Below are 286349 nucleotides of genomic sequence, written 5' to 3' on the forward strand. Positions count from 1 at the left end.
ACCCTATTTTTTTTTAATGGTGAGATGTATGTTTGTGTCTGTGTGTGTGTGTGTCTGTGTCTGTGTGTATGTATGTATGTATGTGTTTTTTGTACTCAGATTAGGTTTGAAGTGTCTGTGTGGTGCAGCTGGTCTGGTCTGTCTCTGTACAGTCGAGGCTGCACCCACCTATAAAAGGTGGAGGCTCACCAGGACATGCACACCTCACAAGTTCCCGGCTCTCTCGACTCTGTTGAAGACGGGTTTCTTGGAGAAGGGGAGGGCAGTGAGGCACAGTCCCCCGTCCCCCGACGCCCCTCGCGATGCCCCTCCGTCTTCGACTAACCCTCTGCATAGGAGCCGTGAGAGCCAGGAACTTGTGAGTTTTGTATGTCCACTCAGGCATCCTTCATACCTGGTCTGTAGGAAGTTCCTGTCAGAAGGAGGGGGCACCGCGAGGGCGTCGAGGGGCGGAAGGCGGTGCCTTAGTGCCTTCCTCCTTCTGACATTGTAAAGGAACCCTATTTTTTTTTAATGGTGAGATGTGTGTGTGTGTGTGTGCGCGTGCGCGTGCGTGCGTGCGTGCGTGCGTGTGTGTGTGTGTTTTGTACTCAGATTAGGTTTGAAGTGTCTGTGTGGTGCAGCTGGTCTGGTCTGTCTCTGTACAGTTGAGGCTGCACCCACCTATAAAAGGTGGAGGCTCACCAGGACATGCACACCTCACAAGTTCCCGGCTCTCTCGACTCTGTTGAAGACGGGTTTCTTGGAGAAGGGGAGGGCAGTGAGGCACAGTCCCCCGTCCCCCGACGCCCCTCGCGATGCCCCTCCGTCTTCGACTAACCCTCTGCATAGGAGCCGTGAGAGCCAGGAACTTGTGAGTTTTGTATGTCCACTCAGGCATCCTTCATACCTGGTCTGTAGGAAGCTCCTGTCAGAAGGAGGATGGACAGTGAACATTTTAAGCCCACTCGGCAGCGACAGATGGCCACCCCTTCCTGAGCCTGGTTCTGTCGGAGGTTTCTCCCCTTTAAAAGGGAGTTTTTCCTCCCCACCGTCGCCAAGTGCTTGCTCATAGGGGATTTTTTGGGCTTTTTTTTTTAAAAACCAACCGCTGATAAGTTCACTGGCATCAAGTTTAGGACTCTGCAAATATTTAAATGGATAATTCGTCATCAAGTGAGGAATGATCCATTTAAATCATATTTGAGAGTCACATATATTTGTATATAAATATGATTTGTTGGACAATAATACAAATCACAGACTAATTTGGACAATTGGGAAAAATTAAATAAATAAAAAAATTGGATAAAATGCATGTGTCATTGTTTCATATTGATTTCAAATAACATACCATTTGATTTCAACATATTTTTGTTACACTTGCAGTGGTGTTATTTTGTTATGATCCTGTTCATTTTAAATATAAATATAAATCATCTAAATAGAAATGGAAAACTAGAAAAATTAAAAATATAGCTTTACTAATCTGAAAGTTATTTGTCATTGGATCCATCATTCCCACAGTGGAAACACATTATTTCATATTATGTTCAATTCAGTAGTTAAAAGTATAAAATTTAATAATGTCTATTTTTAGTTTACTTTGTTAATAAACACATTTTTTAGTATTTTAGAAACTAACATCATACATATCCAAATATGAAGCAATGTTTTAACTGCCATTTACATACAGACCTGTGGCCAACTTTATAAACCATTTTGAATTTTTTCCAGCTGAGGCTTTCAAAATAGATATACAGGGAGTGCAGAATTATTAGGCAAGTTGTATTTTTGAGGAATAATGTTATTATTGAACAACAACCATGTTCTCAATGAACCCAAAAAACTCATTAATATCAAAGCTGAATGTTTTTGGAAGTAGTTTTTAGTTTGTTTTTAGTTTTAGCTATTTTAGGGGGATATCTGTGTGTGCAGGTGACTATTACTGTGCATAATTATTAGGCAACTTAACAAAAAACAAATATATACCCATTTCAATTATTTATTTTTACCAGTGAAACCAATATAACATCTCCACATTCACAAATATACATTTCTGACATTCAAAAACAAAACAAAAACAAATCAGCGACCAATATAGCCACCTTTCTTTGCAAGGACACTCAAAAGCCTGCCATCCATGGATTCTGTCAGTGTTTGGATCTGTTCACCATCAACATTGCGTGCAGCAGCAACCACAGCCTCCCAGACACTGTTCAGAGAGGTGTACTGTTTTCCCTCCTTGTAAATCTCACATTTGATGATGGACCACAGGTTCTCAATGGGGTTCAGATCAGGTGAACAAGGTGGCCATGTCATTAGTTTTTCTTCTTTTATACCCTTTCTTGCCAGCCACGCTGTGGAGTACTTGGACGCGTGTGATGGAGCATTGTCCTGCATGAAAATCATGTTTTTCTTGAAGGATGCAGACTTCTTCCTGTACCACTGCTTGAAGAAGGTGTCTTCCAGAAACTGGCAGTAGGACTGGGAGTTGAGCTTGACTCCATCCTCAACCCGAAAAGGCCCCACAAGCTCATCTTTGATGCTACCAGCCCAAACCAGTACTCCACCTCCACCTTGCTGGTGTCTGAGTCAGACTGGAGCTCTCTGCCCTTTACCAATCCAGCCACGGGCCCATCCATCTGGCCCATCAAGACTCACTCTCATTTCATCAGTCCATAAAACCTTAGAAAAACCAGTCTTGAGATATTTCTTGGCCCAGTCTTTACGTTTCAGCTTGTGTGTCTTGTTCAGTGGTGGTCGTCTTTCAGCCTTTCTTACCTTGGCCATGTCTCTGAGTATTGCACACCTTGTGCTTTTGGGCACTCCAGTGATGTTGCAGCTCTGAAATATGGCCAAACTGGTGGCAAGTGGCATCTTGGCAGCTGCACGCTTGACTTTTCTCAGTTCATGGGCAGTTATTTTGCGCCTTGGTTTTTCCACACGCTTCTTGCGACCCTGTTGACTATTTTGAATGAAACGCTTGATTGTTTGATGATCACGCTTCAGAAGCTTTGCAATTTTGAGACTGCTGCATCCCTCTGCAAGATATCTCACTATTTTTGACTATTTATGGCACCAAAACCAATGCCACTTTCAGCCTGTCAACTCCTTCTTTTGACCCATTTTGCGAAAGGAAAGGACGTTGCCTAATAATTATGCACACCTGATATAGGGTGTTGATGTCATTAGACCACACCCCTTCTCATTACAGAGATGCACATCACCTAATATGCTTAATTGGTAGTAGGCTTTCGAGCCTATACAGCTTGGAGTAAGACAACATGCATGAAGAGGATGATGTGGACAAAATACTCATTTGCCTAATAATTCTGCACTCCCTGTACTTTTGATTGTCACAGTGTTATTTGGGCAGCTGCCTGCCTAATATAACATAACATCACCACAATATTTTACATTAAATGAGGAAATGTATCTTTGTTTCCTCAGCTAAGACTGCTTGGCTGCTGTAGCTTGTGTTTATGTTGAGAGTGACATCTGATTTAAAAGCAAGAAGCAAAAGCCACTGAGCACCATCAGGCAGCACAGAGGCAATGCTACAAATTTAAGGAACGAAGGTCAATTCTTTGTGTGTGTACATGCACAGAGCACATGTGCACACGGTTGTGCAGATTAACTCACAGATGTATATGACAACTCACGTTTGTGGCATTGACATTGTTTTCCAATCTTAAATGTAATACATACATTTCCGTCATTGGCCATAATTCTTGCAAGGAAGGGACTCAAAGGTCACAAGTTATTAAATCAAATTAATTAAACACACCATTAAAAGAAGTTCACTATTCACTCCTTAACACATTGAAAATAGTGACATCAAGGGAAAAACATGCAGTGCAGCACTATCAGATGCCAGTGACGGTTGGGCTCAGTGATGAATCAGGTGAGCTGGATTCATGGCTGAATCAAGACATAGGTTCCCCTGCTGTGGTCAGTGAGGGAAAAACAGTGGCGAAAAAAAAAACGACGTTTCAAATGTGAAGTTCATATTAATACAGGTTTTGTTTCTAGGCAATTGTGCAGATGCAGGCTCTGGGCGGAGCCAGGAGTTTAACAGATTTAACATAATAACTACACTGATTTCATTTCCTAACACAGGATGACAAGACTGGGGCAACGATACTCGAGAGGAGAATTTCTGATACTTTCTGAGATATGATGTCACTAACCTTTTCTTTTAATTTCTAGCTCCAGGTGAATTGACACATGGGAGTGTGTCAAAAAGGGGGAAGATGAGTTTTAACATCAAACAATGGTTTTATGAATATTCTATGACTTTATTTGTGTGTTTAATAATTTAGGTATGGTAAAACTTAAGCTTGTAATGACCCAAAAGTTCCCAGACTTTTTTAGAGAACCAGTGAGAAGTTTAAAGCATGATTTGCATGTTTAAGCATTAATGATTGAAATAAACGGAATAGCGTTTAAACGCTTCCTGTATGTTCCAATGAGAGTCTGGATTGTGGTTGAAGGTATTTTGGACCATTCCTCTTTACAAAACATCTCTAGTTCATTCAGGTTGATGGCTTCCGAGCATGGACAGCTCTCTTTAACTCACACCACAGATTTTCAATAACATTCAGGTCTGGGGACTGAGATGGCCGTTCCAGAGCGTTGTACTTGTTCCTCTGCATGAATGCCTTAGTGGATTTTGAGCAGTGTTTCGGGTCGTTGTCTTGTTGAAAGATCCAGCCCCGGTGCAGCTTCAGCTTTGTCACTGATTCCTGGACATTGGTCTCCAGAATCTGCTGATACTGAGTGGAATCCATGTGTCCCTCAACTTTGACAAGATTCCCAGTCCCTGCAGTGGCCACACAGCCCCACAGCATGATGGAACCAGCACCATATTTTACTGTAGGTAGCAGGTGTTTTTCTTGGAATGACATAACACCCCTTGTTATGCCCAAATAACTCAGTTTTAGTTTGATCAGTCCACAGCACCTTATTCCAGAATGAAGCTGGCTTGTCCAAATGTGCTTTAGCATACCTCAAGCGGCTCTGTTTGTGCTGTGGGCGGAGAAAAAGCTTCCTCTGCATCACTCTCATACACAGCATCTCCTTGTGTAAAGTGCGCCGAATGGTTGAACAATGCACAGTGACTCCATCTGCTGCAAGATGATGTTGTAGATCTTTGCTGCTGGTCTGTGGGTTGACTCTGACTGTTCTCACCAGTCATCGCTTCTGTCTATCTGAGATTTTTCTTGGTCTGCCACTTCGAGCCTTAACTTGAACTGAGTGGTCTTCCATTTTCTTAATATGTTCCTAACTGTGGAAACAGACAGCTTAAATCTCTGAGACTGCTTCCTGTATCCTTCCCCTGAACCATGATGGTGAACAATCTTTGTCTTCAGGTCATTTGAGAGTTGCTTTGAGACCCCCATGTTGCTACTCTTCAGAGAAAATTAAAAGAGGAGGGAAACTTACAATTGACCCCCTTAAATACTCTTTCTCATTATTGGATTGACCTGTGTATGTAGGTCAGGGGTCACTGAGCTTACCAAGCCAATTTGAGTTCCAATAATTAGTTCTAAAGGTTTTGGAATCAATAAAATGACAGCAGTGCCCAAATTTATGAACCTGCCTGATTTTGTTTAAACAATTATTGCACACTTTCTGTAAATCCAATAAACTTAATTTCACTTCTCAAATATCACTGTGTGTGTCTCCTATATGATATATTTAACTGACATTTTTTATTGTAACAACCAACGATTTATACAGGAAAATGACTATTAACAAGGTTGCCCAAACTTTTGCATCCCACTGTGTTTTATGTCATATTGTTACAGCTTTCTATTTTATTTTATTATTAATTCTTTCTAGTTGCACACAGTACAACTAGATCATATTTTGATCCTGTGTTTGTTCTGTACATATCGCAGAACTGACAATACCTGCTTTGGTGACTCTAAAGGAAACAGCTGAAAGAAGAAGAAAAAGACTTGAAATATATCTGCATAGTGATTTAGATTGAGGACTACCTATCAAGATATCATTTGACTATCACGCAGATGTAGATATGTACAGTTTCAATAACCAAAGAAGTAATCTTTAAAGACCCCCTTTTTTCAATTCATGCTCAAAACCTTTTGTCCAAACCACTTATCGCTGTCATAATGAAAGACTTCTGCACACCTTTATACACAAGATTTCTAAAGCTAATAATCTTGCTTCCGTTTTCCATCATGTGCTCTTGAAACTATGTGTTAGAAAAGGAAGCCTAACCTTAAACTGATGGCTGGCAGTGACTTCCACGCCCTCATTCATGAAACGTTTACTGGACATGGGGCTGCCTGAGGGCAATTCTGAGCAATAAAATGTTAATATTGCGCAATTTTACAACCAATGAGTCTTATTTCTATCCCCAAACAATTTAACCATGGCATCATGTGAAATCACACACTCTTTCCTGAAAACACCAAAAAGATTTTACTACTCTCTGATCCTGTGTGTTTCAGGTCTGAAAACCAACCACTACTGTAGGCCCACGATGCCACCAGGGGCCACAACCAGCCTGCCAAAGTTCAGTTCAGCCCACTGGATGGTTTTTCAATGGGAGAAAATTGCACAAAGTCACTAACTACTCCAGTTTAAAATTCAATAAATAAATATAAAATGTTATTCCTTTTGCACAGATGCCAGTCTCACTACACGAGTGAAAAAGTCTAGTAGAGTTAAAAGTATTTCTAGACCTAGAAAAGGTTTTTGAATCTTAAAATTTTAAATAGTTTTTGCTTACTTGCAAAATCTCTGCACATATTTATATGGCTTTTTACTGATGTAGGCCTGACTATGAATACTTCTTTATACTAAAGAGAGCAGATAATATCTTGTGCAGTGGTTTTATCGAGATCAGTTTAGGCAGCATGTGGCTCAAAACATAATATGAATGGGGAAAAAAGTCAATCCAGCTAAAGCTTAGCTAGCTTGACAGAACCCCCAAATAAAAAACAACAAAAAAAACCCCCCTACACATTACTTTTAGTGTATTGTAAATAAAATTAATGTAAATGTGGCATTTGAATCAAATTTTAGACCCAAATCTGAACATAACCTACTCTGAACCAGGTTATATGGTCAGCATGGGTTACCATAGTGATCGAGCCCTTGAAAACAAAGGCACCTTCCAGCTTTGAACTTGACTTAGCTGACATAATGTATCTTGCTAATAATTAATATATAATTACATAATTGCATAAGTAATCTTGCTTCGTTTAGACCAGCAGTTGTAGCTGCCTTTTTGTACTTAATGGCTTAATGAGCAACTGAATAAGAAATTATTCATACATCTAAATAAATTGAAGAGTTACGCTGCTACAAGATTATAAACGCCACACTTTTTGTGGACAAACAATAACCTTTATTGTACAAAGAAAAAGTGTTTTACATGTTCGGCAATTTCAGGAAAGAAAATAAAAGGGGCTAAAAGCAAGAAAACAAAAACTAATTTTTTCTTTTAAACTTTTACCAGATTGGATTACAAAAATTCAAAACTTGCACCAAAAGGGAGTCTTCACAGATCACAAAGCAAAAATAAAGAAAAAAAGAAAGAAAAACAAAATCTGACACAGAAATGTCTTAATGAATCTCCCAAATGGAGCTTTTAACATTAATATCAACAGCAATTTTAAAAAACAAAAAAACAAAAACAAAGAGGAGACCATAATAGGTTTCAGAGGCCCGCATCTTTAGCTGCAGTGACTGTGGCTGAGATGGGTTTGGGGCGACAGTTATGGGAGATGGGTGCTGGTGAGCCATTTCCGACACTTTATGCAGAGAGGTCACTGCTGTTGAAACGGTCTTGGTCATACACTTCGGCGACAACTTTGCGACCCCCGAACCAGCGGTCGTTGAGTGCCTGGATAGCTTTGTTCATCTCAGAGGCCATGGAAAACTCTACAAAGATTTTGACAATGATATCTGCATCCTCCTCTTCTCCTTGCTTTTCCTGGTATATGATGACTCTGTTCACGGAGCCGAACTTCCCGCACTCTTCCGTCACCTCGCCCTCCAGGTCATCATCAATGTCCTCTGGTCCGACCATATTTCGAAGCACCATCACTGTGGACTGCAGAGTAGAAGGACAGGAATAAAGTAAACACAAGTGATGATAAGGAAGTAAATAAGTGTTCCTAGATTAAAAAAATAAAATCACCTCTGATTTTCGAAGCAGTTTCTGCATCACCATGTGTCTCGCACTGCTGCCTGAGATGCTCATGTGCTCCTGATCACTCAGCATCTCCTGCCCTGTACCATCCTGAAGCGTCTCTTCTTTCTCCTCTTTCTTCTCTTGTTGGTTGGAGCCACCAGCCTGATTAGACAGCACTGGCGGTGACGCGAGCACGGGGTTCACAAGACCGACCTGGGGAACCATTGGTATGGTAGGACGCACTGGAGTCACACCTTTCCAGGGAAGGCAGACACAGTCAGTGACAATGGGCAGGTCCACAGTACAACTATTAGTCCTGGATAAGACAATCCCATCATCTATAACATCAACTCAACGTCAAAAATATCAACCAGAAAAACTCACAAACAAAAAATTACACACAGTACCAAGTCACCAGGGTAGATGTCAGACTAATTGAATTTGACTAATGAAAATGTGGTTCATTTATTGAAATTTCTACCACAAAATTAGTGCTGTCGGCGTTAATCTCGTTAAAATGAAGTTAACGCCATAAATTTCAGTAAGCGAGTTAGGGCAGATCACCCCGTGCGTGGGGCTGGACGGCGTCAATGAGCTAACCGCGCTAACACGTTGACGCTAACCCGCTAACGGAGATTTGCTGCGTTAATGCGGTTATGGTGTTAACATCATTTTAATGAGATTAATGCTGACATCACTACACAAAATCCATCATTTGAAAATTTAACGCGCCGTTCTCCTTTAGTCCACTTGATTGAAGGAGCTTCAACCCCTTATTTTTGTGACTGCTGTAACAGAGTCATTTATACAGGAATACTTCCTGTTTAAATTAGGGTCTTATTTGTATTATGAAATGTATTAGATCATCTGTTAAAGAAAACAAAAACCCTATGAATTATTATAGCCGTTTCACCCTTTCATCCATCTGTTTTAAAATATTTTATGCGGAAAAGTTCAGAGCTCAAAATACTTAAAATGCCCAATTAGGAGGTCACAAACAACCTCACACAATTTTCCATTATCCATATTACACCAATGAGCCAATTCCTGTAAAGTATAAAAAGTTATAGGAGAAACAGATTAATAAATTCATGGCAGGAAATACTGTCATGACTAAAAATATTACAACGGCACAAATAAACAAGGCTGATGCCACTGGGTCACTTGAAGTTCAAGTGTAGGTGAGACATGAAGTCACTAAGATAACTCTCACAGGAAAGCAAGTTTACAGCCACTTCTGATTTTCTCATTTTCCAGATGCCATGCAGTTAAAAGTGTTCAAACTAACAGTGTGTTCACTGTCTTTAAAGCTGTATGTTTTTAACAGCACAACTAAGTTAAATTAAAACCATTTCTTTAGCACAAAAAGAGGACTTGCTCATGTCTTGGTGCATACCTGTGATGACCCCTGGTGCCTGGGCAGCCATAACAGCCTGAGGTATTCCCATTTGCTGACTGAGAAGTTGAGGTGCAGTTAACGCTCCTAAGACTGACGCGCCAGCTACAGCCTCCTTAAAAGAGGGGGGGCCGAAGACATTAGGCAAAGGAAACACACAGAACACAACACAAGGCAGCACAGTCAACAATCACACAACATGGCAAACAATCAACTCAACATTGCCTCTCTTCAATGAGAATCGAGGTTAAAAAGTAATTAAGTATTCTTAGCAAGTCAAAAATATCTAAGCAGTGATGCTAAACTTTTAAAATTATGACATTATACAAGGAAGAGCTTTGCTAATCAGTAAAGGTGAGGAACTTTTACCACTCAGGTTAACATATATACAGCATATAAAAACAAATGAGTCTTTCACCGTGTTTATAGGTTCTGTTTGAGTTTTGAAGACGTCAAACTGCATTAAAATAAGGTTACATTTTTAATTTTTAATAATACCAATAATAAACTGACAACAAAGTGGCCTTCTCTAAGTACAAATGCTAATGTTATCTGTACTGGTGTCATAGCTAGCTAGTTCTGTGTCATATTTACCTGGAAGGCCATTAAATCCCTTTGGAAGGGATTCATACTTGCCTGGGCTGTTATTTTAGCAGTGGCTGCCGCTGCAGCCACAGCTGCAGCAGGTGGCAAACCACCTGGGGTCGTGGGGGTCAGTAAGGGCATGGGAGGCGTTACTGCTTTGCCCACCCGCAGGTACTGACCACCCAGGTCAAACAGGTTCATAGAAGACACGGCGTCCAGGGCTGACTGAGGCTTTTCATACTCTGTAAAGGAAATAAAAACCGCAGTTAGTAGCAGATTTATAGCAACACGAAGGTACGAGAGAATGCGACACCCCCCCAAGCTCACCAATGAAGCCAAAGCCTCTGTGTCGCCCTGTGGTGGGGTCTCTGGCTAACGTGCATGACTTGATCCTTCCAAAGGCCTCAAACACACTCTTGATGTCGTCATCTGACAGATCAGGGTGGACGGACGCCACGTAGATCCTGTTATAAGCACGCGCCTCTTCTGCCAGCTGGTCGATGATGGGTTGCGCCTGACCGATGTTACTTGGCCGCCCAACCTATAGCACAGATCAAACCACCAGGGCTACTGAGTAAAGCCTTTACTGCATTACCTGAGAACGCACCTACCACAAAGCTCTATGTCCCTGCAAGGCTTACTTTCACCAGCCACCAAGCTCAGTCAAAGCCACTCGTCTCCTCTAATAAGTGTTTTTTTAAATTACAAAACACTATAGCATTTTCCCAACAGGAGAAAATTTCAAGGATAAAATACTGATAACATTAATCATTAGACAAAAGAATAACCAAATCAAACTTAACTCTCTCTCTCTCTCTCTCTCTTTCTTTAAAAGCCAGATATTACAAAAAGACATCTACTAGCTGAGGATCAATAATTAAAAAGAACCTGACTATAAGGGTGTCAAATATCAACTCATTTACAATGCAAATCCGGTCCTGTAAATAGCTGTAATACTATTATAGAGAAACTACACTTTGTATTAAAAACACAACATTTCTGCAGTCTGAACTAGTGGCTAAAGGAACGCATTGAATATTTGGTGCTAGCGCTGCACAGACTCTCCTTTGCAAAAGAACTGAGCTCCCCGAGTAAGACGAGCGTCTGAGGGAGACTAGGATCTGTACTACAGATGGGGCGGCCAAGTAACACCAACCAGACGCAACCCATCATCAGCAGTCCATGGGCACAGAGCGATGTTATTTGCTGCTAGGCATCCCACTGGTCACTTGGTCACTAACACAAGCCTTGATGACATCATGGAAGGCCAACACACACTTGCGCACTGACACACACAAAAAAACAAACAAACAAAAAAACTACACACACATCTTCATTCATACAACACGCACCTGAAAATTAACAAAAACACAAGCACAATCACAAATTAGTGTTTTCACTTAAATAAAGTGACTGAGATTATACATTTAAGCAATTTTGCATATCAGGACTTCATATTCCTAATGGCAGGAAGTAATCTAAATACCAGTAGGGTTCCCACCAGTGTATTACCCGACCGGCGGGCCATCAGTCCTAAAAACAGCTTGGGAAAAAACTATGAAGTTATGAAAGAATAAAAAAATAAAATAAACACATGGAAATGTTGAGTCTCGATACACTTTTACCTGTTCACTTATAACTAGGGTTGCAACAATACAATCAGACATTGGTCTGTTCCAGACCTGTTCTTCATAAAGGAAGCTAACAGTAAAGCCAAACACCCTTCTTTCCCTGCAAGTTTTTTTTGCTTAACTGCAACATATATATGCATTAAAATAAAATAAAAGTCTGGATATGGATAACCATGTGTATCGATAAGAGGAGCAGTATTTCTTGTCTTGCTTTCTGAATGTTTTAAAATATTCATAATGATACTGCTGTATAGCTACTGGATCTTAACAGCTTTTATGACAGAAATCCTGCCCAGGTGTATCCAACTATTCAAACTCTGTCCACATGATCTTAAGCACTTAAAAGATGTTTTTCTCCACACCAACATACCTTAATGTTTCGTCCTCCCAGCATGACTGAGTTCATCTGCTCCAGGGCCAGCTGAGCAGCCTCTGGTACATCATACTCCACAAAGGCAAATCCCTGCATTGTCAGACAAAGGTCAAGAATAACCTGCACACACTTTCTTTGCAATCTACGCCACGTCTCAAGTCAAAGTTCAGCACTGACCTTGTGTTTCATTGTAACCGAATCCCAAGACATGTCAATGCTCTTGATTGGACCAAACGGGGCAAAAGCCTGTCTGATGGTGTCCTCACCAAGCTCATAGTATATGGAGCCCACATACACCCGACACATGATCGCTAGAGCGCGCTGCCTCTGAGCTGCCACCTACCAACCAAGGGAAACAAGACATAATAAGCATTAGAGAGTAAAAGAAAGGAGGAGAAACAAACACACATACACACACACAGAAAGAATATATGTGTATTTTCTACTGTGCTTGCTTTCCCCAAAATTGTTAGAGGCCAATTCCAAGTAAAGGGGGGTCTGGACAGGTAAATAGGGTAATAATGGGATACTGCAATGGACAGAACTTTGTGGGAAAAATATTAACATTTATAAAAAGAAAACAAAAACAAAAAAACACTGATGTCATCAGAGGCGATTACAGTATGTCCTCTATTCTGTTACTACTGAACAGACATATGGAGGAAAACACATTGATGTGATTGACATGCACAGCCCTCACAAAAATTTTGGCTTCAGTAACTGACCTGTAGTCCGGGGATGCAAGTAAGGTAACAAAAGTAATCGTGGAGTTCAAACGAAATCCATACAAAGTCTTGATGAAAGCATTTGAAACTTTCTTCTCAAGTCTAAGGTGAGGGGCGCTTTAATCCCTGAAAGCTGCTCTGTTTTACTGACGCCTTTACTGCTTCTCTTAACTTTCACTGTGTCACCAACAAAAATAAGTTCGTAAAGTATAACATCGAGGGAAGATGACTTGTTCATTTAACAGAAAAAAAGAGCTTGACTTTGAGATGGCCAAAAAATAGCCCTGTCCCACAATTTCTCTCATTTTGGTCCATTAAAGGGATTGCTATCCCTCTTTTGTCCCATGCCAAGAGCTTTGCTTTTTTTGTTTTGTAAAATGAGCAAATGCATATTTTTCAAAAAGACGTGACTTTTCTCACATTTACAAACCTCCAATAAAGTCCTATAAAAGCCATTTAAAGTGTTTTAAACAGCCTTTTTTCTATCTTCTTCTTTTAAAAAAAATAATAAAAAATACACAAACAAAATATCCCACTGCAACGCAAGAAAGCAAAGGAAGCGCTTCGACAATTAACAACAGTCAGTCATCTCAGAAGAGATTGCAGTAAAGTCGCAGGTACGTTAGGTGTTGAAAGCCATGTTTTCTTATAAAATATGCATTCTTTGGTTAGGAAAAAAGGCAGGGACTGTTGCTATTGCAACAGTAAAAGAAGGGTAACAGTCCTTTCCATTGGGAATGCGCACAGAAAAAAAAAAATTTAATAATCTATTGACCGATTGTAAAGGTGAGAGAGGATCTCCAAAGCCCATTGTCACTGCTGCCATCTGAAAGACAGTAAAGATGAAAAAAGTGCTGAAAAGTAGGTTAGATATCCCTTAGCTTTGCTTTTCTTTCTTTCTTTTTTTTTTTTAAAAGGTCATTGCTTTGCTAAATAGACAAAAGCAGTAAGGCTTACACTATAATCAGACCCTCCCTCTAAACAATATACAGAGAGGATTTACCTCCTTTAGCTAAATTATAGCTCACCACACAGCAATAAACAAATACAAGCAAGTTCCCTTTAAAAGTGCAAAGCATTTAACATGATAACCAAAGCCTTCATGATGATCGTCTCCATCTGAAAGAGAACAAAAGGCAAAAGCAAAGGGCAAAAGGTCTACACATGCGTTCTTTTTCACAGCACGTGGTAGAAGAAAGGCAAGACTTCCCAAAGAGCTAAGCCCAAACCGACTTGTGACAGTAGAGATGGCTGAATTACCAGTGCGAGAAAAGACTATGATATTCTGTCTACAGTCAAGACTCACAGGTGACACATGCACAACAAAGATTTTGTTTGGCACATTACCAGATAGTTTCACACATCTCACCTGGAGGTTGGTGAGCTGTTGCTGCTGATGGGCGATGGTCTGCTTCACCAACACACTCTTAATACTTTGCTCCATGGCATACTTCTTAGCCTGGGAGAGGAGAAGCGAAATTACATGTAAATTCCACAGATGAATAAAAGATCAGTTCATCTATGTGACACGGCATGCAAAAACTAGGCTAAAATCCAAACTTTCATTTAATCCTACATTTTTAAAAAGTATAATAAGAGGAAAAAACAAAAAACCCCAAAACAAAACAGGATTTCCCATATAATAATAAACTAATTATTTGCAGTTTAGAAACAGTTGAATAACTGCAGGTTTTGGGAGATATTTGCAGATGGTGCAGTTAAGATAAATACTTGAAATGCTGGAAAGTCTGGTTGTTCTTGATGTTTCATTGTTCATTGGCATATTTGACTTCTAGAAACTTCTTTTTGCAAATTTTAGTCAGATTTGGGGATAAATCATTTTAAATACGGGGATGTAATAGTTTCATCCACCCACATAAAAGCTACTTTTTCTACTTTCAGTCTTGGATATTAATATGCATACAGTTAAAAAGCACATTAAACACTTTGGTATCGGCCATCTGTAGCTCTTTCAGACACACCTTTACATTACAGCCACTATTTCCTATAAGTAACTACAGGAACCCTTAGTAAAAGAGAGCCAATAACAGGTGTATCACTTAAAGTCTGACTGCATACTGCTTGATCTTGAAACCGCAGCAAAATCAATGGCTCCTATCTGATGTGCCTTAAGATTTCAGGTAGATTGGCACATGTTTAACCATGAAGAACAACAGCTGTAACTTCATTAATATCTTATTTAAAATTAGCCAAAAGAAGAAGACTGACATTCCTTTAAGAACCAACAGGATCTGACTTGAGTCATTAAACTAAAACCTAATTCATTACAGGTCTTTTGGTGTATTGTGGTTTGTCCCATAAAGTTTGTAGCACTGTCTGAATTCAGTCATGTTAACAGACAGATGAAGCCCACATGGTAACGCATTCAACATCTGAAAGGGGCTTCTAATCTCCTACTAAAAGTTATGAAAGTTGGGTTTTATGTGACACAAAAGAAATAAAAGTATTGCAAGTAGACATATCCCTGTGCTTAATGTGGTATAGTTGAGGTAACTTTAAAAACAAAAATCTAAAATTTTCATAACCAGTGTTAATAAATTTCAAATTAATAGCACATTACCTGTTGCTAACTGCAAGTTACTGGTTTGGTTTAATAACTGGTTTATGGCAAGTTTCACATGAAAAGAAACATTACAGAAGTAAAGAGGCTGTTAAACATTAGAAGATTAAAGGCCAAGAATGACGTGTTCTTCCTCAATAAAAATGATAACACAACAGCAGTAAAGAATTAAGTTAAAAATTAATTATAGTATTTTCTGCTACTCCCGTCCACTAACTTTTATTTGACAAAGTGATAAAGATGATGAATTAAGAACAAGATGAAAATAAAACTCTGATGCAAGCTGACAGCAGCGACCTCATCTCTATGTCGCAGCGACGGCACCATGCAGCGATGAGTCTAGGGGGTGTAATGAACTATTTAAAAGCTGAAGTGATTGATTACTTTGCAGATGAGGTTTTGTTTCCTTTTGTGCCTGTAAAAATATATTTAAAGGGCCAGTAAATCTAGTTCAGGGGGCGAGTAGTGGAAAAGGAAAAACAACATTGGACTAGGCCTTTTCCATAGTATATGATCTGGGATAACACGGGTTTAAAATTTTCCACAATATTTAAAAAAAGAAAAAAAAGAAAAAAAGAGTGTCATATCGCAATATGATTGCTGTACAAATGTCATTCATTTATGCGCCTCGCAATGTAACAATCTGACAAATCAAACATGCAGCACTATCTGCTGTTTGACCCCTTGTGAATATGGAAATTGAAAAATGAAAATTACTGATGCAGTTCCATTGCGGAAAAGGATAGCTTTAAACAGCTGGTTAAAAAGCTCGACCAAAGATACACCCCAGACAGAAAATATTTTTCACTTTTATTATGTGCCAATATTGTGCAGCTCCTGATGAGTTACAAGATTAAGTTCCTTTAGTTATTGTTAAAATATGGAGTTCAGCAGTTATTTTATTTTCTACTTTTGTGCTTACATTTGACTTATGCTGTGTCATTACTGTTGCACTATAATGCTGCCACTGGCACCTTGTTTCAATAGATTCACGCTTCAAATGAGGAAGTGTGTCATCAGTGACTGCAGCTTCATTGGAAAAGAAGAATGAAAAATACACAGCTTTTGTTTCTTTCATCATAAGAACCAGTACTGCAAAAAATTGTGATTTAATTTTGAGGCTCTAGCGCCCACCCCTACAGCGGACATTTGTTTATAACATGATCACTAGCAGATAGTTTAACGTCTTACCCTCTGAAGTGCCTCCTGCTGCTCTGGGGTGAGAGGCGGCAGGCCAAGCTTGGAGCCCGTGCCCTGTCCATTCTCCATCGTCAGAGCTTCACCACCCTGCAGTCGAGAGAACAGAGCACTTTAAACAAAACACTGAGAAACAAGAGCGTAAACCCCTGCACGTGCACACTGTTCATTCGCACTTAATTTCAATGAGAAATTACATCATCTCAAAATGAACAGGATATCGCTAAATGGGTCAACATTTAAAGGACATACACCCGGATTTTTTTTTTTAAAGCAGGCGGGACTGGATGGGCTCCTTACCTACGCAACCCGCTAATCGCTGGGTCCACCAGACTGAGGCGGAAAAGCCCCCAAGGGGATGAGCACTGATGGGGAAGCTTTAACAAGTCAACAATTTCTAGGGGAAATAAAAAACGTCTTCAGACTAACAATAACAAAAGCAGGGCGCTAGCATCATTTTACAATGAACTCCATCTATAAGCAGCCGTCTTTGATCAGATCTTTAGTGAGCCAGGGTAATGCGCATGAACGCTAGCCTCGCGTTGTGTATACGTTAGCTGAGTGAAGTAGTAGTAAGTGGGCTAAAGTTCAACCTTTCCCTAAGAACTTTTTAACTGAGGAATATATAAATCTTAACTGCAACCTCTTTGTTGCACTTGGATGACCTTACAACGGCACAATCAGTACAAGAAGCTCCGCATTGATTAGCAAGGCCTGGTCTCTATTCAGATAGCGTTATCTTTGCTGCTAGCTGATATTAGCTAATGCTAGGCATTCATTGCTATGGCGCGTGAATTAATCTGCACGTTCTCCACAAGGATACGCCGTCCAATTTAAAGAACACACGGTGCACCTAAATACTAAGATACATCGCATTTTACTTACGTAGCGACCGCTACAGCTGAAATCTGTTAATGTGCCTCTTTATCAAGGAAATTATTTACCGCAGTGTCCGTAACTGCCATGAAGCACACCTTCTCGGAGAGGCCCGCACACGTCAACGCTCGCGAGAATTGCATATTTTCAATGAAAGATATCGCGAGAACACTATTTCTCGCGATGTTGGGGGGCGGGAGTTAATGCGCACTTTTATCCATGCAACCTTCAGGCTATATTTATTATTCTGTGACATTATTCATAATTTAATGTATCATATCATTCCAATTGTGTTGTTTTTAATCAATTACTCTAGCTAGATAGCACTAGAATGACCAGATCCCAGAAAACCTAAAGAATAAACACTATTTTGCCAGTCCTGTATATCCAGGTTAGAGGACTGACATTCAATGTGTAAGGGTCAAATCACTATCTCCTTAAATTAAACACAATAAACATAATTTGTAATTTTATTTTATTTTTTAAAAAAATATTCTCCTGCATTTATATTACACTAACTGTTACATCAGTTGCTTCTCTGTCCGATGATCTATCCGGTAAACCTTTAGCAGGAGCACCCAGAGAGCTGGCCAGCCAGGCAAGATAAACTTAACTCGTCACAGCGAGACTTCTTCCCTGTCTCTGTGAGTCCCTGCATCCTTAAATGTCTCCAGTTGTCCTGAGTTCCCTCTGACTGTCTCCTTGGTGCATTTAAACCCCTGTTCCTCCCTGTCCTCGTCATCTGTTGTCTTCATCTCCGTTATCAGTCATCATCATTTTACCATCTCTGTGCAAGTCTGCAGATTTCTTTATTAAATCATAAGATTCTTAAATTAAAGTCTCTCTCTGTCTGGGTCCTCGTCACAAAACATGACATCATTGTTTTGTACATTCCCCACATTTGTGAAAGAAAAGCAAAACACTTTTTTTAAAGTCTGTAACAAAACCATCAAATCTGCTAAAGGTTATTTAAATGCTGCAAAAGAAGAATGGATTGGAATTTAAAAAAAAAACACATCGTAACCTTAATTACTGGGGGAAAATGATGAATGATGATCATAGTGAGTAAGAAGTAAACAGAGTGCATATTTTGGACAGAGATTCACTTTTAATATGTATGTATAATACAATAGATACATAAAAATTCACTCCAAAAATAGAGTCCTTGAAATGAACAAAATATTGATAAAAAATAATTATAAAAATGGAGGCAACTTTGCCTATGGTACAGTGTATACAATGTATGAAAAGATCTTTACTGCAGATACTACTATGGCTCTGCAGATTTTTTTTTCTTTTATTTTAACCTATGTCGCCTCACCTTGAGATTGGCAAATCAATTTTGGTGGTCAACTCTCTCAAGCAGTTTACAGTTTCTGTTTTGCCTGTCACTATTCCCTCTCTGTTTCCTTACCTGGTTCTTCCTGACCTTGTTCTTTCTCCTCACGTTCCCCTCTTTCCTCTCTCCCTCTTTGGTCTGACAATCATACACAAATAGATTGTATTCAGTTGGATGAAAAAATTACATTGATATGAAAAAAAAACTATTAAGATCACTCTCCTCTCTCAGTGTACTTTCAAACAAAAGGCAAATAACCAAACCACATGTACATCTAATAAAAGATATAAATATTGAAACACTGATCCAACATTATACTTTATTGACGGATCATTTGATCTTACACTTTTACCTGAATGTTGCTCCGGGGTTTAATATCGGCACATATGACAAAATAACCAGCTTCTCTCATTCCATTTCAAACAGGACAGTGGCAACAACAGCAGCCTACGGACAATTTTAAGTTTTAGATTTTAAATAAGCTATATAAATTTCAATGGGAGCAACAGGACGGTCAAATGTTGCTGATTTTACTACACGAGGACGAATTGTATTGTAGCAAACATCGTCGGAGAACACGTTTTCAACACTGCAGGTTACCTGGGTGTAATGTTTTTCAGCTAAAAAGAAACATGGTCTGACTCCTACCTAACTATATAAAGAGTAACTGAAGGTTATATGCAGCTAATATGTCCTGTTTTAAGCCAGGCACTTCCACCTCCGCTCCGCTGTGTCTCAGCCACCATGGCAGAAAGGGCGCTAAAGCAGTGTTGCCAACTCCTCAGTAAGGAAAATCGCCATTGGTTGTACTAAAAGTCGATAAATTACGTCATCGCCTAATTGGCATAATTGGACATGCAAATGTAATTGTAACCTACGTTATTGGAGAGAGAAATAACAGCGTGGAAGAGACATAAAGTGAGTAAAAAATGTCCTAAATGCATTTAGAATTTATTTAGAAGTACAAATTAAATTTGTTTTAGCAATTATTGTTTTATAATGTCACAATTCCAACCCTGCTCCTTTATCCGGGCTTGGACCGGCAAAAGTGACCCGAAATTGGCACTCTGGTGTAGTTACTTTGTGTGTGTGGGTGTGTGTTTATAAGTAGTTTTAAACCTTGTGATCCACAAAACAGCATAACAGTAAAAGAAGAACTGACTGGTTACAGACAGTGCGGGAGCAGCGGCTTCGCTCATGCGCGAGTCATTTGCAGTTCGGACGCATAGGTGCGAACGTCTGCTGCAGTGTTGCCAACTTAGCGACTTTGTCGCTATATTTAGCGAGTTTTCAGACCCCCTTAGCGACTTTTTTTTCTAAAAAGCGACTAGCGACAAATCTGGCGACTTTTTCTGGTGTTATTGGAGACTTATTTATGACGACTTTTTGACTTGAAAGCGGGTATCGCTTTTACTCTCAAAAAGCAGCGGGTGCTGCCGTGGGTACCTCGCAGCTGGGGGAGGACTATCCTCCGCCTGTGAGCACTTTGGCACGGGTGAGGTGCCTATGGCAGCACCGCTGCTTGTTAAGGGTGTGTTCACACCGAACGCGATGGGCGCGTGAAAAAAGCCCCAAACGCCCCTAACTTGACGCGTGCACATTCGCACCTCTACGCGTGTCCAAGAAAAATCCATCGCGCCCCAAAATATCATATTTTAACGCGCGTGAACCGGAAATGTGGGAGGGATGTGGGAGGAAGTTTTGCAAGACCGGTATCTTTGCAAGATGGCAGCTGTCGAGCTAGCGCTTGAAGAGAGAGTCTCCCTTCTCTATTTACTGTGGAGAGCAGAGTAGCGGCGTAAAGGACATCCTTGCCGTACCTGGGTCCATCAGGTCCTCCAGAGGCGTGAGCAGTTTGGTGAGTTTCACCACTTGCTCCAGGAGCTGCGCCTGGATGACGGCCGATTCCAGCGCTATCACCGTCATTCACTCGGCCAGTTTGAGGACCTGCTGTCCCGCGTCGGTCCCAGAATCGCCCGCCTAGACACCGACTACAGGCGCTCAATCCCACCTGCAGAGCGCCTGTCCGTCTGCCTGAGGTTAGTAAAAAGTGTTTAATACGTAGTCCTTTATTGATACCTGTGCTAATATATGCTAAACCATCCATTTATACACTGCTAACATGGATGTGCTATGCTAACAGTGAATGCTCTCGGTGTTTGCTGATATCAAACTGTAGCATTAGGACCACTGAGTTAACCTTGTAGTGATACTCACTTCTTTTTATTTAGACCTGGTTTAATTCTGGGATAGTTGAATATTTGTATATAATCCCTGCAGCTGTCAGACTCTATAACAGGGGTCACCAGCCTTTATTAAAACAGAGTTAGATAAAACTGTGAACAGTTTGGTTCATCTCTAGTTACATGGTTCTATCTTGATAAGCTGTCTTATCACAGATTAATTTTTCAAAAATATTAATGATTTAAGCAAGGAAAGGGCTACATGTCAACATACAACTCTTTATTTCTATTAATGTCTCACTTCATTCCTACCTGATTGACATGTTTAGGAATTATGAGTGATTGGCTCACTGTAGTTGTGAAAGTTGCTACCAATCAAATTATGATATGTTAAAGTTAAAACAAAACACAACTGTTTTAGATATTATCTAATATACATTTTGTAATTATCCTTATAATTACAAAATGTTTTATGTAAGATTTAAGTTTTGTGATTAAATCTGACATCACCAAAGTATTTTGGAATTTGAATAATGTATTTTGTAACTGCAGTACACATAATACTGATTTTGAACAATTTTGTCCAGGTTCCTTGTCACCGGGGACTCCTTCAGCACCAAGCGTTCAGTTACAGAGTCGGTGTGTCAGATCACCCCCCAGGCAGCGACGGCCATCTGGGACTGTCTAGTGGACGACTTCATGGCTGTGCCTTCACCTGGAGACTGGCGGTCCATCACAGAGGGATTCCAGGAGCGCTGGAACTTCCCTCTGTGCTGTGCAGCTCTGGATGGGAAGCACGTCCAGACAAAGGCACCCCATATATCATATAGGAGACACACACATTGATATACACTAAATATTTATTTCATTTCTTTTTTGTGGTGCCCAAATTTATGCACCTGCTTGATTTTGTTTAAATAATTATTGCACACTTTTTGTAAATCCAGTAAACTTCTTTTCACTTCTCAAATATCACTGTGTGAGTCTCCTGTATGATATATTTAACTGACATTTTTTTATTGTAACAACCAACGATTTATACAGGAAAATGATGTCTATTAACAAGGTTGCCCAAACTTCTGCATCCCACTGTATTAGTATATTTTGTCATTAGTATAATATGAAATAAATTCTACATGTGTCAAGTCGTGTGCCAACATTTGCTGTGTAGTAGAACTGAGACATTAGTCATTATAAAAATTTATTTGAAATAATATTAAAATTCTCACACAGAAATACATTAAACATAAATATATAAAATATAAGTATTTACAGAGAGACAGGAATAAAAAGGACCAGCTGCTCTCCAGAGCAGGAACCAGGCTGAGGAGGAAATGCTCCATTGGAGACTGGTGTGGCTCCAGCTCCACCACCGATGGACCGTCCTGGGACCCGTCCCTCATCTGCCTCGGAGCCGTCCTCCCCTGTGGGCCTGTAAAACAGCACAAAACACAAAGAAATGAGAAGGCTGCTACTAGATTTTAATTTCAATATTGAAAAAAACAAACTAACTAAAAACAGGATATAATCAGATTGGTTGTAGATATTTAGTAAAGGTCATCACAGGCAATCCCACCGACTAAAAAGGTATCAGTGCTTGCTGTACATATCTGTGGGTGCAGCAGCAGGAGCTCAGGGACTGGGGAGCCAGGAGAAGCAACAGGGGATGCTCTGCTTCAGAATCAGTTGGTTCTATCAATACAGTATTAAATGTTAACAGGTTGAATATAATAATCATAGAGTAGACAGTGGTCCCTCATTTATTGCAGCAGGGGTTCTCAGAATAACTAGCCCCTGGCCATGCACTTTATACACTGTTTTCCACACACACACATGAACATTGGTCACAGTTCTCACAATTGATTCTCAAAGTGCAAACCTTTGTAGATTGCAAAACGTAAACGTATTATTATGCCGTGTTTTGTCTTCATCTGCCTGCCACTTTCGTGCGCCTTTTCCCCTCGCGGTGCAGGTGTCTATTTCCGAATGAGGCTCATAGTTATGGGTGTTTTTGTGCTGTTTTTTCTATTGGACGTGATGGTTATCAAAACCAAACATGATAAATTTGGCAAGCGCAGGAGACACGGCACGGAGCAGATTTGTCAATCAGGCTGCAGAATGCAATGCTGTCCGGTATGAAAATGAAAATTAAGAAAAAAGAGGCAATAAAATATATTCTTAAATGACAACATGCCTAAAAGCAGAACGGTATTTGTATGTCAGTGGGAAAATAGCGGTGGCTTGCTAGCTTTTGTGCGGCTTCCCCGGGTCAGTGAAAACTTTAGAGAAAACTTGAGAAAAATGAATGAACTTACCAGGTTGCCCGATCTCTTTACATATCTTCCTCCAAGCTCGGTCCTTTATATTCCTGTCTCGGTACAGAAAGCAGCTGGTGTCGTACAGCTCCGGGTTGTTTGCTACGGCATTGATTAGCCTTCCTTCTATTGAAGAATAAAGGGCTTTGGCTGGATCTGCCCCTTTGAACTAGGTAACAGCCACGTCACCAGGCTCCTGATTGGTTGTCGCGGCGCGATTTGACGCTGGAGTTCAGATTTTTCCAACTCGAGCGGGGGACGCGAAACGCGTGTATGCACAAAATGCATATGGCAAGCCATTAGTGCCAAAATTCGCCACTTTCCTAACCCGTTTGGTTAAGAAATGGCGTAAAAAACGCCGTTTAATTATTCAAAACGCCGAAAAAAACGGCGTTCTGTTCCGACAAACGCCGCTTTTTGTACAGTTATGCAACACATAAACTCACGCGCGTGTTTTTTTTCGCGAGTCAAACGCCTGAAACGCGCTACACTCACGCGCGTTTCAGGCGTTTTGGCGTTTTCGCGACGCAAATCTGCTTCCGAATTTTCGCGGGAGCCGCAATCGCAGGTCAGCGCGCCTTTCCATTGACTTTACATGTAAGCCTGACGCTCTGCCTGCCTCTATCGCGTTCGGTGTGAACACGAGCAATAGGCGTTTTCACGTCAAAAACGTCGTCATAAATAAGTCATCAATAACACTTTTTATATTTTTAGTAGTGTGTCACACAAACAGCAAATATTGTCCAAAAAAGTAAGAAATCTTTGGGGGTGCTTTGATTTTGCTAAACTCGCCCTGCCTTTAGGTTTCACTAGGGATATATCCGTAGATCAGTGTAGCTTAGTGATGGTAAATTTGATTCTTTTTTACTGAATCGAGTTTTAATGAGTCACTCACCAAAGTGAATCGATTTTTTGAGTCATTTGGGTCACTGAATTTCAGCATTTATTTTCTAATCTTTGCTCACTATTCATATAAAAACTTTAACTATTAAACAGACAACAGATAAAACCCTTGCAACCTAACAGCTAAAAACATTTGTAATTACTTTAGTCAAAAATTATATACTGAATGAGTTAAAATTAGAGTAACATGATTGAATTTAGCAACAATGTTAAAAACGTCACTACCACAAATCTGTTATTCTTAATAAATCATATTGCATCCTGATATTATGCATATAAAATGTTTTGTACTCTGTCTTAACGTGTCATGTCAACCCAAGACACTACATAAATACTAAATTAAATTCACCATTCCTCGTTTCTTATTTAAATAATTTTTTGGTAATGCATGCATGGAAACATCAAAACACACGCAGCATATTACATCTTGTTTATTGTCATGTATTTAATTGCAGTAGCTACAATATTTACCAAAGGTTTAAGTAGAACACATCCGAAGGCAAGTTTTATTCAACAGAGTCACAGAAATAAAAAAAGAAGAAGTCATTTGACGTAAAATAAGACTGATATGGAAGGGTTTGTTTTTTTTCCATGTTTGCACAGTCTAAACATTCATTTTCATGGTCAGGTCCTCTCTGGAATTGAACTGTGACTGACAAAGGCAAAATGCAGTTCTGGACGGTTGCAGGCTTTTAAGACATGCAGCTTACTAGGATCAAACAAGAGCAATAGTGGCACTGCTTTGTGTTGTCCAACATACGCCTCTTTTGATAGCCACAAACAAATATGTACACCACAGCCTGTAGCAGGTGACTGTCTGGGAGGCTTCAGGGCTCCTGTCTTCAGAGACATACTGATAAGTAGGCTCGACACAGAGTATAGTAAGTATTGTAGGCAATGACTGTACAGCAGTGTAACTGTTATGAAACTGCAACCTCACAAACCCATAAAACAAATGACGCAGAGCAGAGCTATGTAAAACGTGACAACAGTATTTTGCTGATGATCACTACTGTTTTTTACTACAGTTTTATTAAGGAGTAATCCACCCAAATGGCAGCTTTTTATGTTTCAGAGACCAGGTTCTTGATAAAAAAAAAAAAAAAAAAATCAGGCACTGATGCACAGCCAGCTCTATTTTTGTCTTTGTGTGGGTTGCAGTGCCATCGTTTTCACATTTCACACCAGAACTGTGTGAAATAAAACTAGAGTAGATGGGGTTCTGGGAAATAAAAACATGCAAAGGAAAATAATTCAGTTTCTCATCACCTGCTGTAACATCTGGAGTCCATGAAAACCTCACAGGAAAAACAAATTCTAATGATTTGGGTGGATTTCACCTTTGAAAGATCTACGGAAATATTTACAAAACAAAATTCATGTACTAATATTTTCAAATGGTTTGGGAAATACAATAATAGTAACTATAGCAGGAATATTAATAAACAAAATGGCAATTTTTTAATAATTAATTTTAACATCAGATAGTCACAGCTTTGCTCCTGTTTAAGTAAGACTACGCTTTCAAATCACACGTAGATTTATTCCAATTTTTGTACACAGGCTACTAATATTGACGGCAGCAGAGACCATAACCATCTTATCCATAAGTCCAATAAAAAAGGCTGCAGCTCTTAATCAAGCTTCCATTACTCAGCCTCGACTTCCTCTTCACTTCCACACAGGCTGAATTTGTGGACTAATAATAAAGAATTGCAAAGTTGATCTTGTTTTAAGACTAAAGTCAACCTGAACGTGTTAATTGCTAAGTTGTGGGTGATGCCATTTCACTGCCATAACAGGCACTTTGCAAGTCTTTGGCTTTCACGGTGGAAAACCTGTAAGAGCACTACAGGCTAAAACAGAGAGGCATCATCTCATTACTTATCACCTCATTCAGGCGTAGCATGTTTAGCTGTGTGGAGATAGCATTCAGTCGGAGAGTGCAGTGAGGTGTGTCACTTTGAAGGTGTAGAACAAAGAAAAATAAACATTTGTGCAATGCATGTCCTGTTCACAGTTAAACAGAAGAAAAAAAAAGTCAGCTGAATGGGTATCAACAGTGCACATAAGACGGAATCTTAAATTCCCTAAAACTCTTGTGAACTGAAGGTTCTGGCTTGTGAGGGAGAGGGAGGTTTAATCAGCAATAAAAGTGTGCAAATGAGGCTTTGAGGAACAAAATGTCTGTTTGTATGTAGTAGTATGTAGTTGCTGCATCTGTGAGTATAACATATCTGCTCTGGATAGTGGCATTATGGAAAACCTAAGATTGTAAGATATCTTAAGGCATGATAGCCCTTTTAGGCAGGGAGTTTGTCAATCTTCCTCTGCTCTGTGGGGTTGCTGGACGCAGCCGTGATTCCTCTGGTCCTCCAGCCAGAGGCGCCTTCTCACTGAGATGATTTACTGTCTGTCAAGGTGCAGCATCCATCTGTGTTTGTCCCTTTTTTTTAATTCCCCATTGGGTCAGCTCCCTGTGCTTCCTCAGGTCCACGGCTGTCTCGTCCTACCCGCTGCCCTCTCTTGCTCTCTCTCCATCTGAGTGATCAATGCCCCGGGACCCTCCATCTGGGCCAGAGCCTGTCGGGACCCCTCCTCACTGCGTGCTCCCAGAAGCGAGTGCTCGGACCCGGTGTTGTTTGATGGCATTCTCCAGGAACCCCGCCACCTTCTCACTGTCCTCCTACAAAGCCACCAAGATGCGGTCAAAGTTTATTTGGGAAAAAAAGTGTTAAAACTCTTCAAAAAACAAAAGATAAAAGAAAAGAAAAAAAGAATAAATTACTGCTGTACTTGTTCCCAGATCATTAAAATGTAAAAACAAAGAAGCTTTTCCGTCTACCTCATTTATGAAGGCGTAGTGAACAAGTTCACTGGCGAGGTCTTTGGAGGTGTCAGCTGAAAGTTTCATACAAAATAATTCAGTTAGAAAAATATACAAGAAAAATAAAACAACAGGTGTCTTTTTTCAAATAAAAAGACAAAACGGTTATCCAGATCAATCTATACAAACAAGTGCTTTAAATGGACTTATAGTATCAATTTAAAAGTCTCACGTCGCCTTGTTCTTAAGTTATCGTATTCACAAATCATGACAATAACCCATCAGCAATTTATGTCTGATGGGTTAAAACAAACAAAAAAAACAAAAATAAAACATAAATAAATATGTCAAACTGATTCACTGCCTCACATGGAAATTCATTAGAGTGAGTTATGAAGTTGATCTGGCTATTACATTTGTTTATGTTTGTTAGTTGGATCACTCTGAAAGTAATGGACAAATTTGCATGAAAACTGCAACCAGATGTGAAGTTTGGGCTTGAATCAATCTGGATGATGATCTAGGAACACTCACATTGTTGTGATATTTCAGAAATGTCAACTTACTTGGAAGGATGTCGCAGCTGAGCTGCCTGTGAAGTTTATCATCCATCTTCAGAAACAAAGAGAGCTAAGGAGACACCAAAAGGCTCAATTAAAGTCAGACTGAATTCATATGTATTCATTCTGACTGACTGAAATGCAGAGCTGCTAAAGCAACGCTGCAGTAGGATTCATCTTTAAGGAGCCCAGGTTTTTACACTGAAATGGGCAAAGTACCTGTAACACTATGTGACTCACATGAGTTTTGGTCCCTTCTTCATTTGACTCCAAATTACAGTGCATCTGAACTACCTGCAATGACAACAGAGTAAGAAGCACTGAAACATGAAGGCAAAGCAAAGTATTAAATATTTAAAGTGTTTGGAGTGATAATAAATAGTTATTATTACAATAATAGAGAGACATGCATAGACACGTGCATGTGCTTATCCTACACAAGTGACACACACAACAACTTAAAGGGCAGCAGAAAGCTTTTGTAATCCAACTTTTGCTAACACTTTCCCAACATATCTGGCACTGATACACGTGATGCTAAGCAGGGACACCATCTAAGGTAATAACCTAAAACATAATAAACTAGACATTTATCATTGATATTCAGATAGGCTCATGCTCATATGCTGTGCTCTGAAATAATGAAAAGTAATCTTAATCAAAGACACACAAGGTGATACTGTCACACTGTGATGTGACAGTGTTTTGCAGGTCTGAGCTGCTGTTCACATAAGCGCAATGTCTAACACTGCCCTGTTGCTTAATTTGGTTAATTTAAAAAGTTGCTCCTGATGCATTCCTAGTATTGGATTTAAATGCAAGCAGTCAGCTCTGATTCACAGTGAGACCTCTCAGTCCAAAATTTGTTCCCCTTCAAAGCTGACTGCATGGAGACGGTCTCACTGAAATCAGATGCGGGCAACAACAAATATGAGGAGATTTCCATGTGTAAATATCTCACGTGTTGCAACATCCCAGACATACTGCTGAAAGTCTACTGTAAACACAGAGTCATTCTCTAGAGATGTAGCCAGCAAGTCTGTGCATTTAACACTACTGTTGTTCAATCTAAGGTGCCGACCTTCCTTGTCTCCGTCTCCTGGGGTTCAGGAGTCGGCGTCTTGACCGTTTCAACCTGCTCCTGAGACAAGGAGAGCGCTCGGGGGACGGGGTGAGGCCGCGTTGAGGCAAAATTCATCAATGGGTAGATTCCATTCCTGAAGAGAGAAAAGGCCAAGATGTTAAACTTGAGAAAGTAAACTGAGAAAGTAAAGCACTGCAGTAACACTTACTTGACATCCTCTAGAAACTTGTCAAGTTCCAATGGGGACACGTGGGAATACCTGCAGAGGGGACACAAAAGAGAACAGAGAGCAATGATCTTGACTTGTCATGCTTTCTGGCAGACCGCGGAAGATTCGAGGTGGGTATAAGATTTTACTTGAGCTGAACTCCCTGTCTGTCTTCATGTTTAATCTCTGCCATGACAGCATTGGGGTCAAATGACTTGGTTTTCTCCTCCACACAGTTCTCTGGAAGCAAGTCTGTAGATGCATCACAAGTGTGGCCGTTACTAAAGAAATCTGATGCACACAAGTAGCTGCAGTGCACATAAGAGAGAAACTCACACTGGTTGTTGATGAGGCAATGTGCGGCGAGCAGTTTGAGCGAGTGGACCTCGAACAAGACTCGGTGGAACAAGAGGTCGTGAGCTGTAGGACGGAGCTTGGAGTCGTGATGCAAACAAGACTGGGTGAACTCCTGCAGGAGCAATAAGGAAGTAAATCCAACACATAACCATGCAACTGTAAAGTGTGACCCAGTTTCCTGAGCATCACTTTGTTCTTTCTGGCATATTTAACTGACGGAGCCCTGCTGTGCGGTCTGAATAAGCCTAGAGGGACGGCAGTGTGAGTAAGCGTTGCTAGAGTAGTGCAGGACAGTTTGTCTTTTCTACATGTTTCTGCAGCTGTTCTTGCATTTCAGGGCATAAAGTATTTTTGAGACTTACTCTCATGAGAGGGTCTTCCAGAGATTGACCTGCATTGACTATGGCCTCCTTGGACACAGCACTATCTCCATTGGCCTGGATCTCCAGCACAGCCATCTATAAGGGTACAAATAATCTGTCAAGAAAAACAGCCACACACACAGAAAGATGGAAATCCAGCAGATTTACTTCTCTTTTACCTCCAGAGCACAGATTCCAAAGGAGAAAATGTCTATGGCGTAACCATCTTCGCCAGCTGGAAACGATTGAAGAGAAGCAGGGTGAGAGGAGGGTAAAAATAGGAAAACTTAACGAAAAAGCTTACCCCAAATTAAAAAGGTAGCAATGTGCAATCAAAAAAAAAAATCAATTTGAAAAGGGGAAGAAGGTAAACAGTTTATCCTCATTACAAAGGGATTAATCTATCCTTTTGTCTTTTTGGCAGCTGCAAAATAGGTACAAACAATCTACTAAATGTCTTGAAGTAATTTGTGTCTCATCCATTTCACTTTGGCAGTACTAATTCCAACGTTTACCTCATTATCTACAATAATTACAGACAACAGGTCACAAAATACCCAGAACTATCTGATAGAAGGCCCCGTTTGGTGCTTCTGGCATACAGATTACTGACAACTAGTCTTTTTCTCAGCGGTTCCCATTTCATACAACGTGCAAATATCTTCATGTGTAGTAACTGAGGTCTGGAGCTACATTAAACTGTGAACATAAAGACTGAATTTTTACTCTGCAGGTCAAACAGTCAGGTAGGAATCAATGTAGACCGATTAAATAAAAGCAACGTCACAGAAAGCTGGATGGAAATGCCACTTACCTCCGTATTCTGGAGCAAAGAAATGAAGATTTCTCTGCTCGTCGCGATGTTGCCTCGCTTTGCTGTGAACACTTGCATCTGGGAAAACTGGCAAGAGAAGGCAGAGCACAAATATATTAGATATTAAATATTAGATAAAACTAATGAATTGATATTAAACCACTAAACAAAAAAGGTCCCTTACCATTAACAAATAGCCGATGCCACACTGTGGGAGGAGAGTTAATACAATTTAGATATTCATTCTGCTTAATGCCATGAAAATAAAATTTTAATTGATTTTGTACTTTACTGTACTGTTATTTAGTGTAAGATAAGGTGTATGTGTCCCTTTGACTGACTATGCTAAAACATAATACAGGAATAACTGCTGTGACTTGTGTTTAGAGCAGTGCCCTCCTGATTATCCACTGAAACTCGCTGATTCAGACCCTGTAAGGACCTTGAAAAACCTTTTCTGTACCTAAAGTTGTTTGATTATCGTGGTATGACCAATCTAACTTAAAGAACACGTGGAGATCGAGGAGATTTCAAAGCCATGAGCTGTACCACAAGTATTAAAATGTACTTACGCTGGAAATGGTTTTGACACAGAAGAAAGTTATAGTTAAGAAGAATCTGGTATTAAAATGTGGGAAAGATTCGACCTGGTTACAGCCCTGCATGACACTAAACCTCAAAGTTTGGTGTTTTTCAGTCCTAAAAATCAAATGTTCATATCTTCTGTGCTTTAGAAGTTATGAGGGTTTAGCTGGAAAAAAATAGCACGAATATTAAGGAGGAAAATTCACTTTAGAGGCTTCATTAGTCATAATAAAGTTATTGTACAAAAAAAGAAAACCAGCTGATCGACTACTTGCAGTAACATTAAAGTCCCTGCTGGGAGCAGACCTGAGCCAATCTTGATGAGGCCGTTGTGCTGGATGAAGATGGTGTCACAAGTCAGGTTTCCATGGATTATCGGTGGATCGCAAGAGTGCAGATAACTGCCAGCAAACAATAAAGCATGTTATTAATGCTCACACTGAGATAACAGACACGATTACATCACACAGAACAAATAAGTCAGTACCTAAGCGCAGAGAGAATCTGTGTGCACCATCTCTTCCAGGCCTGAAACGAAGGGGAACAGAGAAAGATGAAGAGCTACACCTCTAAACTAACAGACACGAGTAATATGGAAACATATGCACTGTCATAAAATGCACTAATTTGATATGTGCATGAAAATACCAAAAGCTAATTAAAGTTAAATAACATTAACTTTATCTACAATTTATTTTAAAGAAGGAAGATATTGTGAATAAACCTCATGAATATTTGAAATCCACCAGGTTAGGATAAGATGCATGTCTGAGCAGACTGAGCGGTGTCGTGTTACGTAATCTCTAATCCTGCTGGAAAAATGGATCTGAATAGCGATGGGACTGCAGTACCCTGAGCTGCCACCGTGAGACTCAGTATGTGACCAGAGTAAAACACTGACCTTCACATTCATAGTCTTGTGGTTTTTCTTGGTTTTCTTCAGGAACTGCTTGAGGCTGCCTGACGACATGTATTCAGTGATGAATATAACCTGTGTGCCACAGACAGAGGAGAGAAAACCTGTTCATGCACCAGCGTTTGTGTGCGTGAAAAAGAGGAAGCAAGTTGAAAACCTTACTCGAGCCTGGCTCTCCTTCATGTCCAGCCAGTACTTGTGGAACTTGACAATGTTGGGGTGTTCGACCTGCATCAGGTTCTCAAACATCTCCTTGATCTTCTCCTAAACATCACACATCAGAGATGGTTCACATCTAAAAACGTTAGTCTATCACACTATTAGAAAATCAATCAGGGACACTTTAACAATTTATAATTCAAGTGGTTTGTAAGCAGTAATAACGAAAATCACCCGAGTGGTTTAAAGTTCAGCAATTTTTATATTTGCTGGTGTTTATCTGTTGGAATAGGTCTCTTGTGAGGATAAATATGACTTTATCAATTCCCTTGATCAGTTTTCTGAATGGAAAAAAAGGCCTACACAGCTTTGTCAGCACCAGTCCAGCTGTTTAAGTGTTGACCCCCTAAGAAACAGCAAAAAACTGTAGAAAAAAAGCCAAAAGGTCCACTGCCATGAGTTCAACGTCAGTCTTGCAACATCAACGTGAGGAAAAAAAACCCGCAAGCAGTGATAAAAGGAAGGTAAGAGCTTAAAGATATATGACCGGTGTCTATATATAACAGTAAATCTTCCAGCTTCATCCAGGCTTTTTAGTTGACAAATCAATAAATAGAACCAGAATTTAATTTGCAGATCTCGTAGTTAAAGGTTTATATGAGTTTGGGTACCTCTTGTGCTTTAAAGACTTTCTTGTCTAAGAAGAGTACTTCATTCCACACCACCTCCACTCCTTCCTCCGTGTCCATGGCCAAAGAGGCACTTTCCACACCTGGAACATTACCTTGACTGACCTGCAGGGGGCAAACAGAAACACATACGGGACTTAATGTAATGCAACAGCTAATATTAATTTATCGTTCTACACAATTTACCACGACAATAACTAAGTTTTTTTGACACTTGGAACAGAAGAAAAAGCTGTAAACACAACATGAATATACTGTCAAACTATAAAGTTATTATGGAAAGTGAATAGATAACAAACAGCTGCCTGTTTACACAACAGGAAGACATCCAAGTAAACATCACCGAAACCACAGACTGCATGAAACAAGGACGTAGCTTGAAGGTTGGAACAATGAAGGCAAGTCTCTTAAATCTATCCGAAGATCTCTAGGTGGCGATAGTTGTGGAAAAAAAGACTTCCAGTTCAGTAGACGTCTAAAGGAACGCTGGCTTTCTCTCCTGACCTCTGTAAACACTCTCCTGCGAGGTTTTTTCATTTATTTTAGGTCTATTTGGTAAATCTTTGTCATACTGTAAGAACAAAATGTAAGAAAATTAAAATATTATATTTAAATCAAGAATAAATTTTTTTCACCGCTTTTGGTCTCTACCAACTCCAGTGTGTTTAACTGAGCTTAACTTTTTCTCTCTGCTATTGTTTGCTGAACAAATACCATGAAAAAAAAGTTTTTGTTAAAATTTGGCAATAAAAGCTATCAATAAAAAGAATAAAAATACTCTTTTACAGATTTGTAGCCATTGATAAAACAGACAGACAATCGCTATAGCTGCCAGGTGGGAATTCACATTCTGTGCTATTGTTTCCAATACACAAAAAAACCCAATGTTAGACGAGCATGAGATCATGCTGGCGTCCCTGAGCGATGCACAGCTTATTATTCTCTGTAATATAAAAAAAAACAAAGGAGCAGAGCGTTATCAAGCCCTCCCTAAAACATTCAGCTACAGAAAAGCAGGGCTGAAATGATTAGACTTCACCCCCTGCTGAGTCTATAATATCTACTAAAAGCCCCATAACACAGTCGCAGAATTATGTCACTGACAGCTCCATTGATAAAACGGCGAATCGGGGTGTCTGGGTTAAAGAGAGTGCAGTACTAAGCAAATTCAGTTTTCATTCCATTAATGCATCCATCAGTCAGGACAGATGGGAGTTAATTCACTCTACTGAGGCCAAGATAAATGCAGACAGGCCGGCTATAACGTGATGAACGGTATAGACATCCGAGAGGATGCGGAGCAGCTTGTGCGAAAAGAGAAGAGATGGATTAAAGGTAGACAGACGGAAAGAAGTGAAGGGATTGTGCACGAGGGATTTACAGAGATGAGACGCATGCCACAAGATGGAGGAGGTGGCATCAAAGCTCCAAGAAATACACAGGGGGAAAAAAATGAAGGGGAGTGGAATGGAAAGAGGAGGCAGAGACTGGCAGAAGCAGACAGCCTGCAGCTCTGTCACTGCATGAGGTGGCAACGGAGGCAAAGGGTTCATCACAGGATATTGCTGCCTCGGCTGGGAAGACCTGATTTAACCTCCTGCTATGTTTTTAATGCAGCAGCTGCGCTGGTGCAGGGAGTGGAAAGGCTGCACTGGGTTCAAAGTCCAGTGCAACAAGCACAATGCAGGATCCACAGTTCCTGCTAATCCCGCGTCTGGCCAGTGCTTAGAGTAGAAAAGCACTATATAAATAACAATAAATATTTCATGCTTTTTTATTGATTGGTGTGATTCTGTCTGGCAGGCACTTGAGCAGCTACTCTGTGTGCGGTGGACATGGTGGCTGTAAGCTAAAGAGACAATATTAGCCACAAATATAACTGATTACAAAAGGTACTTGTGTGTTTTTTTGTGGATTTGTGGTGAAGCACTAACTTGTTTTCTACTTTGTCCTCTCTAGGGTGTTTGGGCAAATGTGTCCCCGGGAGGTTTGAATGAGGGTTAGAGGGTTAGAAGAAAACAGGGATGAATTGGGTACGCTGAATTGCTTCTGGGTTTTTTTGGGGGGTGTTTTAATAAGGATTTCAGGGTTATGTTGTTTTAATAGAAATGCAACATTTATATGTGGTGTTGGTAAAGGTTTTTATAATAGTATATATAGCATATAGTATAATAGTTTCTAATATGGAAAAATGTTACTTGGCTAAATTGCATGTTGGGAAATACAGAATACACCCCTGGCACGTTATTAGCAATGTGTGGCTCATCAGCAGCACAGTATAAAACACTGGCCCTTTGTCAATTCTCAAGTACGCGAGTACGTACTCGCGTTCTCGGCACACGGGAGTACAGACTCGCCGAGAACGCGAGTAGGGACTTGCGATTTGTACAATTGGAACACCAGCGTACTTGATGATGTCACAGGTCCAGAGTTTTTACTGCCATCCCCTCTTAATTTAACTGCGAGTAATATGTTATGAAGCTTAACTTTAATCACAGCCAAACCGGTTTACTCAGGAACAAATAAAACACTGAAATAAACCAAACAGTAGTGAAATCTCTATTAATAAAAATAGTGTACATGTACATACGTGTACATACCTTAATAAAAACAAGCAGGTGAGATGTTAGAACGCTTTTATTTTTATTTTAGTGGACACCCAATACAAAAAACGATGTGCCGGGAGTCCGCTGTTCTCGCCGGCTCTAATAATCCTCGACCTTGCTGTCTGCTATGGAGCTGGCGGGTCACAGACGTCTCCGAAAACGTCGGAGCGCGTTTGGAAATATATGATATCTTGATAAATCGAGCAGATATTTGAACCTCTGACCTCTTTCAGATTTCCTCATGAGGATCAATAAACTATATTAGTAGGTTTTTAGTTCTCTATAGTCTATATTTATAATTTATCCTATTATATTGTACCTTGAACTTCAGAAGCACAGTCTAAGCACTGAGTTTTTCATTACACAGTTATCAGTAAATCAGTACTGTCAGCAAACTGCAATATACTCAGCATCTACTTGAGGCCTTCAGCTGAGAGGTCTATTCATAAAATTCTTGCAAAAGGGTTTTGTTTTTTGTTTTTTAGTTTTTAGATTTTATTTGCTACTTATACTCTTTTGTGCCCTGTCCTTCCCGGAATTGCACATCTCCTGATTCAGTCCGTTTCCACTGCTGTGGTTCCTCAAGAGCCCAAACAGAACCATGTGTAGGCTCTTATTGATGTGATGACACTTATTTGGTTAAATGTGCTAAAACTGCACAATTATAGATTTTATTATGTCATCACAGTGACAATTTGATTGGCCGTTGGCTCTCACAATTACATAAAGTCAAGAAAAAACTGCATAAAACTGGAATGTGGACTCAAGACGAGCCAGAGATTTCAGCTCTTTTACAGTTTACCAATTCAGCTGACGGTCTGTTTCTCTTTACTTTGATTTAACGGTACCACAGTAAATAAAAAGAAAAGTGAAGGGCTTAAACAGTCTTCACAGTGTTGCTGAGATCTGTTCAAACAGAGAGAACTCTGGACTCAAATCATAATTAATGAGCATATGGATTGAATCAACAAGACCGCATGTGGTAGTGAATTCCTATTGCTGCCCTCGAGATATCATTACAGCCGTGCTGGCCTACGAGGACTCCTGTTTCTTATTACTGCTGAATACACGACTCTGGCTGAATGTTTGGGGTCTTTTACATGACGGCAGGATGAATTCTGAACAGATTTGGGGGCTTCAACCTCTTTACTATGAAGTTGTCCTCAAGTGCTGAGCGGCGGAAATGAGCTTTCTCCAAAGGGTGGCTGACCTCTCCTTTAGCTATAGGGTGAGGAGTTCAGTCATTTGGGAGGTAGAGCAGGGCGATACGACCAAAAATATTTATCACGATATACATTTGAAAATTTGCGATAACGATATAACTGACGATGTAATTGACACTAGACAAAATACTTTACAACTCCACAACTTTATTAGTGGAAAAAAAACAAAACAAAACATTTATGTATTTTCACTTAAACAAGCAGCTGTTTTTTAAGTGCATTAAAGTTATATACAAATTTAACAGTGCAAATGCAAATTCCTTGCTGACAGTTTAACCGAAAGGCATTTCCAGTGGAAATTGGCCGACATATCCTCAGCATAACCATGTAGAATATCCACAAAACTTAAAAAGAGGTATTACACACACAATACGGTAATATTATGTTGAAGCACAGTACGTATCACTCCGCCAGGCTCCTGCCTACGATAGCCGTAATGCTCCGACAATCCATCAAGCAGTGCTGGTTCGTAGCTTAGCAAAGTCGTACTAAAACATTTGACAGATTTTCGAGCGCCGTGTACATAAAATCGTTTCGAGGTCAGTAAACACAACCAGAATTCATACATAAGGCCCATTAGATTATAAGGGGCACTGTCGATTTTCAGAAAAGTCAAAGGATTGATTTTAAGTGTGCCGTATTTTCCAAAAAAGCATGCTCTACCAAAAATAGTGCTTTGTTGTGTATCTGACAGACAAAAGCTAAACCAGTTCCACACCATTGAAGTTGCAGCATTTTTACAAACCAATTCTGGTTCATCCGTATCATTCAACGATTTGCTTTCGCCGCCATGCTTTTTCCGACGTGTGCGTATGAAAACAAAGGCTGGGGGGATACATATATCCCCTGACTGGCCTGGAAACTCCTCTGTGTTCCCCTGGATCAGTGCAAAGATGGATGGATGGATGGATGGACAATTTCCTGCCATCAAATTCAATCAAATTTAATCATCCACTAATCTAATGTTGCTTCTTCTCATCTCTTCTCTAACAGCTGGGATAACAAGTTTTATACATTTAAAAGAAAATAAAAAGCTAACCTGATACCTCCCTGTCAGCACCATCATCTTAAAATCTCATCTGGGTGTCTTTGGAGAACAGCTGAGAACCAACACAAAGCTAGATGACAGGGTAGCAACTAAACCACTATTATTTAGGCCCGTCTCTCCACCTTAATTACTGCTTATTACTGTTAAATGCTAACCATTGATGTATTCGACAGAGCGCCGCTTGTGCCGTGCTTCATCGTCTTTGACTCCGCGGTGAATGGAGTCAAAACAGCTTTCTGTATCCGCGTCTAACAGGAGGACGTGTGTTAACTGAACCGCACAGGCAGAAGACGAGAAGCAATGCTGTAAATATGAAGATTTCACATTTTGACATTTCAGACTCCACAAATATCTTCACGACACGAGCGAGCCTCACTGTGGCTTGTTTACTCCTCAAACGCAGTGCAACTGTAGAGCTCTCTTAAAGCTTCTCTTTATACTCGAGTTGGGCAGTGGAGGAGACATAACATATAATCTCACTACTCAGTGAGAGATGATAATCTGATTACTTGAGCGCAGTACTCTGACCTGCAGACAGCAGGGGGAATTCCTTCCCTTCTGCCATCAATGTGTAGCTGTTGTTAATTTTCTCTGATGGTTGTGAAACACTCCGTCACTTGTCCCAGCTTCGACGCCCCAGGGGTTTAAGCGGGGTATGCAGCTCGGTCGTGGTAGTGTGAGACTCATAAACAGTACCTTACATGCTGGGCTCTGATTGGCTGGCTTAAGGGAGGTGGGTATAGGGTGTGGAAAAGGATTTAAGGATCGTCTGTTCATGTCAAAACAGCTTCTATTCTGATGTTTGTTAAACCTACATGTGAGCCAGTTAAAACCGGATCTGGAGGACTGTAACACAAACCTCTTACTACTTTAGCCAACGTGTAAACATCTCACTTACACATGGTAACGTTTTCAGATATTCTCTTCCTTGATTCGAACACCTTTTTTCATTCTTTAAAGAGAAAAATACAACTTTATCGACTGCCAGTTTTTAATATGCTAAATAAACCAAACAAACCAACATATTTCCACAAAAGTAAATCTCATGGAGACTGAGCGTATTTAGATCCCGCCCACAAGAGAGCTGAGAGTAATTCACTGCTGATAGAAAAAAACTGAAAAATGGCTAAAATCCTGGGTGTGGTGGACTACCAGCAGAATCAACTAACACTTACTAACATTTCATGAAGTTCTGAGTAAAAACAACAACAACAACAGAGCTTTTCAGCGAACGGCATCAAATCTAAACCACAATAACTTTATAAGCCACCTAAAGCTACTCTGACGCATATTGTGGACCCGACTGTTTTCTGAGAATGACATGTTGTGCTCTTATAGAGAACACGCTGATGGCTTCATTGCCTGCTGGATCTGATCAGATGTGTATTAATTAGAACAGCTGATTTATTATGGGTGTAAGTACAAATGTGTCTTAACCAAGAAACATAAAGCTGCTCTATAATAATAAATTATAATAAGTAAAAGGACAGTAGGTTGCACTAAAGATCAAACTATAACACGTGGAGATTCACACAGCCTTACCCTTACATACTTTTAGCTGTTTGGTCACCATTCTCTTATAGTTTGATGGAACAGCTTCTTATATGTCCCAAAAAAGAAACTAAAGAGTTACTTAAAAGAGCACTCTGACAGATTTGGGTTTATAGACCTTTTTCAGATTGTACATCATAAGCTCAGAGTGTGAATAACTGAGACAGTCTAACACAGACAATAATTCAAACCTTCAAGGTTATAATGTTTGTCAGTTTTTGTTAAAACTGTTAGAGAAAAGCAGATGATTCAGCTGTACAGTCATTGAGTGAGTGCTGCAGGATGTCTGTAAACTGTACAGAGAGAGCGGTTCACAGTATAATTCATAAGTATCCTGATGAAAGACACACCCGGCTTTCTGTGCACAGCTGAAATCAAAGCTGCAAGTGTTTTCCTCTACAGCATGATTACAAATGCCGGCTGGAGCATCTGTAGTGACAGTTTGAGCTTTTTTTTCCTCTTTTTTTTGGCTCGAGGCCAGTGAATTATCCGAAAAATGGGAATGAGGTGCCTGATGAGTCAGCTGGAGGGAAAATGGACTGAGGAAGCATCGGCAGACGAACAGGCAACGAGAGGGCTAAGCTACTGTACGGCAGAACCCTTTCAGCAGAGGGTTCTTCAATGAAAGGGGGTCTTTGTCTGACAATGTGTGGGACCAAGCCTTACAAAGGGCTTTGTCTCCACCACCTCGGTATCTTGCGTTTTCCCACACCTCATACCTCAACGATGAGCTGCTACACCGCACCGCATTAATATTTAATAACCACATCTAGAACAGCGAAGGCAACACACCCAAGAAATCAAGCTATGCTAGATACTTGCGGTGCCGGTGTATGTAAATGAGCTCAGGCATCTTTCTTTGTCGCTTTGTGCCCTCTCCCTCTGAGGCATCAAAGAGGAGCAACATCAAGGAGGTGGACTGAAATGTTGCAGGAAATGCAAGAAGAGGTAGAGAAAAATATGAAATATGAATGTGAGAAAACTGAACAGACACACCTTAATTTTAAGCACACTGACATTTAGCATTACCAGCTTAAAATGATATTATCTGATTACAGATATTTGTATTTATCACCTATTTACTGACACACTTTTACAGGCTTAAGTAACTTTAGATGAGACAGCAACCAACGTCAAAGTTTTCTGAGATCAACATTAAAAATGTTCTATATTTAACAATTATCCCACACATACATCTTTGCCCGCTCTGATCTGGTCCTAGACAAGACAAAAGTTGCATAAAGTTCAAATAACAAAGCCAAAAAAACCCCAAACCATTTGAACCAACCAGCACCATCTGAAGGAGTAAATGAAGCCAAAAGCTTCCAAAAACTGCAGTTCTCCTAGTGGCCACTTGGGGTGGACTCTGTGTTGGCCCTCCTCTAGTTTCTCCCATTCTGAAGCTTTGAGAACAATGACTGCAGTTTTCTACAGTCTTTGTTCGAGACGAGCACTTCTGCAGAGACTACCTTGGTTGCAAAAGGAGGAGGGGCGGGTCAGATTGTCAAACTGCATGCTCATTGGCTAACGACTTATGAATGTGTGGTTTCGTATCACAGATAATCGCCTATTTTAACACAATGGATCACCAAGATTTGCAAAACAGGGTTATTTCTTTTGTTTATATGACACAACACGAGTGACTGAGCCTATACGCTCAGTAGGAAAGTGCTTATAGAGCTTGAACGGTTTTCCCGTAGACATCTATAGGACTGGAAGTCTTTTTATAAACATAAGACCACCGCGTTGAGGAGCTTCACCCTCCTGAAAATTCCAGAAATTCTTCCCGTGTTGGCCTCATCCGACCATCATTCCCCAACTTGTGATTAGAATCATGGTTATGGTCGACCATGATGCCAAAGAAATTTGCACATGTGTCTCTTACGAATGTTCTCACAGACATTTTATCGCCTAAACTTCTGAGTGCTGTCACATTTGGAGTATTAGCCATAACTGTGCACTCAGATGAAAGCAACACTTTGACTTATGATGAGCTGCCACCAAGCACTCCTGCCTTTGCTGGAAACAGGTACTTGTCTATATTGTATGCTACTTAAATTTGGCTTTTGGGCCTGGTTACATCTTACCCATATTTGGATAGGTTCTGTCCAGCTGTGTGCAAAATAGGTTTAGTGTTTGTTTTGACTGCTGTGGTTTAAGAGACGTCATAGTTGAGAGACTGGCATACTTTACTAATGGTTTCATAATGATTTTGCAAGTTTGCTCAAGTCAAACAAACCACACTGGAAAGGAACAGGAGATATTATACAGCTCTTTATCCAGCTTGTAAAAAAAATCCTTTTTCAACACTGAACCTGTTTGTTTCTGTAGTAAAAAATATTTCTTTTCCCTTAACATCTGCCAAAAAACCCAGAAACTTCAACACTACTACCGCCATCAAGCCCTCCGACTGCTCCATAAGCGATCTTGTGCTTTCCACCTGCCTCCTGTCAGGTCTTTAAGCCACGACCGTCTGCTGACCTCTACCCGCCCCGCCGTGCAGGCTGTCTCACCAGATCGCTCTCCCTCGCATCCGGATGTCAGATGTGCAGCACACAATCAGGTCATCGTCGCACACAGCATGTGTGTCTGCTCAGCGTGAAGCGCAACATGATGGCACCAGTAGTTACAGGTCAAGCAGGTTCGATTCCTATTTAGATGGCAGATTATGCGCATGTGAGGCATTTCTAACTATCAGGCAAATTCACATTAACTTATCTGGAGCAAGCTCAAATTACCGTCCGTCATACTCCACATTATTTAAATTAAACTGCAGCTGTGATCTTGGATTTTCAGAGCCTAAAAGGTTTGACCTCTTTTCAAAATACGCACAAGGTCACACGGGCTCACAAAGAGATATTAGGCAAATCATCCCTCATCGCGTCTCACTTATTCATGTTCTCATAAAAGCAGCTGAAGCTTCCCCATGAAGAGGAATGCAGAGGATCAAGGCGGGTTAACCGAGCAGATGAACACAGTGGGGAGAGCTGCTTGAAACAAACTGCAACAGGACACAGACGGAAATGTTCATCAGCCTCGTTTGTAAGGACAGAAAAATAGAAAAGAAAAAATGAATGCACTACTGTGCTTCAAAACAGGACCTATTTTCTTTAAAAGGTCTGGATAAAAACCAAATAAAGCACCAATAAAGGCAGACAGCCTTCACAGAGGTCTAAACTGGAAGTTTTGAAAAAATAAAAGATTAGAAAATGTCTGATTTCTGCAGATGTGTTTTGCAGAGGTAATCGTCTGTGGCGTGTTTCGGTCTGTACCAGGAATTCGAGATTACACTGTCCACACTGTGCTCGCTCCCATTGTCACTGTGACAAAGCACACATTTATAGGGCCGGCGTGGGGGAGAGATGGCAGACCACAGCTGTATTTCAGGAAGTAAGAAGCTGCTCTCACTGGGACATGATAAGCATGGGAAGCGCTGAAGTGCTTTATTACATAACACGTTAACATTTTGACTGTCATTCCTGCAAAATAAGGTTTTACTTGACAGGAGCAGGGAACGTGGTTTGGTTTTGTGACTGCTGAACATATGTGTCTGCATGTGCTAGTTACTTAGCAACGGCAGGCTCCAAGGTCGGGTTTAAGTACGTATGAATGTGTTACCAATTTATCTTCCAACTATTTTAAGCAACAACTAAAACTCAGAATTGATCATTCCCCCCATGGATCCAGCAGCTCCTAATGTTGACACTAATATACAGACAAAAACTTTGCTTGGCTGCTTTAATTAATCACAGTTTTCCTCTTGTATCCCAGGGAGTGCTGGATGATGACTCAGTAAAGATGTTACTAAAACTCACATACTTAAAATAGGGGAGAAGCGCACATCTACCTGTGACTAGAGGCTTGTGATCATGACAGCACAGCGGGATGCAAACATCACGCTGGATTCCATTTGGAACGGGAAGTGGGAAATCCCGGGGTCTCAGTCAGGTTTTTTCCATGGAACCCCCTCTCTGGTTGGACTTTTGACTCAGAAACTCGGGGAAGTTGCACCAACCTTGACTTCACGATCCAAGATGGTAGCAGGGAGCGTAAGCAGGAGTAAAACTGTAGGACTTGTAGTCTTTGTGACTCTCTTTGAGTTCTAATTATGAACATGCTTTTAAGCATAAAATGCATAAAATGTAAGCACTGCGTTGTTTTTCCAACTATTACTACTAGTAGAACAGAGTCAACTCGGGAATGACATCACTCTCACCTCAGATCGCAGTGTTTATGGCCTCAATTCAGTTCAATTCAATTCACTTTTATTTAGAAAGTGCCAAATCACAACAACACTATCCCCAATGTGCTTTATAATGTAAGGTAGAGAACCTACAATAATACAAAGAAAACAGAGAAAATCCCAAGAATCAGTTTATCCTCTATGAGCAAGAGCTTTGGTGACAGTGGGAAGGAAACACTCCCTTTTAACAGGAAGAAACCTCGGGCAGACCAGGCGTAGGCATCTGGCTCAACCAGTTGGGGGTGAGGGGAAGAAGACAGAACAAAGAGAGCTGTGAGTTTCTACGATTGGTGGAGACAGTAGAAAGAAAATTGTTCTTTTTGCTTGAATTAAAGTAAAGACAGTTCCTGCACACAACAAGGTTTTTTAATTTTTAGACTTATGGGGCAAAAAAAGCAGACTTTTCTAAAGCCGATTTAGACAATCCACATTTTTAGTACTTTTGTCTCTACAAACACTGGTGTTGAGCAATCAAGAGACGCCTTCATGAATGTAAACAGAGGTTTTACAGCAAAGTGCAAACCACTGGTTACACTCAGGACAGGAAGACCAGATTAGACTTGATAACATCTAAAATAGCCCGCACACAAAAAGTCTCTGGGCCCATAAAATCAAGTTGAACTTGTACCAGTGATAGGAGGAGAAAAGTATCCACCCAGCTGCAACTAGACAACTCATAGCCTATAATCATGACCCATAAAGGGCCAGAGTTAAAATCTGTAAATCTGATTAAGGATAAAGTTAGACTACCACAATTTTAGAGTATGAAAGATCTCACATCACATTTAAAAATGTTTAAAAAAAGCATCAGTGAGGGGAAATACTCGGTCAAAAGTTCAGTAATGACAGTAATGGTTTTTTTCAGTTTTAGCAAAAACTGTGAGAATGTATCCTGTACAACCGTGTTATTTTTGTTTATCTCTTGGTCTTAATTGTCATCTAAATCGTAGCCATTTAACAGATTAAAGAGCAGATCTGTAAAATGTGAGCCCTCTAATAACTTTGTCTGACTAGACCAGAAAAATCAAAAATTTCAATTAATCAGCCAGCAGCAGATGACTCTGTGCACTCCAATCAGTCTGCTGAGAGCTCTGAACAAAACTTCGTTCACGTCATGTTTCATGAACTTTCCTGAAAGGCCCTACTCACCTCCAAACACACACCCATTTATTTCAACCAATCACATGTTCCTGTGTTGAAATGGAAAGAGAAAAACCTACAAGGTCGGAGCCCTCGGGGAACAATTTATCGGCAAACCTGCAAGTGTGTGTTTACTCAGTTTCCTGCTAATCCTTTTAAGACGCAGAAGATAAAAGCCTTGACTGACATTTATAACAGTAATCAGGTGAAATGCAGCTAAGAAAACCCATTAGTATTCAGACAAAACAAAACAGTAATTTAATAGGTGATGACAAGTATATCTTGTTTGTATGCTGCATTCACCTCTCTATCTCTTTATCTAGCATGAAGAATATGAGTAGCAGGCGCAATCTGATAAGCATGTGAGCTAGCATCTTGGCTCAACTATTATGGGCTGGGAGAGAAGAGGACAGGCCTACGTGGGATAAATAACACCCCGCCTTATCACACCTCCAGTAACCACGTGGGTCTCTGTTTGCCTCTTGCCTCAAGTGAAAGATTAAGCCTGCGTAACGTAACAAGATAAATCTCCGTCACAGATTTTGCAGCAGTGGAACACGTCGTCTAAGCTCCTCGGCCTTTTGACTTGTGGTTTTAAGAAGCTATGATTTTAGATTTTAGAGGAAACAGGTGAGAAAGAGGGGAACACAGCCACACCAGCAGACTTTTTCTGCTTTTTATTATGTATTGTGATTAGGAGACTTTATAACAGGATATTTGGGTGCACAGTCGTTCTGATAAACTCTTAAACCCTTTTTTAAAAAGGATGGATGGAAGGAGCTCTCAAATGACTTTACACTGAAAAAGATAAAAAGCCACATGTAAGATTAAAACCCACTAGTATAGCCTATCTGGGTCTAAAACCAATTGCTGCACTTTTTTAAACATGCAAACAAAACCACAGAGTTCTGTGAATACACATGTGCACCCCATGATTCAGAAACTCGCTGAACCACCTTTAACAGCAATAACTTGAAGTAAATGACTGATCAGTCGCTCATATCATTGTGGAGGGACTTTGGCCGACTCATCTTTACAATGTTGCTTCAGTGCACTGAGGTTTGTGGACATTTGTTTATGCACATTCCCACCACAGGATGTCAGGACTTTGACTGGGTCATTGCAACACCTTGATTCTTTTCTTTTTCAGCTGTTCTGTTGTGGATTTGTCAGTCAAATGTGCTCACATTTGACTATAGAATATACAGAGGAGCTCATGGTTGACTCTGTGACTGCAGCCCAGGTCCTGTGGCTACAAAAGAAGGTCAAACCATCACCCCTCCACCACTGTTCCTGACAGCTGGTATGAGATATTTGTGCTGATGTGTTTGGTTGTTCTCAAAACATGGTGCTGTGGATTATGGTGAAACATCTCCACTCTGGTCTCATGTGTCCAAAGCACATTGTTGCAGAAGTCTTGTGGTTTGTTCAGATAAAACTTTGCAAACCTAAGCAGTTCTTTTTAGAAAAGACAAAGCCCTTCCAAAAAAGCCATACTTGTTCAGTTTTTTAAACTGTACTGTCATAACCTTTAACATTTAACATGCTGAGGCCTGTAGAGTCTGTGATAAAGCTCTTGGCAGTTTCTGCGTTCACCGCATGGTCTAAGCTTGGGGTGAATTTCCTGGGATGTCACTCCTGGGAAGACTGTGGCCAAAACGTCTGTATTTCTCGTAACAAAACTCTTTTTTTTTTAAGTTGTCCACAGTAGTGTCTTTCTGGAGGAGTTACAAAATTACGTCTTGAAATCCAGGAGACAAACCAGCTCTGTGGGTGCTCAAGAAAGTTTATTTGTTCGCCGAATAAGAGCTGTAGATGAATCTTATAGATTAGTACAGATCCTGAAGCATTCTTCTGATTTCTTTAAATTACTGTATTCACTCAAATAAGTTGTTGTTATCAGTGCTGTAGCAGCAACAACAAGCGGTTTCGCAGAGGCAGGAAAATTCCTGCAGACCAACATCTTTGCATAAACTATCAGTAAAAGCCTCATTCTCTAATTTCACGGCGCCTGCAGAGGTACACACTCATGCTGAGTCATAATTGTGTGAATCTGTGTGAATCATCAGCCGCTCCTCTGTTCTCCGTTTTCTCCCAGGGGCTGATTGATGGCTGTTACAACTGCTTGGCACGCTCGCTTTTCATGTCAATACATCTCCCAACTCTTCCATCAGCTAGAATTGCTTTTTTTTTTTATCCATAAACATAAATCTCTGAATAAAGTCGCTTTTCCAGTGTCCCGTTCTGAACAGGAAGAGGCTCTTTACACTCTTGGCCTGACCACAGTGTGCGGCCTCGCAAACAAAAACAAACTCCTGGTTTTCCCATGGTGAAAATGGCAAACTATTAAGGCCGCTCTTGCAGGCAGAGGAATGTCTGAATACTTTCCATAAGTCTGCAATCTCTGGTGATATCTAACTGCATTTACTTAAATACTGCTCGTGTACTCGAGTAAAGTTTCTATGTTATGACACTTTTTACTTTTTAGGCTACTACATTTCAGACACATTTAAATATCATTTTTTGGCACTTAGAATTTAACATTAATAGAGTTTTAAAAAAATCAATTAATCAAAGTACCAAAAGAAGACACAGAGCAGCATTATTAGGCCCAGTAAGCCTACTTAGGTGGGGGTAGGTCAGGGTGGCCCTATTACTGACTCCTATGGGAATGATAACAACCATTTAAAGGGTAACATTTAAATTCCTCTTTAAGCTCTGTTTTGGTCTCCTCCAGCTCACAACATAGCTGCTCTTTAGCTGCTAACTGCAAGACTACTGAAGACACTACGACAGACTCAAACTTTCATGGAATATGCTTCTGCATGCCTTCATTCTGCTTCTCTTTAAATAAATGGCCTGAGGACATTTTCCAGCAGTGTTTGTGCTGCAGCTGACTTTGCATGAGGGAAATGCCGAGGATTCAAAGCCATGTGATGTTTAAAAAAAAAAAACTAAGTTAGTTCACGGGTATTTCGATGCATTTTAATTCGTTTCAATTACATTTAGAAGGTGAGGAAATCTGTGCTTTGGAAGTGCACGTTTAAATTGAGCTGCAGCTGCACAGAAATACAAATCGACGTCGATGGAGGTTTGCAAGTTTTGGACTACAGCGGACTCTTGGGCTTCCAGAAAAGACCGCAGTATTAACAATACAGGCACCTTGTTTCAAACACAACCTCGCTTGCTCACACATCCAGAGTGTTTTGGCACCTAAGAAAGACTGATAACGACAGAAGAAGCTTTATAAAACAAGGACTGATTGTTTTGCAGTTGCTCCTTTTTCCTAACTCTGTTGCTAAAGAGTATTTGTGTGTGTGTGTGTGTGTGTGTGTGTGTGTGTGTGTGTGTGTGTGTGTGTGTGTGTGTGTGTGTGTGTGTTTGTGCGTGGGTCTGTGGGGTCTTCACAGCAGCTTGAAACTGGCCCCTTTCCTGTTGACTCTGGAGAAGCTTAACAGGGTCTGGCTGAGTCTGTCCTAGTACTAAAAGTTCTCCATAAAGCAGGCTAATTTCTGCCCACTGGATTACACAACTCACGCTCGTAAATCCGCGCACACTTCTACCAGCGGAACAGCAACACGTAAAGTGAGCTTCACCGACCGCTACCTCACACCCCCTTCCTCTACATCTCCAGCAGGGGTTACTGCAGTGTGGCTTTCCAGCAGGCCAAAAGGGTGACTCAAGCTAAATGCCGAAAAGCACTGGCAAGCAGCGCAAAGGCTTACTGAGTACCTGCCAGAGTAGCCAACCAGCAACAGTTACAAGCATGGATTGAGCACAGCAGCGGTGTGCTCACACATGTTGGTTTAGACGTTAGCTCGTAACACACCCAAAACCGTCAGGCAGAAGAAACCACTTAAGAGGAATGCAAGGATTCACTTAAGCAAAAGTTTCTGTCTCGCAGCTACCGTTGAGTTTACGGGCCTCAATTAGTCAAGTGGGTGATGTTGAGCTTGTTAAGAAAGCCCCATGTGGAGAAAAGGAGCAAGGCTAAGGCGAGGTAGACTTGAATCGGATGACAAAGCAGAGAGAGAGTTGTGTTTATCATGTGGCTTCTATCATCCAGGGGGATTAAACTGAGAAAGTGAGAGTCAACCTGAGCTGGCTTTTCAGCACGTGTTCAAACAAAAGCTTGTTGGCACACATGCACGGCCTGTTACAAAACATTGCAAAGCTCAATAGCAGTGTCTGTGAAAGCACCACTGGGTGAGGGTTAGCGCATGTTTATCTAACCCTCACCTACCCGTCCGCAGTTCCTGCACAAGGCATCAACAATTGCAATGTGCGCTGTCATCACTATAGGGCTATAGGACAAGCAGTAGTAAGCTGTTCACACTGAGAACAGCCACGCACGAGCTGCTTCTGCAGTGGTGCACGACTTCCTTACCCAAACTGGTAAGAAACTGAGGTTTTATCAGGCATCAAAACAATTAGCCATTGTTTTTCCAGAAAGCAGACTCATTCGCACATAATCTGGGCTACTTTTGGCATTTTCAGCTGGTAAGTGGTCATTTGGCCAAAATGTCACTGCACACCTCACAGTCGCCCTAAACAGGATGGACCTGAGGAGGAAGTGAAGGAGCCAGACTCACAGTGTGCCAGTGCAAATATTCAAGGTTAAATCTGTCCAGTAAGTGAACTATAAAAGGGACCCAATATGGGGCCATCAAAATTATAATACCCTTTTTCAGCCAATCTCTTTATTCCTTATAATAAAGTAAAAAAACAACAACACACAAACAAATCAAAAGGGAAATTCATGATGCAAAGCTAGATTTAACTTTTCTCTGTGGGCACTGATTTTTATTTTTGATATATCCTTCTGCATTGAATGCACAGTAACTGGGTGCTCTAAAGTTTCCTACGAATAAAAAGCTTATCTCTAAAAATAGAATTTAGTGAATCTGAAGGTGGAAGTATAAATATTTAATTTAAAATGTACATTTAAATGCAACTCATTCAATAAAAAGAATCAAATAAAATATCCCTCTGTATAGGCCAGCAAACTATCTTAATCCGAGCCTTAACCGGAAACCGAAACACCAAAAGCAGTAACAGGAGGGCTGTTTTAAATAAATTCAAAAATGTATACATTTCTTTGATCTACCCAGGGTGGATTACTTCCTCCTACCCACTGCACGCGCTGCTTTTCTGCTGACTAAAAGTTATATCAATGGGACACGAACTTCCCTCGCTCCTAAAATAAATGAGACATGAACTTCCGCTCGCTCCTAAAATAACCCCTGGCCCAAACAGAGAACAGCTATCATAAACACTGTGTCAAAAGATTCCTTCGCTCCTACAGTAAACTTGTGTGTCCTCAGTTACTGCAGCTCTTGCCTCACACTGACCTGCTTTACTTTCACCCCCTCTGAGCGCTGCATAAACAACAAAACACACACACACACACACACATATTATGCATGCAAATTAGCTTTGGTCTGCCAAACAGGGACAAACAGCAGCTGAGGTTGTGGTAACCTGATTTTCCACAACCTCGAGGAAGCTGTTATTTTAGCTGAAGAAGAGGAGGAGATCCCAATCAATATCTCTGGACCAAACCTGCGTATTAGCCAGATTTTGTTTGCTTTTCTTTTCATTTAATTTGAATGAAGGGCATCAAGATGACTAAATTAGCTTGCACTGATTGATGGGTTATTATCAGGGCTGAGAGTGTAAGCAAGCATAAAAATGATTCCAGTTTTTCTGCAGAGACCCTGTTACTGATTAAATGAAGTGATCACAACAGGAGTAACAAATGAAGACAGAAATAAATACACGGGCGATCGACAAGTCAATTATTTGTGCTGAAAAATAAAATCACTGCTAAAATTTTGCCACTTAGAAAAGACACGGCAGCTGGAAAACATCACACCATATGCGAGGCGCCATCAATGAAAAATATTCCAGGAACTGGTCCATAAACACAAAAAAATAATATCCGAGTCGAAATATGGACAACTTCCTGTTGAAAAGCAGCCTTGTTGTTATGCTCAGACAGCTATTTTCAGATCACTCCCTCGAAAACAGAGCAAGGTTTGTGTTTTCGACAGATGCTGTTCGGACACACCAACATATCTTCAACACCTTGGCTAGTTATAAAATTTGGCTCCCTGCAACTTCATCCACTGCCTAAAAATGAAAATCGAGTTAAAAGATCCCGGTTTTGAGATCCAGAATCCATTGCAAAGTCATGAGTAAAAGGTGAAAGGGTTATACGACTCTACCATGAGATTTCTCAGGAGACAGCAGCTGAACTAGAACCACGGAGACGAATGAGAAGATGATCTCGAGGTGCAGCTTTTGAACCCTCTCATCGCATCTACTGTGTCCAAAAAGCCATCATATTGGATTTAAATGCACAGCTTCACTTTTATGTCACATAAATTAATTAGCAACCACTCGCTAATACTGTTCTCCACATGAACCCAGTTCAGCCACAGCCTGTTCACCCAGAAGTAGTCACTGCCGCTCCAAACTTCAAAGCCGTTTCTTTCTCCAGGCTGTGAGATTTCTGAAATCATCCTTCACATTTCATCACGAAAATCTTGCAGATTTTGTGTTTCTGCACAAGCCTCGGTGCATGTCCTTTATTCTGTGCACATTTGGCACACATAAAAGGATATGCATATTTGATTCCAAAGGTCATGATATGAGCTGCTAGCTTTGAAATGCAGGAGGAATGAAACAGAGTTTTCATACTAGCTGGTCAACACGGTGAAGAGAGCGTCATTTAAAGTCGTAAAAGCAAATGCATATGAAACCTTATGTGCTTTACTGTCGATTTAAACCCGGTTCATAGAGCATTTCGGTAACCTCGGAGCATCAGGAGGGTTTATGCACATGCGCATGTTCACTGATCAAAGCCACATACAGCACTGGGCCAGCTGCGAGGAGGTGAGAAGCTTGGCCTTTGCCTTAGAGCAAAGGGAGGGTGAAAAAAACAAGCAATTTCAACCAGGCTGCAGGAGTCTTTAATGTCTTTACAGGCTCTTTGCTTTGTACTAAAGGATCCATTATGCCAATCAGACTGCAAGCAGCAGGAAGACTAAACATCTATTAAAGGATTCACATTACAGGACATAGCAGGAAATAAACTCTTACGCTGTTATTATAACACTGTATGTGAGTGTATTATAAAACCATAAGGCTATACTTAGAAAGCTCTCAAAGTGTAGATTAAAATTCCACCATGTATCGTGTTTTATGTGCATTATGAATGGCCACTTTCGCACAGACATTTAGGTGATATAAAAGCTCTATAAAATTATTTAAGCTGTGCACGAAGACACAGCCTGTGTGTTGAGAAGAACAAAAACATACAAGAAAAGAAACGTCTGAGCTTTGCTTTAGGACTTGCTGCAGCAGCATGCCCACATGCATTTAGCCATGAGGGCTGCTTGGCTTTTAAACTGTTTAAATGAAGCAAAGGCTACTTCTGCAAGCTGCTAATTACACAGCAGCAAGGGTGGACACACTACAGTAAACACAACTGTTTTATATGATTAAAGTGGTGGCAGCTTCTTTTTCAACTGAATCACAACAAAGTTACTGCACTGCTGTTCAGCTCAACAAACAGCCCCGTGTTATCTCCACCGTGGTGGAACAGGAAAACTGTGACATAATAACATAAAGGAAATACTTCCGAATGTTCCCCTTCATACTTAGTGTGAAAAATCACCTTCAGAGAATGTTCACACTTCCTGAATCATCCATTTACAAAACAGATGATTAACAGCCTGAAATTTCTTTAGAAAAAAAACCAGAATGTCAGTGACATAGCAGCTCATCCGCTCATGATTCATCGCAGTTCGTCACAGGTTACAGACCCTAAACAACCAACTAGACCTTGACCTTGAGCGTAATTTTGGTGATGACTCGTTCGGTGATCATTTCGCAAACCCTTTCGGAGGAGCAGCCAGTGTTGCAGACCGAGAAGCTGACGGACACTGTGACATGGCGCGTGTTCATTAGCTTTTTAGCCGATTGCGCTAACAAGTGAGCTAACAACCTCCCAACATCGAAATCTGTACTTGAAAAACTCAAGTTTCTTAAATCCCAACTGACTCCGGTGCTAATACGCCCGATCTCAGCAACAACGTTGTTTTTGTCTCTATGGCCAATTTCCCCTTCATAGCAACCGTGGGGTCACTCTGCATTTAGTCAATCTCTCATTTGTACTGCAGATCCTTGGGGGGCACACAACCTTCACCTTCACCTGTAGTGCACTAACTGAACAGCAAATAGGACTTAATTTTCCATGTCTGTGTCATCATCTACACACCAGGAGTAGTGATGCAATCTCGAGAAAAGGATAAATTCGTCATGACTTTGTGGGACTTTTCATACTTTGCAAAAAACAACTATTTGGTCTCAATACACATTTGTTCTAAGTAGATGTGGATTACGTTTATTTATTTGAATGACATTTATTCAAGCTGACATTAAGTGTTATTAAAATAAACAGTGGAAAATGGCTCTAAATGAAAGCCTTATTTTTAAAAAAAAAAAAGGGCAGCAAAAAGAAGCGGTGTGGAAGTCATCTGAGGGGTGGATACATCTGCATTACTCGTGCGCTAACGGAGACCTCGAGCAATGTAATGTTCCACTCAATTTAAGACTCACAAGAGGCGCATTTCCAAAAGAAAAGGTTACACACATACACGCGTGAACACACTGAGATAATCCCAACACCACAACCTGAGGTATTTCCTCATTCTTTACAGCTACAGAGGACACTATATACTGTGTGTGACCAGTAAACTGATCTTGACAAGTCAAATCCCAGTCACTGTCAGACTGCTGAAACCTATTATCTTAAACTGGGTGGAGGGATTATAGAAAGCTGGCTAAGCGCAGGCAGATTTCAGATGGAGAAAGCAGATTTCTTGGCTGTGTTTGAGAACATAAGCTGCAACTTTGAAAGATGGCACTTCGCTGCAAGCTTTTCTTTCTGTGCAATGGTCGGTGTGGAGAAATGCTCTGCAAGACTGAAGGATTGAAACCCAGAACAAGTAAATTTAGTTAAATGCTTTACTCATGTCTTTGTGAAGTCAGAGTGCCTCCATTTGGCCAATTTACCGAGCACTATGAAAAGATTTAGACAAAGAAAGCTCAGGCTTTATGGAGATTTGTCCTCCAGCCTGCGAAAGGAGGAAAAGACGGAAAAGCTGACTTGAGCGGTCTCTTATAAAAAAAGGGGAAAAAAGAGAGCTGAATAATGACGGCATTATGCAGTACGAATTATCCATCCATCCATTCGCTTCCGCTTATCCATTTTCGGGGTCACGGGGGGCGCTGGAGCCTATCCCAGCTGTCATAGGGCGAGAGGCGGGGTACACCCTGGACAGGTCGCCAGTCTGTCGCAGGGCCAACACACAGGGACAGACAACCATTCACACCTAGTGGCAATTTGGATTATCCAATTAACCTATCCCCACAAGCTGCATGTCTTTGGACGGTGGGAGGAAACCGGAGTACCCGGAGGGAACCCACGCAAACACGGGGAGAACATGCAAACTCCACACAGAAAGACCCCGGTAACTGTTGAGACTTTCTGTTTCTGAGTGATAAACGCCAAAAAGCTCTCCTCTTTTGAATCCATCAATGCAAGAAAGTCTGTTTGACTTTTACACGCATGTTTCAAAGATCTCGCCGACTGTGTACAGAGCATGCTCGAGGAGGTAGAAAGCGCTCCTCGGAGGTATGGATATCATGTGATGCTGAACTGCTTTGACAGCTCAGTGGAAGCCAGGGGACATGACGAGTATTCCTCGAAGAGTCCTTTTCATGCCAGCTTTCCCCATCCGAGCAGCTCCGTTTCACACAGCTGAAGTGGAAAATGCTGACAACGACCTCTCCGCCTATCCCCGGAGACCCGGGGACCCCGAGAGGCCTCGCTGGCTCGTGTTTCAAAAGCCAGGTCACAGGAATCCCCGGGATCACATGACCCCATGATTCGCAAACTGTAACCTGAAAATGTTTTAAGAAAACAGTGTTTCTGGTCTTCTGGGACACTTCTCACAAAACCAGCGGCAGAGATCTGACATTCCCGATTATGTAGTGCACCCTTTCTTAGGTTTCCAGTGGTTCTGACTGCAGTGATTTAAAAACGTGCTTACTTATGGTTAGAGTTTCACAAAATGAGGTCAGGCTACGTAGAAGTACTCAAGCTGATGTTCAAACCTTGCCTTTGCGAGGGGCAGCCAAAAGGAAGTAAACTGAAAATGAGAACAGTGCACGCACTGAGGCCCAGCATAAGAAAAGTCATGCAAAGCTACTCTAGCAAAGCTGGAAATGAGCACAAAAATGCCTCATTTAAAACTTCCCTGGAACTAATTTGTAGTTTTGTTGTGTGTTTTTAATTCATAACTGTCCAGATCTGACATTTTCAGCACAGCTACACAGCATTTTTCTACATCAAGACGATTCAAAACAGCAGAAAGTCAAGTTTTAATGTCTGAGACCCTAAAAGCAGGAGCCTCTTTAAGCACAAATGCCAACCATGAGAAGAAGGCCAGGCGACTCGCCTCATCTGACTGTGGCTGTAATAAATTGAGTGAAGGTCAAGGGATAAAGGTTGCAATAAATCGTTCTCTAAAGGTTTAAAATCCACATGGTGTCGTTACATCCAGGCTGTATTCAGTGTTTCTCACAGGAAGTGTAAATGTGCACATTTTTGAATCAGGCTCGTAACGTTTTCCTCCTCCCTGTAAAAACACTTGCACAGAAATCTTCCAAATGCTGCTTTGTGTGCTTCCTTGGCTTTGTTACTGCAAGTAACTTTCCATCACTGGAGTAGTGTAATCATCTCAAGACCCCATCATAAAATAGTGCTCTGTAGTGCTACAGAGTAGTAAAGTCTTTTTAAGAGGACAAATCACAGTGTAAACTACATGTATCTTTAGTGTTAATAGTGAAGCTCACGGACAAACTGAGAGTTTGATGTAAATGTAAACATAAAAGCTTTTTTCTATTTGGTTATTTGTGCAAAGTACCTGGAAGCGGTGTGAGGAAATGAGGAAAGTATTTTAAGGACATTTTAATCTGAAGGAACCCCTGATCTACCAATGTCTGTACAGTGCAGCCGAAAGACTTGTTATAGTAGTAAAGTTATCAGTAAGTGGACTTAATATGTTTCTTGGCTCACTCTTGTTTTCAAATTTTCCCTTTTTGTTTTTTCCATTCTGTATCCGTCACATGAATCAGCGTGTCGTTACCTCCGCCAAGGAGGTCATGTTTTTGGACGTGTTTGCGCTTGTGTCATCGTTCTGTCTGTAAACACAACAACTCAACAAATTACGAACGAATTCTGATAAAACTTTGTAGGGGTGTGCATGCAGAGTGGGGTTAACAGTTCAAATTTGGCTCACATCCACCAAAGTCTTCGAGGTCACCTTAATGAGTCATTGGTCAAAAATTCGGAAAAAGCCTTAGAAACGAGAAACAGTGTGGTGTATATCGTCAACATACCGGATAAAGATTTAACATGTCACATCCTGTCATATTTGACCTCTGACCTCAAGGTCAACAGATTGATCTGAAAGTCAAAACTACACACTATATAGGGGTATTTAAATCTGTTTCTTACTCCTATTATTTATATTGAGAATATAGATATTTGGGAATTATAAATATCACATCACATTTGACCTCTGACCCCACTTTTGAATTTCACATCTGCCTTTTTTTCCAAGTTGAACTCAAAATGCGTTATATCTTTAAAGAAAGAGCGAAATAGAGCAAGCTGCCTATGGGGAAATATAGTGCAGTATAATATTATACAATAAGCTCAAGTTATTTATGCGTTCATGGAAATTAATACCCGTTATCCATTACCTACTCCTACATAATGTTTGTGTAATCAAAGTAAACATCTGTCATGTTTCCCTTATCTGATTTTTACTGCACTACAACATAAAATGAATGTACGCAAAATAAGATACTATTTACTTAAAAATGAATATTGCCCAGAGAGTGAGCTGCCTTAGCTGAAAGTCTGTTTGTTTGTTTACTTAATGCAATGACTGGATGAACTACAGAGTCTGACTCTGGGGGAAAAAAGTTTTGTTTTGTTTTTTAACTTGTTTTGGGACAAATATAGTAAACTTAAAAAAAAAATCAGATTTTAAACATTTGATTATGTCCTGCTGATCATGTAATTAAAATCATGTTCTCTCCCTTTTAGACTTAAAATATAAATAACTAAACAAGGCAACAGTAACACAGACCCAGACACCAGTTAGTACAGAAAAACGTGTATTCCCCAAACAAAAACTAAGAAATCTCCCTGTGATTGTTTTGATCGCCCATAGTTTGCTTGGAAGACGCCGACTTGTCTGCAAACGCTCCCCAACTCTTCTCAAAAAAGTGCAACACAAACCAGAAACGCACAAAGTTCAAAGTGAAAGATGGGGCTTACCGCTGCGATCATCACATTTCAAAAGAGGCAAGTTTTACTTTCACTGTTTCTGCTTTGCATCATACTTTTCACTGTTTTAATACCCTTTGATCAGTATTTGTGCAAACTACAGGTGACCGCAGGAATCACAAGGAGGTTTTTCACTGCAGCAGCGTAACCTCTTTGCAACGGCAGGCAACCACTTGCCAACCAGTTGGGGAACACATGTACAAGCTATCTGTGCTTGCCAGAGGTTGCTGACTGGCCTCAAAGACTGTGTTACTGTGCCTGCCTGCAGTGAAGATGGACATCTTTAAAAAACAGACATAAAAAAGTTAGTGACAGCCACAACACTTACTCTCTAATTAACTGCAAGACTGCACTCAACATGATGATGATGACTGTCTGTGCATATGAGAGGGTGGATGAATTAGCACCAACCTTCTCATCCACATGCCGACCGGTGAGTAATCCATCGTGCAGGTGCTACATTTTGTGCGAACAGGCCTCCGCCATTCACAGGCACCACTGAAACAAAAACAACTGGCTCCAATGAACCTAACGCTGTGGGTAAACATCGAGTCGCGATTTGATTTTAAACAACCTTTACTGAGAAACGTGCAGTAAAGGTTTGCGGCTAAAAAGTGCAGAGATGAAAATAGCACACGTCTCTGCCGCAATCTCGGATACTGGGTCAAAGACAGCTGTAAAACACAAATGTCATCACGCATAAAAAGGTAATTTACAGCGCGTCAGTGAGTCATTCATAAATCAGCCCGTGTGTTCAGAGAAGGCAGAGCTGCAGGTTCTTTCTATTCCCACACAAGGAGGCGAAATAGACTGGAACAGCTGTTGATCAGCAGCAGTGCAGCTTTACTTTGTGTGATGACACTACAGTTGGTCCACTTATGGTCTGTATTAATGTGACAACAATATATTAGTTTAACATGTAATAAGTGTGAAACACAAAGTGTTACCTGTTTTGTAGGTCTTTTAATGCATTTAGACACATTAAATGAGGACTCAGCCTCAAGGTTATTTGTCACTACTACTTGCAATTATTTGGTCACCAAATTCAGGAAAATTCAGTCAGCAGGAAACCACATTTTTTTCATGGTTGCAAGGTGGTTGCTGTCCTATATGCTGAGATATTTAGGTTAGGTCAGACTCAAAGTGGTGAACAGACCAACTGGCATGCACACCTGCAATGCACTCTTTAAGGCCATTCTCCTAGCATGAATGAAACAGTCAACAACTGATTTTCTTTTCTAAGAATTGATGGGTGTAAATGGCTTTTCACAGCACGGCTTTAAGCCTTTAGCGGCAGCAGGAGAGTACCGCTATTAACAGGTTTATAAAAGCCGGCTACCCCTGCTCTCCATTTCCAGTGAGAGGAAACCCGAGCTGAAGTCATTCCTCAGAGGACAGCTGTCAAACCAGCCTGCATGTCTGATTAAAGGTGTCAGTTAATAGGAGGACCCCCGAGGACGGGCAGCAATCCACAGCTTGACGTGGACTTAGAAGGGGAAGTGATCTGTGCTAAAGGTTAATCTTCTAAGTTGGTCAAAACAGAGCTGTTCAAAACCGACCTGTTGTGTCTGCATCCTGCCCAAAGCGAGCCTGAGGCTATTCACATAATGTGCTTTTGCTGAAAATGTGTGTTTTTACACAAGTTCACAGTTAGCTCCCAGAAATAATCTCTGTATATACCAACATCACATGACCACTAAGGCACGCATGTTTTGGGAAACAGAGGCTTAAATAGTACGAGGGCAGAAGAGTGAAAACAAATTCTTCTTTGCTTGGGTGACAGTGATGGTGGGAGAAAAGATACACCTGAAGTAACCAAGAAAGCGAATACAGCACTGAATCTAGGTGGCGTCCATCACCAGAGGAAGACATGACATCAGGGAAGGATTATTTGATGTTGTGGATTGAAGTTTATTTTCTGTCCATCCATTCATCCATCCTCTCCTGCTTTTCCAATTCATCCAATATCCTGGACACATCAGCAGTTTGTCACAGGGCTAACACGGAGACAGAGACAAACAACCATTCGCATTCGCATTTACACCTACGGGCAATTGAGAATCACTAACTAACCTTAAAATAAGCCCGCTAACTGTTTTTGGGCTGTGGTAGGAAGTCGGGGTACCTGGAGAAACCACACAGACACTGGGGGAAAATGCAAACGCCACACAGAAAGACCACAGCCAGATGGTGGATTTGAACCCAAGCAATGTGTGATGTACTAGTATAAACCACTGTGCTGCACATGATAACCCCGGAGTTATCCAACTGAAGGTTTGGTGAGTGTTTCCAAAAGTCTCTTCTTTAGCAGTCCTGAAACGGCTATAACTGTGGTAAACGTTTTAAATGACAATCCCTTTAGACGAATGATATGCTGTAATGAAACTTTAACTACTTTCAACCAAAACATGAGGATATGCTCCTGCTAATGACTTCACACTCACTTTCTTTGTATCTCTAGCAACACTCCCCCAAAGCGTGAAGAGGACTTGATGAGAAAAGCAAAGGCGACACAGGCACTTGGGCTTCACAACTTCAGACACGCGGTTACGATACGAGCTTACATTTACAGAGATTCCTTCCTTTTTTAACGTATCTCACATCTTTCAAGTAATAACTCAAGTTTCTCTTATTATCCACTAATAATTACATTAGCTTGATATCCACCTTCTTAGCTACAAGCTACGTTAATGTGTAAATTCACTGTAATTTGAGTTGTGTGGGAATGACGCTCATATTTTGCTTCTCATAACCTTTTTATGAATATGCTGGAGGTTTTTAAACTCATTTTACATCGTGGGCCACATAAGCCTAAGTAAGTTTAACCACACATTAAACCCTTCAGTTATTAAGTGCAGATTCAACAGCATGTCTCAATTTTTCTACATGTTGAACTCTATCAGTGCAGCTTTTGGGGGATTAATTTGTAAGTAATAAATGTGTAATATAACAGAAAAGGTAGAAAAAGTGCCCAGACTGAAAAAAATCAGGAACTTTATTGTCATTTTGGTCTCGGGTTTACCTGCAGGAAAAGATTTAAATACTGAATGTACAGTTAAAAGTCCAAAATCGATGACCTTCTTCATATTTTCCAAAGCCACCCAGTGGACCGGATTAGAATCTCTGCCAGGCCGATTCTGGCCACCGAGCCATATGTTTGACACCCCTGACCCAAATCTAATCAGTGACAAAAAAACCCATAAAATTAATAATTAGTGTGAACGCTATCTGCACTGATGATGGCTTCGATCGCAGCCTTCTATCTCGTCCAGGTTGCCCCTGTCGTGGTATTCTTACAGATGTGTCTGACATTTGGGATTAGTTGGATGAAGGCATCGTCACTTCTTCCCCAAAACTGTGATTTGAGACACTGGACAACTCACAATAATCAGATAAGTCTGCCCAAATCCCACAGGTTGGTAACCCTACAACTAGTATAACTAGTTTTCTTGGTGCGTTATTAAATCCCCCTCAGTGTTGAAACCAGACTATCCTGAACAAACATCTGAAATATATTTTTCTCAATCATTTGTGTACATTTCACGATTTATGATGAACATACTGTACAGCAAACACGGGCTAACTAATGTTCAGGTATACTTACCTTCAGGGAAGTGGATCACAAAACTGACACGATGTAAAATTGTGACTCTCATTTAAGCAACCGTTGACTAACCAAGTAAAAACAACCGATAGCCGAGACAAGATCTGGGTGTGGTGTCAAGTTGCTTAACAGTTCTCTGGGAAAACCCTGAATATCGTCACATAATTACGCCACAGATGTAATAATCAGGTGTCTCACTCCGGACATCTTTGACTTTTCACTGTAGAAAAAGTAAAGGCGTAATAAAAACCATTGCTGTGCTCTATCCAACAACTGCCTCTGCCTCACCCATAGCTCCACATATCTGACCAGGCCTCTAGCTCCTCAAACCTGACACATGCATGTGAGTTTCAAACAGGGGGAACACAAAAAGCAGCATCAGCAAACACTCATACATGAATTAACACCAGTCTGCAGATGGAGGCAGATCCTGGAAATAGAAGATGGAGCAATTACTGGAATGAGCACCGAGTCTGCCGGGTGCACTATGGAGGAGAGGTGGAGAGGGTATGAGGCACCGGCCTGCTCCATTATCAAACAGAGATCACAGGAGAGCCGTGATAAACCAGTGTGATGGGGTGGATGAGCCTCCTACTGTACAGATATCACAACTTAGTTTTATATTAGATTCAATTTTGCACCTGCGACCATTGAAACTATGTTAAATGAACCCATTAATGTTCATACAGCTGTCACTGGATCATCTTAAGACAAGTTCTGCAGGTTTACGAGAACACTTTTATTATTATATGATTATTCACTGACTTTTATGCAGGGCAACATTGAAAGGAAGGCCAAGTCTTTGTCTTTTTGTCCCTTTCACCTCATTGATAAAACACACTGCTTTAGAGCAATCGGCGTGCAATTGCCAAAATTTTACGCAACACGTTTCCTCACAAAAAGATCCGTAAAACAAACGTGTGACAAATCTGAGATAAACTGGAATTAAATGTGCTGCGTGAGCTCGAAGGTTCCCATTCAGAGAATCTCGAGATGGCTCAATCAGACGATACGTGGCAGCAGCCAGAAATGTAAATCACGAGCTCGTAAATCATTTTGCTGCTGATGTGCAGATTTTATAGGCGTGTTAATAAAGAGCGGCAGGATTGCAGCTCAGCACAATTGCAACAATTGTCCACCCATTTTAATTCAACTGTTCCTGCAAAGACAATAATAAGCAAGGCCACCGGCTTCAGTTTGATTGATTTCTCGTGTCATATTGTGGCGCTGCTTCAAGGAACAATTCTGGTTTCCTTTCACACGAACACTGAAATGGAAATATTTAAAAAAAAATCTGCCTGGAAAGACTTTCAGCGACAAACCACATTGGAAAACATCACGGCTGTTTTGATTCTGCTCGCACAACTTTGTGCTTTCCAAACACAACAGCAGCGATGAGTCCGAGAGGAATATCACAACTCTGTGTTGGGTCAAGAAGGACAAACTGACTTTAAGCAACTGCTTGTTGCTCAAGCGTCCCTTTTGAGATAACGCTATAAGAGTGAACTACACATGCAAAAAAAGATTAATTAATAAAAAATAAAAATTCCTAGATCAAGCCCTGGCTTACCGACTTCAAATAAAAGCATATCAGAAGCATTAGTGCTGATTTTCACACAGATGAAAAATTTATTTGCATACAAAAGTGGAAAAATAAGCAAAAGACCCTGGGCTTTATTTACAGCGTTTACCTGATTTAACTGCCTTTGTTTCCTTTCAGTGCAGTGTGAGTCTCCACTGCATTATGCAAATATATATACTCTCACAGGCCACTTTATTAGGGACATATATTCAACTGAATGTCAATATAAATATCCAATCAGCTAATCACACAGCGATAAATAGTTCATTTAGGTATGTAGACATGGTCAAAACAACCTGCTGAAGTTCAAACTGAGCATCAGGATGAGGAAGAAAGGTCATTTTAGTGACTCTGAGCATGGCATTATTGGGTTTTCAGGTCTGGGTTTTCAGAAGCTGCTGATGTGCTGGGATTTTCCCCCACACAACCATCTCTAGGGTTTACAGAGAATGGTCTGAAAGAGAGAAAATATCCAGGAAGCGGCAGCTCTCTTTGTGAAACAGCCTAGTTGATGTCAGAGGTCAGAGGGGAATGGCCAGAACATCTATGAATGACAAGATGTAAAACCTTACAGTAAGAGGAAACCATGCTTGGTGCCACTCCTGTCAGCTAAGAGCACGAAACTGAGGCTACAATTCACACAGGCTCACCAAAACAGGAGTAGAAAACTACAGAAGTTGAGAATTTAAATAACTGTTGCCTGGTCTGATGAGTCTCGATTTCTCATTCAGATGATAGAGTCAGAATCTGCTGTAAGCGTCACTAAAGCATCATACCATCCTGCCTTGGTAAAGAAAACAGCCTACCTGTGCGTTGTTTCTGACCATGTCCATCTCTTTATGACCAGGAGGATAACACGCTGTTTCACAAAGCTCCACATCACAGTTCGTTTACTGCATTCAAACAGCCTCAACAGCCACCAGTCTCAATTTAATAGAAGTGGTGCAAATGGAGACTCGTGTCACAGATGTGCCGCCAACAAATCTACAGCAACTGTGTGATGCTGTCATGCCAACATGAACCAAAGTCTCTGAATCCATATTGAATCTGTGCTATGGAGAATTACAGCAGCTCTGAAAGGAAAGGAAAAGGGAAGTGCAACCATGTACTAGCAAAATGTAACTAATAAAGCAGCCAGTAGGTGCATGGCTTATAGTTTCTCTCTGCTGTTACCGTGTGTGTGTGTGTGTTTGTGTGTGATAGAGAGAAGGGGAGGAAAGCAAAGAGCTCAGCAGCAGAGAAGTGACAGGGAGCAGAGCAAATAGCATCAATGGATGTGACGACATCTCTTTTTTCCCGCAGCAACAAGTGTTAATTTGTCTGAACCAGAAGATGCGCGGACACCAGCGAGTTCAAGTGTTTAAGCCTGTCGTCCTGTATTTACTGGGTGATTCAGGTGTAACTCAGCAGCAGAGCAGATCCTGTCCCAGACTTACAGACATCTGGGGTTGATCCAATTTTCTTCTGTTCAGAATAGCACAAAGAAACTAAACAAAGGCTGGAGTGTGGGTGGAGACTGTGAGTTTTATGCAGTCTGGTATTTTTCCACTTTTCTGAGATAAAACAGAAATAAATAAATAGAAATTGATAGTGTAATCTACAATTAAAACAAATCAATCGATAAGATATAATACATTACATTATTAGCATGCATAGCTACATAAGAAAAGTATTCTCATGTGGGTTTCTACTACCAGCCATGAGAGACTGATGCTCTCAGTGTGGGGCAAATGAAAAAGTGACAGTGGGGGTGGCTCAGAAAAACACACAGATGGGTAATCAATGGGTGGAAAATCACTAGGGTGGGGTAGGGTTTATGTATATGTGTGTGTGTTCTAGCATGAAAAACACTTGATGGTAGTGAGAATGCAGCGAGGTCAGGTGGTTTGTGCATGCCGAGGAGCCTGTGTGCGAACCAGAGATAACCTTCAACTTAAATTCTGAGTCTTATCTGGAGCCGTTAGCAGAGGCGACACCCACAGATTCACGATGCTGAACTGTTTCTTCTCTCTGATAATGACTGAGCATCTTGGCGGTTGTTTGGCTTACACAGCGTGCGTGCGGACACGTTTCCGATGTGGAGAGCTGGGAATGTCACACATACTGGAACAAACATGGAGACCACATGAGGGAGAGGGCGCTTCGAGTGAGGCCAACGGTTTATTTACTTTTGCTAATGAAGCTGAAGTGCTGATGCTCACAAGGACAAGAACACTGCAGCTAAGAGCTGTCATCATCTTTTAAGCCATCTTGGGAGAAATGGGTTAAATGGTTTTGGGTTTATTGGTATTTTTTCAGCACGAAGCCTCAAACAGCAAACACAGAAACATAAATTTAAGAAAAACATTCAAATCTGCATGTTTAACACAGAGAATCAGCACCTGTTTGATCAAATGAATGAAAATTCACAATGTTCAAAGTTGCAGCTGACTATTTGCTATAAGCTTCAACTTGTCCAACTTGCTGTAAATTAAGCGAAAGTTTTCCTGCTAAAGAACGACTCATGGATTTGTGAATCTGCTCTCGATGCTGTTACAGTTATGCACCTCCCTCCTTCACCCATGTCACATTTTTAAACAGAAGCAGTTATATAGTGAACACATGATGACACTAATGTCATTCATTAAAGAGCACTTAGAGGAGTCACTCATACAGGCCTCGAGGCTGGTCGACCAGTCGCTCAGACTCGTATGCAAACACTTGCCAACTACTTACTTAAGCAGTAATGAACCTGCAAAAAAAGTGCTGCAAAGTGGAAATTTACACTGGTCACAGTTAAATTAAAAGTTGGGCTTTTACCACAGTGACAAAAATGCTTCAAAAGGTGCAACTTTTACTTCTGCTAGCAACCAAAGCAACTGCAAGTACGTTTTCAGTCCAGGACTCTGTGTTTGCAACCCAGCAGCAACCTCCAGCAATCAGGAAAATACACGTTTGACCCACCCGGGCGGTTTCTGGGTGGCCAAATATCCAGCCCAGTCTGATCTCAAGAGGACCAGCCCAATCAAAATGATTGCATAATAACACATAATACAAAAACAAAAATGACCTGCAAATTGTTTCCCTTCCTTTTAGTGTAAATGAGCTACAAACCATCCAGTTATAAAATGTGTAGGTAATGACGAGCACCCCGAGATATTTTAAGAAAAGGAAGTGCACTTTCAACAACGCCTCTGAGTTGTTGTAGTAAATGTAAAACACCCGTCAACACGCCTCTTTGGGATTACACTTTAAGAAATGAATGCATAATTATAAAAATCACACAGGCAGCTTATTATCCAGAGTTTTTCCTGCAATTAAAAGACATTTACTGTGAAAGCACAGAAAATGTGCCATCAACTGTCAAAACAGGAACCTTCCTGTTATCTAATGACATACTAACCATAAAAGTTTCTGTCATTTAATGGTTTATATATTACTTAGTAAACTTTAGTGGCCACGCGTCTGAAAATGCAGTTAAAAGTCAGAATTTTTCCCCTCCTTTGCAATTCTCACATTTTCACTGGACTCTTTGCCAGGCTATTTCCAGCCCCCAGGCGCTAAATTTGACACCACTGTTAAATTTATATTAAAAATGTAATAATTCATAGATTGGTTAACTGACTGAAAATTACTCTGCAGCCACTTTTTTAATCCATTCGTGTTTTTGGCACGCAACTCTCTTAGTTGCAGCATTTTGTTTTGGAATAAACTAAATCAGCATTTTACAGGCAAAGGGCCAAAAAAGTCTGCATACTCAAATCTGTCAGATTGCTCCTTTAATTCAGCGCCCGCACCACTGCACAGAAACAGAGCCTGAATTAAAGGACCAGTCTCACCAATTATGTGGACACTGTTGCAGATACGTTTGGAGATATCACAGAACAAACACCAGAAAATAATACTAAGTATTAAAAAAAGATTTTGGAGGCTACAACTGCCCATTGAATTCTTTATAAACTTTGTAAGAATTTTTCCTTAGTCGTCATATTTAGAGATGACTATAGCTCAGAGCTCAAAAACACAAATACATTCAATTTAAAAGAAAAGCAACAGATTCTCACAAACAAGAGGCCAGAAAATTATTGACATTTAAGCATGCAACTAATTTGTCCAGTAATTCTCTTTGGGCTGACTAATCAATGGGTCTAATTGAACAAGCAATTCCAGTTTGTCGTCTTCGTGAAACATCTGCAAATACATGGATGTCAACGATATTTCTAAGTGTGCAATAATAAAACCAGATGTGGATTTGAATGTTTGTGCAGATCCTGCACAGGAGCAGAAATCTGGCTACAGTTTTTCTGTGAAACTCCTCCTGCCACCCAGACCGGCTCAAATGGACTCTGTGGACTATAATCTGATCAACAAATATGTCACTGTGTGAGATTTATGCTGCTGGGATGGTGCCAAACAGCATTGGGCAATACCACCTCGGCCGGGCTCAAACATTGCATAACACGGTGGGTCCAGCATGGCCAGAGAGATCAGCTCAATTGATTTACCGCCCGATCGGGGAGCAGATCCTTTGCTGTGCGCAGAAACGTGCTCACTCACACGTATCCTTCATGCACACCGACCAACCTGCTCTTTCCGTTTCTGCCAGCGGCCGCAGGGGCTCTCCTCCAGGATCTCGCTCTCATCCTCGCTCTCCTCCTCCTTTCCCTCCGATCCTGACTTCCTCTCCGGGACGGACATCGTCATTTTAGCGCCGTATATTTCCAGATTTCAACACCAACACTTCTCCGCGTTCCCTCGCTCCTTCACTATCGCCTCTGTGTGTTGTTGTTGTTGTTGTGGGGTAGAGGAGGCGAGCCGCTTGTGTGCGCAGTAAGAACCCCCTCCAACAGCCAGCCAACGTCTCTCCCTCTCTCTCTCTCAACCCTCTTGGCGCTCAAAACATCTTGCAGAAACAAACCGGTGTGTTTGCAATCCTCAGACAGTTAAAAGGAATCCAACACCCTCCTTTGATAAAAACAAAAAACAAAAACACAAGTGCATGCAATGAGCGTCTGGCCGGACTAAATGGGGTGGAAAATATATCCCCAGACTTCATGCGCCCTATAGGCTGCATATAAAAGAGGTTGCGAAATGCTCTCCTGCCAATCTGTCCATTTACAATCAAGCGAAGCTCGATCGGCGAAGCCAAAGAATTCCCTCTGAGTCCAGTGCACTCATTTCCCACCGCAGACGTCGTCTGCTTTATGGAGGAGACTCAGTTTTGTCGACCATCTCCCACACGCGTCATTGTCGGCGTTGCAGGATCTGAAGCTGTGGGCTCCTGCCAGGCACTGCGCGCAGAGGGATGGAGCAAAATACCGTAAAGTGGCCGCTATGCGCGCACTATATATTCATGTATGCATGGAAACCGGTAGCCGGGTGAAAAGCAAACTTCTAGAATCGATATGCACGAAAGTTACTCGAGTCTATGATATTTCAGCCAGTTTGAAGACTGTCGCACTGAGAGGCCCGAGTGAGGTGCATGTGACAGAAGGTGGGCTATTATCGCGTTTCAGCTCCATATTTTACCTTGGACTCTTTTAATAGGTTTCCCCTGACAAAGGCTTAAACAGCAGGTGGGCGGGGTTGTGTGCCTAAGCTCACTATGACATCAAACAGACACAAGAGCAGAAAAAACTATCATAAACTGAGGGTTTAGAGCAGTATCAAGCCTAAGTTTTTAGCACAGAGCTTTGGTACATACGCTGCCTTCATTATCTGAAACTTCTGCAAGATTTAAAATGAGCTTCCAACACGGCAGCTTTTTGTACAGGATATAAATAGAGCAAAGCGGGAGCGGCCCCTTTCAGCATCACTTAATGGTAATGTTGCATTAGGTCATAATTTGCCATGTTTGAAACATGGCATTAAGGTGGCACAGTGGAGCAGTGGCTAGCACCGTTGGGTACAAGAAAGAGGATAGGTTCAAACTGGCGACAGCCTTTGACAGCTGGGGCTGGAGAAACAGTTAACAAAATTATTGGATGGAAGCAACAGTAGCTTCAGACATTGTGAGAATACTGCTGATTGCCCAACACTGAATGTGTCCAGGGCTGGCAAAAACAAAAAAACAAAACTGAAATGTGAGATTCACAGGTAAAAGGAACCAAAAGACAAACCTTTCATTAAAAATCCCCCCCAAAAAAATCCAAGAGTCGAAAAAACAAAACAGAATAAAAAAATAAGACAAACACGCAGTCTGACCAAGATCTTAAGAGAGAACGAACATTAAAACAGGAAGTATCTGACTGAGACAAGATGTTAATACTCAATTTAGAGATACACAAGGAGGGCTGCAATCAAATAAAACACACACGCACACACAAAATAAAATACAAAAAATTAAAAATCAATCAACTCTAAAGCTAGTAAACTGATAATTATAATCCTTAAACAGAACTCAAACTTCCAGAAAGGCAATGAAACTGGAAAATCCCCCAAATATCACAAAAACCCCACGGACACAAAACTATGGCAACAACGCAACCACAATAATTTCTCAGAAAGATCTAAGTACAAAGTATTTGACTAATGTAAGTCAGGGCAGAGTTATTATTCTACATCATGTAATGTTTTTATAACTTAATGCAACATATTCACAATGTTGTTTTGTAGCTTTGCTGTGATTGGGGCCAGTCTTAATTTGAAATGATTGAAACATCATTAAATCGACCCCCAGCTGTATTTTATAGCAGGAGAATCTGTTGTTCACAATCAAACATGCATAATTAAGTCTGAAAATTTAAATGATTTAAATGCCAGTGCATTTCAATCAACATTATCAAATTCTTTGTAAACATTTATATGCTGAAGTTTTCGATGGCAGTGACAGGCAAGCGCTCCCCCAAATGATCTCAGAGAGACAGAAAGAAAAGATTTTGTCTGCTGGTGATTGTTTTGCTTCACTTTTGTTGTCACCGCACATATTTGTAGCTGTTTTCCAAGCAACAGATGTTCTGCTCAGTGGGTCTGTCCAATGACCCATCCACGCAGCTTCCTTCTGATTGGTCGAAAGCCCAATCAGAGTGAGCGAGACTCACTGTGGAAATATTTGAAACATGTTTTTATCATGTGTATCAATTCAACAAACACATTGTTTGTGTGATATGTTGCTTTGTTTTGCCAAGTCCCATTGCGGTTTGAATTTATATATCTTCTTCATGCAGGTTTTGTTTTTGTTTTTTTAACAGCTTAAACCTAAACCAGCAACCAAAACTAAATTTGGACTCAGCCCCAGACAAATGAAACAAAACCAGAAACCACAGCAGCTCCCGCAGCTTGTTGTGCTTTTATTTCCTAATTTTTAAAAAAAGAGAATGAAGCTTTTGATCTATAAGAAGGAAAGTTTCTGTTTAAAGACTCGGCAAAGTTACAGGCTTTGAACATTTCTCTATTAAATTACAGCCTGAGGCTGAGGTGCTGTTTTCTTCTTATTTGTAATCAAGCAAGGCCTGAATGTTGGGAGTGGACTGTAGTTTTATATGGCAGAAATTAGAAAGCAGAAGGTGCTCTTGGCTAAGCTACAATTAAACCCTCCCACAGGAAGGACGGTGCAGACAGCAGAGACCACAGAGGGACAGAACCAGCAGGATGATGCATGCAAGACTATTTCGAAACAATGATAATAAATATCAGACTTTCCCATAGAAGAGAAATATGTGAACAATGAATCTGAGGAAAATTACAGGAAACTGGAGAAGAAAATCATTATTTACAGCAATGGGATGATTTTTTTTTTTTTAAATAAACACAAGTGCTCAAGATCCTGCTCAAGATGGTCAAACTCCTTAGCAGTGCACCACAGCTTTAACCCCTATAGGGCCCCCATAACATTCTGATTCCTGGGTAATCTTAGGTCATGCATATCTAGTGAGGAGGCTTGTTCCAGCTACAGAGGGTCAAAGCCGTCTCAAGAGTTGATTGTTCTTTTGTTTACTCTCTGCACAAACGGCTCACACTCAGAGAAAGATTTGTTAAATGAAACTGCATCATATTAACGTGCACGCATAGAAACTGTAGGAGACGATGGTTATTTGATTATTTCCACCTTGGGGGTTTTTTTTAGGATCAAAGAACAGAAAGAAAAGGAAAAGTAGGAGATTTTGAATTTATGCACTGTCGGCATAAACCTCTGAACTCTGGCATGTCCCACTTCAACAGCCAACACAAAGTTTATGCATCGCATCCTACACAAGTGGATAAAGGTCAACATTAAAAGATCTAATAAAACATTCTCTCTTTATTGATCCTTAAAACATATTTAGCCCATTGATCAACCAGTCCCCACCTGCAGGGGCTAAACCATAACAATATCATGGCTTTCCCTGTTAAAGACGCTGTCTGGATGGAAGCATATGAACTATATATAAACTGAGTCAGATGGTCCGTTTCCTCTCCAGTCCAGAAAAGTGAACGATCTGACTACCGAACTCTTTTACACGTTCTCTGAATCCATCATAAACTAACTTTGGCCCAGAGAAGACGGCAGTGTCATGCTTTCTAGGTTTTTCCCAGTAGTCCTAGCTTCTGTGGTCTTGAATCGTTTTTGTTTAAGTTCTTTTATCTCATTGCTTTTTTCCAGCGTTTCCTAGTTTAGTTATTCATGATTCTAGTTCTTAATCTCTTGACTTAATTAGTTCCTTCTTGTGTCTGTGTCTGTGTGGGTCCTTCCTAGCGTCCCCTGTTGTTGTCTGTCATGGCCCAGTGTTTGTTTACCTTTTGTCTGTGTCAAGTTCATGAGTCTTAGAGTCCGACTGTGTTTATGCTTCCTGTTTTACTTTGATGGTCTCTCGCCTCATGCATTATGTTCTGTCAATCAAAGATTTTCACTTCCCGTTTGGATTTTACTCTTCAGCCTAAATAAACTGCTCACCCTCCTGATATTCTGAGTCTTCCTCTTCACGACATGTTTTTCAAACACTGTATTTCTGGAGCATGTTCACACGTAGTTTCTACTTTATATGAAAGAGCTTGAACTTACATTGAACTGGATTCTCAAACAGTGATTTCTTTAAGTGTTCCTGAGCCCATGCATTGATTTCCACGACAGATTCATGCTTGTTTTTAATGTTTTGCCACTCGAGGGCCTGAAGATCTCAGGCATGCATTACTGATTTTTCATCTTGTGCCTTTGCACACAGATTTCTCCAGATTCTCAGGATCCTTTGATAATATACACTGTAGATAATGAGATCTTTAAAGGTTTCACAATCTTATGCTGAGGAACATATTTCTGAAATTGTTCTGTTATTTATAAAGATGTAGTGTTTTCAGATTAATCAATCTTTGCCTCTCTAAGATGACCCTTTTAAACCATCATGTTACTAATCTGTTTCCAATTAGCAGCTTCTATTTTTCTAGCTTTTCATTGCCCCTGTTTCAAATTTTGAAATGTTTTGCTGTCATCAAATTCAAAATCAAAATTTTCTCTGATGAAACAATAAAATGTTTGATATGTTTTGTATATTCTATTGTAAATGCAGGTTTATGACATTTGCAAATCATTGTATTCTGTTTTTATTACGCAGCATCCAAACCTTTTTGCAATTAGGGCTGCATTTCTACAGTTGTATGCAACGCCAGTTCTTTTAAGCTATGAATTCATTAATTTTAAATGACATCCATGCCCTTTTAACACCACTGACAGTATGAAAACTCACACAATAGGAAATGCCAAACACACAGCAGGACGAATTGAAGCTGACAGCACTCCTCTTTCAAATTAAAATCACCACATCCCTCAAAACTAAACCTGTAACAGTGCTGCTGTGCAGTTTTACGTCCTTTGAGCCAAATCCAGAAAGAATACGGTACTCAGTCTGTGTTTCTATGTATGGAGCTGAGCTGCTTATTACCTCATGGGAACATTTTTTAGTATAAACCTAGTTTGCCATCTAGTGGTCCTGATTTGAATCACAGAGACACTGTCTGTGCAGGAGTTAAATTTTCACAGTTAAGTCTGCATCACTTCTTAGTGTTTGCATTTAATGAGGAAAATAAATATCAAATGTTTGCTTCATTGCCTGCATACTCAAGTTTTTGGACGGGATCAGTCCTGTAGATTTGCATCACCACTTACCAGTTCATGTGTAATCACAGATTTGTGGAGTATAATCACCCTCTTTCTCTATTTTTAGCTGCCGAGCCTGTGAGCGAGCCCCCGTTCCGCCAGTCCCTCTCACTCTTAATGAGATTTACTCTTGGCACATGGAGCAGCGTAGAGCAGACAATGGAGATGTCTAGACCAACCACATCTAGGACACAAAATGGTCTTTCATAAATGGCAGCAGCAAGCATGCATGAATGCGGCAATATTTAAACGGCTCGCCTTGTTTACCAACTGTGAAAATCTGTTCTAAATATATCCTCGCTGCAAAGGGCCTTCATGTGTTTTTTCTTAGTCTCTGCTCCCCTGTATATTCAGGACTAAAGTGAGTTTATTCCTTGTCCCCCTGTCCTACATCTTGAGGCCTACTTTTTGACTGGTTCTGCACTTTTCTAAAAGTCTGGAAAGGCGTTTTATTATAGTTATGAGAAAGTAATTACTGTTTAATGCATCATCAGGGAACATAAAAAAGCTACAAGGTTTGCATTTTGATGAAAATAAAATATGATGAGGGCAGCATGGTGGCGCAGGAGTTAGTGCTATCACCTGACAGCAATAAGGTCCTTTTTATGTGGAGTTTGCATGTTCTCTTAACATCTGCATGGGCTTTCAGTACAGAGACAAGTGTAGGGTTAGGTTAACTGGTTATTCTAAATTGCCTGTAGGTGTGAACGTGACCATGAACGCTTGCTTGTCTCTGTGTGATTGCCCTGAGACCGATTACCACAGAGCTAACAAATAAAAATAGGGTGGCACTTTACCCACCGACGCAAGACGAATGACTGAAAACAGTGAATGTAATTTCTGTTATGGTGCAACTGACTCATGAGAAAAGACTTTCATGAGAAGAAAAATGGAAGAATGGGACTGTGTTTATGTATCAATGACAGAGTGAGGACAGAAATACTGATGTCACCGAAACAAACTGTAAAGACAAAGCAATCCAGACTATTCGAGGCTGATGTAATTATTGTTGGTTTGGTTAGTTACCCTTCTTTCTTTTGTGCATATCTGAAATTCAAAAGTAACAAAAAAAGGTTAAACAATAATTAAACAATAAGAAAAAATGTAATTATTCGCAGAAATTACCTAATCCTGTAACACCAAGTATAGGTTTGATATTTAATGTATGAGTTTTTGAGACCTCTGCATCATCAGTGTGATTTTTATTCATGGGAAAACTTGATGTATAAAATAAGATACATGCAGTGCTAGTGTGAGCAATAAATTGAAAAAAAAAGTTGCTCAGTTTTCTGCCAGTTATTTCAGGTTCAGGCTTGGGTCAAAACTGATAAATATTTTTGCTTGTTATGAATTTGATGCTTGCAACATATTACTAAAAGCTTGGGGCCAACAGAATGTAATGCTAACAAAACAATGGAAGATCTCAGTTAGTAGTAACTGGGGAATAAAAAGAGCATCACAGAAAGGCAGAGCCTTTCAGAAGTAAGGACAGGGAGGGGTACATCACTCTGTGAAAGACTGTGTGGGCAAAGAGTTCAGCAATTTAAAAAAAACGTTTCTGTTTCTCAAAATAAAGTTTATGAGGAAATTCATTGTCATAATCGGGGTGTGACTGTGGCTTTCTGAGATTTGAGGTTCTTTGTTTGGTGCCCATAGACTTGTTTATTTAACTTCATGTTTTCTTAAGTGTTTTTGTAGCCTTTAGTTTTTGTTATAATGAAAGCATTAAAACTATAAATGAATGCACATGGAATTATGTAGAAAACATAAAAGTGTGACATAACTCAAACACTTTGCTTTGATTACTGCTTTCTTTTTTCTTTTGATGAGCCTTATGAGGTCGTCACCTGAAATGGTTTTTCAACAGGAGCTCCCAGAGATGCTGAACACTTGTTGGCCCTTTTGCGTTCCCTCGCGGTCCATCTCATCCCAAACCATCTCGACTGGGTTTACATCGCATGACTGTGGAGGCTAGTCCATCTGGCGCAGCACTCCATCAATCCTCCATCTTGGTCAAATAGTCCTTAGCCTGGAGGTGTGTTTGGGGTCATTGTCCTGTTGAAAACATAAATGATGGCCCAACTGAATGCAAACCGGATGAGATGGCAAGTCGCAACATGATGCTGGTTCAATGTGCCTTCAGTTTTGAATAAATCCCCAACAGTGTCACCATCATCACACCTCCTCCTCCATGCTTCACAGTGGGAACCATGCATGTAGAGAGCATCCATCCACCTTTTCTGCATCACACAAAGACACAGCAGGTGAAGCCACAGATCTCAAATTTGGACTAATCAGACAAATCTCTTCTGCTTGTTGCTTTTCCTTAGTTGTGGTTTCTTAGCAGCTATTTGACCATAAAGGCCTGATTCACACAGTCTCCTCTGAACAGTTCATGTAGAGATGTGTCTGCTTCTGGAACTCTGTGTGGCATTTATCTGGGCTCTAACCTGAGGTGCTGTTAACCTGCGATTTCTGAGGCTGGTGACTCGAGTGAATTTATCCTCAGCAGCAGAGGTGACTCTTGGTCATCCTTTCCTGGGCCGTCCTCATGTGAGCCGATTTTGTCGTAATGCTTGATGGTTTTTACGACTGCACTGGTAAACTCAAAGTTTCAGCAATTTTCAGGACTGACTGACCTTCAGTTCATTTCTCTTTACTTCGCTGATTGGTTCTTGCCATAATATGGGCTGTAAGCTGTGCACCAACTTAAATTCTGCACAACACAACTGATGGTCCCAACCCCATTAAGAAGGGAAGAAATTCTACAAATGAACCCTGACAATGCTCACCTGAGAAGTGAAAACCATTTCAGGTGAACATATAAATAAACATGAAGACAGAACTAAACCTACACTAAACATGAGGGGCACGGGAACAAAACCCAAGAACTAGAAATCACAAAACAAAGAAGAACTAGAGCTAGAAATGAACCACAACCCAAAAGACTAGTAATGATAAACCATGTTTAAATCAAACATTAATAATAACACAGAACACAAAACACTGGGTAAGTGATGTCCAGATGGCTACTCCGTCTCCTCTAAAGCTATTTTTCGCCTAACTTTGCTCTCAGACACCTTTATCTGACCTCTCTGCCGTGCACAGGTGCCTTCCTTCACATCAGTGGGTGTCACGTGTGGTGCAACGACCTGGTGTTTTGAATAGATCGCTCGTAATGAGCCGACTGGAACCAAGTGCATAATCAACAGTGACTCACAGGTGTGACACCAAAGGAGCAGGAAGCCAGAAAGATACAAGGACACGCACAGACAGAGGGAGATGGAGAGAAACGGGTGCATCGACCAGGAGATCGTGACAGCATGTAGATGGGACGTGCAGTAACCTGGAGAGTTTGTTAGAATGATTGTTGTGTGATGTAATGCAGATTCTTCATATTTCTTTTCTCTGTGAAACTCGGAGCTTTCTGTGTGAGAACAATCTGCTGGTTTGATGTTCATGTGTTGCAGTAAAGTCCTACGAGTCTTTGACGTAGGTCTTCTTTTGTGTTCTGTTTTTTTATGCTTTCTGATGGCAGCATGTCTCTGTTGCAGTCTGGTTTATGAAACCCTGGTTGTTCCTGCCTCCCTTTCTGTTTCCTCAGTCATGTCTTGTTTGGTTCTGTCAAGTTCACACGTCTTAGTCTTGTTTATTTAGTGTGTTTGTTTAGTTTTTTGTTTAGTGCAAATAATACAAATTTTAATTTATCAGATGCCTTACAAATATCATTTATATAAATAATAAATTTTGAAATGCAAAAATATGAAACAAAACGCCCCAAACTGTCAAAGCTGAATAATAAACAAGAATGGATCTCTTCAGTTTTGAAACGCTTCCCATGAGAAGTCGCAATATATCCATAATGTCCTTAAATATCCTGCCTATGAACGCAGCTCAGGATTACATGATGTTTATTTCTTAGTGTAGTTGAGTTTGTGTGTTTCTGTGTGTTGTAGAAAACTATAATATTGTTGTTAGCGTTTAGAAATTGCAGGTAATAAAACAGTATGAATGTGTTTTGAAACATGGCGGTGCAGCGTTTATCACTGTCAACTCACAGAAAGGTCCTGGGTTTGAATCTGCCAGCCAGCTGGAGCCTTTCTGTGTGGAGTTGGCCTGTTCTCCCTGTACCTGCGTGGGTTCTCTTTAGGTACTCTAGGCTCGTCTCACAGTCCAAACACATGCATGACTGTGTTTGGACATGCACAGTCCTGTTAGACTGCTAACTTGTCCAGGGTGCACCTTACCGTTCACCTCCTGGCACCTGCATAGGCTCCAGTCTCACCACAACTCTGGATTCGATAAGTGATTCAGAGGGAAAAAAAGGAGATTTTCAAATGTTTTTTATGTGAAAATTTTCACATGAACATAAACTACAGAAGCATTAGAGCGACACCTTGTGGTCTCTCTTCGCAGCTGCAAATAATAATCCTTTGATTTGAATCATATTCTTCCTCTGCACCATAAACACTCAGACTCTTGGACTCTGACCACGAGTGACGTCCTAGTGGATTCATGAACTGTCAGTGCAGATGCTTGTCAGACACCTCATGTGTGCTAGTTTTTAGAGTGACAAAGAAACAACAGACAAGACTCATGTGTCTGACAAGCCTCATGACATTGAAAATAAGACTGTAAGTGGACTCCTGATTAACGACATAAGTGACCATCTTCCAATTTTTACAATCTGTGATAGGAATTACAAGATCAATAAAATGGACAGTAAAAAAGAGTACAGACGAGTAAGAACAGAAGAAAGAATGAATGCATTTAAAAAAGATTTACTGAAAGAAAACTGGGGTGAAGTATATCAGGAACGGGACGTTAATAGTGCTTATAATGAATTCCTTAGAATATTTACATTACTGTACAATACCAACTGTCCAATAAAGCAATATAGTAGGAAACAGAAATATATGGACTGTCCATGGATAACAAAAGGTCTGCAAAATGAATGTATAAAGAAAAATGCTCTTTACAGAGAGTTCTTAAGAACGAGAACTAAAGATGCTGAAATCAGATACAAAAGATATAAAAATAGGTTAACTAATATACTTAGATATAGTAAAAAGGAATACTATAAGAAGCAATTAGATATAAATAGAAATAATAATAAAAGATTATGGGAAATCCTGAACAGTGTTATAAAATGTGGCACTGGACAAAAGAACTATCCCAAGTATTTCATTTGTAATGACCATGAAGAATACAATATGGATGTTGTGGCAAATAGTCTCAATGAATTCTTTGTAACTGCTGGACCAAATTTAGCAAGAACAATCACTCATCCTGGGAAAGCACAGGAAAAACCCGTTACACTGATTGACAGAAATCCATATTCTATGTTTCTCACAGCCGTTGATGAAAATGAAGTTTTTGAAATTGTCAAAAAATGTAAAAATCAGAAATCTTTGGATTGTAATGATATTGATATGATAGTGGTTAAAAGAGTCATTGAGGCTATTATAAAACCATTTACATACATCTGTAATTTATCATTTCAAACTGGTCGATTTCCAGACAGAATGAAAATAGCAAAAGTTATACCTCTATACAAATCGGGAAACAAACACCATTTCACAAACTACAGGCCTGTCTCTTTACTACCTCAATTCTCAAAAGTTCTTGAAAAACTGTTTAAAAACAGACTGGAAAAATTTATAGATAAACATAAACTACTCACTGAGAGTCAGTACGGATTCAGATCAAGCAGATCAACATCATCGGCACTATTAGATTCAATAGAATACATCACAAATTCCATAGACAAAAAGCAATATGTGGCTGGGTTATTCATAGACTTGACAAAGGCATTTGACACTATAGATCATGATATATTAACAAGAAAACTGGAACTTTATGGTGTCAGAGGGGTAGTTTTAGATTGGGTCCGGAGTTATTTAAGTGACAGAAAGCAGTTTGTGAAAATAAATGGTGGTTGCTCCTTATGTATGGACATTGCTTGTGGTGTACCCCAAGGGTCAGTTTTAGGTCCAAAATTCTTCAACTTGTACATTAACGACATCTGTAAAGTGTCCAAAGTATTAAAAATGGTTCTCTTTGCTGACGATACAAACATTTTTTGCTCTGGTGATGATCTGCAGAATTTATTGGAGGATATGACTAATGAAATAAGTAAAGTGAAGTTCTGGCTTGATAAAAATAAATTATCATTAAATTTGAATAAATCTAAACTGATGTTATTTGGAAATAGTAGTTTAAATACTAATGCAAAGATTCAAATAAATGGTGTTGATATTGAAAGAGTCAGGGAAAATAAATTTCTGGGGGTAATAATAGATGACAAACTTAACTGGAGAGCTCACGTAAGATATATTCATTCCAAAGTATCACGAAGCATTGCAGTACTAAACAAGGCAAAACAGGTATTCGACAGAACATCACTTCATATTCTCTACTGTTCACTGGTTTCACCATACTTAAGCTATTGTGCAGAGGTCTGGGGCAATAACTATAAAGCCACATTACATTCACTTTTTACTCTTCAAAAGAAAGCAATTCGAATCATCCACAATGCAGGTTATAGGGAACATACAAACTCACTATTTTTGCAGTCTGAAATATTGAAAATTGACGATATAGTGAAATTCCAAACAGCACAAATTCTATTCAAAGCAAAAAATAAAGAACTGCCAGGTAATATTCAGAGTATGGTTTTTTTTGAAAGAAGGAAGTTATAATTTAAGGGGTTTTTGTAACTTCAAAACAATGAAGGGACGTACTACAAGAAAAGGCTTTTGTGTTTCTGTTCATGGAGTGAAACTATGGAACAAACTGAATATGGAATTAAAGCAATGTCCAAACATAAAACTGTTCAAAAAGAGTTATAAAAATATGATCTTCTCGAACTATAAAGAAAAGGAAAATATTTAAATTAAGTGAATGTCTCTATTTAAAAACAAACAAACAAAAAACTCATGATGTGATATTATAGTATATAGTATATCAGAAATCTGTTCACTATTTTTATCACAAATTATATCAGTAAGGAAGCTGACTAAACATTAACTGATAATTTATGGCAAAGGGGTGGGATTAAATAAGTGTATACTTCTTCCCACTCCCTTTCAACATGTAAATTAATCAGAATGTTTTTTTGTATGTAATTTGTATAGTATTTTTTTTCTCTCTTATTTTCTTTTCTAAATGTACTTGTATATTGTTCACAAGTTGAAATAAATTACCAATCAATCAATCAATCAATCAATGTGTGCTAGTTTTTAGTGTGACAAAGAAACAACAGACAAGACTTCAACACAGGAAAGAAGCAGCATTTGTTTCGCAATGACTGTGGTGCACAAGTGGTTTCAGCATCCGCACGTTAATCAGTTAGTGCTATAACGTATATGTAATTAACAAAAAAAACCATGACAACCAGAGGCTGTATATAACTTTATGCTTATATGCTCTGGATGGGTTAGAGGACAGTGTCTTATTGCCTAGAGAACATCTTAACATACATTTTATTGCCGTTTCTTTTTTAAAACCCGATTTTTTGTCCTTTTGTCAGCATTTCCAACAACACTGCAGGTCCTCTTGTTAGGAATCAGTCTGCTCCACTGAGGGAAAGACACGGTTGTTTAAAAGTTTTTGACTGTGTTTATTTTCTCATAATTAAATCTGGACTTGTTCTCCTTAACATCCCGAATAGATGGAACATATTTAATAAAAACACACATTTTTGTCACGGACCCAGTTCCAGGGATTCGGGGTCCGTGAGCAGTGTGGACTACTATTGTAGTTATTATTATTATTATTATTATTATTATTATTATTATTATTATTATTATTATTGTGGTTGTTGTTATTATGGTTGTGTCTGCTGTCCTGTTTTTCCGTGTTGGTGTACTGTCAGGTGTTTAGGGGTGTGTGCTTGTGTATGTGAGGGTGCGGTCGTGGCAGGCACTTTTAGGCCTGGTGGGTGTGGCCCTGCCAGCTGACCGGTCCCACCCAGGAATCCACACACACCTGGCGCCGATCAAGCCTCGTCAGAGGAGCTTCAAAACAGTGTGGCTGAGAGCTCCTCGACGCTGGATCGTTGAGTGACTTCCCGTCAGTCTTAAGTGTATTGTGCAAGGTTAGTGCAAGTCTACTGTTAGGTTTTGTACTCACGGCTGCCTTTGGTATGCGTGTTTCCTCAGGAGGAATTGTGGCGACCAGGAGGCAGCACACAGAGAGTACACAGGGAACGGAGACAGAGCACGGAGCACGGGATAAAGGAGAAGACACGGAACGGGAGTTGGGATCGCACGGGGGAATTTATTGTTGTTCGGATTGTCACCACTGTAAATAAACACTGTTGTACTGTAGAGTCCTGCATTTTGGGTCCTCCTTTCCCCACATCCCCACGGTCTGCCAGCGAGACCGTGACATTTTTATCATCATACATGATGGTTTACTAGCAAAGATGGTTTCATATATGACTTCAGAAGCATCACTTGGAGCCCACCAAAATGACATTTTTTCTCTTCTCCCAGCTTTTTGAATTTCATGTGTATCATGTTTGCATGTTTTTCAGTTGCTAAAAATGTGTTGTAGAATTTCTATGTTTTGTTTTACGAGAAAAAAATCACTGATGATGTTGAAGTCTCAAAAACTCATGTATCAAATATGATGCACTTGGCTTTACTGGGTTAAAAAAGTCTTGTTAAAGAGAGGGATGATGCAAAACATTGGGAAACCTGTCCCTGTTCTTCTTCTTTTATCGTTCCTCTTTTTTCAGCTGCTCACTCACCACAGGAAATCATCTGCCTCTGCATCACCATGTGAATGCTATCCTCCTCTGTCACACCAACCCTCTGCATGACCTTTTGTCCTGTATATCCCCTATCCCTCCTCTCCACATGTTCAAACTATCTCAGTCTTGGCTCTCAAACTTTCTCTACAAATCGCTCATCCTGAGCTGTCCCTCTGATGCACTCTGGCAATTACAAAATACATGTTATTAAACTAGCTGGGATAGGCTCTAGCACTTATCCTGAAAAGGATAAGTAATTTTTACTTGATACTTAAAAACCACAGCGGGGTTAGACTGGTCTGTTTACATGGTCTATACACAGTTTGATATGAGCCATAAACTCCACATACAAACATGACTGAGGGACAAAATGCAGGCGGAAGAAATCAAACATCGGGGGGAAACCAATGAGGATGGAGCATAAAGGAGCAGGAAGCAAAAGACAATGAGACCATCAGTGCAGTGACTTACCTGCAGTTAACGTTTGAATGGTGTTTCCACAGTGTTTCTGAATTGTGTGGGACTACTTGAGACGAGAAAACTGTGAAAAATAAAAATATGTGTCAGGGCACAGCATGTGCTGGGCTAATGTCAAATGTATTCAACAGATATATTAATGATGAGACTTTAAACCTGTAAAATCTGGAGACAAAAACACTCTCAGAATCAGTTAAAGGAACTTGCAAAGAAAAGCGCCTGGACTTCTTTTTTTTTTTTTTTTTTTTTTTTTGGCCTGTCCCGTTTGGCTCTTTTGCCATCAGAATTGTTGTCTAAAGGCAAAGAAAGATGCCCAACGGATTTACTTTACCAAACTGACCATCCCAGCCTTGCCGTAATGGTCCATTTGATTCACCTTTTATTGTTTATTTTATTTTCACTTACTGAATACGGGACAGACTTGACTGGGGGAAAGAAGGGGAGAAAGAAAGAGGGAAAGAGAAACAGCTGAGAAGAGGGACGGGGGAGAAGGGCAAAAGACAAAAACCAACAGAACGGGCAGAGAAAAAAAAAGCATATATCAATCACCTGGATCACCTGCTGAGAAAGAAAAAAGAAAGCAAGCAGAAGAGAACAAGAGTAATAGAATAAACAACATCACAATGATATATGGGAATATGACAGTAAATACTAAATGTTAAACATTATTGTGCAGCACATAAGATCAACAGAACACAGTGTGCTTTGAGGTAGGAGCCAAAAAGGGTGTAGTTTGTGGGTGTGATCACCCGTGTGTACACCTGTGAGCATGGACGCGCTTGTTTTTTGTTTTTTTAAAAGGTTCCTTCATGTAATAATCTGCTAGAGGGTGTGTGGGGGCCACAGCCCCGTCCTCCAGGGTGTGAAGCAGGTGTGGAGGAGATCAAAACTCCAGACATCCAGAGGCCCCCAGAACACAAGAGACCAAGGAAGACCAACAGAGGGGCAGCTGCGCCACTATCCCGGAAAGAGCTGAGGAGAGTCCCAGATGAGGGCTCACTCAGCAGCCGCGGAGCAGAAGCCAGGGGGAGTTGCAGTGACGCGCCCGTGAGCTCCGCCGGCAGCCAGCTGCGCCTGAGTGACCGAGCCCCAGGCCGAGAGGCCGGGGGCACCCCACCTCCGAAGTGGCCCGAGCGAGCCCCAGGCTCCAGGCCCCGATAAGCGGCCGCCAAGGAGTGAGCCGGTGTGTACCTGGACGCCCATCCCCGGACACAAAGAACCACCAACGCACCGATGTCTGAGGGGGTCCGCCACTGGCAGGGGAAGTGGTGGTAGGGGGAGATAGGCCTCCAAACCTTGGAGGGCCTGAGATGTCCCCAGAGAGGTGGCGCCTGACACCCAACCTGACATATAGACACAGACATACAGGCACACACAGATACAAACATCCATTCCCACCCTCATGCTCTCATATGCACTCACTCCACACTCAACCAACGTGGAGACAGACATAAAGAGACGTTGTACACACGATCACACTCCCCAAGCGTACTCTACAAACCGGGTCTAGGTGCCCCCGCCCCTGGAGGGGGGAACTGCACCCAGACCCAGGTGGTGTTTCCCTTTTCCCTGCGGTGGGGGGAGGCAGACCGCCCCGACTCCGCAGCAGCAGGAAGGCTCCACACTCCAGACCGCAGTCGGACGGCCAACTCCTCCTCCTAGTCCTAGCCCCCCTGCTCCAGCAGGTCACAGAGAACAGGGGTGAGAGAAGACTCCGAACCTCCCTCCACCCGCTCATTGTAATGTTGATGCATGTGTGTTCTAAGGTGCATTTAAAACCCAGGAGGGCTTGGAGCTACCTGCCAGAGAGCAGCAGGTAAGCGCATGGTCCCTCCTGCTAGCCCTCAATGTCTACGTGTATTTAAAATTGAGAGGTGGGCAACGATGCCAGGGGTGGGGTGTACACCCTGATGGTACTTTGGACTCCGTGTATCGTGCCCACCCCCAAGATCCTATATGTATGTGTAATGAGAGTGTGAGTAATGTGAATGTCTAAGTTGTGGGATAAAATTGAGGCAGAGGCAGCCAGAAGGGGACAGAGGGGGGGGTAGCCTCCTCTGCACCCTGGTGACATACCCCTACTCCAAGGCCCTGCATGTGTGGGTGGTTGTGGTGGAGCGGGAAGAGGGAGGCAGCTGGAGATGGGGAGGGAAGGAAGGGAGGGGCAAGTGACCCGTCCCTGGGGCCAGCTCCCCCGCTGACCCCAGTAGGCACCCCCATACTCCGCGACCCGCCAGGGAAAGGGGGCCCAGGCCCATCCAGACCGGGCCCAGTGCAGCAGCGCCGCCCGGCCCCACAGAGCCCGGGACAGTCCACCCAACCCCACCACAGAGAAAACTGCACCCACCCCACCATCCACTCATCTTCCAGACTACATAAGACAATAAACACCCAGGCTGAGATCTTCCTCCACCTCTCCTGTATCTCCCCCTCCTGCAGAGGCAGCTCCTGAGGAGAGGAAAGCTCCTGCAAGATGTGACAATCTCCCCCACCAGTTGAAGAGCCCCCCAGGTGGCTCGACGCACCGGCGGCACCCTGCTCCAGGGCTGGGCCCCCATGCACCCACCCGCCCACAACCCCGGCAACACACCAACCAGGACCCAAGCCCCCGAGGCCCGGTCCGGGTCCCAGCCCAGAGACGGAGCGCCCCCAGAACCTCACGCCCATCCCGGACCCACCCAGGGGCAGCCAGGCTACCAGGTCAGTAACCCACGTCCGTCAGCACAGACCCTCCCCTAGCCCCGCTGCACGCAGCCGCGAGGAAACAGTCACCGGAGAGCCAACAGAGCCCCTAACCGGACATGACCGCTACCCCGGGTTGAGCCCCCCAAGGAAGATGCCTCCGGGGAACCCCCCGACGCCCTAAGCCTGTCCCTACCCCCACACCAATCACAACAGTGAAGGCGGGACCAAACTATGACCCCCCACCCCCACTAGGTGATGGAGCTGATCAAAGGAGCCCAGAGCAATTGATCTGATGTGGTGGCAGAGGCTGTATCAAGACTAATGTAATCTAATAGATAATTTCTATATTGGTTAGAATTAAGATTATTTTTATTTTTCCAGTTCATGAGGACTGTTTTCTTGGCTATGCATAGGGCAGTGAAAACCATATGGGCGATATTCTTTTCTGAAGTGACATTATCTAAGCTGCCCAACAAACACACTAAGGGGGAAGTTGGAATGTTACATTTCAGACACTTCGATAAGTCTTCACATATCTCGCGCCAAAACTTCTGAACTGGTGGACAGAACCAAAGAGCGTGGATATAATTGTCCGGTGAATTGGTTTGGCAGTGTGAGCAGTTGTTGGTAGACGTAAAGCCCATCTTGAACATCCGATGACCTGTATAGTGCACTCTATGTAATATTTTGTATTGAATTAATTGAAGACTGGGATTTCTAATTAGATGAAAGGTTTTTAAGCAAATCTGAGACCAGAAGTTTAGGTCTAAGTTAACTGATAAATCCGCTTCCCATTTTGCAATAGGAAGTGATATTGATTCATCTGTTTTAGAAAGCATTCTGTATATTTTGGATAGTAATTTGGGGGGTTTAAGAGTAAGAAATTGAATCACACTTGGTGGTGTTTGTAGTTCAACTTGACCCGGTTTAAATTTCTTTTTTACTATGGATTTAATTTGTTGATATTCTAAAAATCTTTTCTTGTTGATCCCATATTGTGTAACTAGTCCGTCAAATGAAATAAATTCTGTTCCTTCTAGTATATGTTCTAAATATTTGATTCCTTTATCACTCCAATCTGAAAAGTTTATCATATTATTGTTTTGTAATATGTCAGGGTTGTTCCAGATAGGTGTACGTTTGCATGGGATTAATGAAGACGCCGTCAATTTTAGAAACTCCCACCATGCTGTCAGAGAAGAGCTGATGTTGATGCTTTTAAAGCATTCATGTCGTTGGGTGTTTGAGCTGATAAATGGTAGGTCTGAGATCTCTAGATTATTGCAGAGTGCTTGTTCTACATCTAGCCAAGGTTCATCTAAGAGGGTGTGTTTTAGCCATCCTGAGATAAACTGAAGCCTGTTGGCTAAGAAGTAGTGCTGAAAGTTAGGCAGTTCTAGTCCTCCTTTATCCTTGGTCTTTTGTAGTGTTTTTAAGCTTATACGTGGGGGTTTATTTTTCCAAAGGAATTTGGACATACATGAATCTAGAGATCTGAACCAATCTTGTGGCGGTTTAGTTGGGATCATTGAGAATAAATAATTTATTTTTGGTAAGATCATCATTTTTATAGCGGCAACCCTTCCCATGAGTGATATGGGTAGACATTTCCATCTAGCCAGATCATCTTCTACCTTCTTTAAAAGTGGGATATGGTTTAATTTAGTTAGATCTGCAAGCTTGGGAGAAACATTAATACCTAAATATTTTATATTTCCCGATTGCAGTGGTGTAGAAGAGGAATTATGGAAGGAGCAATTAATCGGTAGGACTGTAGATTTTGACCAGTTAATTGAGTAATCTGATATTCTTGCAAAAGAGTTTATCAATTCAATCACCCCAGAGATATTGGTTTGTGAATTTTGGAGAAAGAGTAACACATCATCTGCATAAAGGCTGATTTTATGTTCCACGTTCTTGCATTTTATGCCCTTAATTACTGAATTCTGTCTAATTGCTGCTGCTAGTGGTTCAATAAAAATTGCAAATAGTGAAGGGGAGAGTGGGCATCCCTGCCTGGTGCCCCTCAAGAGACAGAAGCTGGAGGATGTCTGGTCATTTGTTCTAACACAAGCTGTTGGGGAATTATATAATATTTTTAACCAGTTTATGAAAGAGGATCCAAAACCAAATTTGTGTAAAGTTGCAAATAGAAATTTCCAGTTAACTCTGTCAAATGCTTTTTCTGCATCTAAAGAGAATATTGTAGTTTCTAGGTTTTTACTGTATGAGTAGTCTATCAAATTAAGTAATCTACGTGTATTTGTTGATGAGTGCCTACCTTTTATGAAACCAGTTTGGTCAGGATGAATTAAGAGGGGGGTTATTTTCTCCAGTCTCTTTGAGAGAGCTTTGCAGATTATTTTAAGGTCTACATTTATAAGGGATATTGGACGATAGCTTGAGGGATATACAGGGTCTTTGCCTGGTTTTAGCAGGAGATTAATGTTTGCAGAATTCATATTTGATGGAAGTCTGCCCTTTTCTTTAATTTCCAACAACGTTCTGTAGAAAACTGGTGCTAGAATCGACCAGAATTCTTTGTAGAATTCTGCAGGAAAGCCATCTGGACCTGGAGCCTTATTATTGTGCATACTTATCAGGGCTTCCTGGAGTTCACCTGGTGTCAGTGGTGAATCCAGTGCCATTGCTTGAGTGTCCAATAATTTTGGAAGAGTTATGTTGTCCAAAAACTGATCAATTTCTTTTTTAGATGGGTTTATTTGTGGTGAATACAAAGTTTTATAGAAATCCCTGAAAATGTTGTTTATTTGTATCGGATCATATATTGTGTTCCCAGATGAATCTTGAACAGCACATATAGTTGTTTTTTCTTTATTTATTTTTAGCTGGTTTGCTAGAAATTGACCGGATTTATTACCATGTTCATAATTTTGTAGGCGTAGTCTTTGTACTAAGAATTTTGTTTTTTTATCAATTATCTCATTTAATTCTAGTTTTGTTTTGCGTATTTTGTTCAATGTTTCCTGATCTTGGTGGGACGCGTAGGCTTCTTCTAGTGATTTGATGTTTTTTTCTAATTCCTGAATATTTTTGTTTTCTTTTTTCTTTTTATGTGATGAGAAAGAAATTAGCGTCTGGACTTCTTTAAGTTGCTTGAAGACGTTTCACCTCTCATCCGAGAAGCTTCTTCAGTTCTACGGTCAAATGGTGGGGAGTCCCAGATTTAAACCTAGTGGGAGTTTCCCCCCACAGAGGGACAAAAGGACCCCCTGATGATCCTCTAATCGCCTGAGCCAAGGTGTGAAACTGGGTGTGGGTCCCAATCAGCCAGGGTTTCGGGTGAGCTCTTTTTGAAACCTGGCCCCACCTTATCATGCGAATTCCTGAGGTGTGTCTGTGTGTCTTTGTGTGTCTGCAAAGACGTGACGTCCAACACATGCAGACACACAAAGACGCAGACGCACTCATAAAGTGAGTCAAGTTTGTTTCTCTAGCACATTTAAAGTACAGCTGTTGACCAATATGCTGTACATCTAAAATAATTAAATAACACCCAACACAGGATGAAATTACAGAGTTTAAGAAAGGAAACATAAAATTAGAAAACCTGAATAAAAACAGGACAAATAATTGTCATCTACACAATGAATTGAGATGCTCTTTTATTAAAAACTAAGCCAAAAGAGAACATAAACTGAAAAAAAAAAAAACTGGCTCAAGGAAAAATATCAGATGCTAACAAGGCTAGACCACATGAAGATACTTTCAGGGAAGAAGAAATAAAAATGAAAACGTGTCTAATGGTCAGTGGAGGAATTTACAAAATCTGTGTTAGTTTTATATCAGCAACACTCCTCAAAGTTTTAAGACTGCTTCCTACACCTTTGCAACAATATTAATTCTTAAGAAAATCTCTTTAATGGCCAAAATATAAACACAAGAGGTTGGTCAAATACCTTTCATTTTATTTATTTTTTGCCATTTGTTTACAATTCAGGTTGAAATTCAGAGTCTGATCAAAGCTAACCAGAAAGAAAAAGGAAAAGCTTGTTTATGCGCTGGTATATGTTGCTTTAACAGCATCGCTGAAGGTTTATGCCAAAGGATGGTTGCACACAAGCATCACTTCATGCCTTTGGACTTTTCAGAGCTCCAGATTTCTTCGCACTCTCTGTTCACCACCAGTTTGCCGTCATCAGTCAGTTGAAGACGGCACATGTTGCAGTCAGGTCTGACAGAGTTTGTGTGCCACCTAGGCGTGTCACACTTGTTGTACATGACCAGGTTGCAGTCAGCCTGCATGCACAGACGGACGGCGTCTGATCCATAGGTGTCTGAAGCCCACAAAGGCTTCCAGCCATAGATGACAAAGTTACCATCATCCTGTAGCCATAAATTATATGTTAGATAACTGTCAGCACGCATGACTGGGAAACAAGGCTTTTATGAGCTTCTGAACTGAGAACATTTAGTCACCTGAAATATAGCTTTGAACTGCTTGTTGTTGGACACCAGGTAGTCTCCCCTGCGGAGCTCATCATTTTTGGACAAGAAGTTTCTGCTCATGATTCTAAAAGGAGAGAATATAGATGAGCTTGTATCCACAATATGCATTTAAAAGTATCAGGAATGTGTGAATCAATCAGTCAGTAGAGATGCGTAGAATACTTACAGGTTTTAATATTTCACACCAGCCGGTCTGCAAGCAGAAGAGAAGGGAAGAGTTAAAACTGAAAGCATATCACTTCATCTTTATATAATCTTGACCGGGGGTGGAGTCACACTCACTGCCCTTTACAGTAAAGGGATTGCATTTCCTAAGAAGTGTGTGTGTGTGTGTGTGTGTGTGTGTGTGTGTGTGTGTGTGTGTGTGTGTGTCCTTTGGTTGGGGGTGAGGGAGAGGGGATCGGGGGGGTTTGTTTTATGTGTTGTTGGAGTGTCTCTTTTTTCAACCCACAGAACTCATATTGGGTGTGTATAGGAATTTCTTTTACTTGTGTATTAATCACATTATTTTATTGTATAATGCATTGGTGCCACTTGATTTTAACAAGTCTCACACTCATACAGTAAGACAACTGGTGGAGGTGTAGTAAGGAAGTTGGGGGAAGCAGGAACTCCACAGGAAGAGTCTTTTGTCTCTTCGAGGACTCTGGGAGGTATAGCAAGGGAGTGTGAACCTTAAGGTGTGAAACAGCTGTGTACTGCCTTTTGTTCCTGGAGAAGGTATTTAACTGAGAGCCATGCTAGGCTCAGGGAGACTCTGCTGACCTGCCCCGCAGTCATGTAGGCTCTCCACAAGCTTGGTTTTCTGTTCTTTGTGTGTTTGGATTAAAGAATGTTAGCTACCGCTCACCGCTCGTCTGCAGGCTTTATTCAAATGGAAAACTTCCACAACAGGTGTTATACCATGTTCTGTTCTGGGCTTCTCTCATGCTTTTCTGTTTTTGCATCCCTTCATTATCTTTCTATAATCTTACATGATTAGTCCCATAAATCTGCTCAGCTGGAACGTTAAACCATCCTATTAAGAGAGGAAAGGTTTTTGCTCAAATTAAACAAGAAAATGCCTCCATTGCCCTTTTACAAGAAACCCATGTCAGAGGTTAACTCAGGGCTTATGTCTCGGTGGGCGGGGCAGCAGTTTCATTTATGTTTTGAGGCCAAGGCCAGAGGAGTATCAATTCTCATCAGCCCCAGGGTTCCATTCAAACAATATGTTATTTCAGATCAACATGGTTGTTTTGTCATTGTTTCAGGGAGGTTGTATAACGTACAGGTAGTTTTGGTCAATGCATATCCTCCTAACACAGATGATCCCAAGTTTTTCAAACATCTTTTTTCGAATTTACCAGACGTAGGCTCGTACTCTTTGATACTTGGCGGAGACTTAAACTGCTGGTTTGACCCTGTTTTCAAGGGTTCAAGTTTCTTTATTTGTCACATGCATAGTTATACAAGTATGACACACAGTGAAATGTAGCCTGACACGCTCCTCGACATGTGGAAAAATGAGGGGGGGGGGTAGAGGAAGAACATTATATAAATATATAGTATATACATTGGGTGAATGTGCAGTAGTAGCAGCAAGCAGGTGAATTCTGTACATTAATATGAATAGACATCTGACTATTTTACAGGATAGACAATATAGACATATTTAAAATTAAAGGAATTTGGAATGTACATTGTGCCTTGGTTTAGTGTCTGGAAGAGAGTCCTGTCTCAGTCAATTATAGATGATGTGAGAGGGCGGGTGTGTGTGTTTAGGGCCCGGATGGCTTGGGGATAGAAGCTCCTCTTGAGTCTCTCTGTCCTTGCCCGGAAGATGCGGAACCTTCTACCAGATTGCAGAAGTTGGAACAGTTTGTTGCCAGGATGGGACGGGTCCTTCAGTATCTGCGCTGCTCTAGTCCGGCATCTCCTGGTGTAGGTGTCCTGAAGCGGGGGGAGAGCAATCCTGCAGCAGCGTTCTGCTGTACGGATCACTCTCTGGAGAGCTTTTTGGTCCTTCACACAGCTGTTCCCAAACCACGATGTCATGTTCTGTGTGAGGATGCTCTCCACAGCGCCTGTATAGAAAATCCTGAGGATCTTTGGAGAGACCCTGAACTTCCTCAGTTGTCGTAGGTGATACAGGCGCTGCCTAGCCTTTTTGGTCTGGACCTGAATGTGGGCAGCCCATGTCAGGTCTGAGGAGATGTGGACACCAAGATACTTGAAGGACTGCACCCTCTCCACTGGAGCTCCATTGATGATAATGGGCTTGTAGTCTCTGTGCTGACCCCTTCTGAAGTCCACCACCAGCTCCTTGGTCTTGCCGACATTCAGCTGGAGGTGGTTGTCCTGGCACCATGATGCCAGATTCTTCACTTCATCCATGTAGGCCGCCTCATCGTTGTTGGAGATGGCACCCAACACCACTGTGTCGTCAGCAAACTTCACAATGGTGTTGGAGCCATGGGTGGCCACACAGTCTGAAGTGTAGAGGGAGTAGAGCAGTGGCCAGAGGACACATCCCTGAGGTGCTCCTGTGTTGATGGTGATGCTGTTGGAGAAGCACCTGCCCACCCTCACCACCTGAGTTCTGCCAGTGAGGAAGTCCAACACCCATGCACACAGACGGCTGTTAAGTCCCAGATCCCTGAGCTGTGTGAACAGTCTGCAGGGCACTATTATGTTAAACGCTGAACTGTAATCAACAAACAGCATTCGCACATAGTTACCCTGTTTCTTGTCCACGTGGCTGAGAGTGGTGTGTAGGACGTGGGCGATGGCATCCTCTGTGGATCTGTTGGATCTGTAGGCGAACTGCAGCGGATCTGTGGTGTCTGGGATGGAGGAGGAGATGATGTTCTTCAGCAGCCTCTCAAACACCTTCATTACTACCGAGGTCAGTGCAACTGGCCGGTAATCGTTCAGGGATGAGGGTTTGCTGTTCTTGGGCACAGGGATGATGGTGGATCTTTTGAAGCATGTGGGGACCACAGACTTCGCCAGGGACTCGTTGAAGATGTAAGTGAACACACCTGCTAGCTGGTCCCCGCTGCTTTCCTTGTGTTCACTCTCCTCAATGCCACTCGGACGTCATGCTCCGCGATGCTGGTCACCGGTCTCTCGCTGATGACGTCACTGTCCTCGGTAGTCAGGCGGCAGATAGCATTAGCCGCCTGGCTAACCTCGAAACGGGCGTAGAACCGATTCAGCTCGTTGGTGAATGCAGAGTCGGCGTTGATCGGCGCAGTGTCCCTGGCTTTGTAGTCCGTAATGGTGCGTGGTCCGTGCCACATACTCCGTGTGTTGCCCTGGTGGAAGCAGGATTCCACACGTTCCCGGTACCGGCGTTTGGCATCTCTCACCGCGCCCCGCACGCCGTATGAGGCCGCATTGTAGGCGCTCATATCGCCAGTGGTGAGACCCGCGTTGTAGGAGGCGGTCCTGGGGTTTACTGCAGTGCGGATCGATCTGTCCATCCACGGTTTCTGGTTTGGGAATGTGGTGACTCTCGCAGTGGGGATAATCTCCTCCACTAGCATATTGACGAAGCATACTGCTACTTCCGTAAACTCGTTGATGTCGACTGCGCATGCTCTGAACATGTCCCAGTCGACGTCGTTGAGTGCGTCCTGTAGCGTAACTTCTGATTGGGCAGTCCACCGTTTTACCTCTCTCGTGGTTACGTCTTCCATCCGTATGCTTTGTTTATACTGGGGAATGAGGAAGATGGCGTTGTGGTCAGACTTCCCAAAAGCCGGGTGTGAGACAGCTTTGTAGCCCTGCTTGTATGGCGTGTAGCAGTGATCCAAAATTCGATCCACTCTCGTTGGACACAAGACATGCTGGTAAAAGTTTGGCATGACTTGTCTGAGGTTCGCTTTGTTAAAGTCTCCTGCTACAATGAGGGCTGCGCCCGGGTCCTTGTTTTGAAGCAAGCTCAGCACATCATGTAATTCGGACAAAGCCATACCTGTGTCCGCTTGGGGTGGGATGTAGACCACCGTGGCGATGACCGAGGTGAACTCACGGGGCAGATAGAAAGGGCGGCACTTAATGATCAGGAACTCCAGATGTGGCGAGCAGCCGCTGGAAAGAGTAGAAATGCTCCTGGCATCACACCACTTTCTGTTTACCATGAAACACACTCCTCCACCTTTGGTTTTGTTCGACTCTGCCGTTCTGTCCGCGCGGAGCACAAAGAATGAATCCGATGGCGTTACGGCCTGGTCCGGCACGGTGGGGGTCAGCCATGTCTCCGTGAAGCACAGAATGTTGCAGTCCCTCATGTCACGTTGGAAGGTGACCCTTGCTCTTAGGTCATCGAGCTTGTTCTCCATGGATTGTACATGCGCGATGCACCTGCTGTCTCAGTCTGTTCCTAATGCCAGCGCGTTTCCCCCGGCGCTTCTTTGTTCTGCGCCTCGGATGAGCGGCCCGTCCTTTGTTGTTCTCCATGCCGCGTAGAATCTCTGGCGACCAGGAAGGGTCAGGTTTAAAAGTGTCCAAGATTAGATGTGCAACCTTGTCACCGATGTTTACAAGTGATCCGCTGTCGTATACTATAAGACTAGAGGATTTTGGGATGTAAACCAGAGCAAAAAATAAGTAAAAAACAAGAAAAGTGGATAGTCGGAGCGGAGGGTCAGGAAGGCGTCTGGACGTGGCCGCACCATCTGGATCGATCCTCATTAAAACCAGCCTGTCTGAGTAAGTCATCCTCGCGTATTCATTCAGCTTTTTCTACATATGGGGTAGGGGTATTTGGCGACATCTTCTTCCGACCGACAGGGAGTATTCTTTTTTCTCTAATGTCCATCACACTTTTTCTAGGATAGGTGACCTTTTCTTAGATAACTATTTGACTAGCATCGCGAGTGCCTGTGAATACCATGCCATAGTTATATCAGACCACGCCCCCCTAATTTTGACTCTGTCTATGACGACTTACCTAGAACAGACAGGAGTTGGCATTTTAACCCCACACTACTAACAGATAATACCTTTCTGGAATTTATGAATAACCAAATAAATTCTTTTAGACATAAACCTTTCCCTGAACATTTTTAGCCTTTTAGTTTGGGACTCAATGAAGGCCTATCTCCAAGGACAGATCATTTTTATATACAGCTATACAACCTCACGTTTTCCATCAGCTGGCGAGCATCTACAATGGGGTGGCTATGACTCAGGTGATATAGCAGATCAGCTACTGATCGGAAGGTTGGTGGTTCGATCCTTGGCTTCCCCAGTCTACATGCCAAGTATGCTTGGGCACGATACTAACCCCAAAATTTCCATGGTCCTGTTAGGGAACCTGGGTGGTTGAGCCACTTTTCTTTTCTGTTAATAGAATTTTGAGTCTTGTCATTCATTGTGTTTTCTGTGTATCTTATGTTTCCTAGTTCAGTTTGTTTACACTCTTGAGTTTATTCAGTATTTCTAGTTCCTTGAGCTCCATCAGTCTGCGCCTCGGTGTGTGCGTTCCTCGTACTTCATGTTTTACTTTCAGTAATGGTCTCCTGTCTGGTGTGCGTCATTTTCAGTTTTGCATCCACCTGTCTCGTCTGTTAGATTTTTGCCAGCTGTGTTTCCCAGATGTTTCCTCTTTGCCTTGATTTCCTCTTGTATTTAGTGTCTGCGTCTCCCTCTGTCCTGCATCCCGGTCTCCCTCAAACAGGGAGAACGAACAGTCGGGGGGGCTGTGTTCTGCCAGCCTGTTTGTTTAGTTTTCCTATGCCTCCCAGTTTTGTTTTATGTACATTTGGTTTCCAGTATTAAAGCTGAGGATTAAGTTTAGCCTTATCTGAGAGTCTGTATTTTGGGTCCTCAATCCTGCCTGCCTCACACAGTACATGACTAGTCCTGAGTGTTTGTCACGTTTCTCATAATGTTCTCATATGCATCCCTGTCTAATTCTAACCCTGTTATCTCATCATGACCCAGAAACATTTTCTGTAAGTCAGTTCATGGAAGCAAACTAGCCACCACTAATCGGAAACAGAAATTTAGTTGAGCAACTTTTGGGTGTAGAAAGTTCAGAAAAAATGGATGTGAAAGCATGAGTGGTTAATTTAAAATAATCTAACAAAAACTTACAAAATCAAGTTTGCTGATGGTTTGGTGTGCAGTGGGGAAAATTCTAGTTTTCACATTGTCAGACATTTAGATGTAGGTGTTTATAATCTCATTCTAGAATTTTTGTATATCCTTTGCATGCTTGGATGAAGTATGTGAAAACTGCTCAGCTTTGCTTAACGATGTTTGACTATGTTATCTGCTAACTGTGTAGGTCATAGAAGTACAAAATTCCCAAGATGACCAGTGCCAGGAACTTCCTTGGAAAAGATAGTGGGAGTTGCTCTCTGCCCAGCAACAGCCTGTGGGACAAAAACCTGTTGTAACTAAAAGATACAGAGAGTTGTGTGTGAGGGGATAAAAGGGATGCTGCTAACAAGTGCTCATGCTGACATGCAAAAATGCTCCACATGCACACAGACTCTGTTGCAAGAAGCCATTGAACACTTAGAATGCATTTCATGCCATCCAAAGGGCACTACCCTGCAGTACCTGTAATACCTACAGCATGTTCTAATTGCTCTAATAGGATATTATGGTCAACAGTATCGAACGCTGCACTGAGGTCTAGCAGGTCAAGCACAGAGATGAGTCCACTGTCAGAGGCCATAAGAAGATCATTTGTAACCTTCACTAAAGCTGTTTCTGTGCTGTGATGAGCTCTGAAACCTGACTGAAACTCTTCAGATAAGCCATTCCTCTGCAGATGAGCTGTTAGCTGTTTGACAACTACTCTTTCAAGGATTTTTGATATGACAGGAAGGTTGGAGATTGGCCTATAATTAGCTAAGACTGCTGGGTCTAGAGATGGCTTTTTAAGTAAAGGTTTAACTACAGCTAGCTTGAAGGCCTGTGGTACATAGCCGATTATTAGAGATAGGTTGATCATATTTAAGATCGAAGCATTCATTAATGGCAGGACTTCTTTGAGCAGTTTTGTAGGAATGGGGTCTAAAAGACACGTTGATGGTTTGGAGGAAGTAATTATTGAAGTTAACTCAGAAAGATCAACTGGAGAAAAAGAGTCTAAATGAATATCAAGGGTACTGAAAGTACCTGTAGATAATATTACATCTGTGAGATGATTTTGAGTAATTTATTTTCTCTAATTAAAATTTTATTTGTGAAGAAGTTCATGAAGTCATTACTAGTTAACGATTGTTGGCTCAAAAGAGCTCTGACTTTTTGTCAGCCTGGCTACAGTGCTGAAGAGAAACCTGGGGTTGTTCTTATTTTCTTCAATCAGTGATGAATAGTAAGATGTTCTGGCTTTGCAGAGGGCTTTCTTATAAAGCAGCAAACTATTTCTCCAGGCTAAAAGATGATCTTCTAAATTTGTGACACGCCATTTCCTCTCCAGCTTACGAGTCATCTGCTTTAGGGTACGTGTTTGAGAATTATACCACGGAGTCAGGTACTTCTGATTAGAGACCTTAGTTCTCACCGGAGCTACAGTATCCAGAGTCGTACGTATTCTTAAACGTAGTTAAAGCGCTTTCAGAAAGACATCTACTGTAATGAAGTCTGTTCTCCACCGCTGTGTAATCAATTATCGTAAATGTAAATGTTATCAGGAAATGATCAGACAGGAGAGGGTTTTCAGGAAACACTGTTAAATGTTCAGTTTCTATGCCACATGATAAAACAAGATCTAGAGTGTGATTAAAGTGGTGGGTGGGCTCTTTTACATTTTGAGAGAAGCCAATTGAGTCTAATAACAGATTAAATGCCATGTTGAGGCTGTCATTTTTAGCATCTACATGGATGTTAAAATCACCCACAATAATTATTTTATCTGAGCTGAGAACTAAATCAGATAAAAAGTCTGAGACAGAAAGTCTGAGTTTCTGCCTTACACAGACAGAAACTCTGTGTAAGGCCCAGGTGGACAATAGATGATAACAAGTAAGACTGGTTTCTGAGTTTTACAGCTGGGGTGAACAAGGCTAAGCATCAGGCTTTCAAATGAATTAAAAGTCTGTCTTGGTCTTTGGTTGATTAATAGGCTGGTGTGAAAAATTACTGCCACTGATGCTGCCGCTGATACTGTATTGTTCTTTCTTTGTGATTGTTTATGTTTAAGTTGTTTGTTGCTGGTTTTTAGTTTGTTTTTTGTCTTTTTGGGAGCTGACACAGTCTCTATTGAGATGGGTTTTTGGGGGGGTAGCAGGAGGAGAGAAGCTGCAGAGAGGCGTGTAAGGCTGCAACTCTGCTTCCTGGTCCCAACTCTGGATAGTCATATTTTGGGGGGTTTAATAAATTTGTCCATGTTTCTAGAAATGAGAGCAGCTCCATCCAAAGTGGGATGGATGCCGTCTCTCCTAACAAGACCAGGTTTCCTCCAGAAGGTTTGCCAATTATCTATGAAGCCCACATCGTTTCTGGGACACCACTCAGACAGCCACCAATTTAAGGAGAACATGCGGCTAAACATGTCACTCCTGGTCTGATTGGGGAGGGACCAGAGAAAACTACAGAGTCCGACATTGTTTTGGCAAAGTTGCACACCGATTCAATATTGATTTTAGTGACCTCCAATTGGCGCAACCGGGTGTCATTACTGCCAACGTGAATTATGATTTTACTGAATTTACGTTTACCCTTAGCCAGCAGTTTTAAATTTCCTTCAATGTCGCCTGCTTTAAAGTATTTAAGTGCATATGCATATGCTTAGTTGTGACACTGCGATAGACTTCAGTGAAAGTTTCTAAAACTACATGAACCTATTTCAGCCTCAGCAGTTGGAGAAGACAACTCCCTTTACAGGTGCTGATAACGCAAAGGCCGTAAAACAGTAGACCCATTGTTCAGTTAGGTTTCATAGCGAGGCGCGTGATGTGTGGTATGATCAATTTGTAACTTCCTCCCTCTTCCTTGGAATGCATAAAGGAGTGGGAGCACCAATTCTGTTTCAGAACGCTCATTACCTTGTGTCCCTTTCTGTCTGTCCTGTTTAGTTCTGTCAAGTTCATATGTCTTAGTCCTGTTTTTTTTGTTTTGTTTTGTTTTTTTAGGGTGTTTGTTTAGTTTTGTGTCCTGTTGGGTTGTTGGATTCTGTTCACTTGTGTCTTTTCCCCAGCTGTTTCCTCTCTCCCTAATTGCCTTGTGTGTATTTAAGTCCAAAATTGCTGTCTGCTTGTTGTCTTGTCCGTCCTCGCAGAATGTTTTGTTTGAAGATTCGTAGATGTTGGATTCTTTGTTTGGCTGGCTCTTTTGAAAATCTGGATTATTTGTTCTCAGTTTAAGTTAATAAAGCTGCTTTTTTACTGAATTTACGTTTACCGTTAGCCAGCAGTTTTAAATTTCCTTCAATGTCGCCTGCTCTGGCCCCTGGAAGACAATTGACTATGGTTGCCGGTGTCTCTAGCTTCACATGTCTGAGAACAGAATCACCAATTACCAGAGTTTGACCCCCGGCGGGTGTGTCGTCGAGTGGGGAAAAACGGTTAGACACATGAACAGGTTGGTGGTGTACCTGGAGCTTCTGTTTAGGACTATGCTTCCTCCTCACTGTCACCCTCTTTCCCCAGCTGCTTGGGGTCTGCCGGGGAACAGCTACTGAGGCCTACGCTATCTTCGGCTTCACTGCGTATAAGGGCCTGGCAAGCTACAGGTGAATAAAGGATGCGAATCAGAGTCTCCAATTCAGTAATCCTGGCCTCCAGAGCTGCAAATATGCTACATTTGTTACAAGTATCATTTACCATTTACTAAAGGAGGCCGAGGAGTAACTAAACATCTGACACAATGAGCAGAAAAGTGCAGGAGGGACAGGTGAAGAGGCCATGGTGCTAGCGAGTCAGCTACGAGCTAAGCTAGGCTAGCAAAACAATAAAGACACAATGAGTGAATACTTTGGCTATAAATTAGGGAGTGACTACGATGACCTGGATGACTTAGTACCTTCACAGACACAGAGTTGAAAATGATAAACTAACTGTGAAATATTTATTTTGAAGCTTTACATTTGCTGTGCTTGTGATTTCACTCACTGAAGAACAAAATAGTTGTATGGATGCATTCACCCCACACATTTCCCTTACTGGGTCTACTGACTGCAGGTGGGAAGACCTGGGCAGACTTGTGCGCAATTGTAACAGAACGTGTGACTGGCAAGTCAGGGAGGAGCCAAAAATGTTGTTCTCCCTAAAACTGAATGCTTATAAAACAGTTATGCTGTCTATTGTTATACTGTTCACTGTGTTCGCTCAGTTGAAAATGGTGGTTTAATTGTTTATTGCAGGTCACACCCTGTGCAGACTCCTCTCATGCACTGGTGTCTGACAGCCTGTGGGCCTCATCTAAATATGATGCAGGAATGATTAAAAATTGCAAACCAGTTTACCTCATCTTTTCCTGTCAACTTAGTTGGTTAAGAATTGATATATAAATTAGTTGATTGTTATTAGATCAGGGAAAGATCATTTGATCATAACACAAGTGAATAGAATGTTGCAAATGAGCGGAGACTAACAGACGGAGTTTCTTGTTTCTGATGTATGTGAAGCTTGCACCTAGACATACACGCACGCCTGCTTCAATGGAACAAACTGGCTTTGTCAAATACATGACAGCAATCTCAAACATTTTTATTTTACAAGCTAAGTACAATGATTGGGTGTGTGACTAAACTGAGTGCAACAGTACAAACCTGGGATAAAACATTACAATGAGGTGTTTAGTAAGCATCTGACAGCAAACATTAGTGTTGTGTGAACTGTGCAGCTGCTAACAAAAATTTATTATTGTATTCAGCAGGTGGAACTATGCCAGTTGACACCAGACCCCAGATTCTGTCAGTTAGTTGTGTGGATGCCGAAAGGCATCCACACTATTGTTTTCCTGTTTCTCTTTATTCTTTATCCTTTATTATTCTTCAAGTTGCCACTTTCTTTGCCGCTTAACTACTCCCTCAGTTTTCAGCCGTTTTTCACCATTCAAACTCTAAACTGTTCAGCTCTTTCTCCTGATGCCTGCTATGACTTTTGGTAGTCATAACTTTTATACTTTTTCAGATATTAAGCTTTTTATGTCATTTTTTGGCCCATTTTGCTGAATAGGACCACATTATCAGTGTGATCACAAGTTTTGCTTGCTTGGCTGAGCCATGTTTTAGCTCAGTGAGATAAGCAGCCGTTCTCAGAGAGGGAGGCCCGGGTTCAAATCCAGGTTGTGGCAACATTTCTTTCACTTAACAGTTAAACTTTTTTAACTCTTTTCAACACAAATTTCAGCTTTTTCACCGCTTATCAGCACAATTTTCAGTTTTTTCTGATGTTTTCAGCACAAATCCAAGCTTTTTAAGCTGTTTTCAGCAAAAAACCTCTTTTCAGCAGAAATTCTGCTCATTCAACTCTTTTCAGCAGAAATTCTGCTGATTAAACTCTTTTCAGCAGAAATTCTTCTTATTCACCTCTTATCAGCACAATTCTCAGCCTCTTCTGCTCATTTCAGCACAATTATCAGTCTCTCCACCTCTTCTTCGTCAGAAAGATGTTGGCGCAGTGAGATGAGAACCTGCCTTGAGTACCAGAAGGGCCAGGTTTGAATCCTGCTCAGAGCAACATTCTTTGCTTTTTTTTTTTTTTCAATTTTTTCAGCTTTTTTCAGCAGACATCTTCAGCGTTAAGGCATCCACACAGCATTTTCGCAGGAAATGCAAATTTTTCTAGTTTTGGTTTGTTTCCTCTTTCCAAGAGAAAGGCAGTTTTATGCTTGGACATGTCCTAAACAGTGCACTTAAATCAAACCTGTCAGGTGTCATCCCTCCAGGGAATGATATTTTGTGTGTTGTTGATTTAATAATCAGCTCTCTTTTCAGCAGGCCTGCAAAATTGATACTAAAGCGCTATAAAATATTCTTATTGAAAACAATCAAGTGTGATTCTCCGGATTTCAATGGGCTTATAAATTCACTTATCTGGGACACTGATCACATCAGGTGGTAAGTCCTGAGTTTAAAAGTGTTGTAGCAATAAAAAAAAAAAAAAATTTATTGGTTGCATTTTGCATACAAATGTTAGACTTAGATGAAGAAAAGAGGTTAGTGAGAGTGAGGATGAACATGCAAAATTTTCCCTCTAACACTTTAGAATGATGCACATAGTGAACCTCTCTGAGTATGCTGTTGATGCTGAATGGTGTTGAATTGGAAATTTTGTTTTGGTGATTTTATAAAATAATCAAAGGTGGGATGTAATAGAAAATTTCTATTATATTCATTTAAAGTATTTAAGTGCATATGCTTAGTTGTGACACTGCGATAGACTGTTCAGTGAAAGTTTCTAAAACTACATGAACCTATTTCAGCCTCAGCAGTTGGAGAAGACAACTCCCTTTACTGGTGCTGATAACGCAAAGGGCGTAAAACAGTAGACCCATTGTTCAGTTAGGTTTCATAGTGAGGCGCGTGATGTGTGGTATGATCAATTTGTAACTTCCTCCCTCTTCCTTGGAATGCATAAAGGAGTGGGAGCACCACTTCTGTTTCAGAACGCTCATTACCATGAAACTGATGTTTTGATGTGTTCTCCTGCATGTAGTAATAAATAGCGTGACCACAGCTGACTGTGTTGCAGACTTTATTTACAGAGAATTCAATGACACCAAAGTGCAGTTTGAACAACGCCGTCTGTGATTAATGCAGATGGAGTGTTTACAATCTTACGAAGTCTTTGACTTAAAGGTCTTCTTAGTCTTTTTTTTTTTTTTATGGTGTTTTAGTTTTGTGTCCTGTTGTGTTGTTGGATTCTGTTCACTTGTGTCTTTTCCCCAGCTGTTTCCTCTCTCCCTAATTGCCTTGTGTGTATTTAAGTCCAAAATTGCTGTTTGCTTATTGTCTTGTCCGTCCTCGCAGAATGTTTTGTTTGAATATTCTTTGTTTGGCTGGCTCTTTTGAAAATCTGGATTATTTGTTCTCAGTTTAAGTTAATAAAGCTGCTTTTCAGTTTATCCCTCCTGTTTCTGAACCCTTAATTTGGGTCAAGCTCTCCCAGTCATACAGCAAACTTTTCCAATTTCACTAAAAATGCAAAATATGAAACAACAGGTTCTGAAATCTCAAAGCTGAGTAATATTCAAGAATGGATCTTGGCAGTTTTGAAACGCTTCCCTGGATAAGCCACAAAATGTCCTTAAATATCCTGCCTATGAACGCAGCTCAGGATTACATGATGTTTATTTCTTAGTGCAGCTGAGTTTGTGTGTTTCTGTGTGTTGCAGAAAACTACAACACTGTTGTTAGCGTTTAGAAATTGTAGGTTATAAAACAGTATGAATGTGTTTTGAAACATGGCGGTGCAGCGTTTATCACTGTCAGCTCACAGAAAGAAGGTCCTGGGTTTGAATCCGCCCACCGGCTGGAGCCTTTCTGTGTGGAGTTGTTCTGTTCTCCCTGTACCTGCATGTTTTCTCTTCAGCCTCCTCTCACAATCCAAACACATGCATGAATGATTGTGCGTCTCAGTGTTACTCCTGCAATAGACTGCTAACCTGTCCAGGGTGCACCTTACCGTTCACCTCCTGGCACCTGCATAGGCTCCAGTCTCACCACAACTCTGGATTCGATAAGTGATTCAGAAAAAGGGGATTTTCAAATGTAGTAATTTTCTTTTTATGTCAAATGTTTCACATAAACTACAGAAGCGACACCTTGTGGTCTCTCTTCGCAGCTGCAAATAACAATCCTTTGATTTGAATCATATTCTTCCTCTGCACCATAAACACTCAGACTCTTGGACTCTGACCACGAGTGACGTCCTAGTGGATTCATGAACTGTCAGTGCAGATGCTTGTCAGACACCTCATGTGTGCTAGTTTTTAGAGTGACAAAGAAACAACAGACAAGACTTCAACACAGGAAAGAAGCAGCATTTGTTTCGCAATGACTGTGGTGCACAAGTGGTTTCAACATCCGCACTTTAATCAGTTAGTGCTATAACGTATATGTAATTAACAAAAAAACCATGACAACCAGAGACTGTATATACCTTTATGCTTATATGCTTTGGATGGGTTAGAGGACAGTGTCTTATTGCCTATAGAACATCTTAACATACATTTTATTGCTGTTTCTTTTTTTTAAACCCAAATTTTGTCCTTTTCAGCATTTCCAGCAACACTGCAGGTCCTCTTGTTAGGAATCAGTCTGCTCCACTGAGTGAGAGACACGGTTGTTTAAAAGTTTTTGACTCTGTGTTTATTTATTCATAATTGAATCTGGACTTGTTCTCCTTAACATCCCGAATAGATGGAACATATTTAATAAAAACATACATTTTATCACCATACATGACGGTTTACATGCAAAGATGGTTTCATATATGACTTCAGAAGCATCACTTTGTGCCTCTGGACCATGTGGAGCCCACCAACATGACATTTTTTCTCTTCTCCCAGCTTTTTGAATTTCATGTGTATCATATTTGCTTAATGTGGCATGAAAATTAAAGTTTATGAATTTAAAACTGAAATCAGATCTGCACTCGGTGCCTGGAAACACTCGACAAGGAATTGGCTACCCTCCTCTGACCTACAGTGGCTTGCAAAAGTATTCGGCCCTGCTTTTCAGTTATTTATTTGTAAAAAATGTTTGGAATCATGTATGATTTTTGTTCCACTTCTAACGTGTACACCACTTTGTGTTGGTCTTTCACGTGGAATTCCAATAAAATTGATTCATGTTTGTGACAAAATGTGGGAAAGTTCAAGGGGGCCGAATACTTTTGCAAGCCACTGTATATAAGTCGCTCATGGATTCTGGGTCCCTCAGACCCAGGTCCCTGACATCTAAAGTTATTGGAGAAAACCAAACAGTGTATCAGCACAAACACCTCATAACAACTGCGCTGCCCAGTGGTGGAGGGATGGTGATGCAGGCTGGCTTTACACCTACAAGACCTGGGTGCCTTGCAGTCATTGATTCAACCATAAGCTCTATATGCCTAATTACTCTAGATTCAAATGTGATGTCTGATAGCTAAACTACTACCCCCCTGCACCCCTGCTACTGTCACATGTGAAAATGATCCCAAGCACAGCAGCAACAACACCAACAGGATGACTGAAAATGAAAGAATGAAGGTGTTGCAATGGCCCAGTCCAAGTTTGAAATGCTGTAGTGGAAGCTTAAGAGAGTGTTACATTAACAAATGTCCTCAAACCTCAATGGACTGAAGCCACATTGTGAACAAGAGTGGTGCCAAAATTCCCACACAATAATGTAAGAGACTGAAGATGATTACTATGCACTCCGTACCTCCAATTAAAATAAAAGCTCAAAGTAGTTATTTCTGCACTGCTCACAGCCAGTCTTTGTGGCATTAGTACTTACTTTAACAAAGGAAAACATGTGTTTCAAACAGGTTAAAGAGTCTAAGGGTGGGAATGTCCTGATGTGAAGCAACAGCTTGTCTACAGTTTTGGAGCCACAGATGAAATGAGGTACTGTATTCGTTTTGTAAACTGAGCCAAAGGAGAGTATATAAACTGAAAAAAGAACTGGGCCAAGGAAAAATATCAGTTGCTATTAGGTCTCGACAACATGAAGATACTTAATTCAGGGAAAAAGAAAGAAAAATGAAAGAATGTTTAATATTCAATGCAGGCCAGAGTCATCTACAAAATCTGTGTTAGTTTTGATATCAGCTACATACCTCAAAGTTTTATTATTTATTAATACTTAAGAAAATCTGTTTAATGGCATGAATGTAAACACAGGGAACAAGAGGCTGGTCAAATACCTTTCATTTTATTTTTATTTTTTGCCACTTGGTTACAATACTTTGTGCTTTACAGAGAAAAAATGCACATTCAGAGCTAAGATTCAGAATCTTGCAAAGCTAACCAGAAAGAAAAAGGAACGGCTTGTTTATGCGCTGGTATATGTTGCTTTAACAGCATCGCTGAAGGTTTATGTCAAAGGATGGTCGCACACAAGCATCACTTCATGCCTTTGGACTTTTCAGAGCTCCAGATTTCTTCGCACTCTCTGTTCACCACCAGTTTGCCGTCATCGGTCAGTTGAAGACGGCACATGTTGCACTTGGCAGAGTTGGCAGAGTTTGTGTGCCACTTAGGCGTGTCACACTTGTTGTACATGACCAGGTTGCAGTCAGCCTGCATGCACAGACGGACGGCGTCTGATCCTTCAGTGTCTGAAGTCCACAAAGGCTTCCAGCCATAGATGACAAAATTGCCATCACCCTGCAACCACAAAGAAATCACACATTAGATAACTGTCAGCATGCATGACTGGAAAAAAAGGCTTTTATGAGCTTCTGAACTGAGAAAATTTGAAGTAGTCACCTGAAATATAGCTTTGTACTGCTTGTTGTTGGACACCAGGTAGTCTCCCCTCCGGAGCTCATCATTTTTGGACAAGAAGTTCCTGCTCATGATCCTGCAACACACAACAAAGTCAGAATTTTATTTGTGCACATCAATGAAACCTGTTCTTCTTACATTCATTTTTATCCAAAAACTTGATAACAATTGCAAACTTCTCTTCATTTGCAGATATTTAACAGAATGAGTTTATTTTAAAGTATACTTACAGGCTTGAATGTCTTCGACCAGTGAGAGTTCAGCAAATTCAGAGAGGTGATGTGTGAGAGGTAAAATTGACATTTTTATATACCACAGATGAGGGCGTGACAAAAAGTGAAAAGGGGGCTGAGAAAGGGGCAATAAGCCCTCCTTTTTACGCTTTTGTTCGTCTGACATTTAAAATTTGACAGACTATACTTTAATCGTTCTGACCTTTCCATCTTGGCAAATCAGTCAACATCTTTATATAGAAAAGTGTGATTATACAGCATGCAGCATTCAAGGTCATGCCTTCAGGGTCTTTACTAAGTACCTCTTCAACAAGTTTTGTCCTGTAAGGGCAAATCCTTTTCTAGGCAGCCCTGTGCTTTGAGTAATTTTAAGTAGTACTTTGAGTTAGCTACGTTAAGAATTTCCATTTCTGTCTTCTCACTCTTTTCTCTTAAGACTATAACATTAAAAAATACATGTAATCTGTGCAGTTTAACGGAAAAAAACCTGGCTGTCATTCTTACCTTTTTACATTTTTATTTTCCGGTTCTGTTCTGCTCAGTTGTTCAAGTAATACCAGGATATTAAAAGGTGAAGAAAAAAAAACAATCTTCAAGGTTTTCAAACAACCTTTAAAGCTTTTAGAATTCAACTTTGAGCCAAATTTAAAAATCATGTTAATTACATGAAATAGTATTTAGGTTATTGTAGAATTAAATTTACTTGTACGTATTATTACAGTGACATCTGCAGTCTTAACCAGCTTAACGTTGCTGTGTTCCTTAGAAGCCCTGCAAAAAAGTGGTTATTAGATGAGACAGTCTTTTTGTTAGTGGGCATGTTTCTATGATGAGGAATTTGGCCTGTAAAGAATCTGGATTTCTAACAAGTTTAAACAACACAGTAATGCATTGTTACGTTTCCTGGGTAATGCAACGGTTGGGTAATTTATTACACACACAGCTGTTTGACCTCTTTTTTATTATATGTCACACATGCAATGCAATGAGTTCAACAAGAAAAAAACACTTCTTTCACACGTTTATCACAAATGAGTGAGTGAATGATAAAAATTAAAGTGGAGTATGCATTTAACCAGTTAACTAATGGTTACTACAGATTTCTTTCCTTATAGCTTTCTGGATATATTTGAGCTGCAATGGGAAATCTATGCTTTCACAGCCAAAAGTGTAGGAGCGCCACTGTGGTAGACCATTTTTTTGTAGTGATCCTCCCTGGCTTTCTTCATCTCCTGAATCAAGAAAGAACACAAAAAGATGAATGTGTGAATATTATTCACACATAGAAAACTACACGGAAAGCTAAAAAATGTCCAGAGTTTTAAAAGTAAAATAGAGAGCAGAAGAACATCAAAAGCAAAAACATAGAAAAGGACAACAACCCAAAATGTTCTTATTACACATGAGTAATACTACCTCTGTGAATCTCGGTTTCTGGATACAGTGAACGTATGGGTTGGGTTGGGCTTCTATCTGTTCTCCTGATGTTTTGTAGCAAACTGCACAATCCATCAGAGGCTGTGGAGCAATGACAACATGAAGAGCATAACAGTGGTGCTGATGCTTTGATAGACGGTAAAGTTAACACTCCTTTTTTAAAAACACATTTGCTCACTCGATCATTCCTGTAGGGGCATCTCTGAGGGTCAGTCTCAGTTGTTCCTTTCGGACACCTGGTGGGTTTCAGGTGGAAGTGGTGGTAGAAGTATCTCATACCAAATCCACCCTGAAAGAGAACATAGGATAATTTTATGGGGAGCTACAAACACGTTGTTTGATACGTCTGTTCAGCTGATTTGTCAATGCAAATATCTTAACAGACAATCACATGGCAGCAACTGAATTGATGTAAACACTGCTGAGACAACCTACTAAAGTTCAAATAAAGCATTAGAAAGGGGAATTAAGTGAAACTAAATCTGGCATGGTTGTTGGTGCCAGACAGGCTGCTTTGAGTATTTTGGAAAATGCAGATCTGTTGGGATTTTCCAACACAACCATCTCTAGGGTTTACAACAACTGGTTTGAAAAAGAGAAACTATCCTGCAACCTCAACATTTAGATGAGACCATGGATCCATCCTGTCTTGTATCAAAAGGACAATGCACTGTGTGGACTTTGCATATTCTCCCCATGTCTGCGTGGGTTCTCTGCGGGTACTCTTGCTTTCTCCCACTGTTTAAAGACATGCAGTTAGTGGGTTTGGGTGACTCTAAATTGCCCTAGTGAATGTTGTTGGGTTGTTTTGTTTGTCTTTCAGTGTTAGCCCAACATTAGGCTGCTGACCTTCCTCTTGCCCTATGCTAGCTTGGAAACCCCGCAACCCTGATAAGGATAAATGGAAGAGAATTGATGGATTGAAAAGGTCGAAAGCACGATGGTTAAGTGGAAACTGCACCTTGGACAGAAACAGCTGCATTATACTGCTAGGACAACTTCAGCTCTTTGCAAGTATCTGCACACAGCATGCTAACATTGAACTAGCCAGACAGGATGCTAACGTTAAGCTAGCCAAAAACCCAGAGTGATTTTAAAGTTGACTGAATGCCGACCCCAGCCCAGCAGCCAGACCCTGAACTTCAAGAGGTAACAAACCAATGAGCAGTCAGCTGCCTCTTTTTCTAGCTGCTCATGTTTCTAAAGTTGATCATTTTAAAGTCTCTGTGTGCTGTTTTTCATTTTTGCTTTGTGTTTGCAGCTTTGTGTTCAACTACACAGCAGGCAATTAATTTGCACAAATGTAATGTCTTTAATATACTGCCTAGTAATTGTGGTGACTCTCAAAATAGAGCCATCCCAATGAGAATCAATAAGTGGTAACAATAATTCTAACAAAATTATTGATTCGATAACAAAATCCTTATCATCTTTCTCATCCCTAATGGCTGATAAAGCCCATAAAATAAATGCAATAAACTGAATCTTTAATGTGTTTGTGTGGAAACAGCAGCCACAGAGAAAAGGTTCCACAGAGAAATCTGTTAGAAATGTAGTTTCTTGATGTAATTCCAGTTCAGTGTGCACAGCCCACTAACAGGCTTCAGAGCTTTTCTTTGGTTGTTTGTGATGGTCAGACTTTAATCTGCAGGGGCTGTGGCCTCCACTTCGCTCCACCTCCTAAATTACGAGATAGTTTCTGGAAAGAGGACACATGTGAGGATGCCAGGGGGCAGAATAAAAGTCCAAATAAATCTTCATGCGCAGAGGTCATGCAGAACAAGGCAAACAATCAAGGACTAAATTCCAAAAACAGCAAACTGATAAACAAGTAAGTAGGCCAAAGGGAACATAAGGGAACCAAGGACTACGAGGAAGACGTGATGAGTGTTATAAACACAAGTGAAATGGAAAACTGGCGTACTAAATAGTAGCATATGGGTAATTTAAAGCAACTAACAACACCTAACTACTGATTTTATTTTCTGTTTATTGCAGGTTATTATGCACAAGCTCATTTTCGTCAACGTTTGGAGAATAAAGAACATATTTGCCTGAAATAGCAGATAATCCACTGCAGCTGAGCCTCTTGGCTTGAAAGTACATCACCAGATAAATTGCACTTCCGCTGGTGACAGCCAGAGCTTTATTATGAGTGTGTGGAGATATCCACCAAATATCTCTCTGTTCTTCAGTATACGTGCAGGTACAGTAGCAATACTCAGCTGAAGTGATCAGCAGATCTGAGATAAAACCAGCTCCAGTTCAGTTATCTGCCTCGCTCTCTCCCCATAGCACCCTGCATCTCACCATTCACATGTCCCCACATGTACATCCTGATGTGAAATCCTACAACTTTTTACCAGATATACATCTTTTTTGATTGTAAATGGTAAATGGGCTGTTTCTTAAATTGTGCTTTTTTACTCTATTTGAGCACTCAGAGCACTCTATACAACAATACCTATTCAAAAAAGCATGTTTTATTCTATGCCTCTTCCTAACATTCATACACATTCACACCACAATGAATCCTTTATAGGGCAACTCTGGGTTTCTGTATCTTGCACAAGGACACTTTGGTATGCAGACTGTGAAAGGCTCCAGTGTTTGAAAGTTTCACATTCAACACTTTCAGTTTTAGCTAAACCTCCTCTGTAAGGCCTTATATTTGAAAAAGAAAGGAGTGAAAGCAGTCTTTAATGTGTACATTCTCACAGAGACACACCTCATCCTGTTTTTTTCTCTGCTGGAAACATTTTCCTCCCTGACATTTAACATCTTGCGTACAGATAGGAAAACAAGTATGAGCCAGAATTTCCCGGAGCAAGAGAGAGGAAAAGTGTGCCAAGTCAGTGTTAACTGAAAGCAGACTTTTGGGGTTTTTTCTCTTTTTAAGATTACAATTCAATGTTTGTCTTTTAAATTTAGGCTGAAAATATCCTGCACACATTTGGGAGAGTGTGGTCTTTATCTCACCCCATCAGTGACGCTACATGTTTTCAAAGTGGGTGTCATTATGAAACAAAAAAACCCGAAGAGCTTGTAAAAGAGCTAAAGCTAAAAGATGCTTACCTCAGTTTCTAACTTCCCCACAGTTTTCAGAAAGCGATAATGCTGTTGGACCCTAGCGTGGGTGCTGAGCTGTTGCATTGCCAGATCCACTCCTTTCTTGTAGATTTCAGGCAGACCATTGTAAGAATCCTGAGCTTCAGCAGAGTACAGCACAGCAACTGCACAAACCAAAAGCAGCAAGCCAGCAGCCATTTTTCTCTGAGTCTGGGAGGAGAGCAGCTTAGAGAATAAAGACCCGAGTTCAAAACAAGTCCTATTATGGCTCTGGGAATCACAAGTGAAACTAAAAACATTGATCATTGACAGACCAGCAGCCGTACTCACTATTTACTTAATATCCCACCCGCTTTCCTGTAACACTCAGGAGGTCATAGCTTAAAACTTTCCAACAGAAAACATGCTCAGTGCCAAAAGAGGACTTAGATTATTACAATCAAGCCATGGTTCACTGATTCAGATCCTGGAAACAAGCTAAGAATGTGGTGCCAAGCTTTTAGCACCAGGACAAATCTAAAGGTTAGCAGTAATTAGATGAAAAGTTTTATTTTCATTTCATTAGATGGCTCTTTGTTTTTACCAACAAAAAAATAAAACCTTTATTTCTGCCAGCAGAACACAAAACAGGCCTTGTGGTGGCTTCAAAACATGATGATCCTTGTTGGACATTGGTGGCAAAAGAAATCAAAGGCTCAGTACTCCAAAGAAAAGTACTTAAAATTCTGCTTAAATCAAAAAAAAAAAAAAAAAAAGTGAATGCACAGGTATTACAGAAAAATGTCCTTGTTAGTGTAGCAGAGCCAGTTTTACACACTTTATAAATATAGTTCCTTAAAAGGTTTCATGATAATACAGTTAAGGAGAAAAAAAAGCAGCAGTTTGTAAGCATTTTGTGGGGATTACATTATTTTTACATTATTTTTCTCCAGTAACCTCTTTGGGCCACAGTAGAAATCATGTGACAAGAGATCTAACTGAGAGACCTTTCAAGGGTTGATGGACCAAAAAGGTTGGGAAACACTGGTTTAACAAGTTCACGGATTAAATATTCTCTGTGTTTTTACAGTTTTTCTCAGTCGCTTTGGTGCTTTTCTCAGATCAGAATGAAAATTCTCAAAGCCATTAGTGCAACCTCCACAACATTTAGTCATTTGTGCACATCATAGTAGCAATTTCTCCTTCCTCTGAACAAATTGTAAATGCTCATGGACATGTATCAGTTGCTTTCATACAATTCTCTGCCGTCGACAACATTATCATTCGCTTATGTCATGTCAGTCAAAATGAACTATACTTTTAGATGCTGAATAGTCGTTCCCAATAAAACTAATAGTCTTCAATCATTGCATACAAAATTGGTGAATTAGTTTTTAAATGCTGAACTTCAGCTTTCACTGACGAGGAGGTGTGTGAAGTATCAGTTGTAATCAATGATAAGCCACTTGTTCACAGTCACTCATCAATCAATCCCATGAACCCTTAATTGGCAAGCATATATGAACCGAGCAGGACATAGTGTGTACCATTTCTACGATTCTGTGACACAGAAATGGAAGGTCAGCATCGTGGAAGAGGGGTGAGGATGCGGTGGGGACAAAACAGGGGAAGAGGGAGAAGACGCCAAATACATAGGCCGATTCCTAATGAAATTAGGGCAACACTTGTTGACCACGTTGTCAATCACAGCCTTACTGTTCTGTAAATAGTTTGAAATGTTTATTTAAAAAAAAACACATTGGCTGCATTTTTAGGTAAACCGCTGCAAAAAACTTTGTTGTTTGCATAACTCAGTAACTTTTTTAAGAAGTAACTATATAATTAATTGCCCAACATTGGTCATTATTTACTGTATTTTGCAAACAGAGAGTTACTGGACTCTCTCCCAGACCACAGACTCATAATAAGTCAGAGCTTTATTTTTTTTTTTTTTAAAGTTTTTTCAAAATTGGAGTTCAAGTTATTTTTACTTCCAATAGTGTTAAAATACTACACAGGTCATGAACAAGATTTTTTTACATTTTCATTGTAAGTGGGCTAAAGCACTTAATTAAAAGTCTAACATAAATGTAAATGCTGTAATTTGATTATTTTAATAAACCATGTAACTTGGATGGATTCGATGCTGGCATGACCACAGTGCACACGTCCAATGTTGCTCACAGTGGTCCAAGGGATCGCTCAGGGAGTTTGTGTGTTCGCTCAGACACATGAAAGATTAGAGAGAATATTGCTGCTCAGTCACCTGCTCAGCACTCTGTGGCTCCCACGCCACCGCCTGTTCCTGCTGGAGGCCCAGAAGAGCCCCTCCAGCAACCTTTCTCATTCGCTGGGGGTTCAGGAGAACCTCTCCAGACTCGTGCCACGTCAGCTAGGGATTCTGGAGCGCCCTTCCAGCTGCCTGTCTCTGCTGAAGGGTCCGAGATTTGGGTTTGGGTCCTTTTCCTGCCTGCACACAGCCGTTTTATGACAAAACCTCAATGACCCAAAGCAACACTGTAAAGAAGACAGGGCCAAAATTCCTCCACAATGATGTCAGAGGCTGATAAAGTCAAACCAAAGATGATTACTTCAAGTTTTTGCTGCTAAACCTCGTTAAATTAGCACTTAGTATTTGCAATTAAAGTAAAAGAATTGGGGGGGGGGGGGGGTTTCCAGTTTTTGTCACAGCTGCGGTGGCAGAGTGGTGAACGAAGGGCTCAAATGCAGGCACTAGCTTTGATGTGAGTAAGCTTTATTTTCAAAATGGTGAGAATACAGACTGAGCGAAGATGGGAAGGACAGAAACTAATATAAACCTAAACTGGCAAAAACTAAAGAAACAAACCTGAAACCATGAATCGCAGAAGAAAATGCAGAAATTATATGCAGAAAGATATGCAGGATAACACGCAGAGGTAACACAGATGGACCAGTCACAAGCAGAGGAAAACACAGGGCTTAAATATTCACAGGAGCAATCAGGGAATGGGAGACGGGGGGAATCAGAGCTGAAGAGACAAGGGCAAGGAAAACCAGACACAGCTACACACAGGAAAGGAACCATCAAAGTAAAATAGGAAATATAACAGTTACACCCAGACATGAGCTTAACACTAAGACATCAGACATGGGAACAGGGATCGAACACCGGAGCTCAAAACAGAAGCCAAACCCTAAGAACAAGAAAATCTTAAGAATTAACCCGAAACATAAGATAATAATAATTAAAACCAAAACCACTGAGTCCACAGACTCAGGACCATGACAGTTTTTTACCTTTTTTCTAAAAAAATATATTTTACTGTTCTGTTCTACCTAATTGCTGAAATAATGGCATGATGTTAAAAAGTGAAAACTTTCAGGATTCAGCCATGAGCCAGATCAGCTTAGGTAAGTGAAATGGTAGCCTGACCTGGGTTAGTATTTGAGTTATTATGGAATCTGATTTACTGGGATTTATTGTTATTACAGTATCTGCAGTCTTAATTAGTTAAACACCAAACCAGTGCAAACCAGGGCAGCTATCCATGACAAGGATTTTGGTCTCATCATGGAAATCTTGCAGACACTAATGCATTGTTGGTCGCTGACCCAATGTTTTGAGTTTGCTCTGGACTTATTATTCATCTCTTTGGAATCAAGAGATTTTCATGTTCTAGCTATGAATTCGTCTTGAGTTTAGTATTTCCTAATACCTCTGAGTTAGCTGTTGGTTCCTGTTTGATTATGTTAGTCACCTCTTTGTGCCCAGTTTGTCTCTTCTCTGTTTGGTCTTTCCGTGCCCTGTGTCTTTTGTTTTCTTGTTTCCCTCTCAAGTCCTGGTCCCTGTGTTTATCACTTCCTGTTCCCTTGATCATCTCTCTGTGTTTCATTCTTTTGTGTCAGTCATGTCTCCATGTCTGTTCCCTGTATCACATTTTCACATCTTGCTCTGTGTCTTATGTCCTGTTTTATTTAGATAGTCACTCGTTCATGTTCAGATTAGCTTCCCCTGTCTCGTAAATAACACACACATCTGATTTTCTTTTCATTGTGTAGTAGAGAAAGCATACAATTATCATTATCTTCAACACATTTATCATTAGTAAGTAAATAGTAGCAATCAAAGTGACACTACAGTTGAGTATGCAAGCAACCACTTAACTAAGGTAACTTAGTAACTAAAATATTTTCTTACAGCTAAAAAAAACCATATATTTGTGCTGCAATGAGGAATTTATTTTTAGTTGGCAGTCAAAGCGAAAAGTGTAGGAGCGCCACTGTAGTAGATCATGTTTCTGTAGTGACCCAACCTGGTTTTCTTCATCTCCTGAATCAAGAAAGAACACATAAACACATTTGGTTATTCACACAAAGGAAACTAAACAAAGAGATCCAACTTTATTCCAAACCGATGAAGCCATTTCACCAGGCTCAATGGTTTGGGGGCCATCAGAAGAGCAGTTTGAGACAAAAAGATTGACTTATTGCAACATTTTTTTGATAACAGGTCAAATATCTAGGAAATTAATGTAGGAGAAGAACATAAAATGTAAGACACTTTTTAAACATTTACATTTGAGCAATAATACCTCTGTGAGTCTCTGTCTCTGGATGCAATGAACATATGGCTCGGGTTTGCCTTTTATCTGGTTTGCTATTGCTTTGTAGCAAATGACACAATCCATCAGAAGCTGTGGAGCAATGGTGGGTTTCAGGAGAAAGTGGTGGTAGATGTATTTCCCGTCAAATCCACTCTGAAAGAAAAGCAGCAAGTCAATGGATTTGGGCAGGTAGACATGGTCAAGCAAACCTGCCAAAGTTCAAATTGAGCATCAGAAAGAAGACAGGGGAATTAAGCGACACTGAACATGGCATGATTGTTGGTGCCAGACAGGCTGGTCTATTTAAGAAACTACTCGTGTACTGGGATTTTGTGGTCGACGCATCACTGCAATACGGACCACTATATCTGAGGAATGTTTCAAGCAACTTGTTGAATCTATGCCATGAAGTTTTAAAGCACATCTGAAGGCAAAAAGGAGTCCAACCCAGAGAATGGATGCATGCTTACATTAATGCTTAAATTAATGAAATGTTTTTATAAGGTAAACACATTCAAATTCATGCAACCACAGAGAAAAAGTTCCACAAAGAAATCTGCCAGAAAAAAACTGTTACTCAACGTAACTCCAGGTCTATGCCCACAGCCCACTAACAGCCTACAGGGCTTTTCTTTGGTTGTTTGTGGTGGTCACACTTTAATCTGCAGGGGCTGTGGCCTCCATATGGCTCCACCTCCTAAAATATGCGACCGTTTCTGGAAAGAGGACCCAAGTGCAGGATGCCAGGAGGGAGAATAAAAGTCCAAATGAATCTTCATGTGCAGAGATCACGCAGAGGAAGACAAACAGTCAAGGGCCAAATTCCAAAATATATCACCGTGGTGAACTCAAAATATAGAACAGTGATTTTGACCGGTGCACAGAGGCTGTGATGCTCATGGTCAGTGTCCGACTACATCAAATGATTCAGAGACTAATTCATTTAATTCCACCTTAATAACAACTGAACACTGTCTATAGTATAAAGACAATATACAGTATACTACAGTAACAGTATTAAAGTGGGAAATGGCAGTCAGCCAAGATAGCTCATCAAGCTTATATCTTGTTGAACTCAGCTGTGTAAATCCACAAAGAGCAGCAGGTCAGCTGATCACAGTCTGTACACTAAGAAATTATTGGTTTTCCTCACACTGAGCCCCTACAGCCAGTTTTAGGTTTCCCCCACTTGCTGAATGCCACTTTAACCCCTTATTGTACTCATTTTCCTGTTTAGATGTAGAGTCAAATTCACCCTCTACAATGTAGGCAACACAAAATAGATATTTACTTTTTTACTTTGAGTGCATTTCGGAGCCTGGACCTTTTCACTTTTACTTTAGTAAAGAAGTTGATTCAGTATTTAATCTTTTACTGGAGTATTTTTTTCTGTATTTTTACTTAAGCAAAGAATGTCTCTACTTTTGCCACCTTTGGCTATTCTTAACTTTAATGTCTAATTATGCTGTCGTGGCTGTGCAACTCATTCATTATCTGCAGGAAGAAACGTGAAATCCTGCAAGTTTTCACCAAATACACATCAGTTTTGATTCTAATGAACAGCTGTGTGGAAACATCAGTCTGTTAAATAGCACTCCAGTCTTTGCACCTCATTATCTAAACATAAACTGTCAACAGTTTCAGTTTTATCAAACCTTTTTCTGTACAGCTGCTATTTGGCAAAAAAAAAAGGAGAGAGGAAGAGAGAGAGGAAAGTGCGTCAAATCGGTGTTACCTGAAACCAACATTTCAAGTGTTTTTCTCTCTCTTTAACATTAGGATTTAACATTTGTCTTTTAAATTTTAGCTGTTTCTGTTCTTATGCAGACCTTTAGGAGACTGTTGACACAGTCGGTAAGGTTATCACACCTCATCAGTGAGGCAGCTACAGGTTTCATTAGAAAATAAAAGAAAAAGGGGAAGAGTTGGTGAAAGAGCAAACATCCAAACCAAAAAGATGCTTACCTCAGTTTCTAACTTGTCCACACTTTTCAAAAACTGATAACGGTGTCGGATCTTAGAATGAGTGGTGAGCTCTTGCCGTACCAGATTGACTCCTTTTTTGTAGATTTCAGACAGCCCATTGTAAGGCCGCCAAGCTTCAGCAGAATACAGCACAGCCGCAGCACAAACCAAAAACAGCAAGCCAGCAGCCATATTTCTCCAAATGCGTGAGAAGAGCAGGGAAAACCAAGCACTGAGTGCAAACCAAGTTCTATTATAGGAGATTAAAACACACTCAGTGGGTAATATCACAGAAGACCACGGTTGTCAAATGAGAAGTTAGACTACATCCTAATGCATTATTACAATTAAGTCCTGGTTCACTAATCCAGATCCTGGAAACAAGCCCAACATGTGGTGACAAGCTTTTGGCACCAGGACAGGATATAAAGTTTAGCAGTAATTAGTACAAATTTTTTTTGTTTCGACTTCATTGGATGGCTCTTTGTTGTCACCTGCACCAAAAAACAGTTGTATTTGGGCCAGGAAAGCAAATGGGATGGTCATTTAAATATTTTATTTCCATGAAATGAAAACTCGTGAAGATTTCAGAGTCAAACATAGGCCTTATGAACACTTAACAAACGTTGATCCATGTATAGTGCATCCAGAAAACATTCACAGTGCGTCACTTGTTCCACATTTTACAGCGTTATTCCAAAATGGATTGAACACATTTTCCACTTCAAAATTCCACACAAAAAAATGACAAAGTGAAAAAAGTTTGCATGTAAATTTTTGCAAATGTATGTACTAATATGTACCTTATGTATTCTCAGCCTTTGCTTAATATTCTGCTGAAGCACATTTGCAGCAATTACCTTTGCTGCAATTATCTTTCTTGTTGCTTGTTTGAAAATAAAATTTGGCCTGTAAAGAATCTGAATTTCCAACAAATATAAACAACACAGTCATGCATTGTTGTTGGGTAATGCAACAGAGGGGTGACTTATTGCACACACAATGCTGTTTTACTCTTTTTATTTCATGTAACACATGGAATACATTTAGTTTAAAAGGAAAGAAGCCTCCTTTCACGTGTTTATCACAAGTGAGTAAGTGAATATTAAAAAAGTGACACTACAGATGAGTATACATGCAACCTCTTAACTAAGGTAATTAAAGATTGCCTTTATAGTTTTGTGGATATATTTGTGCTGCAATTAGGATCTTATTAGCCGCTAGTACGAGACAAAAGTGTAGGAGAGCCCGTGTGGTAGATCATCTCTCTGTAGTGCTGCAGCCTGGCTTGCTTCATCTCCTGAATAAAGATAGAACACAAAAAGATGTCTGGTGATTATTCACACTCAGAAAACTAAACAGACACCACAGACCATCCAGATCTAATCTAGGTTTTTGAGCCATCAACAGCAAAAAAAAAAAAAAAAAGGTTTATGCAGCAAAAAGTATAAAATGTAAGAAAAAAAAAAGAATTTTTTTAAACACATGAGTAAAATTACCTCTGTGAGTCTCGGTCTCTGGATACAGTGAACATATGGATTGGGTTCATCTTGTATCTGGTCTTCAAATGCTTTGAAGCAAATTGCACAATCCATCAGAGGCTGTGGAGCAATGACAACATAAAGAGCTTTAGTTCTGATAGGCAATAAACTACTTTTTTTTTTTAATGTTAGCATTCGCTCACTCGATCATTCCTGAAGGGGCATCTCTGAGGGTCAGTCTCAGTTGTTCCTTTCGGACACTTGGTGGGTCTCAGGTGAACGTGATGGAACAAGTATTTCACACGAAATACATCCTGAAAGAAATAGAGGTAAATTTTATGAGGTGCAATTGCAACATGGACTAAAACCTAGCAGGTTTCATCGCTGATTTTTCTGTAGTAGTCAGCTCACGCAAAGCACTGCAGAGGTCATGTACAGGAAGGCAACAATTATGGGCCAAATTGCAAAAACAGTCTGAGAAAGTGGTAAACAAGCAAGAAGACTACAGTAATAGGAAACACTTTAGCTTTAGTATGTTTCAGGCTTACTAAATCCACTGCAGCTGTGCCCCTTGGCGTGCATCAACAGATAAACAGATACATGTTTACTGTATGAGCCCCTGCGTAATTATGAGTGTCTGTAGATACGTAGCAAACATCACTGTCTTCTTGGCAACAATACTCAGCTGAAGTCATCAGCAGATCTGGGGAGCCGGGGATGAAATCTGCTGCAGTTCAGTTATCTTTCTTACTCTCTCAGTCTCACATCTGTACACTCTTTGTTGGTTTTGTTTAGTCTGTTTGGCCCCCAAAGCACCCTGCATCTTACCTTACACATGCAGCCACATGTACACCACTCATACCCCTGATATCAGTCTAAAAATCCAACATGATTTTTGCCCCATTCAGATTTGTTGCATTTTCAAAGTGTTCCTTTAATTTTTTGAGCAGACTGTAACTGTTTTGTTTTTCTGCACATAAATCTAAATGCTTGTGAATGTTTTAAGTTTCAAAGTTCACATAATCCAATAGAGATGGGAAAACAAGTTTGAACCTGAATTCTCCGGAGCCACAGAGAACTGCGGCTGAAAGCACTGAAAGCAGAATTTAAAGTATTTTTCTCTTTATTAACATAATTCAATGTTGTCTTTTAAGTTTTAGCTAGAAACATTTATGTTCTTCAGCAGAGCTTTAGAAGACTGTTGCTGCAATCAGCAAGGCTATCTCACCCTATTACAGATCTGATACTGATGTTTTTATACAGAATGTTAAGCAAAAACACTGATAACACTGATTCTGGTCAAGAGTTTTCAAAAGAGTCGACAGCCAAATCTAAATGATGCTTACCTCCTGTTCTAACTTCTCCACAGTTCTCAAAAAGCGATAATGGTTTTGGACCTTATCGAGGGTGCTGAGCTGTTTTATTGCCAGATCCACTCCTTTCTTGTAGATTTCAGGCAGACCATTGTAAGAATCCTGAGCTTTGGTGGAGTACAGCACAGCAACTGCACAAACCAAAAGCAGCAAGCCGGCAGCCATGTTTCTCTGAGTCTGGGAGGAGAGCAGGGCAGCTTGGAGAATAAAGACCCGCGTTCAAAACAAGTCCTTTTATGGCTTTAGGAATGACAAGTGAAACTAAACATACCTATCAACAACAGACCAGCTGCACTCACTGTTTATATCCCCCAGTTTCCTGTAATACCCAGGAGGCCACAGACTAAAACTTTCAGATGGAAAACATGGTCAATGTCATAATAAGAATTTGTTCTTACAATAACTAACTTATCCAGAATACGATCTAAAGTGTGATTAAAGCTGTGGATTAGCTCATTGACAATCTAATGATACATTTAAAGACGACCATCTTCAGCTTTTATGCTCTAGGAGCAGAAACATTCTCTGCAGGGATGGGGTTACATAACACCTGGGGATGCTTACGTAACAACTTCATTTCAATGAAACCACAACTCATAAACATTTGTTAGTCACACACATTGCAGCAAATTATCACAGCAAAGAAAACTCATTTCATTCTACTTAAACCAAAGAAAAAGTAAATGCACAGGTATTACACTGTTGTAGCCGTATATACTACATAGATCAGAGTTCCCAAAGAGGCTTCATAATAATATAGTAAAGGAGAGAAGTAACAAATGTTTATAAACATTTTATGGGGATTAGATTGCTTTTATCCAGTAACTTTTCTGGACCACAAATGACACCATGTGACAAGAGGCCCCACTGAGGGACCTTTCAAAGGCTCGTGGGCTAAAAAGATTGAGAAGTACTGGTTTAATAACTTGCCAATATCCTCTGTTTTAAATGCAAAACTTTAACATCAAGAATAATGACTAGTTGAACAGTTCAGAAGATTAAATACATGTCATCAGATCAATAGAGTGGAAAAAAGTGAAATAATCGTCACTGTTCTGACAGAATAATTTATTTATGCATTTATTTATATTTATAGTTTTGCCTGTTGTTACCACCACAGTGGGTTTTAAAAATAATAAAAGTAAGATGTGATCAAAGGACAGACTTCTAGCTTTAATTCAGAGGCTCTAATAAAAGTTTTATATTACCTGTTTATGAATTAGAGCCATTTTTATACACAGTCCCCCCCCCCCCCCCCCCATTTTCAGAGAGTTAAAAAATAATCAGATAGAAGTAAAGCAGATAAAATTTTGGATTCAAAGTTTATTAGAATATAAAAAGAATGCATACATTTACTTAGCAAGGGAGCTAGGAAGGTTGCATTTGAATGAAATATGTTCCTCACATGATGAATGCCTCTCAGAGTGAATAATAAAATATATAATAATAGTTTAATAACATTTCAAAAGACAAGATGCAAACATCATACGTACATCTACCAAACTACAGAAAGGTTAAGTGCAGACTGACAAGAATTTACCTGTCTGATTGTAGTTTTTTAGATATTTTCAGAAGCAAAGACACTAAATGCTGCATGTTTTCTAACAAAACTTTCACTCTTTGCCTGTTGATCCCAGAAGAACTGTTGACCCGCTGCTGTATCCCAGTGTATTGCAGTGCTCCAGTCTGCCTGCTGTCATTGCCTGCCATTCATAACCAAGTAAAGATAAACATGTTTATCATTGCAGTGCGGTTTCATCACTTATGACAGGCCACAGTTAGAACTTTGGGAGAGACTGTATTAAAGGTAAAGCAGGAGATACTGACTTGTGTGATGGCCGGTTTACGGAGGCAGTGAATATACGGTTTGGGCTCTGGTTCGATTTCTCCTCTGTGCATTTTGTAGCAGGCTGCACAGTCCATCAGCGGCTGCATGAATGCAGAAGAGCAAAACAGCATAGACAAGTTAGGGCAGGCCATTATCCTCACATTCCACAGTCCTGAGCCGAGTAACTTGCCAAAAACTTACTCTGTCGTTTCTAGGCTCACACGCTGAGGAGTCAGTGGTCCCTTTTTCACAAGTGGTGGCTTTAAGGTAGAAGTGGTGATAGAAGAAGCTTACATCAAAACCCATCTGAGAAGAAAGAAGCAAAGCAACCCAGATGAGTTTTAGTTCATGAAAGCATCATATTCTTTGTTGCTTATAGCACATTTCCTGATGATTTTAATCCAAATACACCATAAACCATAAACTAATAACCAGGTCTTACAAAATAAATGATAAAAATTGAGCAATAAAACTGGATTTGCTGTTCAGTACCTCATAGTCCGACTTTGAGACACTTCTTAAGAAGACATAATGATCTTGGATTCCAGCGAGAGAGTGGAGCTTCGCTAAGGCCAGATCTACTCCTTTCCTATACGTTTCAGGGAGTTCCTGTGCATTCGAGGACAAGAAGAAAGCTCCGACGCTGAACAGCCAAACCAACAGAGCAGCCATTGTTCTCCTTGTGGCCATAAGAGTGAGGGTGATGTGGAAAGAGCAACAGACCACCCCCTTCTGTACTGTTTACTCAAAGACAGAAGAACACCCTGCCCTTACAAGGGAGAAAAACAGGCGTTTCTGTTTTGATTATGCCTCAGTGTTGATCCAGAGTAGATGTCTGCATCCTCCCAACTTCTTTCTTTTATCAGAAAGATTTTTGACATTTAAAAAGTAGTTTTAGTTTTCTATCAGCACAATGATAATAAAGTAGTACTGAATTTCATGTAGAAAATCACAAAATAAAGTTGGATTGATAAAGTAACAAAGTTCAAATTCAAATTCAAATTCAAATTCAAATTTTATTTGTCACGTACACAGTCATACACAGTACGATATGTAGTGAAATGCTTGGACAACTGCTCGTGACCTAAAGAAAACAAAAAAGGAAAGGCTATGAATAAGATAGGAAATAAATATGAAAAATTAAAAAGGGTAAATTTAACTAGGAAGGAATAAAATATAAATTAAGGTTAAAAATGAAATAACTGTACAACACAAATTAGAATGAAGGGTAAATTTAACTGGGAAGAATAAGATAAAGATAAAATATATAAATTAAAGTTGAAAATAAAATAACTGTACAACAAAATACACAATACACAATATAGAACTATATAAGAATGTATGAAGAAATCTAAATATAAATAAATATATACACAATAACAGCAGCTGTACAAGTATTAACTGGAAATGAAGAATATAGTGACCAGTGTTGTGCAAAAACAATGTCCAGAAAGTCCAGTGTGTGTAAGAACTGTATGTGTGGGTCAGTATTGTGTGGTGGTGTGATTGAGAGACCGTATCGCCTGCGGGAAGAAGCTCCTCCTCAGTCTCTCTGTGTTGGTCTTCAGGGAGCGGAATCGCTTTCCTGACCTCAACAGAGAGAACAGTCTGTTGTTGGGATGGCTGAGGTCCTTCACGATCTTCCTGGCCTTGGTCCAGCACCGCCTGCTGTAGATTGAGTGCAGGTCAGGGAGCTCGGAGCGGATGGTGCGCTCAGCTGACCGCACAACCCTCTGTAGAGCTCGTCTGTCCTGCATGGTGCTGTTCCCGAACCAGGTTAAGATGTTTCCCGCCAGGATGCTCTCTATGGTGCACGAGTAAAAGTTCCTGAGCACCTTGGAGGGCAGTTGGAAGTCTCTCAAGCGTCTGAGGTGGTAGAGACGCTGTCGGGCCTTTTTCACCACGGTGTTGATGTGACAGGACCATGACAGGTCCTGCGTGATGTGAACTCCGAGGTATTTGAAGCTGTCCACTCTCTCCACTGGGCACTCGTTGATGACGGGGGTCTGGTAGTTCCTCTCCTGCTTAGTGCTGAAGTCCACTATCAGCTCCTTTGTCTTACTGACGTTTAGAAGGAGGTTGTTCCTCTGGCACCAGTTCTCCAGATTCCTAATCTCCTTCACGTAGGCCGTCTCGTTGTTATCAGAGATCAGGCCCACCACGACGGTGTCGTCAGCAAACTTGATGATGGTGGTGGAGCTGGTAGTGGCCACACAGTCATATGTGTACAAGGAGTACAGCAGGGGGCTCAGAACACACCCCTGGGGGGCTCCAGTGCTGAGAGTGGTGGAGGCTGAGACATGTCCGCCCATCCTTACTGCCTGTGGTCTGCCAGTTAGGAAGTTGGAGATCCACTGACACATAGATGAGCTGAGTCCCAGATGCTCCAGCTTGGTGGTGAGTGTGGCGGGAATTATGGTATTCCCAAAGAGAACACATACTAAACTGATTTACATTATTTTACTGAAGGGAAATCTGTTGGCGCTCCACAGGGTTCAATTCTTGGTCCTCATTTTATTTAACAACTTTATAGTTTTGTACTATAAATAATGTAAAACAAATATAATAATTCTTGGCATAATTTTAAATGTTAGTCGTAAATATTAGCTGAACTGACCACCGACTGTATATAAAGGATTGACTAACCATTGTGATATTACTGGCTTGTTTGCCCATTTTCAAAGGTTTTGATCTGAGCATTTTAGAAAAAGTGAGTGAAGTTGCAAACTCGTTGGGAAGGTTTCTATTGAGCTCAGTGGATCCAAACAGCCATTTTTAAAAAACAGTCAAAGTCTTTATGGCGCCACAGCAGTCACACCCCCCCCCCAGTTGCAATTAAAAAGAATGTAGGTTTTAGGTACTTTTGCATTAGATACCAATTTCAGACCAGCAAGCATACATCCATCCTTTATATACAGTCTGTGGAAATGAGTGTTATAATTTCCTCACATAACAGGTAAAAAAAAGCTCATCTTCAGTCCCTGTCTATTAAAATTTCAGATCAAGTCAGGAACTGAAATTAATTGAAAACAGATACTTTAAGAACCATACAAATAAAAAGCGGAGAATAACATGTAAAAATACTAAATGTGTAAAAATATCCTGCTCACTGATAAACTGCTTGAAGATGGCCAGATTCAAACCTGGAAACTTTCCCTGCAAGTTCTGCTCCATGTTATCATCATTGCACCATTTCACTCCTCATTCTAGCTGCTTGTCTTTGGTAGCCGATGAGCTCATGAGTGAAGACAGAAGAGATGCTGTCTGTGTCAAAGCCTGATTCTTCTACCTCTGCAACCCAGTGGACAGGTATTCAGTCCCAGCCTTTCTAACCATATGTTGTTGTAACTATCCACTGTGTTTTCATGTTAAAACACCTATGTGCATAATAATTATTCTTCAGCATTTCTTCAGCATAGACAAGTCATCATCTTCCATTGAAACAATGGGCGATCGCAGGAAACTGCAAGGAAATTTTTACCGACCAATCAGGGGTTAGACATTTAGACCATAGTGCAGACTGGTCGTTAGGCCTATGTGACTTAGTCCTGACATTGTCACCATGATTGTAACACATCCAAAATGGCAAATAGGTTAATGTCACATGGTTAGGGGTCACATGCCTGCAAAACCTCCATATGCAAAGATGTGAATTGATGCAAATTCAAAAACAGATATTTGTCTCATGGCAGCCGCAGCTGTTTTGTATGACTCAGTGACCATATAAAGGAATTTTACTAGTTAATAGGTTCACCATAGTTTTGAGAGCTTAAAGTCAGATTTGTGCATTATATTGTAAAGAACCTAATTAAAGTTAAACGAGGCCTGGGCTGCGATTTCATGCAATTTCCATTTGTACCACCAGATGATGCAGTGGGCCTGTGTAAGCTTTCAACACATTTTTAGGCTAAAAAGAAAAGATGACGTTAAACGGGGATCACTCAACTGATAAAATGTTGCCCCCTGGTGGTTAAAGTTTTAGTTTAATTCTCTGTGTAATTATAAAAAGTCCCTTTAAAACACAGGAACACGTCAGAGTCCAAATGTGTTTGAATGGCAGTGGGACATCCCTGGAAACACATGAAACAAACAGAATCAGACGCAGGTTTACTCACTTTAACCCAGTGATTTATTATTTTGGACAGTAACCAATTAAAATGACTCAGGAAGAAAAGATCCAGGTTTTCCATGCTTTGTTATTTCTGTATCCAAAATGAAAAATTATGTGCAAGTATAATTTGTCTCTTTCCACTAAACGTGCTCGAATATTCTGGATCATATTATAAACACAAAGCCCTTAACATCAGTGTAAATAAAGGAAATAAACCTCCATATGCAGCCACTGTCGTCCATCTTTACAGACCGTCACGAGTAAAAGCTGAACCAGTGTGTGGCAACCTCTGGTGGGCTTATGAAAGAGGAGACTATATTACTTTTTATTATACATGTTTATTTTTTGTTACTGGCTATAATTTGAAAATGTGTCTTACAAAAGATTCCAAACTTTCCATTGTTTCTTTATAAACACATGATACAAATTCAGTTTATCATCATCTAAGCTAGAGATTTTTATTAAAGCAAACTATCCATTAACACTGGAATTCCCAGCTTCTACCGTTCTACCTTTAAAAGCCGGAGAGCAGTCAAGTCAAGAAGGCTTCTACCTGAGACCCCCGCGGAGTCATCATTTTGCGTTTCTACCTTTAAAAGCCGGAGAGCAGTCAAATGCTGGAAGTGGAAGCTAAATTGGCTAGTCATTCATATGTATATTGGGTCGTTACCTAGGAATTCTGGAGGGAGGGGATTGGGGGAGAAATCAACACACATGAGTCTAGGTCCTTTGTTGCTGACATTTATTGATAAAAACAGTAGTTTCATTTCATGTTATTTCCTTTTTCATTTCAAGCAAGGAAGTGGATGTAGTTAGTAAGTAAGATATTTCAGACATTATTCTGACACAGAGGAGGAGATACTGGAATTATAATTAGTATCTATGCATGCATTTGTGATTTTGTTTGACCTTCCCATTGCTCACAATTTGAATTTGTTCACACTGCAGATGAGTGTCTCAGTCCCCAAACAAGCTCTCTTTTTCGGTGGAGAAGCAGTCTCCTCATCCGCAGTGAGTGTGGAGAAATCAACACACATGAGTCTAGGTCCTTTGTTGCTGACATTTATTGATAAAAACAGTAGTTTCATTTCATGTTATTTCCTTTTTCATTTCAAGCAAGGAAGTGGATGTAGTTAGTAAGTAAGATATTTCAGACATTATTCTGACACAGAGGAGGAGATACTGGAATTATAATTAGTATCTATGCATGCATTTGTGATTTTGTTTGACCTTCCCATTGCTTACAGTACAAAAAACCAACCATTTGTACACATATGTACTAATAATAATAAAAAGTGAGTGCAACACTGCAACCCATCACCCCGTCGTTCAGTGGTCGTTGATCAGTGGTCCATTGTGGCACCATTCAGAGCACTGGTACAATAGTACCAGCAAGATATGGGAAGACATTGCAAATGTACTTGGATTTTAGGTTGCAAGCCACCCAAAACTTGATCCCAAACTTGTCAGGTTTACTTGCAATATACTGCAGGAAACCCGTCACCCCGTCGTTCTGTGGTCCATTGTGGCACCACTGATCAACGACCACTGAACGACGGGGTGACGGGTTGCATTGTTATGTGGTCACACCCCCGTCGTTGATCAGTGGTCCATTGTGGCACCATTCAGAGCACTGGTACAATAGTACCAGCAAGATATGGGAAGACATTGCAAATGTACTTGGATTTTAGGTTGCAAGCCACCCAAAACTTGATCCCAAACTTGTCAGGTTTACTTGCAATATACTGCAGGAAACCCGTCACCCCGTCGTTCTGTGGTCCATTGTGGCACCACTGATCAACGACCACTGAACGACGGGGGTGTGACCCCGCTGATCAGTGTGACCTGACCCCACTGATCAATTGTGATCAAGGGTATATATATGATACAATCTCACTGCACTTAGCCTAACCCTTCATTGCCCTGAAGAATCCTGTGGTGTACGGACCTCCTCTCCAAGGAAAGAAAATGCAGAGAAGACTCACCACCCAGCAGGCGTTGGAAATGATCCTGGCGGAAGTCGACCCTTGTGACTCGGATGGAGAAGACCTAGAAGTTCAGCCGGATTCGGACTCAGAGCTGTCTGATCAGTCTTCCGGTTAGTTTCATTTCATGTTATTTCCTTTTTCATTTCAAGCAAGGAAGTGGATGTAGTTAGTAAGTAAGATATTTCAGACATTATTCTGACACAGAGGAGGAGATACTGGAATTATAATTAGTATCTATGCATGCATTTGTGATTTTGTTTGACCTTCCCATTGCTCACAATTTGAATTTGTTCACACTGCAGATGAGGAGACTGCTTCTCCACCGAAAAAGAGAGCTTGTTTGGGGACTGAGACAGCGAAAGATGGCACAGTGTGGCGTGAAGAACATGTGGGGACCCGTCTCCCTTTCACCCCTATAGAACCGTACGCTGCAGATGGAGAGCCAACGGCTAAGGCCAGGAGAAGTATCTTGAGTCGCCTTCAGAGCTTCCTGTGTTTCATCACTCTTGACATGCTTCGTAGCATTCAAGAATGGACTATTCAACATGCACAGCAAACGGAGCATGTTTGTTGGTTCATGGACCTCCCTGAACTAATGGCATTTATTGCTATTGTCATCTTGCGGGGGGTTTACAGGGTTCCATCTGTAAATGACTGCTGGTCAGCAAACCTGGGAAACCCACAGATAATTGGAACTATGGCACGAAACCGCTTCCAAGACATCATGCAACACCTACGCTTTGATGACAAGTCCACCCGCTGTGATCGAGCAAAGACTGATAAGTTCGCAGCAATTTCCAGTGTGTGGGGATCATTTGTCACCAACTGCATCACGTGCTACAACCCTGGTCTACATATCACCGTTGATGAACAGCTTTTCCCATCAAAAACTCGGTGCAGTTTCCTGCAGTATATTGCCAGTAAACCGGACAAGTTTGGGATCAAGTTTTGGGTGGCTTGCGACCTAAAATCCAAGTACATTTGCAATGTCTTCCCATATCTTGGCAAGGACCCCAATCGTCCCACTGGGGAGAGACTTTCCGAAAATGTAGTTATGAGGCTGATGGAACCATTCCTGGACAAGGGCAGAAATGTTACCACTGACAATTTTTTCACATCGCTTTCACTTGCGCAAAAACTTCTTAGACGGAAAACCACCATCCTCGGCACAGTCAACAAGATTCGCAGGGAAATTCCTCAATCCACTAGACAGACAGATCGCAATGAATTCACCACTCAGGTATGTTGCAGGTCTTTTGTGGTTCTATGTTTATGTGTTTCATTGTGTGTAAAAGGGCTATGGAATTAACAATTTATCTTATTTCTTAGGTGTTTTCAACCTCTGCTGCCACGCTGACGGCGTATGCGGCCAAACGGAAGAAGACAGTATATATTCTTAGCAGCATGCACAGCGTGGTTCAGACCGAAAACACTACCAAAAGGAAGCCAAACACTGTCACCCTTTACAACAAGACAAAGTGTGGCGTGGATGTGATGGACCAGATGGTTCGGGAGTACACTGTCCGCAAAGGAACACGGCGCTGGCCAGTTGCCGTGTTTTATAACATGATTGACATGGCAGCACTGAATGCACATGTGCTGTATCAAGAATGCACCGGGACGAAGGAAAGACGGGTGGACTTCCTGGTAGCCCTTGCAACCGAATTGGCTCACTCTCATGTAGCTGCGAAGAAGGAAAGAAAAGAACAGTTGCTTCGGACACAACCCTCCACACCGAGCCCTGGAAAAAGGGCCACGTGTCAGGTCAAACACAGATGCAAAAAAAATCAGGCCACTGTGCGATGTGTTCACTGCTACAGGTACACATGTGGTAAATGCAGGCGACAGATACCGTGGCAGTGCCAGGATTGTGAGTGATTGCTGAAAATGTTGTAATGTACTCACTCAATTTTTGTTATTATTTGTAAACATGTGTACAAACGGTTGGTTTTTTTTCTATTTTCATCAATAAATGTCAGCAACAAAGGACCTACATGTGTGTTGAGTTCTCCCTAAGATGGCATACTGAAACACTCCAAGTGTTTGCAAGTAAACCTGACAAGTTTGGGATCAAGTTTTGGGTGGCTTGCAACCTAAAATCCAAGTACATTTGCAATGTCTTCCCATATCTTGCTGGTACTATTGTACCAGTGCTCTGAATGGTGCCACAATGGACCACTGATCAACGACCACTGAACGACGGGGTGACGGGTTGCAGTGTTGCACTCACTTTTTATTATTATTAGTACATATGTGTACAAATGGTTGGTTTTTTGTACTGTAAGCAATGGGAAGGTCAAACAAAATCACAAATGCATGCATAGATACTAATTATAATTCCAGTATCTCCTCCTCTGTGTCAGAATAATGTCTGAAATATCTTACTTACTAACTACATCCACTTCCTTGCTTGAAATGAAAAAGGAAATAACATGAAATGAAACTACTGTTTTTATCAATAAATGTCAGCAACAAAGGACCTAGACTCATGTGTGTTGATTTCTCCACACTCACTGCGGATGAGGAGACTGCTTCTCCACCGAAAAAGAGAGCTTGTTTGGGGACTGAGACACTCATCTGCAGTGTGAACAAATTCAAATTGTGAGCAATGGGAAGGTCAAACAAAATCACAAATGCATGCATAGATACTAATTATAATTCCAGTATCTCCTCCTCTGTGTCAGAATAATGTCTGAAATATCTTACTTACTAACTACATCCACTTCCTTGCTTGAAATGAAAAAGGAAATAACATGAAATGAAACTACTGTTTTTATCAATAAATGTCAGCAACAAAGGACCTAGACTCATGTGTGTTGATTTCTCCCCCAATCCCCTCCCTCCAGAATTCCTAGGTAACGACCCAATATACATATGAATGACTAGCCAATTTAGCTTCCACTTCCAGCATTTGACTGCTCTCCGGCTTTTAAAGGTAGAAACGCAAAATGATGACTCCGCGGGGGTCTAAGGTACTACCCCGAAATGACTGCTCTCCGGGGGTGTAAGTGTTAATAGACACACACACGACCCTGAATTGGATAAGTGGAAGAGAAAAGACGGACAGATGGATGGAACAGCTGAGTAAATGTCCATCCATGTAAATGTGAAGCAGTGTAACATTCATAAATATGTAATATAAAGGATTTAAAAACACATCACAGGTCTGATTTTGGGCATTTTACATTAATCATCTGTAAGTCTTGTGGTAGGGCGACGTTCCTCTTTAAGTGGGACTGCATCGCATCTTTATTCTTCCTCCTCCGTCCCACATCTCTGGAGTCATACAGCTCACCAAAAACATACAAGCTTAGCAGATTTTTTGAATATGATGAAACTATCACTGAGAAAATGAATCAGCAGTATGTACTCACATATCCTCTGTGTCCTGTCCAAACTACAGTGTGTCTGTAGAGGCCTCTGACGGTTAAGCAATAACTTAAATTCAAATTGGTGATGTGTCCCACACAAAAAACTAAGCACATCTATTTTGTTGGGACCTGGTCGCTCTAAGTGGAGCTGTATCTGCCCTATGAACTACAGTACAAAGAGCTTGATGCCCCTGTTGTAATGTATCCGACTCCTTCATCTGTCACTCACTAACACTGCTTTTCGTTTCTCCCCTTAAATATTTAACTCCTGTCTTGCTTCAAGTTTCTAAATATCACAAACACCTGTTCCTACATGTACACCCCCTTTCAGGCTCCAATCAGTTCAGTTACAAATACAACTCAGCCTGTCCCAAGTTACTATGGTAAACAGGGCTTTTCTACTATACTTGAGCACTCAAAGTGTTTTATATGTCATGTCTCATTCATACATCACATATTTCTACAATGCATTCTGTTTAACATTCACACACATTCACGCTGAACACATTGGAAAGCAAAGTGGGGTTTAGCATCTTGCCCACTAAGAATTATGCAGACTGGGACCAAACTTCCAACTTCCAGCTAGCAGATGATCTGCTCAACCCCCTAGCCACCTGTCAAGTGCTCTATGAGGGTAGAAACGTTTTTGCACAGCAAATGAAGTCAGCTGCCATGAATCAGATGTGCTAAAAGGCTGTACTGTTTTCTTAAGCGTCATACTGTCCGCTCAACAAGCCCTGAGCTGGAAAACACCTAGACCACAGGTGGGCAACTCCTGGCCTCGAGGGCCAGTGTCCTACAGGTTTTAGATTTGTCCTCAATCCAACACAGCTGACTAAATTACCTCCTCAAAACGTCTTAAACCTCTCCAGGGGGCCTGGTTATGAACTAATCATGTTATTCGGGTATGTTGACACAGGTTGTCAATAAGCAAATTCTGTGGTTTCAGGTCACGATGGAGCACTCGGCGACAGTGACAGAAGTAGATGCCCTCCAAAATCTGGTAAAGGTAGCTCTTGACCAACATAGAGTCCATGTACTGGCCAGAGGGGATGGAGTCCAAGTATTTCTTCAGGTCCATGGACAGGAACTCGAAGATGAGGTAGAGACGAGATTCTTGCATTAGGACGTCTAGGAGTCGTACAACATTGGGATGTTTCAGCTCCTGGAGCAGAGAAACCTCTCTGACAGCTGTGCTGGGAACGCCCTCCTCCTCACTCTACAGTCGGATCTTCTTCATAGCCACAATTTGCCCCGTTGCCTTTTGCTTACCTTTATACACAACCCCATATGTACCTTCTCCGATTTTCTCTATTTTCAGGTAGTCTTCCATTATTGCCTTTTTTTTTTTTTTTTTTTTTTTTTACAGACACGAACAAACCTCTTCAGTTTTGCTAACGCTGCACTACCAGCACATAAAAAACCTGCACCTGTGACCTTTAACTAAAACTGAAACTAAAGCTTCAGGAATACTTTCATATCACTTCACACTTTTTGCTCACTGGCTTCCCTTCAGGTTCCAGGTTTTACAGATTTTATTGCTGAGAATCAGAAAGTTTCTTGGTCCTCTGAGCCCTCTGCTCACACACATTGCTGGTCCCTCACTTTTAATATGTGGCCAGCATTAGGAGTGAGACCCGTGCACCTGTCCACACTCTTGAATATACCGTCCATGTAATAGTAAATTGAATGCATGAACACACTCATGCTTTCTTCATGCTTCACAGCATATCATAGACCAATATGTGAGTCAGATTGTGTTCTTGCAGACTCAGTCTTGATGTTTGTTTGCACATTCATTGAAACCATCATATTTGTGCTGCCAAACTCTTTTTTGCTATTTTAAAAACTCTTGGATGTTAATTTTACAACTTTTTTAGTCAAATACCAGATCATTAAGAGAAGATTGCTGCCACCTGCATAATTTCTGTTTGGTGGTATGGCTGCTCTGGGACTTCCTCTACCTTTCAGTGGAAAAGCAGTGGAAAGGAGAGCAGCACCAAGACGTGATAGTTGACAATCATAGAGCCCAGTTCCTTGTATGTGCAGTTGGGACTAAATATGTCTTCTGTGCATCTACCTTTTCTCCTTCCTCCAAGGTGTTTTACATAAAGACAGCCAAACAGACTCAAACGATAGAAAAGAACTTTTATTCATCATCAATATTTGAACCATTATTGTACACGGGAACATCAGCAATAGCCTGAAGACTTTATTGCTTTGAAATTAATCCACATACTTTTAATCATCAGCATACTTTGACATACACAGACTGCCTTCACTCCAATCACAGGCACAAGAAGCAGACACAAAACTGACACTCAAATCCAACCTCTCATAAATATCACCTTCACTGCCGTGGGCGTGCTGCAGCTGAACGTGTGTGTACAGAAGAAAAAAATATTGTGTGACGTAACCCGATTAAGGCTTCTAAAGCAGCAATTACTCCACAGATTATAAACAGATAAATAACAGAGATTTTTGATTTATGCATGTCTCAAATGTGCAAACTACTGTAACGTGTGCCATCCTTAAAACACAGGAGACACAGATCACTTCATGGTCCCACAGGCACTTCAGATTTTGTGTGACTGTGACATGAAAAAGGCAACAAGATCACAGCAACAGTGAAACTGGCCCGCCTGGAGGGAAACGTAGTGCTTGAAACGTGTAGGTGAGAGTAACAGGGGCTGAATATTTAAACTATTTGACACAGTCAAAGCTTTAACCAATCCATGAGATTGTCTAAACAGGTTGTTTGGAAATTTTGTCGACCAGGCTGACACAATCGCGAGTGACATATTAAAAACGAGGAATGTCCTGCTGTGAAAATATTTAAAATTAGGCTGAAAATCCTTCAAGTTAGAGGAGATCTAACGTGACTGAAGTGCAGCTTATTTTTCTGACCACAAAACTATTTACACGAGACATTTGGCACAAAGAAACCACCGTTAACCGACCACAGGAGAAATGAGACCTCAGAACAAACTACATTAGTGCCCTACACGTGTACGGGTGTGTGTATATATATGTGTGTGGAGACATTTTAAAGTACACTTAATAAGCCACAGTGTCATTTTCCGTTTTAAAAAAAGTGTTTGCACGATGAGAAATGTGATACGATGTCATTAGTTTAGAGAGAAATAGCATTTTTTTTGTACAGTTTTCTTTTTTCTTATGGAACGTCATAACAGTCCCACAAGATCTCCCCCTGCTGGTGATCTTCACTCACCACAGGTGAAATATAAACATTTAAAATGCTGCATTTTCTGCACAAAAAACAACAAATAGTTAAAGTAGGCTAAAAATCACTCACAGATCATTTAAGAAGCAAACTAAAGCAACACTGATTACATAAAATACAGTCATTGTTCAGATTTTGTTATGTTAAAAGTGCTACAAGCTTTCGTGTAAAGTGATCAGCTGTCTAAAATAAGACAAAATAAAGAAAAAAAATCTTAATACCTTTGTATTTCCTTCGTAAGGCGCTTGGTGATCTTAAAATGTGAAGAAAAGAGTGTGAATAGCAATAACTCATAAAGCATAAAGGAATGTATCCCGTATATCTTCCACATATTCAATGTGAATCAGAGCAACTTTCAGGGCTAAAAATCAATCGTACACGTCTATCTACTGTTAACATGTTTAACTCGAGCTCGAGATAAAGTCATTTGATTCGGTATCTCCTGTCCCCTGAAATGTTTAAAATAAAAACAAATAAACTAAGCGAAGAGTTTCCAGCTGCTTTTCCATTATTTGAGACACAAACTGTTATTAAAGCAGCAGAAAAGCTTCTTAAATAGTGAAAAGTTAAAAGCCAAAGCAACCTTTGACATACTGCATTTCAATGTCTTGATGACGAGGGACATCGCTTGAAGGACGCCGTCCCAGAACTCTAACTGGTGATAACTGACAGATTTTCGGTGCGATTTGACGATGCGAGGGCTCGCTGTGGATCACACCGGCATTTGCATCTCCGAGTACTCGTCGTGACACTCGCGCTCATCAAACTTTGGCTCTGCGTCGTCAGCATCCAGCTAAAAGAAAGACAAGAAGTCACATTCAGTAACCTGAACTAACTCCGAAACAGTTGTGACTCATTTAAACGACTATTTTATCGCAAATTTGTTTTATTTTTTAAAAATTAGTGAAATTTTGATCTGATGTTTTGTGCTACCCATCTCTGTGGATCAACATCAGAGCCATAAATGTTATCGATATTATCAATCAGTTCTAATCATAACATTTAAATTACGTTTCCTTTTTTACCTCTACAGTGTGTGTCAGCGTAAAGCAGGGCACTGCGCCCCCCTGTGGTTAACTTACGCATGCCATCTCTTTGACAGTGAAGACCCGTCGCAGCACAAACATCTTGACGGGGACGGTGAGGATGAGGACAAAGGGGAAAGCCAGAGACGCCGCCGTCGACATAATGGCCCACAGCACCGCCAAACACACCAGCTGGATGCAGGTGAAGAGATGCATGCGCAGCGTGCGGACCTGAAGGATAGAGAGGTCGCTCGCATATCTGACAAGGACAACAGTTTCTGCAGGGAGCGCTCAAAAAATTCCCAAATGTAGATACGTATAACCTTTGCAAACTATTTTAGGGGTTTAAATAAACGTTTAGAGGTTGTGTGGATTAACATAGATAAAGTCTCCCCTAGCTGGAAACCACTCTGAGGGAACTCCGGCGTTTTTAAGTGTGCAAAACATCTTTTTTGTGACAGACCGCAAAAATCCTGAAACTTCTTTTTCTGTTTGTTTCTGCTACAGCAGAGCATCTCCATCCTCACGTCCTTTACTTTGGCTGTAAAAGTGTGTTTTCATGTTCCTCTCACCTTGCGTACATAGGTGTGGTCAGGGTGATACTTTGGTGGCATGAGCAAAAGCATCATCCGCTCCGTTAGCTGGATACCGTTGAGCGACATCACTCCCATGTAGAGGAAGATCCCGAAGAGCACGGCGAGGGGGATCTGACACAGCAGGTCGCCGATCACGATCGACAGGCCTAACGGAGGAGAGCGTTAAAGGGTAAAGTTCACACAGGACACAGCCACGGGAGGAAAGAAAAGATGATAAGTCTGGAACTCACCAACTAAGATTGCAACCAGAAGCCCAGTGACCCGCTGCTCCTTCACCTCCTGGATGCGAGGTTTGTCTCCGGGAGCGACGGCCTTACTCATGACGGTGAGGGCGTTGACGTGGGTCACCGAGCGAACGGTCGCAGCGGCCATCCACGGCAGGCCGAACAGAGCTGAGGTGCCGCCCAGCACCACGATCAGAAGCAGGTCCAGATGGAAACCAGAACCTTTGACAAGCATGCGCTCCTTTTTACTAACTATCAGCCTGCAGGAAGCCGGGACAGAGCCAAACGTAAGAAACACATTTCAGATTAATCACATATGATGAGGTACGGCATTTTTTTTTTGTGTGTGTGTGCTTGTTTATCTGCATTTTGATGCGTTACAGAAGCTAAAACACTAAACACATCATTTAGAAAACAGCTTAAACATCTGATGGGTTGAAACTGGGAAATAGCTGGAAAATTCAATCTTTGGTATGACCACCTTTATTCTTCACTCTGGGTAAACTTACTCCTTTTGTCCTCAACTTTTTTAAGGACACACTGCACACCATGTCAATTTGACTAATAGTTTTTTGCAGACAACCCTGCTAGTTTCATAGATTCAACTAAAGGAATCAGAACTAATTGTGTGTTTTTGTGACAGGCTGCTAGTAACAAAATCCCTAAAGATATCATTTCACACTGGCTCTTTGCTAAATTGTTGGTTATGTGTAGACACAACAGAAGTTCATCCCTTGAGTAAGGAGTTTATTTTATGCTTGAATGTCTCATGAGGGCAGTGCTGAGCAATTTAAATAAACAAACAAAATATTCCTCTGAAAATGGTCAGGTACATGGAGTGGACTGGACATGAGTGGTAAAAGCAGCCAATGTCCAACAAAACTTGTCCAGAAATTTTGGTCAAGATGAAAAAAATGATAAGAAATTCTGGCTCCTTGGAAGAAAAACAAATAAATGAACAGTGGTTAAACGTTTAAACTTGTGCACGGTACTGTGCATCACGACTAAAATACACAAAACTTCCAGAGAATCTCCTGATTCAATAAAATGTTGGTCACTAAAGAACTCGGCTGATGTTTTGTTGCTGTAGTTTACCATTTCAGTTATGGTAAAAATGTAGAAAATAATGGAAAAAAATAAAGGAATACTGCCCCCAGCAGGCCATTGTAGAAAGTGTTAAACTGAAATAAATATCTTTATACTTTAATATCCTGCATAAAAAAAGCTGAGTGACATTTTCCCCGTGTTTCATCTTTTACATTATCTGCCTTCTTTCAGTAACAGGGTGTTTGTCTGTTTTTGGAAGGAGGTTATTAAATGTGCAGTCTACTCTGTACAACTGTGTTTAATTAAAAAATGATCTGGCTGTTTAGAAATATCAGTTAGGAAATAAATAATGACCAGGTGCATTTATTTCTTTCTTAGTAAAAAGTTACAAATAGTTCTCTACTAAACTTGTTTGACCCCACATTTGGATATGAATCTGATAGTTTTGTACTTTTAAAAACGTAACAGATTTTATTTATTTGATTACTGAATGACGTTCATACAAAACTATTGAAAAACTGTCAGTGCCCTCCACCTGTAAAACCATTCCTGGTTTGGGGTCTGTCCCTCTCTCTGTTGTTGCACCTCTAATGTGCGTGTTGTTCATTTCATTAACATCCAAGCAGCTGAAACCGATTAACAACCTCCTCTGCTACTACACTGACCAGATCAATATCCCAGGACTTTGACTTGATAGTGTCCACAGGGGAAAAAATAAAAAGTGTTCCTTAAGGAGTTTTTGAGCAGCGTATAAATGTACACCAGCAACTCTTCAAACATCTGCCTGTGTGATGCGGCTCCAGCAAAACTCACGTGGTGATCTGAGTCTCCATGAAGATAAGGATGAAAACCAGCAGAGCGGGCAAGCAGCAGGCAAACATCATCCAGATAGGGAATTCCCCATTTGATCCAAGCGGACTGATGAACCAGCCGCGCTTGTTGGAATTCGTCACTGAAAATCCACTGGGGACACTCAGTTTCTGTAAGGAAGACACGAGACAGACTCCCATCAACCTCTGAGATAAGGAGGTTCCTTATTTTTCCAATATTTTGCATGATAAACACACTGCACAGTCCACTGAGTCTCACCTGTGTGAATGTGTCTTCTATGGAGTAATCCACCAGAACCATGATGAGAATGGCGATTGGTACCCCAAAGTCTCCAATAATCCTGCGTATCTAAACACCACAGACGGCGCGGTTTAAAGAAGACTGCAAAATGTGTCACATCAAACAAGATCAAATATTTGCTGCAGATCTTAATTACAGATTTCAGCTCCTCACCCTTCCAGGGAAGAAAGCGCTGTTCTTGAATTTGCGCAGGTAGAAAGCGATAAAAAACGTCCCCGCCATGAGAACCAAAGAGAGCAGCGCCGTGTTCGGTTCCCCGCTGACCTTCACAGTCGACGGCTGGCTGCTGTTTTTCATCATTAGGGTGATGTTTTCCGCCAAGTCGTCTGCATCGGTGCCGTTGAGGGAACAGCTTTTCAGCGGGTGCTCCTTGAAAATCTGCACACAGAGTTTCATATTATAAAAAGGTGCTCACGCAAACACGCTGTGATTACTTTTCTTAGACAGATTAACAGGTATCGCAACCACTCTTTCTTTGAAATGAGATTAGCTCGTAGCAAAATGCCTTTTAAGTCCGTGCCATAAAACTCTAAAAATAGCAGATCTTCCAAAAATCATAAGTCTGGACCATAATTAAAACTCTAAATCCATTTAGGATTCAGGCTCCATCAATCAGAAAAGATTTCAGGTGTGCTTGTTAGAAAAACACGCTCATTTCGACCCCGACTTCTGAACCCTGTCCAGAGATTAGTCTGGTCTGCTTAGCGTCAGCGGCGCAAACACACAGCGTGCCAACAAAAACTTTTTCTAATCAGGAGCTTTTCACGTCTCATGTGTACCCTGACAAGCTTGATGAAGGTCTCGCAGATGAAGATGAGGGAGATGAGGAAGGAGAAGATTTCCTGGGTGAAGCGGGAGACGAAGCGCACCAGGAAGCTGCCTTCGAAGGCCACCATGGTGACCACGATGATGATGAGCCAAAAGCCGATCCAGACGCGGCCCGTCAGGTACTCTATGTTGTTTGATGTGCAGAACTGTGAGCACAGAGACATTAAGCACATTTGTTTGCCTATTTAGTAAGTCACCAGCATTTTTAACATTTTTGAAATTAACTTCATATGTTTTTATGCAACTTACACTGTAAAAGGCTTCTTCAAAGACCAGCAGAGGTCCAGAGAAGCCCACAACCAGCAATGGCTGAGCCCCGAGCAGACAGAAGACCACCCCCTGCACTGATGTTGACACAATCAGCTCAGAGACACCGATCAGGCCGTTTGTCTTCTCACCTGGAGGCAGACCCGGGGTTAAAAGGTTAATCAAGAGGCCACTATTACCAAAACACGGAGAGGATTTGCGATATGAGGCGTGAATACGCTCTCAATTCCCTCACACAGACTCACCCAGCAGACCTCCAAATGTTATGGCCGGAGAGAGGGCAGCGAAGTAGATGAAGATAACTGCGGCCATGCACTGGCTGTTCAGGGCATCCTTGAAGTCGCTGACATACTTTGGGTAACGCCGCTGCACGTCTCGTATCAGCCCACCAAAAGGCCGCCCAGTACGCTCTAAGGGGTCATCTGACTTTTTCGAAGGTTTGAGGAGTGCCTCTGAGTGACAACAGAGCTTTACGTTAAAACCCATGAGAAGGCACCTAAAATCAAATCGAGTGAAATTCCTAATTGAAACGGAAACACTTACCTTTTTCTTCAAGGCTTTTAGGCTCTTTGGCCATTAGTTTGACCTCGAGTTCCTCCCTCTTCCGCAGCATCTCCCTCTGAAAGCGGGCGACAGACCGCAGCAGTTCATCACCTCCCACCTCTGAAGGTGGCAGCACGATGCTACAGTCCAAGAAGCTGTTGATGGCATTCAGCAGGTCCTGCCTGTCATCTGCCAGGTAGGCCGCCTCGTGGAATTGCTGAAAGATGATGGCAGAAATAAACCAATTTACCCAACATCATTGGTGCCAACAGAAACCTACAGGTGTTATTTTATTACATATAAATGTAAAATTCTTCTATGTCCTCCTTCACATTTTTCAAAGTTGACCAGTGGTCCGGATTAGAGCCTTTGCTGGGCCAATCCTGGCTGCAGGGGCTTATTTTTGACACCCCTTGTCTAAATCAGCACCACCACTCACCTTATCAGACATGAGGGTGGAGATGGAGCGTCCTATCTGGTGGTAGTCCATGCTTGTAGTGGCGGGTCCCAGCAAAACAAAGAGAAATCTGACCGGCACTGGCACTTCCAGGACGGACTCCAGCTCCACCGCTTCCTGCAGCCGCACAAACGCCATGGTGGGCTGCTCCAGGAAGTCCACGCTGCCTGGGAAACCACAGGACATGATGGTCAGTGTGCAGAAAGCGCTACATGCAACCAAAGGCAAAGTTTTGTAAGTAGTAACCGGTTTTTAGACTAACTGTAGTTATAAAAAAACAAAAAAAAAACCAACTAGTGGTACAGCATTACCTGGCCTGTGATTTTAGTCTGTTGCTAGGTGGTTGCTGGGGAACATGATGATTTCATATATAATTCAAGTTTTTCTGGGTATAAATTAGATGTTACAATCATGACATTAAATTTATACCATGCTTTTATAAAAGTGTTGTAGGTGCATAAAAACCTATAAATGGGTAATCTTAGCCTGTTGATTGATGGTTGCTAGGCAATGTGATGCCATATTATGTGATATAGATGAGAACCTTCAGGGGCCTAAGATGTACCTGTGTGCCACAACTGCTGATGCTGTAAGAGAAGTTCATGGACAGATGAGTAACTTACCCACGAGGACCACTGTAGCCTCGGCATTTTCAGGAATCTTCTCCAGCAGCTTCAGTTCATGTTTGGACTTGGACCGATGCATACCAGGTCCAATGCTTGGCTCTCTCTGCAGGAAACAACACAGGAAGTGTAAATAAGGACGGTAAAGATCCCTGTGATATTCTGCAAACTCTGCAGACTCGGACTTACCTGCACTTCATTCTTCTCCATGTCGATGTGCGTGTCTGTGTCCCCCGTAACGCGAACTGTGCCCATGAGGGGGTCGGTCACTGACGGCTCTGTCTGGTTGGTGTGGTTGACACTGTGGTGATGCGCTATCAGACTGCCGAGGCTGGCTGCGGAGATGTTCCTGGGGAAATGGCTACTGTGCTCCTTCTCATCGCTCGGGTGACTAGGGGAGGCAGAGGTGGGGAGAGAGAGGTTGAACAGGAGGAGGAGAGGTAGTGACCAAGCATGAAGCCATCTAATAGCAGGAAGTGTGTAGCGGTGAGGAAAAGAAAACACAGTTTAACCAGCTTCCATTTGTTTGTGCACATCCGGTCTCCATTTTCCACACCTTGCAATTTATCATTTAACTACCTTGAGACATCATCGCCATTGCAGTCCACAGCATGTGCCACATTTTTTCAGATCATTAACAAGAACAGGTTCACCTCAAATGGCACTGAATGCCTCTGTAAGATGAAATCTCTGCTAGCTTATTTGTAGCACTGAGGCGCTGCCAATCACCTGTGTTTGAGCAGCAGGGCTCTGAGGACGTTGGCCCGGTCCTCAGCTTTGATCTGGTCAGAAATAATCATCTGTTCCACCACCTGGTGGGCGATGCCAGGCAGGGTCTTCTGGTCCAGGTCCAGCAGCACCGCACCTGCAAATACACAAGCAAGCTGAGCTCAGTCGTCTATGAACCAGACGAGAGACTTTCAGGCATACAGCTTACACAAACACACTCAGTCTCTCTCTTTACCGTGGGAGATGGTCCTTCTGAGTTCCAGCAAACTGCGGAAAGACAGCGAAGCGACGTGAGGCTTCCCCCAGCGGTCCGTCTCCTCTTCAACATCTTCCTCAAACTTGATCCAACGGGCCGTCTCCTTCCACTGCAGCTCCTGGTTCTTGTCCATCGTCAGCTCGTTCAGCTCCACAAAGACCTGAGGTGGTTTACATGCATACGGTCCACACGTCATCACTTGCACATCCGTGCCAAACACACAGAAACAGTGAGTAAAGCACTCTGACTGGTCATTTTGTCCAACTTTTCTCATTTCTGTTTTGTGCCTCATCTCATCTGCCCTTGATCCTGCAATCAATCTCAAATGCCACGCTCGAGGATGTCTCCACACCTGAAGGAGAAAGGAGCTATGGTGGTGGATGAAGAAACCCATCATTCACTTTAGCATATTAAAAGAGGCACAGGATAAAGCTAGAATACACAAATAACAGCAGGAGGACCTAACAAATGTTGGCGCTAACATTTCTGATTCCTCTTGCCTTGACTCATACGTTCACATATCTGCTCAAAACTTAAGAAATGAGGGGAAAATTTAGTGATTCATGTCATGCTTTCCAGAAGTGAGCTATCTAAAAAAAAACATACTCAGCACACAAAGATAAGTGTTGTTAATCCTTAATCTAAGTTTTAAGAGTAGAATCTGTACAGCCTTAACTTTCTTCCCCTTGAGCATCCAAAAGCAGTTTTTATAACTGTACAAATTTGTAGTTTCCAACAAAATGTGATGTAGCTGGATGCGCTTTTTACAACTACATTTGTCAAAAAGCTTCTTTCGATGCCAAAATATAGCTTAAAAGCAGCAACTACAATGTTAATAACCACTTCAAGCATGCTTAAAATGTGTTTACAACTATTACAAACTAAACAATTTACACATCCAGCTGCACTTGAAAAACAAGCAACTACAAAGACTGCTGTGCATCAGCAGCAGCAGTCTCCCAGCTGCCAGGATCAGGATCTGTTAGGGAGAGATTAATTACGCCATGCTGGGTCAGTCGAAGTCCTCCGAGTAATGATGTCCAAAAAAAAAAAAAAAAAAAAAAAAAACCAAGCTGCAAAATATTCCCTTATTCCCTGCTGCATGCCTGTGAAGTCACGCTCACACAGGATCAAACCTGACTCTTGCCGGCCATCCAGCCTCACCTTCAGACGAGCCATCTGTCCGCATCTGTGGACGCCTTCTGTCCACGAGGCAGAGCGGTACAGAACCACCGGCTGCAAACGGTGCAGGAAACGACTCAAACGCTGACCCGACCGACAGTGCCACAAAGGACGGGACCTTCACTTTCACACACATCCCCACACAAGTAGTTCTTCCTCATCACACACACCTGACAGGGACCTGTTGTTTACTGGGGCTGCTGGGGGCTCGGAGCTGCGTATGGGAATCTGTGTGTGCGTGTTAATAAAACATAGCTCCCCCTTTCTCAGGAGCTCCCAGTGTCTGGTTACCCAAGCTCCTCTTTTTTCCTTTCCGTGTGTGAAAGGAAAGAACGAACTCATTCATTTTTAATTGTCTCCTTCTCTCCCCAGCCCATCGGCAAAAGAGTCGAGCCACTGCTAAATTTGAGAGCGAAAGAAGAGAAAACATTTCCTGGACTTTGAAGGATTTGAAATCTGAAGTAGAAAACAGAGCCAACCAATTACGACTGGGTTTAAAAGCCCTGCTATTTACTTTCTCACCACACAAACTTGTTTGTTTACTTCCACTACAAAAGTGGAAGAGTTTCACTTTTAAAAGCTGCTCGTCTTTAAACTCATCTCTTCCAAAGATCCCTGAGGTAAAGAAATAATTTGAAAAATCAAAGAAACTCTTAAACTTTCACTGAGGTGACAGCTTCCAATTCAAACTCTGACTTTCCTCAGTTTTATCTCGACATCTTTATCTCAATTAGGGTCATTCAGACTACCACACACAAGCTAATTTAAGACCTTATTCTTAATTCAGCCCAGTAGATTATAAATGTGCTATAATAAGATTTTTATGCAGTTTCTTAAAATGCAGTGCTTACTAACAACGTCAATTTAAGACACCTGTGCGACGTCAGTGTGAGGTGTTGTCTCACCTCATGGGGGGTGCGATCCTGCTTGCGACTGCGAGTGGTCGGCTCCTTGTGGTCCTTGCCGATGTGCACCACTTGGTTCTTGGTGCTCTTCCGGACCAGGTGTCGGCGCATGCCAGGAACATCTTCAAAGCGATGACCTGGAGTAACGGAAATAAACATGCAGCAAACTGTAGCTCCATGCAACACAACAGCATCAGGTCTTTAGTTTGTATGGCACATTTTGTTTCTTTAGCCCAGAGATGGCACACATTGACCTTCCACCCTTTTAAATCTCAACCCATTTAATCACAGGCCTCTTCGCTTTGTATCTAAGGGAGTAGAGTTACTCATGCTGGCAACACACCAACCACTGAAAGGATGAGGAGAAAGAAACATGATGACAGAGACAAATGGTTCTGTCAGGTGTTGGAAGTTCAAAGATCAACAGATCCGCTGATTCATTCAAGTTGAATTCAGAAACCGAGGAGATGACAGCTTCACACTGACAAATAAACTTGAGAAAATGAACAGGCCTGCTCTTCAACAAGAAATATGCAACAGACATCCAATTACTTAGGTTTTAACACTAAAACACTATTTTTGAGACCATAAGGGAGCCTCGACTCAATCTCACATTTAAATGCATTAACTGTGGCCATGAAAACCGGATCATTGAACAGGAAAGCCTACACAAACCCCGAAAAGCTCACATCAACCTTAAATGACAGTCTGCATCTGTTGAACAAGCATCTTTTCTCTGAGCTCACTCAAACATACAACCACAACATCCAAGTTTATTATATTTTCAGGACTTCTACTACAACCTTTTGTGACATCCTGTTTATTCTAAATTGATCTGTTAATAAGTTAAAACACATTCAACACAAAAACGAGTGAAATTTTCCTTAAAAAAATATCAAAGCTTACCATTATCAGAGCTTGCATATCCTACGTAAAAAACACTGAGGCTTTTCTGGTTCTTCATCAAGGCTTTAACTCATTATCTGATAACCGGGCAGGCCTCGCCAGGACAAAAGATGAAATTCTGTCCAGAACTGACTCATTGGTTCTCGCGTCACTCGTACAACCTTCAGGTTTTATTGGGAGGGCCCCTTGTCAGGTCACTACATGATGTTTGCCTGCACTTTGGGGCAGAACCTGGAAAAAAAAAAATGAGCCCTGGCTGGCGTTAAGGAAGAGGAGGGTTTCTGCTGCAGGCATCGAGAGCATCTGGCGCTGGCGCAGCCACCTTACTGCGTGACCCCAACCCTCCTCGCTGCTCAAACTTAAGTGTTGGACTTGTTTTGACAAATTGGAAAAAGTCGCCACTTCTTGACCGGCTCCTGACCCCCGCCGGAGCTGAAGCTTTCAGAATGCATCAGTGAGCAGAGGTGCTAATTTGCTCGGGTCGAACAAAAGGGGAGGGACAGTGATCTAATAATTCCTATTGTTGAGCGGCAGCCAGAGACGGACACTTTCCCAGGATGATTTAGGGTGGCGGGAGGTAGATAAAAGAGGACAGAAAGTATGTGACAGTGAACCTGTTTGCAGGCTCACCTCTTTCATAATGACCAAATATCACGCCCACACTTCCATCCTCAGCTGCCTTGTTTTGGCCCTCGGGTCTACTTAATTCTTCCTCTGGTTTCACTCCTTTAATGATTAAAGGTTGGAAACAGAGGTCCGGATTTAACAATTAGCCACCATGTTGGCTCAGGCCCGAGTCCAGGGCCCTCATCTGACAGCGGGAACAGCTAATTTAATAATGCAGGCCTGTCTGCCACAGTTTCTGATAAGCTGCTGCTCTCTGCGGAGGAGTCGGCTCCCTGACGCAAATCACCTCGGCCCTGGACACTACCCCACGCTGGGCTTGGGGCTGGGAATGTCACAGGGCAGTGGAAAGCAGTCTGCAGTCAAACAGAGAAGGGCCCCACACCTTCACCCTGATGTTTGCGAAGGAATCTAAGCAAAGTGACTAGCTATCAGTTCAGCTGTATTTAATCATTTCTCCAGCTTCTTTAACACGCAGAACATGTTTTAGTGCAAAGTACAAAGTTTGTGTTAATGCTGGTGAAGATTAACAGCAAATGATATCTACAAGAAAGAGTAACGCGTGAATAATACCATATTTTTAAAATGACATTCCCAACAGTGTGTTTTAAACTTTTTGTAAAAGGTGTAGTTAGGAGATTTCCTGAAAACAAAAGAATAATCTACTCACATCAAGGCACTTTTATTGTAAGGCAAAGATCCTAAAATATTAGATAGAAAACCAACAATCACACAGCCCCTCTGAACGAGCACTTAGTGACTGTGGGAAGGAAAAACTCCCTTTTAACAGGAAGAAATCTTCCGCAGAACCAGGCTCGGGGAGGAGGGGCCATCTGACAGTTAGGGTGAGCAGAGACGGACGGGAGAAAGACACAATGTGGAGTGCCAGAGTTTAATAACTGCTAATGCAAATACAGTGAAAAGAAATGAGTGAAGAAGAAGCACCGTGGGAAGCCCACAGAGGCCTAGGCTTATTGCAGCGCAACTACAGGAGGGTTCAGGGTCATCTAATCCAGCCCCATCTTGAAGCTTTATCAAAAAGGAGTTTTAAGCCTGTTCTTAAAAGTAAAGAGGGTGTCTGTTTCCCAAATTCACAGTTTGAGCCTGAAAGCTCTTCCTCCCATTTTACTTTTAGTTACTCTATGATCCAACAAGTAAGCCCACAGTCTGACAGTGAAGTGCTCTAATGGGGTGATATTCTCGCCGCGGGATTTTGAATCAGCCGAAGACTACAATAACATCAGTTTTATATGAATTTAGAAGCAGGAAATGTAGGGTCTTTATCTTTATTATCCATGAAACATTTTCAAACCAGGATAAAAAACAAAAAAAGTGAAGTCCCATTGATTGACCATCAATGGGACTTTTTTCTTTTTTGCATTCACAGTCCAGAGACAAACTGATGATTGTAAATATGTGATTATCTGTATCACAATGACCTGTATCCCACCTCTCTACCTATGACAACCTTAGTTTTGTTGAATAAATCAATAAAAGCAATGGTTGGATTTTTTACTAATAAATAAAATACTCTAATAGATCCATCACCTCAGACATTTTGCCCACAAACTGCATATAAATACTTAGTCTTAGGCAAAGAGCAAAGCAGACACAGACAGCTGGAGACACCACAGATGAGTAGTCATACCTGTTGTGCTTTCTCTGGAATCCACCTGAAGAGTGTGTGCAGAGTTGATGTACTGTAGTCTATTGTCTCTCCTCATAAGAGTCTGGACATGCGCAAAAAGCTAGCAAGCACTCTTTTGTGCACACAAAGCCCTGCACTCTTCACCTGATGACGAAATTGAAGTCATATGGCCCACCGGAGGCTCAAGGATGCAGAAACAATAACAAACCTTTACAGCCTGAGATTTGGTGGATTATGCTGTTTAATCACCGTCGTTTTCTTTTAAGAAAACATCTTTCTATGTTTAACAATAAGTCACTATGTACTGCTGAGCAGGTAAGTATACTTTGTACTATTTTTTGTCCAACCTTGCAAGCTGTAACAATCATCATTTTGTAAAGCAGACAGAAACTGCAGAGTAAGGAGATGATTATCTGTTGGGTTTATCATTACAAGGAGCTCATTTTACATACAGGCAGTCATGTGAGCCACTGGTGATCCCAGAATACAGATAAAAAGAATGCTACATATTTACCAGAATACACAAAACATAAAGAGGTAACGAGTCCTCTTTTAACAATATCAACAGCCAATAAAAAGCAGGAGAGAAACGCTTTATTGCTCACATTACATCTCACTTCAATCAACGCTCAAAGTGCGTTTCCTTCAAAAACACCCCTCAAACACAACCACAGAAGGCTAGTTGGAGGGCACCTATGTCAAATACCCCTTTACACTTTTAGTCTGTGTAGGCTTGAACTTAAGCCACGATTAGTATCTGCTTGCCAAATGATTCGCACTCACTCTTGATGCCGTCCAGGTCAGCAGAGGCCAGCGTCTGAGCTTCGCTCTCATCAGTGGGGATGCGCTGGTACTTGGCCTGCTCGGCACCCGTCATGTTGCCCGTGCGTCGACGCTCTGTCAGGTCGTAACTGCGGCTGGCGGAGGAGACGCGGGTCAGTGGCGTGTGCTCGGCTGGGACTGACTGGGCAGTGGGGCTGGAGGGCTCAGATGAAGGCAGTTTACTAAAGAAGAGCAGAAAGATTAGAAGTAAAAAAAGGATTGTTTTTCATATTTTATCTTTAGGATTGAACATTTCCCCCTTTAAAAACTGGGAACTGTGCACACTCAACCACACATAAAAATCCTCCCAATAGTTATTTCGTTTTAACAGGACTAACATTGTCGAAGTATTACAGCCTTCTACTGCTTCTCCTACTCTGATAAATGCATTCACGGTGCAAGTTACACATTTAGCTGCAAAAAGCAAAAAAGTGGACAGAGGACAAAGAATTTTAACAACACATCCAGCAAAAATAGACATAATTAACTTACCGTCTAGCGTAAACGCTACTTTACAACCTCGTCTTTAAGTCAACTTCCTCCACTTTAGGTAAGAATGGTTTAAAAGACAAATCTTCTGCGGTTAAGCTGATCTCTAATCGACTCAAAATAAGCAAAAGGTGTATGTGCAGCTTCTTTCAAGCTCAGATTTCTTTAAAAAGGAACAAAGTAAATGTCACAGGTGGAGTCAGGGCTGCTGAGTAGCAACAGGTGATATATGGGTCTCTGAGGACAGGATTCCTCTGGTCCATCTGATCATGCCCAGCAGGCTCACTGGATGCCTGAGACATGGTAACGTACAGTGCATCACACACCCCCGCCCCCCGAACAGGCGTGAGCCTCAGTGCTCTCACCCAAACAGGATGGCTGTGAGGACATTTCATCAAAAAAGACAAAAACATGCATTAAGCAGTCATCGCGGCAGGTAAGGCATGATTACCAACCTAACAATCACGCCCTTTTTCACTTCTTTTTGAAGTCTATGAAGCACACTTGACTCACTCTGTGGAAGTTGCGTCTTCATGTTCACCTCCCACACCGGACTGCGGTACGATGTCGAGCTTTCGGACCGAGTGTGGGCTCTCTTTGACACTTTTGGATACATGGTCATCTTCGGAAACGAAGAACTGTGGAGGGAAAAGGAAGCGTGAGAGTGCTGCTTCCTGTAACACGGTCAAAAATAAATAAATCAGATAAATCTAACGTCTCTCACATCCAGACAATGGAGAAACAAAGCCTGTGGAGACTTTTGCACATAAATCAGAGTTATTTAGATGTTGCTGGATTTCAGTATGAATTCAAAGGGAGCAAAAAGTTTCATGCAATCGTTTGATTATTACTTGTTGATTTTATGCGAACTCATTCAAGTGGGTTGAGGCAAATAGCCACCCACTCCGAGTCCGGTTCTGTTTGACATTCCCTTCTATTAAAAGGGGGATTTTTCCTGCCCAGTGTTGATTAGTGTTTGTTTAAGAGTATAGAGTTTCTTCTCAAATTCCACCAAGCCTCAGGAACCCATCAACATTTATTCTGGTCTAGCTTTGGTCAGCAAATCAAAAAAAAAAAAAAAAAAAAAGTCTCTTTATGCTTAAAGTAGAAAATCAAAGGTGAAAAGTTGTCAGACAATTGCAAAACCCAGAATTCAACATAATTCAAGCTTTTAATTACTCCCGAAATTAGAACAAGCCTAAAGGTACACAGTAGGTTTCAGTTTGGTTTAAAAGAGAAAAGTTACATCACATTGTTCCATTTTCTCGAAGCAAATTTGTATTTAAAACCCATTTTCAACCAATTTTTGTATCAAATAACGCTTCTCGTGGGGTTTTATCTTATTTGCTCCCAAACACTGTGTTAAAAAGACTCAAATGAATCTAATAATAAAATGATTACCTCCACATCTTTGGTTCTCTCTGACTCAGATCGCTCTGACAGAACAGAATTTAGCTCTGTCCCCTCTTCTTCCTCTTCCTCCTCATCTTCACCTTCCTCTATGGGGACACTGCAGAGAGGATGGCTGCTTTTGTGATCTTTATCCTTCTTCCTTTTCTTGCTGCCCTTCCTCCTGCGTACGTCAGAGGGCAGTTTGGACAGAGGCCGGTGGATGTGGTGAGAGGAGTGTCGGTGGTCTGAAACACAGATAAATACATCAATTTCAGAGCTGTTCGCACACAACTGAAAGCATCTCCATGCTTTATGAAGCTTCTGTGCACGCTCACATTCAATGTCTTCGTCATGGTAAATGTGGTGCTCCTTATCAGGCACGGCAGCAGCAGGCGTGAGGATCTGCTGGAAGCGCTGGACACCCAAGGCTTTATTCAGGTCCCCATCATCCTCCTCTTCTGGGCGCGGAGACCCGTGTAGTGATGAAGCAGCAGGAGCTTCTGGCTGCAACAAAAGATGAAAATAAACAAGACAGCAGTGAAATAAGAATGAGGAAATGCTTCAGATTGGCAACCTGTCCAGGGTGTACCCCGCCTCTCGCCCTATGTTAGAAGAGATATGCATATGTCTAAGAGTGCATGCTGAAAACCCAGCTCAGAATGAACAAGTGTGCGCCTCACTTAAAACCACCACTAGAGGGCGTTCTGTCCTAGCTGTGAACACATCAGTTAGGTCATCTCTTCTTCAACATGAGCTTTAAAGTCAGAAACCATAGCCATGAGCTTTGATTAGTTCCAACAGGGATCACATGGGTGATAAGAGATCTGTTTTCCTGCAGCACGACGCAGTAACCCGCTGAGCCCTGCTCCGTCTCTCCCGGTGAGATATTGAGAAAAGGATGGACTGCAGCGATATGACAAGAGTGCTCAGACACCATTCAGCAGGTGGCAAAACTCGGGGATCGCAAGTCATTTGACACCCTGTTAAATGTTCCCAACATGGTGGTCCTACACTAGGCTTTCCTGTGCTGCAGGGAGCAACAGCAAACGTGATGATAGTTTTGTGTCTAGGCTCAAAGTTTTGGCACAGATGGTACTGTACTCTTATTGTTATCAAATACTTTTCTGATGGGTTTAAACTACAAAACTTCAGTTTAACTACTAGTAATTCAATTAAAACGACAATAAAAATGTCGTTACTTACAAGCACGCTGTAAAATATTTTTATCGTTTTTTTATAGCTCACATCACATTTTCTACACCTTCTACAGCACCTGTGTGATGTACAAAGGTCCCCTAGACACACGAAGATTATGAAGTCCATCGAGATGAGAAAATTTAAGCGGGAAACTTTCTGGTTAATAATAATTATAGGTCAACAGATGATCAGACATGCAGGCATGTGCAGGAAGAGTGTGGAAAACTGACTCCCATAGCCTGTAACACCATGCTTCTTTTTGCATGCCACACAAAGGTGACAGCAGCGGTAAGCCCTCTGCTGAACGGAGGACGGGCTGAAAATAAAAGGCTTTCAAGAAAACGTTCAATATTGACCCAAGGTTCAATTTCTCAGATCTCTCTCCACCCCCCCACCCTTTTTTTTTTTTTTAAACAAGTGCCTAAAAACAGGAGTGAGCAGACTCACTGCACCTCAGTGACCTCCAGAGTCAAGAATTCAGCTTTAAGGACCAATAACCAAGCAGATCTGTGCTATTTTGCTATGAACTGAAGCATCAGCCTGCATCCACATCACCATCAACCGTTCAGCACTTAATTACTGATCCAAAACCCTGCAGCGCATTATCCAGACGAGTGAAGCCCTCAGAGTGTAGCTAAATGATCTCGTTGTTTGTTTTTACAGGGCCCTCATTCATATCATGGTTTCACGGTGAATCCCTCGAGGTGGAAGCAACGTGTGAAGGATTCTCGAAGGGGTGCAAGAATTTTCCACAACCGACGGCACGTATGAGAACAAGCTGAGGGAAGCATAGTAGGGAAAAAAAGAGAGCAGAAAAAAAACGAGTAAATTGAATAAGATCAACACTTCTTCTGCAGTTTCAGTGACTTACCTCGCTCATGACGTGAGCTTTATCAAAAGCACGGTTTTTGGTGACAACAAGCGTCAGCGCCCTCCACCATGACAAAACTGGATCTCTTACTTCACTCAGCACCTCTATTAAAGAACTGCAGGCAGGAGATATCCCTCTCCCCCTGCTTATCAAAGCCTCGTGATGCCATAATCAGAGCCCTATCGCCCAGCCTGCCACCTTCACCAGGTTGCGTATTGTGCCGAGGCCGAACAAACAAGACTCGCATTCTCGCTTTGAGGACAAGTGTGGCCTGAAAGGACAAGCCGTGTTTAAACAGTCAAGAACAAAACCCGACGCTGACATTCATCCCCACGTTTTCCACATAAAGTCTAAATATTTACCTGGGTGCTTTAAGTGCATATGATCTAAACCTCTTACACTTCTTTTTTTTTGAAGGCTAATATTGACAGAAGTAATGTTAAGCAACGGGCTGAAAAGAAACATGAAAGACTCAAAAGTGACTAAAATCTGACCTGTGAATTACAGTCTGTCTCAATTACAGAAACTAACAAATGCAGCTGTTTTCACCACATATCTACAGCTACATTTAAGACTTTTTAACAGTACATTAAATGATTTTGATGCACGCTCAATCATCCAGGTAAGGAAAACCTAAAAAAGCTGGACACGTTTTCTCAGACTGAAAAGAGATGAACAGAATCTACTTATTTGGGTTCTACTTTAAATGAAACTAATTAAACTTGACATGGAACCAAAGAGCAGTGTGAAAATAGACTCTTTCCAAGAGCTCGAGTTTATGCACGTTGCTCAAATATATTCATTACGGCGAAAAGAAAAACAAAAGTGTGACCCATCTTAAACACACAACGCAGTTTGTTTCATAAGCATTTCCAGTTTTTAGCTTGAGCTAGAACTGTTAAGTTAGACATTTTACAGTCAATGCTTTTTTAAACATGTGAAAAAGCCTGAAAGGTTGAGTCAGACAATAAAGCACGCTCTTAATACTGAATTTGCACTGCATGATCCAAATGTGTAGACCGGGGCTAGAGATGTGCGGTTTGAGACCCGGCAAAACTGAGTTTAAGACATTTTAATATTTTAGCTTTAGCCAGAAAATGAGAGAAGTTTAAATGCATTAGTAACATAATTCAATCTAAGCACACTCTTCATCAATCCTGTTTAAGTGGTTCAGCTATTTCAACAAATGATCTATGTTCATGTATGAGAATTAGCAGTTGAGGGAGCTAATGTACGGTAATGCAATCTAATGGATCCAATACAGAGAAAAAAACAGTTTAGGATTTCAATTGTTGTGAGCTGAAGAAGGAAGAACAGTGCACAGAGTCCTGGGAGGACTTGAGACGGGGTCTGGGTGCTAGGGAAGACTTATCAGATGACTGGGGAAAGTTCAGCAGTAGTGCCAAGAAGGTGTTCGGTGTGTCCTCTGGACAGAGCAAAGAGGACAAAGAAACTTGGCTGTGGAATGAGGGAGTACAAGAAAGTGTTCAAAGAAAGAGGTTGACAGAGAATAAGTGGGATAGGCAGGATGTTTAAGAAAGTAGACAGGAGTACTGGGAAGCGAGGTGTACAGGAACGAGAGGTGGTAAAGACAAGGAAAAAGTTTATAGTGAGTTGTACCTACTGATCTCCAAAGGCCTGAGCATTTCAAAGGTTACTGTGTCTGATGTGGGCGTGTCTGATCATTACTGTGTTTTCTTTGAAAGTAAAATCTCAGCCCACACAAATATATCAACAACAGTGATCACAAAACGGTGTATAACTGAACACAGTAGTGCAATTTTTAACCAGGTCTTCCCATTAACACCTGACCTGTCCAGAGGGTCAGTCAATGAGCTCGTCAATAGCTTCAATGCTAACATGTTAAATGTAATGGACACTATTGCTCCCATTAAGGTGAAGGTTATCTCTGGAAGGAAAAAGTCTCCATGGAGAAACTCCACACTGGTGAAAAATGAAAAAAAGAGAGTGTAGGAAAGCTGAGCGCAGATGGAGAAAAACAAACCTCCAGGTTCATTATGACATTTATAAAGAGAAACTTCACAATTATAATTTACAACTGAGGAATGCAAGGAGGTCCTACTTCTCTGACATCATCACTAAAAACAGCCATAATGCTCGGGTCTTATTTTCTACAGTTGACAGGCTAACAAACCCTCCTGTGTCAGTGGCAGCTGAACTTCATTCGACCATGGCCTGCAATGACTTTGCCAAATTCTTCACTGAAAAAATCCAAAAAATTAGACAAGCAATTGGTACATCAACAGCAGATCCAGGATATGTACTGTGTCCACCAAAAAACTGTTTAAACACCATGAAACAGTTTCACCCTATTAACAGCAAAGACCTGGAGGACATCTTAGGTCAACTGAACTCCTCCTCCTGCTGTTTAGATGTCCTGCCAACAAGTTTTTTCAAAAAGGTCTCAAAGACTTTAGAGTCAGACCTGTTACAGATCGTCAACTTTTCTTTATTATCAGGTGTGTTTCCAGAATCACTAAAAACTGCTGTAATCAAACCTATACTGAAAAAGGACAATCTTGACAAGACACAAATGAACAACTACAGGCCGATCTCAAATCTCCCGTTTTTAAGTAAGATCATTGAAAAAGCAGTTTCTCAACAGCTCAGTTACTTCTTAAAACAGAATAATTGCTACGACGCCTTCCAGTCAGGTTTTAGACAGAACCACAGCACTGAAACTGCTCTGACCAAAGTGTTCAATGACATATGTCTGAATACAGACAGTGGAAAAATGTCAGTCTTAGTTTTACTGGATCTCAGTGCAGCATTTGATACAGTTGACCACAACATATTACTCAAACGACTGGAGAACTGGGCAGGTCTTTCAGGAACTGTACTAAACTGGTTCAAAACATACGTAGAAAACAGGAAATACTTTGTATCAATAGGTAACTTCACATCTGAGCAGACAAGTATCACATGTGGAGTTCCCCAAGGTTCCATCTTGGGACCCCTTCTGTTTAACATCTACATGCTCCCACTGGCACAGATTATAAACAACAACAAAATAAACTATCACAGCTATGCAGATGACACACAAATATATATCACAATGTCACCAGGAGACCGAGGCCCTGTACAGGCTCTTGGTAAATGCATTGAGGAAATTAATGACTGGTTGTGCCACAATTTTCTCCAGCTAAACAAAAACAAAACTGAGGTAATAGTCTTTGGCGCCAAAGAAAAACGATTACAGGTCACCAGAGAACTTCAATCTATACATCTAAAAACCACAAACCAGGCGAGAAATTTGGGTGTAGTGATGGATGCAGACCTAAACTTAGAGAAACACATTAAGACAATAACAAAGTCAGCTTACTATCACCTCAAGAATATTTCAAGGATAAAAGATCTGATGTCTCAACAGGACCTGGAAAAACTAGTCCATGCATTCATCTTTAGTAGGCTTGATTACTGTAACAGCATCTTTACAGGTCTACCTAAAAAAATCAGTCAGACAACTACAGCTCATTCAGAACTCTGCTGCTCGAGTCCTCACTAAGACCAAAAAAGTGGACCACATCAGTCCAGCTCTGAGGTCCTTACACTGGCTGCCTGTCCGTCAGAGGATAGACTTTAAAGTTCTGATGCTGGCCTATAAAGCTCTGAATGGTTTAGGACCAAAATACATCAATGACCTCCTGACCCAGTATGAACCATCCAGATCCCTCAGGTCATCTGGATCCGGTCTTTTATCAGTTCCCAGAGTCAGAACCAGACACGGAGAAGCTGCATTCAGCTTTTATGCTCCTTATATCTGGAACAAACTCCCAGAAAGCCTCAGATCAGCTGAAACACTCAGTTTATTTAAATCCAGGTTGAAGACTCACCTGTTCTCAGCTGCATTTGAAAAAAGCACCAAATCCACACTTTTAAGCTTAAATTTCAAAACTTACATTAACTACTGATTTTATCTACTGTTCTGATTTTATCTGTTTTGATTTTATATACTGTTGTTTGTTTGTTTGTTAATTAGTTAGTTAGTTTATTTGCTTGTTTTAATCAATTTTAAATCATGCTTTTTATTTGTTCTTGTTTCTAATGTCTCTGTAAAGCACTTTGAATCACCTTGTTGTTGAATTGTGCTATACAAATAAACTTGCCTTGCCTTGCCTTGTATGTGAGGCTGGATACTGAAGGAGTGTTCATAGCTGCACCGTGCTGTTCTCTTCAAGGAATTACCATTCCACTGCTTTGATAGCACTTTAAAGCATATACCTAAGGTTAGAGCATTTAATATTAATTCAGTACCAACTGAGTCATGTGTGATTCAGCGAATTTCAGTTATTTACCCACATTAAGGCCTGTTTATCTTAGGCTCAGCTCTTTTGTGTTGGTGCAACCTGACAGGAGCCCATCCACTCGCGTTACATATAAAATGTTATAACGCAAGTTAAATCATCAGTCAAGCAGAAGTTAACACCAAGATAAAAGTAGCGAGGTAGTGGCTGGATTTCATCTTTACTTTTTGCGGATGATGTCATTCTGTTTGCTTCAACAGGTGGTGACCTCCAGCTTGCACCGGAGCAGTTTGTGGTCAAGTATGAGACGTCGAGAATGAGATTCAGCACCTCCAAGTCCGAGATGATGGTTCTCAGCTGGAAAAGGGTGGCGTGCCCTCTCCTGGTCAGGGGAACGTTTCTACCCCAGGTGGAGGGGTTTAAGTATCGGGGTCTTTTTCATGAGTGAGGGGAGAGTGAAGCGTGAGCCACAGAAAGGAGTTTCCTTTAGAAGTGTCCTGGACTGTGTTAAACTTGATTTGGACTTCTTTGGGAAATCTGATTTATGACGAAACCAGAAGTCACTCTTGACCCTACACCGCAACTCTCCACGCCATTCACACCGTTGTGAGCTGCATCAGTCTGATGTGTAGTTGCATTTCTCAGGAGGTGCACATCAAAGGTTATAGCATAAGGTTAAAATGAATTCACAATTACATTGTAAATTACATCATAGATTTGCCTTCGAAGCATGAGTCACGCATTAGAAATAGGGTGAGGAGGGCTGTCTGTGTCAAAAGGAGCCAGTTGAGGTGGTTTGGGCATCTGACTAGGATGCCTCCTGGACAATTCCTAGGCATGTATTTCAAGTATTTCCTACTGGAAACAGGTCCTGGGAAAGACCTAGGACTCTGAAGATATTATCTCTCTCAGCTGGCTTGGGAACAACTTTGTATCCCCCTGGATGAGCTGGAAGACGTGGCCAGGGCGAGCAAAGTCTGCCTGAGCTGATCCCACATATGCGGCAAAAGAAATATGGATGGATAATTTTAAAAGGGGCATGTCTAGTTAGCTTTTCCTCAAAAAATATATATTTTGTTAAAAGCGATTTTCAAATAGCTAACAGGGTTTATCAAATACTGTATTTGCCAATTTTAAAACCTTTATCCACTTGTGAAAGATTTCCTTTCAACATTAGTTTACTGTATCTGCCGCACTAAGACTGCTGAAACATGTAATGCATCCATTTTTAATGCAGGTTTTAGTAAGTGGCATGCATGTGCAGAGACTGTTGTAGAAAGAAACCAACACTCAGCATGTGGAGGCTGCAGGAGATTATTTGTGTGGTGAGGCAGTCGCAAATCCTCCACAGTCAGCACTTGGAAGCAAAGTGGAGGCGGGGGTGCAGACACTGTAGTGATCATGTCGTGCATCGTGGCTGATGTGTCGCTGTATTAACTCATATCTTTAAAGTAAATCAACTGCAAGGAAATCCCAGTGCAGATTGTGCTCAGTTTTCCAGAACAGTGTGTGAAAGCAGAAGAGTTGTAACCCAGGTCTTACCTCAGCCAAATTTCTATTACAAACATTGATTTCAACAACCCTCCTGTTGCATCATGCATTAAAAAAGGCCATGTTTAAAGTTTTGCTTTTCCCAGCCATCAGTCTGACGCAATTTGGTAGTATACACAGCCTGGGGTCGTGTTTCTACGCCTCATTTTATTTTAAAATGTCCAACTGACAAACTCAGTTTACAAACCTAAGTGAGATGAGTCACATACAGAGGGAGTCAGATACACGTCACAGGAAGAATGAAGCTAGAATGATATATAATAATTTTTTTTAAAAAAGTGTGAAAGAGGAGGTAGTGCAAACCACAGAGGGCTGATCCCAATCACGGACGACCAACAGCTCACTGAAAGAGTTCACTGAAAGATCAAAGTTCAATGCCGCAAAGACAAAGTGTGCATTTCAATCTCAACGTGAAGTTCAAGGGTGAGACTCCCTAAAAGGAATCAAAGAGGGGGGCGTGATTACGATTGTGAAATAGTCAACAGGCAAAGAATATTTTTATTTTAACCTCCAACAAGAGGCCATCTATCCTGTTTAAAGCTGATTTTTTAAGATTTTTGTAGCATCCCTTAACATAACAATTGGAATCACGTGTACCATGTTTATAAAGCTCTACATACTAAAACCTGTAAAGCGGGAATGGAACCTCGTGAGAAATGCCACAGTCGTGGAGGGCAGCACCAATAAGCTGAAATAATTCTACTCAGTAGAAGTTTTCTCTCCTTATTAGCTTATTGATGCCGTTCTCCACAACAGTCCCAGTTAGGGCTGCTCGATTATGGCAAAAATGATAATCACGATTATTTTCACTGAAATTGAGATCACGATTATTTGACGATATTTATTTAACCCTTTAAGACCTACTATAGAACCAAGTCCACCAGAGCTTATATTATTTTTTTACATGCTGTAGTGCCATTTGTGGGAGCATTTCAAGTTGCTATACATCAATACAACTGTTATAGCCCATATTTTAATAATATGTATGCATTAAGTCCATAGTAATTACATAAATTGCAAAAAAGTGCAATAAACTACAAAAAAAATTGAAAATCGCTTTTGTTTTGTTTACATATATTTCTACTTGGAGAAATTTAAGAGGTTTATCCCTCAAAACTTTAAATACAATAAAGTTGCAAAAAATAGTTTCCCACCACAGGAAATTTATTTTGAGTGTCTTCATAGTTTTATTTTGGAGATACAGCAATTTTTATATACTGCAGGAAAAACAAAAAACAATCCTATGATGCAAATTTGCAAAGAAAACAGCAGGTGCATCATTTCACTGTGGGAAGTGTTACGAACAGCTGATAGGAACGGCAAAGCGTGTTTCTGGAATATTATGTTTTTGTTCCTGCAAGCGCTTTTTATGCAATTTTTGCAAAGCTATATGTGGAACGAAACCGTGACCGAGGACAAGCTGATGGCATCAGATGTAAGTACAACTCCTCCGGTTTCATATGCAAAACAAATTATTGCGCTAGCTTACGCGGTTCAGGTTCTACAGGGATTTAAAAATAGTTACGCAAAACGGAGCGTGCTGCTCTGACCGGCTTTAAAGGGTTAACAATGACTTTAAAATAATAATATAAAATGGTGTGCAACACCACTGAAGTTTTTTTTTTTTAAAACTCTCTTTTCAACCAACGGCAGTCACTCTCCAAATAACTTCTGCTTAGCTTTCCGGGCTTCCCTCGGGTCCTCTTAATCAGCGGTCTCCACCCTTTTTTGCGCCACGGACCGGTTTATGCCCGACAATATTTTCACAGACGGCCTTTAAGGTGTCGCAGATAAACGAGGGAGGGGCTAATAATCGGCTCAGTCATTTTTAATGATCGTTGAAAGCCCAGATCGTAATCGTGATTTAAATTCGATTAATTGAGCAGCCCTAGTCCCAGTGTCAGTTAAGTGTAACATTTCCCATTAAAAAACAAAGTTTAATAGTCTAAACCTGCAGTTCTCAAAATCACTGATGACAAATTTTATGTCACTTAAACTAAAGTGGACCCAACGAGGCTCACAGACGTGTAAACTATAACAACTATTACAGGGGAGAAAATAAAGGATCCTCCCCAATAATTCTAACACTGACTCAGCTAATTTGCTAATGTGGACTGATTAAGCCATTTCTCCATGTACTGTTTACATTCCTAATAAGGTGACCTACGCAGCAGCAGGGGCAGAAGGAAGCATGTGTTGCACCCCGAGAGAATGGAGTGAGTTAGCTTAGGGTCACCAACCAGCAGATGTTCTGTAAGAAACCGTGACTTCAGAGTTTCATTTCCAAGGAGAGAAGTAACAGAGAATACTGCCACAACACTTGCCCCGTTATTTTTTGTAGGAAGTTCATTTCCTTGTTTGCTTTGCAATTTAACAGTTAACTTGTTGTGGTTTGGTTACAACCACTGAAGAAAAAAAAAAAAAAAAAATCTCTGTAAGCCCCTGTGAAGAAAACCCATAATCTCACTGCTGACCATCAGAGGAGTGACTATGTGCAACTACTCGCGCATTAAGATGACATAAGGAAGTAATTATTAACTTCTATTTCTGCAGCTTAAGGAGAAAAGGAAATGAGCTACTGGGCATAGAAAAAAAAAACCCCTCAAGAACAAGACTGAACATTAAACAGCTGCAGGGGTCGTGCTGAGGTTAGGTTTACCTTAAGAAGCAAAGTCAGACAACATTTGGAACAATCTCTGTTCGGGGAAAGCGGGGAAAGATAACATCAAGCCAAAATGTCACACAAACAGCCTAAGCACAAAGGCGACAAACTCACCTTATACAGGAAGTCCATCAAATGACATTACAGGCGTTTTTGCGATGTGAACCTCAGAGACAGTTTTGGTTTTCCTGTATCAAGGTAGTGCTGGCTCCTTTCCTAGAAGGCAACGCGTTTCCATTTCAGTTTGCCTCAGTTACGTGACCAGGGCAGATCTTCACGGCAGGAAGACGACAACCACTGACATTAGTTTCAAAATGTCAGCACATAAAATCCAGAGTGGAGTAACTGACCACTCCTTGACCACACACACACACACACACACAGAGCTCAGGAGTTAATCATTTACCCAGAATTTTTTTTATCTTTGTGCTACCAACTGGCAAATCTCATCACAGCCAAAAGAAATTATGGATCACAGGCTCAGTTGACTGCCATAAACCTACTAAGTACAAACACAATAAAGACATGCAGAGTGCTGTAAATGAACACAGGAGCTCTGCCCTTTGCACCATGTTCTTCATAGCAACTAATGCCTTTGGTATTATACACAAACTGAATATCTGTGCATCTAAAAGCACTGTATTAGGAATTTACTGCTTCTAAATAAACAGCATTTTACCTTTTTCGCTTTGTCAGGAACAGAAAGTTTATTTAGTTATTATCATTATTATTATTTAGTTATGATTTTGATCAAGGGAATAATCTGATCCTGAAGTGCTGATTAGATGTGAGCTGTGCAGGATGTAAGATAAACAGTCATACGCAAAGCTATGCATCCATCTATCCACAGCGGGGTGTAATATTAGTCAGATGACTTCATTTAAATGCTTAAATGAAGCAGCAGCACAAACATGGTTGAGAGGTCCAGTTCACTGACTGGCAAAGGTTGCCCAAGTCGGCATGCCTGTCAATCGAAGCAGCAACATCCCTAAATTTAAGCCTTAGTAGCATAACTCAAGGAAGAGTTGGATATAAATAAATAAATAAAAAATCCGCCCATTACAGTTGTAGAACTATTACCTCCAATCTCAAGGCCACACCTGGAAATGGGTGCAGTTCAATGAGTTGGTGCTCCAAGTATCTCAGTGTCTTGTTAATGTGCAAGCAGGAGACTAACAGATTAGTGCAGCATCTGCAGTGATGTGGATGCTGAATCAGTCTGTTGGGGTGGAGAGAGCCGAGTGTAAAAGTGAAACTGCCGATTTTTACCGATAAATCGACAGCTTTACTTTTGTGTTTTGATGTACGTTCCTACCCTCACCTATTGCCTCGAGCTGAGGGGAATGATTAAAAGAATGAGGCTGCAGAAACAAGCAGCGGAAATGATCTTCCTCTAAGGGCTGTCTGGGCCCTTAGAGACTCAGTCATTCAGGAGGAGCTCAGAGTAGAGCTGCTACTCCTCCACATCGAATGGAGCCAGCTGTGGTGACTGGACACCTCCTAGGTGAGGGGAAACAAGCACGTCCTGCAGGGAGGAGGCCCCTAGGCAAACCAAGGACATACAGTAGACATTGCATCTCTTAGCTGGCTTGGGAACACCTTGGAATATATATCTATATCTATCTCTCTATATCTGTATTTATCATTAGACATCTCAATAGATAGATCAGTAATTGCGTTTAGTGGATCGAATTTCATCTAAATGCTTCTAATTCTCTGCGTTAACTAGTGAGATTCGACTTCGAAGTGTGTATGCCTGGTGATTCAACCTTTGTCTAGTTCCCGAGTAGTTGCAACATTTGAAATGAAGTCCAAAGCTAGGCTCAAGGTGGGATTTCCTCGATTGGATCTGCCGTGAAAAACTGAAAACAACGGCAGAAGACGAACGTGTACTCTCAGTCAGTAGTGGCCTTCATGACTGGTTATTCAGAAATAAATGTTTTCCCATTTCTACCTAGCTGCACATATAATTCACAGTAAAGTTATCAAAAATATGGCTTGTCATTCTGGGAAAGATAGAGCTCCTGGGAAAGGTGAGTAAATCAGTTAATAAAACCGCAATCCTGATATTTCCTGGTATGAAATTGAATGTATGCCTGGAATTTACAAACCATAGTCATAAACGGATCAGCTCTAGCAATATGAGAGTATTCACGGCTGGATTGTAATTATTTTCTGCTGCAGCAAGATAATCACGAGAGGACCTTGTTGAGAACCTCTGTGGAGGAATTCTGCTTTCTTTGGCCACTGACCAGCTGCCCTCAGGCCTTTGCCAGCCATGTTTATCAACTCGTGCTCCACCAGCAGCCTCGCAATCAACTCTCATTATGTGCCAATATTGTTTTCACTGTTTTCAACAACGTCAACTTCAAGAAAAGAGGAAGGAAACAGATTTAACTGTGTGCCTGCTGATATTTTCCAGTGCTGTAATAAGAGGGCGATTTCAACAGGAGCTGCTCTCTGAGCGTTCCTGAACATTTTTATGTTGTAGTCAGAGCTGCTGTATGTTGGCAGAGAACTGGATGTTACTAGATCTGCATGGGAGGGAACATCACTGTCCAAAATACACACTCCAATGCCAGAGAGGGCAGAGGAAGATGATGCAGCATAAATCCAGCACAAGGAGAACTGATAGGAAAAGACCAAACTAAGGAAAGACTAAGTCCTGCCAATGTGTTTAGTTTAATGTGGTTTTAAATCAGAGCCACTATCTCATATCCTTTATCATGCAGCCAGTGATGGTGTAGCCTGACCTGATAGGGCAGGCTGAAGCTTTTGTGCATGTGGGCGTGCGTACTTACTCCGTGAATAACCGAAGCCACGGCGTCCGTAACCTGGCTGGGAGCATCGGGGTTGCTCATGGCTCTGCAGTAGAGTCGTTGCTGGAGAGGCGCTGGAAAGCTGGTTTAGACTGGTGTGGCTTTAGCCCTTCTCTTTCTCACTGGGACTCAGACAGCTTTTGGGCAGCATAACCTGGAGCCAGATGCAGATCAGGGAGTTAGATCACATGATGACAGATTTAAAACTTCAAGGTGAACAAGAGTGCAAAAGCCACCAAATACAAATCTAGAAAGAATAAGGACGAAGCTATCTTTGAGATTTAAACGAAAATTGTCAGCGTTACACTTTTTTTCAAGGTCAGACAGTGAACTGTCCTAGTCAATTAACCCCGGGGGGTGGGTGGGGTGGGGAGGCCCTTTTGTTTCTTCAGACTTAAACTGGTCACTTTTATGATGAAGAAAAATGTAATGCATTATATTTGAGCCATAAAAAGGCAACAACTTCAGAGAACTACATTACATCTTTCTTTTCCTTTTTATTTGATTCTTGCCTTGAAGCCCTGCAGAGCTTCCCAACTACCATTCAAGGTCGTTGACCAATTCAGCTCGATAAGATAAGAGCCAGATAACATTAATGCTACTATGAAGAGGAGCCTTTGATAAGCGGCAGCACGTGCCTCAGCCAACCTCCGTCATTCCAGAGTCTCCGTCACGTATGGTACACATGTAATCATAGGTAGAGATTGTGTAAAATGTTATTGAAGGGGCTTTCGGTACAATACGTACAAAATTAATTGTATCTCTCATTAGATTTTCTTTTTCATTATTAAATCAAAAGTTGTGAAATGGTGTGGTTCTGACTTCTTCTGAGTGCACCCTGAATGTCCTTGGCTGTTGATGAAAGCAAGAAATTGAAGATGCCATCTTAAGCACCTGGGGGGAAAAAAAATATGGTTACATTTTACAGTAAAATGTAACCATATTGTCAGGCTAAAAAGATCAACCGAAACTTTAGCCAAATTAAGCAAACTGGTTACTTTTGTATATATCAGGTACCCAAAGAGTCCTTAAACAATATTAAAGCAGCAGGAGGGCCCTCTGTGGGTTCATGTTCTGCCAAAGCTGGCTTTCTGACAGCATCTATCAAAGAAATGATAAGCCTCCTTGGTGCCTGAACGCAATCATATCACTGACCTCGTTCACAGTGAGCAATTTCATAGAGGTTTCTCTGAAGTACAATCAATGATATAAATTTTAATTTAAGAGGCAGACTTGAACTTTTGTTTGGACATGGATTTAGCAAAGATAGTACTTCACTGCACCAAATGTTAATTACATGCATAGTTTGAGATAATCCCATCCGTGCGGCAGTGGTAATAAAAGAGTCCGCCTGAGTTTGAGCTTTGGGCGTGCATGAAAATTACTTTCTCAGTAAACCTAGACCCCACCACAGTGGAGGAGGCAGAGCTGGCTACACAGGGATAAAGTTACCAAACCCTGGGATTCTGGGAGAAAACTATGGGAACCAGCTCATCCACCTAAGGGCACGTCTGTAATCATACCTTTAGGATAACAATAATGATCAGAAAAGGAAAACAATAATGACTGCAGTTGCCTTTTCAAGCAGGTAGGTTAAGAAACAACATGGTCCTCTGTCTGACATCAGGTACACTTAGAGGACTGAACAAAAGAAAACTGGTGGGTCCCTTGTGCAGGAACTGAAAAAGGCACTGATAAGTGCTGAGGTCAGCATGTTCCTTTTCCCACCTGGAAGAAATCCATCAGGTCTTCCAAGAGTCATCCACGAGTCTGGTACTTTGTAAAGAGTTTCTTAGATGAGGAGGATGGAATTTTTTTTCTTTATAAGCTTGAAAACTTTTCCGTGTTAGACTTAGTCACAGCCTTTAAATGTGCAAACACAAAGCTTTGGGAAATCTTTCCTTCAGGGAGGAAGTAAGTATGAAAACAGGAAGAAGGTAACAGCAACAGACAGATGCCTGTCAGTAGGAGCTGTAAACTTATAGAAAGAAATGGAACAAGTGGTTTCCAGATTTCTTTCTAGCAGCTGAAAAATAGGTCTGATCCACACATACACAAGTCCAAAGCTTCAAATGCAACCAAATTAGCTGAAATTTTAGTGCCATGTGTGTAAACTAAACAGAAGTCAAAGACGCACAGCAAATGTTGAAATTGTAAATTTTTTGTTTTGTTGAAAGGTATACTCTTACTTTGAAACCTATTAAAGCAACAGGTTTCATAAAAGGCTAAGTTAAGGCACCATCTCTTCTTTGAACAATACTTTTGGTAACTGAGGAAACTTTTTACCAGCCAATTTTCCCGTTATTGCTTAATATAGGACACTAGCTAATTAGCTAGTCAGGCTTCCTTTGTATTATGTGCCAAAGGTTTTATTTTGGTGAAAGGCAGAGGTGGGACCAAGTCATTGTTTTGCAAGTCTCAAGTAAGTCTCAAGTCTTTATCCTCAAGTCTCAAGTCAAGTCTCAAGTAATGTCAGGCAAGTCAGAGTCGAGTCTCAAGTCACTGGTGTAAAAGTCCGAGTCAAGTCACAAGTCTGAAACTTTGAATTTCAAGTCCTTTCGAGTCTTTAAAAAAAACAAACGAAAAAATAATGTTGCAGTTATATGCTAAATGTAAATATTAGACCATGTAATTTTAAAATCTGTGTTTTTCTCAACACATGACAAAATAGTGAACTTAGAAAATATACACAAATTGTGAAATTGCACCTCTTTAAAATGCAGCTCAATTAAACCTAGCTCCAAGAATAATTTTCACCGACAGTTCTGAGATAAGCTGCATGTTATTCTTGGATGCGGTTGTAGGACCAGCTTTAAAATCGCATGACAAAATATCATACACATTAAAAAAAACTGTATCACCAACGTAGCCTGGACAACATTTGCTAGTTAGATGAAGTCAGCTATCTCATTGTAGCATATTTATATGCATATTTATAATTATACGGTTCTTGGAGTGAGTGCACACACTCATGAAGTTTAGTAACTTCAGGTCACTGCAACAAGCCCAGGTACAGTTTACCGACGGATGGGTGCAGGACCTTGAAATGCACCGTGTAGAACGAAAGACCATCGTAATGCTTGGAGCAGACTAACCTGTGAGCTGGAGGGTTCTGGGACGTTATATTTGATCTTTGAATGGCTGCAATCCAGGCCACCCGTCGCGTCTTTGTTACTTCGGAAACATGAACAATTTCTCTTCAACGACGTAATCCGATAACAACCGATCTCTTTACCCGTCGGCTTCCCGTGGCTGTCATGCGACCGGCTATTGCAGTTAATAATACAACAGCTTCTTGACATTTTTGTGTTTCTTTTTATCGCTGTATAACTGATTTTAATTGAAAGCCTGCGTGCGCTAGTACCGCTTGCCACGAGTTCCCAGAATCCTTTGCGGTTCTACCCGTGAATGACGTCACATTTTCAATCTCTATATAATATGCATGTTAAATTTTATATTTGGGGTAAAATATCAAGTCTTTTCAAGTAAACCGGTTCAAGTCCAATTCAAGTCCCAAGTCATTGGTGTAAAAGTCCAAGTCAAGTCACAAGTCTTAGAACATTTTTTCAAGTCAAGTCTAAAGTCATAAAATTAATGACTCGAGTCCAAGTCATGTGACTCGAGTCCACACCTCTGGTGAAAGGTCAGTAAGCAGCAATGAGACTGATGACACATGCAGAATGTGGTTTGGCATTACCTTGTTGGAACGAGGAAGGCCTTCCCTGAAAAAGGCTTGTTTGAATGGCACCATACACCAATCCAAACCATGCAAATATAACATTAATGGACCCTTTACAGATATGCAAGGTAAACACACCACGTGCATTAACTAACCGCCATACTATAATGGATGCCGACCTTTCACGTGAATCTAATAACCTGCATGGTGCCTCTCCTCCTTAGCTCCAATGACTAGTCAAATTCTGAATTGCTCATTTTAAAAGCGCTCTAGCCACCTGGGAGCTTGTTTGGTTTGCATGGTAGTTGGATTTGTTGATGTGCTGCGTTCAACGAAAATAGCCTATGTGTTACTGAGCCTTTGCAGTTGTATCGACGGGCTTGTAGTGGTGAGCCTGGATTTATAGTAGGCCCAAAGACTTCATACTCAGAAACAATACTAAATTGCTTTAGCCTGAACTCTTTTCATCTGTATTTGTTAAAGACTCAGCCTTGTTTGAATGCCTTTTTTTGTGTAAATATAGCAAGTCTTGGTCAAAGGACAACGTCTAAAGCTTGGCTGGGAAAAAAATAACCTGGTGCAAAAATAAAATGAATAAAATCACATTTACATTTAAATGTAATTTATAAGTAATAAAAACATTTTAATGCATTTACGAAAAAAAAAAAAAAAAAAAAAAAAAACTTCCACCTGACATCTAAATTTAAATGTCATTCTGCTTGACAGGTGCCCCGACTGGTAAGTGTTCAGTGTTTTATTAGCCTGTTACTGAGGACAGCTATGCATTGCACCCATAGAGATTACAGATGCAGATTGCTATATAGCCCTCTAGCTTCAGCTGATAAATGGCACTCCAGCCTTTCATCCATATAAGATAACTTTAAGAAAACAGTAAAGTTGAGCTTTCAACACCAATGAGTGACATCTTTCATGCCATCTGTGATTAAGACACTAGCCTAATCTTTTATGAAGTGACGTACAAAGATGATTTGTTTTTCATTCTAAGCATACAGATTAATAAAAAATAAAATCAATCACAGCTAACATTTTTCACCCAGATCTACCTCTCATACTTTTTATTATACAAGCACTGTGCCAACCAGGAGATTACCGCTTGAGAATTTAACATTTACACTTTTTCTTCAGCATGTGCAGCTTGACTGTGTCCCTAAGCATATAGCAATGTAATGGAAGACCACGATTATAAGTATCCCTGCAACAGATGGTCTGCCCCCCCAGAGACTACTGATGTCAGCATCATCCAGTCAATTTGGGATTACTTACTTATTAGAGAAGTCACTGCCCCAGCCTAAAAAAACAATAGAAATTAAGCCAGTTCTTCAAGATCCTCAAACAAATTAAGTACTTAATGCTTATGTCTGCCTATGGTTACCTTCAAAGGGGTCACACCCAGTGTTGACTTGAATCAGATTTTTACAGAAAACAAGCGGGTGTAGCGTGTAACATGTTATTTTATAGTTTCTAACGCGAGACTGCAATAAATCCCAAAAGCAAACACTTCCTTTGCTTTTAATTACACATCAGATTAATCTGTAAATCTCCAAAGATCTGCATCCCACTTTCAGAAGAAGAGGATAACGGAGTGGGAGAGTGATGAGAGCTTGACATTTTCTCTTTATTTGGATCTCTGATGTGTACTTTGTGATGACTCATCGCTCCCAAAGTGTATGAATGCACCTGACTCTTTGGCTCTGTGGTATGTTGTAAATTTCCATTCCTGATGGAAATCCCTCTATGTTTTTAAACTTTTCTGTGAGGAAGAGTTCCCTACCACCTGATGCATATCACAGACACATTTATGGGTAAATGGGATCCTTGAAGACAGCAGGTTATAGAAAACAGAGCGCTGGATTAGGAGTCAAGTACTGATGGTTTGGCGCAAGAAAATCTCAGAAAAATAGCAAAAATGTCTTATACAGACCTACAAACTGCTTATTCTGCACCTGTGCATCTTCCACTTTGATGTCATTTGACCGTTTGTGTTAATCGCAAGCAAAAGGTTAAAAACAGAGGTGGGACCAAGTCATTGTTTTGCAAGTCTCAAGTAAGTCTCAAGTCTTTATCCTCAAGTCTCAAGTCAAGTCTCAAGTAATGTCAGGCAAGTCAGAGTCGAGTCTCAAGTCACTGGTGTAAAAGTCCGAGTCAAGTCACAAGTCTGAAATTTTGAATTTCAAGTCCTTTCGAGTCTTTAAAAAAAAAACGAAAAAAAGCATGTTGCAGTTATATGCTAAATGTAAATATTAGACCATGTAATTTTTAAATCTGTGTTTTTCTCAACACATGACAAAATAGTGAACTTAGAAAATATACACAAATTGTGAAATTGCACCTCTTTAAAATGCAGCTCAATTAAACCTAGCTCCAAGAATAATTTTCACCGACAGTTCTGAGATAAGCTGCATGTTATTCTTGGATGCGGTTGTAGGACCGGCTTTGAAATCGCATGACAAAAATATCATACACATTAAAAAAAACTGTATCACCAACGTAGCCTGGACAACATTTGCTAGTTAGATGAAGTCAGCTATCTCATCTTAGCATATTTATATGCATATTTATAATCATACGGTTCTTGGAGTGAGTGCACACACTCATGAAGTTTAGTAACTTCAGGTCACTGCAACAAGCCCAGGTACAGTTTACCGACGGATGGGTGCAGGACCTTGAAATGCACCGTGTAGAACGAAAGACCATCGTACGTATCATAAGTTTACCAGTCTCACAAATTGTCGTCATAAATACACATTCGTTAACCGTTTATTAATAGGACCTTTGAGCTCAACGGTAATTAATTAGTAGTGGAAATAATTTCTGGTACGCATCACAGAAATGTAGCAGTGACAATAATATTGTATGCTGTAATCGTACTGGGCAATTAGTGATACAAAAAACCTGTTTTATCCTGTGAATAAAAGTATATGTTTTTGTCAATGTACCATAATAACAGAAGCGAAACGCAATATTGTGTCAGGACAATTCACTATTTATGCACAATAAACAAAGGAGCATAGCGCGACAATTTCTGTTCAGCGCCAGACTTGCTTGTAACCTATATCACCAATTATGTTAAGAAAAATGACGCATTAACTACAACAGCAGACTGACCTTTGTGGAAATGCTTGGAGCAGACTAACCTGTGAGCTGGAGTGTTCTAGGACGTTATATTTGATCTTTGAATGGCTGCAATCCAGGCCATCCGTTGCGTCTTTGTTACTTTGGAAACATGGCTCGAACAATTTCTCTTCAACGACGTAATCCGATAACAACCGATCTCTTTACCCGTCGGCTTCCCGTGGCTGTCATGCGACCGGCTATTGCAGTTAATAATACAACAGCTTCTTGACATTTTTGTGTTTCTTTTTATCGCTGTGTGACTGATTTTAATTGAAACCCTGCGTGCGCTAGTACCGCTTGCCACGAGTTCCCAGAATCCTTTGCGGTTCTACCCGTGAATGACGTCACATTTTCAATCTCTATATAATATGCATGTTAAATTTTATATTTGGGGTAAAATATCAAGTCTTTTCAAGTAAACCGGTTCAAGTCCAATTCAAGTCCCAAGTCATTGGTGTAAAAGTCCAAGTCAAGTCACAAGTCTTAGAACATTTTTTCAAGTCAAGTCTAAAGTCATAAAATTAATGACTCGAGTCTGACTCGAGTCCAAGTCATGTGACTCGAGTCCACACCTCTGGTTAAAAATATCCTATGTCGTGCCCTCATAAATACACGAGACAGTCAGACGACGGGACGGAGGTTATGAGCCAGAAGAAAACCCACGACAAAAGCCCACATGTGCGTTAAACCAACGTTCTGTCAAGACGCCGCGGCCGGGCCCGGCTTCGGTTGGCAGCTTGGCACGTGAGCGCCAACCGCAGTCTCCCTGCACATCTACAAATTCTATCAAAAACAAAGCATAATTAAAGAACAGTTCAATAAAATGTGCACACTGCCAATAAAAATGCCCGTGCACAGAAATAGAAGCTTGATCACAATGTCCAAACCTCAACCAATACACTGGCCTGTATTTATGAAAGCAGGACAATGACAGGGAAGAAAGAAGAAGTATGAGGTTTCATTAAAGAACAGAGCTTTTCCTTTAGCTGACAGTGCAGGTTTGAACAGACAACACCATTTTTTTTCCTGAAACACCGACTGTGTTGCTAACCTATTATACTATTAACCTTTTATTTAAAAAAAAAAAAGAACAAAAAAAATAAAAAAAAGAACTAAAGTGGGTGAAGCGACAAACACTTTAGAAAAATCACATCGTTTTTTGATGTAGCCACAAATGGTCAAATTCTGATTTAACCACAGCACTTAGAAAGCAATCCAGTCCTAAAATGTGTCCTTTGAAGGCACCAATTTAGGATTTACAACACTGGAAAAACATGTTTGTGCTACTGAAACACAAGTGGGTAACAAGAGAGCTCATTTAAAGATCATTTAAAGGGCTTTTTGTTGTTTTTTTGGTTTTCTTACCCCCTTACTTTCCCTCCTTCCTCAAACTGTGTAATCTGTGGAGCATATTTTGATTTGTTTACAGCTGGCTACAGATCACTGTGGTTGAACCCTGAGTCAGCTCTAATCTCACCTCAAATGTTTCATTATCAGGAAGGATTAGACTTGACAAATAACGGATCAGGTTACTCTTTTAAGCACTAGCCCATATGAATAATGAATTAATAAACCAAATAAAAATGAATGGCAAAATCAATAATCTGTAAAAAAAAATACATACAAATGTGACAAATGCAAATAGTTGAAAACCTAGCAACTGTTAAAGAAGCAGTAAAAAAAAAAAAAAAAAAAAAGCTTATTGATTGTACCATACCTTTGTGTGCTTTACTGCAGAGAAGCCACCGCAGACATTGTAGTGCAATTCTGAACTCTGCTGTGAATACAGACCCGGGGCTGATCAGAGTGCAGGGAGAAAACAAACAGAGGGAGAGGAGACAGATAGGAAGACAAAAAAAAAAAAAAGAAGGAGAGAGAGCGTGTTAGAGATGTGGAGTGTCTCGTCGAGCCGAATGCCCTCTCAGACCAACATGCACAGACTGATAACGCCAGCCTTCCTCCTCGGGATTACGTTTCCTCCTCCAGCCTGCTGACATGTAGCCATGTGACTCTAGGACCCATTCAGCACTGAGTCAGAGGCTGCTGCACGCACACACACACACACACACACACACACACACACACACACACACACACACACACACACACACACACACACACACACACACAGAAAGTGGAAATGCGGCAATCGATATCTCTCTTTACATTCTTTACAACAAACCGAACGAGGGGAGTTGGATGTTTTGACAATTTTTTGCCTTTGTGACATAGACTTGCATTTGCTTACCACTAACTGTGACCAGTTCAGCTAAAACTAAACAGTGATTTTCTGCAATTTAGTTATGCTTTTTTTATTTTAGAGACCTTAAAATTTCAAATAACCCATAATTGGCACGCACCAAAAAAAGAAAACAATGATTAGACGCAAGTTAGGAAGGGTAAACATACTTTTGAGCAGCTGAAGTGTTATTTAAGAGTTACTGTAGATATATCCTCAGGCTCCAGCCTCCAGGTTATGTTTTTGTGCTTTTTCACAGACAGTGCAGAAGTGTCTTAAATATGCTAACCCTTTAGGATTCACCGCAGCAGATCATCTGTCCCCATCTAGCCCCATCCTCAGCATCTTCCCGTCACACAAACCCTCTGCATGAACCCCATCCACTACATCAATGAATCTTCTGCTGGCTTTCTTTTCTTTCACGCTGAAAGCTCCATATTCAACATCCACTGTCCCTTTCTCTGCACACGCCTGACCTCGCCAAAAAGATTTTTGGTTGTGTCTCTGGGAAAACACTTGCTCTGTGATGTCAGTGAACACTTTCCTCCTGGGTTTATGGACTCAGTTGCTCGGAGGATTATCCAGAACCTGCTCATGTCCCTGCTGTCATTGTCATAGATCTTCTTGTCATTTTCATGATGGCAATGCCGAAAATGCTCAACTCAAGCCTAACGGGACTTCACTAACCAGTGGGTGACGTAAGAGTAGCTAATTTCGTCTTTTATACTGTGCATGATCCTAACATGTTAAACTGAAAGGTTAAATTAATAAAAACAAAATTAGCCAATATATTTCTGGCATGTTTGCATACTGATATTAGCATGAAGCTGGGGGATGCTAGCATGTTTACAATGGGCAACACAAAGTACAGCTAAGGCTTATGGGTAATTAGTGACCAGCAATGAGCCAATAAGCACCATGGAAGTTACTAATGATGTTTTCTCACTTGTTGTCCAGCTGCGTGCTGAGACACCATTGCTATCCTATATTCATTATCTGCCTGGACCCACATCCTTTATCTCACTGAAATTGTGGCAATATTACGGCTAACTAACACTAATGTTTTGTGCATAAGCAAACCAAGGTGGGAAAAACAAATGTAGGTGTACACTCTGTGTACATACTGTTTGTTTTTCCAGTCAGTTTAATATCCGATTAATGTTTTAAATGAAACATGAGGGGAATCACCAAAGCAATTACAGGTAATCGTAAAGGAAATCTGAATACAGTCCACCCAAAAATTGTTGCAGAGACCTTTACTTCAAAACCACAAATGTCAAACTCGTGAAAGTTGGAGAGGAAACATGAGGGGATTTCTAAAGTCAGTAGACGTCAACTGCTGGGGACAACGACTGCATGTCTAATCTAGCATCTGAGGGGCCATTCATAAGGGTAGGTTTCACCTGAGCTCAGCTCCAAGTTTCACAACAAACTGTCTCCTTTAAAATAAAGAAAAACTTCTCATTGTAATTAGATGATAAAAGAATTGAATGCACTTTATGACAAACTGTGTAAACCCTCCAGATGCACTGTAGGTAACTGTAAACTGTAAATATTAAACATAAATAAAAACATAAATTAATAAATTAAGTGTTTCTTAATTGGTCGACCCAGTAAACGGTCAAACCATACAAGAATATTTTGTGGTTCTCCAGTTTTTCAAGCATCAAAGTCACATGAGGTTTGCACACAGTGCTTCCCATGTATTTGTTCTCAAAATATCCATGACAAATCTCTTTCTCAACCTAAAAAGGGTGAAACAAAGTCATGTGACACAAACTTAACAGGTGACCAAAGATGGCAAAGAACATGACAGGGGGATTTGTGAGGGACATGAACTGGACAGATTATTTTCTTGTTATCGTTTATCATCTTCTCATTTGGGCTATGAAACTTCTGCTTTTATTTCTAACAGGTTATTTACTACAGGTGTTTCTACTTCGCCACCCACACCTGGTTTTCAGACCCTGCTGAAAACACATTGTCTCTTTCTTTATTTTGTTTGAAAAATATATTTAAAACGTTGTTTTACGCGAAGACAGAGTGCTTTAGTTGTTCCCTATGGTTATATCTGCATAACAATAATTATTACAGAACTGTGAGAATGTGTTAAGCCACCCCTCATTTCTTTAGATTTTACTAGGCAAATGAGAAAAAGGTGCAATGATTGGATGCAGTTTTGTTCAGTTCATTTTCAGTCCAGTTCATGTATAACTGGCTAACCAACTACTTCAACCTCCCCACTTCCCTTCCTTAAGAATGGCTTTTTGACAGGCACCGTTCCACTGTGAACATTTCTAATGACGCGTCCAACTGAAGGGCCAGAAGCATCTCTCAGCTCCTGTGTCGTCTCTTCACTTTCCTGATGGAAAAAACACTGTTTTATGTCTCGAAAACTGTTATCTTTGGCATTTTTCATAGAATCACCTAAAGAAGTGGGAACAACTGTGACCGTGCCTGAAGATACAATTTAGATACAATTCAAAACAATTGTATCTAAATTGACTTTTGTGTGTAGACACAACACTGATTCATCCCTTGAGTCAGGTGCCTTTTATATGCTTGAATGAGTCATAGGTCTGTGTTAAGTGGCTTTAGAAAAAGATAAATAAATACTAAAATAAATAAATAAAACACTTCCTATACAAATAGTCAGCTACAAAGACTGAACTGAAAATGAGTAAATGAGCAAGGAATTTTTTTTTTTTTTTTTAAGCCTTCAGAGTCTACTGCTAAAGTCAGCTTAATGATTACAGGAAACTCTGGAAGCAAAATAGAAAGCAAAATACTCCTTGGAAGCAAAATAGAAAGAAATGAGATGTTGAAATGTTGTTCTTTAAACATCTACCTGCTTCACTAAAGAGCGCCCGTCAGATCAGCCACGCAGCTCTTCTTTTCTTCTTTAATTATTAAAGGGTAATAGCTTTCATCTAAACATGTAAACAGTGGGTGCTGAAATTAATAAACAAGTATTATTTTATTTTATCCCCTGGCCTGCCGCAGCTTTGCAGCATAGTTGGCAATGGAAAAAAAAAAAATCCTCTCATGTTATGGAAGAATCAACACCATTACACAATTAATCCCACCTAAAGTCACAAAAGCCGCCACATTAATTGTGTTTTGCAGCGAGCAAAGAACAATCCTGTGATCTAAACAAGTTGCTTATCCATTCGCCAAATAATCAAGCACTGCATTCCACAAAAGCTTATATCAGCCTAAGGGCTAAAGAAAAACCAAACGCCAGCAGAAGTCGGAGGGTGTGTGTGTGTGAGAGAGGTATAGTTGTTTGTCTCCGGGGATGTAAGCTCACTGCAGAGTCACATGCATATCTTGCGGGGAAAAAAGCTAAAATTAAAGCCACTTCAAAGTCTGGGGCTTTCCTCAATAATAATAGCATTATCCACTGTGGCCAGCTCTAAAAAGGTGCAACTTCATACACACATTGACAACAGGTAGTCATTTCTTAACCGCAACCACCAAATGAGAAGCTTACATCACATCACCAACCTGCACAGAATATGTCAAGTTAATGTTAGGTTAATATACCGAGCCAGATTTGGCCCAAAAGCTGGACTAAATAAAGAAATCTGTACTTCGGTCGAAACATGAAAGCAAACACAAAAATGACATTTGACGAGAATTCTTGCACGACAACAAGCTGCCTTAACGCAGTGTTAGTGTTAACGCATTTCGGAAAACTCCCCTCAGCTTCCTGTAATTCTTTTCTCCACTCAAGTTTAACACAAGGCAATATTCTTAGTCATAAAAACACACAAACACACTGAAGTGATGCAGCTGAGGCTGGACTTGCAAAGACTATGCATTAACACAGAGGTTCACTACAGCAGTCAGACCCCTTGTGCTGCCTTCTAATGCAGACTGACCTCGATGAAGCTGTATACCTCTGACAGCTGCCCTGCCTGTGGATCTCTATGGCGATTTGGCACTGGTGTGTTGATAGCGTTCACTCAGTTGCCTCCGAGTGTTTTAGCCTAAAATAGCTCAGCAGTTTAGAAGTGACCCCGCCAACTCCTGAGTTTTGTAACATGCAGACATCTCTTCACAGCCCAGTGGCCACACCAGCTTCACTCAGGGTTTGGCACGGTCTAGAGACTTCAGCATGACTATGCTTGTTATGCGCACAAAGTCACTGGAAGAGCTCCAGTCTAACACAGCGAACAGCTGCTCTCAGTCAATCTATGCACATCTTATATCAAATTCCCATCAGAGGGTTCAGGCAGAAAATGGCTGTGCTTACAGCTGAAACAGCACCTGTCTTTGGAGTGACGAGAGATTTCAGAGACTGCTGAGTCCCAGCCAGTCTATCGTCCTCACCTCCAGAAAAGAGAACCCAATCATCTCTCAAGCATTCACATACCTCAGAAAGGCTTAGGGTATACGAGACACAGCGGCAGGCTAAAACAGACGCAAGTCTTCGCTCTACTTGAAGAATATCAGTGTCCACAAAACCGAAACAACCCAAGACTCAGCAAGTTAGAAAAGGCTGCAAAGACTTAATGTGTCTGCTATAAATAGGAGGCATGGAAACTGAACAATGCATTCAATCAACATGAAATAGGTCTTTTTTTTTTTTTTAATCCTTGTTTGACCTTTATTCCCCGTTTATAGAGATAAAAGAGATGTATTAACAAAAGCTTCCACTCTTTGTCCTCCTCCTTAAAAAAAAAAAAAAAAAAAAAAAAAAAAAAAAAAACAGTCAACAGGAAGTAGCAAGCCTCTAATAAACATACAAAGTAAAATACGTGTCTATGTTTTCATCTTATATCTAGATATTAGTTTGTAAGGAGTCAGTGGTTAGCCAAAACAACCAGTCACAAGCTTGAAAATCACAACAACGAGCTTAAAAAGTAAAAACAATAAAAATGTTAAAAAAGCCATAAAGAGCCAAAGGGTAGTATTCATATTATCCACCCATTTCATCCTCTGTTATTAAAAAGATATTGACAGCCTCCAACAGCAATTGTGGTATTGGTCTCAAAGTACCCATATCAGATTGTAATAAAACCACTGAGCTAGCACAGTGAAGGTTCTCTCGTATTCTACTTCAGTGAATACTGAGATAAAGCACCTTGTCTGCAGCAATGTAATTACAATGCTGGATTACACATAGTAATATAAAAGGGGGGGGGGGGGGGGGGAAGCACACAGTGTAATAATGGAGAAAAGACGAGTTGGAGCCCCCCGAGACCGGTCCTATCCAGCTCCAGTAGTCTTAGGGTGTGGTTCTCCTTCTCAAAATTGCATCAAGGGCTGCTCAGGTTGCAGAAAAACAGCAATTGTGAAGCTGTGACCCGGTGCACTTAGAATAACCACTTATTGTCCTGAGACTTAGAAAGGCGCGGGAATAAAATATCCCCTGGACTCCCAGACCCAAAACAAAGCCCTAAAAGAGATCTCACACTATGCCAAATACAAGTCAGCCATTTATTCATTTCTTGGGAAACAACGTAATGTGATTACGTTTGTGTGGCTGGCAACACAACTTGGGAAACCTTTGCCAGACTGAGAAAATGAATGAAATTTGAACTTGTGTTTGCTTGGGAAAGGATGATGAAGGCAAAGATTGATCCAAGAGGAACAGAAAGGATGTCAAACCAGATCATATTTAGTCTGGTTTAGATGCTCCCAATAAACTACAATCTGCAGACAACTTAATGAGCTTTAATGTAACAGGACAGCAGGCCTAACAATGCACATTCCAACGTCTACAGCCAAATCACATAATGATAATTAAATGCAAAATAGCAGGATAGAGCCGAGCAACAGCTGAGCAACAGCCAAGCAAGCCAACGTCATGGTTCCAGATAATAAACAAGACAAAAATAACAATGTTTAGGTTCAGATACATTTTTCAGGATTAATATGTTTATGGAAAAAGCAGCATGCTTGTTTATCTGCAAGGGGAAGGTAAAACAAACATGAAGAGCTACAAACCCGTGATAGATTATTACCAAAAAAACATAATGCAGAAAAATGGGTTTGGGATAATGCAGAGAGGATATAATACTCAGTTTGTCCAGCTTCTCTTTTTATTGCTTATTGCACTCTCAGCATAACATGTAGCAGAATGTTAGGGGTGCAACGATACACAAAATTCACTGTTCGGTTCGATACTTTGGTGTCAAGTAGGGCTGCCACGATTAGTCGACTAGTCACGATTACGTCGACTATCAAAATCGTCGACGACTGATTTAATAGTCGACGCGTCATTTGAAGCTTTGTAAGATCCCAAAAGACGCAGGAATAAGTAGTAGGATTTAAGAGTGTAATAACGGACTGAAACAGAAGATGGCAGCACTGCATGTACAAGGATGCCAGCTGCCGTTAAACCCCGAAGAAGAAGAAGAAACTGTGTCCCAGAATTCATAGCGCAGCCCAGCTCAGTTTCCAACAATGGCGGCAGCTAGCTAGTTTTAATTTTACTCTTATTATTCTTTCTGGGTTACAAAATAAACGTTTAACATATTTTCAGGCGAGAATGTAGCTGTGTAAACCTCAAATATCTGCTCAGTTTATCAAGACACCAAATATTTTCAAAAGCGCTCCGACGTTTTCGGAGACGTCTGTTACCCACTAGCTCGTTAGCTAGGCGGGGGCAAGGCTAACTAGAGCCGTGAGAACACCGGACTCCCGGCAAATCGTTTTCAAACCCACCGCCGTCTTTCGCTACTCAGGTTAAATATATATAAGTCACTTAGATAACTTAACAATGTTATTGTTTGGCTTTTTTTAGTATTTTATTTGTTCCTGAGTAAATCAGTTTGGCTGAGATTAAAGTTATAGTTTTTACACAGCTGAATAAACGTCAAGCAGACAGCTGATTATCAGAAGTGTGAGATGCTCCAGAATTTACTCCAGTGTCCTGTTATATTTTAGATAGCAAGGAGTTTATTAAACTTCACTGAACCAATCTGCAAATTTCATTAAAATTTAATAAACTACCATCTTGTCTTTATTTTTAGTTAGCACAGACCTTAAACACTTAAAGCTGTAAGCTAATGATAGTTATATAAGAGCAGATGCTGCTGGTGCAATAAGCTGTACGTTTTACGTCCAATGGATGATGATCTGATTAGTCGACTAATCGCAAAAATAATCGGTGACTAGTCGACTATCAAAATAATCGCTTGTGGCAGCCCTAGTGTCAAGGTTCGATTTTTTTTGATACAAAAAAAAAAAAAAAAAAAAAAAATGTTCATGCCCGTTTAATTTGTCATTTATTAAAATTATAAATATATATTTTAACTCAAAAGTACAGTTTTTAAATTTAATGTTGCTGAAACAACAAAGTAATAAAAACATAAATCTGATTGAGGAATCACTCATCTTTGGAAAAGAGTTTATTACAGAGAAATGGCTCTTTCCAAAATAAAAGCTATACTATACGCTTCTTCTGGGCTATACTCTCAGCAGCATATTAAACATATCAGGTCCCCATAAGGAGAATCATATGCTAACGGCTGTCTAAATGACTCGGGTAAAGTTTGTAGCATCTGTGCTTGTTGTTTTTGTCTGCTTCCACTTGTCTTTGCACTAGGATGGCGTCGGAGTAAATGTGCAGTCATATTCGTTGTGTTCCCACTAGTGCTGTCAGCGTTAATCTCGTTGAAATGACGTTAACGCCACAACACGGCAAATCTCCGTTAACGAGCTACCGCGGATCGCCCCGTGCGTGGGGCTGGACGGCCAACACGTTAACGAGCAAACTGCGCTAACACACTAGTTCCCACCCATGTAATTGAGCATTGCGTGGCACATCCAACATACTGTTTTACTTTAGTCCATGACGCGCTTACCTTCAGGGTCATACGTCACATGAAAACCAAAATAAGCTAAGTCCATCAATGAGCTTGTTTCTTTTTGAGGCAAAGATGTGAGATTTTTGTCATTTTATCTACCTTGTTTAGGTGTCTGCCTCCATTAAATCAACTCTACAAAATATTTACATGTGAGGTGCAGTGGCTGAAAAGCTCCACTACCCTACTTGGCTTATTAGATTGGGACTGTGCAATTATCATTTTTGTTATGACTATTATTTTAATTACAAATTGTCCCTTTTTTTTAAACCAATGACCTGAGTTTGTGCAAGGGATCGCCAACCAGTCTCTAGGCCCGTGTGACTGATGCCCAACACAAGAAAATCAAGATAAAATAATTACAGTGCCACATCCTTTTCTTTTATCGTTGCTGCAGTCTGAAAATCCATATTCACATTGGCATCCATTTGTGGCTGTTCAGTTCACTAAGCTATTTATTTATTCATTCAGGTTTTTCAGTTGAACTGCCCTCCATACAGTGGAAAGCAGTTTAACTGAGAAGATAACTTGTTTATGTATAATAAATACGCAGTTTCTCCAGAATCTGTAAATAATTGCGTTAAATGATCTCAAGCTTGTTACTGACCAAATTAGTTATGATCATGATTTTATAGAAAATTAATTATAAACATTTGGTATACTATCCTGAATCATCAGGCGTAGCACTGATGGTGGTGGGTTAGAGAACTTCAACACATAACCTGACAACTCTAGTTAACCTCCTAAGACCCAAACTCTTTATGGCATGCATTTTTTTATTTCTCTTTCCCATTGTGACTTTATAGTGTTCTATCGAACACTATAAAGTCACAATTGAGTAATGATGTGCAAAACTCTTTATTTACAAAAACAAAATAAGAAACAACAATTGTGCGCCTTTGAGCAATATGGCTCATTTGAAAGCAATTTGCAAGAGCAAAATTTAGTATTGTGGTCTAGACAACCCCAAATGTGATGTCCCCATATTTGGACGCCAGATCCTAGGAGATTAAAACAGTGTGTTCATATTAACTAATTTGCAAAAGTGTGAAGTTAGACATTAAAGATCATCCTTCTGATTCACTAATATCTACATTTTTCACTCCTTACAAATCAGCATCAGAGCAGATATCCAGTGTCTGCCATGCTCTGATAAAAACGTTCAGCTCATCCCCCCCACTTTTCCTTCCTCCCCTTCTGCATGACCAAGCAATTCACAAAAGGAATGTGGAGACGCTCTGCTCAAATATTTATCCTTCAGCATTTTTTCCCCCCTTTCCTCTAAAGCACAACACGCTGCTGTTGTCAAACCAGCTCGCAATAAGTCTGTTCGACATATTTCACAGAAGCAAAGGAAAACAAATAAAAGCTGAGACTGATCACACTGATAAGTGTTCAAGCATTGCAGAGCTTTATGGGACAAAAGGACATCGAAGGACTCGGGAATTTTATTTATTTATTTTTTTCTTTCTCAAAGATCAAATAAGTTCAGATTGACCAAGACAAACATTTCACATTCCTCCATCTAGCCCTCAGGTTTTGAACAGTTATAAGGGGGAAAAAAGCATCACTGTGGTTTATATCACTTAAACTTAATTATTGGAAACGATAATCAGTTTAGCCAGTGTATTGGCCTTGCATCAAAATAAAAATATCTCCTCAAATAACCTGCAGTGCACAGAGATTATACTGGTGAGTCAGCAGAAGAGACATCCTTCCTCCATCCTGCCAGAGGACATGTGTCCTTACATCCATTAGACAAAATACACGGTCCTGGTTTCCAAGATGGGGATTTCAAATGGTGCAAATAATCATGAGTTATTAATTCACTTGAAATTACACCTATCCATTTATGAATCCAAACAGATGATAGACTAAGATGGGGTTTCTTTCTCTTTTTTCTTGCATAAATTATCTTATTTTCTGCAACATAATCTGTGGAAACCAGAAACAAAACAAGCCAAAATGGATTTTTCCTCATTAGTTTCTGTTGCAACGCTTTACTGACAGTGAATTTAAAAAGGGATGTTGCCCATTTTTGCCTCCTTAGACTTTGCTAGAGTAGTTTTGCATTAGTCACAATCCACAATAATCCGCTGTTCATCCACTCTCTGAAACAAGCTATTTTAGCTTTCTTCTGATTGGCTGCCCCTCACAAACTTGAGGTTTAAACAGCAGATGGATGTGGCTTTTTTGCTTGGAGCCAGAGCCTTGTACTTGAGATGACCATATAAGGAATATCCACTTTCTGTGACATCATAACGAGGCAAAAGTAGACAAAAGTGTTTTAAACTAGACATAAAGCACAAAGTTTTTAATATTTAATACATGCATGCACTATTGTAACACCCTGCATGTATGACAGAAAATAAGGAAGAGCATAGTAATAGGTACAGGTCCACTTTAAAAGCAAGTTAAGTTTGTATTTACCGTAACCTCAGATATCAGAGAATGCGTTACTGTAATCCGATTACTTTTTTCAGGTAACGAGTAAAGTAAGGGATTACTATTGCAAAAACAGTAATTAGATTACCGTTACTTTCCCATAGGAACGCTGCATTACTGCGTTACTAAAACCGTGATTTTTTTGCGAGTACGTCTCATGACGGTGACGTAAGCGAGTGCAACGTTTGTGACAACAGCTGTGTGCAGATCAACAATGGATCACATATCGATTGTGGGAGAGAGTATGAGCGTGCAGCGTTTAAAGCGTGGAAGTACTGACCTTACTTTGAGTTTGATTCCATAAAAAGTGACAAAAACATTAGTGTCCGTTGTGCGTGGGAAGAAAACTTCTTTTTACAGTGAAACCCCCCCCTAAACTTCCAAGCAAGCACCGAGTGCGCAACGACGTAATGGGAAACTCAGAAACTCGCAGATTCTTCAACTGACCGCTGTGGCACACCTGCACCAGGGTAAACCTCCGCCTACCCTACTCCTGCTTTACAGGTGAAAATAGAGCAACAGGACCGCTGAGTCTTTGACTTTATTTATTTTCTGCTGTGTTTTACTTACATCTATTTGAAAGACTGAGTGTAAACACACACAAAAAAAAATTTATGTGCTGGAATGTGCAGAAAATAAGTTTAAATGTTAAACAAATTTCTTCAAGTCAGAGAATGTTGCATATAATTAAAATTTTGCTTGATGCATAAAGTTAAAAGGTTAAAACTAATAAAACAAGTTTTAAAAAGAGACTTTTCCATTTGATTACATTTTGTATGATAGATTATGCAGAAAAAGTAGAATTGGGCTGAAAGATCTATCGCTTTATCACCTATTCAGGTTGTAAATCATGTTTTTAAAAAGTAATCAGTAACTAAGTAATTAATTACTTTTGAAAATAAGTAATCAGTAAAGTAACAGGATTACTTTTTTGGGGAAGTAATCGGTAATTAGTTAGTGATTACTTTTTTCAAGTAACTTGACCAACACTGGATATGAGCATCACTGTTTCCTTTGTTTTTTCCACAAAAAAAACAAAACTATGTTACTTGTAACCGAGCCCTCCTGTGTCTTTGTTTCCCCAGATAAAATCAGATTCAGACCTCTTTTGCATCACATGCTCTGCCGCAGCAGGAAACTCACAAGTGGCACTACAACATAAATAATGCTACGTTCCAGTAATTAGTCTAAGGCAACATAACCTCACGTCTAATGACAAAGCGCCATTCAACATTTCTCTTCTTGTCATGTGCAACCACCGCATGAGAGCCATTTACAGAAACGGTAGATGTTTCTTACAGGCTACAGCATCAAATGATACGCATTAATGCTTTTCTATGCTGTCTTATTTGGAAGAAATATGCCATTTTTCTGTCATTTCTCATAATCTGATAAGCCTAGATGTCTGTTATTCTTAAGTAAATTAAATCCCAGTTAACAAAACTGATTACAGAAATTATTTTATTACCTGCTGATTTCCTTTTGGCTCTAGCCAGAACTTGACTGCAGGGGCGGGGTATCTGTTGCCTCAAATCAATGTAAAACTTTTAGAGCAGTTTGTCTTTTTTAAAACAACAAAGATATACATTTTCTTGAACAGACTTGCTTAACAAGCTAAATTAAACAAAACTGTTCATTTGAACATTGGCACAGGCCAAATTTCAAAAGTGGGACATGGCCATTTGCCGCCATGTTGTGTAATAACTTCAGAAATCATTCAGTAATTTCTTGCTGTGGTGTCTAAAGAGAATACCCAAGAAACTGCTGATCGGCTGAGATTTTCCCCACACACCCATCTTTAGAGTTTACAGAGACTTGTCAGAAGAGGAACTATCCAGTAAGTGGAAGTTCTGAGCAAAAATGCTTAGTAGAGCTTCTGAAATCAACAAACTCAAACACTCGTTACAACCAAGGGATGCAGAAGAGCATATCTGAATGCACAACATGCCAAACCTTGGCAGCACCCACTCAATGCCTCTCCTGTCAGCTAAGAACAGGAAACTGAGGCTACAGTTCACAGTTCACACAGACTCACTAAGGCTGGATAACTCTTATCATACTGTACTTTGTTATTCTCTCTGCAGAGGATGTGCAGATTTAAGTGCAACTATTGCAGTGTGTACTTGTACTTTAGATGGAGGAACTGTACAGAGAGATAGCCAGAGGCAGGAATGATTTCCGGTGTCGTTCAATGCTGCATTTTGGTAATCTCAGGCTCTCACTGGACGTGCTCCTATGACTGGCCAGGAGGTATCGTCTAGCATTTGCCCATCTCTTGGCTAACATCTGCCTCTCTGACACCACTTTTAGAGACTCCAGCTTCATCCCCACACATTACTGGCCTTCGGGATCAGTTTATTGAGTCTGTTGGCCTCTGTGACCTTCAACCTGTGGCCCTAGGATGCAGGGGCATGGAGGATGGCACTGGCCACAACAGACTCTTACTGTAGAAAAGCAAAGTTTAACTGATCTTGCATATTGCCTTGATCTCATTCAGATTGTGGAATCTGAATTTATTTCAAGCATCCATCCTGGCAAGTATCAAGGTTTCAGGCTTCTAGTGCAATGGTGTGGGGGGGATACTTTTATTGGCCACCTTTGCGTCACTTAGCACTAACTGAGCCTGTTTAGACACCACAGCCTTCTTGAGTATTGTTGCCAACCACAGATTGTTCATCTTCTGATGTCTGCTTCCAGCATGACAACACACAAGGTCACAAAGCTCAAATCACCCCAACTGGTTTCCTGAACATGAAAATAAGTTCACTGTACTGAAATGGGCTCCACGGTGACCAAATCTCAGTCAAACAGAGCACCTTCGGAATGTGGTGGAACAGGATATTCATATTGTCATGTCTGCAGCAATTGTGTAATGCTACCAAGTCAACATGGACCAAAATCTCTGAGGAAAGTTTCCAGCACCTCGTTGAATCTATGCCATGAAGCATTAAGGTGATTCTGAAGGGGCACACCCAGTATTAGCAAGGTGTACCTAATAAAATGTCTACAGAGTGTGTATTGAGAATATGTCTTATCCTATGTGCGTTCACGGTCATGTTCCCAAAGCTCCACGCCACGTGGGGGCAAAAAGAAAAAAAAAAGAAAATAAAATTTAATATTAAACTTTTTTTCCCTCCTAAACATTAAGTCTTGATGTTTCTTTTGAACCTTTATCTATAAATTTATATGCATATGTAACAGAATGATAAAACCGATTGACCGTGCTTTCGTCATCAGGAATCTCAGCTTTGGAGTGACCTTCCTGAGAAGATAAAGCAAAATCTACAACTTGCTCCAAACCACTTCTAAAAACAATGTTTGGTTTTTTTTAAACCTGCTGTTATCTCCTCTCCTCTCCATCTTTTTTTTTTAAATATATCTCCCTCTTACTGTCCTTACAGTATTATCTTTTTTTTTTAACTGACTATGTGTTTTTCTTTTTACTCTAACTGACAATTTGTCTTTATTACAGAATGTTCTCCTCCACCCTAACTAAAAACCATTATTATAAGAGGCAGAACAGAGACACTTAGTGTTCAGTGTTACAAAAGAATGAATAAGCTGGCAGATGGGCAGACAGAGAGACCCCTGGAGATCAGAGGAGAGCAAAACAACATGTGTGCATATATTAAACATCATTTTTTTTAAAAAGGAATAAAAAGCTTCTTCAGTGGTATTTTAAATTCACACAGCAGTCATTTTACAGCTGTAATCATGTTTTTAAAAAAAAGAAAGAACCGTTGTAGTCTGTAACTTTATAACTTTTGGGTGTATGATTAACACAACAAATAACCAAAATAGGATGAAACGGCTTGTTACAGCTCCTAACCAGTGCTGGCATGCCTCGTTTAATAACTGATTAATGTATTAACAGGAAGATAACCAGACTGACGACATCTGGATTAACTATTCCCCTTATGACCTGAGAGACAATAATGCTCCTGTTGATCCAGTGAGTGAATGAATGAATGAATGAATGAATAAATAAGACCGACCACACGTCCACTCCCTTCACTGCTGTGTTTAAAGCCGTCTGTCCTTCCTGATGACACAACGTGAAACAACATCCTAGCTCTTAAAACAAAATCACCAGCGTGGCTTTGGTCAGGAGGTGAAAAGCACTAGTCTATGGGATGAGGAACTCCCACGACATCAACAAAAACTCTCAGTCCGACCACATTTCTACCACTTTCCCCCCTTCCTCTTTGTTTTTTCACATTACCTGGTTAACAAGCTGGGAAACAAAGCTAAGTCATCCACCGGCGGAGGTAACGGACACTTGACTGCATGTGTGGCAGTTGACTGGCTGTCAGCTCCGCTTCTTCACTACACAGCAGAACAAGACGTCGGTCGAAACCCGTTAACTGACTTCAAAATTACGCCGCTCTGAGCGAAAAAAAAGATGCTTTTTCATAAAGCTAAAGTCGTGTGAAGCGCTCACTCACACACAGATTACAGCTTAATTACTTACCGGTTCCTGGTACTCGACCCCAAACTCTACGTGTGCTCAAGCCGGTGTCAACACTCCAGAAATAAAAGCATTTCAACTTCCGGCTAGACTTTCAACTTAAAACAATTTCGCACCAAATTCGTGCATTTGCCACGGTCACGTTAGATGCATGACATCTTGAAGCTTAAAGCAAGAAAAATAATCAAAAACGTGACACTGCAGTGAGACAAAGGACTTGATTGTTTCTATACTGCATCGTGCACCTTTATTTTGAAGTTACACCAATCTAATTCCGGTTTAATCTAGGTAACTTTTGGCAGCTGTCGCCGTTTTCTTCAAACAGAAGTTGCTGCGCCTGCGTGAACTATAAATCACATTTCAGAAGGCCTGTGACGGCGTCGTTCCGTTATGATGCTTATGACGTTAATATAAATAAATGTACGTGGGAAAATAAACATTAAAAACAATAAAAGGTTTTCTGTTTCTTATATTTCTATTTCACATTTTACGCAGATCAAAGCGCAATATGACATTAAGTTAAAATAATAACGACAATTTACTTATCTTGACTTAGGAAATTTCCAGAAAACCCTTAGTTTGACCCCCAGAAAGGACGGGCAACCTTTATTAGGATCACTAAAAATCATTTAAGGCTCATAATTTCATAATTTTATTCTGTAACAATGTGAATTTATAGTCATTTTGCCCTTAGTGTTAGTTTTCAATGACTTCACGTTTATTAGATAATTCCCTTTTCTGTTCCCATTCTGTTCCTTTAGTCTCCGTACTTGTCTTTTTGTCCTTTCTTGTCTCCCCGTTAAGTTGACTCTCTTCCTGTTTTATAATAGTAAGTGTTGTTCTCTTCTGTGTCTTCTGTGTCTGTGTGGAGTTTCTCTTCCTGTCTCATTATGTTAGCTGTCTGCAGCAGCTGTGTTCCCACCTGTTACCTTTCCCCTCGTTATCTTCTGTGTGTGTGTGTGTGTGTGTGTGTGTGTGTGTATTGAGTACTGATTCGCCCCTTATCCTTTGCTGTGTTGTCCCACATTGCTGTGTGCTACCTCGCTGCAAGCTTTGAGTTTGAATATTTGAATTCCTGGCTCAATTTCAATAGATCTTTCAGTAGATCTTTCCTGGACGTTGTTTATTTCTTGGAGTTACAGCATTAAAAGCTGATTTTGACCCTTTTTCCTGAGTCCTGCATTTGGGTTCAGCTTTGACTGGTTACACAGCTGAGTTATGACACTTTAGTAATGCTGTTGTTGAGGCTCTGGGGAGAGCAGTCCATGACTGGTAGCTTTCTGCTGTGTGTGTGTGTGTTTTTTTTAAATATATGGGTGTACTTGTATTGCATGGCCACCATGTTTGGCCTCATTCTCATGCTGAAAAATTAAGCTGCTGCCAGTTAAACTATTTCCAAATGGTATTGGCATTTTCTGCATTCATAATTCCATCAGTTTTGACAAAATTCTCAAAACCTCCATCGTGTTTTACAGATGCTGTTCATCTGCTGCAGATAGTTTTCATTATATATCTCCTCACAAGAGCATGGTAAGTTTTCAGCTTATATTTCTTCAGACATCAGTTTCTTTGTGCAAATATATGATTTTATGTCTGTCAAGCTGAGTTACCTTCAACAAATCTCTCATATCACATGTCGTTTATAAAGAAATATATCTGAACAACACTGCAGTGGGTTCATATTTCGCATTACTCATTGCTGGCAGCAGAAGTGGACTGCCTTGTCTTTCCTTTGTATACCAGCAGAACCTCAGGGGCTACCTCAGCCCACCTTGCTGTTCCCTGCCATCACCTGACTGCACACCTGAGCCACTTGTATGCCCTTGCATACTAATTATTAGTCACATTGTTTGATGACAGTGTAATTTCTGCAATTTTATTGAAATATACACATATATGTGTACATGCAGGTCTACTTTAAATATATGTCTAGCTTTACCCAATATCTAAGAATTGTATAATAATCTAAATGTCTCCATATGCATGTGAATAAAGTAGTAAGTAAGAAAGAATATATTATGAAGGCTGTATAAGCTGTATGAACTTTATCTAAAGGTCTTCCTTCTTCTTTCACACATATTAACCCTACCTGTCGCATTACGGTCTGCTGCAACTTTATGAATATCTTATCTCGCTTAATCACATTGTTATCTGTTCCTGTGTCACTCACTGTTGCTGTATTACTTGTCCACAGCAGTCCTGCAAAAGCATTAAAGAAAGAGTCTTTATATTAATTTCAAGTGTAGAGTAATATGAGTAATTAAATCCTACCTTTTCTTTTCTTTTTCTTTTTTACAGTGCTTTTTAATCAGAAGAACTCACAATGATACAAGCGCATGGTGTTATTTTATTTTATTGTTTGTATCTTCTCAGTTGATCAGATAATTGGATAATCAGACCATCGGGCTTATTTATGATTAATAAATTGTTTATGCCAATCAAATTTTGTATTTGTCTACTAATAATGCATGACATCTGAAAATCAGTGTATAAAGTCTATGGCCACATCACATAGAGTAAGTGTGACCCCTGCTGACAGCTTACTGCTAATGAACTCTGAAGTTACACCTGTTGTGTTTAAGCATTATAATATATGTAGTGAATGAATACCCACTTCATTGAGACAAAAAGAGATTAAACATAGTTTAATTGTTCCAGAATGTGGAAATTATTGTCTCACAGCAAGCAAAATAAAGTGGAATGGACAAAATAATTAAATAAGGGGGGTTTTTTCAAACAAAAAATCCAAAATGTAGTTTTTATTACACAGTTAAGTTCAATAAAGACATGAAAACAAGTGAAATAAAATAAAAGAGCTCAATGAATTAAAATCTGGCACTGACAAAAAGACAGGAGGTTGAGCTAGGGGAGCAGATGATGTTAAGATTCTCACTGGGAGAGACCAGAACGGACAAGATTAGTAATGACTATATCAGAGGGACAGCTCACATTTGGAGATAAAGTTGGAGATGCAAGGTTGAGATGGTTTGGATGTGTGCAGAGCAGGGACAGTGGCTATATTAGACGGAAGATGTTAGATGTTGGAGCTGTCAGGCAAGAGATAAACAGGAAGACCTCAGAAAACGTTCATGGATGTAATGAAGAAGGACCTGTAGAGGTTTGATGTGACAGAGAAGGATGTTAGGGTGAGATGGAGGCAGATGGTACCCTGTGGCGACCTGTAAAAGAAGCAGAAAGAGGAAGAATGAATAAAAAGATAAATATGATAGAATGAAAATCAGCATCAATAAAACTCTGAACAAAATCTTCTTGCTTAATACAAAACAAAGATCACATCAGTAGGCCTCTTTTGTGGCGTGAAGCCACGGTGCCGCTTGCTGATCATCATCTCTCTTCTTAATCTAGCTTCAGCAACTCTTTCCCACGTCTTCATGGCTCATCAGCTTTATCCCTCTGTAGTTACTACAGCTCTGCACCGGTGCTCTTGAAATCAGAACCAGAACAACGTTTTCTCGATTCCTGATTGAAGTTTGTGTTAAATAGTGTGGTTAAAAAGTGCACTGCCCTCTCGCCCAGACATCTCCATACCTCCACAGATATCTCACCTGGACCAGATGCCTTTCCACGCTTCATCCTATTCATAGCTGCCCCACTTCCTCTCCCTGATTCACTGTTACTATCTCACAGCACACAAAACATGAAACACATACATACAGAACATAACAAATACAAAATAGTTCAATAAGGTCAAGATTGCACAAAAATGGAGACAGTTAAGTAGGAAAAATAAAAAAAGTAAAATAAATAAAAGAGCCCAGTGAATACAAACTAAATATTACATGATAAACTTTATTATATTTACATTATAAACATTATAAACTAAATATTATATTATAAACGTTATTGTTGTTTTGCAAATCTTCACTCATTTTGAATTTGATGCCTGCAACAGGTTCCAAAAAAGCTGGGACAGGTGCAGCAAAAGACTGGGAAAGTTGAGGAATGATGTAAAGGATATTACCATGTGGGCTCAGGTATACTTCAGAAAAACTATTGTTAGTTAACACAGTTTGTCCCTACATCTACAAGTGCAAGTTAAAACTCTACCATGCAAAACGAAAGCCATATATCAACTCCAGATACAGCCCAGAAATGCCACCAGCTTCTCTGGGCCTGAGCTCATCTCAGATGGACTGACGCCAAGTGGAAAAGTGTGCTGTGGTCTGACGAGTCCACTTTTTCAAATTGCTTTTGGAAATCATGAACTTTGTGTCCTCTAGGCCAAAAAGGAAAAGGATCATGTGGATTGTTGTCAGCACAAAGTTCAAAAGCCAGAATCTGTGATGGTATGGGGAGGAGAGGGTAAGTGACGGAAGGAGAGGTAAGTGACGGAAGTGATGTTGTAGGTGACGTCAGACGCCGGAGATTTTGGCGGAGAAAAAGCAAATGGTAGCATAGAGTTTAACAAAGGTTTTCCAAGCACGCACAGACTTGCAGGACACATAAGCAAGCCACGCTTGTTCATATTAGTGAATATTCACACACATAGTCAGACTTATGGAGTCTCTCACCACACTTCTTTTTCTCTTTCTATTTACAAACAAGGGATGTTTCCATATTCTCTCCACCTGTCTAAACGAAACACCCAGCATACATCATTAAACATACACGCACAATTAAGGGCATGCTGAGGTTTGTCACATGGAATGTAAATGGAGCTGGCACCAGAGGAAAGAGGTTAAAAATATTTAACCAGCTTAAAAAACTACAGGCAGATGTTGTTTTATTACAAGAAACTCACAAACCTGTCACAGGTTTAAACGAACTTAAAACACCTGAGTTTCCTAACGCGTTTGCAGCCGGTTATAATTCTAGACAACGGGGAGTAGCAATTTTAATACATAAAAATGTTAATTTTACAGTACTCGATACAGTTATAGATCCAGAGGGTAGATTTCTAATTATTAAACTATCAATATTGAACAAAAAACTATGTATTGTTAGTATATATGGTCCAAATGTTGATGAACCCTCATTCTTCCACGGTTTTTTTAGTGCACTCTCTGAACACCTTGATTGCACACTCATTCTTGGCGGTGACCTCAACCTTGGACTAAATGAAGAAATGGATAGGCTCAACACAACAGGAACTCAGCGTAATTGGCAGTCCACAAATATAATCAAACAGTATATGAACGACTTTGGTCTTTGCGATGCATGGCGCTCTCTTCACCCCACCAGTAAGGAATATACTTTTTTCTCGCATGTTCATCACTCTTACTCTCGTCTGGATTATTTTTTGGTCAGCAGCTCACTGCTGTGTGACATTTCAGACACTGAGATTCATCCTATAGCTGTCAGCGATCATGCTCCTGTATCTTTAACACTAATGCACAAGAATAATACTACGCCAAGTAAAAACTGGAGATTTAATATATCACTACTTAAAGATGAAGACTTTATTAAATACTTTAAAAAGGAATGGACTTCATATTTAGACTTTAATGACACTCCCGGAATATCTGCTTCTGTTCTATGGGAAGCAGGGAAAGCTGTGATGAGAGGTAAAATAATTTCTTTCTCATCACACAAAAAGAAAGAAGAAAACAAAAATATTCAGGAATTAGAAAAAAACATCAAATCACTAGAAGAAGCCTACGCGTGCGACCAAGATCAGGAAACATTGAACAAAATATGCAAAACAAAACTAGAATTAAATGAAATTATTAATAAAAAAACACAATTCCTTATACAAAGACTTCGCTTGCAGAATTTTGAACACAGTAACAAATCAGGTCGATTTCTAGCTAACCAGCTAAAAATAAATAAAGAAAAAACAACTATATGTGCTGCTAAAGATTTATCGGGGAACACAATATATGATCCTGGAAGAATAAACAACATTTTTAGGGATTTCTATGAAACTTTATACTCACCACAAATAAACCCATCTAAAAATGAAATTGATCTGTTTCTTGACAACGTAACTCTTCCAAAATTACTAGACAGTCAAGCAATGGAATTGGATTCGCCACTGACACCAGGTGAACTCCAGGAAGCCCTGATAAGTATGCCCAATAATAAGGCTCCAGGTCCAGACGGCTTCCCTGCAGAATTCTACAAAGAATTCTGGACAATTTTGGCACCAGTATTCCACAGCATGTTGCAGGAAATCGAGGAAAATGGCAGACTACCACCAAATATGAATTCTGCCAACATTAGTCTCCTGCTAAAACCAGGCAAAGACCCTTTATTTCCCTCAAGCTATCGTCCAATTTCTCTTTTAAATGTAGACCTTAAAATAATCTGCAAAGCTCTCTCAAAGAGATTAGAGAAAATGACCCCCCTCTTAATTCATCCTGACCAAACTGGTTTCATAAAGGGTCGGCACTCCTCAACAAACACTCGTAGATTACTTAATTTAATAGACTACTCATACGATAAAAACATCGAAGCCATAATATTATCTCTAGATGCAGAAAAAGCATTTGACAGAGTTAATTGGAAATTTTTATTCGCAACTTTACACAAATTTGGTTTTGGAAACTCTTTCATAAACTGGATAAGAATATTATACAATTCCCCAACGGCTCGTATCAGAACAAATGACCAGACATCCTCCAGCTTCTATCTCCTGAGGGGCACCAGACAGGGATGCCCACTCTCCCCCTCACTTTTTGCAATTTTTATCGAACCTCTAGCAGCAGCATTTAGACAGGCTACAACAATTAAGGGCATAAAATGTAAGAACATAGAACATAAAATCAGTCTCTATGCGGATGATGTGTTGCTTTTTCTGCAAAACACACAAACCAACCTCTCTGAGGTAATTACTTTAATAAACTGGTTTTCAAGAGTTTCAGATTATTCAATTAACTGGCCAAAATCTACAGTTCTCCCCATTAACTGCTCCTTCCATAATTCTTCCTCTGCCCCACTGCAATCCGGAAATATTAAATATTTAGGTATTAATGTCTCTCCTAAGCTTTCAGACTTAACTAAACTAAACCACATCCCACTTCTAAAGAAAGTAGAAGGCGATCTGACTAGATGGAAATCTTTACCCATATCACTCATGGGAAGGGTCGCCACTATAAAAATGATGATCTTGCCAAAAATAAATTACTTATTTTTGATGATCCCTAACAAACCATCACAAGATTGGTTCAGATCTCTGGATTCATATATTTCCAAATTCCTTTGGAAAGATAAACCCCCGCGTATTAGCTTAAAAACGCTACAAAGAACCAAGGATAGAGGAGGATTAGATCTGCCTAATTTTCACCAATACTTCTTAGCCAACAGGCTTCAGTTCATCTCAGAATGGTTAAAACATACCTTCTTAGTTGAGCCCTGGCTAGATGTTGAACAGGCACTATGCAAGGATCTAGAGATTTCAGACCTACCATTTATTAGCTCAAACATCAAAAGACATGAATGCTTTAAAAGTATCAACATCAGCTTTTCTCTAACAGCATGGTGGGAGTTTCTAAAAATAACGGAGTCTTCATTAATCCCATGCAAACGTACACCTATCTGGAATAACCCTGACATATTACAAAACAATAATATGATTAATTTCCCAGAATGGAGTTGTAAAGGAATTAAATACTTAGAACATATATTAGAGGGAACAGAATTTATTCCATTTGACAGACTAGTTGAACAATATGGGATCAACAAGACAAGGTTTTTAGAATATCAACAAATTAAATCCATAGTAAAAAAGAAATTTAACCTCAGTCAAGTTGAATTACAAACACCACTAAGTGCGGCACATTTTCTTACTCTTAAATCCCCCAAATTATTATCTAAAATATACAGAACACTTTCTAAATTAGATGAATCAATATCCCTTCCTACTGCAAAGTGGGAAGCAGATTTATCAGTCAACCTAGACCAAAACTTCTGGTCTCAGATTTGCTTAAAAACTTTTAAATTAATTAAAAATCCCAGTCTGCAATTAATACAATACAAAATACTTCATAGAGTGCACTATACAGGTCATCGGATGTTTAAGATGGGCTTTACATCTTCCAACAACTGCTCACACTGTCAAGGCAATACACCAGACAATTACATCCACGCTCTTTGGTTCTGTCCACCAGTGCAAAAGTTTTGGCGCGAGATATGTGAAGACTTATCAAAATGTCTGAAATGTAACATTCCAACTTCCCCCTTAGTGTGTTTGTTGGGCAGCTTAGATAATGTCACTTCAGAAAAGAATATAGCCCATATGATCTTCACTGCCCTATGCATAGCCAAGAAAACAGTCCTCATGAACTGGAAAAATAAAAATAATCTTAATTCTAACCAATATAGAAATTATCTATTAGATTACATTAGTCTTGACACAGCCTCTGCCACCACATCAGATCAATTGCTCTGGGCCCCTTTTATCAGCTCCATCACCTAGTGGGGGTGGGGGGTCATAGTTTGGTCCCGCCTTCACTGTTGTGATTGGTGAGGGGGTAGGGACAGGCTTAGGGCGTCGGGGGGTTCCCCGGAGGCATCTTCCTTGGGGGGCTCAACCCGGGGTAGCGGTCACGTCCGGTTGAGGGCTCTGTTGGCTCTCAGGTGACTGTTTCCTCGCGGCTGCGTGCAGCGGGGCTAGGGGAGGGTCTGTGCTGACGGACGTGGGTTACTGACCTGGCAACCTGGCTGCCCCTGGGTGGGTCCGGGATGGGCGTGAGGTTCTGGGGGTGCTCCGTCTCTGGGCGGGGGCCCGGGCCGGGCCTCGGGGGCTCGGGTCCTGGTTGGTGTGTTGCCGGGGTTGTGGGCGGGTGGGTGCATGGGGGCCCGGCCCTGGAGCAGGGTGCCGCCGGTGCATCGAGCCGCCTGGGGGGCTCTTCAACTGGTGGGGGGGATGGTCACATCTGGCAGGAGCTTTCTTCTCTCAGGAACTCTCTGCAGGAGGGGGAGATACAGGAGAGGTGGAGGAAGATCTCAGCCTGGGCGTTTACCGTCTTATGTAGTCTGGAAGATGTGTGGTTGGTGGGGTGGGTGCAGTTTTCTCTGTGGTGGGGTTGGGTGGACTGTCCAGGGCTCTGTGGAGCCGGGGGGCGCTACTGCACTGGGCCCCGGTCTGATGGGCCTGGGCCCCCCTTCCCTGGCGGGTCGCGGAGGGTGGGAGTGCCTACTGGGGCCAGCGGGGGAGCTGGCCCCAGGGAGGGGTTACCTGCCCCTCCCTTCCTTCCCTCCCCATCTCCAGCTGCCTCCCTCTTCCCGCTCCTCCACAACCACCCACACATGCAGGGCCTTGGAGTGGGGGTATGTCACCAGGGTGCAGAGGAGGCTACCCCCCCCCCTGTCCCCTTCTGGCTGCCTCTGCCTCAATTTTATCCCACAACTTAGACATTCACATTATTCACACTCTCATTACACATACATATAGGATCTTGGGGGTGGGCACAATCACGGAGTCCAAATCACCATCAGGGTGTATACCTCACCCCTGACGTCGTTGCCCACCTCTCAATTTTAAATACACTTAGTCATTGAGGGCTAGCAGGAGGGACCATGCGCTTACCTGCTGCTCCTTGGCAGGTAGCTCCATGCCCTCCTGGGTTTTAATTGCACCTTAGAACACATATGCATCAACACTACAATGAGCGGGTGGAGGGAGGTTTGGAGTCTTCTCCCACCCCCATTCTCTGCGGCCTGCTGGAGCGGGGGGGCTAGTAGGAGGAGTTGGCCGTCCGACTGCGGTCTGGGGTGTGGGGCCTCCCTGCTGCTGCGGAGTCGGGGTGGTCTGCCTCTCCCCACCGCAGGGAAAAGGGTAACACCACCTGGGTCTGGGTGCAATTCCCCCCTCCAGGGGCAAGGGTACCTAGACCCGGTTTGTAGAGTACGCTTGGGGAGTGTGATTGTGTGTACAGCGTCTCTTTATGTCTGTCTCCACGTTGGTTGAGTGTGGAGTGAGTGCATATGAGAGCATGAGGGTGGGAATGGATGTTTGTGTCTGTGTGTGCCTGTATGTCTGTGTCTATATGTCAGGTTGGGTATCAGACGCCACCTCTCTGGGGACACCTCAGGCCCTCCAAGGTTTGGAGGCCTATCTCCACCCACCACCACTTCCCCTGCCGGTGGCGGACTCCCTCAGGTGTCGGTGTGTTGGTGGTTCTTTGTGTCTGGGGGTGGGCGTCCGGGTACACACCGGCTCACTCCTTGGCGGCCGCTTGTCGGGGCCTGGGGCCTGGGGCTCGCTCGGGCCCCTTTGGAGGTGGGGTGCCCCCGGCCTCTCGGCCTAGGGCTCGGTCACTCAGGCGCAGCTGGGGGCCGGCGGAGCTCACGGGCGCGTCACTGCAACCCCCCCTGGCTTCTGCTCCGCGGCTGCTGAGTGAGCCCTCATCTGGGACTCTCCTCAGCTCTTACTGGAACAGTGGCGCGGCTGCCCCTCTGTTGGTCTTCCATGGTCTCTTGTGTTCTGGGGGCCTCTGGATGTCTGGAGTTTTGATCTCCTCCATACCCGCTTCACACCCTGGAGGATGGGGCTGTGGCCCCCCCACACTCCCTAGCAGATCATTACATGGAGAAACCTTTGGAATGCAAGCATGCTGATCCACACAGGTATGCACACATGGGTATTCACAGACGCGGACTAAAGCTTTCTTGGCTGCTGCCTCAAAGCACACTGTGCGCTGTCTATCTTGCGTGCTGCACAATATCGTTTATTACTTAGTAAATACTGATATCTATGACTAGCTAGTTTATTGTGATGGTGCTTTGTTTTCTCTATTATTATGTTGCTCTTTGTTGTTTGCTGTCTCCTCTGTTTGTTTGTTTGTTTGTTTGTTTGTTTTTTCTCCATACAGGTGACCCAGGAGTTTTTTTTTTTTTTTTGTCTCTCTTCCCCCCCCTTCTCACCGTCTCTTCTCCCCTTGGGTTTTCTTTCTTTCTCTCCCCCTCTCTCTCTCATTCATTCCCCCTGTCCTATTTATTAAAAAAAAAAAAAAAAAAAAAAAAATGACAAAGGATGAACTGAAGCTCTGCCATCACGTAATGTCGCATACTGCTGTTTCTGATGTCATTTAAAAAAAAAAAAAAAAAAAAAAAAAAAAAAAAGATGGTATGGGGGTGTGTTAGTGCCCACGACATTGGTAACTTGCACATCTGTGAAGGCACCATTAATGCTGAGAAGTACATAGAGGTTTTGGAGCAACATATGCTGCCATCCAAGTGACATCTTTTTCAGGGACGTCCCTGCTTAAGCCACATTCTGCATGTGTCACAACAGCGTGACTTTGTAGTAAAAGAGTGCGGGTACTAGAATGACCTACCTGTAGTCCAGACCTTTCTCCCATTGAAAATGTGTGGTGCATTGTGAAGCACAAAATACCACAACGGAGATCCCAGAGTGTTGAGCAAAGGAAGTTTCTGGTACACCTGTAAAATGATGTATACCAGATCTTAGGTAAACCTACAATCTCAGTTTAATGCGGTTTATTATAAGTGTATATTAACTAATGTTACTAGGCCTGTATACTCGAGGTATTGTGCTAGACTACATTATCAAATACCATCAATAGCATATAACACATCATAGCCCTTTGACGTTAATACCAATCGACTTTAAAATAAGCATTTTTATTCTATCAGTAGATAAACAGTAGATGAAAACAATATTTCTAAGATTTTCAAAGGGTAGAATTATCTGCTGGATGCAGCTCATAAAGTGTACCTAATAAATTGCAATTTCTTTTTTTATTATATTATTTTAGTTGCTTCAGGAAGGTGAACGCGCGCAAAGCTACTGGTCCGGACGGGATTCCCGGCCGCATCCTCAAGTCATGCGCGGCTCAGCTGGCTGGAGTGTTTACACACATCTTCAACCTTTCCTCTCTCTGTCTGTAGTCCCAGCCTGCTTCAAAATGGCCACCATCGTCCCAGCACCCAAATCCTCCACCATCTCCTCATTGAACGACTGGCGACCTGTAGCCCTGACCCCCATCATGAGCAAATGCTTCGAGAAGCTGGTCAGGGACTTCATTTGCTCTTCACTACCCGACTCACTGGACCCTCTACAATTTGCATACCGCCACAACAGGTCCACTGATGATGCCATAGCCCTGACACTACACACTGCCCTGTCACACCTGGAGAAGAGAGACACGTATGTGAGAATGCTGTTTGTAGATCACAGCTCAGCATTCAATACCATCGTTCCCTCGAAGCTGGACAGGAAACTGCAGGATCTAGGACTGAGCAGCTCCCTCTGCAGCTGGATCCTTAGCTTCCTGTCTGACAGACGCCAGGTGGTCAGACTGGGCAGCATCACCTCATCCCCCGTCACACTGAACACTGGTGCTCCACAGGGGTGTGTACTGAGCCCTCTCCTGTACTCACTCTACACCTACGACTGCATGGCCACTAACAACTCCAACATCATTGTGAAGTTTGCGGACGACACTACAGTGGTGGGTCTTATCACCAACGGTGATGAGACGGCCTACAGGGAGGAGGTCAGCGCCCTGACCCACTGGTGTCAAGACAACCATCTCACCCTCAACATCGCAAAGACAAAGGAGTTGATAGTGGACTTCCGGAGGTGCAGAGAAGTACACACCCCCATCACCATCAACGGCGCTGCTGTGGAGAGAGTGAGCAGCTTCCGGGTCCTTGGTGTACATCTGGCTGAGGATCTTACGTGGTCAGTACACACAAACAAAACAGTGAAGAAGGCGCAGCAGCGCCTCCTCTTTCTCAGGAGACTGAAAAGATTTGGCATGAGCCCCCGCATCCTCAGGACCTTCTATCACTGTGCCATTGAGAGCATCCTCACTGGATGCATCACCACCTGGTATGGCAACAGCACCGCTTACAACCGCAAAGCTCTCCAGAGAGTAGTGCGGTGCTCTGAACGGATAATTGGAGGTGAGCTTCCCTCCCTCCAAGACATCTACAGGAAGCGGTGCCTGAGGAAAGCGGGGAGGATCATCAAGGACTCCAGTCACCCCAGCCATTAACTGTTCAGACTACTTCCATCAGGAAGGAGGTTCTGCAGCATCCGGTCCCGTACCAGCAGACTGAGAGACAGCTTCTTCCACCAGGCCATCAGACTGATGAACACTTCATAGACACCTCACCTTCACTACTGGAACTTCAGCATTATGCACTCCACACTGTATATAAATGCCACTGTTTTGCACATGTCCAACTACCAACCTCTGTATATTCTATATATTTTATTTTATTGTTTACTCTATTTAATTTGTAAAATATGTATACACACACACACACACACACACACACACGTAGAAAAACATATTTAGTATACACATCCAGTAATGCATACACTCTTATATTGTACATATATTTATTACTCTCAGATTTAGCCATTCTTATAATTTGTTTGTTTTATGTAATTGTATTTTTGCACAACTCTGTTGCTTGTGAAGCTCGCACACAAGAATTTCACTCGCATGTACTGTACCAGTGTACCTGCACATGTGACGTGACAATAAAAGTGATTTGATTTGATTTTAGATAATAAGTCATAAAGTAAGTGTGACCTATCTGTCATGCTGTTATTATTGCCAAACTACCTAAATGTTCACAGACCAGAGAAGCTGCACACATGTGGCAATAGTTGATGAGGGTTATTGATAAGGCTGATTGGGTTCAGTCTCTGTAGTTCATTGATCAGTTTATTGTGGACACGCAGGGGAAAACCCTCCACTATCCTATGTGCTGATAGGCTCTTGCTGTGAGTGGGGGAGGTCATTGCAGCTAGCATACACAGAGGCTCTCCAAACACACCCGAGGAAGTCAATAAAGTTGCAAATGAGCATCACATTCCCTTTGATTTCTGCACGGGAACCTTGAAACAACGCCATGAGTTCCTCTAACCCTGCGGTAAGCTCCAAATTATCTACTAGCTTCCGACACATCACCCTGTGTAGCACCAAAATATCAGCCTGCTAGCCCGTTCAGCTAACGGTTAGCTCATGCTAACGCTGTTGTTGACAGACCTCCAAATACCAACATACTTAGCATTAGCTCTGGGCTAAGCTTGCTAGCTACTGTTTTAAGTTTAAATTTGCAGTTTCGATTGTGAGTCGATGTCTTTCACTCGGACATGGAATAAAATTTCCTACTGTAAACTTTGCGAACTAATGTTTAACTCAGAATTGGAGGGTTTTAAGGGGAAACGGATAATAAATAATTATGGAAATTACCCTTGTGAGTTGCAGCCCACACTGCAACACAGACAATGGTACTGATGTATAATGTCTGTACGTGTTAGGTTTACCGACAACAATTTAATAACACTATAACACCCACTTCTAGGGCCCTTATTTGGGACATATGGTAAAGTTTTTACGGTTTTATTATGCTATCAAAGACGAATGAGAAGAGTAGCTCTATTTTAGTATTGAAACAGTTTATAAGGGCTGCATTAGGCAATAAAATATGATCACTTCTTAGCATTATGGGAATGCCAATATAACAGGTAATTACTAGTTCGCATAGCTGATGTTGTTATGGAGTAAATGGTTAATATTTCATCTGCAAATTTACTGTAATTGTTTTTTTTCCTCAAACATTTTGTGTCCAAAGCACACCAAAGGGCAAACCTTAAGGCACGCATGCATTCGTATACGCAGGAAGTTCTCTTGATGTCTTCTGCAGTGTCATCAGTTCTTCTTTTTAGTTGCACTGGACTTTACCTCCTTGCTGTCAATCAGACTTTTTATTCTACAGTGATACAATAAATTTAACGCTCATTCAAGGGTTTTTGGGCCGACATGCATTAATGCACACGATTTGGGAACTACCAGTGATCTGCAAACACTAAAGCCGCCTTTGGTTAACTTAAGCAGTATTATTAAACCACTGAAGAAGAAAAATACTGGCTATTGTACCTTTATTTATGTTCGTCTTTTTTCAGTTCCGTTTTATTTATATAGCACCAGTACACAGCAACAGATGCTTTATAGTGTAGGGATATTAGAAAGACACCCAGCAATCAGATGACCATCTCTGAGTAAGCACTTGGCAATAGTGGTAAGGAAAATCCCTATTTAATAGGAAAAAAACAGTTGAAACTAGGCTCAGGGAGGGGCAGCCTTCTGCCATTACCAGTTGGGGGTGAGGGGAATAAGAAACAGGACAAAACTATATGAGAGAGTAGAGTTTAATAATTACTAATGATTAAATGCAGTAGTGGTGTGTAAAAATACAGGGAGATGAGTGAAGAAGAAATGCACAGTGCACCATGGGAATCCCCAAGCAGCTAGAGCCTATTACAGCATAACTAAGGGATGATTCAAGGTCACCTGATCCAGCCCACACACTAACCTTTATCAAAGAGGGAAGTCGTAAGCCTAATCTTAAAAGTAGAGAGGGTGTCTGTCTCCTGAATCAAAACTAGGAGCTGGCTCCACAGAAGAGGGGCCTGAAAACTGAAGGCTCGGCCTCCCATTTGACTTTTAGAAACTCTAGGAACCACAAGTAAACCAGCAGTCTGAGAATGAACTTCTCTGTTAGGACAGTGAGGTACTATTAGCTCTTTAAGATAAGATAAGATAAGAAGAGAAGGATTTTCAGTTCACGTCTAGGTTTAACAGCTAATATGGAAGAAATGCGCTCCCTCTTTCTAGTCCCTGTTAGTACTCTCGCGTCAGCATTTTGGATCAACTGAAGGCTTTTCAGGGAGCTTTTAGAGCTAACTTCTAATAATGAATTACAAAAGTTGAACCTAGAAGTAATTAATGCATCAACTAGCTTTATTGTTCTCTCAGTTTATGCCAAATAGAACATAAGAGCGTAATTTGTAGCTCCTCTGAACACTTACCCTGCCCAAACCTGATGTGACCCAGCTAAACGCCATGTTTTTTTCCATACCTGATATCAGCTGGTTCAATATATGGCTATATTTGTGTATGGTTAATCATACATCACAAATTGCTAATAGCATGCACATTATATACCAATAAAACACTAATAAAATGAGAGAGACCATATTAAATCACTTTTTACACGTTCTTTCACACATGACGACATTATGAGTCAGATAAACAGTATCTTAGTAGCCATTGTTTGAGCAGTGACCGATAAGGAGGGAAAACAGCCAAAAAAAAAGCTGCTTTGTCAGCATTTGTTTGATCCTTTCTTGCAGACTATCGGGGAGTTATTCCTCGTCCTTAGCGAGATGGGATTCACAGAAGAGCAGATACAAGCGGCTATGCAGGCGGGGCATTTTTCTGTGGCTGAGGCAGCTGATTGGTGAGTAATCAGCCCTCTGTTTTGTTTTTTGTTTTTTTTTAATCTGTGGAGCTAGCTAGCTATGATCTTTCTGTATAATAGACCACTTCTTTCAGCCACTTACTTCTGTGTCTCGCTCTTGCATGTTGAAAGGCTTGTACAGGGTCAATACCTGCGACACACGTTGGTCCCGCAGCCTTCACAGCCAGCTGGGACAGCTTTTTCTGCATTCAACCCACCCAAAGAGGCAGCACACGCTTCAGAGTCTCGCACATCTCCCACTGACAGCAGAGGTAATACCCCACTCCAAGCTATATAAAAACTGTTTCTTACTGTTGTTACTGCTCTTAATCCATCGGTTGGACTTCGAGTAAAGTTTTCTTTTATTATAATATCCTAAAATTGATGATTGTAATCATTCATTTAAGTATAACTTAAGGAATTGGATAGTGTAGTGTGCATCATGAGATTTTCTTTTTCTGTCTTTAACAGCGGGTCCTTCATTGGTGCTAAGGTCACCGCAATCATGCTCCCAGGACCCACCACCGCCAGTCGAGTCGCGGATCAAATCAGACAAAAGTGACTTTGAGGAGAAAGAGAGACAACGCGTCGCTCAGGAAGTCAGAGCAGAGAGAAGGCAGAAGAAACAGGTGAGCATTGCTGAAAAGACTTCTGGTGCTTAATCTATCTCACTGCTTACCCTATCGCATGGCGGCGTGTGACAAATTTGACGTCACATGTGCTGGGGTGTGCCTCCATGCTGGTGTCGCTTTGGCCAGTTGTGCATATCTTAATTTGTATAACCTGTCACATTGTAGCTCTGCCAACATAGAATGTGATGCTTATTTGCATCGAGTGTACGATTAAACAAACATCGGTAATTGATCATCTGCACCTTTTATTGTCCACCTCTGCCTCCTTTTTTTCGTCTTGTCTACATTTAGATATTTTTCCTGCTGTTTTCCTCTTTTCTGTTGTTTTCTGTTTTTTACTTGAGCCATATTTCTTGTTGGCATTTGCCACCTTACTAACCTACTGCAGCACGTCTGTTTTTTCCCATCACTCCTGAGGAAACACTTTGGAAAGGTGCTTTTCTCAAACACTGTTGTTTCAGTTTTTTCAGCTGGAAATTCCCCTGCTTTTGCTTTAGATGTGCCGCCTCTGTTTTTTGAAGATCACTACTTCCTCCTTTACATCTTGAAGTTAATGTGTTTCCAGATAAAGACAAAAGGGAGTGTGGAGGTATGTGAATAAGCAGATAGTAATACAAGCCTGTGGATTAAGAATGAGTCTCATTCACTGACGTTACACGTGGTGGTAAGAACAAAACTGGCCTGTGGGCACATTTCACAAAATGGTAAATTTGCCAGTGCACTTATTTTTTTGGAGCTTTTCACATATTAGTGAATGAGGCCAATTGCATCTCACTTTACATGCGGTCCAGAAACTTTGTTTGGGTGCTGCTGGTGCTGGCTGAACACTACACGGGGAAGTATGCTGCTCTATGAGCTAGAATAGGAGCGTCCATACATTTTTCTCTGGGTGCACATTTAAAAAAAACAGATGTGTACTACAGTGTGGTTGAACTGAAGCATGATGGTCACTGTGGGGAGTAAAAGAGGTGTCACGTGCTCAAGCTGAGTTTGTTGTTGTTTTTTATACATGAATAATACATTTGAAAATTAATATTTGAGTATAGACCTCCTGTTTTATTGTTCTTAGAACATTTTGTGTTCTTCTGCATTCGCAGGAGCGTGAGTTGGTGCTGAAGCGGATCGCTGAGGATCGGAGGAGCCTGCAGGATAAGAAACAGACCAATGCTGCTGCAGACGCGTCTCCTCCCAGCAGTGAAGGGCAGAAGCTTGGAGGAAAGATTCAGACAAATGTGGACAACAACTGCATTCTCATGGTGGGCCTGTGAAGAACCTTAATCATGATAGATTCAGAATTTTAGTTTTCAGTTTAGTCTCAGTCATTTTGCAGAGTGTATTATATTCTTTTATTTTACTTTTTATTGTTTGAAAATGTTTAATTGAAGTATACTACTTATTAGTTTCAGTGTCAGTTCAAAGATGGTGTTACAATACAAACAAACCACTTGTGAAGACAGTTATTCTTTGCACAAAGGCCTTTGTTGGTGATGACAGCTTCAAGACACAAACTAGTTGGATGCATCGCTGAGGTTTGATTTTGGCCCGTTCTTCCAAATGAACAGTTGTCAAATCCTGAAGGTTCTGTGGGCCTCTTCTATGAACTCTGACCTTAAGTTCTTTTCATATATTTTCAACTGGATTTAGGTCAGGTGATTGGCTGGGTCATTCTAGCAGCTTTATTTTCTTTCTCTCAAACCAACTGAGAGTTTCCTTGGCTGTGTTCAGGATCTTTGACTTGCTGTCCACTCTCGTTTCATTTTCGTAGATGGCAGCAGAGTTTTATCAAGAATGTCTCAGTACATTTTTCCATTCATATGTCCTCCAATTATATGAAGCCCCCCCAGTACCATATACTGAAAAAAAGCCCCACACCATGATGAACCCACCTCCAAACTTCACTGTTGGTATGGTGTTTTTGTGGTGATATGCAGTGCCTTTGACCTCCAAACATGGTGTGCACTAGGGCTGCTCAATTAATCGAATTTTAATCACGATTACGATCTGGGCTTTCAACGATCATTAAAAATGACTGAGCCGATTATTAGCCCCTCCCTCGTTTATCCGCGACACCTTAAAGGCCGTCTGTGAAAATATTGTCGGGCATAAACCGGTCCGTGGCGCAAAAAAGGGTGGAGACCGCTGATTAAGAGGACCCGAGGGAAGCTCGGAAAGCTAAGCAGAAGTTATTTGGAGAGTGACTGCCGTTGGTTGAAAAGAGTTTAAAAAAAAAAAAAAAACTTCAGTGGTGTTGCACACCATTTTATATTATTTTTTTAAAGTCATTGTTAACCCTTTAAAGCCGGTCAGAGCAGCACGCTCCGTTTTGCGTAACTATTGTTAAATCCCTGTAGAACCTGAACCCTGTAAGCTAGCGCAATAATTTGTTTTGCATATGAAACCGGAGGAGTTGTACTTACATCTGATGCCATCAGCTTGTCCTCGGTCACGGTTTCGTTCCACATATAGCTTTGCAAAAATTGCATAAAAAGCGCTTGCAGGAACAAAAACATAATATTCCAGAAACACGCTTTGCCGTTCCTATCAGCTGTTCGTAACACTTCCCACAGTAAAATGATGCACCTGCTGTTTTCTTTGCAAATTTGCATCATAGGATTGTTTTTTGTTTTTCCTGCAGTATATAAAAATTGGTGTATCTCCAAAATAAAACTATGAAGACACTCAAAATAAATTTCCTGTGGTGGGAAACTATTTTTTGCAACTTTATTGTATTTAAAGTTTTGAGGGATAAACCTCTTAAATTTCTCCAAGTAGAAATATATGTAAACAAAACAAAAGCGATTTTCAATTTTTTTTTGTAGTTTATTGCACTTTTTTGCAATTTATGTAATTACTATGGACTTAATGCATACATATTATTAAAATATGGGCTATAATAGTTGTATTGATGTATAGCAACTTGAAATGCTCCCACAAATGGCACTACAGCATGTAAAAAAATAATATAAGCTCTGGTGGACTTGGTTCTATGGTAGGTCTTAAAGGGTTAAATAAATATCGTCAAATAATCGTGATCTCAATTTCAGTGAAAATAATCGTGATTATCATTTTTGCCATAATCGAGCAGCCCTAGTGTGCACTAGGGCATCCTGTTTAATAGGCTTGTCTAAATGTTGTTCAGCAACATGTTTTTTCTTCAGCAATGGAGTCTTGCTTGTTGAGTGTGCATACAGGCCATGGTGGTTGAGCGCATTACTTTTCTTCGAAACAACTGTACCTGTCTCTTCTACCACTTTCTGTGGCTCACCACAAGTGGTCCTTGGCTCATACGCGACACTTCTGATAACTCTTTTCAGTTGTCTGTCTGAAATCTTGCATGGAGCACATGGTCAAGGGTGGTTTATGGTGAAATGATGTACATTCTACTTCCAGATTATGGCCCCAACAGTGCTCACTGGAACCTTCAGTAGTTTAGAAATTCTGCTGCAACTAATGCCTTCAGTATGGTTTGCTAAGTTGTTGAGAGAGCTCATTTACCCATCATGAGATGTTCTTTTTTAGGCCATCAGTTGGAACTGAACCAGCTGATATTAATTTGCACTGAGTGTCAGGATTGCTTTCTAAATACTGACGGATTTCAGGTGGCGTCATGACTTTAATGATTTTTGCACGTCCCTTTCGTCATGTGTTTTTTCCCTGTGTCATTTCTCTATTACGCATAACTTAGTTTATGGACATCTATGGTTTAATTTCTTTGCATGTGTGGATTGGATGGGTTGTAACCGATATCTGGTGAGAACTTCATGGCAATAGTGCCTTTTTAAATACATTTACCTAGAAAACTGGTGATGTGTTCAGTACTTATTTTACCTGCTGTATGAGTTAATACTAATAGATTAATGTGTTGAAAGTGTGACATTATATTGGCAAAAACTAAAAATATTTCCTCTTTATATATGTATGTATATATATGTATGTGTATGTGTGTGTGTGTGTGTATATATGTGTGTATATATATATATATATATATATATATATATATCTATCTATCTATCTATCTAGATATATAAAATTAATTTTATATAGATATATATAGATATATAAAATTAATTTTTATTTTCATTTTGATTCCGTTTTTAAGGACACAGTATCGTTTCTAGTTTTAGAAATGAAGTTGACTGTAATAACCTTGTCATGTATATTTGTGTTTTGCTGCAGATTCGACTGCCGTCTGGTGAGTCCATGCGTGAGCGCTTCCCAGCTGATGCCCCTCTGCGCAGCGTTGTGGAGCACATCACCGGACGTCACCCCTCCCTACCCTCCTTTTCTCTCCTTCAGGGTTACCCACGGAAGCGCTTTGGGGAGGCTGAGCTTGCCTGCTCCCTCCACTCTCTCGGCCTTACGCCTAACGCTGCACTGTGTATTCAGACCACTCCTCCAGAGACGCCTCAGGAAACAAGTCCAGCAGGCCACAGTGCTGAGCCGCCTCCTTGTGTTGCGCCTCCTCAGCCTCCTCCTGGCCAGGACATGGTGGGAGATCAGGTCCCTGTTATACCTCCTCCACTACCTAACCAGCTGTGGGAAGAGGCAGTGAATTATGCAGGGATTCCTGGAGTTCCTCCTTTACGGCGTGGATCCCATGACTGGGGTAAGTATGATTTACTTTATTTAAACCTAATATAAAAAGCAATAAAAATAAACGTACTAAATGGAATAAAACAAGTAGAGATTTGCTTTTTTCCAAACTTTTTTTATTGAACGGTTTACTAAATGTTGGGACTCTTCATGATGATGTTAGAATCCTACAGGACTACAGTCACAATCATTACTTGCAGTAACATTTACACTTTACTTGGCAAATCATGTTTCAAAGGTTAGTTTGTCAGATAAATAACAGAGCAGTGAGTCTCTCATCCAGCTACACGATCGGTGGAGTCTTTGTTCGCCTCTGCAACCTCGGTGTGTGGTTAGAACGACCCTAAAGTTTGTAGTGGACGTTCAGAGAGGAGTGACGTAATTGTTCTGCTCTTAGTCAGTGGAGTCCATCTGTGGAAGCAGCTGGCTGGGACCGTCGAAATGGTCGAACGAGGGGATTGTCCACCATACATTTATCTTGTCCCATGGACAGCTTTAATTATTACACATAATTGACAAATATACTTTGACAGCCGTTTCCCACCACATGTATAGTGTTCCGAAGGTACATGCTCATATTGAACATTTAAAATAATGAAGTCAGTAAATGTACAAGTATGAGGTAAAAGTTCATTTATTTATTTTCTTGGATCAGGTCTGAGTCAGCTAGAGGGGATTTCCTTATATGGCCATTATCTGTGCTCTAAGCCAATCCACCTGCTCCCTTTGACTTGTATTACAACTACTCTGTTTGACAGATTTTTCTACCTCTATTGTGCTGTATGATGTCTGAGAGAGGGCATATACTTAGTATTACTTCAGATGCACAGCTTTGACTGTGAACACGGAAGTCCCACCCACCTGCTGTTGGCTGGGAGGGGCAGACAATCAGTTGGTTTAAAGGAGCTAAAACTGCTTAAGAGTGGGTGAACTGAGGGGGCTGCACGAGGCCCAGGATAGGTCGTCGTGCAAGTAGAGTCCAAAAATAAAGGTAAGGAGTATGAAAAAGAGTATAATAGGTCACGTTTAATACACTTGGGTGGCCTGATCAGATGACACATTGTATATCAGCCAATGGGATTCTTTACACCTGTAACATCGCACCTCTTCATGGTTGTTTGGGCTCAGTTATTTGATCAGCTGAATGTGTTAAATGTTACTTAAATGGCTATGGAGTCATTGGATGACATTCTGGGGGTTCGACAGGTCAAGGCCAGAGATTGGTTCCTGGTGATGCTGAAGATCCTCCCATAGATGTTGATATGGACCAAGAAGGAGAGGAAGAACCGCTTCACATGCCGAACGGTACTGCTCCAGAGTGTGGATACTTCATCCCTCCTTTGATCTACATTTTTCTTGCTTCCCTCCTCTCCCTGTTCCTCTATTACTGTTTCCATATGTTTCCATTATTCATCCGCTGTGAACAGAAACAGCTGACCCTGGCCTCTTCCTTTGAGCTTGATTTTTTTTTACTATTACACTATATAGTGGCCTAGTGTACAGATTGGCCTGCTAATGTGTGTCACGCTGTAAGAGAGATTAGTATTAGAAAATATGTAGGTTAATTCCCCTTTCTGCCAAACGTACAGCACACAAGTCAGAACTGCTGAGTTTACTAAGAACCTACAGGTGGGGTCAGCCAATCAGTGTGTGGTTGTGGTATTGTATTCTGAATGTGAACCAGACACAGAGAAGAGCTAGTTCAAGGAGAATCAGAGATGTTAATCAGAGGTGTGTGGTATAAAGTTTTTTTCTCAGCATCTGTAGCTTCAGCTCAGTGGCATTAGAGTATTTTTGGATGGATTACAGTTTTCGTTTGTGTAACTTTCACAGGAATGCCCAGGCTGCCTTTCTTTCCAGAGAACAGGATGCGAGGAGGATTTGAGCCCTGGCAGCGCTGGCCAGGGCAAGGAAATCGACTCAGGCAAGTGTTTAAAAAGAATGGCACTAGAATGGTATTATAGGACCAAGGACTACGATCATACTGCTTTGTAATACAAAATAGTGTTAGGGGCCACATTAAGAGAAAAAAATTTTTTTTTTAAATTTTGCTTTTTGAAAGAAATGCTGTGTTGAGAATCTTTTTAAGCTAGAAAGACATTATCTTTCTTTTAGGACCCAAAATCCAGTGTGAATAATACAGTTATAAACTCACTATTACTTGGTGGACAGAGTGAGATGACCTTACTCTTGAAATTTACACTCCATTCTCAAATGACTGTTTCAAAATATTGTTTTTGTTAATGTGGCCCTAACACACATTACACACATTAATCATGCAATCTGAAGTGTTTTGCAAGTAGATGCATTTAATTAGTTTGAAAGTGCATGCACACTTCAGCACTCCAACTTCTGTTGCATCCAGAATGATCCGTTTTATAATAACACCCTGTTAACAAAAGAAAAAAAAAGATGAATATTATCTTGGAGCTCCAGCTCAATCTGTGTCTGGGTATAGTCTGAAAGAAACTCTTTACTGTTGTGGGGATAGGGAAAGATGCTTTAAAGCTTCTACCAACATTTAAAAAAGATAAAGTTTGTATGAGCTGCACAGCAGGAAGAAAAGAGCCAGAGAGAAAAGTGGATACAGAAAATAATATGTGAGAATCAGCAAGAAAAATGGATGCTTATGTCTCATTGTGCAGCAATGGTCAGTAATAAGCTAACCATCCAAATATTAGTTTTGGTTTTTAAAAACAATTTAAGTTAAGCTAAATCAATTTGACTGTATGCATCTTATACAAAAGTAAATGTGGATATTTCAGCTCATCAGAGCCTTTCCACTTATTGTTTATTGTATTGCACAGAAATACAGCAGGGGGTGCTCTGGAGATCTGCTTTATCTGTACATTAAAGTACAACACGTGGACACAACTTGTGTTTGTGTGTCTCAGAGAGGGCCCAGAAGAGGAAGCGGCAGACCCTGAGAATGCAGGAGGGCCGCTGGCACCCGCAGCTGCAGGTCAGGCTGCTGTTGAGCGTCTTCAACGAGCCGCACAGCAAGAAGACCGCCACGCCAACCAAGGACAGCCATCACCCCCTAAAAGACCCTTCAGAGCACCCAGCGTGCCCTCACTATGTGCCTTGGCTATCCGCGCAACGGTCCACCTCATGACTGGTAAGAGTCACAAAACTTCACAGAACTGTGCCTCACAGCTTTGTTTGCTCGCTGCTGTTTGCTCACTCTTGACTCTGTGTCTCACAGCTCCCAGCATGCAGTACAGCAGCAGTCTAGCAGGTCTGACCCCAGAGCTAGCAGAGCTTCTGCTCAACCACATGTCTCATGAGAGGCTGCTACATCCACGCACCCTGGAGCTGTTCTTCGGCTGCCCGATCCAGAAGTTTGTCTTAAACAGCTACCCGTACTCCACCAATGAGCTCCTACGGCAGTTGCGGGCCTTCACTGCCCTGAAGCACCTGAGTTTAGTCAACTCATCTCTCATCACTGGTAAAACATTTTATATCTGGTAGTTTTTAGGCTTTTTTATCAATTTAGTTGTCAAATTTCTGCAAAGTCTGCTCTTCAGTTTGTCCCTGTCTTTGTATTTATTTATTTATTTATTTTTATTCCCAGACTCTGGCCTCTGTATCCTGTCCACCCTGGTCAAACTCCAGTACCTCAATCTGGCCTCCTGTAGTAAGCTGACTGACTCCTGCCTGCAGCATATCACAGGTTGGACACACACAAACATCACTGTTGACAACATTTACAAAACTGGATCTCAGAATAAGCTGTTCTTATTTAAGTAGTTTTATTCAACATACATATTTCCCTTCTGCTGATGCCTTTAAGGTTTGAAGAACTTGTGTTTCCTGTCCCTGGACCAGACCAAAGTGACAGATGCTGGGATGGTACTGTACCTCCAGTCAGTGCCGTCCTGCCTCTCTCAGCTAAGCCTGAACCAGACAGCAGTGACTGAAACCACACTAGCTGTGCTCCCCACCTCTGTGCCACAGCTGCGACTTCTCAGCATCAAACAGACTAAAGTACTTTATCTCTGTTAGCAAGGTCTATTCAGCTGGTGACACTGCTCTGATCTTCAGTGATATTTACTCGACTTGCTGTGCGTTTTTCTTTCAGGTTAAGGATTTGACGGCTCTAGCAGCGATGTCCAGCCTGCAGACGCTCAACTTGGATGGGACAGGTGTGACTGAGGCATCTCTGGAGCACCTTGCTACCCACCCTGCCCTGACTTCCCTCACTTTGGTGGGAATCCCTGTAGCAGATGGCAGTCATGCCCTTCAGATCATCTCAGGTTTGTAGAGCATAAAGCAAAAGAATTAAAAGAATGAGGGTAGGCATGGAGTGAGCTTGCAGTATGAAAGTCTGTGGTGAATCTGTGAGGTGTCTACTTTACTTCTAGGTCTGAAGTTGACTCGCATCACCCTCCCTGGACGCCACTCTGTGACAGACAGCGGGCTGTCATTCCTCTCCGGACTGACTCTGCTCTCAGAGCTGGACCTGACAGACTACACACAGGTTACAGACCAGGGAGTCAGCCACCTCTCCACCTTGACCAGGTCCTTTCCACACTCACTGACACCATCATATCAGGTGTTTCCTTGCGATTAAAATGCTGACAGGAGTTTTGTGTTTACTTTGTGTAGATTGAAGAAGCTGTCACTTAGCAACACTCAGGTGACAGATGCAGGGCTTCCCTCCCTGCGATGCATGCAGGAGCTGCAGGAGCTCTGTTTGGATCGGACTGCAGTCACCAGCCGAGGAGTGGCCGACCTCATAACCTGTCTGCCGCACCTTCAGGTGACTATCCCAATAAGTACTATCCAGGTGTTGCTTTATCCTTGTGCGAGTGCAAGTGTAAATAGTAGCCCTGTGATAGATTGGTGACTTGTGCCTGTGACAACTAGGATAGACTGACTCTGAATTAGATAAAGAGAATGGATTTACAAAATAGACTTAATATTTTATTTAGTGTGACTTAAAATGAGTGTCTGATCTCATAAACTTACCAGGTAGGTGATTGTTGAGGTCAAGTCAGAGAGCTGTTTTGTTTCCTTTTGTAACCACAATTATGATCATCTGGTGGGCATTAAAAAAACAGGCATTTCTGAACTGGATTCACTCTTCAAACACAGAAGCTACATCTATCTTTATACTGTCTATGATTGAATGTGACATCGATCTATGGTACATACATGTTTGATTAAATTAAACCATGTTAGTAAAGTCTGTGTGTCTGATCATCGATGTGATTCTCATTTCACCGTTTGACACCCAAGCTGTCTGACCAGATAACCTGCTTATTTTATACTAGCTGGGCTTCAATTTATTATTTTAGCATCACAGTTAAACTCTTTTGCAGAATGAAATCGATCATTGGGCATTCAGAGTAGGCCGAAATCAAAATGTAAAGACCAGTTTATGATAAAAAATATTTGATGCAGAGGTTTTAATATTTTGCTATTTTTCTATTTTTTTTTTTTTCAGGTGTTGGGGTTAGCCAGCACTCAGGTGGGGGACAACGTGGTGAGGAAAGGTCTGATCCGCTGCAGTCAGCTTGTTAAACTTAATCTCAGCCGCACGCGGATTACAGATCACGGTAACGTCCAGCTCTAAGGTGGTCTTTGATTTTATAGTTTTGTTTGCTCAGATGAACAGACCCAGTATATGTTCTTCTCTTCCTTTCAGGTCTAAAGTTCCTGAAACAAATCCACCTGGCTCAGGTGAACCTGGACGGGACCGGGGTGAGTCTGATGGGAATTGCTAGTCTCGTCTCCTGCACCAACATCAACAGTATTCGGGCCAGTAACACTCGCATCCTTTCCCCTGACGACGTCTCAGACGAGGAGTTGGAAGCCCAGTGAGCATCACGAGTTTCGGCTGCCGCTCTGAGATGCTGCCTCCAGGATCATCTGGGCAAAGCATAATTGATGAAACACTCCTCCTACTTGCACTGTTTCAACCGCAGCTAGTGCCACTAATCTGTCAATCATGCGCGCTGAGTTGAAACCTTAACCAGGAGCGTTGTGTTCAACAGCTGTTTTTTCTAACATTTACATATACAGAATTAATCACTATTTAATACTCTGCAGCCCCAAACGCCACCTGAAAAACTTTATAGCTTTATGCGCAGCTTTACAGGTTGGAGCAACCTGTGTTTCTCCAGGGGCCTGTACTACGAAGCAGCTTCAACATACCCCCGGAGATCTTTCCTTATCTGGCTTCACTTTGCGCCAGCAGTCAGGCTAAATGATCACAAGAAGGTGGTTGTTAACTGGAGAAGTCCACCCAGGATGTGTCTGTCTCGACATAAGCACGTTCACGTGGCTGTGAAATATGGATGGGTGTCCTGGCAGCAGAGTGACATGTTTTATGAAGATGGTAAAAATGTAATGCTAGAAGAATGTGAAGGAAAAAAAACAACCACACAGCGTCTCCAGCCAAAGCAACACTACTATATTACTGTAGTTTAGCCCCTCTTAACCCAGGATGAAAAAAATGGCTGTAAGTTATTAAACTTTTTAGTATTATAGCTCTGTCAGGTAAGGCCTGCATCATGTCACCCCAGTAAGAAGGAAGCATCTTTGTAACCCTGAAGCTTCGCATTACAGACATCAGGTTGGAGCCAAGTGGCAGAAATATACTTTATGCTGGGAATGTACAACAGCATGCGATGACTAACAGACTTTATCTAAGGTATTAAATGAGAATCTAAACAACAAATAGCCAGTTAAACCAAACACGGTTCAAATGTTTTAGAGGGACATGAAGGCAGATAAATGTCTTCCACTGATTATCTGCGTTGAAATTAACTTTCTTTAATTTTGAAGCTGTATTCAAGTCATACTGGATGTACCAGTAGAAGTAATTGAGTTTTTTTTTTTTAGCTTGACCGTTTGAAAGTAGTATTTGTATTGTTAGTTGTGATTAGGCAAGAGTTTAATAAAAATGAGCCACCATACAGTGTAGAATACTGGAATTAGCCTAAAAATTGGATGGCTAAATTTGATGTGAACGCAGCTTTAAGCTAAAAACAAACAAAAAAAAACAACCCACATTTAAAAAGGTAAAAACACTGAAGTCAAGGTTTTTATAACTCAGCCTGCATGGATGTTAGCTCTCATCACCTGAAACTAGTTATTTTAGCTGCATCCTGGTAATGCACTGACCTCCGCTTTCTTTTATAAGTAGCCCTCTTATTATCAATTATGCCAATGTTTTAGGGTGTTTGTTTGTTTTTTGGAAAGTTTAGCCATTTTCTGCTACATCAGTGAGCCTCATTCAGTGCAGTGTAATGGCTGTAATATAACATATCTATGCAGCCATGGGGCTCACTCAGGACCCAAAGCAACTTCTTTAATCCCTTCCAAGCTTTTTTTCCCCCCTGTTTACACATATGTAAAATAGTTTATTTTCCTTAAAAGCTTTTGGTTTTTTTGGATACAAACACTGTATTCGTTACAATTAACAATAAAGTCTTCTCAAAGGAAGTTGCTGTTTTTTTAATGTTCCGTTTATTCAGACAAACTTATTGCATTACATTGTTAAATAAGGCAGAACTGTAATTTTACATGGGGGGAGAAAGAAGTCAATTTTTTAAATATAAAATATGACCTAAAAGCTGCTGCATACATGTTGGGATAAACAGAACGTGGAAAAATAAAACTTTCCTATGAAGACAGCACAATGGAATGCATTCCAAAATGCACCGAGATGCTTCGGGTGAATCAGCCAATCAGAGAACAGCGGAGGGGGTTTGGGTCATGTTCAGCACGGTGCAGCACTGTCAAACCGATGGAAATACAGTACAACATGTACAAGAGACCGTTTTAGTTCTGGCTTGGACGTTTCCTGCTCATCCCTTCAGGAGTTCGCAGGTCAAATCTGTGATGAGATAAAGGAGTGGCTCAGCATGAAGCTCCTCTAGATGTCATGTGCCTGCTGTTTTTCGATCTTTGATTTCAGATGCTCTTTGTATGCCAGGATGTCTCTGTTCCACTTTGTGATGGTCTGCTTCTCACAGACCCAGATCTCTTGAGCCACCTGCAGGAAGGGAGACCATTAGTACAGCGACACTTCTAATCAAGGTCTAATTGATTGCTTTAAGTGATCAGTCCATACCTGCTGAATTAGCCTGAAGTCGTGGCTGACTAGCATCATACCACCCTCGAACTCGTTGATCGCTTCTGCCAATGCATCAATAGTCTCGATATCCAGGTGATTAGTAGGCTCGTCAAGGAACAGCATATGAGGGTTCTGCCAGGCCAGCCAAGCAAAACACACTCTGCACTTCTGACCATCTGACAAATTTCTGATCGGACTGACCTGGAAGATGTTTCAAATGTTAGAATGGTAGAGGGGAGACAAAATTAATAGTAGTTCTGGGAAAGTATCCCCTTCCTACCTGCTGTTTCCCAGTTAGACCATAGCGACCGATGATCTTCCGCATCTCCTCCTTTTCTTTGATCTCAGGGAAACACTTCATCATGTACTCCAAAGGAGACAAGTCCAGCTCAAGCTGCTCAGTCAGGTGCTATAGAGAAAATTTTAAAAACCCACACGTTTATCTAACTGTACCAGCCACCGCCAGTGTCTAACGCCATGAATCAGATGGAGCCTGTGCAGTATGTTCAAAAGATTTGTTTTACCTGGTGATATCTGCCAATCTTGACATGAGAATGTTTGCGGATCATACCATCAGTAGGTAGGAGCTACAGAGACAAGAGAATAAACCTCATCACTCGGAAATCAACTGGGAGTAGATCTAAGCTGATGATAAAGATGCCTTACCTCTCCCATAAGCAGCTTCAGAAGTGTAGATTTCCCAGCTCCATTGGGTCCCACCAGAGCCACTCGCGTGTCCAAGTCAATACCAAACTCCAGGTCTTTATATATGTACGGCTAAAGGAAACAAAAATCACTAAGTGTGCCAAATAAATCCATATTTTAAAAGGAGGGGAAAATATAAATGCATTATACTCACTGTATTCTCACTGTACTTGAAGCTCACATTCTGAACCATGATAACAGGAGGAGGAATCTTCCCACAGGGAGGAAAATAAAATGACAGAGTCTGTGGGAAACAGGAAGGGTTACTGCTAAGTTGGTAGGTTTCACCACTAACCACAGTCCCTAAAAAACACATACATTACTGATCCAGAAGTTGGAAAAACAACTGCCTGGCTGCAAGCTGAGCAACAGTTTCAAAGGTTGTAGAATAGGAGGCAAAACATTCCCTCTTGTCAAATCAGCTCTCATATTAGATTCAGGAAACCCTCTTCCTGTTAAAGGGAACTTCTTCCTTCCCACTGTCACCAATTGGAGCTCCAAGAATAATCTGATTGACTGGGTTCTCTCCCCGATATTTCAGGCTCTTTACAGTTTAAACTGGCTTGTGACAACCATTGTTGTGAACTGATACTATTAAGTTAAAAAAAGAGAAAAAAAAAAAAGAGATGAAATTTAATAGGCCACAGTTACTGTACCTTGTCATTCACGACTCTTTCAGTCAAGCCTGATGCAACCATCTTCTGCAGAGTCTTCTCTTTGCTCTGTGCTTGTCGTGCCAGTTTTGCAGAGCCGTGACCAAACCTGGCTATGTAGTTCTAGAAAATTGGGATACAAAAAAGATAATTGAGTGCAAATGTTACTGTGTGGCTATAGCAACAGTAACTGCTTCATAAAAGGATGCCTAAGTCTCTGTACCAATCAGGCAGTGACACGTGGCCACATGATGTCCCTTTTTTACCTTCATGTGTGCTATCTGGTCCTGTTCCCAGTTAAAGCGCTTCATCTGGTTCTCTTCCAGTTCCTGTCTGGTCTTCACATACTGGTCATAGTTACCCTTATAATGAAAATAGATTTGCACTGTCATCCAACAGGGTGGCACACATATATTTAGTAATAGCCTGCCTCTGGTTTCCTTATTCAGCATTATGTGATTACATGTATAGCAATCTATTCATGATACTTGGAAGCCTACAAAGCATGCTCAGGGTGTTTTCTTTTCTGGCAGTCACTTCAGCTGCATGCCCTTACCGTGTAGTACTTCAGTTTCTTCTGATGCAGGTGGATGATATTGGTACACACACCGTTCAGGAAGTCTTGAGAGTGTGAGATGAGCACGAGGATTCGCTTAAACCTGACAAAAACCATCAAGTTGATCAAAAATGAGTCTTAATCCATATCCAACTTAAATGAAGGAAGCAGAGGGAAAACTTACGACTTAAGCTCCTCCTCCAACCACACGCAAGCATCCAGGTCCAAGTGGTTAGTGGGCTCATCCAGCAGCAGCATGAAGGGCTTGATGAACAAAGCCCTACAAAGATGTCAAACAGCTGAATTTAAAGCAATACTGATAGTTTGTTTAGATTAACTCCTCAAATCTAAAGCTCAGAACTAGTCTTGAATGCTTGTGCTTTCACATTTTAAAATTACAAAAAGCCCTGTGCTTTGTGTGCGATGGATGAAGATCTTCAGGATCAAAGATCTTTAATTGGTCTTTCTGTACTTTGAGATTTACACCAGGACATATATCCAACTCCAGCAACTGTGTCTGAGTGCACACACAAGTAATATGAAATGTGTTCTTGAAGCACCTTTATTATGAAATGAGCAAAACAATAGGATTGTTTGTTTTGGTTCAATATTATAGTGAATTTGAATATCAATTTCACACTAGTTTATCTCCTCTCCACATTATAACACAATATTGTATAGGCAGGGCACAATGAAGATCGAGAGACAGGAGAGATATTTTACACAAAACAGACTGAAATGTTAGGACTTAATACCACTCTGGCTATCATGCCAATACCCTATTAGTCATCCAAATGATTCCATTGTCAAACCGGAGATGCTAGAAACATGATAGTCCCCAGTCTGTGTCACTCACACCAGATCTACTGAGACCACTGTTGCGTTTCTTGTATTAGGGCAACACGTTACACATCACAAAGGGTTCATACTGCTACCTTAATGGATACATTATCACCTCATCCCCCTCCCTGTATTGGTTATCGTGACTACACAGAGGAAATTATAACTTATGCCCACTTTAGTTTCCTGTATCTACCATACAGGAAACTAAAGTGGGAAGTCAGGACACAATGCTACAGTTTGCTTTTATCGTGTGCGTTTTTCTGTCATTTGGACAAGGGACACAGGATCAGTCGAAAGCAGGAGAGACGAGGATGACCGTAACTCAGTGGTACAGTACTATACGAGCTGTGTCTACCTGGCCAGAGCAACACGCATCCTCCACCCTCCACTGAAGTCCTTCAGTTTCTTCTGCTGCATCGCAGTGCTGAAACCCAAACCGTGGAGGATCCGAGAGGCTCGCATCTCCGCCTTGTCTGCATCCAGCTCCTCCAGACGCTCATACAGCTCCATCAGCTTCTCACACTCAGCTGTTTACAAAAAAAAAAGGGCATTTATAATATAGCTAAAGCATAATTAGAGAGATTTTTCAACTTCCTGCAGTTTATTTGAACACTCACAGTCTTCATGGGCAAGTCTTTCTGCCTCCTTCTCCAACATGATCCTCTGTTCATCCACCTCCATGACACACTGCAGAGCAGTCTTTTCGCTGGGGGCCATCTCTCGGGTCAAGTGGTAAATATCTATGTGCTCTGGAATGGGAATCTCACGATGTCCGATGGCTGACAACAGCATGGATTTTCCTGGCAGAAAACGGGAAAATAAATAAATAAATAAATAAATAATAGAGAGAAAAATGTTTTGTGGGATGTGATATAAGAACATTTGACAAATGCAAGCTACACAAGGAAGTGTAGCAGAACCAGTGTTGATAAGAGATTCCCTACTGGCCACTCCCATGGGCCTCAGGTGGGCCATAAAGCTGCCAAGATTTCTGCTTCAACTTTCTAATGCTTTTACACCCTTCCATCTGAGGTGTCAGTCACCAGCATCTTTCTCTCATTGGTACTTGCTTCAAATCCTTAAAACTCAGGAAGGTTTAATTTGGGTTCCAACCATTTCATGTTGTCATTTCCCTGTCATTGGTTGAAGCCTAATGTCAACTTTATATAATTCCTGTAATATGAACCCTTTAATATCATCAGTTATTCAGGTTTTTCCCTTTGGCCTAAAGGGCCAGATGGCCAAATGAAACACTAGGTTTTGAAACAGCTGGGGGGGGTTTTCCTTTTGGTTTCTAATGTCCGTGTGTTTAAAGTCTTAATAGAAACATACTGCTCCAGGATAAATTAGTTACCTGTGCCATTAAGACCAATGAGGCCATAGCGTCTGCCTGAGTTCAGCTCCAGGCTGGTGTCTGCAAGCAGCTCTTGACCATGGAAGGTGAGCGACAGGCTGCTTATATGGACATCAGTGCTGTTAGGGTGGGAGGCAAGAACACCCGTCACTGCCCGGGCCTCCGTTTTCCGCAGCTCAAACTCATCCAGCTCCTTTGTCAAATTTTCAACACCTATCAAATATATTTAAAGAAAACAAGAGAGCTTCAGTTAGAAAATTTACCACAGGCTGACAAATCCAGTGAGCAATCAGTGCTTTTCCTCAGTCATCTTCTCACCATTGCTCTCTGCTCCATTAAGCTGGGCCTCTTGTTGTTCACTCTCCTCATTTACTTCTTCAGTTTTCTTGGTGCGCTGGCGAGCTTTGGCAGCCTCCTTCTTCTTTGCTGCTTTCTTCTTAGCCAGGTCAGACGGCATGGTTGTGCAGTGCTACATTATAGGAAAAGAAAAACACAGAAATGATATGGATGAAGAAGAAACTCAGACCAAAATAGAATCGCAGTGTGTCAGGAGAATCGTGATCATAGGTTGTTTAACGGTTTCTCAATTTTCCAATTGGTCTTAGTCTACCAGTTAAATGTCAGAATATAAATAAGGGTAAAAATGACTAATCGCTTACATAATGAGGCGCCAGGACCAACCTCGGTACACTTGCCTGTTTACCATAATGTTAAAAATGTGCCGGTAATTGAACTCACCGTATAACACCATTTTACAGATTACATTAAAAAGTAGGCTAACTTTGAGTATAAAGGCCTAAAATGTCTAAGGACAACTAAATGACAGTAATAGCGGGGATAATGCTCCCTCCCCAAACCCGCATTTTGTTTCCTTTCAGTCCCACCTGCCCGCACGTTGGGCTTTTTGCGGTATAACGCATGATAGCATAGCTGTTAGCAGCCTACACGTCACACTTTGTCATTTCACAGTTAACCAACCATAATAAATATCATGGTCTAAGGAGCCCAGAGTGTCAAACATAAAAAGTAAATCGTAATAGTTTTTATAAGCCGGCTATTTAGCGCGTTAGCCCCTTAGCTAAGCTAACAACGGTAGCCAGGCCTGAGCAGCTAAAGCTAACTTGACGCAGGGCCCCAAGTAGCTTCGAAAAACTCTCAAATCGGCTAACTAGAGCTCACCCCCACATCTGTGTTTATCTTAAAATAAAACAGCTTACATGTCATACAACCGTGGCAGCTCTCATACAGTGTTATTCCCTCTCTTACCTAAATAATGAACCACTGTTCTCCTGAACACACCGACAGTCTCGTGTCCACTTTCGCCGGGTGGATGTAGCCGCTCGCCAAGCCGCCAGACGGACCATATATGGTCAAGGAGGGCGGTGAAGATGTAAGTTCCCTCCTCTTCTCGTGGGACTGCAGTAAAAATGTCCCTTTACCCATCAACTGAACCTTAAATTAACTACTAAATAAGCCAAATTTATATATTTTTTTTAGGTAGAACTAAAGAGACGGCTTATGAGTTGAAAACTGGCACTGACTAATGGGTAGATATTGTATTTATGAGGTTTTGCCATCCTAGTAAGGCTTCTTTTGCCCTCTTATCACTAAGATGTTGTGTTGATACGTATCTAACACATTCGTGCGTTCAATGTGATTTTCTAGGAGGAATTTATTTTTAAGTACTGCTTTCACTAAGAAGAGATCTGCCGGTAGCTGCTCAGTCGGGGGGTGATGCTGCGGCAGCACTCGGCGGTCGGTGATGAGGTTGAAGAGGGACGCTGTTTCAGCGCTGTCTGTGTGGCACTCGGATTTTTTGAGGAAGTCAGGAAACTGACGGAGATGGGCGACAATGTGCACGGCTGTGCTTCGTAGCTTCCCCCCCCGGTATGAGCTGTGTTACATGGGATCTCCTTCGAGTCAGCATTCGTGGAGATGGATCGTCATTTGTGTACGGAAACAACGGACTCGACGCTAGCTCGCTAGCTCGGCTCCCTAATGCTTTCCTCTGGTGGAAAACGATACTGTGGAGTTCATACTTCCGAGTATTCTCGCTTCGGGTTGTCTTTTATTACTGGTAACCAGATAAACGGTTAACTTTACTAGTTCATCGTCTAGCTGCATTAGTTAGCTGACTTTGGCTTCTAGCTAACGCCATCCCAAACTAGTTAAGCTAATTAAGGTAACGGTTAAAAAACCACCAGAGTAACGTTACACAATTTTTATGACAACGACATTTCTGAGTTTTTCTTCCCTTTTTGTTATCTTAAAATTTTGACTCGCAATGACTGTTAATCATGCGAAAATATCTGTATGCATTTCATCTTTCAGATGAACAAAGTGCTTCATTCCGGTAGCTTTACAGTTTGGTCATCTTCCGTTGTGACGTTGGATTAGACATTTCTTGCATTTGTCAAACAAAAAAACATTTAAAAAGTGCTGTAACATGTAACGTTTAGATTTAATCATTCGTTATAGGCTGAGTAGAAACTTCACTACCTCGCTGAAAGGGACTGGGAACAGACTTTAATTTTAAACCAGTTTTCTGTCATTTTCTTTACTCATTTCGGTTCAGATTTATCAAAGACGTGTTAACATATGGCAGGAGTGTTGGCACTATCAGTGCTCTAGTTTTTTGTTGTTGGGATTTTTTTTAAAAAATTTTCCCAGCACAGCCACAATAAGTGTAGCTCATAACTGCCAGGGATGCGTCTCTCCTCATTTTTGGCCCTGTTCAGGCCTGCTTTACCCCTTATCCTGGGGCTGTCTCTTGGATGCAGTCTGAGCCTTTTGATGGTGTCCTGGACCCAAGGAGACACGGAGGACTCCTGTGGAGATGAGCTGGGCAATGGCAGGCGGTTTTTGGGTGGGGGAGAGGGCCACAGAGATTCAAGAGATGGAGCTGGAGACGCAGACTTTCAGCCACGCATAGTGCCCTATCACAAGGACCCAAACAAGCCGCACAAGAAGGTCCTCAGGTAAGTGCGGGAGGTATGGTCCCTGTTTCCAGGTGCTTAAAGAAGGATCACAGGAAGCATTGCTCGACTTTTAATTGAAAGAAGCTGGAGACTTTTTCCACACAGTGTGGATTTGCATTTAGTTAATTCCCCATTTTACATTCTTACATTTAATTCCCCCCTGCAATGCTCTCATTGCACTGAGGGGGGTACAGAGAATAAGTGGCCTGTAGATTACAGATTATGCCACAAATTCCTTCAGAAAACTCACTGATGCAAAAGATTGCATCCATTTTCTTTTTTCAATTTTATTTCTTATCTTTTTTATTTATTTCTACTGGCTCTGATAGTCATCCCATAAGGATGATCAGGTTTTCTCTGTCAGTACAACCATTCCTTGGAATAATCTCCCAGATGAGATCTGATTGGCCAGCTCACTGTGGTCTTACAAATGCTTCTTACAGACATATTTTTAAAAGCAGGCCTCTCCTGTGCTTACACTTTTTATTTCTATCAATCCTCTTTAATTATTGATATTTACGTTCAATTTGATGTTTCATTTGCTTTTTTCCTTTTTTCTGTTGTGAAGCACTGTAATTATTATTGTCATTATTTAGCAGGGTTGCCAATTTTGGAGGGGGGAGATATAATAGAACACCTCATCGATGGGATTTTGTGTACAAATTTAATCCTACTATCATTGAATTTGTTCTTTTTACAGAGATGATGAATTTCAAGCAAATTCAAACTTTTAGAATTTTATGTGGAACTTTAGCTACTCTTTTGAAACTCCTTAAAGTAGCAGGACCTCAAAACTTAACTGACATAGCTTAAGTAGTTCTCTAGATATAGTTGTGTGTAAATGCCCCCACAGAAAATACTGCCCATAAAAGGCTTAAAAATACCACTGACATCATTGCAAAAATATATATTTTATATAGTGTTATTTCAGCTCATTTACTGGTTCTTTTGAAAACATCATGCATGCTCATTTTTACTACTTAATAAAATGTATGATTTACCAAGCCATTCCTAGAAGTGAAGGAGTCAAGGATGCTTTCCAGGGATCATCTGCATACATTTGGATATTAACATTTTGGGATACAATAGGTAGATTATTGCTATAAAGTGATAATAAAAGGGGACTTGGTACGGAGAAGTGTGGGACTCCTGTAGAACACGCAAAAAAAAGGAGATTTGATAACATCCATAGCATAGATTAACATTTTCTGCAGAAAAATTATATATATATATATATATATATATATATATATATATATATATATATATATATATATATAGTGCCAATTCAGATAAAATAACTTGGTATCAAATTCCTTCTTTAAATCCAAAAAGACACCACCTACACAAACATTTCTATCCAATTATCTTTTATTTCACAGCCACTTAGTATCTGCATCACATTAGTATCTTGTGATGGAAACAAGTTCACGCTTATGAGAAGATACTTTTTATGCATCGGTGTTCTTGCTGTTTGCTGTAATTGCTCCCTCTTTGCCCTCTTTCTTCAGAACACGATACATCCACACTGAACTGGGCATCAGAGAGCGACTCCTGGTGGGCGTGCTCACTTCTCGGGCCACCCTCAACACGCTGGCCGTAGCGGTGAACCGCACAGTTGCCCACCACTTCCACCGGACCTTCTTCTTCACAGGCCTGCGCAGCCCCAAGGTGCCTCACGGGATGACTGTGGTTGCCCATGGCGACGATCGCCCGGTGTGGCTGATGTATGAGACGGTACGCCACCTCCACCAGCACTACGGCTCGGAATACGACTGGTTCCTATTAGCCCAGGATGATACGTACATGCAGGCGGATCGGCTGTCGGAGCTGGTGGGCCACCTCAGCGCAGGTCAGGACCTGTATATGGGCAGGGCAGAGGAGTTCATCGGTGGTGAGGAGAAGGCACGTTACTGCCACGGAGGCTATGGCTACCTGCTGTCCCGCAGTCTGCTGGCCCGTCTGCAGCCCCATCTCGACACCTGCCGCAATGACATCCTCAGCGTGAGGCCTGATGAGTGGCTGGGCCGCTGTATTATCGACTACCTGGGTATGAGTTGTGTGGAAGTGCACCAGGTAAAAACACAGACTTTGAAATAAGTAGCTTAATCAGTAGGAGGATTGTCCGCTATATTAATATTTATATGTGCATGTTTTTCGCAGGAGATGACCTACCGTTATTTTGAGCTTGGGAAAAATGCAGACCCAGAGCGTGAAGATAGCCCAGAGTTTAAAAATGCCTTCACAGTGCATCCTGTGTCTGACCCAAATCTCATGTATCGACTGCACAAACGCTTCAGCCACATTGAGCTAGAATGGACTTACCTGCAGATCCAGCAGCTGCAGGTTTGTAATACAGGTTTTGTTTTTCGCTCCTATAAACATTTTTTTCTGCCTGACTCATCACTTCTTAGTCAAAATTTAGTATACAGTTTGTTCTTATTTCACCACACCCTCTTCAGGACCTGAGTCAGTAATTCCTGACTGAAACAATATTTATATGCCAGAAAACCAAGAGAAGGGATGTGGTGTTGTGCCGAGTATGATCTGCCTGAGAAACCTTATGTAACTAAAGTAGCTGCTAATGACAGTTCATTAGAGTTGTTTTGACTTAAGGTTAAATATAGCTTACCGCACCACAGAGCTATAAAATAAGTCATGACTTTATTAGACATAACTTATTGTTATAGCTAATTTTTGTGTATACTGGTTAAAGCGCAAGGAACACTTGATACAGTACAGTACTGTGCAAACGTTTTAAGCCACCATTCATTTACTTACAGTTTACTACAAAAGTGGGAAATACTGCAGCATGCAAACATACATGGAAATATAGTATAAGGCAAAAACAGAGTTTGTACAATTCTAATGGCTTTTAATGCTTTTAATTCAATTACAGTGTGGTTGGAATCATGGTCATGCTGAAAAACCCAAACTGCTGCCAATTAGATATTTTCCACATGATACTGTATGGTGGATCAAAATCTGATGGTACTTTTTTGTGTTCATGATTTGACAAGATCTCCAACACCACTGGCTGAAATGCAGTCTGTATATATTGACAATGATTTAAACCAAAAATGTCAAATTTGGATTCATCACTCCATAAACTGTTTTCAGTTCGGTTATTGTGTAATTTGGCATTTCCTCCCTGTTTCTCTTCCTTAATCAGATGGATAATCAAAAAAATGACCTGTGACATCCTTTTCCAAATCAACTTCGCTCGACTGTGATGGAAAAAACTGTGAGGGAAGGGCCGTAAAAAGACTTGGCTTAGACAAGGCTATTTAATAATTTCATGATGGATGTTGATGACAAGTGTCTGCCTATCTTAGATACTTTGCCCAACATGTTCTTACCATCTTCTTTTCTGCAGGTCATATAAAAGAACCACGGGGGAAAGGGGCTGCATTTTCAAAGGACATAAATAGATGTTAGTTGCTCATCTTGTCAACTCGTGTTTTCTCTTTTGCTGGAGAAATGATCCAGTCTAACTCCCTACATTCCTCACGCAAGACAACAACTTTATAGGAAGCAGGTTTTATCACAACAATACAGCGTTCCCCTGTGGGTTTAACAGCCTGTCACTGAGGATGTTAAACATATCAGGTTATGTCATGAAGCACACTTTTAATTAACATTTACATGATCTGTGTCACCTGTCAGTTATGTTGATTATCTTTAGTGATAGTTGGGTTGCTGTGAATTCTTTTCCTGTATGCTCTGCTAATAAAGGAAGAATGTTTCATTTATATTTTGAGAATTTTGAAGCTCTTATCTCCTGCATTTTGGCTGTAGGTGACATATTGCTAGACACCTCTGATGCATTTCAAATTTTTGTGTGCACTCATCAGATGCAGATCAGTAACCTGAGTGACCTGACACCAGAGGGCAAGGCTGGAGTGACGTGGCCGATAGGAATCAACCCTCCCTTCAAACCCAGGACGCGTTTTGAGGTCATAAACTGGGAGTACTTTACGGAAGAGCACATTTACTCCTGCGTCGATGGCTCCCCCAAATGTGAGTTGAGAGGTGTCAACCGCGCAGACGTCAATGCAATTCTAGAGATTGCGGTCGAGCGTCTCAACGAGCGCTACCAGCCACAGCTACGGTTCCGCAAGAGGCGTCTACTTAATGGGTACCGTCGCTTTGATCCCACACGTGGTATGGAGTATATACTGGACCTCGCGCTGGAGGCCTACACCCAGAAAGGCCACAGCCAGGTCATTGCCAAACGAGTCAACCTGCTGCGACCTCTAAGTTCAGTTGAGATTATTCCCATGCCTTATGTGACAGAAGCGACACGGGTGCAGGTCATCCTGCCTGTCACCGCCCAGGATCAGGACTATGTTGGGAACTTCCTGGACATGTACGTGATGAACACTCTGGACACCCATGACAATGTTTTACTCACGTTCTTGTTCATCTACGATCCTTTCGATGCGCAGAGAGTCAGTCAGACTGACGTGTTTGCTGGCGTCAAGGCTATGATTGGGGAAGTGGAGAAACGCTACGGAGACGTGAAGATCCCCTGGATCAGTGTGAAGACCGAGGTGCCCTCGCAGGTCAAGCTAATGGACATCATCTCCAAGAAGCACCCGGTGGACACACTATTTTTCCTGGCCAGCGTTTGGACAGAGGTCAACGCTGACTTCCTGAACCGCTGCAGAATGAATTCCATCAGCAATTGGCAAGTCTTCTTCCCCATCCACTTCCAGGAGTACAACCCAGCCGTCCTCTACCGTGACCAGCAGCCCTCCGCTGCCTCCTCCTCCGCTGCTTCGGAGTCACTGCGAGACGGCCACTTTGACCGGCACGTCTTCGACGAGGCCTGCTTTTACAACGCCGACTACATGACCGCACGGACGAAGATGGCTGCCGACATCCTGGATAACGAGGAGCTCCTGGAAAGCATGGACGTGTACGACATCTTTGTCCGTTACTCGGGCCTGCATGTGTTCAGAGCAGTAGAGCCGGCGCTGATTCAGAAATACGTGCGGCGGACGTGCAATCCCCGCTTCAGCGAGGACATCTACCACCGCTGTGTTCTCAGCAACCTGGAGGGTCTGGGGTCACGCTCGCATCTGGCCATGGCTCTGTTTGAGCAAGAGCAGGCCAACAGCACATAGAGCACATAGAGCTTGGACTGAAGGACACTGAATGTGATTTTTGTTTCCTTTCTTTCTTTCTTTTTTTAAACGTGGTACTTCTTGCATCCACACACTGAAATTCTCACCCCTGAACAAGGTGGAAAGAAGTCAGGACTGTTTTTGACACTCCAGCAGCTGCAAATAAACCCTCTGACTTATGACTGTGTAACTTTAAACCTGTCTTGTCCAGACCTGTTGAACCATTACTGATGTTAACGTCACTTTGAGAAGCCGTTACTTGTATTCCGGTCGAACAACAATATTTATAGCCCCCCCTTTTTTTTTCTTTTGTTTTTTTTAAAGACAATAATAAATTAACACAAGCCTTTATTGTTAGAAATGAATAAGAGGGGGAAAAAACTTGAGCCATAAGTCTTCCTTTTGTGAGGATTTTTTAAGTAATACTGAAACAAGCTGCCTTTTCTTTAAACTTTGTGCTCTTTAAGAGGTATTAAAGAGTGATACTTCTGCTCAGAGTTGTTGCTTCATTCATTCAAGCTCACAGTGTAAAAGGCTCAGTCTCATTAGTCAAAACGCAGCGTGCTTGGACAGTTATTCCTGGAGGTATCTGTTGTCTGCTTGGCAGAGCTGAAGAAAAGCCAGAAAAGATTCTGTGGTCAGTAAAGATGGTGTGTTCACATTCACAATAATGCGTCTTGTAGTGTTCTCAGTTTTCCCAAAAGCTGCGTTACAGAGAGCCCCAGAGGCAGTGAACAGTTTGTTCCAAAGCTGCCTGCTCGTCGCATTAAGTCAGTGAATCTCCACCCCTGCCCGGGCCTCCTTGAGTTTTGGCAAGCGTTCTGCATGCACGTCTTTTTTTTTTTTTTTGGGGGGGGGTGAACTCAGTGCCCGGAGGGAGGGTCGGGGTCTGCAGCGGCTGAGGTGGTTAACCTTGACATGGCGGTGGTTAAACGGTCTGAAAGGCTTACTTCACTCACCTTTCTCCTGTCGGCTCGGGAGAACAGAGAAGCAGCAGAGTTAAAGGAGCTCTTTCTGAGACGGGAGCAAAGCTGCAGTCAGCATTACAGCCACTGCTGCAGCTCCCCGTTGGAAGCGCCTCCACCTGCTTCCTCGTGGTGAGGCCAGTGAACAATAAAAGGCCTGTGTGCCACCTCTGAGGAGCGCCTGGCTCATGGAAGAAACGAAACCCACCAATGAGGCAGGGCACAAAGCCAGAGTGTACGGCAGGGCTGTGCATTCCTCCCCCCGCTTTATTCTGCAGCTAATTGAAGAAACTGAAAAATTCAAAAGGCTTTTACAATGACAGAGCTCACGGAGACTGGATTCCCTGTGATCACGTGTGCATTAGCTAGTGTTTGATTGCAGGGGTGAAAAGCAAAGGAGTTCACACAATACAGAATCACTCTGCTGTTCACTAAGCCAGTATTAAAAGGACACTTAACCCTAACATATAATCCATGCCTTTCTCCTCTGCCCTGTAGTTTAGAGTTCTTTCCATTTTGGATGTATCACCTGTAGAGATGTCAGCCTTCTATTGAATATAATAGAACTTAATGGCACTCAGCTTGAGTTGCTCAAAGGGCCAAAAATTACATTTAAATAACTCAGCAGCTAAACCTGATCATTGGAAAAAAAAAGTCACAAACCCAGCGGAAGGCACTTTCTTCAACTGCAAGCTGGGAAATTAATAAAATTTTGAATTCAGGTGAAATTTGGTCTTCTACCCATCAACAAAATGACTACAGTGCAATGTTTTGTTTTGCCTCTCAGCCCATCTTTGTCATGTAGTCACATCCCTCCTCACCAGGCTGTGGCAGCTTTGCGTCGCTTCATATTTACCCATTAGCTTTTAAAAATGTTAATAATAATGATTAAAGTTCAAGGAAAGTCCAGATGATTAAAAGGCAAGTTTTGTCTTTTATACAAACTCTTTGCCTAATCATCTTCTTCCTGATGTTTACCTCTGGGAGTCGCCACGGCAGATCTTCTGCCTCCATCTCACTGTAGCCCGCAGCTCTCTCCATGTCCTTTCACTACATCCGTGAACCTTCTCTGTGGTCTTCCTATTTTCTTCCCACCTGGTAGCTCCATATTCAACATCCTTTCTCTGATATATCCACTATCCCTCTCCTCATGCCCAAAACATCTCAGCCTTTGTCTCCAAACCAATGAGTCTGAGTTTCTACGCAGTGTAACCGATACGGTTTCACTTATCTTTGAGCCAAAAAACTGCAGATGGACCACAGAGTTGAAGACTTTTCTTCTAACTCCAAAAAGCTATTTCTATAATTAAACGTTTAAGTAAAACCCTAAAGTCTGAGAGCTTTACAGAGTCACATGCTAAACTCATCTCACTAAGTAACTTTTGTTTCACTGCACTCAAATGAGCTCTAGTCACCAGATCAAGGATGTGGTGGGGTCAGGAGATTCTGATCATGGCTGTGCAGCACCTGTGTGATGCTGTCATGTAACCATGGACCAAACTCTGAGGAAGGTTTCCAGCACCTTTCAGTGTGGAGTTTCCCTGCTCTCCTGGTACTCCGTCTTCCTCCTTCAGTCCAAAGACATCCATGTTAGGTTAAGTGTCAACTGAGTGTGAATGAAGTTGTTAAAAAAAAGACACATTAGATCTCATGTCATTTACAAACTTTGGCAAGCGCTTCTTTATTTACATCCAGGCTGTCTCGCAGTGTCACAGCTGTTTTCCCTTTTTTTTTTCTGTAGTATGTAATCACCAAACAAGATTTGCTCTTTACAGATATACAGCATTATGTATACTATAACCTTCCTGTCGGCGACCCTCTGACAACAGTGTAAACAGAGAAAAAGAGCAGCTCCCGCTCTTCGGGAACACATGCACGGATCGAGACAGACATGTCAACAGCACACCAGGGTTTAGTGACAGAAGACACAGCAGTTTGTTAACACTTTTATCAGACGCCGCTTGAAGCCGAGGAGCTGCAGCTTGTAGATTCCTCCACAAGAGGGTGCTAGTGAACAGCAACGTGAAGGCCTCGGCCATCCATACAAAGAAAAACAAAATCATAATAATAATAAAATTTTAAAAAAAAATCACTGGGTCAGACACAGGACCGAGATACTACCTATGACTACTTTTTCTCCTCTAAAGAGTGCAGTTATAATTTAGTCCTAGTAACAAAAACACGCTCAGAAAAGTCACACCTACAGTTAGTTGCTGGTAGGGTATGTTGGATTTTTTTGTAGTTTTTTTTTTTGGCAAAAAAGGTTTTCAGAAGGCATTTCAACAAATGTGACGGGTCTCGCTCTCGTCACACACACTCTCACACACACACACACACACTGGTATGCCAGCTTTTCATATTTACACAGACCGTCTCGCAAGGTGTGATAGTGATAGTGAACGTCCATGGAGCATGCATAGGTCATCGTGAAATCGTCCAATTGCCTTTTTGAGTACGCTGGGATGATAAAAGGGGTCTCAACCGTGACGAAGAGAGTCCCGACAAAGAGTTACAGCACAGTGCAAAGAAGTCCCCCCCCCCAACCCACCCAATCTAGAAACTGCAGAGAAGAAAATCCTCCATCCTGACATTACAACATATACATACAACTCATGTGTCATTTAAAAAAACAATAACAAAACAAAACAGGTGTAACATGAGAACGGTGCAGATTATATCACGAGTTACAGCTACTGAGACTCAGCGCAAGGGAGGGCTCTCTCTCTGTTGCAGCTTCCAGCTCCCACGATGCACACAGGATAGACCTAAAATAAATCATCCCGAACCCAAGATAGTACACAGAAGAACACTAACATTCCTGCCCTACTAACTCAAAACTCATGGAGCTCCCATACTGCAACACCCCCTCCCGAAATCCTCCAAAACAAACACACACACACGCTCGCACACACACGCGCACACACAGATAGTCTGTCGTATACTGTACAGCTGGCCCTCTTAAGGGGAAGAAAAAAAAAACATATTTACATTCACATCTGTAGAAAAGAAATTCATTTCTCTCTTTTTTTTTTAAATGCGTGTGTTTGTAACATAAAAAAATGCAGAAATAGACAAAAATCCACAGAGCTGAGCTTAAAAGTTCACTGATGCAAGAGTTCAAGAGTTAAGGAAAGCTTTTGGGAGCACTTTTTTTTAAAATACTCTGGCATGTTTGGATTTATTCAGTCGTTTCTGTTAAACCCAGGTCTGGGATTTTGCCAACGTCTGTTTCAGTGATCGCTCTCTCTTCTCGCTGCAACCTTTGGTAAAACCTTCGGGACGCTAACGGGCAAAAAGTACGACGCGACAAAGAGGCAGTGAGTGACGGAACATTTAGAGGCGTATCTGTTTCTCTATGATTATTATGTTCAGGATCAATACTGTTTGTTTTTTTTCCCTTCATCGAAACACTTATTCTTACTACAGTATAAACAGATGGAGCTGATAATGTCATAATACTTCAGTTTGGTTAATTTACTGTAAAAAGAAGTCTTTTTTTTTTCTATTCTTTTTTTTTCTATCCACACCTCTGGTTTACGTGCAGCATCCTGTGCAACCACCCGGTGCGTCACGCTGTCGTCGCGACTTTGCTGGTGTAATTAATCGACAATTGGAGCACGCTCTCCCCCTAACGAGGACAAAGGAAAAGCACTCTCTCCAAAAAGAATACGAAAACAAAATAAAGACTCATCCAGAGCAGCCGCGGGGCTCTGACTGTGTCAGCGGGTTACGTCATGAGCGTTTGTCACTGCACAGTCTTGAGACGAGAATCCGAAAACACAGTGGCGTGCGAGCAGCTGGTCGAGAAGGAGCTTTTCTAGTGACGTTTATTTACAGAGCGGAAACTGGCGTCGTCCTCCGAGGGGATGAATCCACGCTTTCAACCGCGATGCCTTCGCAGTCCTGCGCTAACACGGGACGTGGAGGAGATGGGGGACCACAGTACGCTGCTGCTGTCTGGTGAACCCCTCCTCTGATTACACTTCAAAACACAGCTATGAAATTGATTAGTCACCTCTGAGATGAAGCCTCCTTTAGACTGTAGAGGTTTAAGGAATCACCAGACATCAGCAATGACCTCACACACACACACACACACACACACACACACACACACTCTCTCTGAAATCAGACTCAGGAATCCAGGAGGGCCTCTTTTGTTTAGGTGTTGCGGACCGCTAAGGCCTGTTCCAGCTCCTGTCTCCTCTGCTGGATCTGTCACGGGGAAGAGCAGAAGGAGGTAAATCTGACTGCTGTCATGCGAACATATGGAAGCAGAGCTTGCAGGTAAAGGTGTCCGCAAGTCACCTTGCAGTAGAAATAGCGGCTGACGGCCTCTTGGGACCAGGGTTCGTGGTAGAACGCCGCCCTCCGCTCCTCTTCAGGGTTCCCCACCACGTCTGTCATTAACTGCGGCCGAAGAGACGACGAAGCCGTTACAAGCAGGTCTATTTTTAGCATTAATTAACAAAATAATCTATGAAGTCTGCAGCGGGCAGCGATCGAGCCGCTTGTTCTCCCGATAGTTCATCTCAAAAACTGCCAAACTGAAGCCTTGAGGGCACTCCAGCTGGGTTTGGGCTTTTAGTTTGTGCATTTATTGCTAAACAGTAATTATAGTTATTAATTGAATAAAGCAAATGAATACCCATTAGTCCAATTAAAATGTCAGCCAAAGACAAATCATCACTATTAAATGACCCCCCGCCCCCCTTTAGTTTCTTTAATTTTCATTAATGAATTCTTCTGCTTTTTATTTTCCACTTTCATTCAACATCCACAGGACGTCTGTCGGCTAACATGCAGGCTTGATAGATATGAAAAGAAGTGTGCAACCTTAAAGTCTCGGCTCTGGGATTTGAGCCAGTCCTGGATGTAGCCCTTGGGATCTCTGGAGAAACTCAGCATGAAATCCCTCTGGATCTTCAGCTGATTGATGGACTCGATGGTCTCATGGATCTGAACGGAAACACACACATCACACACGTCACAGCGCTGTTGCTGTTTGTTCATTTGACGCTGCAATTATCCTGTGAAAATGATACAATATCTAGCAGGAAAAGCAAAATATCTCAGGAAAACTGACTTTATCTAACAGTGGGAGGAGGACGGAGACTTCTGATCCGAAGCTGCCGACCTCAGCAGCACAGAGGCTAACAGCAGACTTAAACTTCTGTGTCAAATCTACGCCGTAGGCTGGAAATGTTATAGAGCCCGTACTCTACTGTGATTGGCTTATTCAGTCAATTCCTCCTGTGCGTTTCTGGCTACTTTTTTTGTCGCAATTTTTGAATTTTTCAGTGATTTATCATCTCCTCGTTGCAAGAACTCACAGATGACAGCAATGTCCTGGGAATAAATGTGAAGGACCATAAAATGTGGGGGAAAGTTGAGAACAAATAAGTTTGCCTGAGAAAAAAAAAAATCTGACCATGACAAAGAGCGGGAGGGAACAAAATCCCAGCATTTGTTTCTGTCGTGGCAGGCTCTGCATATAAAGATCCCGAAGTCTAACCCACCTGGAAAAGCGAGTAGGGTAAATTTTCACTGATCTGCCTCAACTGACTCGTGACATGCTGACAGGTATTCTCTTGTATTACAAGTTTTCTTGAATTTTATTGATCAAATATAAAACCGAGGGAATCTAAACACCTGATAAAGGCGAAGGATTTTACACATTTTCTTATCTTTTTAAAATTCACTATTTTAACCAAATTTCTGGTGAGTTTAAAGGTACTTTGGTGTATGAAGGTGGCTCGTGATGTAAGAAAAAATACACACTGTATATAAAGGATGGAGGTAGTGTTCATTTGTTAAGTCTCAAGTTGAGTGTTCCTAGCGTTAACCATCTTTCCGAACACTGCACGCTCTGGACTCACAGGGTCCCAAGTTAGTCGTCGTTTCACTCTAACGGGGACCGTAGTTTTTCAAAATAAAACCACACAAAGTTCAATCTGGTCTGCAACCTGCGATTGAGCCCATAAACTTGTGTGGAAGGTGTTTACTGAGACCACAGATCAAGTGGGAAATAACACTGACTTCTCTGCAATAGCCAGAGGAGTCGCCCCCTGCTGCTCATTAGGAAGAATGAAGATTTAAGCACCTTCACTTTTCACACCCAGAAGCTTCATCCATCTTTTCGGACTTTTTGGGGAAACGTGAGTAGTTTTTAATGTGTGTCAGTGGGGATGGTTTTTCTATTCATTTCCCCAAATTTATTGTTGCCTATATTTGGAGTTATGGTTAGCTTTCGAGCCATCACAGACAAACGTGAGAGTATTTTTACGCTTTAAAGGTCAAAATGTTAAGTAAGGTAAAATGAGAACCATAACTCTGAAAACAAAGCAGGTTTTAAATGTTGATAAAAGTGTTGAATTTTAATATCAAGGTCATAAATATTTATATTTTCTTCCTGCTACAGAAACATGTGACACCAGGGAGTTAACTCATTATTCATGATTATCCATCCTTCAGTGCTTTTACAGGTCACTTTAATTGATTATTTTACATAAAAACATACCGACTCGTGCTGACTCGGGCCTGTATTTGATCATTCTCTCACTGGTATGTCTTCTGACACTCTACTTGGTATTAGAAAAATGGCGAATTTAATTAGGTGAACACGGAAATTGATCCATCCATCCATCCACCCATCCATCCATCTCATTAATAGCTTGTCTGTTTCAGGGTCGCTGAGGAGCGGGAGAGTATCGTAACAGCTGTCACTGAGCAGGAAGTTAGATACACCGTGGACAGGTGACCAATCCACACGGCCAGTTTAGAAAAATCATTTTACCTAAAGTATGCATTTGGACTGTAGGAGGAAGCTTGAACACAAGAAATCAACTGTGTTAATGGAAATGCCGTTTGCAAGACTTGCATCATATAGTATCAAGAGTATTCTCAGAAGTTCAGAAATAGGTTCTCTGCTATTATTAAGATACAACAACTGTGCAAAAGACTTGACTCACCTATAATTTCTTGGTACTTTACTTCTAAGGAGCCAGACTTTCTTATAATGTTTAAGGTAGTCTCGAGGAAAAGCTCTCCAGCTTTCAAGTCTTTCAAAGGTTTTTCTTCAGGCATTTACTGCCATTTCACCCAGTTTCAGTCCAGTTCTTGTACCTGAGCTTTTTCATAGGAATTTCTTTCCCTTGTTCAGCCACTTAACACCGACTTATGAACCATTCAAGCACAAAAAGGCACCAAAATTTACTGATTTTGTGTCTACCCATAACAGACAACTGAGCAAAAAGTCCATTTTAAATGAGCGGCTTGTCATAAAAAGACATATTTTGTTTCCATTTCTTGAGCTGCATCTACAAAAATGCCAGAGATACCACAGCTTGACAGGCATAAAATAGGATTAGCTGAAAATGTAAAGAAAATTTAAGAAACTGGACAAGTGGAGGACAAAAGAAGAAGCTGTAAGAATAAAAAAGTGTGTGCACGTTTCAATAAATCCCTGCACAAATTTCCATTTTTCAAAATAAAGGAAACGAGGGGTGACTCAAGGCTTTTGCACAGTAATATATAAAATGGCTTTAAGCTGGACAAAATATTGTAAAAGACAAAGAAAACTGGGTCTCGAGCAGCAGTACATGTTCTCAGTGTGTTTTCTGTCACGTGTATTTCTGGTTATTTGTCCCACCCTTCCTTCCTGCTCAGCTCCAACAACAATGTCGGCTATAAAGTTAAAATCTGTCAGAAAAATATAAATAACAGCCTTCGCGCTTATCACAGCTGGGTGAGAAGTCCACAGCAAACAAACTACTGCAACAATAAAACCGTTCTCTTTGTTAGCTTAAAAGTGAATTATTCCCAAACTTCAACCACAGTGTGTAACACGAAAGAAGACGTGTGCTATACAGAGAAAGAGTATTCTGCGACGATGGTGATCTCACCTTGTTGTCGAGTGAGGCAATTTCCTGCTGGTTGGCGGTGGAGAGGAGGAAGCTGCTCATCTGGCTCTTCAGGGGGTCGTCCACCTCCACGTCAATGTCGTAGCAGGCCGTCTTCTTCTGGTCGTTGGGATCCACGCTGAAAGAAAATGTGAAGTGAGACACATCTTTAAAAAGAGGAAGCTTTCAATAAATCCACTTGGGAGTCCTCAAGTCCGTTCAACACATTTCCCAAATTAAGAGTTTATTTTCTTATTTTTCTTTTGTGTAGAAAACAATAACCTCCCATAATAAGCTTGCATCACACATCCCATTACTCTGGTGTGAACTCACCCAGTAATGGTTCAACATTGTTTGGCCTTAAAATATTCTTTTTTAAAAAATGGTAAATGATGCCGTGCTTAATTTATTTATAATGAAAAAGCCAGTAGAAGGTTTCAAGGTAAACACATTTTCATACTATAAAGCTATTTGAATTTAATATCTCTTTAAATAGCATCTTTCCTGTACTAATGCAAGGATAAATATGCAAAGCCTGGTGTAAAGATGCTTCTCAGTTAGTACTTGGTTGTGTTATTTATCTTCTGTGATGCATATTTCATACAGGGGGAAAATCTACCTGATAACGTGGTTGATGACGATGGGGTCAGGGGGCAGGAGGAGGTTGGTGAGGCGCTGAGGGATCTCAGAGAACTTCAGCCGAGGGCAGTCAAAAATCTAAAAATAAAAATAACTTTCCTTTTAAAGTGAACCGGTTATGCTTCTTCCTTATTTTCTGACATACACGAGACAGACCGAAGCGTTGGACCACCTACACATTACACATACAGGAACTTTTATGACATCTCGCTCTAAATTGGTGCTCCCTTTGCAGCTATATCTGTCAGTACACGTGTCCACTCTTTTAGGAAGCCGGTGGAAATTTCATCCAGAAGAGCATTTGTGAGGTCAGACAGTGGTGTTGGACCAGAGAGCCTGGCTTCCAGACTCCATTCTAATTCATCTCAAAGGTGGGCTCTGTGCAGGCCAGTCAAGTATTTCTACACCAAACTCATCCAACCGTACCTTTACGGACTTTGTGCACCGTCTCAGTGATGCTGGAACAGACAGGGACCTTTCTCAAACTGTTCCCACAAAGCTGGAAGCACAGAGTTGTCCAAAATATGTAGGTGAGGTGAAACAATAAGATTTCCCTTCACTGGAGCTTAATTGATTTATTAGTCGGCTACTGGGTCTCCAGCTTTCTGTGTCCGCAATGGAGTTGCGGACACAGAAAGCTGTGTCCAGGAGGTCTGGAACCTTGTTTTGAAAATTTTATGCCAACCAGAAGGGAAAATTCGGGGTTACTATTACAAACCTATAAGAAAATAACATGAAATTGAGGAAGTAACTTGAAATGTTGAGTTACTAAGTTGAAATCAGGCTGCCAGAAAAAAAAGTAGAACATATTATGATGAGGGCAGGAAAACCTATGCCATGAAGTGCTCGGCACACAGTTCTTGTGCTGATGTTAATGCTGTGGTTCCTAAATTTTTCCACTTTGCAACAAAGCTACTACTTTTTTCTACTCTTGGCTCTGTATGATGTCATAGCTCGTGATACTCCACCGACAGACATAGAGCTAACATGGAACAGACTAAATATGAGCCTTATTAAAAGAACCAACAAATCCAAAGTCTAGAGTTAGTCCAGAACAACTGGAAAAAAAGCCCAAACCATAAAACAAAGCGCAGGAATGCATGGTTGGAAAACACATGATCCCACAAAAGGGAAAAAAGGAAAACCAGAAGTAAAACAGGAACAGGAAGTAAAAGCAACATAAGACACATGAGGAAAACTAGCTTTAAAAGCAAACCAGAATAACCCTACCTATGACAGAGACATGAAAGCTAACACTAAACATAATGTCAGAGAAAGGGGAACACATGGAAAAGCTACTTTCGTAGTATCTAAGAATAAAAATATGGAGCGCTCATTTGTTCCTCTGCCAAAGCGAGAGCTGAGGTGGAGGTATGTGATCGCTGCTGTTTGACTACCCAGAAGCTACTGAGCCAGATTTTATGAAACTATGAGAGCGCACGCAGAGGAGGAAGCAGTTCAATTATGGTGCTGATCCAAATCCCTTTCCGCAAAACTGTAAGATAAGACTCCTGCTTTGGTGGAGTTTATATACATACTGCTCATCTTGCCCTGGTGCGATCATATTTTCAGCAACAGCAGGAGTCCACACCTGTTGGAAATACTTGTCACAGTTGATGTACTCCTTGTCATGCGAGTCCTGCAGCTTGTTGGTCTTCACGTACTGCCAGAGGGCCTGGATGATGCAGGAGCGAGTCTGAGTGTGAATACCGAGCAGGCGAGCCAGGCGAGGGTCCAGCTTAAACTGGGGAGGCTGCGGAGACAACATAATCACATTACAGCACTTTCTACAGCCGCCCACATCAGGGGCTTTACATCAGCTCCATCACATCATTCACCCTTATCGTATTTCTCCGGCTTGGAAACAGATGTCAGGTTTAAATGGCGTCTTACATGGACTGTAATGTTTGTGCAGGCCGGTGTTTATCGGCAATGTGAGGCCTGCAGGTTGTCACTACAACAGCTGATTTCAAGGCACGGATTAGTCACGGCGTAGTAACGGACTATTTATGGGCATCGAAGCGAGACGGCGTGCCGCCCTCACCTGGTATTCCAGCATCAGCAGCAGAGTGCAGCGCACGCTCACGTCTCCTGGCCGCTTCACCTGGAAGCCGTCCGTCTCCTGGGTGGTGGGCGTGCGGTGCCACTGAAAGAGCAAAGAGAAGGCCACAGTTTGACCAAACCAAACTCAGCTGGTTTATTAATCATCGGCAGCCTTATGAAATTTCCCCTTGTGGGACTAATAAAGGTATATCAAAACAAATCAAACTACCAGACGACTGAAGTATTCCCCCGACTTCTACTATAGAGCCATCATGAAGTTGAAATAACAATAGCAGATTTTAGTAGGCATAAGAAATGAAAATAATGTAGTTTAAAAAAAAGAATTAAGTTAACATGTGCAATGCCAATTAATGGTCCAGATTTCATGAAAATTGTTAAAGGATGGCTGTGAGAAGCGGTGGAAAGAATCTCTCGTTGGCTTTGGTTTAAGAGAGGACACGAGCTGTGCTGCAGTAAGGCTGGAGATCACCTGATGACCTTTAAATCTATTTAAATGAATTAAATGTTATGAAAATTACACCTAAGCACTTTTACTGTAACACGCACATACTGATGAATGTGTCAGGGGCAACCTGGGGTTCAGTATCTTGCCCACGGATGGTTTTACTAGAGGAGCCGAGGACCGAACCACCAACCCTCAGATTAGCAGACATACTCTACCTAAGCCACAGCTCTTGTAAGCCACATCCTCAGGCATGATTTTGTGGGGTAGTGAAAACTGAAAACTGAAGAGCCATAAACTGCAGTTCCTCTAGTGACCACTTGAGGGTGTCTCCAAAAGTTTCTTGTGCCACAAAAGAAGAAATAAACACGTTTCCATGTTTACCGTTTTGGCCTCTACAGACAGTTTCCCCCTCACAACAAGGTAAAGGTGAATTTTTTTTTTTTTTTTGCAACTCATCGATGCTGATAGTGGAGTGGAGGGTTTTCTTTGGCCAGGCCACAGATTTCCCTCTTGGGGGTCCAAAAAGGCAAAGCTATGCCGTGGGTCAAACATGGGCTAGCATACACGGGCCTCATATAAGTTTTCTATGGGTAGTGCACACTGGGTTTGCCCATAGAAAACTCATTTCGGGGCCCCCAAGGGCAAAACTGCTGTCGGCCCTGTGTGGGTGCATGCAATTGGGGCCCAAATGCAAATGTGCAGAAAACAAGGATGTTTTCAGCGTTTAGGTCATCTAACAGCAAGTTGTTGTTGTTTTTTTAACAGAAGCACTAACTTAGTAGGTTAGTAGGTTAGCTTAAATATCTGCAAACTAACCACGCACAAGACAGAAAGGGTGAATATTATCAACCTCTGGAGACATAGTAACATCTATCACTAGCAGAAAAATTCCATAAGCACCTGGTCACATGCAACTATCCCAATATTATTCTGTCTTTAAGTCGTTTTTGCATTTCAGAAGCTCTTCCGCATCTAACCTCTGATGGTATTTACATCTCTGTTTTACTTTAACCACTCAGAAAAGAAAAACACTTTAACACTCAGTCTTGCAGTACCCTGGCAAGCAATCCAAAGTGATGTTTTCCTGCAACCACTGGCTGATTCAGAACACATTACGTGCTTATTGTACCTCAAGGTAGAAACAAAATTCTTTTGATGGAAAGTCATTCAAACAGAAGCACCTGGGCGCCTGGGTAAAACACCCTCTTAAAAAGAGGAACCTTGAGAAGTCATAATTTTCACTTTGAAAGTCCTGAAGTGTTTTTTTTTACGTTTTTTAAGTTATGTGAGGACACAAAGTGAAGGGCAGCTAATGGTTGTTTTTAATAAGTAAGCAGTTGTTTTCTCCGGCTCTCGCATGTTTAAACAACCTTGTGTGTTGGAAAATTTAAAAACCCATCTCCTTTCTGCTGTTACACAAAAGAAGAAGAGAGAGGGCAATCCACTCTGCCACTCTGTTTTAGTTTGAATGCACCCAACGGGAATATGAAAAGCAGCAGGTCAGCTGGGCTTATTGTACCACCATTGTACCAAGGTTCAATGATTTCTGCTACGCATACAAAAGCCTCACACAAATCAGTGGAGCTTCCAAGACTAATGGACAGCAAAGACCTTCCTTTGTTCTGCTGTGAACGTTGTCCAAACTGGCTGAGAAGATTAAACAGCATTAGAGTTCACTTCAGAAAACTGCCTCAGCTTTGAATTAGCTGTCTTGCCAACAGTTAGACTGATGCTTTTCTCACATTAAGCCTCTTATAAAGGTAAAAACAAGCCGTTCTAATGATACGTGGTCCGGCACATGAAAAGTCGGTCAAAGATGCCAACCACAAAAAACCCAAGCCCATTTCTAATTTGGATTTCAAATTTTTGCAGTGTTTGCTATCTTTGCTTCACTGTCTATAAATATAGCGTCTGATGCAATTGCTCACTTTTTACCGTAAACCCTCGTCCAGCAAGCCTCTCGGCTATGAAGAGAAAACCCCCACTTAGTGTAGCCACACATGCCTGGGGGTGTGACCTGGCCTGTCAGCCAATCAAATGTGCTGCTTTAATGATGCTGGCAACTTCTCCATCTTTAGCCCGAAGCAAAAGCACTGTGTGATCATTATTAATCAACGGGTTCTTGTAGTCCTTGTGGAGTTTCATCGGAAATTGAATCTACACTGTGACTGATATATCAGCAGGCCGATATTAGTTATAAATGCTGATAGATATATCAGTATCAGCATTTATAACATAAATTCCAAAAAGACGAGAGAAACATCCTTCAACTGTGTTTTGAGTGTTGATGTTGCATAGTTTGCCCACCAGAGTGCCCTCAGGCTCTAGTTTCATCATTTACAAATGTGCTACAAGGGAGTATTTATCTATTTGCATTGTTACTAAACCAGAATAATTTAATGAACGTGCATATTTGGACAACTTCAACTTAAAAACCAATAAAAAATGAATAAAGAAAAACTAATTTGTTGCATTTTATTGACTTTCCAATGCCGTCACGTTCAAAGGAGTAATTAGTGGAATCCTTTGAATGCATTTCATTGCATTTTAAGGGACAAAAACCCCTGAATTTTTCCCACATAAGGAAATTAAAATTAAGTCTTACATGAAAAAAAGTGATTTATTGTTACAGGCGGTCGTGAAAACAGGATCCAAAGAAGTTTGTGTTCATAATCCAAGCTTACGCTTATTTGTCAGACAGCACGCTGAACAAATCTGTTTTCTTATCGACACACTGCGCTGCAGCTAAGAAACTCTGAGCTGTGGTTTTCAGGGGTTGTGCACTGGACTATTTCTTGACTTCCTGGTTGCCTCATAGGTACAAACTGACCATCCTTTTCTGTGCGTTTTCATTTCAGCTACTGAACGTAAATGAGCTGGGTTCACTAACAGCTTAACTATATTACAGAAAGTCAAAAAATCATTAGGTTTTTATTAGAGGTGCTCTTTAACCTATAAAATAAAAAACCCTCCAAGCTACAAATCACTGTGTAGCGAATTCACTGTGAGTGTGAATTAGAATATTATTTTGACACACAAGGAATCATGGCTATAAGAAAAGCCTGCTATCCTTTAGTTTGATTTCACTCGTATTGATCAGACACCTATCCCACATGATCATATGACCCTTTAAATTTTGCTCAGAAAGCAAATTTTGAAGTTTTCTCCAGTGAAAACAGATCAAACATCAAGGGTACCAATGCTTGATTCTGCTCCTCCATCATAGACATTAAATCGGTGCAGTTTTTGCATTGAAATTATGATGTATCCCACCGTACTGATGCACAAAGTTGGTTGTAGAAGGAAAATTGTGAGAACTGTGCAAATTGTGTGAACAAAAGTAAGATTTTGTTGTTTTTGGATAGTGACACTGTGAGTAAATGTCTTTTGTGTTTGTTTTGTATCGTCTGTACTCGTGAAATTATGAGGGCTCAAATATGCTGAAAGCAATGAAGCTAATTAAAAGCACTGACTTTTAAATGAACTCCGAGGGCCTTTAACTTGGAAAATCTCATCATAAAAAGGTAAAATTTTGCATTTCATCATTAAATTGATGTTATTGTCAGGTGGGCAACACCGATTGACCGACTGACTGATTGATTTGTAATAACTATACAGGGTTGAGTTATTACTACAAGTTTTGTAGAGACACAACACACTGTGGCCTCTAGTGTTACCCACCACGGTCAGGTGTTTATTTTTGGTAGCTGCCACATTTGACGTAGATTCATCATAGCAGTGCTCGACATTTTTAGTTAGCCTTTTATAACTCGAAGTGTGTGTGAATAACACGTTAAATACACCTGTGCTTACCCTGCTATGACATGTCAAACAGCCTCCAGCAGAAAGGAGTGTATTAGGGCAGACTGAGGAGGTTCAGTTAACAGAACGTTTTCACAGCAGATGTTATCAGATATCTTCTGGTTTGGATTTGCTGCCATTTATCCAGATTACATCGCTCAAATTGAATTAATCAATCAGTTTAAAATCTGCAGGATTTATTTAAAGTGTCAGTACATTATATGTCTGTTATTTTTGTCCTTGTGGCTATAAACAGATGCTTGCTGTGCTGTTTGGGGGTAAAAAGCTAAAATGGCTTCTTAAAGCCCCTTTTTGGTAACAAGCTACTTGGTGAGCTGCAGGTCACCTGAACGCAGCGAGTAACAGCGGCGAAACAGTGCATACGTTTTTAAGGACTGCAATTACTCTTCACACACATTCGAAGAGAAGCACTTATGCTCGTTTTTGTGTGTTTTAAGTGACACGCTGTCTGCCAAGGGGTGCGAGAAACAACAGCTAAGACAGGAAGCGAATTCGTTCAACATCCGAATGGTCTGCCACAAAGAGAAGCTGCACACATGCACTCCATAAATCAGGCGGCAGGGACAGACCGTTTCGAAGTGTAAGGACTGTGAGTGTGGGGGTTGTGTGTAATGCTGCAGGTAGTGTTAACATCAAGCAAAGCATGCAAAACTTGTAGATCTTTGCATGGCAAATACTTTTAAAATTTAAAAGTTAGGAAAATTACTTTCCAAAGAGATAGATGTGAAAAACTGAACTGTGTCTGGCCGATGTGGGTGCAAGAACAGCGGCTTTTCTTAAAGGAGCCGTTTTAGTCCAAAATCATATGTGCACATTTTTCTTCTGGCCTTTTTGTGCCGTTTGTTTGTCTTTACCGTTCTGGTGCTCAGCATTGGTCTGGAAGCTTGTTTCCTCCACTGAAAAACACTTTTTCCCCCATCTATGAGTCAAAATGTTCGGGCGTCTTCTTTATAGGTCAAATTTTCAACTTCTTTCTCTGCAAGTTTGAATTAGTACGTTGAAATTTTGAGATACTTAACCCCAAATTTACACTTACAGATGGCACAAAAATGTGTTTTTCCGTTGAGGAAATATGCTTCGATAGCTTTGGAGATACCTCCACACACATATTACGTATTCATCTTTGTCTTCATTTGTATTTTCTGTTTTCATTTTTGCACTCTCACGGTATAAGGCCCTCACACTGAGCTTCTGGCACTTTTATTTTAAATATGTTGTTTAAAAAGTATTCTAGACTGCATATTTTTTATGCAGTAATAAAGTACCTATATACCAATTTAATTTCCTGCTTTATTTTGAAATTCCTTTTCTTGTTTTATTGCTGCTCCTTCCTTCCTGTGTCCCAACAGCTAATTACTCAGCGAATGTATGCATAACCTTACAGCTCAAGCTTTAAAGTTTCAGTGATTCTGTTGTGCACGCTGACCTCTGTTTTCTCCTTTGCTGAATTTTTTTCAGACCCTCTGTGCAACCGCAACCCTGATCAACAAAACTGAGATGTGGACTTTTATCCTGTGTACCTTTAAATCCAGTTTCCAGTCCATTATTTGGTTCAGCCACTACGCTGCAGAAAAGTCTGCCTTGTCTTGAATATAATGGAACTAAAAGCTTGTGGTTTAAAAGTGCCAGAAAAACATATTTTAAAAACTCAGCAGCAGTAATGTTCCCACACAAACTCTGCAACACTTTCGTAGGCAGGCACAGAGACACTTTCTCCAGCATGTGTTTCAGCCCTGAGGTCACAAGGACCGAGACATAAAGACCTGCTTCACAGCCTTTGTTACATTTTTACACGTTTATCTCCTTTTTGTAACAAATATTCCATTTGCATAACTTTCTAAATTGTGTAACACATTAATATAACAACTTCTGGGTTTTCGCCTGCGTCCACACTATCGTTTCAGTCGTCCACATTTAAACGGCCGAAAACGCCTACGTTCCAGTCCTGCGCAAGACGATTCGACCTGCCTCATTTCTGTCTGCCGTTTATAATGCCCTTCGCTATCTTAGTTTGATTGGTCACATGACTGCATCACATGACTAAAATGTGTCATAGTTTTCGAAAAAGCTCCGGGTTTGCTGTCCACACCGCGACACAAAAACGGCGTTTTCAAATGTATCCGCTGTGGAGAGCGTTTTCAAAACGCAGCGTTTTCCTTGACCGAAAACGCCGTCTCAGTGTGGACGGACGGCCAAAACGGAGAGAAAAAGATGCGTTTTCAAACGAAAACGTATTAGTGTGGACATGGCCTCAGGGTTCAGTATCCTAGCCAAGGATACTTCAACATGCAGACTTGACCTCTGACTTCGATCTCGAGTTCACTGAAATAGACACTAATACTACCTGTGATTACAAAAAATACATAAAAATCATAATAATAATAATAATCATAATAATAATAATAATAATAATAAAGGCGTAACCATGTTTATTTTATCATTATTAATATATGTTTTACAATGTTACTGGTACAGCGATGTTACCGTGAGCGCTGCCAGGTGATTTCTGGAAACCGGCCCTGACTCTGAGTTTTTCTAATAGACTTTTTAGGTGATTTGATGACCACAAGGTGAGTACCATCTAGTTTCATTATATTCAAGTGAAGCTCGATATGACTACAAAACTCACACCATACATTTCGATACAAGCCAAAGGAAAACACGTATATGTGATTTCAGGGTGAACTTCTACACGAAAGCGGACACCACACACTTTTAGAAAATCAGCTTTCAGGTTTGCAAGGTTGAGTATTTTGCACTTGAAAGACACTGGGGACCCTTTTGAAGGTGAACATCTGTTACATTTAAAATCCACTGCAGTAGAGCAAAAAGTGTGTTTTTACTTTCGTGTTTTGTGCAGGTAAAAGTGTAAAATTAAAGCTGCTGTTCATCCATTTATTGATCTGAAAAATGGATGATTTCTGAGATCAATGCAAATTCCGCAGGTGAGTGTGTGGTTCCTCCTCTGTGTTTTGAGCTGACCTCGACCAGGTGGTTGTCAGGACCGTACAGGTCTTTATCCAGCTCGATCACCAGGCTCTTGAAAAACGAAGAGAATTTCTTCTTCTGCTTCCCCGGCTGCAGAGCAAACAGATAGCATTCAGAAAGACGTCGGTTAAGACCCATAATCAGTCACACACATGCATGAAACACTCATAAGCAGATTCACAAACGCAAACTACTGTTGCCATGTCTTTGCTTATAGCAACATTACTCATCAAAAACCCACGAGAGGCGGGGTGAGATCAGAAAAAAAGAAAAAGAAAAAGAAAGACGCAAGACATTCTCAGAGTCCACTTCCTCCGAGCTCAACCAGAAATATTTGTGGTCTGTGAAACCTAAATGCTTTGTGCCGCTGCTCTGAGAACATCAGAGCTTTTTGCAGTCAAGCTCACGGCACAAGAAAAATGCAAAAACCTTCTGCTTTTAAGACACTCGCGGTCCCTCAAGACGCTCTTCTCAACATCAGTCGTTCATTTCATATTCTGAGCCAGACGATACTTTTCTGTCCGTAGTCGTTTGAGCGCATCATTACCGAGCCGAAGACGACCGAGAGCAACTACGAGATCAAAGAGCGGCACACTTTAATACCAACCGGGATGATTTAGATGTGTTATTATTTTAGAGGACAAGCAGTTATTTGACTCATGCTGAATTCATCTACACCCAGCCGCGACAGCTCAGTATTCAGTTATTTTCCTTAAAAAAAAAAAAGGACTGTATTAAAACTAAACCCATGCATGACTATGAATAAAACAAACTCACATCATCCAGCAACTTCCCCTCTACTCGCAGTTCCCATGACGCAATGCTGCCATCAGAGTCATCTGCGTCAGGTCTGGCAGGGTTGAAGGTGTTGGAAATGTAAAGCCTCAGTTTACGCTTCTGCTGCTGGGACAAGGCCATGACAATAACACAGTTTAAAGGGAGATCTCTGTCTGTTTCTCTTTGAACTGCAAAACTATCCTTAAACAGCATTTTCTCGTTTGTCCCGAGTCCTGATTTCTTTTCGATACCTTCATTGGCCTCTTCAGGGCCTCCTGGATGTCCACGCGTTTGCGCATGATGGTCTGGTCCAGTTTGCGCTCAAATGCAAGCAGGTCCATGTAGGCCTGAGACTCAGGGACCAGCTCACGGATCTGCTCAGAGGGAGGACAGGCTTAGGTTAAAATCAGATAAAGTTTCACACCCTGGATTAAGAAGTAAGATTTTCTTTGCATATCTAAATAGCACTAAAGAATTTAAGCTGATAAGCTGTCTATTCTGGTGCGGGTGCTGGTAGGGGGTCTGTTGTCTACTTTAGCCCCTTACATTCAGTATCCTGTAATTTAACCTTTAAGAAGCTTTAAGGTTAGAGAAAAAAACCCATATTATTCCACTCTAACTTTAAATATGGAGAAAATATGGCTATATGGCTAACTGCTAGCATAGAACAACACTACAAAAATGAGAACTTTAAACAAAGCCTCCAGAAAATACAGCTAACTGCTAGCGTAAAACAATACTGCAGCTTATCATATAAGGTGATAAAAAAAAACACACACACACACACACACACACACACACACACACACACACACACACACACACACACAAATGAAGATAAGAATAGGTGGGAAAGAAATAAAGTTACCAGATTATGAAAAACAGCAATAATGCACTGAAGCTAGTTAGCTAAGCGAGTGAGCCCACTTGCAGCTAACGCTAATGCACGGTCATTCTAAGGCTTTAAGTATCAGGACAATCATCTGGTCTTTATCAGTTCTTAAGATTGAAAAAATACAACCTTAGATGACCAACACATGACTTGTGATACCTTTTAATTATTTATTTAACAAAAACCCAAAATGGAGAAGCAATGTGTGAAAAACTAAGTACATCCCATAAGTCAGTATCTTGTAGAATCAATGTTAGCAGTGATAACTTGAAGTAACTGTTTTCTATATAACAGTTATCAGTCCATCATATCCTTGTGGTTGAATTTTGGGCCACTCCTCTTTACAGTGTTGCTTCATTTTAATGAGGTTTGCGGGCATTTGTTTATGCACAGCTCTCTTAGCATCCCTCCAGGACATTTTAGGCAAGTTGGGGTCTGAACTTTGACTTTTACAGCACCTTGAGTGATGATGTTAAATTTGGCTTTGCAAATGTAACATACACAGAGCACACATCCTAACTGTCTGAACCTCTAAATTATTTAAAAAGTATTTTACATTTTTAAAAGGTTTGTGCACTATAGGGCTCTTTTATATGAAAATTAGCAAGTACGATTTTTTATTATCTGACTGTATTTGTACATAAAGTTGCCATTTTTTAGAGTACCTAATGTGTTTTATAAGCGTTTCTTTTGCAAACGAACTGAAGCTGAAGTTCATTATCCCCGCTGAATTTGAATTGAGGAGTGGCATGACAATGAAATATTCAAACAAAGCACAACTATCCTGAATGCACTCCACCACTGCTCCACAGTCTCTCATTATCGTGGTGGTCCACACCAGCCTCGTGACACCAGGGGATCAAAATTAGATGCAGGCCGTGCAGCCAAGCAGCCAGGAGTCTCAGGCATTACCATACTGATGAAAGTCCTCGGAGCATCAAGGGCTGCTGCTCACCAAGCTGGGCACACATGCTCCTACAGTTCCTCCCTCCCTCTTCGTTCACGTTTCTTTCTAAAAGGCTGCCTTCATTGTGCTTCTCATTCCTCCTCTATCTCCATCTCGCTCCCTTTCACTGGGCCGAGGTGCCGAGCTGACGGAGGAGTGTGGCAGACATTCCCCGTGCCTGACTCATTATTGTGTAGTGGCTCCCCAGCTGTGCCTGCAGCTATCTCCCCGTCTGGGCTATGTCAGGGGATAAGACCTAACCTCTCAGTCTCCAGATCTGTAAAGCGCTCTGTGTGCTGGCCAGGACGTGGTGTGGCACGGGGCCGAAAACCGAGAGCACGGGATGCAAACCACAGCCGGCACGGACTCTCACCTGTGGCAGCATGGTGTTTCTGCTGCCTCCTTCAGTTTTACTTGTGGTTGCGTCTTTTCAACATCCCGCTGACTACGCCGATTCAAAAAAGAAAATCAATGAGCCGCTGTCCAAGCAGCAAAATGAAACCCTAAAAAAAAAAAAGCCCCAAAACCTTCAGATCTGTTCCCCTCATCCTCCCTCATCTCATTTGGAAATAACAAATAATCACCTGGCCCTCTGCGCCTCCCAAGAACCCCAAACATCAAAAAAACGACCGGGATTTTTTCTGTGCAGCGCACAAAGGATAAAAAACACACACAGAGAAAAACACACAGCAACAAAGGTAAAAATATGCAGCCTCACCCTTTGCGGAAGAATCTTGTCTGCCATTTTCCTTCTCTTAGCACTAGAGAGAGAGGGAGAGAAAGACAGGGAGAAAGAGGGAAAAGAGAGCATGTTACTATGGTGACTGATAGCGTAGCACCCAGGCCATCTGCTAAAATGCTGGGCCATATCCAGCACCCCAGCGTCCCAGCTGTGTGTGTGTGTGCGTGTGTGTATCATGTGTTTGTGTGTTCCCTGAGATGGAGCGGTACACCTGGAGAGCGAGAGCCTCTAACAGCCAAAAAAGTGTCACATCTCTTCCCTGACATGTATTCACTGCACACACACACACACACACACACACACACACACACACACACACACACACACACACACACCTTCTGCAGAATCGCTGAGGCCGCCGCTGCAGGACTCGGATGGTGACAGGATGTGTACCCATGACTTTTCAGGATTTATGCGTGTGTGTGTGTGTGTGCAGCTCATTAGATTCATTAATTCCTTGCAGCGTGAACACACTTCATATATTTTACTTACCAAGAAAGGGCTAAGAGCAACAAGAACATCTGTGCCAAGTTGTCAGAACTTTCTTTCCAGGTGACGCTGATTGCAAAAACATCACTACACCTTCCTACACCCCCCCAAGATTTCCTTAAATATTTAATCATCTCCCCGTGTAAAGTGCTCTGTCGTTGATGCCTGCAGGAGGACGCTGCCTAAAAACAACAAGACGGCACTACACTGCAAAAAGAGCATAAAAAGAAAAATAAAGAAATAAACTCGTCTCATGAGGACGGATCATTTCAACTCACTTTTCTCATTAAAGATAATAAATAATCTTGCCTTTAGGGTGTTACGTCCTTGGGGCGATTTGATTAATTTGTAATCTTGTTTTAGGATATCGAGAGCTAAACTGAGCTTTTTTAAAGCTGAATATTTTGATTTGCTTCCTTGCTAAGAGTTACATTAGAAGATGGAGTGGTAAATATAGACAGCCGGGCTTTGGTTGAGATTAGAAACAAGAAAGGTTCACTAATTAACCACACTGTGGTTTTATCTCTCATAATCAGCTGTTTTCTGTTTATTTAAAGGCCTTTAAAGTGCACTATTGACCCCTCAATGACCCCTCAAGTTCATAAGTAAAGGAGGTATCAACCTGAAATGTTGAAAAATGGATTTAAACAGTTAAAACCAGCAACTAAATCAATTTTACTAGATTGTAGATTTATTAGATACTTTATTAGGTAGCAGGAGCGGCCGACATGAATTCAATTTATTTACACTGATCAGCCACAACATTAAAATCACCAGCCAAAACAGGTTCGGCCCACCAGGTTACAGACAGTTGGTGTCCTGTGGGGGTTTGGCACCGGGATCCATCGGGTCCTGTCAGTTACTGGGTGGAGGCCGCTGCCGTTGGGGAGTGCCCACGTCAGGTTTGAGTTTCATGGCGTTAATGTTGTGGTTGATTAGTTTACACTGTGATGACATTTGAGTTTCAAGGAAACAGTCCAGTAAGGAATCAATTTAACAGATTAAATGATTAACTGATCACACAAATCTAAGTACAGATTGATTTTTCCATAATTACATGAAACTTTAAGAGTTTAAACACTACAGGATCTCTGGAACTTTGCAGTGTGTTTTGAGTTCTCGCCCAGCTCTCTCTGTGGGTGGAAATTTCTCTAGTTAGTTAGATTACTTTTTGTATCTAGAAAAGATTTTTTGCAGTGTAGTGAATTTTTCTGTCACAGTGCACTACAACGGTCTGTGAAGCAGTATGTTACATCAGCATGCCAACTACTGAAACAAGCCTGCTGCAAGGAGAATTGAAGGATCCGGGAGTGCATTGGAAAGGGGAAAAAACAAAAGAAACACAAAACAACCCGCCATTTTACACTCTCTTAAAATGGTTTGAGACTGGATTTCTATTCTATTTATTTTTCTGCTCTAGCTGCACAAAACCGTTCCCATCATGCCATGCTCCAGCCCAAAGCATGCACCACTACATTTCAGGAGTCGGCTTCTACGACCTCTACGTTTGTTTTCTCATTCAGGAAGTGCTGGGCTCAGGTGAAAAGGCAAGAAGGAAAAAAAAATAGGCCAGAGTCATCAAACGAAAGAAAACGGACATGCAGCAGAATAAAATCCTACTTTGATCCGAGCGTGGGATCTGATTGGGGCTCTCTCATGTCCATCTGCCTCGCCGGCATCTCATTGGCTCCGGGGAATCCGACTGGCTTCCTAAGAATTGGTGAGGATTCGAAGGTTGTCCGATTAGAGTTGTGGCGAGACACACACTCAGTGGCAGCAAGTACGAGGGTAAACACCTGGTGGTTCTGTGTGTGTGTGTCTGTGTGTGTTGGATGTGTGTGTGAAGTTCAAGGGTCTGTTAGTAGGTGCAGACAAGGGCAGGCACTGGGGATGGGTAACGGTGTCCATGCATGCACAAAGTGCAGCAGGGGAGGACCTGGGAGGCGTCCTGCTCGTCTGAGGGACACGCTCATCCAACAGTTTCTCAGTGAACCAAAACAATCATGCTTCACACACAAAGACAGACAATACACTGATAATGAACACAATGGGAACAGACAAGCAGCGTGTGGTGGTTTTACCTGTTTGGGTTCAGCTCAGGATGGCCCTATGGTGCATACATGGTTGGTGATTTATGGATAAATAAGAGCTTTTTGTCATTTCCACAGCCAGAAAAGTAGCTCCTGACCACAAAACTCAGCCTTTTTTTAACTGCTGCATAAAACCTCACAATCCTCCTAAGCAACATTAAGTGTCCAAGGTAACCGTGCGTTATGAGCAGTGAGGAAAGTTTTACTTCAAGGACCAACATTAATAGCAAAAACCAAGGTTCGGGGGTTTATAAGTAATGTGGCACTCAGGGGAAATAAGAGATAAAATTGAAGACAAAAAAAAAAACCTAACCAAAATATAGCAGGGTGTGGATAAAGCTGGGGTCTGAAGAACAAAGAGGCAAAGCTAGAGGAGGGAACACGGCACGTAATCTTTAAATCTTCTATTTTACGGCTGCCGGCAGTGGTTTCAACTCTCCTGGGGCGGAGATTGAGGTGCAACACTCTGAAATCAACTGGAAGCTGTCATTCATTCAGAGGATGTACAGAGACGATGCAGTTCTTCATCTTTGTGCTGCTTTAAAGTGGAAAATCTATTCCAGAATGAGGTTTGAGCCTATTTTTGAGGCAATGGTCAAAGCAGTAGTGGCCAGCCAATCGTACATTACGTCATGTTGCAATATGCGAAGTGTCTGTGGTGAGCAAACAAGGTTTTTTTCAGTTGTGGTACAACAAAACAAATGTTTCCCCTTTCTGAGAGAAACGGAGCAGAAACGCACTCGCAATACTCAAACGTGGGATTCTGTATGTTTTTCACACTATATCATTAATATACAGACCATAGACTGTATATAAAAGATGGACGTAGCCATCCATTGGATGACACTTCTACTCGAGAGCTATCATCCTGGACAAATGAGTGTTTTGAAGCCAGATGTTACGAGTGAGTGGCAGAGCTGACTTCTTTTCCACAAGCACCCACTCAGCTCAACTACACTCTACTGGACTCGGTTTTGATCATTTTCCATTATAACTGAGTTCCACCTCAATGTGGCTGTGGTCACAACAAGACAACAATGGAGGACATCGTGGCGCCATCATTGGCGGGTTTGACTCTTGTGAAGCAGTCAGTCTTATGACTCATGACTCATGAAGTGACGTCACTGCCTGGCCAATCAGTGGCATGCAGTCTGCTGGCGTCACATTTTCAGCTCAGAAACCCAGCTGCATAGGTTATAAAAAAGTACCAGTCGAGTCAAGTAGGTGAATGATGCAGTGACTTGTCAATCACGTAGTAGGCCCGCCCACATCCTGCATTTTGAGTCGACTGGAGACCACACTAAACATGCGATGAGTCCATAAACTCATCAGGAAGGTGTGTTTTTAGGTCATAGATTCAAGTGAGCTTTCTAATAGACTTTTATAAAACAAGATTTCTTTTTGCAACCACATAAGTGGCTTTTTAAATGCTGGCATGGAGAATAAATCCAGGATTAATGCACTTCTGCTTTGACTTGACTTTTTAAGACCTACATCCAATTTTGGGGGGGAGAGCCCACCAAAAATACATCAACAGAGTCACAACGTTAGCTTATGGTGTGTGTGTGTGTGTGTGTGTGTGAGTTAAATTGTTCCTTTCTGGGTCCAGGAATTTCCAAAAATATGGCATCTAGTGTGCAGTCACCATGTTTAATTTAAGACAGATTTACGCTTTTGAACTTCATGCACCATATAAGTGAGAAGTTTACACCTACATGCTAGTTGAAGTACCTGAATTGAGACATGCGTGTGAGTTACATATAAAGATAATCTGTCCTGTGGTGCTTCTTCACAAACTTTTTAGGAAAATATATACAGACTTTCTAGGACAAAGGGTTGAGTATTTGTACCAATTAATGCAAAGTATTTGTAGCAGGACAGCGTAAGCTCTGCAGAGCACGTGTAGCTGGGACCATAAGGTCTCAATGACACTGCAAACACAGGTGGCCCGCCCTCGGCTGGCAGCAGCGTGGAGTCTGAGCTGGATGGAGGCGCCGGACCATCAAAGCGTTTGCCAGAGGACGCGCACTCCAACAGAGCAACAGGGAGCGAAAAAGACAAAGACACCTGAACAGGTCACCCTGCACCATTGATCAGAGCCTCCACAGCCGGCTGGGCTGCTGTGGGGGTTGAGGCCTCGATGCAGTGCAACATTTCCCCTGACCTGTTCGACAAGCCTGCTAAATTATAAGTGGATCAATCGTGCTGCACGTAGCAGGAGAATGAAACAGAGGTCCACAGAGTGTGCATATTGATCCCCTTTCTAATGACCAAACCTGGCACGCACTCGTCTCCTTGTAGTCATGAAGCTACTCTGTGAGCCTCTGTGTGTGTGTTTGTGTAGCCTTGAACTTTTCTGGACATTTCCTGGAAGGATCTGTATGTGAGATCATAAATGTCTGAATCATTCGGACCAGAGGCGATCCGTGCTAACTCACTAACGGAGATTTGCCGCGTTAATGCGGTTATGGCGTTAACGTCATTTTAATGAGATTAACGCTGACAGCACTAATCCAAATATATCTAGATTGAAAGTATATCACTTTAATTTGCAGCAGTGGGTTTATTTATTAGAATTTCTATATAGTAAAACGACGTCTATGCAAATTAGTAAGTAATGGTTTCAAATAAACAGTATAGAATACAAAGTGCTACAATTGCACCCAAAACAAAGTGGATTAAAAGCAGGTGCGACCTGTGGTTAACAGGACTAAGCTAAACAAAGCATTTCCAGTAGTAAGTAAGTAGTAAGTGTGAACAATTTCCTGTTGTCTGCTACATGTGCGAAAGGGCAACGACAAACAAAGTGTGAAAACGAACCCGTCCTCTATTTCATTTGATGGCAACTTCCACTACAGTTGTGGAAGAGGGGGAAGCACGAAATTCGACCTGTTTCGGAAAGTAGAGAAAACGAGCCATACGTGGATATTCAGCGTATCGCTGTAGCACAAAGCGTTTGCATGGACAGATCAGCTCCGTTTAGATTTAACCATGTGCGCGTCAAATTACCGTAACTCGTCACTATTTTGGGAAAGAGAGAAAATTAAAATTGAAGCAGAGAGAATGCTGCTTAGGTTTTAAACAGAAGGTCATAGGAAGTAATGCACAACTACTGCCGGAGGGTGCTGGTAACGCACCTGGAAGCTATTTGCAAACTGACATCAAACAAAAAAATAGAGCAAGAACAACTTAGCTAGCAGAGGGCGGACTTAGAAAACGAATAGAATAGTTAATGCTAGTTAAATTTTCCTACTCTAATCACTTTGTTTTATGAATACATGCGTTAAAAGCATGACAAGACACAGAATACATGTTTCTCATACAACTAATTAGAAAAAGCAACAATATGCGAATAAATTCTCCCAAAGCACTTGACGTCCTGCTTAGTCTCCTGCACGTGGCTCTCTCTCATCACCGTCTCCTTCACTGTGGGTATGTCTGCATGAAGCCTCGAGGAACATTAATGTAAAAGTGACCTATGTGTGAATGTCAAATGAAGCCTGCAATGTTACGTATCCCGGTTTGACAGTAGATAGCGTAAGGATAAGCCAAAGAGACTACCAGAGTCTGAACGTCTGCAGACAGCTGTGAGGATGCCACGTTTATGCGATGGTAAAAATTTACACTACAAAGACGCTGAAGACAGCTAGAGGTCGAACCGAGAGCCAACATTCAGTCGTGGCAGCGACTGTGATGGTGAGAGTGGATGTATACAGCAATGAGCGAGGCGAAGGATGCAAAACGAGGCGAGCAGCAAGAGAAGGGGAAACGACATGAAATGGAAGCTGAAAAGTGACAAACACGCACAAAGGTCATGGTTTCACTCGTCACCGGTGGGATTTTTTAAGCTGGATTTGAAAGATTTTAGGAGATCACAGTGCGCAAATGTTGACGTACACGTTGGAGGTACTTCGCTAACATTTTTTAAAATGATTTCACGACTGTTAAACTATGTCGGCGTTAAAAAAAAGTAAAGAAAAAAAAACTAAACAAAGAAATCACATGATTCATGTCTGATCTCTAGTCAAATAGTTTCAATTTACAATGAAATTAAAGAGAAAAGCAGCAAATGATACATTTCATGATGGCGGAGCTAGCAGTTATGTGGTGTTTTTTTGGTTAGTTGCACTAGCAGTGCAAGTCTGCGGCGTGGCTCAGTCCCCCCACTTTTTATCAAGAGCATTTCTACAGTTTTTATAAGGAATGCAATGAAATTTCGTGCAGTCATGAATCGTGATCACTTTAAGCAGCTACGGTAGCCAACATTTGCCCAAAGGTTGAGCATTCAACACCCTCAACCTGTTGGCAACAACTTTTAATCACAACATGAATGAAAGGGTCGTCTAGTGGGAGGCAACCTGTGTTCAAAGCAGGTCAGACTCGGACTGACTGCATTTACTTTCAGACAGACTGGCAAAGTTTTGCAAATCATTGCTAATTGCACCCTTTGGTTGCAACTCGTCTGCAATATACGTTTTGCAAAAAGGGACTCGACTCAACTGGTTGCCAACCAGTTGTATTCTGGTTATTCCTTTATAAAACTACTGTTGTTGAGTGCCAGTTTCACGTTACAGTTACACTGGTGTCCTGCAGCAGCTACGTCACTATTTATGTGGGAATTTCTGAAGTTCTTTTTCAAATCTCTGAGATGGACAAACCGGACTCTGAATGCAAGAAGTCAGTGCAAAATTAAATGGGATTTTTTGTGTACGCAGACTGTGACAGGTTTGTGATTTTCCATGTAATTTCTAACCTGACCTCATTGAAATGGAAGCTGATAGCACGCGGACTCTCTCTTATTGCCGTACTAACGGCACCAAAGTTGCTTTGAAAGCAGCATCTAGACTGCGAGTGGTCTCAGACCTGGTCCCCATCTCCAAAGCAACCACTTTAAAAGCAACAAGATTGAAAATTTATTGCATGTTGTTGTAATAACTTTTTTGTCAGTCCTAAAATATAAATAAAATAAATTTAAAATAGGTTACAAGTATAATATACATAATGTTACATAATACTAAGACATTTAATTTAAGATATACAGTTATATTTCAGATTTTTGTAGAAAAATCTCTCCTTCCCATTGTTAACGCATACTTTGATTATCATCAACATCTCAGGAGAATCAGCTTTTCCCAAATCTTCATCCAGATGAAAGTGTAACCACTGTTGAGCTCTTCGATCACATAAAAGCAGACACACAAAGGGTCATTCATTGCACACCATGCAGTGTTTTTGGCCGTTGTAGGTCACTTGGATTCAAACTCACTTTCTGGCACGGTTCTGGACGGCCTGCTGCTGCTGCTGCTGCTGTTGCTGCTGCTGCTGCTGCTGGACCTGCTGGGAGGGGGCAGGCCTCTTACGGCTGGGCTCCATCACTGGGGAGGGCAGGCCGGGCCGCACCGCCGGGCTCCCTCCGTACGGCGGGCCGGGGGGGCCCATGGGAGCTCCCTGGTGGGGCATTCTCGCTCCAGACGGCATGCCGGGACGCTGGAAGGAAAGAAGAAAGACAGAGAGCATGTATTATATAGAAAAGATTCTGAACGTGTTTTGTAATTCATTTTAAGCAAAAATGAGTCTTTCTAAAAATACAACAAAGACATAGCAGTGTTTGATTCCAGGTGGAGTGAAGGGGGGACTCTTCTTTGAACACGCCTGACAAAAACACGAATTAGAGCTCCAACAAAGAGCTTCACATCAGCTTCTAATCCAGACGCCACAGACCTGACCCAAAACCCAAACAGCACGCTCACAGAAATAAATATTTTGACTTTCTTCCTCTCTTTGGCAACCTTTGATAACCTTTCAACAATCAAACAGCAGCGGCTTTTACGCAATTTATTGACGTCAATTTGCACCATTTCTGTTTGTGTGTGTCTCCATCCTGGGCAGCGAACATGAAGATCAAACCCAGCTGTGAAGCTTTAACTGCAGCGCCATCTAATATTGGATTTGTTAGACGGCAACAACAAATACAACAGCGAAAACGTCAGATAACCACAGATCAGTCACCTTATAAAGGAACCTGTTATGCTCATTTCCAAATGTTGATTCTTGGACGTTGCTAGAGTAGCTTTGCATGATTCAAAGCTAAAACTAATCCTTCTTTATCTTAAACTGCACATTGGTGCAGCCCATCAGTTCATCCTCTATGAGCCAACTTTCTTCTGATTGGCTGCCCCTTGCAAACAGAAGGTTTGAAGGTGGGGCTGTGTGCTTGAGATTACCATATTAATAATAACAGGAGGCCGTCTTGACCCCATCTAAGTGCCTAAATGTATCGAGCAGTTGAACAGGTGTACCTAACGAAGTGGCCACGAGCGTATATGACAGCATATACGAAAAACAGAAAAGTCCGCTTTAAGAAAACAACTCTGATTACCAGAAAATACCAGAAACGAGAGCAGCTGCAGTGGAAGAATCACCAATATCTTGTTCTTTCCGCCTTATCTTTTCTCCTCTAAACAAAAATCAGGGTTGGCAGCTGGAAATGAGAATGCACAGAGGTTTTTTCACAGCAGTCAAACTCTGTGACATGCACACTGGAGCGCTAACACACACACACACACACACACACACACACACACACACACACACGTATGTCTCCGAAACAATGCAAGCAGTGTCGGAGACCACACTCCCGTTCTGACGCCTGCGAACAACTGGGCACCTCTCACCTGCGCCTGTCACTCCCATGGCAACAGCTGCCTCCCGCCTCGGTTTATTGTCTGAAACCGAACAGGGCAAAAGAAAGCGAGCGAGAAAAGAAAACGCCTGACTTCATCCAGACCTCCGACTGTCTGTGAAGGGCTCCACCAGAACACATCCACAGAGAATAACCAGTCCTCTAATTAAAAAATTCTATTAATTGAAATCATCAGAGAGGAAGAGCGGAAGAGGAAGACTGATGCTGGAATGGAAAATATCACAGCAGCAGCATTTTTAATAGCCGGGAGATGCTTTTCTTTATGTGCGTGTACTAAAGCCACCATAGAAATAAAAGCAGTAGTTCCTGTAATGCAGCGGTCCCCAACCTTTTTTGCGCCACGGACCGGTTTATGCCTGACAATATTTTCATGGACCGGCCTTTAAGGTGTTGCGGATAAATACAACAAAATAAAACTAGTACCGGTACTGAAAAAAAGAAAATTTATTCATAACACACGTGAAAAGACCCAGGAAAACCGAGTAAACGATAAAAATGATAACAAAATAACGCTGAAAACTGATAAAAACCCTGAAAACCACTCATTTCACACCTGAGCCTCAACTCTCGCGGCCCGGTACCAAACGACTCACGGACCGGTACCGGTCCGAGGCCCGGGGGTTGGGGACCGCTGCTCTAATGGCCATATGAGGCTTGGTCCAATGGGGGATGTTAAAACGCTCAACTTTAAAGCATTAAAAAGCATTTTCGCAGGGTGGGGGGCACAAGCCAATGTACTCCTGATAGGGATAGGGGGAGATGGAGGCAGATGGCCTGCTGTGGTGACCCCTAAAGGAAGCAGGAAGAAGACGAAGGTCAAGAACAAAAACAGTTTTGGTCTGCAGTTTCAAAGAGTTTTAATTATCTGACAATTTTTTCATGGTTCAGACTTCACATGGGGCCCCGATGACATTTTGTAGAGTCACCATTTTTATTTGTTTCTTTAATTTTGTCCGTAGCGTCATGGCCACTTCTACTGGACAATATTAAAACATCGAAGTGAAACATTCTTTATTTTAGGTTGAATTACAGTTAAAGTTCAAATGAATCCATTATGTTTTCCACAGTCTCTGAGTAATCATGTGAAATAATAATAACAAAAATAAACATGATTATAGGTTTTTCCCTAATCAGCCACAGCATCTGTGTCCCAAAAAAGCTGCATGACTTTGTTCGCATTGCTTCCTTTATAATAAATGCTTAATAGTTTCACAGAGAGTGAGAAGTGATTCAGAATTGTCAAATAATCTTTGCATAACTGAGTTCCTATAATGAAAGATTGTTTTATTGATGTATTCTGAGGTGTCAAAATAAGCGATTAAGGGTACAGGGAAGGTCGTCAAACGTCGTGTTTATCAGGGAAACACTTGCTGCAATGGTTAGCAATGTGAGGCCAAAAATCTGTACTTTTATTTTATTTTAGGGAAAATAAATAACAGTTTTGAGGAGCGGTAAAGGTTCAGTTCGGCTTTTTTTTCCCCCTTCCCAGAACATCTAATAGGGTTCCTTATTGCATGATATTATTGGGCTGAAAACTGAGGACATCACTTCACCTTTTTACTAAAAATAATCTTCTGTGTGCTCGTAACAATAATTCAGTACTCCATGTAGCCTACAACAAGAAAAATTCAAATGTTATTAATAAACCGCTCGTCCTGTGTTCACATTGTGTTTAAACACAGCTTTAAATCATAGCCTCACTCGGTAAATGTAGCTGAGTAAAAGTAAAATGTTTCTTTCACACTTTCAATGTGGACACTTCATTAGGTACACCTTGGCAGCAGAGGTTGGACTCTCTTTTCTTTTCTTCAACGAGGTGCTGGAAATATTTCTCCGATTTTGGTGCATGTTGACATGACAGCATCACACAGGACTGAGATCTGGTGTCTGTGGAGGTCATGAGTGCAGTGACCTCATTGTCATGCTCAAGAAACCAGTTTGAATTGGTTTGAGCTTTGTAACATGGTGTGCTATCCTGCTGGGTACACTGTGGTCATACATGGATGGACACGATTAACAACAATACTCAGGTAGTGACAAAGTGTGCTAAGAAAATAGTTCCCGCCGATCACACCAGCAGCAGTGTAAACTGTTGATACAAGGCAGGATGGAGCCCTGCTTTTACATTGTCACCAGATTTTGACCCAAAAGTCCAGTTTTGGTGAGACTTTGCAAAATGTAGCCTCGGTTTTCTCCTCCCAGCTGACACGAGAGCTAACCAGTGTGGTCTTCTGCTTCATCTGCTCTTCTGCGTACCTTGATTAGAACGAGTGGATATTTGAGTCACTGTCGCCTTCCTCTCAGGTCAAAGCAGTTCAGTCCATTCTCATCTGACATCAACAAAGCATTTTCACCCAGAGAACCGAGGCTCGCTGGGTGTTTTCTCTTTTCCACACTGGCTGTGTGGGAAAATCCACAGCAGATCGGCAGTTTCTCCAACCGGCACGAACAACCACGCCACCTTCAAAGTCACCTAAATCCCCTTTCCTCACTCCGACGCTCAGGTTGAACCTCAGCACGTCGTCTCGACCACGTCTACACCGAGTTGCTCCCATGTGGTCGTTAACAAGCAGGCGTACCTAATAAAATAACACGTGAATGTACACTTCACGTATTTGCTGACTTTAAATGAAAGCAGAGCGCGTTTCCACGCAGTGAAATGTGCTCTATAAATAAAGCTGCCTTGCCTTGAATGAATCTACTCGCAATGTGAGCATCAATCGAACCAGAAACTTTTTATTTTGGAAAACACTCACAGGATATTTTCAGTGTTTTTCTTCTCCACCTTCCTTTTACTCAAAAAAAAGCATATATACAATGTTACATACGCGCCTCATTACTGAGTGAATTTAATTACAGCAAACACGCCAACACATTTACAGAGCAAGAAGCAGACGTTTCCTTTTCTTTCTGTGCCTTAATTCAATTATTATTTTTTCAGTTATTTAAAAAGAAATCTCTCTGCGATAATTATGTTCATCTAAACCTCGCAAAGCAGTGAAATTTCTCCATCTGAATAGAAAAAAAGAAGAAGTCTGAGCACAGAAACTGCAGCTACATTTGGTAACATAGCGGGTAAATGTTGGAGGAGGAGGACAGCTGAAGGATACAGCTCGAGGGGGGGTTCATGACCTCACGCATGCTCGCATTTTTCTTAAGTTTGTCATCTCTACATGTAGATTACAGCGCGTTCGCACTTGCGCAGGTCTGAGGTGATCTTTAGACCGTTCACAAACACAAACAAAGAGCAGAGAGCGGAGGTAGTAAGCAGCAGGGAGGTTTAATAACTCCGCGCTGACTGTGGATTTTTATTTCCTGACGTATTGTGTGCCCTTTGAAATGGTGATCGAGCAGAGATCCTGTGATAAGAACGACCGAGCAGACGCTGCTGTCACTCCGGCCACTGAGGGGGGGAGGGGATGGGGGTCAGAGCAACTGAGAAGGGTCTGGGGATAAAACAACATATGGTGGAGGCCTCCTGCTCAAAAGCTGTTAAGAGAGAGGTCCTTCTCCCACTTCCTAGCTAAGCTGGAAAACAACACCCAGACAGGCAGACAGAGCTGCTGCTGCTGCTGCTACAACTCCGTCTGGAGAATGTGAGCCATCCAGATAACAGATACACAAAACCATCGCTGGATAATGTACACACACACTCACAATGAGCTGCGCTCTATAATCTGACCTGCTGAACTGACTCCAGCACTCTGCCCGGAGCTCTGCCAGCCAGCCAGCCAGCAATCGAATCTGCCATGTGGATGGATATCTGAGAAGTGTGTTGGCATCTCTGGGAAGGCTGGAGGGATTTGAAGAGGCCAAACTTATCCCACACTGTACTAAACATATGAATCTGTGGGTTGTTACATGCACGGTCCCTGAAAGGCTTCGATTGGAGCTCTGAAACCTGCTAAAATCTGAGGATGAGGCTGCTTCCTTAAGACTTGCTTTAGAACAAATTCCCCATCTTTCATGTTATGTGCTGCTATATGTTTTGAAGCGCTTACAGAGCGTGCTTTTATTTTAATGTCGTTCGTGTTTACAAAAGGTGATTAAAGGTGAATAAAGCTGCAGGAACTGATTAATCGATTGGCGGATAATTCATTCTCCGGCATAGCTGATTAACAGCTTGAGTCATTTTTATTAACTGTGCTTTAATTTCAGCATCTAGCATGTTTTCACTTTTCATTTAGTCACCTTGCGGACACATTTTTTTTATCCAACTGATGAATATTTTTCTGAATTTCTCTTAGCTTAGTTTCGTCTGCAACAAACCCAAAAGCATGGACAGAAAAACCTCAAGTCTAACCCTAAAATGACCATTTTTACGTTATTGCTTGCAAATGTACTCAAACGAGTATGTGACTGGATTTATCAAACCCTTTCCGAGCCGAATTAAAGAGCATTTGCAGGTTCCTGTTTTATTTAGTTTAGCGGCGTGGAGGGCAGTGAGAGCGGCTGTCGTTCAGATTGTCATTAGCCCGTTTGAAGATTTCAGATCAGCTGCTAAAACTCTGCTTACAGTCTGGTGTTTACACGAAGCGACACACTTGATCACATTTGTCCTCCTCGCCGACTATCTCATCTCCGTCGTGTGTTTGATTCGCTCCCCGCGGGAGGGTTATCAGTCATCTCGTCTGTGCTGTAGTTACTGTAAGTACTTTAATACTTTTATTTTTAACCTTCAAGACGTCACTCAAACAGCAGCAAGACATTTATATGTGCTGTTGTGACATTTTTCTATTTTAAAAACGTTTCCCACCATGATTTTCTTTTTAAATTAGCCCGTTGGGGTGGCGAGTATTTATTGAATTTATCCACTTATAATCACCGCATTCTAATGTTTTGCATTTCATTTTGACAATTTTACGTAAAAAAAAAAAATATATATATTTTGAATGTTTCTGCAAAAAATAGCTCAACTATAACATATTTTTTTAAATTCTTGCCATTTTTCACTCTTTCTTTGACAGAGCGGTGCAGAGAGGAGGCAGGTAAGCAGGTAGTGAGCAGGTGTGGAACGACATGCATGGTCTGGGTTCGAACCCTGGTGCAACAAATATAGATGTGTAAACCCTCTGAGGTCATTTAAGATGACTCAAACCCTAAATATCCATGTAAAATACTGACCACAACAAAGAGCCAGGAGGGAAAGAAAGTCACAGCATTTTACTAGTTTTTGTTGTTGCACCGCATATAAGCACACATTAATCTTACTATAACGGCAGTACTAAATGCATTTTTATACGTACACCATCTCCTCTTTACCGGGCGAGCAAACATCGTCGCACACACGATTATTAACATCAAATCCGAACTCTTTTCCTTTTTGTGTTCACATGTCACCTTCAACATGTCGCCCACAGAGATTCACTGAAGTGTAAACCGATTCAATTTGATTTACACAGCACCAAATCACAACAGCAGTCGCCTCCAGGTGCTTTATTTTGCAAGGTTAGGACCTATAGAGATAACCCCAACAATCACACAAGCCCCTATGAGCAAGCACTTGGTGATGGCGGGGAGGAAAAACTCCTTTTTTACAGGAAGAAACCTCAGGCAGAACCAGACTCGACCACGGGCAGGGGGAACTGTCTACCACGGCCGGGTGGAGGTGAGGGGAGGGAGACAGGACAAAAGACACGCATCAGGATTTTTATTCCTGCCTGTTTTTTGGACCATGTCGGGTCTCCAGCTGTCCGTGTCTGCAACTGAGTATAATCCAAGCTTCAGACCTCAGAGACTTAAAAGCGGACATCTGAGCAAATGTGTTAACAGATACTTCTGTATTGTATCATCTCTGATTGATTCCTGAAACACAATCTTCAGGACATTATTTTGGTTACATAAAGCAGGATTACACTTCAGGGGCAGGCTAATTTGTCAGATTTTGAATTAGCTGGATTAGCCAAGATAGACTAACTCTGGAGTGTAGTGGTCAAGTCAAAGAGCCTCGGTTTGAAGGCCATCCGGTGTAAAAAATAAATAAATATTAATTACACATGCTTCTATCAGTTAAGACCTACTAGCTGATTATTTTATCCATCAACAGTTTTCAGTTGTCAGGAGAAAAGCTAACCGGGACGTTTTATTTGGTTTCTCACCCGTTAACAGTGAAACAGGATTGATTGATTGATTGATTGATTGATTGGTAATTTATTTCAACATGTGAACAATATACAAGTACATTTAGAAAAGAAATGAGAGAAAAAAAAATACTATACAAATTACATACAAAAAAACATTCTGATTAATTTACATGTTGAAAGGGAGTGGGAAGAAGTATACACTTATTTAATCCCACCCCTGTCCCATAAATTATCAGTGAATATTTAGTCAGCTTCCTTACTGATATAATTTGTAATAAAAATAGTGAACAGATTTCTGATATACTATAATATCACATCATGAGTTTTTTGTTTGTTTGTTTTTAAATAGAGACATTCACTTAATTTAAATATTTTCCTTTTCTTTATAGTTCGAGAAGATCATATTTTTATAACTCTTTTTGAACAGTTTTATGTTTGGACATTGCTTTAATTCCATATTCAGTTTGTTCCATAGTTTCACTCCTTGAACAGAAACACAAAAGCCTTTTCTTGTAGTACGTACCTTCATTGTTTTGAAGTTACAAAAACCCCTTAAATTATAACTTCCTTCTTTCAAAAAAACCATACTCTGAATATTACCTGGCAGTTCTTTATTTTTTGCTTTGAATAGAATTTGTGCTGTTTGGAATTTCACTATATCGTCAATTTTCAATATTTCAGACTGCAAAAATAGTGAGTTTGTATGTTCCCTATAACCTGCATTGTGGATGATTTGAATTGCTTTTTTTTTGTTTTTGAAGAGTAAAAAGTGAATGTAATGTGGTTTTATAGTTATTGCCCCAGACCTCTGCACAATAGCTTAAGCATGGTGAAACCAGTAAACATAGGCAATATGAAGTGATGTTCTGTCGAATACCTGTTTTGCCTTGTTTAGTACTGCAATGCTTCGTGATACTTTGGAATGAATATATCTTACGTGAGCTCTCCAGTTAAGTTTGTCATCTATTATTACCCCCAGAAATTTATTTTCACTGACTCTTTCAATATCAACACCATTTATTTGAATCTTTGCATTTGTATTTAAACTACTATTTCCAAATAACATCAGTTTAGATTTATTCAAATTTAATGATAATTTGTTTTTATCAAGCCAGAACTTCACTTTACTTATTTCATTGGTCATATCCTCCAATAAATTCTGCAGATCATCACCAGAGCAAAAAATGTTTGTATCGTCAGCAAAGAGAACCATTTTTAATACTTTGGACACTTTACAGATGTCGTTAATGTACAAGTTGAAGAATTTTGGACCCAAAACTGACCCTTGGGGTACACCACAAGCAATGTCCATACATAAGGAGCAACCACCATTTATTTTCACAAACTGCTTTCTGTCACTTAAATAACTCCGGACCCAATCTAAAACTACCCCTCTGACACCATAACGTTCCAGTTTTCTTATTAATATATCATGATCTATAGAGTCAAATGCCTTTGTCAAGTCTATGAATAACCCAGCCACATATTGCTTTTTGTCTATGGAATTTGTGATGTATTCTATTGAATCTAATAGTGCCGATGATGTTGATCTGCTTGATCTGAATCCGTACTGACTCTCAGTGAGTAGTTTATGTTTATCTATAAATTTTTCCAGTCTGTTTTTAAACAGTTTTTCAAGAACTTTTGAGAATTGAGGTAATAAAGAGACAGGCCTGTAGTTTGTGAAATGGTGTTTGTTTCCAGATTTGTATAGAGGTATAACTTTTGCTATTTTCATTCTGTCTGGAAATCGACCAGTTTGAAATGATAAATTACAGATGTATGTAAATGGTTTTATAATAGCCTCAATGACTCTTTTAACCACTATCATATCAATATCATTACAATCCAAAGATTTCTGATTTTTACATTTTTTGACAATTTCAAAAACTTCATTTTCATCAACGGCTGTGAGAAACATATAATATGGATTTCTGTCAAGCAGTGTATCGGGTTTTTCCTGTGCTTTCCCAGGATGAGTGATTGTTCTTGCTAAATTTGGTCCAGCAGTTACAAAGAATTCATTGAGACTATTTGCCACAACATCCATATTGTATTCTTCATGGTCATTACAAATGAAATACTTGGGATAGTTCTTTTGTCCAGTCCCACATTTTATAACACTGTTCAGGATTTCCCATAATCTTTTATTATTATTTCTATTTATATCTAATTGCTTCTTATAGTATTCCTTTTTACTAAATCTAAGTATATTAGTTAACCTATTTTTATATCTTTTGTATCTGATTTCAGCATCTTTAGTTCTCGTTCTTAAGAACTCTCTGTATAGAGCATTTTTCTTTATACATGCATTTTGCAGACTTTTTGTTATCCATGGACAGTCCATATATTTCTGTTTCCTACTATATTGCTTTATTGGACAGTTGGTATTGTACAGTAATGTAAATATTCTAAGGAATTCATTATAAGCACTATTAACGTCCTGTTCCTGATATACTTCACCCCAGTTTTCCTTCAATAAATCTTTTTTAAATGCATTTATTCTTTCTTCTGTTCTTACTCGTCTGTACTCTTTTTTACTGTCCATTTTATTGATCTTGTAATTCCTATCATAGATTGTAAAAATTGGAAGATGGTCACTTATGTCGTTAATCAGGAGTCCACTTACAGTCTTATTTTCAATGTCATTTGCAAAAATGTTGTCTATGAGAGTTGCACAATGTGATGTAATCCTGGTAGGTCTAGTAATTTTAGGGAATAGATTCATACAGTGCATTGTGTTTATAAATTCCTCAGTGGTTTTATGTTTATTTGGGTTTAGCAAATCAATATTGAAGTCTCCACAAATGAAAACTTTTTTGCGAGCTATTTCAATAAATGTTTCTTCTATCCAGTCTTTAAATGTCTCAATACTACTACCTGGAGCTCTGTATATACAGCTAATGATTACATTTTTACTTTTTTCTTTACAAATTTCAACTGTAATACATTCTAGTACATTATCAATCACCATCGTCATCTTTTCCACCACATTAAATTTCAAGGATTTGTCCACATACAAGGCCACTCCTCCTCCTCCTTTGTTTCGCCTAGTTATAAATGTGAATTCTTAACCCTCCAGTTCAAAGTCTGTTCCTTTTTCCATATTGATCCAAGTTTCTGATAAGGCAATGACACTAAATGGATGTGAAAACTGGTTAAGATATTCTTTGATATGACTAAAATTAGCATAGAGACTTCTACAGTTAAAGTGGATAATTGATAATTTATTCTCAGTTTTAATCCTCTGATTGTAGTCTTTATTTGTATAGTAGCAGCAATTGTTACGAGGATGCTCGACCTCTCGTAGCCTAAAGAGTCGGCTCACCAAAAACTGCACCGAAAGACGCTCTCGTTCACTTTTAGAGGTTTTCCAACCATGCAAATGGCTTTATGTGCTGACATTTTGCAGATATTAATAACCACCCATTGAAAAGATCTTTTCAGGCTGCGCGCTGAAAACCATTAAACTTCCTGATAGAGAGAAATTTCAGTGAAAATCAAGGTCTGCGGATTTTTTCTTGGGTTACCTGGACATTGTGTTTGGAAAGTCAAGTAGTTGTTGAATTAGATTTTTTAAAATGTTTTTATTTTGCTTTTCAATACCGTGGCACCACAGAGGAAATGACTTTCACCTCTGCCGCATCACAGCGTGGAGGCACGCCGATATCTCACACCCCAAACAGCCTAACCCGAACCCCACTCGTCTTCCACTCGAGGTAACTGAGCTTAAACATTTTGTGTAAATTTCTATGAAGGGAACAATGAAGGCAACCCAGCTGTGAGAGAAACTGAAGTTTACATTCGCTCTCAGTTACACAAACACGCTGTGAATCCACCGACACCCGAGCCTACACTGTGTCATATTATGTTTTGGGTTTATCGGGGTTTTCCCACAGAGAGGGCTCGAAGGCTTCCTCGCCGACTTTCACGAGCAACAGAAGTCGCACAGCAGAAGGGAGGTGAGGGAGACAATGAGAGGAGAGGAGGAAGGGACTTCAGCCCACCCATCAGTCCTCGAACCGAAGCTCGGCCAAAGCCTGCTGCTGCTGCTGCTGCGACCTTCAGGAACCGCAGCTATGACTGCATCCACAGTATTTATGTGTGTGTCTGTGTTTTTTGCATGTAAATCCATCTGCGCACGTGTGTCTTTGCTTTATTCGACCATGAAAGGAAAGGGAACGTCACCGCTCGCCACAAGCTCACAAACTGTGCCGAATCATCTCCCCCTCCTCATCCACCCCCCCAATCCGGTAGTGTAAATATTTCTCCATTCTGCAGTACACACGTCGAGGAACCTGCCACAAGTATTACAACAAGACTTTTCCATCTCATAATGTGGGGGAAGAGAAAGAGCAGAGGAGAGGAGAGGTATGGGAGGCGGGGGAAAAAGCAGAGGGAAATATTTGGCTTGGAGCAGCCAGAGCCTCATCAAGGTTAATTGGTCTGTTGAGAGGACACACTCATCTGGCTCATCAATCACCTGGTCCATTGTTTCCTAAAGTCAGTCTCCGGGCGCAGGGCTTCGGCTCCGCAGCCCCTCTAATGACCGCTCCTGTCAAAAAGACAATACCTCATCTTGTTTCGTGTATAAATCTCGCCATGTCGCTAAGCCTGACACCTGCCCTGATTAAAATGGAGTCAGGTCTAAAACCCAGGACTTAAAAGGGTTTCACAAACATGCTTTATCGAGTCATTTTGACCTTCCCGGTGTACTTGAGGCTTTGGAAGAGGTGAGAGTCAGTTCAGCTGGATGATGATGCAGATATTTAGGACGATGGCACCCCAGCTCGTCTTTAAGGAGCATATAAACACTTCTGATCAACTTTGCCTACAGACATGACGAACAGTCCAGCTTCCCACCACACGTGCCTGCGTCTGTGGACAAGCACTCATTGGTGTGACACGAGTTTCGAGTCTGCTTGTGGTCCACGAACAGACCCTAACTGAACACACACTTAAAAAGTCCCTATTTACTCAAATCCCCAAACATGAAGACAAATATTGTCTGGAAAGCCTCAAAATGTTTCTCAGCGCACTCACGTTGTCATCCAAACATTCATTTTAAAGCTTTTCTCGAGTAAAAGACTCAAATATCTAAATACTTTTAAATCACAGACAACCGGCCCATTTACTACAAATCACCAGAGGCCTCCAGGTAACACTAGACCCACGTGAAGGGCACACAGGGTGCTCCACAGTGAAGAGTTTAAAGGAAGGAGTGGCGCCAATGCAGAGTTCGTCCAGCAGCAGCACATGCAGCAGAGTAGCATCACAGTGACCCAGTCACCTCTTTTCCACATGCATGCACCTCAAGCAATCCTGGGTCCTCACTCATGCTCTAGTTATCAAGTATTAAACTGTACAGCTATTAAAAGTCAAGCATCATTTCATCTGTCGGGGTTTCTCCAACTCACAGTCGGGCTAATTTTGGTGATTTCTTTAGTGAAAAGTCTGCGAGTTCTCCACTTTCTCAACAACGTAAAGATTATGATTAGAAAATGTAAAAACACTCTTGAGATGAACATGAACTATCACAAAGTCTTGTCACCTTCTTAAAAAGCTGTGCCCCGTTTCAGAATCTGAGTAAAGGTGAAGCTTAATTCATCTTTTTCAGGAAGTTAAAACCACAACGCAGCTCCAGAGTTAGACACTCTGCAAACTATGGGTTGTGACGTCCTGAGAGGAATGTAAGAGATGGCGAGATGATTAAAAATGATTCTTTTTCTCTCTTTGCTGTCATTTTTATTTTTGTGTATGTCACAGCTATAGTTTGGCTGCATGTTTGTAGCTAATCTTTCGCCTCGTTTCCGGTCGTCTTCTGTTGACCGTATGAGAAAAAATGACAAAAGCTGATACTATTAGGCGGACAGCACAATTGTAACATGGTTTGATGATTTACTGATTTTAATCACCACAACATGAGTCAAATTCATAAAAAAACGATGCCTCGCGCTTTGGGAAGTCATGGTCGGTCGTTTTCCTGTGAAATTCTGCACCGATACAAATTTTTTCTTGGTTCATTCATTTTTATTGTTGCTATTTTTTCTCTTATGGGTCAGTAAACCACAGAAATCTTTTGTTTGGAAGTCTTTGAGCGCTTCACTGCGCTATTTCTGAACACTTCAGCGCAGGGTGGATGCGGCACAACGAGATAAAGGTCAGATAATGCTATCTGTAAAAGCCACCTTATTCCCCTAAAAGGCCGATATCAACAGATACATCAGTGTTAGCTGCTTAACTGGAACAAGAATTGATGACAGGTAGATTTAAAAGGTCGAGTCACTGGCACAAACTGTATCCACACTCGAATCAAAGTTCTAACTACAAAGTGACGCTTACAGATTTGTTTTTTCACCGCTCTCAACCCTCGAAATGCATTCGTCTCCTCACCAAAACAAACCACTACTGAAGCAGACTTTGTGTGCTGCGTGTGGTTAATGGCAATAGTTGCTTAACCTCTAAACCATGAGCAACACTTCACTTGACATTTCATGCTAGCTTTTGCATGAATGGGCTGATTGTACCCCCGCATCATTTCCGGCATGGCCGCCTGCCTCGGCTCCGTCTACGATACTACATCGGTTTGTCTCGTGACCTCACAGGTTCAAATTGTTTCACGCCGCCTGGAAGGCTGCTCCGGCTTCGCTGTTTTGAGCGGACTCGTCATTTCCCCCCCTTTTTCTGTCTGTTACTCCCAGGGAAGCATGCTCAGTGAGCGCCTCTGTTAGCCAAAGGGGGAGCTGGCTGCTTTTCGCTTCTACTGCTGCTGCTGAGCTTCTATTTCTTTTCTCTCGCTCTCTCTCCTTTTTTTTATTTATTTATTTTTTATTAGGGGGGTAAGAAACCCTCTTCTCCACATCCTCCTCCTGCTACAGCCCCATCCATCCATCCACGCTGCTCCACTTCTCGCTCTCTCAAGCCATCTCCTCACAGGCTGGGATCCAGGGGGCTGGAAATAACCTTCACATGGCCAGCTTTACCCAGCTATCTCTCACACACAGACCGCCGCTGCTGCTGCTGCTGCACCGACTCATACACACACACAGACACACACACACACATATACACACACACACACACACACACACACGCATGCCAGAGCCCAGCTCCCTTCACGGGAATGACGGACAGCGCCACTCACCACTCCATGGACCAGGAACTCAAACAGTTTGCTCTTGGTGGCTTTCCTGGCTCCCCCCGCCGTCTCCTCCATAGCCATTTGCTCAGTCCCCTCCGTTCACCCTGCTATGTCTCCCCTCTCCTTCTTTTGTCTTTCCCTCTCCCTTCACCCAGCCTCCTGTTCCCCTCCCCTGCTCCACTTTCCTTCTCTTTGTGCTCTCCTTTTCAGCACTGCCTGTCCCTGACTCTCCTTCTCTCTCTCTCTCTCACTGCCTCGCTAGCTCTCTCTCTCTCTCCCTCTTCCCTCCCTCTCCCTCTATTTTGAATGTGCAGCAGCCCTGCCAGCCTCTCACTGTGTCTAGCTCACTTTTTAGTTGAGCTGCCTTTCAGGAGCCCAGCGTTGCTTGGAGGTGGAGGGGAGGGGGGAGAGAGAGAGAGAAAGAGAGAGAGAGAGAGAAGCTGTGTGGGGGTCTGGCAGGGGGGTTTCAGCCAGCCCACTCTGCCGCTCCCCCGCACAGCTGTTGCATTCCAATGGTAGATAAGGGCATGCGGCGTGGCCAGGCTGCCGTTTGGGGGGTGGGGGGTAAACTCAGTTAGCCATTTCTCTGCTGCAGCACCCCCCCCGTCCTCCCCTCCGGTGACCAACCGAGAGGCCACGGTCAGCACACGCAGAGCTCCGACTCTGGGCTCATTCTCAAAAAAGGACATTGGGCTCTTAAAGGGGCCACGCTTGCATATCATTACCACATGTGCGCACTGCCATATATGACGTGCTGGTGATGAATATAGGAGTAGGTCGATGCCATTTCCTGAACTCAAAGCAAGACCACTCAAGACACACTTGAGTATTTCTGAGCGAGCCAACGGGCTCTGGAGCCACTTCACAAAAGGGGAAAAAGGCCACGTCAAGATCACCTTCATTTCCTGCCTCCCTCTGCCGGCCCTCGTCAGGGTGCATTCACAGGTTACAAGTGTTTCCTTCAACTCGCCTCATTAGCGTTTACCTTTTACCCAGTGGTGTAGCCAGAGGCTACGCTTAGGCTGTAACAAACAAAACAAGGCCGGCCTGCACAGCAAGGTGACTGTGTCTCCCCGCACGTGTAATAAGGTTGTGCTGTGATTTCTTCCAGGTCGCTTTCTGAAGCTTCCTCAGCAAAAAAATGCAGGGGAAGGCGACAACGCATTCGTCCACTGAAGGTCACAGAGAGAAAGAGTAACACACAGACGGCTGCTTTGATTTCAACATGACATGCTGACACACACACACACACATTAAAACGCCACACAGGTCATTACTCTGACGCAAACCACGCCACGCTGAAGATTATGAGTCTTTCAAGTCAGCTTCAGCTCCCCCCCCCTCATTCTCACACTCCCCTTCACCCGGCCGTCAGATCAGAGGAGTGAAATATTCATGAGGTTATCTGACTGACAAAGGGGGCAAAGTGGGGCATGTTCAAAAAGGCGGCTTGGCTTTGTGACAAAGGACGGCAAACTGTCACCCTCCTTTTCCTCTGTTCTGCTGAAAAGAGCTGAACGGCATGTAAGCAGCCAATTAGCACGCAACGTGCCGGTTAATCATCACCGTAAAGCGACGAGCTCGTTCTTTAAAAAAGGAGCAAAAACTCTTTGGTTAATGCGGGAGCTCAGAGGTCGTGACCTTCTCGAGGATGCGCCATGCCTCAGGACCCAGGCCTGTTTTAGTCATCTGCATTAGCTCTTATGTGACTTAAAGCCACCGTTACTGAGGGTTAGTTAAGCAGCAGCAATCCATTAAAGAAATAAAAATAAATTCAAACACATACCCCTCGAACTTTCTCAAGTCTCTGATTACTGGGTTATTGACAGATAAATGTTGGCCCTCGCATCGGCCGCTGACAGCTTGGTGGTGACACCTGCTGCTGAGATGAGTGTACTGCCGCAGCCATTATTTCTGTCTGGGAAGGTTTAGAGGAGCGAAAACCTTCCTTGAATTATATATTTTTTCCTTTTAAAGAAGCATCAATCGACTTGCATTCTTGCATCCCGTCAGATTAACCTTTAATCACCTGTGTGGACTTTAAATATAATAATCGCACTGGCGTACGAGGTGTACGTCTCAATTTCCTGCAAGGTCAAAAGCTCAAACCCGCTTATCCGTGCAGATCCAGGGATTGTGCCAATCTCCCGTTTCTCCAGCAACAACACGTGGGCGTTGAACGATAACAAAGAGATCTAGCAGCTCGGGCGATGCGAAAGGAAGCCTCGAGCGCAGGAGTACCCCCTGCTGGCCCCCCATCAGCTCCCTCACCAAAGCCAGTCAGTCTCACCAAATGGTAATGTCCCAGTGTGTAGCGGGGGTGGGGGGGGATTACAGGGGGTAAGGGAGCCACAGTAGTGCAATTAATGCCCAACAGGGGGAGCAAACAAGCAGGCAGGGAGGAGCTGGCTGTTTGAATGGGAAGGAGGGCTCCATATTTAGGGTCTGGCTGCACTGAGGATAAAAACCCAATGATGGCAATCAAGGGACATTAGGGAGAGCAAAATAACTTTTCTGATAATCTGTAATGTCTGGAGCCAGCTTCCAAAAGAGGATTTCATTCCCAAAGCATCTCTTCAGAGGTTTTAATCATTCTTCACTTCCTCATTCGGCCACACGAGGGCATCAAAGAGCTCACCGTATAGACAGTGCAACAGAAAGCAACAACAATGGCCTGTTTCTGCTCCTGCAAAGCCAACTGCACCCCTGTGCTGCAGTACGTTCTCCTCAAAGACGGCCTGGGAGAAGAAAAATATTAGAAAATTATCTCGGTGTATAAAACAGGATGCGTTTAACCCTGCAACCCGTTTAACCCTGTATATATCTTTCTACGTAGCACTCTTAATTCTTATTCTCATGTATATATCTCATGTATAGCTCATGCACATATCTTTCTACGTAGCACTTTTAATTCTTATCCCTACTTTTATTTTTTCATGTCTATTTAAGTGCTATTTATGACACTATTTAAGTGCTATTTATGACACTATGTTTGCACTGAAGCACCGCAGCAATTTCCTAATGTTGTAAACCTGCTCAACATTTGGCAATAAACCCCCTTTCTGATTCTGATTCTGATTCTGATTCTGCAAGCTTTTACAAAACTTTCCAAGTTGTTCGATTTACCCATCTTTCTCTTTATAAACTCTTTAAACTCTCATCAGTAAGTGTGAGCGCCTCTTTAAAAGCTAAGGTTGTGGCAGCTTGTTAGTCTGGTGCATTCAGGTGTGTTAATAAAATGACACAATCTTCCCAGCAAATTCACCCATATGTCAAACTGCGCAATACTCAGAGTAAGTGCAAAAACAGCACAATTAGAAAACTTCCAAGAGAGTCAAATGTGAGGCCATCTCTGCCACAGCTAAAGCCCAAATTTGATCATACAACAGGACAGTGATCCCAAGCACAGCAGCAAATCTACAGTCAGAAAAGAATCAAGGTGCTGCAACGACCCAGTCAAAGCCCAGACCTCAACCTGATTGAAAAGTGCCGATGGGACCTGAAGAGAGCGGAACATAAATGAATGTCCCCAAACTCAATAAACAATGAGCGTTTTAAAGAAGAGTGGGCCAGAAAAACTTTAATAGGTCTGTGAAACCTTCCTTTGTGACATGACTGTACAGCATCTTAGTGATGATAAAAAAAAAAAAGGGTTGTCATTAGTGTATTGATGGAATTTCCAGCTTTATAAATGTATTTTTTGACTCTACTAGAGCAGTTTCCATGATTCAGAATTAAAAGAGTTATCTTATAGCCCTGAGCCTGGTTCTGCTAGAGGTGTCTTCCTGTTAAAAGGGAGTTTTTCCTTCCCACTGTTGCCAAAGTGCTTGTTCATAAGGGGTCGTCTGATTGTTGGGGTTTCTCTGTCTTTAACTTACAGAAAAAGTGCCTTGAGGCGACTCTTGTTGTGATTCAAATGCTATAGACGAAAACTGAACTGAATTGAATACTGGGTCTTGATTAAGGCCCCCAGTTTGTCCTCTATATAAAAACAAGCTTCTTTAGCTCCTCCCCCTCTTTAAGCCAAATGCCTATCTATAGTCAAAAATTCAGGTATTAACATAAAATTCTGTCTTGCTAATTCTGACGTCTGAGAACGATTTAATTTTCACAAGTATATTTACAGTGGTGGAAACAAGCTTTCTTAAGGAGCGGCCTATCACTTCCTCACACCCTGACCTCAGTATGTCATGCAGGATAAGCTTATTATAGGCATCCATCACCATTAGAGTAGATGAAAACTACAACAGGTCACCTTTAGTAAGAGAAAAATAATAAAATACTGAAACATTGGCTTTTTCTCGCTACACCGACGGCTAAAACGTGTAGCATGTGACGCCACCTTTTCTCAACTCAGTCTCACCCACTTTAAACCAATGAGACGAGAGAATACAGAAAAGAAACACAGAGAGAAGGATCTCCCTGAACTATATCTGAACTAACATGGCTTATAGTTTTATGTAAATACAGGACAGCATCGCTCAGAGTGATTCAGGAAACCGTGTCAGGGCTTTTAAGGCTCTCAGTGTGAAAAGGCTGGCAGCTGTGGGTGTTTATGATCAAGGCTACAAAAGTTTGAACGCAGAACAAGTGGATTAGATATGAATGTAGTCACATTTTTCTTTCTTTGTCTTTCGTGAAGTTCATAACGGGTAAGAAAAGCTTGCCGAAGCTACATATACTTGATTTCTTTGCACTTTTTAACCAATGATGTGAAGCAAAAGGCAGAGAGAAAGAAATACAGAAAAGAAAAGGGGCGATTTTGCCGCTATGTTCAGAAAAAGCAAAGAGTGAAATTGGCACCGCCACTGAGGTATAACGCACAGCTCCCAGTGGCAAGGTTTACATACCAGAAGCCACGAACCTGCCCTCGTCAACATTATTGCCACAGACAGATGGGGCGCACTAGGGGGAATATGGACCGGGCACGAAGAAAAGTCTCACTCCCTCCCACCACTGGGCCCCTCTCCTCTCTTTCTTCAGTTTAATAGCTGCAGACAAAACCCAGCTCAAGCCGCTTAAAGGCCAGAGCTCTCGGAAAGCCACTCAACAGTCATCAGCCGCCATCAAAGGGACTGTACAAAAGCTCGCAGCGCTGCACCTTCGCTGAAGGGGGGATTAGAGAGAAGGGAAGTACGTTTTGGTACCGAGTCCTTGCAGCTCGGCATATGTAATGAACAGGAACCTGCAGAGAAAGAGAGAAAAGTCTCCCATGACGGCTGAAAATAATGGAGCATCTGCTGATATTTTTGTGATCAAAGTAGATCGGCACAATACACTGTGAGGTAAAAAACGTCGGCACAAAGCAGCAGCGTTCCCATGGATATTTTTTGCCACTAAGGCATGTTAAGCACCGAACCTTAGAAGCCGCAGATAAGAAGTTTAGGGTCGACCTTGGCTTTCGGGGGTTGTTTGGGACAAAGCATCTTTATCCAGACAGCGTTTATGCTTCGGCTGCTGAAGAGACGCCGTGGGAGCAGATGGGAAGAGGACGCAACAGTAATGAGCCAAGTTTCCCCGCAAGCGACAAGCTCCACACTGGGACGAGCCTGCGGCGTTACCTGCCTCGGGGTATTTCCTGTTTGCTGTAGCCATGACAACGGGATAATCTGCCTTGTGTTCAGAGCTAACAGCCAATCCGGTGAAAGAGACTTCGCTGACTTCAAAAGTGGAGCAGCAGCTGGTGAAGCGCGAGAGGAACCATTTCAGATCTTAAGCTGTGAAACTGAAAAGAAAGCTGAGTTTTAGAGAGAGAGAGAAGACTTCGGCTCGTGTTAGTCAGCGGCGAGGTCAGCACGATCAGCCATGACACAAGCATACAGTGAAAAACAGCCGCTCAGTATGAATAAACCTCGCCAGCTCCCATATAAAATTCTACAGGATGAAAAATAAAGCTGGCAGGATAATTCCCCCCCCTACTCCAAACTCTCCCTCTCTCACTGCTCCCCTTCCTCTTCTTTCCTTCTCTGCATCCAAGCTAAGTGTTAGCCCTGATCTTTCAACACCACTCCGCCCGTGCCGGACGGGACACGGAGACGACAGAACGAGGGCAGGATCGTTACGTGCAGGGCAGAGTTAAAAATCATGGATGAAGAGCAGAGCCACATCTTTAAAACTGGACGCACTCCTTCAGTGGTAGTTTGTACCTCCAATATGCAGAAATACAGCTCGAATTTCTAAGCCAGCTTCAATAAAAAGTATTATCTAATGTGAATACAGTGCAAAAAAAAGTATGATTTGTGAAAAGGCAATTGCCTGCTAAACCCTAATAACCGGTTGTTCCACCCTTGGCAGTGAGAACTGCAGTCAAGCATTTGTGATAACTGTTAATGAGTCTTTCACATCGCTGTGGAGGAATTTAGTTCCACTTGTCTTTGCAGTACTGTTTTAATTCAGCCACATTAGAAGCTTTTCCAGCACGAGCAGCCCGTTTAAAGTCGTGCCAAAGCATCTAAGTCAGATTTAAGGCTGTACTTTGACCAGGCCACTCCAAAACCTTCAGTTTGTTGAGCGATCAGAGGTGGACTTACTGGGGTGCTTTGAGTGCTCTTGAGCTTCGAGGCACAAACTGATGTTCAGATATTCTCCTTCAGGACTTCGGGCAGAGATACGAACTCATGGTTCCCTTAATATTGACAGCTCTTCCAGTAATTGAAGGAATTTTGATAGGCTGGCCACTTTTGGAAAGGTTTCTTGCTGTTCCAAATTACTCCATTTGTGTTTAATGGTTCTCACTGTGGTTCACTGGATGGTTTACATCCAGACTAATAGCTGCTTCACTTTGTCAGACAGGTTATATTTAAGTGATTTCTTGATTCAGCTGTGCTGGCAGTAATCAGGCCTGATAAACTGAAATCAGCCTTCCAAACAACTTGATCGTTCACAGTTAATCTATGATTTAATAATTACCTGTTCACATAGGTCCAGGTAGGGCTGCATAGCTTTTTTCCATTCATAAATTCAATCATCATTAGGAAACTGCATTGTGCTCAGGTAATCTTTGTCTAATATTAAAATTTCTTTGATGATCTAAAACATGTAAGCGTGACAAATATGCAAAAAACCAAGTCAAGTCCTGAACCAAATCAGGAAGCAGAAAATGCTTTTTTCATAGAACTGTATCTCTGAAAAACCAACACATTTGTTTAAACCTTAAAGCTGTTCTTAGGTCATTTCCAAGGCCTGAAAATAATTCAAACTTTAATCATAACCTAAGCTTTTAGTAATTATTTTTTTCATAGTTGAATGATAATAAAAAAGTTCAAGGAAATCCTCTTTTTCCCCACAGACAGTGAGTAGATATGTTTAATAATCACAATCTCAGTAATAACCAAAGTAAAAAACTGATAAATCTATTTAATATTTCGGTTCAGCTTGTATAAACTGAAGCAGAATATTGAAAATAAATAGAATAATAAGAATAATAGAATAAGAAATCAAAATGAAATACATTATAATCAGTTATTTTCACTCAGACGGTTAGGAGTTTGTGGTAAGTGACCTTCTGGGTTTTAAAAGATTGACAGGTTTTTATTTTTAGAAGAAAAAAAAATCAATGTTTAGCTCTGTGACTCGAGTGCAGTGGTGACACACGAGACGACGCACACTGGAGTTGATGTGCTGTACGGTTACATAAAAAGCAGCTAACACAGTTGTGTTACTTTGGGCCTTGTCATCCATAGAAACAGCTCCTCGGAGGTCAGGTGATTTACTGTTGTGGTGTGAGTGAAGATGAAGTCTGGGTCATATTTTACAAAAACTTGCACGTTCCTCTCGGAGGATTAAATCAGTGTTTTGGTGCCTTCAAATCCACATGGCTTACTGTGGCTCATGTCACTGTGACAGTTTCCAGGTGATGCAGGATAATCAAAATACGCCTTAAGAAAAACACAAGTTCAACACAGCCAGGCTTTCTTTGTGTTAGATGGCTAACAGTAGGACAGTATGACGGTGGTTAGCAACGTTCTCTGTTAAGCCAGGCTCTCTGTTTTTTGGGTGCTCGCATAAAAATGGAGCATTTCAGGCATTATCCATATCTTTCTGCCCCACAAAATGATCCCCGTGAGTGCCACCCCCTCCATTTAGAGGTCCTATCAGATGATGACGATAAAATGGTGAATATAACAGCATAAAACATGTAAAAGTTAAAAGCAAAACTGTTGCAAATAAGACATTAATGCTGCAGAAAATAATCTATCTGGCCATTTAGCCTACAGAACAATTAATATTTTAAATCTGAGTTAATTATTTTAAGGCTGCGTGCGCTCCCAACGCTGCTGTTTGTTTCTAACATGATGGCTGCACGTTAAAGCTTTGAAACTTTAAACTGGATACATTTAAACATTAAAGCTTACAGTTCCATAGCCTGATAGAGAAGACGGGGATATGATATGTTAGTTTGTCAGCAGATCAAAGGGAAATTATTTTATTGACTGAACAGTAGGGCTGCACGATTTTGCATAAAATGAGAATCACGATTTTTTTGGCTTAGAATTGAGATCACGATTCTCTCACGATTCTCTTTTCCAGTATAAATATTTATTGCACTTATTAACTGCACATCAACTTCGTAACAGTTGAGACTGAACATAAAAACAATAAATAAACATAAAAACAACAAATGTCTCACATTTTGTCTTTGGCGCAAAATGTTGTACTGCTTGAAATTCCGTCTCCACCGTTGCTCGACACTGCGTGTATAGAGCAGGTAGTGCAACAATAGAAAAATAGTTGCGGGACGGCACTGTGTAGCGTTTGTCTAGGGTGTTGATCATTTTCCTAAATCCCTCGTTTTGCACAGTGTTGATGGGAGCCATATCTTTGGTCAGGTGATAAGTGATAGCCTCCGTAATTTCTTTGAGTTCGACGTGTATAGGGAAGCGCTGTATAAGGTTCCCATTATTGGTGTTTGGGTGGTTGACCGGAACGGATTTCCTCCTGTCACTTTCTCGTCATCCCTGACGTGCTCTCCGTTGTTTTTTCCCTGCTAATATTAGCATCACACGGCACAGCTTCTGTATCACGTGGTATAAGGCTCCGCCCTTGTCATTTGTTGAGCAGGAAGAGTGAGCGCTTGTTTTCATGCAGAGTACGTCCCGGATCAAAATGCGGTACAATCGTCGTCGTCGTCTTTTTTCTTTTTTTTTTAAAAAAATCGTTGTCATTTGGAAATGAGATCGCGCATAAGTATGAATCGAGATCGCGATTTTCTAACGATTAATCGTGCAGCCCTACTGAACAGGTATTCTTGGTGTGTGTTCTGTGTTGTAGCAGTTAAAAGGCTTGCGGTGTGAAACATATTTGCCCAGCAAATAAATTATATTGTGCTTCAAACATGCTGGAAATAAATGAATCGCTTCCAGATGATTTTACCTGAAACTTGAAAGTACCCTGAGGTTATGTGTTCATCATAAGTTACCATGGTGATTTTGCCAGGTAAAAAGAAAGCCGCTTTCATGTCATGAAAAACTTACTTTAAGCTCGACACAGCTGGCTAAACCATTAATCTGGCTTTATAGCATACCTCTCTGGACTATGAAGCCGAACTAGGAGCTTACTGGTAGCCTGGCTCAGGTGTTCTCTCCTCAATACAAACACAAAAAAGCAGTAATAATATAAATATGTACTTTTATATATATTCTTTCTTTAGCATTCTTTAGGTTTAGGTTTTTCCTCCATAAGCATTAAAATATGATACAAACAAAGAGAGCTTATTTGATTTTTACTTTGTGACCTTACATTACATGAACCTTGCACAAAATCTATGTTTGAATCATGTTTTTATATTTATTCTTCACTTTTTCTCAGGCTTTTAAAAAATAAACAAACTGTCGTATGCATGTCTACACATGAATTAAATGCAATTTCAATTGTAATCCATCAGAATCTCATGTCTTAGTGGCAGAGCTGTGACACTGATACATCTGTTAACCTTTTTTTTTTTTTGCCTGTCCCATTTGGTTCTTTACCTATCAGAATTGTTGTCTGAAGACCAACAAGGATACCCAATGGATTTACTTTGCCAAATGGATCATCGTGGCATTGCTGTATTGGTCCATTTGATCGACCTTTGTTTTTATTATTTATTATATTTTATTTTCAGATGTCACAGACGGGACAGACATGAGTGAGGGGTAGGAAAGGGAGAAAGAAAGAGGAAGGAAAAGAAAAACAGAAGGGGAGAGGGACAGTGAGAAAGGGGGGGAGAAAAAAAATCTTGTTAACTTAAATGAGCTTAATTTCATTAATTACAGCAGCTAAAAAAATGTTGCTCTCAGCTCATACTTTGTGATCTAAGTTTTTAAAATCAGCCACTCTGCTGCAGGCAGGCGTATCCATCACCGGTTTTTGCATGTGCTCATAGCTAGATCGGTAAACCTTGAGTTGACTCATCCAGCTGATAACCACCTTAGTCTGATTGATGTTGATGTCAGGATAAGTGAAGCCAGACAAGAAAAAAGACACCCTGGGTAAACTTGTATCCAGTTGCCTTTCCCCTCTCAGGCTGGTTTGAGCATAAACCTATAAAATATTTTTAAAAATCGCTTTAGTTTCACCAGCATCACAAATGTTCCTCACTGCAATTTCCAAAATACCAAAACTTGCACCATCAACCTATCAGCAAACTGGGAGGAAGCGATGGTCCATGCCAATGGCTATATAAAAGGTCAGTCACAGTCTGGATCTCCTCTCAGCAATCCTACTTTAAATGCAATTCCCGAACAGAGATACACAAGTTTCTCTGCGACTGGCATTGCCAATCACAGCTGTCATTGCGACATTACACCGCACTGTTACAGCTTTACGTTAGTAATTAAAATCAGCAGAAAGATGACCCCTTAAACCCAAATCAGTGTGATAAGACCTACTTAGAATGGAAGAAAGCATCTCTGAGAAAAATGTGTCTGCTTTAGTTTGAGCACCTGAAATGATATACCGTATTTCCCGGACTACCAAGCGCACCTGAATATTAGCCGCACAAGCTAAAATCAGGGGAAAATCCTGTTTTGTACATACATTAGCCGCACCTGACTAAAAGCCGCAGGTGTTTCAATGTTGACTTATCATATGTAAGAGAATATGCACAAAGGGAATTGTCAGGAAAGAGATGGCTGTTTGGAGACACACCCCTTTTATTAATATTTTGAAAAACAAGTTATGGGTACATACTTGCAAATGTAGTACATAACAATAACCTACAGCACACCAGAAAATAGATTCGGACTACCTTTTAGGCTCAGGTGCAGTGACACGGCTTTAACAAGAAGAAAAGTCAGTCATTCACCACCATCTTTCTCTTCTTCCTGCGCACTAAAACCACCAAAGTCCTCTCCTCCAGTGTCGGATACAAACAGGCTCAGGATGGCTTCGTCATCCACTCTCCGCTTCTCTCCTTCGTTGTCACTTTCAAAACCAAAGAAATCCTCGTTGTCAGTGTCGGAGTCGAACACCCTCAGAAGGGCCGTGGCGGTGTCCTCCTCTCCATCATGCAGCAGTCCAGCCCTTCAAAATCCGTTGGTGATCGTGGATGCTTTCACACTTTTCCACGCTGTCAGATTCCACCGGTGGAGTTGGGCATAACTTGCTTTTCGCAAGTTTATCGCCGCTCATCATCCACGCCTCCCGCTGAACGCGTAGCGCTACTTTGAAGTTTGTTTTTTGCGCTACTTCGTACGGCACTACGTTGCCTGGCGGACGGACATGTGACTAACATACCACTCTTGAACCCTGATCCTTCCGCCAGGCAACGTAGTGCCGTACAACAGCGGAACAAACAAAACAAATCGTCTTACGATATGACAAAAATCATGGACAATCTATAGAAAAGCCGCACCTGACTAAAAGCCGCAGGGTTCAAAGCTTGTGCAAAAAGTAGCGGCTTATAGCCCGACAATTACGGTAATTTAGTGCTAATGACTTGAAGCTTGAACATGAAAAACATGAGCATCAGCAAGGATTTCGACTGAGAAAATATACAGTCGATGAAAAACTATGAAACTTGATCCCAGATACTGATGAGACGCACAAGAGAACAGTTCACGCTCACTTTTGTCTGACAATAATCGCTACAAAGAATTCCAGTCTGGTTTCCACCAGCTTTACAACTACACCTTTAACAATTCTCCTCTTCTTTGATCCAAATTTACACTAAATTTTATAACATTCTCCTGCACATTGTCTCATTTACCATTAACCTCCTAAGACCCAAACTCTTCCACGGCATGCATTTTTAATTTCTCTTTGATATTTGGGCATATTGGGGCCCGATGAATGTAAAAACAAAGAATTACCAGATTTTTTTTTTTACGTTATTTTCGTTTTTAAGAAAAACAAGAGCCACATATGAGGATATTCGTTTAAAATTTTGATAGAATAGTAGCAGTATAATGTCCTCGTAAGTGGATATCAGGCCCTTGTAGAGCAGAATTGAGTATTTTAGTCTAAATCAGCGGTCCCCAACCTTTTTTGCGCCACGGACCGGTTTATGCTCAACAATATTTTCACGGACCGGCCTTTAAGGTGTCGCGGATAAATACAACAAAATAAAACTAGTACCGGTACCGAAAAAAAGAATATTTATTCATAACACACGTGAAAAGACCCAGGAAAACCGAGTTAACGATAAAAACGATAACAAAATAACGCTGAAAACCGATAAAAACCCTGAAAACCATACATTTCACACCTGAGCCTCAACTCTCGCAGCCCGGTACCAAACGACTCACGGACCGGTACCGGTCCGAGGCCCGGGGGTTGGGGACCGCTGGTCTAAATAACCCAAAATGTGATGTCCACATATACGGACGCCAGGTCCTAGGAGGTTAATACATTTATTTAACTGGTTTCCTCCCAACTGACCATCATCAGGTAACTATTATATACTGTAATATATATTGTAATTTAAATTGTAAATTGTATCGTAACTGTTTTGTTCATTTTATTGAGATTTTTGAGAATCTCGAGAAGGTGGTGTTCCCAAAAACACCTAAAAATAAATAACATGTATTATTATTATTGTCATCTTAACATTGTTGACTGACATCAGCTCATCAGCAAATATTATAACATTATGATGAAGATTGCCTTTTGCCTGGCACAAAATACCATCAGGGGCAAACCCAAACTGTGTTGATCTAATTATTTTTAATAGTGACATTTCTATTAAATTTTCACAAGCACTGCATGCCTGCTAGACACCAAACGAATCATCATTTATCTAAGTAAAAATGCCAAAATTCCCAAGGTTTAGCCTTCCAAATGCAAGTAAAATTATTCAATTATGCTAATGACTGAATATGTTTGGCTTTGGTCAGATAACACCCTTTTGTTAGGAACATTGCTAGAGGCTGAAGTGCAGTTCTGCTATT

At 41.3% G+C, this 286349-nt stretch overlaps 14 protein-coding genes, 1 long non-coding RNA gene and 1 pseudogene across 25 annotated transcripts in view; 4 read left to right on the forward strand and 12 right to left on the reverse strand.

Annotated features, from left to right (window-relative positions):
- Nucleotides 1-7325: 7325 nt before the first annotated feature.
- LOC309713995 (poly(U)-binding-splicing factor PUF60-like) lies at nucleotides 7326-19594 on the reverse strand. 4 transcript variants are annotated; one of them, XM_082546014.1, is made up of 13 exons: nucleotides 19504-19594; nucleotides 19208-19302; nucleotides 18931-18993; nucleotides 16635-16730; nucleotides 14232-14321; nucleotides 13638-13688; nucleotides 12315-12476; nucleotides 12135-12227; nucleotides 10461-10674; nucleotides 10185-10375; nucleotides 9549-9663; nucleotides 8159-8406; nucleotides 7326-8071 (listed from the first exon to the last, which is right to left on the reverse strand). In XM_082546014.1, exons 2-13 carry the CDS (start codon nucleotides 19265-19267, stop codon nucleotides 7772-7774), a joined length of 1683 nt encoding a protein of 560 aa, XP_082402140.1. In that variant the 5' UTR covers nucleotides 19268-19302; nucleotides 19504-19594; the 3' UTR covers nucleotides 7326-7771. The 4 variants fall into 4 exon arrangements, with proteins under 4 accessions (XP_082402140.1, XP_082402139.1, XP_082402142.1 ...); XM_082546013.1 differs by having other exon boundaries at nucleotides 10143-10375; XM_082546016.1 differs by lacking the exon at nucleotides 13638-13688.
- A 79-nt stretch (nucleotides 19595-19673) lies between these two features.
- On the forward strand, nucleotides 19674-22183 carry LOC309713996. Its single transcript, XR_014278779.1, has 2 exons — nucleotides 19674-20894; nucleotides 21626-22183. It is a non-coding gene; the product is annotated as an uncharacterized lncRNA (long non-coding RNA).
- A 2488-nt stretch (nucleotides 22184-24671) lies between these two features.
- Nucleotides 24672-67741, reverse strand: nrbp2b (nuclear receptor binding protein 2b). The gene is made up of 18 exons (XM_082546232.1): nucleotides 66808-67741; nucleotides 32800-32922; nucleotides 32132-32233; nucleotides 31955-32044; nucleotides 31541-31581; nucleotides 31360-31454; nucleotides 30653-30676; nucleotides 30469-30555; nucleotides 29834-29889; nucleotides 29655-29750; nucleotides 29272-29404; nucleotides 29085-29187; nucleotides 28936-28986; nucleotides 28725-28860; nucleotides 27884-27937; nucleotides 27650-27713; nucleotides 27102-27157; nucleotides 24672-26942 (listed from the first exon to the last, which is right to left on the reverse strand). The coding sequence occupies exons 1-18, from the start codon at nucleotides 66925-66927 to the stop codon at nucleotides 26856-26858; spliced, it is 1518 nt and encodes a 505-aa protein (XP_082402358.1). The 5' UTR covers nucleotides 66928-67741; the 3' UTR covers nucleotides 24672-26855.
- Nucleotides 67742-88120: 20379 nt separating this feature from the next.
- Nucleotides 88121-88917, reverse strand: LOC309714868 (B-type lectin plumieribetin-like). The gene is made up of 3 exons (XM_082547583.1): nucleotides 88849-88917; nucleotides 88653-88746; nucleotides 88121-88559 (listed from the first exon to the last, which is right to left on the reverse strand). The coding sequence occupies exons 2-3, from the start codon at nucleotides 88740-88742 to the stop codon at nucleotides 88299-88301; spliced, it is 351 nt and encodes a 116-aa protein (XP_082403709.1). The 5' UTR covers nucleotides 88743-88746; nucleotides 88849-88917; the 3' UTR covers nucleotides 88121-88298.
- A 15558-nt stretch (nucleotides 88918-104475) lies between these two features.
- Nucleotides 104476-106131, reverse strand: LOC309714520 (B-type lectin plumieribetin-like). The gene is made up of 3 exons (XM_082547045.1): nucleotides 105302-106131; nucleotides 105054-105147; nucleotides 104476-104951 (listed from the first exon to the last, which is right to left on the reverse strand). The coding sequence occupies exons 2-3, from the start codon at nucleotides 105141-105143 to the stop codon at nucleotides 104688-104690; spliced, it is 354 nt and encodes a 117-aa protein (XP_082403171.1). The 5' UTR covers nucleotides 105144-105147; nucleotides 105302-106131; the 3' UTR covers nucleotides 104476-104687.
- A 115-nt stretch (nucleotides 106132-106246) lies between these two features.
- On the reverse strand, nucleotides 106247-110191 carry LOC309714519 (uncharacterized protein). Of its 2 annotated transcripts, XM_082547044.1 has the most exons (5): nucleotides 110141-110156; nucleotides 109817-110035; nucleotides 106920-107030; nucleotides 106721-106822; nucleotides 106247-106536 (listed from the first exon to the last, which is right to left on the reverse strand). In XM_082547044.1, the coding sequence occupies exons 2-5, from the start codon at nucleotides 110006-110008 to the stop codon at nucleotides 106453-106455; spliced, it is 489 nt and encodes a 162-aa protein (XP_082403170.1). In that variant the 5' UTR covers nucleotides 110009-110035; nucleotides 110141-110156; the 3' UTR covers nucleotides 106247-106452. The 2 variants fall into 2 exon arrangements, with proteins under 2 accessions (XP_082403170.1, XP_082403169.1); XM_082547043.1 differs by having other exon boundaries at nucleotides 109817-110191.
- Nucleotides 110192-112548: 2357 nt separating this feature from the next.
- Nucleotides 112549-116582, reverse strand: LOC309714320 (uncharacterized protein). Its single transcript, XM_082546652.1, has 3 exons — nucleotides 116341-116582; nucleotides 114364-114528; nucleotides 112549-114101 (listed from the first exon to the last, which is right to left on the reverse strand). Exons 1-3 carry the CDS (start codon nucleotides 116530-116532, stop codon nucleotides 114015-114017), a joined length of 444 nt encoding a protein of 147 aa, XP_082402778.1. The 5' UTR covers nucleotides 116533-116582; the 3' UTR covers nucleotides 112549-114014.
- A 761-nt stretch (nucleotides 116583-117343) lies between these two features.
- On the reverse strand, nucleotides 117344-119416 carry LOC309714927 (uncharacterized protein). The gene is made up of 4 exons (XM_082547656.1): nucleotides 119168-119416; nucleotides 118025-118135; nucleotides 117840-117941; nucleotides 117344-117640 (listed from the first exon to the last, which is right to left on the reverse strand). The coding sequence occupies exons 1-4, from the start codon at nucleotides 119357-119359 to the stop codon at nucleotides 117554-117556; spliced, it is 492 nt and encodes a 163-aa protein (XP_082403782.1). The 5' UTR covers nucleotides 119360-119416; the 3' UTR covers nucleotides 117344-117553.
- A 1081-nt stretch (nucleotides 119417-120497) lies between these two features.
- On the reverse strand, nucleotides 120498-121779 carry LOC309714925 (uncharacterized protein). Its single transcript, XM_082547654.1, has 4 exons — nucleotides 121515-121779; nucleotides 121224-121328; nucleotides 121022-121123; nucleotides 120498-120897 (listed from the first exon to the last, which is right to left on the reverse strand). The coding sequence occupies exons 1-4, from the start codon at nucleotides 121710-121712 to the stop codon at nucleotides 120808-120810; spliced, it is 495 nt and encodes a 164-aa protein (XP_082403780.1). The 5' UTR covers nucleotides 121713-121779; the 3' UTR covers nucleotides 120498-120807.
- Nucleotides 121780-125614: 3835 nt separating this feature from the next.
- LOC309714430 (piggyBac transposable element-derived protein 4-like) lies at nucleotides 125615-129110 on the forward strand. Of its 2 annotated transcripts, none has more exons than XM_082546889.1 (4): nucleotides 125615-126144; nucleotides 127040-127231; nucleotides 127424-128361; nucleotides 128451-129110. In XM_082546889.1, the coding sequence occupies exons 2-4, from the start codon at nucleotides 127102-127104 to the stop codon at nucleotides 128997-128999; spliced, it is 1617 nt and encodes a 538-aa protein (XP_082403015.1). In that variant the 5' UTR covers nucleotides 125615-126144; nucleotides 127040-127101; the 3' UTR covers nucleotides 129000-129110. The 2 variants fall into 2 exon arrangements, with proteins under 2 accessions (XP_082403015.1, XP_082403014.1); XM_082546888.1 differs by having other exon boundaries at nucleotides 127063-127231.
- A 2274-nt stretch (nucleotides 129111-131384) lies between these two features.
- On the reverse strand, nucleotides 131385-131868 carry LOC309714601 (cyclin-dependent kinase 1-like; annotated as a pseudogene). The gene has a single exon. The product of its transcript is annotated as a cyclin-dependent kinase 1-like (transcript).
- A 755-nt stretch (nucleotides 131869-132623) lies between these two features.
- On the reverse strand, nucleotides 132624-186669 carry slc4a2b (solute carrier family 4 member 2b). Its single transcript, XM_082546871.1, has 25 exons — nucleotides 186582-186669; nucleotides 186333-186496; nucleotides 171327-171406; nucleotides 162778-162949; nucleotides 149766-149934; nucleotides 149440-149675; nucleotides 148552-148676; nucleotides 147511-147731; nucleotides 143550-143686; nucleotides 141442-141622; nucleotides 141207-141342; nucleotides 140667-140868; nucleotides 140478-140583; nucleotides 139837-140021; nucleotides 139398-139614; nucleotides 139100-139306; nucleotides 138837-138985; nucleotides 138539-138733; nucleotides 137913-138137; nucleotides 137718-137807; nucleotides 137442-137608; nucleotides 135588-135841; nucleotides 135334-135503; nucleotides 134819-134992; nucleotides 132624-134529 (listed from the first exon to the last, which is right to left on the reverse strand). The coding sequence occupies exons 4-25, from the start codon at nucleotides 162835-162837 to the stop codon at nucleotides 134449-134451; spliced, it is 3687 nt and encodes a 1228-aa protein (XP_082402997.1). The 5' UTR covers nucleotides 162838-162949; nucleotides 171327-171406; nucleotides 186333-186496; nucleotides 186582-186669; the 3' UTR covers nucleotides 132624-134448.
- Nucleotides 186670-200217: 13548 nt separating this feature from the next.
- Nucleotides 200218-215004, forward strand: LOC309714424 (uncharacterized protein). Its single transcript, XM_082546877.1, has 17 exons — nucleotides 200218-200393; nucleotides 202660-202766; nucleotides 202899-203038; nucleotides 203238-203395; nucleotides 204496-204654; nucleotides 207575-208004; nucleotides 209198-209296; nucleotides 209825-209919; nucleotides 210890-211109; nucleotides 211197-211439; nucleotides 211566-211664; nucleotides 211785-211978; nucleotides 212073-212247; nucleotides 212356-212512; nucleotides 212600-212753; nucleotides 213441-213552; nucleotides 213642-215004. The coding sequence occupies exons 1-17, from the start codon at nucleotides 200373-200375 to the stop codon at nucleotides 213815-213817; spliced, it is 2739 nt and encodes a 912-aa protein (XP_082403003.1). The 5' UTR covers nucleotides 200218-200372; the 3' UTR covers nucleotides 213818-215004.
- LOC309714429 (ATP-binding cassette sub-family F member 2) lies at nucleotides 214801-221559 on the reverse strand. The gene is made up of 15 exons (XM_082546887.1): nucleotides 221455-221559; nucleotides 220507-220657; nucleotides 220189-220401; nucleotides 219452-219634; nucleotides 219190-219361; nucleotides 218176-218271; nucleotides 217992-218094; nucleotides 217702-217797; nucleotides 217439-217558; nucleotides 216937-217026; nucleotides 216744-216854; nucleotides 216602-216664; nucleotides 216358-216486; nucleotides 216075-216278; nucleotides 214801-215996 (listed from the first exon to the last, which is right to left on the reverse strand). The coding sequence occupies exons 2-15, from the start codon at nucleotides 220643-220645 to the stop codon at nucleotides 215877-215879; spliced, it is 1839 nt and encodes a 612-aa protein (XP_082403013.1). The 5' UTR covers nucleotides 220646-220657; nucleotides 221455-221559; the 3' UTR covers nucleotides 214801-215876.
- Nucleotides 221560-221666: 107 nt separating this feature from the next.
- On the forward strand, nucleotides 221667-228792 carry chpf2 (chondroitin polymerizing factor 2). The gene is made up of 4 exons (XM_082546882.1): nucleotides 221667-223166; nucleotides 224678-225242; nucleotides 225330-225512; nucleotides 227021-228792. The coding sequence occupies exons 1-4, from the start codon at nucleotides 222895-222897 to the stop codon at nucleotides 228293-228295; spliced, it is 2295 nt and encodes a 764-aa protein (XP_082403008.1). The 5' UTR covers nucleotides 221667-222894; the 3' UTR covers nucleotides 228296-228792.
- Nucleotides 228793-230913: 2121 nt separating this feature from the next.
- smarcd3b (SWI/SNF related BAF chromatin remodeling complex subunit D3b) overlaps nucleotides 230914-286349 on the reverse strand; it is a 65208-nt gene continuing 9772 nt past the window's right edge. The window contains exons 1-14 of one of the 5 annotated variants that reach the window (XM_082546891.1): nucleotides 272986-273377; nucleotides 258322-258542; nucleotides 252586-252675; nucleotides 250453-250495; nucleotides 248148-248270; nucleotides 247897-248019; nucleotides 247114-247209; nucleotides 239845-239946; nucleotides 239392-239553; nucleotides 237781-237878; nucleotides 237165-237300; nucleotides 234097-234219; nucleotides 233569-233670; nucleotides 230914-233475 (exon numbers count right to left, since the gene is read on the reverse strand). In XM_082546891.1, the coding sequence (XP_082403017.1) occupies nucleotides 233422-233475; nucleotides 233569-233670; nucleotides 234097-234219; nucleotides 237165-237300; nucleotides 237781-237878; nucleotides 239392-239553; nucleotides 239845-239946; nucleotides 247114-247209; nucleotides 247897-248019; nucleotides 248148-248270; nucleotides 250453-250495; nucleotides 252586-252675; nucleotides 258322-258542; nucleotides 272986-273063 (1551 nt within the window). In that variant the 5' untranslated portion in view covers nucleotides 273064-273377 and the 3' untranslated portion in view covers nucleotides 230914-233421. Of the gene's footprint in view, nucleotides 233476-233568; nucleotides 233671-234096; nucleotides 234220-237164; nucleotides 237301-237780; nucleotides 237879-239391; nucleotides 239554-239844; nucleotides 239947-247113; nucleotides 247210-247896; nucleotides 248023-248147; nucleotides 248271-250452; nucleotides 250496-252585; nucleotides 252676-258321; nucleotides 258543-272985; nucleotides 273378-286349 lie in introns of those variants that run through there. The other 4 variants (XM_082546890.1, XM_082546892.1, XM_082546894.1 and 1 more) reach the window with 4 other exon arrangements.

Source organism: Aulonocara stuartgranti, assembly GCF_965226115.1.
Source record: "Aulonocara stuartgranti genome assembly, chromosome: 9".
Taxonomy (NCBI): domain Eukaryota; kingdom Metazoa; phylum Chordata; class Actinopteri; order Cichliformes; family Cichlidae; genus Aulonocara; species Aulonocara stuartgranti.

Excerpts from the sequence above, each read along its gene's own strand:
- nrbp2b (XM_082546232.1), bottom strand. The coding sequence starts at position 66,927 with ATGACGATGTCCGTCCCGGAGAGGAAGTCAGGATCGGAGGGAAAGGAG. Across the intron at positions 30,677-31,359 it reads CCTCATCAAGATTGGCTCAG|TGTGGCATCGGCTATTTGTT; the intron begins GTCTGCTCCCAG and ends CTCCTCCCACAG. Across the intron at positions 29,890-30,468 it reads CTTTGCTCCAGAATACGGAG|CTGGCGAAGATGGTTACGCC; the intron begins GTAAGTGGCATT and ends AATCGTTTCCAG.
- LOC309714925 (XM_082547654.1), bottom strand. The coding sequence starts at position 121,712 with ATGGCCACAAGGAGAACAATGGCTGCTCTGTTGGTTTGGCTGTTCAGC. Across the intron at positions 121,329-121,514 it reads TCTCAAAGTCGGACTATGAG|ATGGGTTTTGATGTAAGCTT; the intron begins GTACTGAACAGC and ends CTTTCTTCTCAG. Across the intron at positions 120,898-121,021 it reads GTAAACCGGCCATCACACAA|GCAATGACAGCAGGCAGACT; the intron begins GTCAGTATCTCC and ends TATGAATGGCAG.
- LOC309714430 (XM_082546888.1), top strand. The coding sequence starts at position 126,016 with ATGCATGCATTTGTGATTTTGTTTGACCTTCCCATTGCTCACAATTTG. Across the intron at positions 126,145-127,062 it reads AAGCAGTCTCCTCATCCGCA|AATCCTGTGGTGTACGGACC; the intron begins GTGAGTGTGGAG and ends ATTGCCCTGAAG. Across the intron at positions 128,362-128,450 it reads GCAATGAATTCACCACTCAG|GTGTTTTCAACCTCTGCTGC; the intron begins GTATGTTGCAGG and ends CTTATTTCTTAG.
- slc4a2b (XM_082546871.1), bottom strand. The coding sequence starts at position 162,837 with ATGAGCAACCCCGATGCTCCCAGCCAGGTTACGGACGCCGTGGCTTCG. Across the intron at positions 149,676-149,765 it reads CCATGACGAAGACATTGAAT|ACCACCGACACTCCTCTCAC; the intron begins GTGAGCGTGCAC and ends TCTGTGTTTCAG. Across the intron at positions 147,732-148,551 it reads GAAGACGCAACTTCCACAGA|TAAACTGCCTTCATCTGAGC; the intron begins GTGAGTCAAGTG and ends GCTCTTCTTTAG.
- chpf2 (XM_082546882.1), top strand. The coding sequence starts at position 222,895 with ATGCGTCTCTCCTCATTTTTGGCCCTGTTCAGGCCTGCTTTACCCCTT. Across the intron at positions 223,167-224,677 it reads CCGCACAAGAAGGTCCTCAG|AACACGATACATCCACACTG; the intron begins GTAAGTGCGGGA and ends CTCTTTCTTCAG. Across the intron at positions 225,243-225,329 it reads GTTGTGTGGAAGTGCACCAG|GAGATGACCTACCGTTATTT; the intron begins GTAAAAACACAG and ends TGTTTTTCGCAG.
- LOC309714927 (XM_082547656.1), bottom strand. The coding sequence starts at position 119,359 with ATGGCTGCCGGCTTGCTGCTTTTGGTTTGTGCAGTTGCTGTGCTGTAC. Across the intron at positions 118,136-119,167 it reads TGGAGAAGTTAGAACAGGAG|GATGTATTTCGTGTGAAATA; the intron begins GTAAGCATCATT and ends TATTTCTTTCAG. Across the intron at positions 117,942-118,024 it reads GCCCCTTCAGGAATGATCGA|CCTCTGATGGATTGTGCAAT; the intron begins GTGAGCGAATGC and ends ATTGCTCCACAG.
- LOC309714320 (XM_082546652.1), bottom strand. The coding sequence starts at position 116,532 with ATGGCTGCTGGCTTGCTGTTTTTGGTTTGTGCTGCGGCTGTGCTGTAT. Across the intron at positions 114,529-116,340 it reads TGGACAAGTTAGAAACTGAG|AGTGGATTTGACGGGAAATA; the intron begins GTAAGCATCTTT and ends CTTTTCTTTCAG. Across the intron at positions 114,102-114,363 it reads AGAGACAGAGACTCACAGAG|GAGATGAAGAAAACCAGGTT; the intron begins GTATTATTGCTC and ends TTCTTGATTCAG.
- LOC309714424 (XM_082546877.1), top strand. The coding sequence starts at position 200,373 with ATGAGTTCCTCTAACCCTGCG. Across the intron at positions 209,920-210,889 it reads AAGGAAATCGACTCAGGCAA|GGCCCAGAAGAGGAAGCGGC; the intron begins GTGTTTAAAAAG and ends TGTCTCAGAGAG. Across the intron at positions 211,979-212,072 it reads TCAGCATCAAACAGACTAAA|GTTAAGGATTTGACGGCTCT; the intron begins GTACTTTATCTC and ends TTTTTCTTTCAG.
- LOC309714519 (XM_082547043.1), bottom strand. The coding sequence starts at position 110,116 with ATGATCAATGTTTTTAGTTTCACTTGTGATTCCCAGAGCCATAATAGG. Across the intron at positions 107,031-109,816 it reads TGGGGAAGTTAGAAACTGAG|GGTGGATTTGGTATGAGATA; the intron begins GTAAGCATCTTT and ends GTTCTCTTTCAG. Across the intron at positions 106,537-106,720 it reads AGAAACCGAGATTCACAGAG|GAGATGAAGAAAGCCAGGGA; the intron begins GTAGTATTACTC and ends TTCTTGATTCAG.
- LOC309714520 (XM_082547045.1), bottom strand. The coding sequence starts at position 105,143 with ATGAGCAGGAACTTCTTGTCCAAAAATGATGAGCTCCGGAGGGGAGAC. Across the intron at positions 104,952-105,053 it reads AGTACAAAGCTATATTTCAG|GGTGATGGCAATTTTGTCAT; the intron begins GTGACTACTTCA and ends TTGTGGTTGCAG.
- LOC309713995 (XM_082546013.1), bottom strand. The coding sequence starts at position 19,267 with ATGAGAGAAGCTGGTTATTTTGTCATATGTGCCGATATTAAACCCCGG. Across the intron at positions 13,689-14,231 it reads AACAGCTCACCAACCTCCAG|ATGGCAGCAGTGACAATGGG; the intron begins GTGAGATGTGTG and ends ACTGTCTTTCAG. Across the intron at positions 10,376-10,460 it reads CAGAGGCTTTGGCTTCATTG|AGTATGAAAAGCCTCAGTCA; the intron begins GTGAGCTTGGGG and ends TTTCCTTTACAG.
- LOC309714429 (XM_082546887.1), bottom strand. The coding sequence starts at position 220,645 with ATGCCGTCTGACCTGGCTAAGAAGAAAGCAGCAAAGAAGAAGGAGGCT. Across the intron at positions 218,272-219,189 it reads ATGCGTGTTGCTCTGGCCAG|GGCTTTGTTCATCAAGCCCT; the intron begins GTAGACACAGCT and ends ACATCTTTGTAG. Across the intron at positions 216,279-216,357 it reads GTCTAACTGGGAAACAGCAG|GTCAGTCCGATCAGAAATTT; the intron begins GTAGGAAGGGGA and ends AACATCTTCCAG.
- LOC309714868 (XM_082547583.1), bottom strand. The coding sequence starts at position 88,742 with ATGAGCAGAAACTTCTTGTCCAAAAATGATGAGCTCCGCAGGGGAGAC. Across the intron at positions 88,560-88,652 it reads AGTTCAAAGCTATATTTCAG|GATGATGGTAACTTTGTCAT; the intron begins GTGACTAAATGT and ends TTATGGCTACAG.